Source organism: Lytechinus variegatus, chromosome 10 (assembly GCF_018143015.1).
Source record: "Lytechinus variegatus isolate NC3 chromosome 10, Lvar_3.0, whole genome shotgun sequence".
NCBI classification, from domain to species: Eukaryota; Metazoa; Echinodermata; class Echinoidea; order Temnopleuroida; family Toxopneustidae; genus Lytechinus; species Lytechinus variegatus.
In genome coordinates, this window is record NC_054749.1 from 15391589 (window position 1) to 15627045 (window position 235457).

Sequence of the window (235457 nt, forward strand, 5' to 3'; positions counted from 1 at the left end):
CCTTGAAAATTTCATCAAAATCGGATGTAAAATAAGAAAGTTATGACATTTTGAAGTTTCGCTATTTTTCACAAAACAGTGATATACACAATTCAGGGACATGCAAAATGAGACAGACAATGGTGTCTTCCACTCACTCTTTCTTTTATTTTTATTGTTTGAATTATACAATATTTCATTTTTTACATCTTTGACAAGAAGGAACAACTTCTAAACTCATTAAACAATGCTAATTCCACATGTTGAGGAGGAATTAATTGTTGTTTCACTTAACAATGAGGAGAAAATTAGAATATTTCATATAATAAAATACAAAAGAAATAGTGAGTGGATGACGCCACCAGTCTCCTCATTTGCATACCAACCAGGACGTGAATATAACTGTTTTGTGAAATTAAGCAAAACTTTAAAATAACATAACTTTCTTATTTTACTTCCGATTTTAATGAAATTTTCAGCGTTATGCTTGTTAGATATCCTATTTTTATTAAAATCAACTTTTTGTCGGGGTGTACTCGTCCTTTAATATTTCTTTTCTCTTTTTATCATTTTTTTCTCTCCAATCCATATTCCTTATGGCATTTTTCATCTGTTTTCTTCGAATCCATCTCTCTCTCTTTCTTAAAGTGAAAGTCTTCTTGTTTACTTGCATTTTCAATCTCCTCTCTTGTTTCAGTTTGAACAATAATTTGCATTATTTACAGTGCGCTTATGAGTCATACATTATCATTCGCAACAATCATATGCTGATATAGTCTCTTTAACAGCTCGAATTTCTATCATCGTGTATATTCTTTGTATGTGTCGTTCTTTATATGTATTCTTTACTCGATATATAGTGTACAATCTATTGTACAATATACTGGATTATATGTACGACAAATATAAAATTATCCCGAGTGCAGGTTTATTTCTCCGAGGCCGAAGGCCGAGGTGAAATAGGCATGCACGAGGGATAATTTTATATTTGGAGTTCATATAGTCCAGTAATATTGTTTGATAGAACGTTCACTATTTATTATAGTAAATAGATCCCTCAATCTAAGCCCCCCATCATGGATTTTGCCATCCAAAAATCGAAAGTTATATTGTACATATGTACAATATAACTTTTTGAAGGGAGGTCACGTGGTACAAATCCAGCCAATCACAGCTCGTATTTTACTACCACTATTTACTATATATATATATATATCCATATCGCACAGAGAGTTATTACATTTGCCGGCAATCTTTTGTGTTCTTTTGTATTTTTGTGTGACAAAAAATACTAAATTTTAGTCTGGTGCCCCCCCCCCCCCCCGCCGCCTCTCGTTTCATTGCCGATTGCACTGTATAGCTTCTCCCTGGTGCAGGCATGTTTCTCATTTTAACAGTAATGTTATGAAACATTTCATGAGATATAGCCTTAATATTGAAAAAAAATAAACAGTGATTTGCACATATCCCGGAGGTTTGCACATTTCCCGTGAAAATCGTTCATTTGCACATATCCCGTCGTGACGTTTACACACATGCCATTGATAAATTTTGACAGATTTGCACATTTGCCGGCGTGGCGTTTGCATAAATACCGTTGTTTGCACAAATCCTGGCGAAATTTTGCACATGTACCTCTTTTGCACATATCCCGGCGTTTGCACATACACGGCTCCACACCCCTACCGCGACCTGGCAAAATTTGCCAAAATTGAGCAAAATATGTATTTTCCCAAATTGCCCTCGAAACCGCCCCAAACCAACCGTCTTGGCTCCGAGGGGTCTTCTAGCATCCCAACGGGTCACTGTTATACAGAAAATTAAGAAGATCCATTGAGAACGGATTTTCGGCTCTCTCCCCCCACCCGCAGCCTGGCAAAATTGGCCAAAATTGAGCAAATTAAGTATTTTCCCAAATTCCCCCCCCCCCCCAATCCATCCAAACCAGCCGTTCGCTCCGAGGGGTCTTCTAGCATCCAAATGGGTCAATATACAAAAAATATCGATTTCGAACTGATTTTCGGGTAACGGGATTTTTTTTTTCCTGATTGCATAAACTTTTTTAGCATGCTTTCTTGCTGTTCCTTTTATTTTCAAACTTCGGCATCCCGGCCCTATTATTCTCTTTGTCCCTTTTCTTCATGATATTCTGATTTTTCAGTTCAGCTTTTGGCTCAGTATATACCTTCATCTCCCCTTCCTTTTTGCCTCGGATCTTTCTCCCATTCTCCCGCCATTATTTCCCGTGTCATTGAGTCATATCTGTTTATTTTATATCCCTCTCTTGCTTTAGTCATGCTAATGTATTTCATGATATTTGGTACTTTCTCACATGATTATTCATTCCTTTTCCCCGCTTTTCTTCCATTTTCCCTGATTGTGTTCTTTTTTTCTGTCCATTTCCTCTTTTTTTCTCCTTTCTTTCCCCAATTCTCTCTCGCTCTCTCCCTTTTCTCTATTTCCGTTCTTTCATTATATTTTCACGGTGAAATCTAAGGGGATCAGTTTGCCCCCCCCCCCCGCCTGTTACGCTACTGATCTGCCGAAGATAAATTGGTGCTGAATCCGATCCGCCCGAATTGGAACACGATCCGCCGGTGTCATAGCCAATTGGCCCGGGTACCGGCGGTCCAAAACAGCTAGCTGATTATACCGCCAGTACAAAACGGCGAGTCGAGTGGGCCCGCCAGATCCAAATGACTGGTTAATAATTATGGCCGAAACGATAGGAGAGCCGCCGTTTGGTTCCACATTTATCAAATCTTTCTAAGGTAGATATTATAATTAGTTACAGTGATAAATCTTTCAAGATATATCTTTAATTGTGTATTTTTTATGTAATTTTAATCTTATAGAAATAATGATATCTGTAATTATTTTTAAAGGTAATAAATATATTCTATAAATATTTGTTTTTATCAAATGCTTCAATATATATATTGGTGTAAAATAAATGTAATTTTAATATTGTAACAGAGCCGATTATTTCTATAATTCTGTCTAAAATAAAAAAAAATTGACTCACGCGACCTGCAGATATTGCAGCGCTGGACAGTTGACATACGGTAGCAGCAATCCCTGCCAACTCACAGCAGCCATATTTTTTATTTCAAAATGTCAATATTTTGCTCGCTCGCAGCTCAAAAAAAATCCCTCGTACACCAATTATGCCCTCTCAAAACTTTTGCCTCCTTATGGCACTGGGGCAGATAGTAGACTACCCTATTTTCTTTTCAAAATAGTTCTTTGTTTTAAGTTCACTTTTCAAAAGAGCAAATGCCCCCCTTTTCCCCGTGCCCCTTCCACTTTCAAATTTGCTACGCCACCCCTGATTATATTATTCTCCTTAATTTTTCTTCATGATTTTATGTCTAAATTTGGTGAAATATACAGTGCGTATCAAAAAATGTTTACAATAAGAAAAATCCTGTAAAATTATACATTAGTCATATCCTGAAGATTTTTCACATTTTAACATTGGTACAGATCCATTTAAGCAAATGACGATATAACTGTCGAAAAATATTTCCGCTTGAGAGCACCATTTAATTTTGAAAAGTTAGTGAAAAAGGATTTCGCAGAACTTTGAAATAGTTATGCAAATAAAAATATACCCTAATCTTGAAGAACATGTGAAAATTAGCTAGTAAAATTGATTAAAAGATACCTTTTAGGTTTTTTAACTTATTTCCTTGCCCAAAACACTCCAAAGAGTGCATTGCGCCCCACCCACTCCCCCACACACCGAGGCCATCGTGACGGTATTTACTTTACACTGAGCTGTAATTTACATGAAATGGCTTAGGCTTGATTTTCATTTTTGTTAATCATTGTAAAGCTTGGGAAAAGTGTGGAGAAACAAGTATTAAATGAAAAACGATATGTAAACCCACTTTAAATGATTAAAACTTTGTGAAAAAATGTCTGGAGATGTCTGAAATAAATTTTTGTTCAGATTCAGTTATGTCTTCAGATCCAGCACAAAAAAGGAAAAGGTTGTGCTTACTAATTGTTGAAATTTCAATTTTTGTTGCAAAATTGTTACAAAATGCTCGAATGTATCCGTTTTATTTCAATTGACTAAAAGTGCAAGGGAAATGTATAAGAAATGTTTCGCAGGGTACGTTTGATTTCTCCCTTTCCCCTTGACACATCGTGCCAACAAGCATTTCTGCGCAAATAGATTTCTGCGAGCTTTACAAAAATAGACAGTACTCACTCAAGTGAAACATTCTGTCAAAACTTTTACTTCCATTGGATAGATGAGACCCAAACCCAAGTTTTTTATGTGAAAAAAATCCCACATGTTGTATATTTTTTTTATTCCCAGGGCTTTTTCAAAGTGTAAACTTTTTTTGGATACGCACTGTTTAGCGTGAGAAATGACCCGCGGACAGGGCCTGCGGAGAGAACGTCGGTGCCATACTTCAATGATCAGTGGAAAAATATGACAATACAAAACTTGTAGCTGCTTTATTGCGCCAAACTTTTAATGATCTTAAAAAGCCACGACCAGTTTTGAGTAGTCATAAATAAAATATATACACACCTGTGTGTGTTTGCTTATGTCAGCACCAAAGCCCCCCCCCCCCGGTTTGGAGGTCTCATTTATACAGGTCAATTGGATGTCCCCTAAGTAATTTAACGTCAATTTGCCCCCCCCCCCCTCCATGTGAAACATGAATGCGCCCCAGGCCAAACATCAAATGTCGAACACAATCAATTCGGCACCTTCGTACAGGTCTAACTTCAAATGGCCGCCCCGACGCTATTTTATAACCTTTTTTAAACCCACTTGCCCCCCCCCCTTTCTCTCCCCTCCTTAATTCCCTTTTCCTCCCCCCCCCATTTTTTTAATCTTTTATACTTTCCCCCAATTTTGCGTTCTCTTCTTCGAATCTCACTTTTTTCTCTCCCTTTTATTTTCATTTATTTCCTTCTCCTTTTTGACACCTCCTTTTTAGACTACTCATGGGCCCCTAGCCCCGAAGCCCCCCCCCCCCAAAAAAAAAACGATTAAAAAGATTAAAAATATGTGCATGTGTGTGTGTTTGTCTCAATGAGGTGTCACTGAGAGTTGCTTGTATTTTGGGCAGCCTTTTTTTTTCTTCTTTTGGGGTTTTGGTGAGCACGCAGCCGTGTTATAACCCCCACCCACCGTCAGCAAACCAGTCGCCATCCCATCCTATTCATTGCCCCGGTTCCTTACTTGAGTAATGAAGACCTATAGATCAGGCGTGTAGCCAGGGGGAAGGGCGGTCGCCCCCCCCCCCCAAAAAAAAAAAAGAAAAAAAAGCCCCCAAAAAGAAAAAAAAAGAAAAGGCGAAAGAAGAGAAAGGTAGAGCTTGTTTTTTTTTCCTTCTTTCTTGTCAAAAGAATAAAAACCTAAACGAGATGTTCTCTCTTTATACAAAATTTTGCTTCCGCAAAAAACCTTAAAATATTGCCATTCCCTTAATTTTGTTTCCCAAACCTTTTTCTTCTCCGTTTTTACCCTTCCCGGCTGTAGGAATCGTATATTCTTATCAAAAGTTATAAAGTATACAGGGGCGGATCCAGGATTTTGAAATAGGGGGGGGCGCCAGCGGCGAGGGAGCGAAGCGACCGAGCGGGGGGAGGGTGTGGGAGGGGGGATACCCCCCTCCCACGGCAAGGACTTTTTCAAAATATCATGTCCAAAAGTCGTATTTTGAGAGCACCTTTAGAAGAAAAGTGCACACTTAAATCACTGTAACTTCATGAATAAAAGACACATACTGACTCATTTAGGAGCTGGTTTCCAGTCACACACCGTATAAGCGGTCATTCAAAACATACATTTGGCAAAGGCTCTTCACTTGCTTGCATCGTGTGATTGAAACGTCAAATTTAAATGATACGAAACTGAGACTTGTAATCGATAAGTTCCGAATAATCCATTCTGTTTATTGTCATTTGTGTATTTACATTGTGTGTTTCAAACGAGAATTGTTTAGTCGTATGGCAACATGCATAAAATTTGGTTCTTTTTTCCCCAAAATGCACAGTAAATTGTTACAAACTACAGAAAAAACGACATCATCTTCTGGTAATCAACCTTTTCCCTCGTATTATTTTCAAATCATCTTCAATAATCCAGTCATTCTGCACAACCTCAAAGTAATATAATGCTTCTTAAGGGGATCGATTCTCATCATTTTTATTGTTTACGTTCAAAGTCTCTCATCGCGTTGCCATCTTAACTTATGACCAGCCAGGATGAAATTGTATTTATATTTATTTTAACATAAGATAATCAATTTTTACGAAGCACTTGTTAAAACTATACCACAAATAATTAAATAAGGTCAATGATAAAATGCTAGAAAATACATGTAAGGAGCTTTGATATCCAGTCCATAATTGTATAAGTTATAACTATCAGTGGCAGAAAATGTAAAGTAAACCGAGGCTCGTCTTCGGTATACAGAGTTCAGAAGGCATTTTGTAAGCTTTTCATTTATGAAATTACAACTTGTTTAGACCATGAATTCATATAGGCTTCCAATTTGATGTTTTTTCTACATGTTGAATCAATGTATACTAGCTTTCCAACCAACAAAGTAAATGTTGTAAACTGTATTGATTGCCTTCTGTTGGCATTAACCTATAGATTATCAAACATTAAAAATGGGGTAAGGGGGGAGGTTAATGTCACAATTTCTACTTTTTAACAATACACAATGTGTCCTCGGGACGTTTTTCCCCAGCACGAAAGTATTTTTATTCTCCACCTTGACCTATACATTTCAGTGAATAGTGGATAGACATTATCATTCGCATCGTTGACACTTTCTCTCGCGATCTGTTACTTACAATTTACATGTATTTGCCATAAAGACGGACAAACGCATGTTACAAAAAACACAAAATTTCGGGAAAAAATGATATCCAATCCAACATCTTCACACTGGTCACTGCACTGCAACTCCCGATTACAAGTGGTGCAACTTTCCGACCAATCGACTTGCGCGCCCTGGAATTCCGGAATTTACATATTGCAATACAGTATGACAGAGGTGCATTTGTGCGAACACAAAGGCCATGAGCGTAAGTTAAAATATAGTTTTGACTAGATCTAGCCCTTGAAATTGACTGCATTGTACCAATCCAGTAAATATAACCTTAAAAAAAAAAAAAAAATCCGGCGAAAATAGGATCCGCTGGATCCGCCACTGGTATACATGGTTGTAAAGAGTATGAAAAGTGCTTTTATAATATATATATATATATATTGCATTGACACAAAATTTTGGCTCTTCAGTTCGGAGCAGGTCAACTGTTGAGACATTACTATCACTCTCCGAATCCCCAAATGCTATTTTCTTCCGCTTTTCGGCAAGTGATTTTTGGCAAAGTATCTACGCAAAGGGGAGGCATTAAATTTATGTTGCGCTTTTTTTAACAAATGCACACCTAGTTATCAATAATGCATCAATTTTCTTTTCTTCCAAAATAAATCACAAAGGTTTCCGTACTTCGATCGGGAGCATGGGAAAGGAAAATTCCCTATTTTAGCTTGCACCATTCATTTCACATTTGAGCTAATTTTTCTTCTTAACAGAGTTATATGCAATCTGATCTATATCAAAATTAGAACAGGTTAAAGTTTGAGAGAAATTTCTGAAATTCAGAGCTTCAATGCCATTCGCAAGAAAGACGGGCCTATTTCCTTTATATATATATATATATATATATATATATATATACCCGTCTTCTACTCTGTTTTGCGACTTGAGTTAACGAAAGTGGATAAACTTTAGTAGAATCAAATCCGATGTGACAAGGTAGGCACAATTTGTAGGCCTATCATTTCTGTTCTCTATTTTTATAAAACGTGTTAAGCTTCCGTGCTTCGCGCGGTAAGAGGAATTATTTCAAATTCTTCAATCTTTTCCCATTTTGGGGGCGCTCATGATTTCTTTAGAAAACTATTTTTCAAATCAGAGCTAGCAAGTCAATACTCGAGTTGATAAGGGTATTAAAAACGCAGAAGATGCCATCTTTTGATTTGAAATTAATGGGATATCAAAAACTTCGCGCTCTGCACGGCAGGGGATCCCCCCATGCACCCCCTCCCTAGCTGCACCCCCGCCCCCCCCCCCTATGGAGCGTGCTTTGCGCGCTCTACTGTTGGCAGGCTTCGCGTGCACTTATACCGGCCGCCCCCTCCAAACTTATAAATCCTGGCTATACGCGGTTGCTATAGGCCTATATATAGATCTATAGAAAAAAAATCAAAGTTTACACCCCGAATAGCTAGCACAGGCGTATAATGGCTTTGTGGCCCCACATCAATTGGAAGTGTGCTAAAATAATGCATAATTTCCAAAACATATATACATCTCTATATATCTTCCAAAATAAGATTAGATCAAATTGGTAACTGTACTGTTCGTGGGTGTGGTTGATTTGCATGGATCGAGCCAATTAAAGGACTACTGGAATTTCACATGTTTGCTGTAGGGTTTGCAAAGGCGCCCTGCAGTTTAAAATACATGAGTCAAGATAACTATAAAATATATCATCAAAAAACAATCAACGTCAAAAGTAAAAAATACAAAAGTTTAACATCAGAAACAATTAACATAAAAAAATTTAGAGTGGGAAGTGAGAATTTAAACATTACATAGCATTATAAATCAATTGAATATCATTTCGCTCTTCATCAATTCGTATGAAAGGCTTTGCATAATTTTTCAAAAACTAAGGAGGTACAGGCTTGTAAATTTGAAGGAAGTGCATTAAATAATTTGGGTCCGAAATATGCGAAAGATTTTCTTTTATATTCAGTTCTAGCTTTGGGAAGCTGAAGGGGGCATCATATCGCAAAGAAAATTAACCGTTTACATACTAAAGGTTTTAAATAACTTGGAACTAAATTGTTCATTATTTCATATACAAAAACACAATACTGATATTTTATACGCTGATCTACTGATTGCCACTTCAGTGGAACTAATCGGCGGATAAAAGATCGAGCCGCCGATTAGTTCCTCGATCCGGTCCCGATCGGCTGCCCGGTCCAATTCGCCTATGACACCGGCAGACTGTGTGCCTAGTACCGTATCTGCGAGGTATCAAATCTGCCGCTACACACCGGTCATCATCAACTCTGATGTAAATTTTTATTTTTGCGCAGGTTTGCGTTACCGGCACCGGCATATCATGTGTGCACCGCGTACCAAGCGATGAATTCCAATTACCGGAGTTATAAATGAATATTCATTATGAATGACGTATTCTGTTGAATTCCGGGGTGTTGAATTTCGGGAATTGAAGAGTCATAGCCACTGGCGTAAATCCCGGGGGAAGGGGGTTGGGGGGATATATCCCCCACACTTTTCGAGGAGGGGGGTGGCCTGTACAATCATCCCCCCACTTTTTACGAAAGAAATGAAAAAAAAAATCAAAGAGATAATTGTTTTATTGGTGAAAATTCTACCTGAAATACCGCTTAACAAATAAAACAATATTATTGAATCATACAATGCAAATAAAGAGCCAGTTCACCATTTCCAAACGAAATACTTATGTCCTTATTATAACATTGAAGAGAAACCCCCGTTTCTTCCCATTCATCAATGTTGGGGTCTTTGGGAAGGGGTTAAGATGGAATGTCAATTTTTTTATGTAATCTCTAATAAAACCATTAAACCATCATGGGGTAAAAAAGACAATAATATTGGAGGGGTATTTGCCATATGGACATACAGTGGCGTAACTACGGGGGGATGGGAGCACGTTCCCCCCCCCCCCACTCCCCCCCCAAAAAAAAAAAAAAAAACGGGGAAACGGCGGGAAAGGAGAAAAGAGGGAGAAAGGAAGAGAAACGCAGTGGGAAAAAAGAAAATATTATTCATTATAATGTTATATTATAATATAATTATGTTATGTTGCATTACATAAGAAACATTTTTATCATAACTTCATGAAACATAATTTGCCCAGGGCCTACGTCTTCATTGTTCCTGGTGCTCGCATTTTCTGTTTACGAGATATATAATCCCGTTGTACTAAAACATCCCGTTTTCAAGTCAATATAAACCAAATATATTTCCTAGCACTTGAGTTATTAATGTTTTATGTAGTGACATATGCTTCTTTTTAATGACTCAAAAAGTGAATGACCCATGTTAAGGTCTTCGTACATATGAAACATTTCCTGTCCATGATTACGTTCGCATTAATTGGTGAGATATGTCTGCTCTTCATGAATTCCTTAAAATCAGTCCTCAAAATGTCCCTTCTGATCAGAATATAAAAAATTTTCAGCTCGCGTTTCGCGCTCGCATCATTTTGTTAATGAAATACGTATGGTCCTAGTTAATTCCTACAAAGAAACCTTAGAATGCCCCACTTCAGGTCTGAATTATCTAAATTTTCAGCTCGCGCTTCGCGCTCGCAATATTTGATTAGTGAGATGGTATGATAATCATGATTGCAATGACGACAAAAAGTATTTCATGTGTTGAGATGCAATTCTAATAAAATCAGCAAGCACTTGGCACTAGCATTAGATGACAATGGTGAGATATGCATACTCTTAATGGATTCCTAAAATATATTCCTTAAAATCTCACTGTTTGGGGTCAAAATATACGAAAACTTCATCTCGCATTGTTTCTGTTTCTGTTTAGTGAGACAGGTACCTATCATGATTAAATTTGATTATAATGTCCCTTTTCAGTTGTAAATATATTAAAAATAAATCAGCTCGCGATTTGCGCTCGCATTATATGATCAGTGAGATGCATATCCCTTTAATGACATTGTCAGTATACCTGGCAACTGAGCGCGCGCTCACTCATGCAGTGATTTAAAAAATATATTGGTGCCGCCCCCCCCCCCATGCCGTGACCCACGTTACGCCACTGTGGACATATATCAATGACAATTCCTTGCATTTCTAAAAGCATGATTGCAAAAAATGCCAAAATATTTCAGTCATCCCCCCCGGCCATCAACACGGATTTACGCCATTGAGACGTACAAACTATTATGTGGTGCCAAAGACAACTCGTTTGGAGAACGGTGTAGAGAACTTATGTTGGTAATTACCAGACTTATTTTAATTTGTCTTCTCGATCTCGGTAGGTAGGTAAAATATTTTAATCTGGATATACCCTTGAGCTGAGGGTCAAGTTTGAGAGATAGCTAGGCCTAATAAATAGCAGCTATAGACTTAGCTGGCTAGCTAGACCTAATTAGTAGGCTACAGTGAGCCAGAACTAGTCTTCATGTCTTAGCCTTAGCAGAGCCTGAGCTGAGGTAGCTCACTAGAATACCGTCTAGGTATAGCTACCTCAGGGGCCCGTTGCAGAAAGAGTTGCAATCGATTGCAACTCTAAAAATCATGCGCAACTTCATTTTCAACCAATCAACAGCGCGCATTTGGGACTTGCGATTGATTCTGGGGCTTGCGTTTAAACGCAACTCTTTCTGCAACGGGCCCCTGCTCAGGCTCTGATACCTAAGGCTAAGACTCAGTAGCCTACTAAGGCCTATCTCTTAAACTTGACCCTCAGCTCAAGGGTATACCCAGATTAAAATATTTTACCTACCTACCGAGATCGAGAAGACAAATTAAAATAAGTCTGGTAATTACCAACATAAGTTCTCTACACCGTTCTCCAAACGAGTTCTCTTTGGCACCACCTAATAGTTTGTACGTCTCTAAATTACGCGCGCTATGACACTGCTATGACGGCTATGACTCTTCAATTCAATTCCCGAAATTCAACACCCCCGGATTCAACAGAATACGTCATTCATAATGAATATTCATTTCTAACTCCGGTAATTGGAATTCATCGCTTACCTAGTAACTGCAGACGACCGCGAAATACGAGTTTCGATGATCAGCAACGACGACGTACAAGACCCGATTTCGTATGAAATTATTGTTGGCGTGTTTTTGTTTTTGGTACCACAATTATGAGCACAGATGATCGTAATATGTCGTCACATTCTCGTACTGGAGTAGTTGTAAGTTATGACTCTTTTGACGCATTACTTGCGGGTTGAATTCGTAAATTGCTGAAATCGGGGATTTTTTGTATGTGCTTATTGAATACATGTTTCAAGGATAGGTGTTATCGCGTATTCATTTAATGTGACAAGAAAATTGCACACGACAGTAATGCGGACGGGCTCCTAAGTTAAGTGAGCGAAAAAAATTATTCAGCAACAATGCGAACTAAATCGGCAAACATTACATATAGGCCTACATAGGCGGATCCAGGTGGGGGCCCGGGCCTCTCTATTGTCGAAGCAAAAAAAGAAAAGAAAAAAGGGGAAAGTAAGGAAAAGAAAAGAGAAAAAAAGAGGAAGACGAGTGTAGCCCAGTGTAGCCTGTAGGCATAATGCATAACATGCCTACATTCAGAAACTTCCCTACATTAGGTATGGTACAGAGATGCCAAGTTCAAAGACCAGGTATGCGTGAGATTTTCTTTGAAAAAAGATCACAGACATTGTGTACAATGTATATGGGGATAGGCTGTGGTAGTTCGTGAGACAGAGATTTGAGGGGATGAACAAGAGTCCAAAATGCTTGAGTCTCACGCATAATGCGTGAGACTTGGTAGCTCTGTATGATGGGGTGTCCAAACTTCGCGCACTTTTCAAAAATATTCATCAGGCTTAATTTTGTTCACAAAATATTCATAATTTATACAAAACCAATTCAAGAAATAGTTACCACATTGACGGCAAGATCGTAAACTATAAAATCATGGACGAAAATGTAAAGTAGGTCAAGGGGTTTCGCCGTTATCGCGATCTCAAAATTCTATTCCGATCGGCGAATGCAGGCTGTGCTGGAAAACCGTTCAGAAAAAGTGAAATATTTATATCAGATTGATGGCAAAATGCTATGGAATCGGTTAGTACCACATTTAACTCACATTTTTGATGATTTCTGCTTGCAAAATGGTGATATCGTGATGCTTGTTGATTTCTTCAAAACGGGCGCTAGCGGTGACAAATTTGCCGATCTTTTGCCAATATTTTCATGAATACTGAACTCATCCTAAAGAAACTTTCATCAAAGGGTAATTTTAGGTCGCTTTTCACGTTGATGATGTCAGATTTTCAGGATATTGGCTTGTTTTTGAGATAATGACCGTACGCGAAGTATGGACACGCGCGAAGTTTGGACTCACTGCCATAGGTATCCCTAGAATAAGATAAGAGGAAGACTTGTCTTGGGGAAAAAAAAATTCATGTCACTATTATTATTTTCGCTCACGCTTGCATTTCCTGTTAAGTGATTCTCTTTACCCTTCCTCCATTAAAGGGGTGGTGCAGGCTGAAAATATTCATAGCTTAATACACAGAGTAGAACTCACTGAGCAAAATGCTGAAAATTTCATCAAAATCGGATAACAAATAATAAAGTTATTGAAGTTTAAAGTTTAGCAATATTTTGTGAAAACGGTCGTCATGAATATTCATATTAGGCGAGCTGATGATGTCACATCTCCACTTTCCGTTTTCGTATGTTATTACATGAAATTATGTTTTTTTCATTATTTCCCTTGGCCTTGTAATGAAATAAGTTGCAGCAATAAATATCTAATGCACTAAATCAGTTGTCAATCCAATTTTTCTAGTTCTTAGAGGAAAAAATTTGAATAAACCTAATTTCATATGGGCAATTCCATGGAAAATGTTCACTTTAGAGAAAAAATGAAGTTTCAGATTTCACTTAAGCAGTCAAATTTTCTTAAAAAGTAATCTATAAAGTCTCAATTTCCAATAGAAAAATCGCAATATTGATAAAATTTCGTAGTTTTTTCCACCATCAAAAAAATAGAATAGTAAATTGCAAATGTAAGAAATGTGGACCATATTTAAACAATTCATCTTTCCTGTCTCTACTAAAAGCAAACAAGGTCCCAGAGGTCTCTTTTAACTTTTGAATAGTTGATTAATGTTTAAATCAGCAGAAAATCATTAAATTTTATGCCATTCATCAATTTTAGAGAAATCTGTCTCTAGATTTGTGTGATTTCTTTACCATTATCAGTGTCATGTCCGTTACGTTTTTCACTTTAAGTTTTCACAGCTTACAGGAAATTTGTCTAAAAGTACTGCAGATATAGATTCTATGTTAGAATTTAAACCCCTACCATGTGTAGCAATCATTTTCCCTTACCACTTCTCATTTTCATGAAAATGGCATAACGGACATGACAATTCGCGTAACGGACATGACGCCTTTTTTATGACAAAAGGCAGCATTCACAAAAACAAAATATTAGGCTCAGTGTTACAGACTGAGGTCAGTCTCAATTGATTGAGGATAGCTGGATGTAATACATGTAACTCCTAGAATCTACATGTCATTCAAGCTATTTTTAGAAGTTGGAGAATGATTAAAGTTCAGCTCTTTTTCTGGTAGATTTTTCTGAGAATTAACGGTATGCCACATAATATTAGAATAAGATGCAGCTAGATCTGGCAACATACTCAGATCACAATCTGCATCATTTGTGTTTGAACAATACAAAATTTTATTATCTTAGGTGTTTGCACTGACAGTTTGGAGCATGATAAAACTCCAACTTGTAAATTCATGAGATCATTGATGATATCGCTTCAAAATATCTGACTTTCACCAACCTGTACTTCACTGATGGCACGGGCTCACATTTAAAAACAAGTTTGTATTCAGATATCTGTGTTACATGATGTAGCTCTATGAATCCATGAATCTACAGTGGCACTTCTTTGCAATATCACAATGTGGCGCGATCAATAAATTATGTCATAGTATTTTGGTCAGCCGTAATCACGATTTGAATGATGTACATGTATCTTCATTGCACACAAGCAGCGCAGACAACACAACGAAATTAGATACGGCCACATTTGTCAGCAAGCAAGATCATAAGATTTAGAATTCAAGATTTGGTGAAAGGATGATTATACTCAGCCAACTCAGGATAATATTTATTTTGAATGAAGAAAATCTCAGAAGCAATTTACAAACATTCCGATTACCTTTCAACTGATACATAATCGATATTAAATGAAAGACTGGTTTCCAGGTACTGCTATTAAATTTTAAAATATGTATTAATGTAATTTTTTGAAATCTTAAAACTGACATTAAATGATTAATACTGGGACATATTCTTTATCATGAATACATTTCATAATATGTTCATCTTGGATTTACAATGTATACAGGTCTGTTACAGTTTGTTTTCTTCTCACAAAAAAAAGAGCTTTGGTCTTCTAAGTGTGTCGTAGTGGTACGATACACATTGTATTCTATATAACATCATATAGGCTCTAGCTATTAAATTAATGATACCTGCCAATCATATCTATATATTTTTCTTAAGAATGTTAGTAAAGGTACTTTGCTGTTACATAATTACATTCATTATTCACATTTCTTTAATTTTGAAACTAAGAAATGCTGATGAAGTTCACTTCATAAGGGTGTCATGTCATTACGCTAATGTATATTATCAAATAGAAAGCCATGAATAAAAAATAATCTTTACTAGCAACTTTTTCTCCATTAATTAGGTGTGGCGGATGGTAGTAACTGGAAAATACTCATTAACTGTTGTTAAGCTCGTGTAAAAGAAATTTTTCTAAATATTTTTCTGTTTTATAAATATTGTACGAAAAGCTCCCCTCTCAAATTGCAAAATAATAGGAGATATTACAGATTACCAGTTATGATGTGTGTCTCTAACCTCTAGCCTTAACATGTAAACAATTAGACTTGTACCATATCTTGTAATAAAATAATTATATTCACTTACAAAAAGTGGACGAAACTGTCATGTCCATTACACTTCGTGTGTCATGTCCGTTACGCTACATTTTGAGCTATGAATACAGATTGCACTGCAAAACTGTTGTTAAACACCATTTTATGGATAGAGCATGATCTTAAGGTTAAATTAATACCAATGTCAGGCGCATGCAATCTAGGAATTCACAGGAATTTTGATAAACAATAGGAGGTAAAAATGCTTCGTCCATTTTGTGTCATGTCCGTTACGCTCACAAAGAGTGCAATTTCTCAACTGTTCAAAGAAACGATTTGAAATTTTATGTGTATGTAACTGATACTTAAATGTGTCTGATAAGCTTAATAACAATTATCAAAAGACTGCTAATTGTACTGTATAAACCTTTGAATTACAAAAATTTGTCTGAACGTCATGTCCGTTACGCTGGAATTGCCCATATAATAAAATATAAAAGAACAAGTGGAGACGTGACATCATCAGCCCACCTAATGAATATTCATGACGACTGTTTTTACAAAATATTATTAAACTTTAAAATTCAATAACTTTGCTATTTGTTGTCCGATTTTGACGAAATTTTCGGCATTTTGCTCAGTGAATTCTACTCTATTTATTAAGCTATAAATACTTTCAGCCTGGACCACCCCTTTAAGGTCAGAGATCGCTGGTAACAGTAGAAAAATGTAGACACTTCCTAAGAGTTAATAGAGCTGCGAAAGTTGCTGAGGAGGTTTTGGCAGGTTGTGTGAAGGTTGCGAAGGAAGTATAAAATAAGTGTGTGGAACTGGGTTTTGCTGGCATTAACATATTCACATTCACATATCTTGTTCAACAAGGAGCTTAAATATCAAGTTTGGAAGTCAATATACAAAACATATTTCTCATTGGAAATGGAACTTTCATTAATTTGTGTTATTTACAAATTGATTTAAAAAAGTGCTCTGTAAAAATGTCAGTTTTATGGTCTGAATATTAAAATTTTCCGCTCGCGAGCACGCAAATTTTTTATTTATCAGGTACATATTATTTTCATGTATTTCATAAAGTTTCCAAAATATCCCTTCTCAGGTCTGATTGTCTAAACGTATCAGCTAACGCTGCCATGCTTGCATTTAGATTAGAAGTTTATGCATATCTCAATATTGATTATATAACAAACTGCTAAAATCTCCTTTTCATGACTGTTTATCAAAAATTTCAATCCGCGATTTGAGCTCGCATTGATGGTTAAAAATATATCAACTGATTACTTATGCATCATATTCATAATAAAAAAGTGCTTGAAATGTACAGTGTTCAGGCCATAATATCATCAGATTCCGCACCCTCATTATGCATTACTGAATAAGATATCAATTTAATAATTAGATTGTCCCTTTTGTTTAATCTTGTGCTTAGCAAGATGAATAGGAAGATATATAGTCATCATATTTATATGATAACATGTCCTAGGGATGTCACGGTCCTATGTCTCAAATAATGAAAAATATCAGCTCTTTATCAAGTGCGATTTATATCTACCTTACAATTTCCTACAAAGTGTTTGAAATATAAAGCTGAAATTGACCCCCTTTTTTCAGATCGGAATATCAAATATCTTAAGCTCTTACTCCATGCTCGCTTTTATTTTCATGATTAAAGATGGATTAAGAATGCCGACATGTACATTCTAGGTCTAAATCTGAAACACATGCGCGCATGTTCATTCAGTTATCCGATTTCAGATCACATTAAAAAAAATTCTGCTCGCCCTTTGTGTTCGAATTATTAATGTAGGAAGATCCCCCTTTCTCATCCCTTTCATGATTTACAAAACATGAAGAGTGTCCCGTTTTAGGTCTAAATCTCGAATTTTTCCGCTCGCACTCGCATGATTAATTGTTGAAATATGTAACGTCTTCACAGTTTGAAACGTATACAACCATTTTCTGCTCGTGCTTTGTGCTCGCATTTTTAATGTAGGAAAATCCCCTCTTATACTTTTCATGATTTACAAAACATGAATAGAGTGTCCCGTTCTAGGTCTAAACCTAGAATTTTGCGCTCGCATCAATTGCTTAGTTATATAGCTATCCTGTTGATGATTACAAAAATTGATTCAAGTTTACCATTCGTTATATAGAAATGTCAAAACTTTTCAGCTCGCGCTTCACGCTCGCATTATTTGATGTTGAAATATGTTACGTCTTCATGGCTAACTGCAAGCAGTCTTTAACAGGTAGGCCTACCTTTCCGATCAGTTCAAAACGTGTATAAAAAATTCTGCTCACGCTTCGCGTTCGTAGTAATTATTGCAGGCACATCCTTTTTTCAGAATGTTCACATTTTAGGAAAAAATAAAATTTGCTTGCGCTTCGCGCTCGCATTATAAAATAAGGATTATGATATTATATATTTATGTTGATTTAAAGAATAAAGCTAAGAAGTGACTTATAGGACTACCCCCTTCAAAGAAACAAACAAAAAATCATCTTCAAGCGGACAATGGGGGAAAATGTGGCTAAAAGAAATTCTGGGCCCCCCATATTGGCGAAGGCTGGATCCGCCCCTGCATTACCGGTACCGTCATTGACATGTGTGTCCTATTGCTGGACACCTTTATTTCAGTGCTTTAAAAATGACAACTCGAGGAAATATACCCAGTTGTGTGTCTGGACGATCAATTTTAGAAAGTAATTGGGACAAATTTACATCGTCCATTTACCTTTTTTTCTACATTTTCTTTTTATTTTTTTTTTATTTTTTACTTTTTCCTTGATTTCTTTTTTGCTTTTGTATTCTTTTTCATTTGTTTATTTTTATTTTCTTGAAAGAATATTTTTCTTCTTTGACATTCTTTTTGTGTATTTTTCTTTTTTTCAATTTGTTTTCTTTTCTCCTTTTCATGAAATAATTATTTTTTGGCATCCATTTTCTTTTATATTTTTTCTTCCTTTCTTTTCTCTTTTTTTGTGGATTCATTTCTTTTCACATCGGTAACAATACATATGCTTAACAGTCTTAGTTTAAACTACAGGGAACCTTTAACCTAAGTATGGTACATTAAATCTAATACTGGGTACCTTTCATTGAGAAGTTATCGTGCATACTAGAGATTAGCCATAATATTTCACTACAACTACATACATGTAGGTACAACTACGAGTGTACATGATTTGACATTATAATACAATAATTTCTTAACCTAAATCTGAATGGACAATCCAAAACACATAATTATCTGTTGTTTTCTGTCTATAAACAGGTAGCCTATATTGTTCCTAAACCTACAAAGGTTCTCTCATGTGTCGAAATTATGAATATTAGAATTTCAGAATTTGGTTAGATCATGGAAAGCATCCATACAGTTCGAGCACTTTGAGCAATCTTAGAAAACAAGGTTGAATGAGTGATCATATACGTGGAGCCATGAATCACGACAATGGCATGATCATCAAAAGAATGGGCGAATAGGCAAGGATTCCCCTATATGGAAGTAGGCCATCACTGGCTACGGTATACTTATTAAACCTGGGGAGTGTTTCATGAAAATTGTCCGCACTGACTAAATTGTCAGTGTTGACAATTTCAGTGAAATCCTTGGTTTTGATTGGCTGTGAGGCACTTTCCTCTGAATGTTACTATGGTAACTGTCAGAGAAAGCCAATTTGTCAGTGCTGACGACTTTCATGAAATGCTCCCCTGGAATCCAAAGTTTGAGACATGAGGACCCATATTGTAAATGCTATGTTGGTAGTCATGAATCATGGCTTATTGTCACTTTTTCACTGGGATAACAATGAGTTCCAATATTACGGTATCTCATAATAAGCTTTAAATTGATGGTTGGCGAATGTCTTAAAATACACTGATTGCATCCAAGATTCTGAGATAAACTTTAATCATGTATGTAGACCTGGAAAATATTTAAACTATGGGGAATGAATCTGAACATGGTAAACAGTTTCTAATTAAAAGGAAAAGAGTTTGCATTTTTTGCAATCAAGCATGCCTGAATGGCAGTACTAAGGGTAATTAAATTTTAGGGTTGACCAATGGTATATGACAGGAATTACCTGAAAATGGTACAGGCTATGTAAGATGGCAGCTTTCCATTTGACAATTGAAATCGATTTCATTTTCACAGAGTTTAATCCCCCTTTTTTAAAAAAGGAGTGTTCCGTGGTAGTGAACCTTCTCCTCTACTTGTGTGGGCTAGGATCGATCACTGTGCACAAGTTATATTAACTTAGAAACTCTTCCAGAAGGGTTATTTAACTAAAATTCATTTCTGGCAACTTTTTGTGGGTTTTGTGCTGCCTGTTCACATATTTGCATCCAGTCTCCAATTACCCTTGGAATAGCAATAACTACTAAACCATACTTTTCTTTCTATCCTGTATGTCTTGACTTGTTTTTCTGTTAATGCCCCCAACCAAAGTGTTGATTTATAATGGCAAAGTTGTAGAAAAGTTAAGTTGACCTTGTCTGCGATGTCCACTGTCCTGCTGTACTGTTGAAACATTTTTTTTTCTTTTTTTCATGCAGTCCATTATTATGCCTGTTCATAATGGTGAGCCTTGGTTAACAGAATGCTTAGAGTCTGTCGTATCACAGACTTTCAACGGATCTATGGAGCTGTCTGTCTACAATGATGCAAGCACTGTAGGTCTCCATACTTACTTTTTCATGTAATTCAGTTACTTTAATAATATTCTTGAGATTTAGGTTTGATACTGAATGTTAGCCATCCATTTTGAATTTTTCATTAAAAAATCAAACTAATATCTGATATCATTTTTAGTGTATGTTTGTATCATAACAAAATTAGTTACGATATTAAACATAAGTCAAACTAATCTAAGAAACCGCCAACTTTATATGTATAAATTAGCACTATACTGGAAGCTTCTAGTATTGTCTGTAAAAAGAAATTTCCGCTTCTTTCTAGAACAGTCCAATTCTACATGTTCTAGAAGACTCTTGAATGACCTATTGTCTGCCAAGATCATTGTACATTACAAAAATACCCTGAATTCTGTCTGATGCCTCCATACCAAAGTTTAACTGAGACATTCTGGAATATTCTTTAATCACAAGCAATGAATATCCTTAGAGAAAAAAAATAACTAAATTGATGAATTTAATTTCTCTTACAATTCTTCTGATATGTAACATCATAAGAAATATCTTGACTATCGTTTGTTCTTTTTTTACTCTTAAATTATACTGGCTGTGGGTAACATCTGAAATCTGAGTGTGTACTGTGTACTAAGTTAGAAGAAATAGTTGTTCAACTTCTTAAGCTTGAATAAACTTCCATATTGCATTGTATTTCATGGTTAAATGTTATTTTGCTTTATCAAGAAAATCTAAAATTTCAGAGAAAACAGCACAAAGTAATTTTTCATTGCAGTTTGCTACTCCTTGTCAAGGCACATATATTGTTGAATTCAAATTTGATTGATAGTATTGTAAAATGTTTTTTTAGTGTTGGATTTCATTCATGTGATTTCTGAAAAATCATTCTGATCCTGTTTTCAGGACATGACAGCATCCATTCTTGAAGGCTTCAAATCTAAAATGGAGAAAGCTGGCATCTCCATGTTGATAAATGGTCACAATGGCACACCTGTCGGAGGTAAGGCTAGATTTTTTATAAAGACAGCTATTAATTATGACTCTTATGAAATTTATTTAAAATTGCCAATGTCAAGCTCAATTACTTGTAAACTTAAGTTTTGTAGTAGGTGTTACATAAAGCAGGTGGTATGTTATCATGAGCGACTTTACGATCGACTGGTGATCCTTTCTTAGGAGTTAAAACCCACACCAATGAAAATTTTATGTATATCGTATACCAAAAGAAAGGATCACCAGTAATTTGTTTAGTCACTCATAAATTACCAAAAGCTTTTTGAAACACCAAGTAATGTAACACTAAGCTTTGCAAATATTGATTAGTTCCTGGTTGATTTTAATAGAGTGTGTATAACAATAAATTTGATTTGGTATTGCCATATTCAGCAATTGATTGCCAGTCTATTATTTGTAGAGCCCATTACTCCATACTTTCACTTATCTGTTTAAGATGAACAGACACTTTTTGTCTCGCCTGCATGGCAGTGCGAGACTATAGGCGCCGCTTTTCTGACGGCGGCGGCGTCAACATTGAAATCTTAACCAAGGTTAAGTTTTTGAAATTTCATCATAACTTAGAAAGTATGTGGACCTAGTTCATGAAACTTGGACATAAGGGTAATCAAGTATTACTGAACATCCTGCCTGAGTGTCAGATCACATGACCAAGGTCAAAGGTCATTCATGTGATATCCCCATATTAAAATGTGTCTCATGATATTTTATGCTATTTGGGATTAAAAGTAGAAACAGTAAGCATAATTGTAAAAAAAAATGGGATGAAATGAAAATCAACATTAATCCAATATTGGATACAATTTCATGTGTCCCTCTTTAATATGGAGAGCATCTGTCTGCCTTAGCCCAAGAAAATTACAGTGAGCACACTGAGCAACTTGTGGTTTTGTAGCCCTTTTCTCTCCCCTTTTATAGCCGTTTTATAGTCCTTTTGAAAAATGGCTAGGAAATGGTGAATTTTGCCCATTTAGTTTTCTCCATCGACTTGTTTACATGTACATGAAACAGCCACAATACAGTGAATTTCGTCCACTCAGGAAAGCTTTGCCCACTTTGTAGGTGATCTGTTTTTAATATCCAGGAAAACTTTAACTACATGTAAGAAAATGTATGTTATATCAAGTTGGCTTTACAGAGATTTCGCATAATTTTATGCATACCTGTACATGTTTATAGATCTTATTCAGTCTTCATCATGAAAGGGAGCTTTTGGAATGCCTCAATATTTCTCTATTTGTTTGTTTTAGTGGGTGCAGCCAGAAATCGGGCCATTGGAGCAAGTGGTGGACAATTCTTATGCTTTCTTGATGCAGTGAGTAAATTGGTTTGTAAGATAAAATTAACTGACACATATCTACATGTATGTTATTCATGATAACTGCAGAAGTAATATTTTATAATCGTATATTGTTGTGGGAAACTTAAAAAATAGAAAGGCGTTTAATTTGATAGACAATATTGAATTCTGATTAGTGTAAGCTGATTGTGTGTCAGTGTGTCAAACAAAGTGGCCCGTATTCTGAAGTCGGATTTAACTTAAAATCGGGTTTAAAGTTGTGGTTTAAGTATGGATAGCCAATTGTTACATAAATCACTAACAGTAGAGATATCATATTTCAGCTCATTTGGCTCTAAAATCATTCATAATTGTCTAGGAAGTATAAATAGATTATTGCCTTCACCATTGATGAATCAGGAAAGAGCACAGTAAACATAAGAAACATACAACTTAATAATAAAAATTTCAACACTTTTGGCTTTCCATAATTTTAGCACAGAGTTAGACCATGAGTTCAGAATACGGGTCAATGTGCGTTCAACAATGTTCTTGATTGGCAGTTTTCATTCAGTGATGATTACAAACCTCTGTATTTTTGAGTGGTGGTTTGATTCTCTTTTTTTGTGATAATTCTTCTCTTGTAGGATGATGTAATGGACAGCAGAAGAATTGAGATGCAGTTAGCAGCAGCTGTCTCAAGACCAAATGCTGTAAGTGGCTCATGGTTTATTTATACATTATGAATATTTTAAAAAAAAATCAAATACTATGAAGCCAAACTTCATTCGTTTCATACCTGCCAACATTAGAAATGTAACGTACATACTTGCAAAAACATTTCACAGATTTTTTTTGGTTCAATTCTCTTCTTATCTTCCATTGTAAAATGAATGAATCTCATTTCTTTGCTTGCTGGTAACTCCTTTCTTCAGATTGTTGGTTGTCAGTTCAGACGTCTCCCTGTGGACTCTACCCCACGATTCACAGATTGGTGCAATAGACTTGAACAAGAACAGTTGTACACTCAGGTATGCAGTGCTTTAAATGTAAAATGCCATTTGGTCTTTGCCCACTTGGTCTACTTTCCCTTTGGTCTAGTCCTATATGTGCTTTGTCTAAGACCAATAATTCATCCTCTTATATGATATACTTGCCATTTAGCCTATTAAACATTCTGTATAATTTCCAGTTAGGCTATATATATACTATCTTGTCTAATATCAACTTTGTTTAATGGATAGATGAACTGTTTATGAAAAAAGAAAATTTGTTTGACAAAGTGAAAATAGTAAGTAGACAGTACTTAAGTACTACTACTACTACTACTATTACTACTACTACTACTACTACTACTACTACTACTAGTTCTACTGCTACTACTACTACTTCTTCTGCTACTACTACTACTACTACTACTACTACTTCTACTGCTCCTACTACTCTACTACTACTACTACTATTACTACTAGTACTACTATACTACTACTACTACTATTATTATTACTACTATTACTACTACTAGTACTACTAATACTATACTACTACTACTATTACTACTTCTACTACTACTACTACTACTACTACTACTACTACTACTTCTACTATTACTACTACTAATTCTACTTCTACATGTACTTCTACTACTACTGCTATGACGACTGCTACTAATGCTGCTTCTACTTCTGTCAAATTCTGTTACTATTTCTGTTTCTATTGCTACTATTTCTACTACTTTTACTAGTGCCCCAAAACTTTCTTAGTTGTTGCTGTTTTTTTAATTATAATAATTTTTTTCTATAATTTGTTTTTTTCAGGCATACACATCACATGGTCCAACAGTTGCCATGCCAACATGGTTCTGCTCAAGAGAAGTCTTTGACAAAATTGGAAAGTTTGATGAGAGTGGAAAGGTTAGTTCTGAAACTTTAACAGGGGAAGTGAACTGAACTATGACTGTATATCATAAATAGCTAGTCTTGAAATGTACATTTTGAGATTATAACTCTAAATAATTAATACAGACAATTAATTAGCCAATAATTATACTTATATCTATAGAAAAAAACTAAATGTTTTGAGTAGAAAAGTACTTGTTTTCCTACTTGTTAACATAATTATTGTGGGACCAATTCATTCAGTAGTGAATTAGTGTGTTATCATTCAAGTGGGATAGTATAAGACTACTCTGCTTAAGATATTGCTTTATGAGTAATAAACCTGGCCAGACTTAGAATCAAGGACAAATAATGAGAAAGTTATGAGCATTTGAATATTGCAATCACTAATGCTATGGAGATCCTCACATTGGCAATGCGACAAGGATGTGTGATGTCACATGTGAACAACTTTCCCTTTGATGGATTATAAAATACCCCCTCAAAATGTCTCTTTCTGCTTTTTCTTGTGGTGATACAAACTCTTTATCCATGATTTATTCTTTAAAAATCTGTATTACATGCCCTCCTATAGAAAGAACACATGATCTACTGATAGATGTGATAAAAGAGGCAATTTCAGTGAAAATATATACTAAAGTAATGGGGAGAGTTGTTCACAAGTGACATCATACATCTCTTTCGCATTTCCAATTTGTGGATCTCCATAGCATTAGTGATATTCAAATGCTCATAACCTTCTCATTATTTGTCCGACTTTTCTCAAACTTTTGTTGATCTGTTTCTTTGATTTTTCTGTTTTCACACAAGCTATCTTGTTCCAAAGGTTTCATTCTCCTTTAAGATTGTGGAAGTATCGTGTTGTAGCGAGCCAGACTCTAGACTTGTAATCAAAGGATAATGTGTTTGAATACCACCACAGCGTAGCATATTTTGGCAAGGCGTCAATCCACTGAAACTTTGCTGGTAAGATAGTCTATGTAGCATGCCTAGCAATTGAGACTTGGAACTCTTGTTGGAGTGCTCTTGTGGAGTGGAGAAAGTGCTGGAAATACATTATAAGATTTAGCAGATTTCAATTTTTTGTGAAGTTAATTATTATTACCCTTTTATGTACTCAGGGTACACCGGAAGATCTGATCTTCTTCATGGCACATTTAAAAAGTGGAGGGGAGCTCTACAGAGTGAATGAAGTCCTGATGATGTATAGGTATCATCCTGGAGCTACCACTCACTCCGTTCACAGGTTAGACATTGAATGGATGGATGAATAAATGAATGAATGAACGATCGCATGAAAGAACGAACGAACAATTGCATGAATGAATGAACAATTGAACTATCGCATGAAAGAACGGACTAACGATCGCATGAATGAATGAAAGAACAAGCAAAGGATCGCATGAATAAATGAACAAACGATCGCACAAAGGAATGAATGAACAAACAAACAATCGCATGAAAGAATGAGTGAATGATGGCATAAATGAATGTCAATTAACAAACGAACAAAAGATCGCATGAAAGAACGAACTTACGATTTTATGAATGAGTGAATGAATGAACGATCGCATGAATGAATGGATACATTGTCTTGTCTTACAGCATCTAGAATCACATCAAAACTCCCATAATAAATGAATAAATGAATGGATGAGATAATGAAATGAGTGAAGGGTTTGTTAGGTCTAGACATAGATTACCCATAAAGCACTCTGGCTGCGCCGTACATGTAGATGCATGCCATCAAGAACTTCCTGTATAGCAAACATAATCTTTTTTCTTTCACAGGGAGACGATCTGGGAGATCCAAGTATCTTCCTTGGAAGAGCAAGTTCTTTGTGGCTGGAATCAATTCACCATCTGGAATGCTGGTAAACAGGGTCGAAGGTTCTACAGAACGCTCAAAAATGAGAACAAACAAAAGGTATACTAAAGAATTGACAATTTTTATCATAATAAGTAAAACGTTTTCTTTTAATGTCAACCTGAGCAGGTGGAGTTGTATATTCCAACCTTTCAGTTTACACCTTGTTCTTTAATCATGAGCAAGCTTATGGTTTCCACTGATAGTTGGTAGTTATTCCAGTGTACAGTTAACACATCTGTTTGAATCATGCCTTTGTGCGCTGTGCATAATTATTTTAATTCAATTTATTTCCACTTTAAAAAGCAACAATATATACAAATCGATACAATGTTCAATACATATAAGTATCGTGGGGGATCATAAAAAGCACAAATGATGGCTTATTAAAAATGACCCCTTACAGTATTATATAGAATTGTGACACAGCATTTGCTCCCGCGACATTTGCTTTGGTCTAAATGTCTCATAGAGCATAGGGTTGGAGTTTGGATTGTTTATAGTTTTTGGTTAAAAAAATGTAAAGATAAGGATTAGAGTTTATTTAGTTTTGGAAGTTAAGATTCATGTTTGGCATAATGTGCAGAATTTCCATCAGCGCAATTGTAATGGAATCATAATATTATGGAAGACATGATACTTCAGCAGGCATGCACCTAGGACCTCTTATCTTGAACAACCATGTTCACTCTGCTTGTATTAGCGTCATTGTTTGGCACCTGTATGAATGAATAATTTGTTTCCTTTAATAATGTCAATAAACATAGGCTGTGGATGCAGTTGCGAATTTCTCTTGAATGAATTTTTTTTTTTTTTCTTGAATTTTCAAAACCACAAACAACATAGAATAGCCAATTTCTATTTTTAGTCCCAGTGAATGTTTTATGAAGCTAATCGTACGTTACGAGCAACTTTATGAACGACCGATGACCCTCTCTTGTGGTAAACAATGTCCAGCAGACTTTCATTGTTGAATCAGTTGGTAGGAAAGGGTCATTAGCCATTCGTAAGGTCACTTGTAAATTACAAACAGCTTTATGAAACACTCACCTTGGCCTGTAACACAAAGCTTAGCGCTTGATCGTATTACTAACTTTCTAAGCTTTATTTACATTGCTTATTATATGCAATCAAGTGATCAAATTCGCAGCAATTGCCCTTACCCCCTTCCTACCTCATAGTTTCGTAATTTTTTAAAATATTTTTCTATTTCAGGTGAATGCATTTTGTGATGTTGATGAAAAGAAGATTGAGAAAGGAGTCTATATCTATGAAGAGAGCAAGGTGAGAGATTGTTGCTACTGCCTTGTAGGTGAAAAAAAAATACATACGGGGGCTCGGAACGATTTTTCAAAAGAGCCTGAAAAAACCCAAGTGCCCTGGAAATTCCCCATTCATTGCAATGTTAAAGCTTAACCAAGATTGCAGATTTATTCAGTATTTGAAAAGGAGCCCCCCCCAAAAAATAAGAAAATTACTTTCGCCTCCTTGTGATTGAATGATCCATCAGACTAGGGCTGTCTGAAGTGACAATAAATAACTGACATTGTAAATTCATGAACAATTCAGTACAAAAAATAACTTGAATTAAGACAAATACATTTGTTATTTGTATGTGTATAGAATGCTTTGATATTGATTGTGAATATTCTTTAGGATGCGTATTTAGGGACAGTGATTTTCCGTTTCTAAAAATTGCCTTTTCCGTTTCAGAAAATCTCAAATTCCGTTTCAGCATGTCTGGAAACGGAAATTCCGTTTCCCCATAGACTTTGTGTACAAGAAAAATTGACAATTCCGTTTACATAGAAAACCAATACGCAACGAGAAGCGATGTCAAAATGCTAGCGCTGCTCAAAATTTGCATCTACCAATGTACTAACATCGCTTTAAAATCCATTTTAATCAAAGAGATTCGAGCTAAAATAAAAATTAGGGAAACATAATCAACATTAATATATTCTCACCTTTCATATTATTAGCATTATTTTATCGTTAAATGGGATTTTATCGCTGATTTGGGGACTTTTCGGACATTGTTTTGAGCAGTCGACGACTTCCGAATATCCGCCATTTTGGATTTGATGAATCACCGTGATCATTATATTATGACCAAACGCAGAGGGCAGCAACACACGGCCGGATTCTGCCTTCTATGCGGACGTAAGTGTAAACTAATTTGGATACGATCGAGTGATGGAGAGGCTCGAGTGTAGTTACGATGTGTTGATTGTCACGATTGTTGTTGCAAAGTGAGATCGTGTTTTTTCAGTTGATATTAGTATTTTGTTGAGGATTTGGGATTAATTTCTGTTGCTTTTTTGTGCATTTTGAGAAAAAACATGTTTTCTGTGATTTTCCGTTTGAAAAGCCACTTTCCGTTTCAAACAGCCGATTCCGTGAATTCCGTCCGTTTTCCGCGATCGCGGAAAATCACTGTCCCTACGTATTGTAACAAATAAATAAACACATAAATGTACAAATGTAAATTCGAGAACTCTATGTACTATCTTTGATCACAGTAATCTTTTCTATATAATTGCATTGTGTATTAGCTCTTTAATGACAACATTTTCTCATATCTTTTAACTCGGCTCTCATTTTCTTGGTAAACTTTCATCATTCATATTCTTGTTTTTTGGCAGAAGTCACCGAAACCAAGGGTTCCAATTGTTCACTTCTCTGATGCGATGCCACCTTTCATCATATGCATGAAGCAGGTATATATGTCATGTCCAAAGTGATTGATCCTAATTTATTTCAAAATTGGAATTCCTAGCCTTGGTCGCCAAGTCACTTAGTCCAGGATTCAAAATCAAAATCAGATTCAATCATTTGCAATCCTAAAGGTCAGACAGGAATCGCCAGGGGAGAGCGTACATGAAAGGACTTGTTGGGGTTTTTTCCTCCGAGTCCCATTTTTATTCAACAGTTACGATAAAACACTGCTTCTTGGCCAGTCAAAGTCAAGGAAAGTTGTCAGATCCGACAACTTGTGGGACAAAAGTTTTAATGAAACACTATCATAAGGATTGCATTTGTTCATCAAGATGCTGCGATAAGGGCAGGCCTCGAAATAGGATTTTGGGGGGCAAGGCCACTTTTTGGGGGGGCACTTTTTCACTGAGGCCAGGCAGCAGAGGGCACCAAGGCCACTTTTTAAGGGGCATGTAATAAATTATAAACATGTACGGATATATCGGAGGGAGGGGGGGTGTTTCATAAAGCTGTTCGTAAACAACTTTACGAACGACTGGTGATACCTTCTTGAGCTACATGTAATTAAATGTGAATCTGATTAGCACCCAAGAAAGTATCACCGGTCGTTCGTAAGTTGTTCGTAACTGACGAACAGCTTTATGAAACACTCCCATTCAAAGTACTGTACTTACGCATCGCGCGCGCTCGCCAGGACAGTACAGCGCGTGCGACATTTGTGTAGTACACATACGGAGCTCGCGCTCGTCCATTCTTATGCTGCAGCTTACATAGCATATGTAAAGCGCGCTAGCGGCCGGCCGGCCAGCTGTGTATAGCTAGCTCATCGTTCGGCGCGGCTTCGGACTAGACTGCATACATGCACTGGACGTCGCTGGTAAAGCTAAGGTATTGAATACTTTTTGAGCGAGGAAAACTTTTCTCCGATCTCAAAAAGTATTCCTCGCTCAGAAAAAAAGGTGCAGACTTTCAAAAGGGGCACATTATATATCAGAAAAAGGGCACATTTATGAGAAAAAGGGCACCACGGCCATATAAAAAAGGGCACATTTTTAGTGGCCGTAACTTTTAGCAAAAAGAAGAAGGGCATGACGGCCAGTAATGGGGGCATCGACAGCCATGGCCGTCGATTATTTCGAGGCCTGTAAGGGTACCACTGTACCATGAAAACAGTCTTAATGAGCATAGCTGCCATGTGTTGCATGCTGCTGTGCTGACTGCTCTGCCCACTTGCTCTCAAGAATGCTCTTAATCATTGTGTTCAGCGAACCTCGATTTTTGTCAAATTTAAAACATACTTGAACCTTATGGCCCATATTTTCAGATGTTTTAATTGAATGATGGTTAATGCAGTTTTCTCATATTATCACACATCCCTTTAAGCTCCCTCTGCCAAAACCGTGCATTTAATTAGATTTTTTTAATGTACTAGATGAAAAGCATGATTATGTACAAAAATTTGCATAGTCAATGGCTTTTTTTAGCATACAATTAGAGCCTTTTTGAGAACACCGGCCAATATCTTGGAGGAATATTGAGGCAGGGGCAATTGCTGGAGGATCAAATGTTGGGTCACTTCTGCAGTGATTGCTTTCTGAAGTATTTATGCCCCAAATAATGCAGTGTGTATTTATCTTTTCAGCTAAATTTGCATTTACTTCATGCAGTATTAGCAATTATGTAAGAAAGCTTCCATGTTTTACTTTTAATCCTGCTGTAGGATCTAACAGGAGGTGACTTTGAGAAAAACCTAGGATCACTGAATCTTCAAGAGGGCAAAGACTACTACTTCTGCAGTTGACAAGGTCTACTACTTCTGCAGTTGACAAGGTCTAATTCTTTTGCAATTGTCAAGGTCTACTACTCGTACAATTGAAAAGGTCTGCTACTTCTACAGTTGACGAATTCTACTCCTGTAGTCAACAAGGTCTACTTCTGCAGTTTACTTGGTCTACTACTCCTGCAGTTGACAAGGTTCACTTCTGCTGTTGACAGTCTACTACTCCTGAAGTTGCTAAGGCTGACCCGCTGTGAGGTACATGTGTTGTTAGGTATCTCTGTAGCCTAATCTTTTATTGTAAAAACTTCATTACCTTGTTTTTCTCTTTCAGTATAGGATAATTTGGCAGGATTTCTATAAACAGCATTCCTTGATGAATGGCTGTCAATGAGCATACATTCTCTCCAGCTTGTCTTTTATTGTGGTAGAGCCAGGAATGCAACATGGTGCAAGCTTTTTAATTCATTAATATGATGTCGAATTCTGGTCCCATCCTCTTCACTTCATATGCTACCTGTAGAATCAATCAGAGTATTATTTTAAAAACGTTTCAAAAATTATTAATATATTTCCCATACCATATGCCCCTAACGTGCTCTCAGAGAATGTTAAATTGATGTCATGCGCTATATTTTTTACAAGAAAACAAGGGCCTAACACATTTATAAAAAAAAATCAATTTTTCTAAGATTGCAAGAAATGCATCAATCAAACTGAAATACACTGTGGGTTCCAACAGATCATATCCGTAGACAGCGACCACATTTTAATGTCATTTATTTGGGTAACACTAACATCAACTCCAAGTTACATACTTTTGTTTTTCTTGTCTTCCGGTAGTGTGTCATTGAATATACAAAATCTAAAGGAAAATATCTCCAGATATTACACAAACTATAAAGAAAAATAAATTAATGCAATCAACTATACACAACCTCCTTTGATACCTGATGAACGTTTCTCACAGGAGAAGGTTGCTTGGTGTTGCTCTTTTTCTGCCGAAAATCCCCTTTGATGATTTTACTCCTCTTCCTTGGCTAAAGCGGCCCTCTCTTTCTTAAACTTGTTGCGGAGAGATTCACCCCAACTTTCCTGTAAACACACTACATAAAAGTGTGTATATAACACATGTTTATTTTACCATGGTAGCAGGTATGATGAATATTGTACAGGGGGAAAAATAAAAGAAAACTCATGGTCATCATTTGATAATGTATGATGTTTTTAGAGGGTGATAAATACACACTTCTACATTGGTTAATAAGATTATCCCACTATATACCCATATCCACTTTAATTAACAGTTGCTTCCTTTTTTCAATTGTGTGTTTTATTGAATCCACAATTATCATGATACATGTATGTACATGAAATTGGATACAATTCAACATTTTAGGTATCTAAATAGGCTAATCTTTTATTGTATAAACTTCATTACCTGGTTTTCCTCTTTCAGAATAGGATATTCTGTCAGGTTCTCTACCAAACGACATTCCTGGATTAATTGGTGCCAGCTTTTTAATTCACTAATATGATGTTGAATTCTGGTCCCATCCTCCCCTCCAACTCCATCTGCTACCTGTAAAAGCAATCAGAATAGTATATAAAAACATTTTGAAAATTGTACATATGGCCCCTAAAGTGCTCACAGGTAACATTATATTGAAATACATATGCACTATATTTTGACAAGAAAATGGGGGCCTTAACACTTTTTAAAAATCTACATTTAGAAAAATAACATTTTATTATTCAATCAAATATACACATTATATTACCTCCTTTGATATTAAATGAATTTTTTAACAGGAGAAGGTGGCTTTGGTGTTGCTCTTTTTCTGCCAAAAATCCCCTTGGATTTTAGTCATCTTCCTTGACTAGAGGAACTCTCTCTTTCTTGAACTTGTTGCAAAGAGATTCACGCCAAGTGTCCTGAAACCCGTATAAATAAAATTATTATATTGCACATAGGCTACTTTATTTTACCATGGTAGCAGGTCAAGAAAACCCATGGTCATCACTGAATCATATGATAATGTATGATATCTTGACCGTGCCAACTACACACTTTAATATGTATTGGTTCGAAGGATTATCCCACTACCTTATATCAGTTTTTCACCGATGGCTTCTATTTATCTTCACCATGCAGGAGTTTTTAACACTACAGGGCAGGTAGCAGGGTGATTATTTCTGGAAGCTTTGCCGCTGCGAGAATTCTTACCCACTTTTAAACTGATCATCTATGCAATATAGTCCTTTGATAGATTGCTATTAAACGGAATTTAGTTGTCACTGTAAAAATGATTATGTGCAATACAATTTTAGTAACTTCAACATCAAAGATATTGAAGGTATTCCAAACTTTCATGAAGCACTATATCTTTGGACATATGTAGATACACGTTCTGTCAAATTGATGTGTTTTTCTATCTGACTTTGTGAATGTATGTACACCTGGAAATAGTGAACGTACTCTAGCATTGCTATTATCTTTCTTTCCTTTTTATTTGTTATTTTGAGAAAACATATCATGAAATGCAAAAGAACCATACTGTTCTTATGCATGTACATAAACTGTCCCAGCTGAATTTGGTATTCCTGCATCGGTAGGTCTCCAAACTTCTGAGCACTTGTGATGCATCCATCAATTACAAAAGTCACATCCAATTCATTTGTCACCCTCTATGTATTCTCTCTGGCACATACAACAGATGTTGGGATCGATAGCTATTTGTAGACAAAGTAGCTTGCGGGCTCGATTCCTGTTATTTGCCTCGCGTTTACTTTTTTCTCTGCCATTCTCCTTTTTTTTCTTCTCCAGCTTCTTTTCTCACTTCTCTCTCCTTAATGGTACAAGTTCTTCTTTTACCTCATTCACTCTCATTCTCTTCCTTCTCCTGAAGAAACACTAGGGAAGTGTCCCCTGAGATGGCTTCTGGAAATTGATCACGCCTCTTCCCGATACAATATTCCATTCTTGGGAACCTGATGTACTCGTACGTGTTAGGACAAAGTCGCCCTGAGAGAATGCCTCTTTCTCAAGACCATTGACCCAAGCCATTGAGCCCAGCCTGGGAGTCGAATGTTGGGGAACATCCCTCAGCTGTCTCGATGTGGATGGTTGACAGTTGTTATCTCGGACTTGCCCTTGTGCAGACGTGCTGACAGTATGTTGTTTGCCTCCAACCTAAGCCTGTAATAATTACCTGAAGAATTCTTGAGTCGTGGGTAGTTCCTGGCCATCTTGCAACAACATTGATGATTTGGAATTTCGCATCGCATGTTAGTTGCACGTTGATTGAAGACCTGCCCTTCCTATTTGTATTTACATATTCCTCAGGGCCTAAAGGGCAGCCATGAAGGCACACATGGGTGCCATCAACTGCCCCTACTACTCGTGGAAAAACTGCGATTCTGTAAAATTCCTGTATGTTGTTGGCTATTTCTTCATCGGTCCTCGGGAACTCCTGAACATCCAAGCCCACTCTGATTCATTTTTTAATTTCTTATTGAAGATAAATCTGTCTGTCGTTGTGTATTTCATTTTCAGTATAAGTTTATCTACACTCTTCTGCTGCTCCTGTTCACATATTTGCCAGAACTTGTAACTAGTTGTCTCGTTGCACTGATAAACTCTGACAGTGACACACCTGATGCACATTGAATGTCACATTTTCTTTACCATATAGAGATTCAGCTTGTATCACAACCTTTTTCAAAGCAAGGTCAGTGACAATTAAGTTGGCATTATCTTGTAAAGATATTGGATTTTCCTTTCCATAATGATTTTTTTTTAACAAGGATTTGTAGTGCATTGTGTGAGATCTGTGATCATATGCAAAGTGGCAGTTGAAGTCCACAGCAATTTATCTAGTATATGACATTAAGTAAAATAATGCAATTCAAAAATACAATTGCACAAAATGATGCTGATTATTTTTTCCCCAAAAAAGTAATTATTACCGAGGTGATAACTGATAAAGGTCTGCAAGCGTAGACTACTATATTATTTCATGTGACCACTTCTATTAAGGAGCTGGCTTCTACCAAGATGGTTGCAGTGATGTTATTGCAGCTAACCTGATAAATGTCTTTTGTATATATGTTATAAAGAACAGACTACTAGTATGTTGTTTGCATCTTACCTAAGCCTGTAATAATTTCGTGAAGAATTCTTGAGTCGTGGGTAGTTCCTGGCCATCTTGCAACAACATTGATGATGTGGAATTTCGCATCGCATGTTAGTTGCGCGTTCATTGAAGACCTGCCCTTCCTATTTGTATAAACATATTCATCAGGGCCTAAAGGGCAGCCATGAAGGTACACATGGGTGCCATCAACTGCCCCTACTACTCGTGGAAAAACTGCGATTCTGTAAAATTCCTGTATGTTGTTGGCTATTTCTTCATCGGTCTTTGGGAACTCCGGAACATTCAAGCCCACTCTGATTCATTTTTTAATTTCTTATTGAAGATAAATCTGTCTGTCGTTGTGTATTTCATTTTCAGTATAAGTTTATCTACACTCTTCTGCTGCTCCTGTTCACATATTTGCCAGAACTTGTAACTAGTTGTCTCGTTGTACTGATAAACTCTGACAGTGACACACCTGATGCACATTGAATGTCACATTTTCTTTACCATATAGAGATTCAGCTTGTATCACAACCTTTTTCAAAGCAAGGTCAGTGACAATTAAGTTGGCATTATCTTGTAAAGATATTGGATTTTCCTTTCCATAATGATTTTTTTAACAAGGATTTGTAATGCATTGTGTGAGATCTGTGATCATATGCAAAGTGGCAGTTGAAGTCAACAGCAATTTATCTAGTATATGACATTAAGTAAAATAATGCAATTCAAAAATACAATTGCACAAAATGATGCTGATTATTTTTTCCCCCAAAGAGTAATTATTACTGAGGTGATAACTGATAAAGGTCTGCAAGCGTAGACTGTACTATATTATTTCATGTGACCACTTCTATCAAGGAGCTGGCTTCTACCAAGATGGTTGCAGTGATGTTATTGCAGCTAACCTGATAAATGTCTTTTGTATATATGTTATAAAGAACAGACTACTAGTATGTTGTTTGCCTCTTACCTAAGCCTGTAATAATTACCTGAAGAATTCTTGAGTCGTGGGTAGTTCCTGGCCATCTTGCAACAACATTGATGATTTGGAATTTCGCATCGCATGTTAGTTTCACGTTGATTGAAGACCTGCCCTTCCTATTTGTATTTACATATTCGTCAGGGCCTAAAGGGCAGCCATGAAGGCACACATGGGTGCCATCAAGTGCCCCTACTACTTGTGGAAATCCTGCGATTCTGTAAAATTCCTGTATGTTGTTGGCTATTTCTTCATCGGTCCTCGGGAACTCCTGAACATCCAAGCCCACTCTGATTCATTTTTTAATTTCTTATTGAAGATAAATCTGTCTGTCGTTGTGTATTTCATTTTCAGTATAAGTTTATCTACACTCTTCTGCTGCTCCTGTTCACATATTTGCCAGAACTTGTAACTAGTTGTCTCGTTGCACTGATAAACTCTGACAGTGACACACCTGATGCACATTGAATGTCACATTTTCTTTACCATATAGAGATTCAGCTTGTATCACAACCTTTTTCAAAGCAAGGTCAGTGACAATTAAGTTGGCATTATCTTGTAAAGATATTGGATTTTCCTTTCCATAATGATTTTTTTTTAAAAAGGATTTGTAATGCATTGTGTGAGATCTGTGATCATATGCAAAGTGGCAGTTGAAGTCCACAGCAATTTATCTAGTATATGACATTAAGTAAAATAATGCAATTCAAAAATACAATTGCACAAAATGATGCTGATTATTTTTTCCCCCAAAGAGTAATTATTACTGAGGTGATAACTGATAAAGGTCTGCAAGCGTAGACTGTACTATATTATTTCATGTGACCACTTCTATCAAGGAGCTGGCTTCTACCAAGATGGTTGCAGTGATGTTATTGCAGCTAACCTGATAAATGTCTTTTGTATATATGTTATAAAGAACAGACTACTAGTATGTTGTTTGCCTCTTACCTAAGCCTGTAATAATTACCTGAAGAATTCTTGAGTCGTGGGTAGTTCCTGGCCATCTTGCAACAACATTGATGATTTGGAATTTCGCATCGCATGTTAGTTGCACGTTGATTGAAGACCTGCCCTTCCTATTTGTATTTACATATTCCTCAGGGCCTAAAGGGCAGCCATGAAGGCACACATGGGTGCCATCAACTGCCCTACTACTCGTGGAAAAACTGTGATTCTGTAAAATTCCTGTATGTTGTTGGCTATTTCTTCATCGGTCCTCGGGAACTCCTGAACATCCAAGCCCACTCTGATTCATTTTTTTTATTTCTTATTGAAGATAAATCTGTCTGTCCTTGTGTATTTCATTTTCAGTATAAGTTTATCTACACTCTTCTGCTGCTCCTGTTCACATATTTGCCAGAACTTGTAACTAGTTGTCTCGTTGCACTGATAAACTCTGACAGTGACACACCTGATGCACATTGAATGTCACATTTGCTTTACCATATAGAGATTCAGCTTGTATCGCAACATGAGTGCCATCAAGTGCCCCTACTCCTTGTGGATATCCTGCGATTCTGTAAAATTCCTGTATGTTGTTGGCTATTTCTTCATCGGTCTTCGGAAACTTGATGAACTGTTAAACGAGACTCGAGAGACCATGTGGATTACTCAAGACACAGTACTTCGATGAATACAATGAATACGATGTTCGCATCACTTTCTAGTACCGATGTGGTCGTGAAGAAATTGGAGTGTCAGGTGGATTGCCTGATTGCGTTTGATGGGTGGTGTGATTTGATGGGTAAGAAGATTGATGATGAAGAAAATTGCATCTCGACCAAATCGGTACCTCTTCAGCAACTGTCTCGGTGATAGAGTCAAGGGGTTGTCCCCTTTCTCTTATGACACGGCCAGGTTGTGGCTGAACTTCCTCAGCTTCTGCTGCAGCTGCTACTACTATGGCTGCCATGTTGTTGCTATGGATTTACTGCAACTTGCGTATGACCACTAATCAAACGGAAGCGTCGCCTGAGATGGCTTCTGGAAATTGATCGTGCCTCTTCCCGGTAGAATATTCCATTCTTGGGAATCTGATGTACTTGTGCGTGTTATGACAAAGTCGCCCTGAGAGAATGCCTGTTTCTCAAGACCATTGACCTGAGCCATTGAACCCAGCCTGGGAGTTCAACGTTGGGGAACATCACCTGTCTCAATGTGGATGGTTGACAGTTGTTATTTCGGATTTGCCCTTGTGCAGACGTGCTGACAGACGCTGCCAAAAAATGGAAGATGGCTGTAGGTGATCTTTCTTGTACTCTTTGTTTATGGAAACAATCCCAGCTGCCTTGAAACCGTTGATTGCAATGGCTGATCTTGCTGTAACTTTCTCCCAATCTGTCTTTAAGACTCTGGCGAATGTCGTCTTTGTGACGAAGAATCCAGGCTTGATAATGCGAAATACATGTACCTTCCTGCAAGATTCCACTCAGCTTTCAGTGATCTGAATAGCCAGACATCACAGGGCTGTAGAAGATGGGTTGTATTCGGGGGAAGCCTGTACAGGATGATTCTCCTCTCCAGGTATCCCGGAAAATTAAATGATCTTTCTTGTGCTTCTTTGTAAATGGGTAGATCCCTGCTGCCTTTAAACCATTGAACGCAGTGGTTGGTCCTGCTGTAATTTTCTCCCTATCCGTCTTCAAGACTCTGGCAAATGTCGTTTTTGTGACAAAGTATCCAGGGTTGATAATGTGAAATGCCCTTTCTGTAAGATTCCACTTAGCTTTGAGTGACCTGAATAGCGAGACATCACAGGGCTGTAGAAGATGGGTTGCATTCGGAGGTAGCCTATAGAGGATGATTCTCCTCCTTCATCTTTATCTTCTTTTTCTCTCTTCTCTCTCCTTAATCAGAAGGGTTCTTTGTTTACCTCCTTCACTTTTTGATGCTCTACAAGTCGTTTTTTTTTCTTATTCTCTTTCTCCTGAAGGAACACTAGGGAAGCATCCCCTGAGATGGCTTCTGGAAATTGATCACGCCTCTTCCCGGTAGACTCGTGAAGACAAAGTTACCCTGAGGTGGTATGTGAAAGTGCATGTGTTTCACTCATGATGCGCCATATTCCATCCTTTAGTAGTTAAACAAATTGCCCTGATTCAAAATGGTTACCATTTCACTGGAATTACAGGCGCGGTCTCTTAGAATTGGGTAAACATTGACAACAGTTCTGGCCACTTCTTTGAAAAGTTGACTCCATGTTGGGTATTTGCAGGAGATATTTGATAAGGGTACACCTATAAATATAGGAATACCTCTGATTCATTTGATTTTAGTGATGGGAATGTTCTCTAGATATTTTTACCCTCATACACTTTATTTCAAATGTATACTTCATAACATGATAAAGTACATGTACATTGTTTCTCTTGTATCTTGATATTTGAATATATTTGAATTAGTGCAATAATCATAGTGACTGACAAATTCAGTATATATGATATACCACTCAAGCGCATCCAATATCATATAGATATTTGGTTGATAATATGAACTCACAAATGGCATAAAATCGTAAGGTTGTCAGAACCTGCAAAAAACAGGTAGAGATTTGTTACGTTCTGTATTCCTCCTCAGATCACCCTCAAGCATGTTGATGAGATGGAGTGCATTCTCTTTTGAGAAGCGATACCGCATTCGAAAGGCTTCAACCATGTACAACTCAAAAGGATTCATTCTGTCTACTAATCCCCTTCTAGGTCTGGGCCCATTGGCTATCTGTGTGTACATGGAAAAAAGAATTAGAGTAGATAAACGTGAAAAAAAATGGTAATTCAAGATTCCCTAAACAATAAAGGTTTGCAGACATTCAGCCCCCCCCCCCTAGTCTTCTTAGGTACCGTATGGAAATAGCCCAGTCTATTTAGGATTAACCTTGTTTTTTCTTTTCCTAATTTTTTTTACATTAATATATACATTGCATACATCAAGAGTTCTGGCCACTTCTTTGTAAAGTTGACTCCATGTTGGGTATTTGCAGGAGACATGTGATAAGGGTACACCAGTAAATATAGGAATACCTCTGATACATTTGACTTTAGTGATGGGAATGTTCTCTAGATATTTTTAACATCATACACTTTATTTCAAATGTATACTTTATAACATGATAAAGTACATATATTCTTTCTCTTGTATCTTTATATTTAAATGACATATAGATACACTCACAATATTCATCAAAATAGATAAAAGGAGTCATAAAATTACTAATCACAGATAATGGAGATCTGATTAAGTGGAAAACACATTTTATTTACTTTCGCTAAATGTTTTCACTACTTTGCAAGCATGTTGCTAGAATCCACAATCCGTACGTTCCATCTCTTTCTTTAGACAATTTTGCGGTCAGTATTGTTGTTGCTGCCTGTCTATGAGAGCTGCACTCAGCATAGAGATGACATTCTCTTGTCTAACAGAGAAATTCCACTCCACATTCCTTACATTCTTTGGCCTTTGACTTATCTGTCAAAAGACAAATAAAGAATGGTTCATTGTACGTTGTGATGTAACTCCGTTAAAGGCCTGGATGGAAAAGTGTCAATATCACTTTCCACCAAGATGGAAGGTGTTACAATCGTCTTTCCTTGCCTCTAGTCACCTCAAATAGTAATATCCAACTTTCTCAGCAGAATGACTTATTGGCCATCTCTTAATCCCTTTCACTTAAATCTGCTTCTCATCCAGCAATTGCTGCCGTCTCAAAGTACAAAGCTTTTTTTAATCAAGTGACGGATATCGCCTTTGCTCAATTTGTTACAAGGCCTCTCATATTTAACCCTTCATATTCTTTCACACAGAAATGATCAATATTAAAGGTTGCAACAATATGATAACAAACTGTAAAGGATATGAGTTCAAAGATTTGTGGTATGATATAATAAAAGTTCTACCAAAAGATGCTATCTTGACAATCTTTTCCAAGAAACAGACTGTAGAGGTGTGGCCATCAGAGTTTCTAGTACCATCATTTTTGCAAAGTAAAAAAAAAAAGAACACAGAAAGGTATTGGTGGGACCACAATGAGTCTTGTCGCACCAATTTCGTACCTCTAACTGTTGCTCCAATACCATTCCGTATCAAGGCAATCTAAATATACAGGCCAATATGCACAAGCAATATCATTATTTTCATTTCATCGGCTCAAATATTTTCCAAAACTGTACTTACCGTCGCTTCTTTGGTATTCGTCTCCATATTCTGACTTTGCTTACCGCTCAGACAGCAGCAGCAGAAGACGTGATCGTGAGAATTTTCAAGGTTTTTATTTGCCGCTAGTTTGGGGCGGAGCCTAATTGGTCAGTAGGCCCGTCCACTACGATGTATTAAAACCATCTGACATCTTGTCAGACGGCCGCTGCGAGCTTCATGAAACGTTTTTTTGGTCAGTTCTGACAAGATGTCAGACGATGATGATGTAGTTGTCGGATCTGACAAGATGTCAGACGGGAAATGTTCATGAAACACCCCCCTGATGTATTTGACTTTAGTAATAGGAATGTTCTCTAGATGTTTTGAGCATCATACACTTTATTTTAAATGTATATCATGATAAAGTACATGTTTATTGTTTCTCTTGTATCTTGATATTTGAATGACAAATATATTCACCAAAATCAAAAGAAATCATAAAATTACTAATCACAGATACTAGAGATCTGAAGAATACAAAAGTTCACGAAATAAATACACAGTGGTACATTAGAAAAAAAATCAGTCTTCCCTTTGACAGCTAGGACAACGATAAGTGGTTGCTTGAATTTCTGCATGGGTAGGTCTCCAAACATCTGAGCACTTGTGATGCATCCATTGATTACAGAAGTCACATCCAATCCATTATGTATTCTCTCTAGCACATACAAAAGATGTTGGGATCAAAAGCTATTTGCGACAAAGCAGATTGCGGGCTTGATTACAGTTATTTGCCTCGCATTTCCTTTTTTCTCTGCCATTCTCCCTTTTTCTTCTCTCTTTGGCTTCTTTTTCTCTCTTCTCCCTCCTTAATGGGAGGAGTCCTTCCTTTACCCCCTTCACTCACTTTTTGATGCTCTGCAAGTTGTTCTTTCTTTCTTTTTTCTCATTCTCTTCCTCCTGAAGAAACGCTAGGGAAGCGTCCCCAAGACGGCTTCTGGCAATTGATCATGTCTCTTTCCGGTAGAATATTCCAATCTTGGGAGCCTGATGTACTCTTGAAGACAAAGTCACCCTGAGAGAATGCCTCTTTCTCAAGATATTGACCTGAGCCATTGAACCCAGCCTGGGAGTTCAACGTTGGGGAACATCAGCTGTCTCAATGTGGATGGTTGACAGTTGTTATCTCGGATTTACCCTTGTGCAGACGTGCTGACAGACGCTGCCAAAAAATGGAAGATGGCTGTAGGTGATCTTTCTTGTACTCTTTGTTTTTGGAAACAATCCCAGCTGCCTTGACACCGTTGATTGCAATGGCCGGTCTTGTTACTTTCTCCCAAGCCATCTTGAACACTCTGGCGAATGTTTTTTTTGTGACATAGTATCCAAGGTTTATAATGCGAAATGCCCTTCCCACGAGATTCCACTCAGCTTTGAGTGACCTGAATAGCAAGATATCACAGGGCTGTATAAGATGGGTTGTATTCGGAGGAGCCTATACAGGATGATTCTCCTCTTCTTCAGGTATCCCGGAAAATTAAATGATCTTTCTTATGCTTCTTTGTAAATGGGAAGGTCCCAGCTGCCTTAAAACCATTGATTGCAATGGCCAGTCTTGCTGTAACTTTCTCCCAATCAGTCTTTAAGACCCTGGTGAATACCAGATTGCTTACATGTCAATTTTACCACTTTGTTTACCTGGTTTTTTTTATAGTTATTTTACCAAGTTCTTGATTTCCTCAGCACTTTTTTTTCCTGAAGTAGAAAAGATTACTTTACTTCATGTATCCCTTGTGCAATATTGTCAAACCTCTTCTTTATTCGGTCTTCAAAGTCTTTGAAGCTGTTTTGAAACATAACCATTCATCATGTGTTTCCGAGTGACCGCCATCGCCACTACTTTGCTACCTGGCGTGTCTGGCGGCAACAATGTTGGATTCCCATTGAGGACCATGTACACTGCAGCTGTTATTGCCACTCTTTTCTTCGTTTCATTTCTCCTTTTGTGCTTTTGTCAGACTTATAACCTTTGTTTTGGAGTTACCTTGTGATTTATTGGTTGACCCTTGTCATATGTGGTTCAAAACATCCATCATTTTGAATTTTGCAAGGTGGTATGTGAAAGTGCATGTGTTTCTCTCATGAAGCGCCATTTTCCAGCCTTTAATAGTTCTTCTTTTTGCAAGCCCTTAATAAAATTGCCCTGATCCAACATGGTTACCATTTTGAAATGCTTTCATAAAGCACTACTCACACATCAACTGGAAGTACAGGCCCGGGCTTTCATAATTGCGTAAACATTTACAAGAGTTCTGGCCACCTCTTTTTTAAGTTGTTTCCATGTTGGATATTTGTAGATGTGTGATAAGGGTATACCGGTAAATATAGGAATACCTCTGATATATTTGACTTTAGGGAATGTTCTCTAGATATTTTTAACATATACATGACAAAGTACATGTATATTGTGTGTCTTGTATCTTGATATTTGAATGACAAATAAATACACTCACAATATTCATCAAAATTAAAAGAAATCATAAAAATACTAATCACAGGTAATGAAAATCTGATTAAGTGGAAAACACATTTTATTCCCTTTTGTTGAATGTATTCTTGACTTTGCAAGCATGTTGCTAGAATCCGCAATCCGTATCTTCCATCTCTTTCTTTAGACAGTTTATGGTCAGTATTATTGTTGTTACTGCCTGTCCATGAGAGCTGCACTCAGCATATAGATGACATTCTCTTGTCTAACAGAGAAATTCCATCCACATTCCTTACATTCTTTGGCCTTTGACTTATCTGTCTAAAGACAAATAAAGAATGGTTCATTGTTGTGATGTAACTCTGTTAAAGGCCTAGATGGAAAAGTGTCAACAGCAGTCAGCACTTTCTGTCAAGATAGAAGGTGTTGCATTACAAGTGTGTTTCCTTGCCTCTAGTTACCTCAACTGGCAATATCCAACATTTCCAGCAGAATGATTGATTGGCCATCTATAAATCCCTTTGGCTTTAAATCTGCTTCTCTTCCAGCGATTGCTGCTGCCTCGAAGTCCAAAGCTTTTTTTATCAAGTGACGGTATTGCCTTCACTCATTTTTTTATCAAAGACTTTGCAAAACTGATATATGTTGGATTCTATGGGTCTCTGTTGGTCGACTAATAACAAACACATACCAGACTCTATAATAAAAAGCACTGAAAATAGCAACAGTCTCTGCTGTTAAGGTTCTGTCTAAGAAAGCACTTCACAGCAGCCTTGTGTACTGAATTAAGTTGCTTGAACTTGGGCTTCCCTAGGAACTGAACTTTGTCAAAGAATTTGCTTTGCTTGTGTCTGTAGGCTTCAGTGTATTGGAGATGAGCAAACAAGTCTACACATTCTTCTGATGCTTTTGACATGCACTTATTGTCGAACTGTTTTGCAGTCCTGTGCAGGAGAAAATGTTTTGAGATTTGCTGAGGATGTCTCATGTGCGATGCATCAATTTTAGCAGAAATTGATTTGTATTTCAATACTGAAAGAAGATGCTAGTCCCCATGTACACAGGTTACCCAGTGGCATATCTGATGCACACATTCTCTCTACCATACAGAGAGGCTGTTGGAAACACAACCTTCAAGGGCTTCAGAGACATCCGCAGTGTAGGTTTCAATAGTGCACAAGTACTAAAAGTTTAATATCAAATGCTTACCATAATAAAGGTAATTTACAATAGTCATATTGACTTTCACAGGCTCATTTTATGATACCCAATGTCCCATTACTTTAAGCATTGCTTTTCGTTTTCACTACTCAAGAAGCTTTGTGAATTTCTTAAATCTGTCTGTCATTGTATATTTCATTTTCAGCAGAAGTCCATTTACACTCTTCTGCTGCTCCTGTTCACATATTTGCCAGAACTTGTAACTAGTTGTCTCGTTGCACTGATTAACTCCAACAGTGACACACCTGATGCACATTGAATGTCACATATTCTTTACCATATAGAGATTCAGCTTGTATCACAACCTTTTTCAAAGCAAGGTCAGTGACAATTAAGTTTGCATTATCTTGTGAGTATATTGGATTTTCCTTTCTATGATTTTTTTAACAAGGATTTGTAATGCATTTCGTGAGATCTGTGATCATATGCAAAGTGGCAGTTTAAGTCCACAGCAATTTATCTAGTATTAAGTACAATAATGCAATTCAAGAATACAATTGTACATATCTAATATATGTAAAAGATGCTGATTATTTTACCCCAAAGAGTAATTATTACTGTGGTGATAACTGATAAAGGTCTGCAAGCTTAGACTGTACAATATCATTTCACGTGACCACTTCTACCAAGGAGCTGGCTCCTATCAAGATTGTCACAGTGATGTTGTTGCAGCTAACCTGATAATGTCTTTTGTATATGTGTTATAAAGAACAGACTACTAATATATTGTTTGCCTCTAACCTAAGCCTGTAATAGTTACCTGAAGAATTCTTGAGTCCTGGGTACTCCCCAGCCATCTTGCAACAACATTGATGATTTGGAATTTCGCATCGCATGCCAGTTGCACATTGATTGAAGACCTGCCCTTCCTATTTGTATAAACATATTCGTCAGGGCCTAAAGGGCAGCCATGAAGGCACACATGCGTGCCATCAATTGCCCCTACTACTTTTGGAAATCCTGCGATTCTGTAAAATTCCTGTATGTCCTCGGGAACTTGATGAACTGTCAAATGAGGCTCGAGTGACCCTGTGGATTACTCGAGACACAGTACTTCTTTGAATGCGATGGATGTTGGCATTACTTTCTAGTACCGATGCGGTCATGAAGAAATTAAGGCTGATTTGAACTTGGAGTGTCGGGTGGATTCCCTAGTTGCGTTTGTTGGTTGGTGCGATTCGATGGGTAAGAAGATTGATGATGAAGAAAATTGCTTCTCGACCAAATCGGTACCTCTTCAGCAACTGTGTCTCGGTGAGAGAGTCAAAGGGTTGCCCCCTGTCTCTTATGACATGGCCAGGATGTGGCTGAACTTTCTCAGCTTCTTTTGCTGCAGCTGCTACTACTATGGCTGCCCCTACTACTCCTGGAAATTCCACGATTCTGCAAAATTCCTGTATGTTGGCTATTTCTTCATCGGTCCTCGTGAACATCCAAGCCCACTCTGATTCATACAGGTCTTTGAAGTAATTAGCCTCTCTCTTCTTTCTTTGGTCTCCAAGCCTGATTGCAATTCCTCGTTTCAGATTACAACACTTATAGAGACTATATCCAATGTGCAGCCCAAGTGACGGGCTTTTTGTCATTGTCATTCCACTCATGGTTGTTTCTTCAGCTGCAACACAGAGTTGACGTGTGGCCTCTACTACTACATCAAACATCTTCCCATCTATGCTTTAGGGTGACAGGTTGGTCAATCTCATCTATTGTATTAAAGAACAAGGCGGACAAGTTGTCTCATCCGTACCCGATGTCGTTCTTTTGTAATTCCCCTTTCCTTTCTAGCAAAGTTCCCCCAAAATGGAGAATTAAAGAGTCTATACGTTTTTTTTCTTTTCATTCTCCTTTTCCCTTATGATTATGAGTACATCCTTCACTCTTGCAACACTAGGAGACAGGTCTGAATTTCCCCCATCCAAAAGCATGTGGCATTGACCTGAAATTTGCTCCAAATTGCTGGGGCATACACTGTACTTGGCTTTCCCTTTACACATGCCAAAAATGCTGGAGCAGCCCCGGCTTCTTGGACGAACCATATGCCCTTGTCTTGGGGCAAAAAGAGACAGGTCACACCCACCTTGTTTGGCCTGTAATTGGGTGTTTACACATGAAAAAATAAGGCGGGCCAGGGTCAGACTTGGCTCTCAGGTTCAACTCGTGAGCCAGGGTTCAGTGAATTTTAATGCGGTAAATAAAGGCAGCCCTTTTTAAGGTCACAGTACACTTAGCAATAAAAATAAGCCATTCCAAGTGTCGATTCTACTCAATTCACCAGTTTGATGGTTTTACGTCTTGACATCTAGTCATGATTTCACTGTGAGACCATTAAAGGGGTGGTCCAGGCTGAAAGTATTTATAGCTTAATAAATAGAGTAGAATTCACTGAGCAAAATGCCGAAAATTTCGTCAAAATCGAACAACAAATAGCAAAGTTATTGAATTTTAAAGTTTAGTAATATTTTGTAAAAACAGTCGTCATGAATATTCATTTGGTGGGCTGATGATGTCACATCTCCACTTGTTCTTTTGTATTTTATTATATGAAATTAGGTTTATTCCAAGTTTTTCCTCCAAGAACTAGAAAAATTGGATTGACAACTGATTTAGTGCATTAGATATTTATTGCTGCAACTTATTTCATTATAAGGGAGACATATTATTCACACAAGTATGAAATAATGAAAAAATATGATTTTAGGTAATAACATAAGAAAACAGAAAGTGGAGATGTGACATCATCAGCTCGCCTAATGAATATTCATGATGACTGTTTTCACAAAACATTGCTAAACTTTAAACTTCAATAATTTTATTATTTGTTATCCAATTTTGATAAAATTTTCAGCGTTTTGCTCAGTGAATTCTACTCTGTGTATTAAGATATAAATATTTTCAGCCTGGACCACCCCTTTAAATCAATAAGGCCGTTGCAACAGATTTTCGCAATGAATATTTTGTGAAAACCAATCTGTCATTAGTTGGATTGATGTCATATCCCCACTTTCCCTTTTCTTATGTTATAAACATGAAATCATGAATATTTCATACATGTATTTTCATACATGTGTGTATGATATGTCTCCCTTGTTATTACAAACACTGATTATCTTGTACATATTAAATCAGTTGTCAATCCATTTTTGAAATTCTTGGTGAACAGAAATTGAGAAAAAAAATCAAAGTTTTCATACATTAATATACAAAATATCATCAACTCATCCATGGCATAATCATGAAAACATGAGAACTGTTTTACTATGATAGTGCCAAATTTAAAAAGGTTGTAATTATTCATTGTCTGATTTTGATTAAATATTCATTCGTCAGCATTAAGTCCTATGAGAGTGCTAGACCACTCTCGTGAACGTATGTTTTGTACCATATTTGATGTGTTATACACCACAAATAAAAAGTTGGATCACACATCACCCTGTCATTGATTTGTCTCAAATTTGGTTTCCCATTTTTAAACCATAGAAATCAAAGCATAATATTCACTCAGATGGAGGGGTTTATTGGACAGACGACTTTTAAAGAAATACTCAACTATGATGAATTTCTGTTTCAAGAGTCACTTTTATTTGGAATATAAAGGGCTTAAGACAGATTTACTATTAACATTTGTAGTTTTGTGCTCCATCTTCTGGAATGTTGTTGACTCATACAAGGTGTATACACCCCCAAAAAGTAAATAAATGAATTAATTGATTAGTGAACTGAATGAATAAAGAGAATAAAAGAGAAAACAGGGAAACCTCTCCCAACTTACATTTCTTTGGGGAAATATGGAATCAGTGGCAATCAAAATTATACTTAACTTAGCATTTGATTAATTCTTTCGTTATGTTTCTACCATTTATCACTTAATACATGTTCTCCTATGTAGATAATAACACTTTTGTATATGTGACATGTACGTTATTTATACAAAAAGTTATCTTTTCTACAAATTTTGTCATTCCCTATGTATTTTAGAGGTACATTTATTGAAGTGTTTAAATCCAGAATCATTCTTGAGGTTGTAATTCAGTTGCCTTGTAAAGAATAATCGAGGTATTCACAACTGTTAAATTTGCAAATGTTGTCCTGTTAATTTGTTTGACGGCACAAACAATTCAGGTGTATGTACACGAAGGGATTAAAATGTAACCTTTAAATTCATGCTAAGACACCTTAACGTTCCCTCAAGCATGATCTGATTAATGTTTGATAAATACTACATGCAACTTGGATTAACAGTGGTGCTCAAAAGTTGGTGAACAACACCAAAAATGAACAAATTTAAAGTGTTAAAGTTCTGCCATGTTTTAGATATTTAATTGTGAAGTCAGGTAATGAAATACTACATTTTCTTTCACTGGGTTTGCCGAATATTGTAGTGTTGTTGGCTACATTCAACACTCCGCATGAAAGAGTGCAATTTGTGGTGGAGTTCACTAACTAATGAGCACAACTGTGAGCATGATTTTAGGTCACATTTTAGCTTTTTATGATAGTGCCTACTCATATTTTGTATAAAATTGTGAGAGCAGCTCAGAAAAAAAGATTTATTTTAGAAATATGGCACTTGTGGCGATCTCATGAAACAGTCTCGTAATTTCTGCTCCTAGGCAAAACAAGCTTGCCACTTATGTCATAGCTCTAAAATCAAAGTTTTCTGAACCCTCCACAAAAATCCAACATTTTGAGATAAAAGGTTGAACAGCCCATCAACAATAGATTTGATGAATTACTAATAAATGCAGCAACTTCAGCCAGTATTCTGAAGTTGGGTTTGACTAAGACCATGGTATAACTTTGATAAAATTATGGGAAGTCAAAAATGTCAAAATTTTGTGTACATTGCAAGTTGCTTATGTTTTCTGTACTCTTTTCCAATTGTTTTAAAGTGAAGCCAACTGTCTTTAATATTTGTCATTCCCAGACAGTTAAGAATAATTTGAGAGTCAATTGAACTGATACATTGAACCTCTACTGTTTAATAAACATTTATGTATCAAAATTACATGTACCTCTCCATGGTTAAACAACAACTTTAGACCAGAGTTTAAAGTAAACACAACTTCAGAATATGGGTCTTTGAGGCTAAAACAGGCATTTTAATGAACATATGTTTGACACTTTAACTTTCTTTTCATTCATGTGAATGTTATTATGCAAGATCATATGTCAAATAAATATTCAGTGAAAAAATAATTTAAGAATAATACTTTGTGCTTTATTATTTCTTTTCAGTATAGCACTTTATCAGTCACTCATTTGAAAGTCACCCTCATAAAGGAACTATGCTATATATACACATAATTAACTTCACAAATTTGTACAATTCATTGCTTTTATTTCCTTTTTGTAGGATCTTAATTTTACCTCCCCCTCCTCCATCTATTTTTTACTCTCTGTTTCCTAAATCTCACTCTCCATTTTGTTTTTATCTTGTCACCAAGAACTAGTCATATTTGGGGGTGATTTTTTTTGTTAAGCAATCTGATATCATTGTATTCCAATCCGCCTTTTCCTTCTGCACCTTTATTCTTTCATTTTGTTCTCATATTCTTTCTCTGAGTTTTGTATCTTCTTGTATTAATCTCACACTTCCCCAATCTCTCCCTTCCCATTCTTCTCTTTCTGTCACACACTTTGCTCTCCTTCCCTTTCTCAGACTCACACACACTCATAGCCAATCCAGGCGGGTGTTTCATAAAGCTGTTTGTAAGTCATGAATTACTTTTGAACAACTGGTGACCCTTTCTTGTACTAAATGTTATATCTCAGTGTAGCTGAATAAGCACTTAAAGAACATGCTCCAGTCTTGCATAAGATGGTGCATAACATTACAAACAGGTTTATGAAACACTGAATTTTAGGGATGGTTGCAACTCTGCCTATAAATTGACCTTCCATTTGTCGAATATTTGTCGATAAAGTCGAAGCAAGTTTTTAGACCAGATTAGTCAAAACGTGTTGTATACCTCTTCTAGGTCAAGTTTCTTTGAAAGTCAAATAGATTTCTGTGGCCCCAAAAGATTGGCTTTAAGCAGAGTTACTTGTAATCAATATTTTATGATTTATCTTTGTAATGCTTTCTGTTAAGCTTTTGACTACCCCACTCTGTAATTCCCATAGGCTTTGTACAAGGATCATCCAGTTCCAGTATTTCCAGATCATCCTTCCAGTAGGCAAGGGGTTAAATTGTCAATCACATCAAAAGGAATGTCTTGTTGAAGTTGAACTGTGACACAAGCACACCCCTCCCACACATAAACACACAATGCACATTTATTTTGATTATATACATGTCCATATTGCACCATGAAGAAAGCTTGAAAAGAAAGATCATGTGACAGATATTTTATTTCCGGCGGCGGGGGCGGCAGTCATGTTCATGAGGGCTGCGGCATGACAGGAAGCCCCCTGGTTGGACGGACCGATGATGAATTTAAGAAAGTAGGCAGTGATAGCACCAAGGGTGAGGCCAACATTATAGGACACCGTCATGACATTTCCTGAGAGAGGGAGGGAAAGAGACAGAATTAAATTTAAAAATGTATGATATGATTTTGATCATGAATAAATTAAAACTGGAAATAAAAACAATTGGAGAATGCAGAGTTGCCAACAAGTACTGTTTTCAGTATTTCTGAAAAATGAGAAGAATATACAGATGGTTTCATGCAAAATACTTTTTTCATAAAGTTTCATTTTATGTGTTGACCTATGGTATTTCTTTGAAAACACTGATTTCCTCACCAAAATACTTATTTCCAGCTCTTAAAACACTGAAATGTTCTTGTTCTGGTTGGCAGCTCTGAGAATGGGCTAATTAGAACAAATGGTAAGTAGACAAACGTGAAGAATTTAGGCAAAGTAGGAAGGAGCCATGGCGTGATTTCCTTTATTAAAGGGGAATCCAACCCAAATAAAAACTTGTTCTTAGGGGAATAAGAAAAATCAGACAAGTTGATAGGTGAAAGTTTGAACACTATCTGACAAATAATAAGAAAGTTATGATTTTTTTTTAAGTTGTGAATATTGGTAATCCCTAGATCCATGGAGACTGCAAATTGGCCACATATGTGATGTCACAGTGATGTAAGGCAAGGACTACTCTTCCATGTACTCCAATACATAAAATGGCTAATATGTCATTTTTTCAAATGTTTTACTTCAAATTTTATTTTTCTTTCATGAGGACATAAAACAATATACTACCAGGGTTATATTCAGATTACTGCCCCAGGGGAATGGGCAGTTAGGAGAAAACCACAAATCCCTGATAATTAAGTACATGGCCTATGGGAAAGTTGTCCTTGCCTCTTGTCATAATTTACTTACCCAGTTGCCAATTTGAAATCTACATAATCATAGGGATTTCAATTTTAAAGCAGCCATAACTTTCTTATTGCTGGTCCGATTTCTTTCAAACTTTCACCATTCTGTTTTATCTATTTTTCTCCTTTCCAACACTACATTTTATGACCAAGGCTGGATTCCCCTTTAAGAATTTTATCCACATTGTGCTGCACTCAACCCAAGTGAGGTGAATGGGTACCCGGCAGGATAAATCCCTTGAATGCAATGAGTGCTGAAAGGCAGCTCGAGCTAAAGCCGGGGTAATAGTAATAAACAGTGCGACTCGGAATAGATTATTTCTAGATAGATGGCGCTATATAAATGCCTATTATCATGAAGGAGACCATGTGGGATGGGCACAGAGAGTAGACGATGCAGGAGTATATAGGCCAATTGGTCATTTACCATTGAACTGAAGGGCTAAAATGTTGAAAAACAGTGAATCCATCACAGTCAGAATATATTGGTGTCAATTCGGCAGACTCAGTACCCAATGGGGTAATTTAGTCAGCCTACCCCTCCTGACTATTCACGGGAACAGATGATGCGCTATTGGGATTTTACTGCAGTCAAGATCATTCATGCAACGCAGGTTTGAGTCTCACCTGGAATGATTTCCAAAGTTCTTTTGTTTTTCTTTTGAACTGAGGCAAGCCTCTGAAAAAATACTAGTCCAAGATTTGCAGTCGTATTCAAAGCCTCCAAAACAGAGATTGCGCTTATGGTATGGTTATGAGTCTGCCAAATCAACGCCGATATAACATTGTCATCAGGACAAGTCTTTGTGGAACTAGTAGATCCTCACCTGCTAATTCCTTCTTCTCCTCCGGGACCATGCCTGGAGCCAGGATCATCGGGATGCTGCCAAAGTATCCATTGGAGATGCCCAGCATAGCCGAGAGAAGGATTGGCCAGAATGGATGGGAGAGTAGTGGATGACTCCTGGGTGCCACACAGATTAGAAGGAGTGGGACCAGGAGTACTCTGCAGCTAGAGGCCAACATCAGACGACTGGTATTCCACTCATAAGGGTATGCTGCTAAGAGCTAGGGTAGGAATAGAACATTTGTGTGATTAGAGACCAGGATAATACACGCCTAGTTTCAGCAACTCGGTGTTCTGACCCTAGGGGGGGTACTCGACCCAAAAAGTAGTAGGTATGTGCCACGTGTGAGACAAAAAATGGGGGCCTTGGAGCAGGCTTATTGTAAAAAGGGGGTCCTCGGAACGGGCTCTGGAACTACTAATGTTTGTGAAAACGGGGGTCCTTGGATCGGGTGGCCTGTCTGTGAGTACATATGCATCCCTATAGAACGTGCATGCAGCTAGCCTGGCGGCACAGGCACCGGGTGCGATGGTCGGACAGCAGCTCATTGTAGCAGATCAATGCGGCCGGAACGGCGTACAAAAAAATATGCGAAGCTTTGGAGCGAATTTCTTTGTTTTTCTCAATAAGACAAAAATGCTATGCCTTGGAACGGAAATGTAAAAGTGGGGGTTCCCTCTGCAGCACATACTCACTATGCATTATATACGGAGTGCCCCACCCCCTCTGGTTCTGACCCACTCTTACTAAATTTCGGTCACTGAATCTCACCCATTGGGTGAAAACTCAGTCTCCCTCCCTCCTGTTCCTCTCTTTCCCTTGGAAACTGCAGGCATGAACACAATAACTGTATCTATTGCTGGGCATACTTGAAGCAACACCCCCCTTCCCCGTTTAAAAAATTCACAAAACACAGCAACCAATTTGAATTGGGCTATAACCTGAAATGTCTACCCAACTCGGCTAATGTACCTACAATTTTTTTCTCTTTATTATATCTACCCTAAACTATTACAACTTTATAGCTGAAATTCCGACAGGACTGGTTTGGAGGACCAAGCACCAACCTTTCCACACAAATCAGTGAAATTGAAAATGGCCATGAGTATGATGGGCATCCAATCGTGAAGCTTACAGTTGACAACCTCCGATTCAATACCCGGGAACAGACACAGGGTGATGTAATAGGTCACTGCGATGGATACCATGTACGGCCAGATGTGACGGGAGAGGTTCACACGAGAATGGAATCCACCTGAGTGAAAAAGAACATGTTTGTTTCATCAAATATGAAAATATACTCATTCAAATCATCTATTAATACAAGTATGTCAGTGTCATTCCATTGCTGATTCTTAAAAAGAAAAAAAAATGTCAAAATTGGAATAATATGTCGTAGAAGAAGATATACTTAGCTTGCACATGCAATCGTTAAATAAATCAGCAATTGCGAATCAAGATTTTTTATTCTTGAGACCATGCGGGAAGTGAGCAGAGTGGGTGAGGTAACAAAGTCGGGGCTTGTAGATCTTGATCATGATAAATAAAATATTGTTTGTATAGAACTTGAGAGGGAGAGAGAGAAAAGGAGACAGGTGGGAGGGAGAGAGGGAGAAAGAAGAAAAGATAAACAGACAAAATTATGGGAGGGAAGAGAATAGGGTCTTAGGAGAGAGACAGGCAGCTAGCTAGAAAGGAGAGAGAGAGAGAGACATACAGTAGGCCTACAAATGGGGGTGAGAGGGGGAGAAAGAGAAAGACACAGATAGAGAGGGAGGGAGATAAAAGGGAGGTGAAGATAGAGATGAAGAAAGACTAAGGGGTGGGAGCAAGTGAGAGATGGACAGAGAAAAACAGACAGGTGAGGGAGACTTGGAGAGAGGGAGAGAGGGAGTTGAGTGAGAGAAAGAGATAAGACATGAAGATTGAGAGGCAATTAAACAGAGAAAGAGAAAGAGACACATACTGAACAGGGGAAAAGGAGTATTGTTCAATCAGAAATTATGATGAAATATGAATGAAAGATTGAAATGATTTTTTGTTAAATTCCTTAACTCACCAACTATTGAATGCCAGCAGGATGTGAGAGTAATTGGTCGACGTGCTTTCCTCTGTCCTTCCAAGGAGTCTGTATTTGGTCTCACTTCCTCTGCAGTGTGAGGTGTTTCATCACCTTGGAGATTAACGTCATCAACATTCACTGCTGTTCTACTTCCAGATACCTGCAGAACGTTCAGGTTGAAATTTCTTGTGAAGAATAAGTCAACTTATCTCACTTTTTTATGATCTCCATTTAAGCAAATATATTTTAAATCCAGGATGTTGGAGGATATTGAAATATTAAAAAATAAGTTAACATCAGTAGCGTACGCAGGATTTTTTAAATGGAGGGGGGGTTTAGTTGAATGAAAATTTGACAAGCAAAAAAATTGACGAAATTGAAGAATATCCAATTGTTGTGTATAGGCAAGCAGACAAGGTGAATTACCTCTGTACTGAGTTGTAGACTTCTCTCGTCCTCTCCTAGCCCAGCATTCTGACAGGCTGTTGTGTAATGTCTTACGAGCTGAGTCCGTCGGGCTACCTGATGTGTTGCCAGACATAGCACCAAGACGATCCCAGAGAGGATGAAAAACATGAGCGTGTTCACCTTCTCATTGGAGACCAGGAGTTTGGTGATGATGCGGTTCAGTGATGTCAGAACACCAGCAGTGCCTGTGCAAAGATACATGTTAATCGGTTTATAGTGGTGCTCAAAATTTATTGAAGCCCACCAGAAAATGAACATGTTCAATTTCTGCCATGTTTTAGATATTTAAAGGTCTAGTCCACCCCAGAAAAATGTTGATTTAAATAAATAGAGAAAAAAAACTAGCATAACATTGAAAATTCCATCAAAATCCGATGTAAAATAAGAAAGTTATGACATTTTTAAAGTTTCATTTATTTTTCACAAAACATTGATGAGACAGTCGATGATGTCCCTCACTCACTTTTTCATTTGTTTTTTATTGTTTGTATAATATAATATTTCATTTTTGACAGATTCGACAATAAGGACCAACTTGACTGAACCATATAGTATTGAACAATGCTTTTTCCACATGTTCAGGGGGGAATAAATAGTTTATTTGACATCAGGAGAAAATTATAATATTTGATATTTCATACAATAAAATACAAAAGAAACAGTGAGTGGATGATGTCATCAGTCTCCTCATTTGCATACCCATCAGATTGTGCATATAACTTTCTTATTTTACATCTGATTTTGATGAAATTTTCAGTGTTATGTTTGTTGGATTTTTCTCTCTTTATTGAAACCATTTATTTTGTTGGGGTGGACTTATCCTTGTGAAGTCAGGTGGTAAAATGTCACATTCTACAAAGTTTGTTCCTCTGGGCTTGCCGAACATTGAAGTCAACACTCTGCATTTTGTGCTGGGGTTCAATAACTTTTGTGAACTGCTGTATACTCCCTTGGTCTACTTGACAGATAGTCTAATACTACATGGACTGTGGTCTATAAACTATCAATTTGGTCCAATTGACATTTGAGCTGTGTTTTGGCTTGACACCCTCTTGGTATAATTCTCATTTTGTCTAATTCCCATCATTATCATCATCATCATCATAATAATAGGCATTTATATAGCGCCATCTATCTAGAAATATTCTATTCTGAGGCGCGTTGTTATCATTATTATTACCCTGGCTTTAGCTCGAGCTGCCTTTCAGCGCTCATGCATTCAATGAATTAATCATGCTGGGTACCCATTCACCTCACCTGGGTCGAGTGCAGCACAATGTGGATAAATTTCTTGCTGAAGGAAATTACGCCATGGCTGGGATTCGAACCCACGACCCTGTGTTTCAAAGTCAGAAGACTTATCCACTGGGCCACAACGCTCCACATCATATTGGTCATGGGGGATGAGATGAAGATTATGGTGCTGGTGATCATGATGCTGCTGCTGATGATGATGATGATGAGATTATGATAGTGATGATGAGAACATTTAACTCAAATGAGCAATGAAGCAATACATCTACATCTGAAAAGTAACTGAATTGAATACAAACTTACTTTCTCCTACCATGACAGCCTGTGTGAACCTCTTCGGTAGCATTCCGGCATAACCATAGAAACTGGATTGCTGAACTGAACAAAATACAGTAAATCAATAATAAATCAATAAATAATAATTGTATATAAATATATTTCATGGAAAAAATATATTCTATAGCAACATAAAACATATATGCAGTCTTGTGGTTATTGGGATTTTGAAGAGAACATTAAAATTCCTATAAATCATACATGTACATACCTGTAAAATGAAGAGCTGTGGAACGCTATTTGAAATTTTATACAAGACTGTTTACTATTTGAATATTACAGTATAGTTGTTCAACAGTTTGAATAACAATGCTTAATTTATTGAGAATGAAGTATTAAATTCAACTTGTTAATAAGGTTCATTATAGTAAACAGAACTGGCACCCCCTTCCCCAGTCACCTTGTTTTGTCACAATTTCGGCTGTGAAAGGTTCCTATTTATATCATTTCAAACACCTGTTTAAACTGTTAAAGGACAAGTCCACCCCAACAAAACGATGATTTGAATACAAAGAGAAAAATCAAACAAGAATAACACTGAAGAATTCATCAAAATCGGATCTAAAATAAGACAGTAATGACATTTTAAAGTTTTGCTAAATTTCACCTAACAGTATGCACATCCTGGTCGGTATGCAAATGAGAAGACCAATTACATCATTCTTTTGAATTTTATTATATGAAATATTTGAATTTTCTCCTCATTGTCGTCTGAGTAAAGTTTCTTTCCTTGCTTAACATGTGGAATTTGATTGTTTTAACATTTGTGGTTCAAACAAGATGGTCATAATTTTCATATCTGTAAAAAATGAAATATTTCATAATTCAAACAATAAAAAAACAAACGAAATAGTGAGTGACATCATCAACTCTCTCATTTGCACATTACTGAGTTGAGCATAGAACTGTTTTGGGGAAAATAAGCGACACTTTAAAATGTCATAACTTTCTTATTTTCCATCCGATTTTGATGAAGTTTTCAGCATTAACTTTTTTTTCTGGGATGGACTTGATCTTTAAACAACTAATACTGTAAATTTAATGTAAACAGTTCTGTATAAAATCTAACATCGTTCTCACTTTGCATGGCAACCCCTTAAACTGAGACATGATCCTTAAATTTAATCCAGACCAAGTCATGATTCCCGTGTTATTCAAACTATATATTTTTTTATTATTCTGTGTGGCTACAAGTAGGCCTCCCGTTTTACGTTTTCATATTTTAAAACTTTACAATACTTTGATAAATTCATGGCCATTACATGCTCAGCTGTTTTGGTGTTGCTTTTCTTATTGATGATAAATAAATCAATCAATCTTGAGTCAGAGTTAAGAACCAAATGTACATGTTGTATTCTTAACACTCGTGTTTAAATGCGGGGGAGGGTAATTGTAATAACTAATTTAATTGAAGCATTTCAGTAACATTCATTATTTGTCACTTATACATATAACTCGGGAGGAAGTTTTGTTTGAAAACAGTAACATATTGCCGACATAGCAATTGACCAGAAGCAGGCTCATAAAGATGCAGCAACAGACGGGGTTATCGAAAATTGCGACTCGAATAATTATATTGGATTATTTCATTCGGTGTACGAAATTACTGTAATAAAACATTTTCTTGTAGATGCCAATAAGCGTATATTATGCTCAATACCCGGGGACAGATGTTAACAAGCTGAGCCTCGGAACATAAATATGCAATTAATTGAAGAATGAAGCGTAGCCGTAACTGTATGTCTGTTGAAAACCAAGTAAAAAAAGTGTAACAAATAATCAATAATTGTAAATATTGATGAGCATATCTCTTTATGATGCCCCCCCCCCCCTCCCGATGTTCTGTTCCTTTATTTTGTCTTCCAAAATTAGGATGGCTGAAAGAAGCGCCCAATTCGATTATAAGACCTATATTTCTGAATAAAGTTCAGCCATTGATTGGAAATTTAGACGAGTCAAACGGTGTAGATATTGAAAATCTAATGTTATAATATACCTTCATTAATTGGAAACGCACTTCACGCTATATTGTATCAAGATAACAATTCAGTACTGAATATTTGATTCGAAATATTCAGTATTTTTATATAATTCAATGGAGGAAACTCCAAGGAAGAAAGACATTTATCTAGAATTGGGTCCATATTATGGACCCGTTTTCGAAAAACGGTGTCTAATTCAATAAGGTTTTCCAAATTTTCTTCATTTGATCCAAGGTGCCCACTGTCGTGCGATCCGCTACGAACGTCACGATTGGCCTTTCGTAGCTGATAGCCAAGAAATCTTGAACAGTCCATTCTGTTTCTACGATCAATACGATGGCCGCGACTGAAATCTGATACGATTTCATCGATCTGATATTCTACGATTAAGACCACGGATTCAATATTGACGTAAGTCAAGAAAATGGGAACAAGGTAGGTTAGATGCAGGCCTCGAATTGCATACGAAGGTGAAGGAAACTAGGCCAATTAAAAATCTCTTCTCATTTTAATAAGCTCCATTAACCAGAATCAGATTCATTATAATATTATACAATGGACATGAATAAGTCTAACGAGGAAAAGACGGGTTATAGAATATTTCGACTCGAATAATTATATTAGATTATCTCATACGGTGTACGAAATTGGTAGAGCAAGCTTTTTTTTTGCAGATGTCAGTAAGCATATTATATTCGATTCAGTATTTATTTTCAAATATTATGCTAAATATTATACACCAGCTGGCCTGTAACATAAATATACATTAAGTTGAACTACAGCGTCTGTGATTCTCTGAAAAAAAATAATTAGAAAAAGTTACCACCAATAATTGTAAATATTGATGAGCGTATTTCTATAGATGACCCCCCCCCCCCCCGATGTTCTGTTTTTGTTTTTTGTCAGAACATGAATAAAGATAACCATGCAGCAAATGACGTAGTTATATTGCGTTGATAATTGGATTATTTCATATGGTGTACGGAATTACTGTATAGTAGATGCCAATAAGTATATATTATGCTTAAGCTATACACCAGCTTGAACTATTAAGCGTCACTGTAATTCCATGGAAAATCAATTAGAAAAAGTTACAACCAAGAATTGTAAATCCCAATATTGATACCAATAAGTTAATATCAATGAGATAAATTGTATGAGCGTATCTCCCTATATCAACCCCCCCCCCCCCTTGCCACGCAGTATTTTACGATTTTGACTGAAAGACGCGCCAAATTCGATTATTAGACTTCATTTATTTCTTAATAAAGTTAAGTCGTTGATTGGAAGAAGAGTCATACGCTGTAGATGTTGAAAATCTACCAATATCATTCCTGCATTAAAAACATACTTCATATTTTATTGTATTAAGATAATGTATACTAAAATGTTTTATTGTAATCTTTATATGATGCAATGGAGGAAACTGCATGGAAGAGTGATCTGCAAAAATGGGCTAATTATTTTTTTTCTATTTTTTTTACATTTTGATTAACCAAGATTACTTATACAAATATCAAGCCTCGACTTCCATACAACAGTGACGGAATCAAGGCCGATTAAAAGTCCCTTCTCAGTTTAATTGACCTTATTAAAAGCGTCGTTACGTTTACTTAAACTTTCACGTAATTTTTATATTGCTAATCCATCACACTATATTACAACGACAATTAAATAGTACACTAATCATACAGAGACTTTAAAGATCCTATTAATCCCTTTAATTGTTTCAAAAATATCGATCTAATATTTGTTTTTCCTTTTTGCAGATTTTGCTCAAATTTCTTATATTTTTAATCAAAATTGATATATTTTATTCATACAATTGAAGATATAATTTGCGTCCAGTTGATGTGGAAAGTTATTGAATTAATCCGTTTGTTTGTAGCAAAATCTTCTATTTATAAAAAAAAAATAAGAAGAAATAAATAATTTTACTTTTATAAACTTGAAACAATATTTCCTTTTCCTGTCTTTCAGATACAGATTTAAATATCATTTTATTTGATGTTGGATTTTTTTCACTTTTTCTTCAAGTCAACTTTTGCTTGGGGTAGATAATTATGTCCTTTTAAATTGGTCGGATTAGAATAATAGTCTGAGAATGCCATAGGTAAACAAGATTATAATGTAATTATTAATAGTAACTTCTCAAACCCTGCACGGTTGCCCTTGACTTACTTGTACATCCGAATGACGTCACAGCCACAGCAAGAAGTGTGACGACATATCCGAACTGCTTGGGTAGACTCGAATCCAGTCCTACGACGAGAAACGCGGCAAGAAGAAGCGCCGACAACGCCATGACCTGACCTAGCAGGATCCTTCTCTGCACCGATATTTTGACGACGAGTGCGTTGTTGAGCATGACAGCGGCGAAGCCGACGAGTAGGTAGACGAGACTCATGTCGAAGACGATGGTGGTGCCGGGAAAATGACTGTGAAAGAAATCGACTGCCGTAACGAAACTGTTGTAGGGGAGAAGGAATCCCGTCCCCGCCAGGAGCAACGAGATGTACACACAGTTGTAGGGATCCTGTGGTCGTCGAACCCGTATGCGATGGTGATCGATGATGTCAGGAGAGTCTGACATCGTGCCGATGTCGCCAGCGTTGCAATTGACGTCACTCCAACTCTCTGATGGCGCGGCCATAGTACCAGTATTCCGTTTGTCCACCATGGTCTTAAATGTTATTATGTCTCAAAATATTTGAGATTATACCTCATTACAGCAAAGTTCACACTCAGCACTGAAGCCATTCCAGCAACGACCTAAATGAAAATAGATTATTTTATTTTTTATTTTATTTGTTTCATTTCCAGGCAAGAAAACATGACAGCAATAGAAACGTTACAACAGAAATGTAAAATTGAGCACCAGCCAATGCCTGGGGATCACCTAAAAGAATTGAAAATTCTGTCGAGAGGTTCTCCACATTGGCTGGTGTCTACATGGAATAACACAAAATAGCAATAAATTCAACATGTAATTACAATACTTCTATATAAATTAACCTTCATTGTAATATGAATGAAAAAAAAACAAGATTATCAAATTAATACTTAAGAAAAAATAGATAAAATGCAGATTAGGTCAAATCAGAAATTAGTCATTTATCAAATTAAAAACAGAGATGGTAGGTCAATTTATTGAGTTTTGAGAGTCTGAAATGAATTGTGTATGACAATTGTCACGGTTATGTGCGGGTTTAACAAAAAAACAAGCATAGTAAGTATATAACAAATAATGATTAAAAAACAATCAAGATGTTGGAAATGAAGTTGGACCCGATGCAATATTGTGGTATACATTTACAAAACACTTTACAGATCAATGAATGAATTATAAAGAAGGTGTCAATTCAAACTCAAATTTTCAAGATAGTATCGATTTTCAATCGTTGATACCCAAGACACACAGGAAATGCTTGGTATACTTAAGTTCCAATTTTTTGCATATTCGTAGGTGTAAACAATTGCATTTATTTTCCTATCAACCCTTAAACTGGATATTCTTATTTTGATACAGTTCTCGCGGTATCATATTTTATCAGTATCATTAAATGCAATGGAAATCTAGATTCAAATTAAATATTTAAAAATGACATTATCATCACCCAGAATGAATTCAGCGTGCAAAGAGTTAGAACGCAAGCTGAATCCAAATATAAGCTCTCAAACCATTTAATGTAATTCATAAACAATTATGTGTTCGTTTAATTTGTATATATATTATGAACAAGTAAAGATCGAATTGTTTTCCTCACTCATTTCACGAAATGTCTCGGCTCACCATTAAGGCTTTCTCCAATGTTGGTACAGGTATTTATATTTTCCTTCCTAAGAATAAAATAGGATATATTCCGATTTTATCGCAAAAGGAACTCCACACGCAGTAAACTTCAGTGACCACTGGATGAAAATTGTCGTCTTCAAACGAGTGTTTAATTTATTGGTGACCCATGTTATGTCGCAATTAAGGCAAGTATCATGGGGTAAATAATGCAAATTGCGAGCAAGCTGACGCACTTGGTAAACAAAATCAAGAGTCGGAGGACTCTTAATGAGCCATGTTCCCCATTCCATGGTTCTTATTTCATTATAGCCTTGTAGTAACAGGAAATGAGGATCGCCTTATTAACATTTTATTGGTTTCAGTATTAGATGCATGGGAGTAGGCCTACCTCTGTCCCGGATTTTTGTTTGAGCGATGAGGCCTTTCAATGGTTACTACATGAATGTTTTTTTTTGCGTATTGTATAAGGTCACTCGCTTTCTATTGAATTGAATGGTATAGTATATAAACAAAACTACCTTTCTAAAAAGTGAATTTCAATATCATCTCATTCTACTTTCTACTCCATCTGTAAGACGGGGGGGGGGGGTTCGACCAGAATGTGTTGACAAAAGGAGTCAAGAGGGGTCACACATGCTGATAATATACTTGGGTAAATATGAAAGTTCTAGATTGTGATGAGAATGTTTTCCCCTAAAAAATAACACCAGCCCCCCCCCCCCCCCCCCCGATCCACCATTGCTTCCACCATGGACCTACCACAGTGGTAGGTCCATGCTTCCACAAAGCTTTGACTTTAATTAAGTTTCGCAAGAGTACTACGCAAAAATAAGAAGCAAGAGAAAAGGTAGCAAAATATTAGTGTTCTGCTCCATATGAACATCACCCCCCGAAAAGACCCCTTTAAATTGATTTGGCCTAACATGACAAGCGTCGCGCGACTAGTGTAAACTATAATCAAACATTATTACCATTATACACAGCTTGTGACATCAGAGGCATTTGTCATCGATTTTAGTATTATTGTGTCAAACAGAGAATCTGTCAAGGTATTCTAAAGAAGTTTCCATTTCCAATCATGGAATCTTTTAAGATGTCCGAGAAAGGTTTACGGAATCCAGCAAAAGGAGCATATTGAGCTTGAATCTATATACTTACGATAAAACTTATTTTAATGATAGTGAAACTAATTATAATGATAAATCTAATGATAATAATAACAGTGGTTATTGATTCATACTAGGATAAAGATTTTTAACCGAAGAGCTCAAACTTCCAAAAAAGAAAGAAAGAAAGAAGGAAGGAAGGAAGGAAGAAAGAAAGAAAGAGATCATTCTAAGGAGGTGGATAGCATTGTGATGAAAATGGGGACTGAATCTTATCTCAATTACAGGGGAAATCGATTTCCCAAAATTATCATAAACCACATTCGGCAAGAAATCTGAATTAGATCAAAATCTGTGGTTTTATTATTTTTATTCGCCTGAATCTTTAAAGGCCTAAACAACATAATACAAACAATAGGATAAAGAGTTACATGGATGGCGGGAAAGGAAAAAGATTAACTAAATAACTATAACCCGAAGATCTTGCCAATCCAATCTATTCAACGTAATGTGATTTTTTTATTTTCTCTAGTTTCCGTTTAATAATTCTAAATGCAAAATCTATCAAAGTTGTTATAACACCAATATAAATTATTTTAGTTGGGTTAATCGTTTCAAAATCTCACAAAAAGAGAGCTGCAACAGTAGTTGGGATGGTAACCATTAACCCTATAATGCTCCAAAATGAAACACCAAATATCAAGGATATCAATTTTGTCTCAATGATGCTTCGATTGGGGATGTTTCACAAATGAATTTTCGCATTACGTTAGTAAACGAATGACTGGTACATTGCTACGTGATATATCAACAATTATGGCAATTCCAATCAGCTAAAATTCTATCTTATTTTTTTAGATAGAAAATCATGTTGCTAACTACCATTTTTATTCAAAGTTTAACATTTGTTAAAGATTGACCATTGTCGTTGGAAACTCAGTCCCAATTTCTGAGAACAATCTTGGAAAGTAAGGCAAATGGATGTTAATAAGGAACCTCAAAGTGATTTATTCCCCTATTCGTATGAACCCTTATGGGGTGTTGCAAGAAACTTGCGATGTGATCAATTGCAAGTCTATTTCCGGTCCCTAAATCAATCATATGTCTTGCAGTTAATTGCAAATTAGTGATTGATTGCTATTCTACTCCTTGAAACAAGAAGTCTAATCCGATTTGCAACAGCTAACGTGGAACTATCAGTTGTAAAATTGCAACAGAATATTTTCAATTGATCGCAAATATTTTTCTTCCAACCCCGCTTGCGACACCCCCTTTTTGTATAGGGAAACACTTTCGTACAATAATTGGACTTAATAATATTATCCATACATTAATAATAATCGGTTTTCTCATTAGTGCTGCACTTTTTTGGTAGGATTATTTTTACAAAGCAACGACAGCCCTTGTATCGGTCTAGGGATTATTCACCAGTCATTCCCACCAAGCAGACTCTTTCATAATCTCAAAGATTAATAAAGAAAATCTATGATTTTTTTATTACAATATTTATAAATGTAACTTGTAACACTAGAACATGATCCAGTTGTTCTTATTATGGACCCTACAAGGCGGGTTTATAATACCCCCTCCATTCCAGGGGCCGCGGAACGGTTTTTCAAAGTGGGGGGCTGAGCCAAAAGTGGGGGGCTGACGTCATGCAAAAAATCACAATCCTATGGTCATTTTTTACGTTTTTGTACACGGTTTTGGAAAAAAAGTGGGGGCTGAAGCCCCCCCCCCCTTCCGCGGCCCCTGCCTTCCTCTCCTTTCCCCTCCTCTTCTCTCTTCCCGGTTAATTAAGTTCGACTATTAATGTTTGTCAAGGCTTGTGTATCGCGGGCACAATGATGATCGAGACTCGGATGCTTGCTGCGGGAGATACACCGATGGTTAATATAACTCTACGCGGAGTCACTAATTAAATCTACCAAGAACAATCGTATCAAAGATTTCCTTTTGTTTAAGGGCTGCATGCAAATTGACTCCCATATTACACGCAACTCACGCCCGAATGGTTCTTTATCAAGGGAAAATAGAATATACTTGCCCTTTATGCTTATGATTAATATCAAAGTGCGTTGACCATACTGCGCTAATACTTATAGCTTTATGATATTTGTAATTGCTTTATGAAAGGAAATCTGAATAATGCTTATAAATTGCAAGTTATCTGAAATCTTGAATGTGACTGCATATCAAAGGAGATAAAAAATAAAATTTCGCACAGAACACGACGTGGAAGATTGATTTATGGTGATCTCGTGATTCAGATTAACCAAATGACATTTACTGGCAAAAGATTCAGATTCAGTCATCTCCAAAATTTATATCTCATATTTCAAAATCTTCCTCCAAATCACCAAAAGAAGAACAAAGGTGAGAATTAAAGCATTCTTTTTGGATGGAAAAGAAAAAGTGCCCACAAAGAAATTTCTCTTTTGAAATTTTGCCGATATGAGGAACATAAAATTTTCATAGTGGAGTAATTTCTTACGCCAAGAATTAATCACTCAAAAGAGGTTCATGAAGATATACTTTTAAAAATTACTCGAAAATTCATTTACATTTCATTTATTCTTTCTGCATCTTTTCAAATACAAAATAACAAAGAAAATACATAGTACATAACAAAAATATTCAACAACAAAATATGAACAAGGTAACATAACGATTTAAGATTACTCGACCCAAAGCGATGGAAAGTGCAGAGTTGAACTGAACTGAGTTTAGGGCACCAAACTTGGTAAAAGGGGAATAAAAAAATTACATGCAATTATTACAGCTGACAATCAAGATATTTTCATCGCATCGTCGCATCAGATTTACTGCGGTTATCTTGACATATGAGATGAGGGTCGGAACTTTTGCCTTTTATCGGTATTGTCTGCATTCGCATGATTCACGGCTTTTCTCAAAGATTTCCCCCAAATGTGCCACATTTGATTGCACAAAATGTTGTTTTATGCCGAATAAAATGACAGATTAGAAGATAACGCTTTTGAAACGAAAAACCAATGTAAAACGATAAGGGGTTGATAATGCACGTTTTCTATGCAAAATCATTACAGCTGCATGGGGATAATATGGGGCTTTATGGGTAGGGGAGCGGGGTGAACCCATGCAGTTGGCCAATTTGTATATAAACTGGCAGCCTATAGAACTTGCCAGATTTTTCCCCCACTTTTTATTCTCAGAGGTCATGCTGCAGCCTCAGATGTTCATTTTTGTGATTATTGTGCCTGGTATGTTACATTTTTCTTAGAGAAATTCAGGGGGAAATTCTTACCTCTGAATACTAATTTATGTGTCGCAAAATATAGCGTTCCCTTCTCCCTCATCATATTATCATAATATACACCCTATCTTGTTTCTCAAAGCAGTCTGCGTCTCTCATCTCTTTTAAGTTTCATTGAAACAGTTTCTTATTTCTAAGTATGTATCCCTGCACTCACACACTTGCACTTCTTTTAGCCATTATAAATTGTTCACACAAGTTTCTAGTTTTAGATACTTTCTATTTCGTGACATCGTTATGTATTATGTTAAGTCAATTCTTCCATATCCCTCCTTCCTGACTGCTATTGTTTCAAGCAGTGTGTCCTCAGTGTATTCTTGTGTGTTCACAGAAGGAAATTATTTTCACACTTAACTCGACAAGTTTAACAATGCAAATTACGTTTTCACATATTCAACTAAATGTGAACACGCCGTGAATAATATTCAGACTCTGGAGGTGTTATGTGAATACACTATATGACATTGTGTTCTTTCCAACGGGGGCACATCCCTCCCACGCACATAGCACAGCAGAATAAACAATGATAAAAATTGTATACAACACTTTAATTACTCTATGAATTTACAGTAGTTGTATAAACAGTTTTAAAAAGTGTTCATTCTAAACAACCAATTTATTGAAGGTTAACTATTAAAAATTGAATCCGTTAAGTTCAAATAAATTTTTACTGAGTATAATTAGGATTTCGATTTATTTCGGAAAATATTTTCATTTTCTGACACTGCTATAGGGCAATGCTTGAGCGATATTCAAACAGCAACAAGTTGGTATTAAGTTTCATTTTCCAGACGGCACAGTAATGCTGAATATCATGTTGACATCAAATTAGTTATCAATATGCTTTCCACTGGCTAGTAATTAATCTGGTAGATGTATACCATCGAACTATTCATTAGAAAATCAACGAATACAATGATATAACTGGATATGCATATTTAAATGTCATAACTGACAAGTTTAAATAATTTCAAAATTGGTCATAAGTATCTCGGGAAATAAAATATCCATAACATTTTAATGGTAAAATTTATAAATATTGCATATTATTGTCTTAATATTTTTGATAGTAATTTAACTGATTCCAATTCGATTTAGAAAGGGACGATTAACTTTTGAATACGAACGGGTCTTAATTACGAATCACACTTGCACTTTATAAAGCAGCTGCATACCCCCGGGGTAAAGTCAATTTCATGGCTTCCGACATCTTTTCATTTTACTGTTACAATGGACCCATATACCGATGGGGAATAATTTCATTTCGATGAGTGATTTGCCCAGATACAGAAGTCAGTCATATTCGAAGTGACACTCAGAATGTATCTGTTCTGAGATATGGAATGTCACGGGATGCACTCCACTTCGAGGTAGTGTAGTGTTACTGATTTCCAACTTAACTTGAAGACTGCTGAAACTGTTAAATTTAAAAACAAATAGTTTTTCACTAGTCATTAAAAAAATGTACCCCTACTTACAAAGAATACATACAGCATTACCATTTATTAATTACAAGTCATATCGAAATTTGCCGATATTGCAACGTTCAATAATGTCAATCTGAAAAGGAGAGGAGATGCCTCGATTTTTTTTAATATTATTGAACAGAACTTTCACCTTTACCACTGAGAGTCACAGTGTTCGATTGCTATGAAAGATTTGAAATAATCTCAATAGAAATTATGTATTAATGTATTTAATTAAGAAACCAAAATGCAATACATTCCTCACAAATGTCATGTTTAAACAAAAGTAATCTTGATTGAACTGAAAGAAAAATCAAACGTTTGCGAGAGGGGTATAAATTCCAGACTTTTAAAATAAATTCAGATCGCCCGTGAATAGTGACAGCCGAACCGAGAAGTTAAGATTTAAACCTTACAGTTTTGAATTCAATCACTTTTGAAGATTTGATTTCTTAAATCTTTGAGATGTTTAAGTTAATCCTTAGGATTAGAAACAAATCCATTTTTCTGTTGGTCACTATTCACAGCCGACCTTGATTTATTTCATATCCTCAGAGAGCATAGCGTCATGGTAGGCCTACTTGGCCGGATGCGAATTAAAGCATTGGGAAGAGGAAGGCTGTGACGTGAAACTAATACCAATTTTATTGATAAAAATAGTCTTAAGAACCCCCCCCCCCCTCCTCATTTATATTAAGCTATGCCAGCTCTGTCCTTCATGATCGTCAGCGCAGAGAGTTAGCTTTTGTTTGGGGAACCCTGGGGGACATGACAGAGGTCCCCCCCAAAAAATAAATAAATAAATAAATAAAAAAATAAATAAATGAATATATAATAATAAAGAAATAATAATAATAACAATAAAATGAAATAATAATAATAGGCCTAATAATCCTTTGCGCTGACGCCCATGCTGTCCTTCTAGTTAAAATTTTCATCAGCATAATATTTCTATGGTTAACAATGACTTGTCCAGGTAACTATGCCTCAATTGACCAATGACCATTACAGCGTGCGCGGCTCATGGCGCCCTTGCCAAGGCGCCGCGATCGGAGTGACCAGTGCAGTGGTTAATGCATGCATATGGCGTAACCATCGCCAGCTCGTTACACACAGACATGAATCATTTTCCTCCCAAATCCAAGCACGATTTCAGGGAACGGAAACGGCATAAAGTCAAAGAGCTCATTCGCAATGAGTTATTTGTAGGATACTTTATTGATATCTCACAACAATCATAGAAACTTCGACTTGTGATTATGAGAGTGATGTTATTTTGGCTTATTTGTGACATCACATTACAAGAGCAAGAATAACGTGAATATAGTACAATAATTGAGCGGAGATGAGGAAGAAAGCACGGTATTTATAAATGGGCATAGATATATCCCCCAAGCAGCGGGAATAGCAGCCATATATATATGAGTCTCAAGTCTCGGTTATATACAAAACGCTATCATAAAGAGTTACTTACCGCCTTGGTTATGCTCTCCAGTCGTATTTTAAGGAGGCCCTACAAGCTACATGGCACCAGCTGATTCACAGCTCGAAGATTTTTACGTAGAAAACGGGCCTACCGCTCATTCATCGAAATAATGATCATTCTTCTAGCATCCTGATTTGAAACATCGAATTTGGGATATTAATCAAACAACAATAATCATGGCAATATTAAGGTTCCAATGGCATATTCAACAAGTTAATGCACGGCAGTGATACATCTAATCGTATACAGTCATGTAGCATATGATAGGCTAACCATATATCAGGATCGGACGTGTTCCAATATATCGAGGAGGCTCAGAGAATCTCGAATACTGTCAACCATCGTATGCTTTATACGACGATTGTGCGAATAAATCGCTGCATAATGAGTATTCCCGCATTAAGCTCTCCTGTATTACCCTGAGGGCGACGTTAGTTCTCTCAAGGCTGATTGATTGCCCCGCGGCCTCTGCTGGCAGTACAGATGGGTAAAGCATGACTGAGGGATTCTGTCCACTCCCCCCCCCCCCCAAGAAAAAAAAGGTTTCACGACCAAGAAGAATAAATGAAAGAGGAGAAAATGGGAAAAGGTGATTATTTTTTTAATTTTATTTATTGAACGATCATGTCAAAATCTATCACAATTAAAGTTATATTTTCATTTTAGGTCAATTATTTCTTCACTTGCTTTGCTTTCTCGCTACTTTCTAGAGTTTTCCCCTAAATATATCAAGCTGTACCCTCTGATGAAGACTAATTACGCCACTCGATTGTCGACCCATTGAAAAGCCGAGCGCTTGCGATATCGTCCAATGAGGCATGGTGAGAGGGCTGAGATTTGGACACGATGATTAAAAAAATAAGAAAATACATTATTTTCTTATAAAGAGTGGAATGATTCATGCATTGGAGGATAATTGAGTAATATAATCGTGACATTTGATATAACGAAAGTATTTTCTTTAAAATAATTGTGAATCTTTGGGGCAGAGGCGGTGAAACATCAGACGCGGACAAAGAAAGTGAAGGGGCACCTTTTGTCTGCCAAACAATAGGTACCCCCCCCCGGGGGGGGGGCACTCGACCTAAAAAGTGGTGGGGATGTGCCGCTGGCGAGAGAAAAAACGGGGGCCTTGGAGTCCATTTTCATTGCATGAGCCTGACGTTCTATCGCCTCTGCTTTGGGGGGTCGTTAACCTTCTTACGAGTCGCCAGCACACCTAACAGTGGCCGCGGAACGGTTTTCAAGGGGGGGGGGGCTGAGCCAAAAGTGGGGGGCTGACCATACAAAAAATCACAATCATAGGGTCATTTGTACGTTTTTGTACACGGTTTTGGAAAAAAATTGGGGGGCTGCGGCCCCTGCCTGACAACATAAAAACAATAGCTACTTTTTTTTTTTTTTTTTTTTTAAGTGCACACCTAGTTACCAATAATGCATATAGCATTTCCATTTATTTGAGAGCAAGATAAAAGAGCATTATAGATTAAATGCTTTGCTCATAGCATAGGTGCCGCGACCGGGGATCGAAACCCGTACTTTCCATGTATAGCCAGGCGCCTTAGACCACTCGGCCACGGCACCTCTACATGTCTGATACTTTCTTTTTTCATACTGTTTTATTCTGATTCCATGAACAAAAATATAACATTTCAATTTAACATTTCAAAACACATAAAATAATATTTTACATTTCATATTTTGACTTTTTTCACTAACTTAATACAAGCATAAATCATATATAACTTAAAGGAGAAACAATGAAATCAGTTATAAAAAGGTTGAAACACCATTCCCCCCCCCCCCCCCGCCCCAAACAAAAAGTCTTCCCTTGCTCAATTGTGGAGGGCGATTTATACATGGAATACAAAGAAAGAACAAAGGAGACCCAAATCCAAAACAAAGCAATAAACAAATAGATATACTGACACTAGGATCCCCTTAAAAAAATACATATAATATGCCTAACACTTTTCCTTTCATGTATCAAATATTCAACAATGATTTAAAACTATATGAAATTACTTAGCTTGCACTCATCAAAAACAAAGCAAATCAAAAAAAAAATAGACGATTAAAAAAAAAAAAACATCCCAAAGAGTCACCCATCCCAAAGGAAAACTTCATTTTCCCTCCCCCCAAATCACACATAAACCCACCCTCACACACTCACATACACCCTCACAAACACCTACACAGTCACCTTCTCCCAAATCACACCTGGATATCGCCCTCAGTCCTGCCATTTCGGTACATTCTCTCCCATTTTAATAAATGCTTGTCTAACTTGTTCCTTTTAATAGCTATTGCTTTTTCTTCATTTCGATATTCTAGGACTCTCTGAATACTCTCGTCTTGAGTAGGAACTCTACCTTCTGACCTTGATCTAAAAATGATATATTTCATTAAAAAGATTACCGTGTTACAAAATTTCACTTCAAGATCGGATCCATTAATTCCCACATGTATATCTTTCCACTCTGCACTTTGAAGCTTTATCAAACTAAGTTTTTCAATGACCCTCTGCCATAAAGCTTTAACATCATTACAAAGCCAGAATAAATGTTCATAAGATTCCGGGTTATGTTTACAGAATGAACAGATATTAGTATCTATAAAACCAAATTTGAACAAATGTTCGTTGGTGTATATTGCACCATGAAGTAATTTATACTTCAATTTATACGCCAATGCTTATTTCATGTAGCGCACACTCGTAAATCCCGAGAGGGGGTTCCCCCCCACACACACACACACACATACACACACCCTCCCTCCCTCATGCATTAAAAAGTAATACATCACATTCAAGTGTCAAGCTATTATAAATTTCCAGCATAACGTATATAGGGGGTTTATAAAAAATGAAAATTGAAATTAGAAAAGAGAAAAAAAAATCAACTGAAAAGCTCTTTCTTCTTCTTCGAGCTTGGGTGGGTTGGTTGGCAATCAGTCAAGAATTGTCTATTTTGCCACTGCTTTTTGTAGCTTTTTGGTTTATTTTCCATTTTCGCCCTGAAAGGGAGAATAGCTTCTTTCTTATTTTCTATTTCTGTTCTATTTTGTTTTTATTTTCTCTTTTCTTTTTCCCCATTTTTCTTCTTTTTCCCATTTTTCTTCTTTTTTTATCTTCTTTTCTTTTTTTCATTTCCTCTTTCTTACTTTTTTCTTTATTTCTTTTACTTTCTTTCTATTCTTTTCTCTTTTTTTCGTTTTTGTCCTTTCTTTTCTTTTCTCGTCTTTTCTTTTTTTACTTTTCATATTCATGGCATATTCTAGTCTGATCTAGACTTGGTTTTAGCTTGGGTGGCTACTATTAATAATAACATCAAAGAATCACCAAGCCTCGATTCTTTCAAGTATAAATTCCACTTTCCATCTCTTTCGTTTTCCTGTTGATCATCGAAGTCCGTTTGTGAGTGCTGGGGCTGGATTCTGGAGACATTTAAATTCTCTCTCTTTCTTGTTTCCTCATTTAATTTCCCCTAATTCTTTTTAATTCAACTGGTTCATGCTCAAGTTGTTATTTTGATTTTTATATGCTATGTAACTACATGAATAGGAGGCTGCACTCTACAAGATCTAACTAACCTGTAACTGTATAGGGCATATAGCCCTATATATATACCTGCTTGCCAAAAATCGGAAGATGGTCTAAAAATGAGCTGAAAAGCCGAAGAAGTGGCCTATTATAGTATAGCGGCAGATATTATATCCATTTGCACTCTGTTCAGGGATGGGAAAATTTGTGAAGGCCTAATCAATTTGCATGACTCATTAGAAACATCAAAGAAAAATTAAATTTTCAGACTTTTCTTATTTTTTATATACTTACTGGCATGAAATACTCTAAATCACCGGGGAGAGAAAAACGGGAATTTGAGAAGGACCGAGAAATAATGGGGAAGGCAAGTTTTCCTGCGCGAAGTGCACTAAGCAAGAGAAGACGTCTCGTTTAGGAAAAATATCTTTCTTCTATTTTCTCTTTTTAATTCACCTTTCTTACTCTCTTTCCATCATCTTTTGTTCTCCCCACCTAATCTGCAGGCACAGACCCTGATTGATTTGATCAACAATCAGGGGCGGATCCAGCCTTCGCCAATAGGGGGGCCCGGAATTTTTTTTCAGCCATATTTTCCCCGATCGGCCACTCGAATATGATATTTGCCGGGATTTTTGGTATCTTTAAAGGGGTAGTCCTATTAGTCACTTCATAGCTTTATTCTTATGAATCAACATAAATATATAATACCATAATCATTATTTATATAATGCGAGCGCGAAGCGCGAGCTATTTTTTCTTGGGGGGAATCTTATGTACTTTTTTCTAAAAGTTTTGAACATTCTAGGCAATCCTGAAAAAAGATGTGTATGCAAGTGAATAATTATTACGAACGTGAAGCGCGAGCAGAAATGAACTGATGGAAAAGGTACTGTTAAGGACTTGCTTGCAGTTAGCCATGAAGACGTTACATATTTTAAAAAATCAAATAATGCGAGCGCGAAGCGCGAGCTGAAATTTTTTGACATTTTTACCTAAGGAATGGAAATTCTAGGCACTTTTTGTAACTTAACAGAATAGGTATATAACTAAACGATTGGTGTGAGCAAAAAATTTCGTGATTTAGACCTACTGAACGAGACACTCTATTCAAGTCTTGTAAATCATGAAAAGGATGAGGAAGTGGGGATCTTCCTTACATTAATAATGCGAGCGCAGAGCGCGAGCGGAAAATTTTTATATACGTTTTGAGCTGATCGAAAACGTATTTGTTATGGACTGCTTGAACTTGAACCATGAAGACGTTACATATTTCAACATTCAAATATTGCGAGCGCGAAGCGCGAGCTGAAAATTTTTGACATTTCTACCTGAATAATGGAAATTTTAAGCACTTTTTGTAATCGTGGAAAGGATAAGACAAAAACTGAACATTATTGATGCGAGCGCGAAGCGCGAGCGGAAAAATTCTGGACACTCTATTCATGTTTTGTAAATCATGAAAAGGTTAAGCTATTGGAAATTTTCATACATTAATAATGCGAGCACAAAGCGCGAGCAGACAATTTTTTAATATTGTTATCTGAAACTGGATAATTATTTAAATGGAGAACAAGCTGCGTATCTGAATAAACGTGTGTTTGAGATATCGACCTAGAATTTGGGTATTCTAAATACCTTTTTTTACCAGGAAAATCAATAAAGCGAGCGCAAAGCGCGAGCTAAAAATATATGATATTCAGATCTGAAAAGGGGTCACTTTAAGCTCTGTATTGCAAGCACTTTGTGGAAAAATTGTGAGGTGAAGAAGGATCACAGTTAAAACAGAGCTGATATTTTCAATTATTGTTACTTTGAGTTTTGACATAGGACCGGGATATTCTATAAGGACATTATGTCATCGTAAGAAAATGATGACTATCTTCCTATTTCTCTTCCTAAGCATGAGAGCGCAAAATCTATTAATATTATGGCCTGAAAATTGGACATTTAAGCACTTTTGTAATTATGCATAAGATGCATGAGTTTAAATCTATCAAAGCGAGCGCAAATCGCGAGCAGAAATTTATGATTAATTGTCATCAAATGGTGATTTTAAGTAGTTTGTTTTAGAATTAATATTGAGATATACATAACTCACTAATCAAAATGCAAGCGTGCAGCGCTAGCTGATACGTTTTGACAATTTGACCTAAATAGGGATATTTTGAGAACTTCATGGAATACAGGAAAATAATAGGTACCTGACAAATCAAATTTTGCGAGCGCGCAGCGCAAGCAGAAATTGTTAATATTCAGACCATAAAACAGAAATTTTTACACTTTTAAAAAATCAATTTGTAAATAAAACAAAATAATGAAAGTTCAATTTCCCAGCTGAAATATATTTTGTATATTGACTTCAGAATTTGATATTTTAAGGTCCATATTGAGCAAGATATCACCTAAAAGGCAATGCGAGCGCAAAGCGCGAGCGAAAATTTTATATCCCGACCTGAAAGATTAAAAAAAAAAATAATTTCCCAAGTCTTCCCCTTATCTTATTTTATTCACTCATCTTCCTACTCTTATGCTTGCCTTCCTTCTTTTCTCCTCTCTTTTCCCTTTTTCTTTTTTCCTTCCTTTTTCCTTTTTTTTCTTTTTTTTGCTCCGCCAATAGGGGGGGGGGCCCGGGCCCCTCGGGCCCCCCCTGGATCCGCCTATGACAATGATATATCCACGCACATAGCACAATTCAGAGGGCACAAGGAATTATAGGCTGCAGTTCAGACCACTGGCGTAAATCCCGGGGGATGGGGGGATATATCCCCCCACTTTTCGAGGAGGGGGGATGGCCTGTACAATCACCCCCCCCCCCACTTTTTACGAAAGAAATGAAAAAAAAAAAGATCAAAGAGATAATTGTTTTATTGGTGAAAATTCTTCCTGAAATACCGCTTAACAAATAAAACAATATTACTGAATCAAACAATGCAAATAAAGAGCCAGTTCACCATTTCCAAACGAAATACTTATGTCCTTATTATTACATTGAAGAGAAACCCTCGTTTCTTCTCATTCATCAATGTTGGGGTCTTTGAGAAGGGGTTAAGATGGAATGTCATTTTTTATGTTATCTCTAATAAAACCATTAAACCATCATGGGGTAAAAAAGACAATAATATTGGAGAGGTATATTTGCCATAGACATACAGTGGCGTAACTACGGGGGGATGGGAGCACGTTCCCCCCTCCCCCATCGTCTGACCAAAAAAAACGGGGAAAAGGCGGGAAAGGAGAAAAGAGGGAGAAAGGAAGAGAAACGCAGTGGGAAAAAAGAAAATATTATTCATTAATATCATGGGTGTCGATCACGGGGGGTAGGGGATGGGGGGGATATATCCCCCCAATATTTCAAGTGGGGGGATGGCCTGTATTATCATCCCCCCCCCCAATAATTTAGGGTAGAAAAATTATAATAATGATGATGAAAAATGAAAAGTTTGATCATGATGATTATAGTATGCCATCAATCAGTTTGTTTCCCTCGCAATTTGTGTATATTGTTATTAAATAAAAACATTCTTTTTCAGGACTATTAAACAGATGGGTGGAGGTTCAAGATGAAAAAGAATGAAATGTTTATATATCTGATATTTTTTAACACATGACATAAAAGGACCCCAACGAAAATCAACTTTTGTTGATAGGGTGTTCCATCCCAACAGTGGTGAATAAATTAATTTAAATAAATCATTAACTCAAAAGGGTGGAAAAATAAACGGGAGTAAAAGGGTTGCAAGATAAATAAAGGAATGACGGTAAGCCCGATGGCGCACGAGAAGCCACACAGGTTGTAATTTGTGCTAGTTTTAATTGGTCCGAATCTGCATTTTATCATCATGCATTAAGAAGAATAAAGATATTGCCAGTCAGGTTAGATTTAAGAGAGAAGTTGTATACACATAGGCGTCGATCCTGGGTGGGGGGGGGGGGCAGGGGGTGATCGCCCCACCAATGAAAATATTGGGGGGCAAACATATCGTTTTGCCCCCCCCCCCCCCCAATAATTCCGCATGTGCAACTAAAAAATTAAATAGGATTGTAATGCTACACTGAAATCAGCAAGCGAGATTGAGATACCAACTCGATTTTGATTTAAAATCGTGCTCAAAATGTCTGCTTTTCAGATTGGAATATAAAAATTTTCAGCTCGCGCTTCGCGCTCGCATCATGTACCAAAAACCCATACTTTTCATGATTATATAGGTGAATATAATGTCCCGTTTTCAATTCTAAACCTCAAAAGAACTTTGATTTTGCAATAATCTTTTGTTGGATATATATCTTCCATTAAAGTGTCCTTTTTTCCAGATCAAAATATCAAAATTTTCAGCTCGCGCTCGCATCTATTGTTCTTCTAGATACCTATCTTAATCACTGGTACCAAAAATGCTTAGAATATCAAGCTTTCAGGTCAGAATATAAAGAAATTTCAGCTCGCTCTCTAGTGAGATACATGCATCGACCCTCCTCATGAGTTACTACAAACAAACCTAAACAGGTACATTTTTCCTGTTTTCATGACATACTAAAAAAATTTAGCTCGCGCTTCGCGCTCGCATTGTTGGTGAAGGTGAGGTATGTGTCTCTTTCTCATATATATATATATTGTGATCGAGCGCCTTTGGAACGTTGATTCATAATTTTGGCCCCCCCCCCCCATCTGAAAAATGGATCGACGCCCCTGTGTATACATCATGCTCAATAAACAGATCACTATGTACATGATCCAGTCAATTTTTGTCATTTTTTTCTTGGTATGAGTTTAGAATAGGCTTACTTGTAACACAAATTGAATTTTCAAAAAAATTATACAAGTATAGTACACTACAACAATGAAGGAATTTCCAAGAACACCATGCATATCAACCACTCCCAAATGTCCTAACTTGTGATTCTAGTGGGGGTAATGTTGAAATATCCCCATCCACAAGAACATTTGTGCATAGGCGGCGGAAGCGGGGGGGGGGGACGTGTCCCCCCTAAATTTGAGGAGGGGGGGACGGTCCCCCCTAAATTTGTAGTTGCTGACCTTTTTTTTTTTTTTTTTTTGCTTGTCAATTTATTTTCCTACACGTCCCCCCTATAATTTTTAGGTTGAGAACTTTTTTTTTTTTTTTTTTTTGCTTGTCAATTTTTTTTCTTGGGTTGTCCCCTCCTAAAATTTTTGGCTTCCGCCGCCAATGCATTTGTGTCAATCATCCCCCCCAACCAAGAATACCGATCGACACCCATGTTCATTATAATGTTATATTATGATATAATTACGTTATGTTGCATTACATAAGAAACATTTTTATCATAACTTCATGAAACATAATTTGCCCAGGGCCTACGTCTTCATTGTTCCTGGTGCTCGCATTTTCTGTTTACGAGATATATAATCCCGTTGTACTAAAACATCCCGTTTTCAAGTCAATATAAACCAAATATATTTCCTAGCACTTGAGTTATTATTGTTTTATGTAGTGACATATGCTTCTTTTTAATGACTCAAAAAGTGAATGACCCATGTTAAGGTCTTCGTACATATGAAACATTTCCTGTCCATGATTACGTTCGCATTAATTGGTGAGATATGTCTGCTCTTCATGAATTCCTTAAAATCAGTCCTCAAAATGTCCCTTCTTCTGATCAGAATATAAACAATTTTCAGCTCGCGTTTCGCGCTCGCATCATTTTGTTAATGAAATACGTATGGTCCTAGTTAATTCCTACAAAGAAACCTTAGAATGCGCCACTTCAGGTCTGAATTATCTAAATTTTCAGCTCGCGCTTCGCGCTCGCAATATTTGATTAGTGAGATGGTATGATAATCATGATTGCAATGACTACAAAAAGTGTTTCATGTGTTCAGATGTAATCAGCAAGCGCTTAATTGGCACTCGCATTAGATGACTATGGTGAGATATGCATACTCTTAACGGATTCTTAAAATATATTCCTTTAAATCTCGCTGTTTGGGGTCAAAATATACAAAAACTTCAGCTCGCGCTTCGCGCTCGCATTGTTTCTGTTTCTGTTTAGTGAGACAGGTACCTATCATGATTAAATTTGATTATAAAGTCCCTTTTCAGTTGTAAATATAAAAAAAAATCAGCTCGCGCTTTGCGCTCGCATTATATGATCAGTGAGATGCATATCCCTATAATGACATTGTCAGTATACCTGGCAACTGAGCGCGCTCACTCATGCAGTGATTTAAAAAATTTAGTTGGTGCCCCCCATGCCGTGACCCACGTTACCCCACTGTGGACATATATCAATGACAATTCCTTGCATTTCTAAAAGCATGATTGCAAAAAAAAAATGCCAAAGTATTTCAGTCATCCCCCACCCATCAACACGGATTTACGCCAGTGGTTCAGACCCTTAAATCGAATGAAGGGTTTGCACTAACTATAGAGCTCCCCACCGTCGCCCCTGGCTGCTCTTGCCAGTTATATGCCGAAGCAGACCATTTATATAGCCTGTACGTATGCAAAACTTGATGCAATTCATTCCCTCATTTTCTCCTATGCTTATGTTCACATGAAATCGTAATCAAATTTCAAAACTCGGGCCGATACATAATATTATGGCTTTGAAATAGGCCCAAATAAGTTGCAGCAATGATGATTAGCTTACAAGTATGCTTGTCAATCTACTTTTCCTATTCTTGGAGGAAAACAAATAGAAAAAATAATGTCATTTGATTTACATTGCCAGTGGCGTCTAATTGCCAAAAATTTAGATGGCTGCCAGAAGTCTGGTGGAGCAAAATGTATGTTAAAATAATGCGAGCGAGCGAAGTGAAGCCAATTGAGCTTTTCCATTCAGGATTCTAACAGATTTTGAAAATATATTCAGAAATCACTATACCCTCATTCATTTTTTCTTTCTTTTTCTTGGTCGTGAAACTGGGCCGGGGTGGGGGGCATACCGTCGCCCGATCTGTAGGCCTATTCCTCGATCGTCTGAGCGATAATGACAAAAATGATGAGATCATTTTTTTTTTGCTTTACGTATGAGATCAGTTCAAATCATACAGGGGCGGAACGGTTTCCAAAGGGGGGGGGGCTGACCATGCCAAAAACCACAATTGTATGGTTTTTACGTTTTTGTAAAAAAAAAGGTGGGGTCTGAAGCCCCCCCCCCCCCACTTCCGCGGCCCCTGTATATGATGACAGGAGAGTTTTACTTAGCCTCAGCCCAATCTATAATTGGAAAACATCTGTATAACCTCACTAATGTCCATAAAGTTACAAAATTGCGAGCTAATTCATTAACCAGCTCTTTGGAGGCAGGGCCTGTATATATGGTGCGAACAGATATTTTTTTGTGAGTGATTAGATGTGATATTCATCCGCGTGCTGATTACGTTGAAAGCCAGACCCTACATATAATTGTATGTAAACTAATCACGTCGCAAGTTGATTAAATGACATTCAAGTACCTAACAGTTATTAAAAACAATTAAGTTACGACAGTAATCCTTAAAATTGACATTTTCTCTTTTTTTAAATTCATTTCAAGTCGTAATTTCACTTCGGTCATTATGAAAGCGACTGGACAAAAAAACTACGTATATAATCGATCCCTATTTGTCATGTATCGATCTATCTCTTCCTTTTCTCAACATAATTCCTCCAGTGAGGTTGGTCCCGCAAAATCTTATTAGTTTTACCACGATTTTCTCGTAATAAAAAATGTTTTATGGTAGTAATGATTGATGTAATGGTGTTTTAAATATCATAGAATCACACGAAGTGTAGATTTGTAATGGTAATGAACCATTTTTAGGGGAGGAAACGTAATCGTATATTGTCGAAAAGAATGGCATGCCGTGCCATGTGGCGCGCCCTGAGTGAAGCTGAACTCGTCATGCACGTGGTCAGATGCTGTGTGGTGAAGTGCTGCAGCGCATGCTGTTTGCCATGTACTAAAAAGGAGAGAGAGAGGGTTGGGATAATTACATTTCTACTTAACGTGAGAAATTTATTAACTTTATTATTTCATGGCGGCAGCTCCAAGATAGACCATTATTTACTAATTTAGTGGAATTTAAATGAAACGACAGGGCAGGATGACCAGACGTCCCGTATTTCCCGGGATTGTCCCGTATTTTGCTTCTTTGTCCCGGCGTCCCGACAAACCCTCCCCGGGACGCCTAATTGTCCCGTATTTCAGAATATTGAACAAAATGTATTTAAAAGTGACGAATTTTCAAAATAACCAACAGATGACGAAGCAGAGACAACAATAAAATCGAAATAAACTTTTGCAAGTTCTGCGGTGATTTTCTTGCTAACCCAATACATCGCAAACGAACTGGCCTCCTGCCAATGTGTGGCAAGCTAGTACTAGCTAGGCATGTAGGATCGGAGCAGATTCTCTCCACCAAACATGCCAAAATAATCACAAAATCGGCGGGAAATTTGTATAATTATATTATGGGTTCTCAGATTCCTCTTTCTTTATTTTCTATCATTCTTCATCCTTCTATCCTTCCTGCTTGCCTGTTTTTGTTCCATCTTTATTTCCTATCTGACCCTTTCTCTCTGTGTTCATTTTTCTTTCTTTCCTCCTTTTATTACCCGTCTTCTTTATCAAATTTCCCTTTTTATTTCCTTCATTCTTTCTTTAAACTTTTTTCTTCTCCCCCTCCCTTCCTCTCCTTTTTCTTTTATATAATACAACATGATATATTTTTCATAAATGTAACATTTCTTTCCTCATTTCAACAGTAAGGAAACCACAACGTATTATTACTAGGCAAATCTAATTACCGATACGGAACCTGCATGAGGATATTGACGACAATTCAGTGAATGGAATCAAAACAGAATATATACTTGTATATTTATAACAAAATCGAAAGAAAATAATCATAAAGGGATCATGTGAAGATACGGTATCGGGTGTAGGATTTTAATAATATAGTGTTATAAATATTATGTCAGTCAAATTGATTTAAAAAAAGTCAATCTATTGGTCATCTAACAGTACCGGCATGTATATTGCAATGCAGATTTGATCTCTGCAGCTTTGATTGTAGGCGAGATTAAAAAAACCCTGATTTTACAGAAAAAAGAAAGAAGATTTTGCAAAAAGCGATATCAGAATCTTTCTGTAAATTCATAAAACATGAATTTTCTGCAATTTTACAGTTACTGTTTAAAAAGGGGAAAGGGTGTTTTATTGAAGGAAATTTGTAAGTGAGGTTCCATATACACCAAATACCAATTTGCTATAAGATTACGCTATATCTGGTAAGATTACAGGTGTTCTCGAGACTCTGCTGCAGGAACTTCATTTATTTGAGTGTAGGTCATATTTGCTTAGAATAACATTTCATTTGATTAGTGATTCATGCCAAAAAAAATATTTATCAAAATGCTATTTGTTGTGTAATGAAAAAACATATGCGAATGCTACACTGTTAGAAAAAATAGAAGAAGTTCCTGCAGCAGAGTCTCGAGAACACCTGTAATCTTACCGAATTGCGTAATCTTACAGGAAATTGGTATTTGATGTATGGAATCTTACAAATTTCCTTGAATAAAACACGCTTTTCCCCTTTTTTAAACAGACCTGTTCTGTTAAATTGCAGAAAAATTCTTGTTTTATGAATTTACAGAATGATTATTACGCAATTCGGTAAGATTACAGGTGTTCTCGAGACTCTGCTGCAGGAACTTCTTTTATTTTTTCTGACAGTGTATGAATGCAGAAGAAAAGAATACATTAAATCAAATATATTGATTATTCTGACCTGATGTTGCCATTAGTCTGCCTCTACACTGCCAAAACTCTGGTGTTGATTTAACACCAGCCGGGAATCTATATATGTCCATACCAGGGAAGTGTTAAACAACACCAGTTTAGTTTTGGTCGAACACCAGATATGTGTTTATAATTACAGTCAACACCAATTAGCATTAAAACAGCATCGCTTTTATTCCAAACTGGTGTTGTTTCAATACTTTGGTGTGATTCCGGGCTGGTGTTAAATCAACACCGGAGTTTTTGCAGTGTAACTCCACTATTGGTCTATTTCATTCTGATGATGGATTGATATGGTTCGGATAATCTTTAGTGAAGAACAAATGTGTTCTTCATATTCACGTGTAAACATATTATGGTTAGGAGGCGCGATTGCGATATCTCAGTCGGTATATAGAGCGGGGGTTCGGATTCCGGTGACCCTTTTTATTTCCTTCATTGTTTCTTTCTTTAAACTTTTCTTCTCCCCCTCCCTTCCTCTCCTTTTTCTTTTAATTCTTTCTGTTCTTCCATTATGTTTTCACTCCCTCCTCACTTCACTCTTCCTCCCTTTCTTTCTTTCATTCTTTATTTTATTTTTCCTTCTCATTCTTTCCCTTACTCTTTCTCCCCCCTCCCTTAATTCCTTCCTTCCCTCCTCCCTTACTGTTTTCCTTCTTTCTTTGTTTGCTTCTTTCTTTCAAAGAATGAAGGAAACAATTTTCTTTCCATCATTCTTTCCTCCTCCTTTTTCTTATTTTTTTTCTTTCCTTTATTTTGTCTTTAACACATGTATTTTTCTTCCATTCCTTTCTTTATTTAATTCAAAGAATGACGGAAACTTTTTTCTCTTTATTCTTTCATCATTTTATTCTAATTTTCTTTATATTTTTTTATTTTTTCCTTCATTTTCCCCTTAATTTTTTCTTTCTTCTCAATATATCTCTTTTCTTTCGTCTTTTCTTTCTCTCCTTCATTCTTTCGTTCACGGCCTCGATCCTTTCCAATTCTTTATAATTGTTCACAGGTGTAACACTGTGTAGCCTTCTTGTTGATCTTTTTTGTCGATTGTCCCGTATTTCATTTTGTGAAATCTGGTCACCCTGCGACAGGGCCAGGCCAAGGGCATTGCCCGGGGGGGGGGGGGGGGGGGCAGTCAAATATATTGCTGTAGTGTACACTCGTGAGACCCGAAAAACGTGCTTATAAAATGAAAGGGGTGTTTTTTCAGTTTTGGACGTGGTCCGCATCGATGTGTGGACTCGTTACGGGTAGGCCTATCATAAGTATCATAACACTGATTTTCAAGAAAAAGAGTGGTTTTGAAAAACTGGTCAATGGTCAATTGCAGTGTCAAATGTATTTAGGGTATTTTTTCCCCCAATTTTTTTTTTTTAAGACTAGCTAAACGTGTTTAGGGTAGACTATGATTTTTCCCCGAGGTCATATTTTGGCGACAACATGTTAAGGGACCAAAATGTGTAAATAAAGCCCGCAAAAAACTTGTTTAGCCTTTAGGGGGTTATTTTGCACATAGAGAAAAATTTGTTTAGGGGGTATTTGGAAATAACTTGGTCATGCGTGTGTACAGAAATATATTTGACAAATCTGAAGTTGTTTCCAATTTCATTTTGCCAACACTTTCTCGTCACTTAAGTCTTTCATAAGGCATATTTTCCATGAGTGTGACCCTTTTTTTTACTCAATCTTAGAAAATATTAACAAAAAAACTTCATTGTGCCCCTGTCACGAAGAAATGCCCATTTTCATTGTATCCTTGTATAAAACTGACAATATTCAGGCCTAATTGAGAATTTGAGATACTATTTTCATGCCAGAAAATAATAATTTTAAGTTAATAATAAAATGCAAAATTGTGTCAAATTATTCACAATTATGATTAACGTTAGAATTTAGAGGTCGTATAAAGGCAAAAATTATGCTTCATAAATGCTAAATCTCTTGTATTCTTACTACTAATCCTAAATCAAGTTCAGTTGCAAGTGATTTTGTAACAACTCTTCACTCATAATCAAAATACCTTGTAGTGATGCACATGTTATGCTGTGGTTGTGTGATAAATGGCCAAGGGGGGGGGGAATAAACCACACAAGCTCCCTTGGCTATGCAGTTCCTAATTAAGATACAAAATTATAAACTAATTAAACTTAATATTGATTGATGCCTATTCAGCTTGTAGGTGGGGTGTTCTGAAAAGTGTAATTTCTTGAAGTATGCCAGGACATTGTGGTGCTTGGTGACTCCACAAGCAAAATACGTCGTGTCAAACTTGATTCCAATTTTGCACAATTTTTCTAGAAACAAAAGAAATTTGGATTACCTTTTCAGAGTAAAAATGGTCTTTGATCTTATGAACTTGTAGTCTTGCTACCTTGAAGAAAGTTGCAAACTGCCTACATGTACACATGGTAAAGTATTAGAAGTGGTTTGTGATTCACAAATTTTTGTTAGAAAATCATCAGTTTTCAGAAGCTTTGTGTTTAATTACCATTTTAGAGCTCAAGAAAAGTCCATTTGATAATCTTGTAGGCTGTAGCTATGCTTTGATGAATTGAAGATCGATTTCAGCTCAAATTCAAACTATATAGAGCAATACACTCTGAATTGATGGGTTTGATTAGAAATATCCCATCTGACTGATGCAGAAATGGATATGAATTTTCTGTCAGACTTGTATAGTTTGAAACTACTAGTGAGGCTTGTTTTATTCACATCCATTTTCTTTCATTATCAAAATTCTATGTCTAAGGTTAATCCACTAACATGCCGAAGGTGGTGTGTAGTAAAAACTTTGTGACGCCCCGTCGTCCATTCGAGAAGGAACGCCTTGACCAGGAATTGAAGCTCATTGGAGAGTATGGTCTGCGTAACAAGCGTGAGGTATGGCGTGTGAAGTACACCCTGGCCAAAATCAGGAAGGCCGCTAGAGAGCTGCTTACCAGGGAGGAAAAGGACCAGAAGAGGCTCTTTGAAGGTAAGATGTGATCTAGTACACTGCCCATGTATGATCATTCATCAGCTCCTCTCAATTACATATGTGTGATGTTTATGCTACCATTTTTTTGCAGAAAAGCAGAAGTTTACAATAATATAAATTGAATTTTCTGTCATTGTCAGTTGATATTTCTCTATTTATTCGAATGAAATATTTTGTTAAGGTGGTTTTGACCACTGAATTAATGGCTCTCTCCAAAACATGGGGTTTCATTGAATGGTCTTGATAGCATGAAGTAAGTTGTAATAATGTCAATTCAAAATAGTCAAGGTAAATTCTAACCAATCTCCAGCTCCTTTTTTCCAGAGAAGTGTTCTGGAAAATATATACTCATACAAGGAATCCCAGCCATTTCTTACTTGCTCGCATTTTGCTCATCCAGGTAACGCCCTGTTGCGTCGTCTTGTGCGAATCGGTGTGCTGGATGAGAGCAAGATGAAGCTCGATTACGTCCTCGGTCTGAGAATCGAAGATTTCTTGGAGCGCCGTCTCCAGACCCAAGTCTTCAAGCTTGGACTGGCCAAGAGTATCCATCATGCTCGTGTCCTCATCCGTCAGCGTCACATCCGGTAAGTTTCAACTTGAAATTGAGAGAAAAACTAGAGAAGAAAGAGTACCTTGCCTTAATTTTTCAGCAAATATCTTAGTCCTCAGCCTTCCGGTCACATGATGGGTATTGCATGTGGATACTTAAAAAAAAGTGTTTTTGAAAATCATTGATAGTGTACACTTGTGCTCAAAAGTTAATGAACCCTACCACAAAATGCACTCCTTCAAAGGTGAGTGATGAATGAAGAATACATCACCACAATGTTCTGCGAGCGCAGAGAAACAAATTTTATGGAATGAAATGTGTGACCTTCAGTCCTGACTTCACAGTTAAATAAAGAACTTAAAGAATACAGAACTTGAACATGTTAAATATGTTCATTTTCTGATGGGGCTCACTAACTTATGAGCAACACTGTACCTAGGATTTATTAGGGATGCGATTTTATATTTATGGTAAGATTTTTTCTTTCTTTTTTCTTCTATATACCTGTATGAAATTAATAAATTGGGTTGTGAGATCATAAGTGGAGGGTATTCTGATCATAGTTCAAAGAAAAGAAAGTTAAGATCAAAGAAAACCCTGCAAGCTGGATGGAGATCAAGGGGAAATGATATATATATATATATATATATATGTTTTAATCTGACCAGCCCACTTTGTTATATTGTATTAATTTATTGGGTTCTTTTTTTATCCAGTGCTCTTGGGGGCCATTTGGGGTCAAATTCACCCAGAGCCCCTGTGTTTTCCCTAATGAAGAATTCTGTTTGAATGCTGTAAAAACCTTGCAAGCTGGATGGAGATCAAGGGGAAATGATATATATATATATTTTCTTTAATCTCACCAGCCCACTTTGTTATATCGTATTAATTTATTGGGCTCTTTTTTTATCCAGTGCTCTTGGGGGCCATTTGGGGTCAAATTCACCCAGAGCCCCTGTGTTTTCCCTAATGAAGAATTCTGTTTGAATGCTGTAAAAATCCTGTGTATGGAGTCAACCTCCTGTAAAAAAAAAGAAAAAGAATCAAGACTTAGTAGTGATTGTTTACCAAATGAATGAATTTGAATGTTGAAAATTATTATTCCAGATGAGTATGCAAGTGTTCATTCAGTTTGGCCACTGAGACTTCTGTATGTTGTCTCACGCCAAAGCGCATTCAGAACTGCGTGGCATAATGATCATGATGACCCAGGCATTCATAGCAGACCACTGGAGGTTGCTTGCATACCTCTATGTCTATGACCTACAGAGTGATCTGTGCTTCCGTTCTTTTAAAGACCACTTAATCATGCTTGCCATGGTTAACGTCTTTTTATATTGATGTTGTGTATAGAGGAATTCATTGCAAGGTACATTGTTGTTTGAAAGTTAGCATTAAAATTCATTATAACTAGCCAAGTATCTTCGTTCATCCAATTGATATCTGACCACCTCTCCCATATTGATTTAAATGTAATCCATTCTCAAGGATTTTATGTTGGTCCGTTATGATTTATTGGTAATATCAGATTGTAAACTAACTTAATTGTGAGCATGGTAAGGTCCTTTCAACTGCAAAACTTATGAGGTGCTTTGTCTTACTCTAATGGAGTGTTGCAAGAAACTTGCAATCAATTGTAAGTCAGTTTTAAGTCCCAAAATCAATTTTAAGTCTTTAATTGATTGCAAACTTACTATTGATTACTTGTCTGCTACTTGCATCAAGAAGAATAAATTGATTTGCTCTATTTAAATTTTATTTGTCATTGCAAATATTTTCTTGCAACACACCCTTAATGTGCCAGATAGATTATTCCAATGTCATGAGATTGTCTCGTCAGATTGTGATGTCTAGCAGCATGTTGTGACTTCAAGAGATCCATTTGTCAAATTGTTTCATGACGATTTGACTTATTTGTGAACTAAAACTTTTTTGTTTTATCCCACATTGTTGCTCACCTGCAGTGTCCGCAAACAAGTAGTGAACATCCCCTCGTACATTGTTCGTCTGGACTCACAGAAGCACATCGACTTCTCCCTGCGATCACCGTATGGTGGTGGACGCCCTGGACGTGTCAAGCGCCAGAACATGAAGAAGGGCTCCGGCGGTGGTGGAGGAGATGATGAAGATGAAGATTAAGATGGAGACTGGTAGAGCTTCTCGTCTGTCATGCCTAGATGCACTACAGCATTAAGATCCTGCTGATACATGAACATTTACCATTCAAGGGGCTTCAAAGCCTTACAGTGGACAGTGTGATAGATAGATGCTTTACCAACATCGTCTTCGGAATTCAGAGCAAATAAACATCTTGCTTATCCTGCATATAACCAATTTCGAGTGTCATATTTTACATGAAGTTTATTCCCTTTTGTAAGTGCTTATCCAGTCTGCTTCATGCTATTTCATGGTGAAATCCATTAGGATTTAACAACAGATTTTTTTTAAGTTGAAGGGGAATCCAACCTGAAAGGAAAATTCTTGGGAAAAAAAATCAGAAAAAGCAGGATTGTGAAAGTTTTAATAACATTACAAACAATTTGGAGGTTGGAAAGACTGAAGATAAGGGATTTCGACTTCGTTAAGAAATATCAGATATAATATAGGATATTTATATTGCGCACGTTTCCACCTTGTTAGGTGCTCAAGGCGCTCCTATATTACCCGGCTAAGCTAGGCGTTCAGAGCGCACACAGCTTCTTAAGGAATTACTTCCTACCGGTACCCATTTACCTCACCTGGGTTGAGTGCAGCACATTGTGGATCAGTTTCTTGCTGATATAAACCATTGATAGTCTATTTACGTAGTCTATTGACATTGATAACGTTCTGAATTCTTCAATAGAGCGATGTCATTATATAGGGCCCTGTTGCATAAAAGTTACTATTATGGTAACTTTGCCATCCAATGTTAACTACCATGGTAACAATGCTAATCAGCCAATCAGAATCAAGGATTTCAGGAGTTACAATTGGATGGCAAAGTTACCATAACAGTAACTTGATATGCAACAGTGCCCAGGTGGTCAGAATTGAGTATTTTTCAAATGCCAATGATCCTATCCTAATGGTTTCCATGAAAAACCCCTCTTTACCAATCCAAATTTCCCCTTATGGATAAAGGTGGAGTTGGGAAATGTTTCTAAATTCCTCTCCATGCAAAAAATGAAGCAGACTGGGGTTTTCAAGATACCATGCTAGTTGAGGTAGTGAGATGGATAAAAAGCTTGTGAGTGAAAGAACAAATGGATGATGTTTAGAGTTGGTTGATGAAAATGGCAGAAGGGGTTATCAGAAATCTGTGCAACTTGAGGTAAGGAGAGTGAGATACTGCACATGAGAAAATGAGTGAAAAAAGCTGGTGTGTTTTAAGTATGCAGTGTTCAGACTTCAAGGCAGCATTTCATCACCATTTTTGTCCCGACAAGTCAAATCTGACAACTTTCCATGATTTTGATAAGCTGAGAAGCACTGTTACTGTGGTAACTGGACTTGTCGGATAAAATGTCCAAACGAGTTTTTTTATGGAATTATTCCCAGAAGCTGATTAAGGTCTGGTTGATCAGAGATACATGCAAGTTGAGGTATATGAAGTTCAAGAGGAATGAAGAGGACTATATGGGCGTGGCAGTGTTGTACGCTGTTCAGAAGTTGTGAACGAAAGTGGCTTATGTTTGTACTACACCAAGTATTCAAATGATGCATGGCCGTCTTGTTAAACTATTAATTTTTAATTTTGATTTGAATTTATGTACTATGAAATAAAAAAATAGGCAATAGGTATAATCAGTAATAAGTTATGAGAAGTGGGTATGGGGGGGTGGTGGGGGTGTCACAAAAGGTCTCTTCCAAAATGGTCTATTCTCATTTTGTCTATTAAGAGCTGAAGAAGCGTCCCGGATCGGACGTGAAACTGTTCTCTGGTTCAATCAAAGTCAGTCCAGATGAAAAGATTAATTTTTCCATTGTAATAACCTTTAGGTCTAATTACCACTACTGACTGGTAGTCTATTAATGTTTTCCATAGCCTTGATTCCCATTTATTATTCATCTTATAGCCACTGACACCATTTAGTCTGTATTAATGAACTACATGTATTTGTGAATGAAATTTTCATTTTACAAAGTAAAACAAGTGGAAATTAGACTGGGCATTAGATTAAATGAGAATTGGATTAGGTGGCATTAGATCAAGTAGACCAAACAACAATTACAACAAATTTGACCATCACACCAAAAGGATTATCTAAATTTAGAGTACAATTATTCAAGGATATATTATACATTTGAATTTTCCTGTACATTGAAAGAGCAGCACCTAATTATAAATACATGGATCCCTGATGCCAAAGTGATTTAGGTCTTAACCATTACATGTATTCCTTCAATAAAACATTCAATAGAGAACTTTACACAGGATTTTAAAAAATGGGTAAATAGGAAATATACAGAGATACATATTCACATTAATTTGAATATAGAAATTAGGGCACATCCCTTTATAAATTTTGATCAAACTTGAATCATGGTCCCTGGGCCATCCTGACACGCCTCTTTGTTATCAAATAGGGAAATTATCCCCGCCTCCCCCGGGCACTAGCGTACCTAAGGGGGACATACCCCTGACCAGTCACAACCGATCCAGGGGCAGTGCCCCCCCCCTTTTGTGTTGTAAAACTGCAAAACAGACGTGTGAAACCTCTGGAACTTGAAGATAATTTTTTTTGCTTGTCAAATATTTTTCACGGAAAAATTCATATCCTCCAAAAATAATTGCCCCTGTTTTGAAAAATCCTGGGTACGCCGCTTCCCCCGGGGCCCCATCCTCGCAATAAAGGGGTTCATTGCATTGCCTTAGCCAATTAGACTAGTAATTGGATATAATTATTAAGCCATAGGTCAACCCCATTGGGTCATTAAGGCTGAAAAGCGCAGTGTGTTTTACTTAATAAAACATATCTTTGTCAAATTAAAGGGGAAGTTCACCCTGACAGAAAGTTTATTTTTTAAAAAGCAGAAAAACAAAGAAAACTGACAAATATCCATATAAGATGAGAAAGTTATTAGAATTTTAATCACCGGGTATTTGATTTGTGACGTCATATGCGAGCAGCTGTCCTACATATTGTATGGTAAAAAAATGCAATGTCATTTTCTCAGAATATTGTTTGTTTGTTTGTTTGTATTTATTTCCATATAAAAAGATAAAATATATACATGATCTATTTAACATAACATACAGATGGAGGATGGCCCATTTCAGCGGTATCAATAAGATACCACTGTTCTTCCATGGGGTCCTTAAAACATAAATACATGCAAAAAAAAAAAATATTGACAATGTTCTTTTTACTGCACCTTCAAGTATTATATTAGACAAATCATTTCCCACCTGGAATGGATACAGGCAAAAAATTTGACAAGCCAAAAAAATAAAAGGTTATCAACCAAAATATAAAAAAAATTGACAAAAAAAAATTGGCGGGGCTAACCTACAAAAATCACAATTTGATGAACGTTTCTACGTTTTGAACATGCTTAAAAATTGCTAATTGCTCTCTGAAATTGTTAATTGCTCTCTGAAAAACAAGCTGTTTATGATAGTAGGTGAATGAGCATAGTTACCCCCATTGGCGGCGGAAGCAAAAAATTTTAGGAGGGGACAACCAAAATTTTTTTGACAAGCCCAAAAAAATTTAAAAAAAAAAGGTTCTCAACCCAAAAATTTTAGGGAGGGCGTAGGAAAATGAATTGACAGCAAAAAAAAAAAAAAAAAAAAAAAGGTCATCAACTACAAATTTAGGAGGGACCGTCCCCCCTTCCCCAAATTTAGGGGGGACACGTCCCCCCTGTCCCCCCCCCCCCCCCCCCCCCGCTTCCGCCGCCTATGGTTACCCCCCCCCCCCTCCTTTTTTTCTGTACCATTCCCATATTGATCGATCGACCGGGCGTAAACGTGACGTCATTAGTAAATACACGCTGGATGAATGAAAGAAAATGGCGACACATGTTTCTCCACAATAGTTGTCGGTAGATCACAAAACTCCCTGCTAAAACCACTTTATGAAAGTTTTGCCACGTGTTCTGCCTGATCATAAGAAAGTATTTACAACGTTCCATCACATTTTGCCGCTCATATCTTCTCTGAGGCTTCTACTTTCGCAAGAACAACTAAAACATCGAAAATGTACGAGGACATCACTGAATCTGAGGAGAGCGATCTGTGTGACTGGCAGTTACCGCTTGCATACATGAAGAAACGGCACACTGACCCGATTGAAGGAAGCAAAACAGAAACACAAACATGGCGAATGAAAGAACGGGTACGTATTTCCATTTTCTTTTTCTGTACTAACTTAGGCCCCTGCTAAATTAAATTTCCGTGTTGATGCAGATATCTGCTTTCATTCAATGACACGGTATAGCAGAAATAATGAGCAGTGATTACGGTATGTGGTGTTTATCTAACTTACTAATACTAGGCCTAGATTAAATAAGGCAGCTAAATTTAAAAGAAAAATTATAATTCAAATCATGATTTTCATACTCGTGAATTTCTCTGTTTCTTGGATCATTATCAAGATGAGAGAATACTGACGTTTTGTATAATTCCCAATTTGTATTGAATAAAGACAAGTGATAATTTTCAGTTAAAAGGTATTGTCTATTGATGAAATAATTCCCCTGAACAGAATTGCAGATGCAGTTTCAAAATTAATCTGTAAATGTTAAAGACAGAGTAAAAGTGGTTATTAATCATGTTAATTTAGTCAGTATGAACTTAAAACGTTAGGAGAATTAATTAGCATAATCAGATCATAATAATGACTTTAACGTACCCATGAAATAAAGTTATTGAAAAATAAAAGAAACAAGTATCTCATTCCACAGTTTTAGACCATTTCCCAGGCCTGAGCCTAGATAGATATACATGTGGCCCTAATATAAGTAAAAGAAATCTAGTATCTAACGTTCAGGAAAATTTTCTAAAACTATTAAAAAAAGTGAATTTTGAGTAAAAGAATCAAACACAGGTAGATCTATGGCTTGAAAAAATGCATAAAAAGCATTGCTTTCCTGGTTCAGATTGATACTGTTGAGTGTTTCATAAATTATGAAAAAGATATGTTCTGAGTTCTGACTGACAAAATGGTGGGAAAAGGGTAGACCCTCTATTTTCTGGAGTTAATTCACTTGCCAGCATAGAGAGTTAGAGTATGTTTTTCTACAACCTGGATTTCCAGCTATTGGTATGTTTTTTATCAGCTTGGCTGAAATTCTCTGCACTTTGCAAATCATTGGGTAATTAATAAGAGGTAATCAAGAGGTTAAAGCTTGCTGACCTTTTATGCATTTTGATATTTTGGGGACTTTTCCATCTGGGTATCATACATTTTTATGTTACAAAACGCAAATCATCCAAGGCCAATATCGGGGGGGGGGGGGGGGGGGGGGGGGGGGGGTCCAAGGCATTGAAGGCCTTGGATAATAAAGCAGGGACCTGTTTCATGAAGGACTTACAACTTTAGTAACTTTGCCATAATGGCAACTACCATGGCAACAGGCCTCGGCAGCCAATTATAATCAAGGTTTCCATGGTAGTTGCCATAATGACAAAGTCACAACAGTTGCAAGGCTTTATGAAATGGGTCCCAGGCCTCAACCCTGCCTCAACTTTAGCAGTGGCCCAGTGTTTTTCTATTGTCTTAGGGCCACCAAATATACATGAAATTAATGAGTTTGGTGGACTGACCTGGCCACCAGGAAAAGTTAGTGTGGAGCCTTGTGTAAGAGTGTAAAATTCACTCCTGTAGTGATGCATATACAATGTATGTGACTGAGAAGGTACCATTTATGATGCATTTAAATAGAGATGGTAGCCTAACCTTTGGTATGTGTACAGCTGTCTATGCTGTACTGTCCATGATGGAGTTAACCCCCCCCCCCCTTTATAATGTAATTTTATACTCGTATGTAAAATTGTCAAGGTGTGTTCAGAATTGTACTTTCCACAAAATTGAACTCCTTCCAAAGTATTAAATTAATACTTTGGAAGGAGTTCATACTCTGCATTTAATTGTGTGAAAAAATTATAGTTCACAGTATGAACAATGCATGCAAAGATAATCTGGGAAATAATACTTAAAATAATTTTTGTCTCACCTGCATAGCAGAGTGAGACTATAGGCGCCGCTTTTCCGTTGGCGGCGTCGGCGTCAACATCAAATCTTAACCTGAGGTTAAGTTTTTGAAATGACATCATAACTTAGAAAGTATATGGACCTAGTTCATGAAACTTGGCCATAAGGTTAATCAAGTATTACTGAGCATCCTATTAGAGTTTCATGTCACATGACCAAGGTCAAAGGTCATTTATGGTCATTGAACTTAACCATGTTGGGGGAATCAACATCAAATCTTAACCTGAGGTTAAGTTTTTGAAATGACATAACTTAGTAGAAAGTATATGGACCTAGTTCATGAAACTTGGCCATAAGGTTAATCAAGTATTACTGAACATCCTATTTGAGTTTCATGTCACATGACCAAGGTCAAAGGTCATTTAGGGTCAATGAACTTAGACCATGTTGGGGGAATCAACATTGAAATCTTAACCTGTGGTTAAGGTTTTGAAATGTCATCATAACTTAGAAAATATATGGACCTAGTTCATTAAACTTGGACATAAGCTTAATCAAGTATCACCAAACATCCTGCTTGAGTTTCACGTCACATGACCAAGGTCAAAGGTCATTTAGGGTCAATGAACTTTGGCCGATTTGGGTGTATCTGTTGAATTACAATCAAAACTTTAAAAGTTTTTGGATCTGATTCATGAAACTTGGACATAATAGTAATCAAGTATCACTGAACATCCTGTGCAAGTTTCAGGTCACATGATCAAGGTCAAAGGTCATTTAGGGTCAATGAACTTTGCCCCAATTGGGGATATTTGGGTCAATCCACGTCAAATCAACCAATTTTCAGACAATTTGTCACCCGACCCCCTTCGATTTTCTTTAAACTCGCACCAAATGTTCCCCCAAATGTCTGACGGAAAAATCTGAAATATTTTGCCCCAAGGTCAAACGGTTGCTAAGATACGGCCTCCCTTAGCAACCAATGCGTGGCCTCACAACCAAGTTTTAAAAAAATTTGCTATTTTTGATCGACTGCTGCAACCAAGTTTGATGAGGTAGAGTGCTTATTTTCTGGAAATTGGAAGAACTTTTTAGTCTTAACATGCACAGTATATTACGGCACGGATCTGACCAGCCGTTATTGCGCACGAGGTCGCCGAAAATGGTGTTAAGCATCCAAGTCAGTGATTTCGGGTGCATGTTTGGAAGCTCATAACTTCCAAATTCAATTAGCTTCTAGCCCAATATCATGCATATTTGAAGACTATCACTTGCTCAACAGACCTACAAAAAATTGGCCCAAACGTGCTCGTCGATTTCTTGTAGGGCGCCCTCAAAGTTGGATTTTTTCTAAAAGTTGCCAAGTTCAAGGTCACGGATCACCCCTCGTCCCATCGAGGAACAACACCAATTTCTGTATACTGATAGACAATTACCTATATTTTCATGGGATACTTAAAATTTTTTGTGACCGAAATGTTTAATAGCTCGTTTACGCATTCGAAAATGGTCGTAAACACCCCAAAACCAATGCAAAACGATACATACAGGTTTATCAGCACACTTCACATTGCAATAAATCAGAAATGAAAAGCCAACAAACACTGGTATTGTCTGTAATGGTAGTCTGTAATTAGTACTAAAAGGATATGCATCACAAATAGTTTGACTTATTGGCAATGACCTTGAAAAATACAACTGAAAATCATTATAAACAATAAATCAGGTCAATTTTCTGTGATTATAGGGCACTAAACTGTATTTACACGTACTTTCACTTGTGTGTCATTTCAAAACAAATGATGATTTTAAGCTGATAATTGCAAATCCTGTTCCTTTCAGGTTGTATTTTAATATCCAAATAATACATAAAGTCACATCTTTTGACCTTGACATTGATCTAAAAATATAGCTGAAAATGCCTTAAAATTAGCATATTCACAAACCCGTGAGTTTTACAACACATTTCAGAATTGATTTTCTCACAGACTAAAAGCCTGATCATGTTGATATTTGCAGTACTGGTAGTCCATAATGAGTACTTGGATGATCTTTTATCAATTCATTCTTTTTCACACCACAATGACCTTGAAAAAATGGCTGAAATTCACCCAAAATCTTTAATCCGCCAATATCCCACCATAAAAGGTTGTTTACACCGACTTTCACTTATGTGTCATTTCAACACAAATGATGATTTTAGGCTGATAATTGCAAATCTTGTTCCTTTTAGGTTGTATTTTAATATCCAAATGATACATAAAGTCACATCTTTATCTTTTGACCTTGACATTGATCTAAAAATAGCTGTATATGCCTTAAAATTAGCATATTTACAACACCCGTGAGTTTTACAACACATTTCAGAATTGATTTTCTCGCAGACTAAAAGCCTGATCATGCTGATATTTGCAGTATTGGTAGTCCATAATGAGTACTTGGATGATCTAATATTAATTAATTTTTTTTTACAACACAATGACCTTGAAAACATGGCTGAAATTCACCCAAAATCTTTAATCCACCAATATCCCATCGTTAAAGGTTGTTTACACCAACTTTCACTTATGTGTCATTTCAACACAAAATAATGATGATTTTAAGCTGATAATTGCAAATCTTATTCCTTTGAGGTTGTATTTTAATATCCAAATAATACGTCAGTCACAGGCTTTTAGTCTGTGAGAAAATCAATTCTGAAATGTGTTGTAAAACTCACGGGTTTGTGAATATGCTAATTTTAAGGCATTTTCAGCTATATTTTTAGATCAATGTCAAGGTCAAAAGATGTGACTTTATGTATTATTTGGATATTAAAATACAACCTGAAAGGAATAAGATTTGCAATTATCAGCTTGAAATCATCATTTGTGTTGAAATGACACATAAAGTCGGTGTAAACAACCTTTAATGGTGGGATATTGGCAGATTAAAGATTTTGGGTGAATTTCAGCCATCTTTTCAAGGTCATTGTGTTGTAAAAAAAAATTAATTAATATTAGATCATCCAAGTACTCATTATGGACTACCAATACTGCAAATATCAGCATGATCAGGCTTTTAGTCTGCGAGAAAATCAATTCTGAAATGTGTTGTAAAACTCACGGGTGTTGTAAATATGCTAATTTTAAGGCATATACAGCTATTTTTAGATCAATGTCAAGGTCAAAAGACAAAGATGTGACTTTATGTATTATTTGGATATTAAAATACAACCTAAAAGGAACAAGATTTGCAATTATCAGCCTAAAATCATCATTTGTGTTGAAATGACACTTAAGTGAAAGTCGGTGTAAACAACCTTTAATGGTGGGATATTGGCGGATTAAAGATTTTGGGTAAATTTCAGCCATTTTTTCAAGGTCATTGCGGTGTGAAAAAGAATGAATTAATAAAAGATCATCCAAGTACTCATTATGGACTACCAGTACTGCAAATATCAACATGATCAGGCTTTTAGTCTGTAAGAAAATCAATTCTGAAATGTGTTGTAAAACTCACGGGTGTTGTGAATATGCTAATTTTAAGGCATTTTCAGCTATTTTTAGATCAATGTCAAGGTCAATAGATAAAGATGTGACTTTATGTATTATTTGGATATTAAAATACAACCTGAAAGGAACAGGATTTGCAATTATCAGCTTAAAATCATCATTTGTTTTGAAATGACACACAAGTGAAAGTACGTGTAAATACAGTTTAGTGCCCTATAATCACAGAAAATTGACCTGATTTATTGTTTATAATGATTTTCAGTTGTATTTTTCAAGGTCATTGCCAATAAGTCAAACTATTTGTGATGCATATCCTTTTAGTACTAATTACAGACTACCATTACAGACAATACCAGTGTTTGTTGGCTTTTCATTTCTGATTTATTGCAATGTGAAGTGTGCTGATAAACCTGTATGTATCGTTTTGCATTGGTTTTGGGGTGTTTACGACCATTTTCGAATGCGTAAACGAGCTATTAAACATTTCGGTCACAAAAAATTTTAAGTATCCCATGAAAATACAGGTAATTGTCTATCAGTATACAGAAATTGGTGTTTTTCCTCGATGGGACGAGGGGTGATCCGTGACCTTGAACTTGGCAACTTTTAGAAAAAATCCAACTTTGAGGGCGCCCTACAAGAAATCGACGAGCACGTTTGGGCCAATTTTTTGTAGGTCTGTTGAGCAAGTGATAGTCTTCAAATATGCATGATATTGGGCTAGAAGCTAATTGAATTTGGAAGTTATGAGCTTCCAAACATGCACCCGAAATCACTGACTTGGATGCTTAACACCATTTTCGGCGACCTCGTGCGCAATAACGGCTGGTCAGATCCGTGCCGTAATATACTGTGCATATTAAGACTAAAAAGTTCTTCCAATTTCCAGAAAATAAGCACTCTACCTCATCAAACTTGGTTGCAGCAGTCGATCAAAAATAGCAAATTTTTTTAAAACTTGGTTGTTTGGCCACGCATTGGTTGCTAAGGGAGGCCGTATCTTAGCAACCGTTTGACCTTGGGGAAAAATATTTCAGATTTTTCCGTCAGACACTTGGGGGAACATTTGGTGCGAGTTTAAAGAAAATCGAAGGGGGTCGGGTGACAAGCATTTGTTGATTTGACATGGATTGACCCATTTGTTGAATTACCACCATAACTTTGTAAAGTACATGTATGTTGGTCTAGTTCATAAAACCTGGACATAAGAGTAATCTAGTATCACTGAACATTCTGTGTGCATTTTAGGTCACATGACCAAGGTCAAAGGTCAATGAACTTTGGCCATAATGGGGGTATCTGTTGAATTACCATCATAACTTTGCAAATTTATTGATCTGACTTTTGAAACTTGGACATAAGAGTAATCAAGTATCACTGAATATCCTGTGCATGATTCGGGTCACATGATCAAGGTCGAAGGTCATGTGAGGTCAATGAACTTTGGCCACATTGGGGGTATTTGTTGAATTACCATCCTATCTCTTTAAGTGTATTGGTCTAGTTCATAAAACGTGGAAATAAGAGTAACCAAGTATCACTGAACATCTTGTGTGAGTTATAGTAGTCTTCAAAGTCAGCACTGCTGCTATGTTGAACTGCGTGATGCAGGTGAGACGGCCAGAGGCATTCCACTTGTTGACCTTATGACCTGGTTTTACCCACCAAACGAGCCCTTTTGATGATTTCCTTTAAAAAAAAACACACACACACAAAAGCACTTGCAGTATAGAGAAGATGTTTGAGTCGGGGTCCACAAAAGTGTTAAATACTATGGGAGATAATTATTGGGCTCAGAAATCATCATCTGTACTTTAATCATTTGAAGATACTTTAGAATCTTAGTTGATAAGAAATTCAAATTGATAATTGGAGCAAGCAAATATAAGTTCAAAGTTCTCAAAACAAGTCATCGATGTTGCAATTGTAGTCATTGAGAAAATGAAAATGTTGATAACAAAATTTGTTTCACATGCATGCACATGTGCCATAATGTAATTTCAAAATGTTTTCAGAGCAAAGTTGCAATTTTTCTTAGATCTTGTAAGTCGCAAAAGAAATGAGCCCCCATAAAACCCATTATGTTCAGTACAATGCACAGAGTATGCAATACATCTGTTATGTAAAAAAAACGATGCCCTCTCACTCATATTTCCACCCAAGTGTCTCCCCTCCCCTTCCTTTAGTTGAAATCTAGCCTATGTTCTAAATAGAGGGAGCCAAATTGTGGTTATGTTCAAAATGAAGATTGAATATTTCTTGATTAATTTCATTCCAATAAAAGGCTGTACAGTACTGTTTGTTTTTCATGTATCCAGAGGAGGATTGCAATAATGCTTTACTGTAGTGTAGATTGATCTCAAGGTTTGTGTGTGTGTGGGGGGGGTTTGACATTTGATTTAATATACCAAACCCTATCACTAATTAATCTTTGTTGTACATATGTGTCATTATATTGCACCCCCTCCCTTTTACCCATTATAAGACCCGATACATGTTTGTAAATCTTAAGAATGAATTATTTACTGATTATGCAAAAGTGTGAAGGGAAGGAATTATATCTTTAAAAAAAAGAGCTTCAGTATTGTGAATTTAATCATGAAAGATGATCTCTGTGCATGTCAACCTCATGTATTACTCGTGGGAAAAAAGACTATTAACTCTTTACTGAAGGAGCTTCCTGACAAAATTTATTCCTACACTTTTATCACAGTCTGACAGGCATTTCATATGTTCACACATAATATGACTATGTAGGCCTACAGTTTATATTCAAGATTAACTGCCCAGTTGAAAAGATTATCTGCCCAGTTGAAAAGATCATCAGAAGATATTGAGACAATCATATCTAGAAAGATGATCTACATGTACATGTAGGTGTATATAGGACCATTGTTTTCTGTTTACATATGACCAGTCTTCCTTCCTATACACCTTGATGGTTTCCTGATTATGTATCATCATCAATTGTTCGCTCTTTCTCTTTTCAAAGCAAACTGGACCCATTCACTTAAAGTTTGATTGATAAATGTAGGGCTATTTTTACGGTTGATTCATTTGATCATTACATACATGTATGTTTTCCTTGATGACTTTTTGACCATACATACCTTCATTATCATTTGTTTTCTGTTTTCAAAGGAAACTGGACCCGTTAACATAAAGCTTAGTGATAGATTATTTATATAGGTCTGTCTGATTTTATGATTGATTTAATTGATTATTATATTCAATCATAATATAAAACAAATGTATGGTCAATGATTAAGCTCTGTGGGGCCCTGATTTGAAGTCCCCTCAGCCATAAAGATTTACTGTACACCAGTCAAAAGTATTATAGTCAGATCAACGATATCAATGTGGCAATTTGATTGTTTTGGTTAAATGTTTTCCGAGGAACGTCTTCTGTGAGATGCATGTATGCTCTTGAATTGTTTGGGGGGAAATTGTCCTGTTCCGTGCATTTACATTAGTGTACAATAATCAGTGTACAATATACAGTCCTATCTGCTTTCTCTTTGTTGTTATTATTGTCAGGAAGTAATCGTTTACAATTTCATGAAAGCCATTGGATATTTGATTCAGTTAAATATTTAATTTGTTGTAAAGAAACATTCATTAGTCCAAGCACGTTTTTTTTACACGTATTATATTAATACTAAATAAAATATAGATCATGATTCAATTCAAGTAGTATGTATATGTAACTTTAATTTAGGTTAAGAAACCTTCTTGGTCTCTTATTCATCAGTGTCACTCACTGGTTTCAAACGGTTTCAATACAAGAGGTACATGTATACAGTCAGCAGTAAGTGTCATATACATGTAGTAGCAACTACCATCATCAGAATTCTTGTGACTTCTGAAATGAAACTGAAATAGAAATGAGAAAATATTTCTTTTGGGTAATTCTTCCATTTCTGGGCCCCATATTAAACACAGGAGTGTGAGAGTTCAGGTTTTCAGCTTATTTTTGGCTTTCCTCTGTACAAAAAGTAAGAGAGCTCTTTCTATTTCAGACCTTTTCAACACTCTTCAGCTTTTTTCAGATCTTTTTATTTTTGACCACTCACACCCGTGTAAACAGGTTTGTGTCTTTATGATGAATTGCAAAAGACAAATATGATTGGTTCCTGGTCATTGTTTTTAACAAAATGTACATGCAATGGTGGTTGTGATTGGTCATTGGTTGCAAACCTTTATTCTAGTCTCTAAACATGTGCAAGATGTAAGGAGCACAGTAACATGCATTCTGCTGCCTTGGTTTTTTTTCATAAATAATTGTTATGATGAACATGAAATTGCTTAATTGCATATTTCATTCTTTGAAATAGAAGTCAGAAATAGATATCATCCAAAAATTGATTTTGCCCATTTTATCATGGGCCCGACAGCCACTGAGCAGTGCCAGATTGGCTTTGCTCTATCCCTTAAATTGATGAATGCCAAACGGTACCGGTAGCAGCAACTCACATTTTTTAACTTCTTTTAGTCTTAAGCGGCCGCTGGGGGCTTGAACTCCGTCCCGACCTCCCGGTTGTGAGACGGACATGCTACCGACTGAGCCAACACACAGGTTATTTGTTCCTGATATGAAATATTATTTTTTGTCTTTCTGTTTCCCAGATGAAGACAGTGAGTGTAGCTCTGGTGATTTGCCTCAATGTGGGAGTGGATCCACCTGATACAGTCAAAACATCACCATGTGCAAGGCTGGAATGCTGGATAGGTAAAACAGTATTTATACCCATCTTTTCTTTCATGTCTGTCTCTTGTCATCCTTTTGGGGTTCTTTCTGTTGCCGCCTTTCTCGCTTTATCTCTCTTTCAGATTGCTCAACCCCCCCCCCACTACCTCTCAAGTAATTTCCCAACTCTCTCTCTGACAGTTTTTCTGGATCCTGACACTGCCTCTCCCCATTCTCTCTCCCTCCCTCCTTCCCCCCCCCCCTTCAAGTAATTTCCCCCAACTCTGTCTGCCTGCCAGTTTCTTATGGATCTTGACTCAGTTTCACTCCCCTCCTTCCCCTTTCTCCCCCCTCTCCTCCCCTCTTACCCCCCCCCCCCCATCTCTCAAGTAACATCCCCTTTTCTCTGTCTGTCTGCCAGTTTCTACTTGGTCATCACTCTGTCTCCCTTCTCCCCCACCCCTCCCCTCCCTATCCTCCCCTACCCATCTGTGGTAATTTCCCCCTTTTCTTTGTCCATCTGCCAGCTTCTCCTGACCTTGACTTTGTCTCTCACTTCCAATTTCCTCTGTCATGAGAACAGTGCACCTTTTCCATAGGATACAAAGCACATTTGGTTGGTGATCACCAGCCTTATTCTTATTAAAAATCAAAATGTATTTTTGGATTTTAGTATACAAAGATCTTGGTGGAACCATATTTACATGTATTATCAGGAAGTATACATGTGTGGGTATTAGCTTTCAGTTTCTGTTTAATAATAGGTTTAATGTTGAGAGGATATCATATGAGAATCATTAATGAAGATGATAGCACTTGATGATGAGTTTTGATGGACAGAGTTTAGATTATTGTTTAAATAAACACTGTCAAGGGTCTAACTAAAATGGTCTCAACTCTCAAGTTCCCTTTTCAAATTGTTAACTTTGATACTATACATGTCGATGGTAAAAATCAATAAGGCCCCTCTCTTACAAAGAGGTGAGAATGATTGAGTCAATCTTAACTCTGGAAACCCATACATCCATTTAGAAATGAGGAGTACGCTAATTTGCCAAGACAGTGATGCATGTATGGGTAGACATGATATTGAGAAAACACTTTCAAATGTGCGTATCAGGAGAAAAATGACGCAATAGCTGAGGGCGATATCACCCCCCCCCCCCCCCCATGCTCAGAAACCTTTGAAAATCAAGAAAGAACTATGGGCCCTGTCTTACAAAGAGTTACGATTGATCCGTTCAATCGCAACTATGGACGGCCAACAACATCAACCTGTTTTCTTCATGTTTGTTCAAAATATTATCTAACTGATGTATATTCATGCATTTATTTTTTTTCTTGAAAAATGTGCTTCTCTTTGGTCACAAATTATAAAGGACATTGTGCAAATTTCCTATAGAAAAAATTATGGCACTGATGGATTTCCATAGAGATACAATTAATTGGATCAATCATAACTCTTTGTAAAACGGGGCCCTAGAAAATCCCCAGTCACTGCAATGTTAAAGTTTTGTGATCTTTTTTTTAAATGCTGAATGTACACAAATATTTTGTACATAATACACAATGTACAAAATTTGTTTGTTACCCCTCCAGCTCGTGCTGCTTGTCATTATTTCTATGTGCATGTTTGTTTACCAATAAAAAGTAATAGGAAAGAAATAAAGTATCATTTGTGCTTTCCCATTGTTAATTTTCATAGACCCACTTGCCCTTAGCCCGTCCAAGGCTCTTGAGGCCATAGGAACCAGTTTACAGAAGCAATATGAAAGATGGCAGCCTCGGGTAAGATCTTTTAAACCATCATCCCATTCCTTATGCAGTGGTTTTTGTCTCACCTGCATAGCAGAGTGAGACTATAGGCGCCGCTTTTCCGACAGCGGCGGCGGCGTCAACATCAAATCTTAACCTGGGGTTAAGTTTTTGAAATGACATCATAACTTAGAAAGTATATTGACCTAGTTCATGAAACTTGGCCATAAGGTTAATCAAGTATTACTGAACATCCTATTAGAGTTTCATGTCACATGACCAAGGTCAAAGGTCATTTAGGGTCAATGAACTTAGACCATGTTGGGGGAATCAACATCAAAATCTTAACCTGAGGTTAAGTTTTTGAAATGTCATCATAACTTAGAAAATATATGGACCTAGTTCATTAAACTTGGACATAAGGTTAATCAAGTATCACTGAACATCTTGCACGAGTTTCACGTCACATGACCAAGGTCAAAGGTCATTTAGGGTCAATGAACTTTGGCCGAATTGGGGGTATCTGTTGAATTCCCATCATAACTTTGAAAGTTTATGGATCTGATTCATGAAACTTGGACATAATAGTAATCAAGCATCACTGAACATTTTGTGCAAGTTTCAGGTCTCATGATTAAGGTCAAAGGTCATTTAGGGTCAATGAACTTTGGCTGATCGGGAGTACATGTATCTGTTGAATTACCATCATAACTTCGAAAGTTTATTGGTCTAGTTCATTAAACTTGGACATTAGAGTATCAAATATCACTGAACACCCTGTGCACATTTCAGGTCACATGACCAAGGTCAAAGGTCAATGAACTTTGGGCGAATTGGGTTTATCTGTTGAATTACCATCATAACTTTGAAAGTTTATGGATCTGATTCATGAAACTTGTACATAAGAGTAATCAAGTATCACTGAACATCCTGTGCGAGTTTCAGGTCACATGATCAAGGTCAAAGGTCATGTAAGGTCAATGAACTTTGGCCATGTTGGGGTTTTATGTTGAATAACCATCATATCTCTGTAAGTTTATTGGTCTAGTTCATAAAAAGTGGACATAAGAGTAACCATGTATCACTGAACATCTTGTGCGAGTTAGAGTAGTTTTCAAAGCCAGCACTGCTGCTATGTTGAATCGCATGATGCAGGTGAGACGGCCAGAGGCATTCCACTTGTTCTTTACTGAGGGCCACAAAGTGTTTTTAAGTATTGACAGGTTGCAGTGCATTCAAAATCGTGCCACTAGGATCGTCATGAAAGTGCGGAAGCATATTAGGGCTACTCCTTTGTTGAAGCAGTTGCACTGTTTACCTGTTGACAAAAGAATTTCTTCCAAGATTGCATTGTTTTTAAGTATGGTACCTCTATAGTTAACTTAAATCACCACACTGGCCATGTAATGTTTACAGACTTTGTTTTAGTGAAGACACTTCAATCTTCCACATTCCAAGAGTTGTTTTCCAAAAAGGAGGATTTGTTTTTTGTGGTCCCAAATTGTGGAACAGTTTGCCAGTTCATCTCCAGTCTAGTACATCCGGAAAATGGTTTAAAAAACATATACATGCATATCTATTTGCTTTGTTTAAATTTGGAGAGCTGTATATCTAAAGCGCATAGAGCAGTTTTAATTGATGATGCACGATATGAGCACCAGTTTATCATTATTATTTATCTATTTATTTATTGTGTCTATTAAGATGAATGATTAGGGTTACAGTAGGGTTTATGTTAGGTTTAGGGTAGGGTATAGTGTTAAATCCAGGGTTGAGATTTGTCATTGGATTTCCCCGGTTGTTGAAATTAATCATTTGATAAGTTTTTGCAAGAGCAAATGTCATGAAATTGTTCTGTTTTACAGGCTCGTTACAAACAGACCCTTGACCCGACTGTGGATGAAGTGAAGAAGCTATGTACCTCCCTCAGACGTAACGCCAAGGAGGAGAGGGTTCTCTTTCACTACAACGGCCATGGGGTACCAAGACCAACTACTAATGGGGAGGTCTGGGTTTTCAATAAGGTAGGAATGTCTCTCCTCTTATGTTCAAGGCAGGGTTCCCCCAGTCATGGAAAATCCTGGAAGACTTTGTGATCATGGAAAGTTAGGGAAAAGTCAGGGAATTTGTAAATGAAAAAGTCATGGAATTCATTTACCTCTTGACTATGGCAGCTTTCCAGTTTGTTGTGTCTTGCAACTCTCATACACTGAGATCATAAACAGACGATTATGGGTTCGAATCCCAGCCATGACGTAATTTCCTTCGGCAAGAAGTTTTTCCACACTAGGCTGCACTCGACCCAGGTGAAGTGAATGGGTACCCAGTAGGAAAAAATTCCTTGAATGCTCGAGTGCCCGATCAAGGTAGCCATGCTAAAGCCAGGGTAATAATGATAGCAGGGCCCGCTGTGAGAACAGTTTTCGGAACTGAAATGGCTACCCTGGGTAAATATTCTGTTATATTTATTATAATTGGTGTTCATGATTTCCATTTTTTTTTTACTTCCCAACTTCCAGGATGTCACGGGAAGTCATGGAAAGCAGCAATTTAGTCATGGAAAAGTCATGGAATTCTGTTTTCAAATTTCTGTGGGAACCCTGCAAGGGGTATATTCACAAAGACTTAAAATCACACTGGAATTTCCAGTTTGTGTGATATCACACATCGCAGCATTTGTTAGATCATGCTCAGGGCCTTGTCTTAACAATGATTGCGATTGATCCGATCAACTGCAACTATGGAAAGCCAACAACATCAATATCTACTATGCATGTTTGCTCAAAATATTATCTAGATTATAATGTATATTGATACGTTCCTTTAAAATTCTTTGTGCTTCTCTCTGTTCGCAAAGGACATTGTGTAAATTTCCTGTAGAAAAAAAATTATGAAAATGTTGGATTTCCAGGTAGTTGAGGTTGATCAGAAAAATTGTAACTCTTTGTAAGATAGGGCCCTGATGTAGCAAAACTAGCACATGCTTATCAGTGAGAATATGCTTTAAGATTATGTGTTTGTTGCCATTTAAGTACTGTATGCCTCTCAATCACACTTAATTCAGTGTGAAACACCTCCATTAATTCACAAAGGTTATTTTGAATGTGAGATTTTGTAATTCAATGCATGGCAGAATTCATCTAATAATTACCCTTAATTCAGCACCTTTTATTGACAAAGTGTTACAATAGTGAATGCACACTTTTGTCACGGTACCATTAAAATTCAGGGTTCTTGCTATTGTAAGAGTTCACTGCCTTCAATAAAAAAAGAAAGAAAAAATAAGTGCACTATTCCATCATTGACGTCATGGCATTGTAAATTTCTCCCTGAGTGTTATGATTTTATTGTCATTCATTCATTCATTCATTACTATAATACTGTAAGTCCTTTCCACATGATGCCTTTTGAACCAATCAATATGCATAATTCAATTTATGAAGAAAACGATGTAACTTTTTTTATATTCTCTTGACATTCTTGGAATGTTTATTGCATATTTTCTTAATGAAAAGATAATATTCAATCAATTTATTCTGAATTTCACCTCCACACCCTCATTCTTTCTCTCTTTTTTTTAAAATCAGAATTACACCCAGTACATCCCACTATCTGTGTATGACCTCCAGACATGGATGGGAAGTCCTTCTATCTTTGTGTATGACTGTTCCAATGCAGGACTCATACTGGAATCCTTTGAGCAGTTCTCCATACAGAAGGAACAGGACAGAGAGGTATGCACAAGGGGGTAGCTGGTTGTTCTGAACAGTCCTAACTTCTGTTGCAACTTTGATATTTGACCATGAATTATCAAGCTATCACATGTTTCTATGGGAAGTTTATGAACATTTATTTATGATAGTCAAGTGAAACTTGCTCCAGACTCCTAAAAGGGTGGTTGGTTTCTCTAAACGGTCATAAATTTCTATGACAACTCATTGAATCATGTACTGGAGAGTTACCAATTTTTTCAATGGGTTGTTCATGGACTTGTATTTATGATAGTCAAGTGAAACTTGCTCCAGAGTTCTAAAAGGGTATGTGGTTTCTTTTAACAATCATAAATATCTATGACAACTCATTGAACCATGTATTGGAGAGTTACCACTTATTTCAGTGGGTTGTTCATGGACTTGTATTTATGATAGTCAAGTGAAACTTGCTCCATAGTTATAAAGGTGTAGCTGGTTTCTCTTAACAGTCCCAACTTTTTATGAAAACTAATTGAACCTGTATTTTAAAACTACAATGTATATCGTAATACAATGGGGTGTTTATGAACATGTATTTATGATAGTCAAGTGAAACTTGCCCCGACTCCAAAAAGGGTGGTTGGTTTCTCTAAATGGTCATAAATTTCTATGACAAATCTTTGAACCATCTATTGGAGAGTTACCACTTATTTCAATGGGTTGTTCATAGACTGGTATATGTGTTAGTCAAGTGAAACTTGCTCCAGAGTTCTAAAACGGTAGTTGGTTTCTCTAAACAGTCCTAAATTTCTATGACAACTTATTGAACAATGTATTATAGAATGTCTTCAATGGGATGTCCATGGACTTGTACTCTTGATAGTAAAGTGACAATTGATCCAGATTTCTAAAAGGGTAGTTGGTTTTTCTAAATGGTCTGAACTTCTACAACAAATTCTTGAGCCATGTATTGTAGAATTATAATATGATTCATTTGGAAGTTCATGGATTTATACTTCTAATAGTCAAGTGCAACATGCTCTGGACAGAGTCTTTTTTGTAATGCCAAAAGTTCAAAATTAAGTCCATATGGATCGTAATAGTTCTTAGTAATGTTGGTTGAACAACAACAATGATAATAATATACTCAACTGTGCATCACAATAATATTATTACCCTGGCAATAGCTGTGCTGCCTACTGGCGCTCTGGCATTGGAGGAATTTGTTCCTGCCAGTTACCCATTCACCTCACCTGGGTTGAGTGCAGCACAATGTGGGTGAATTTCTTGCTGAAGAAAAACATGCCATGGTTGGGAATCAAATCCATTCCCTCAGATTGAAAGACGAGAGTCATAACCACTAGACCATGACGCCCCCTACCATGTTTGCTTCTTTGACCAAAAATTTGCAGTGTGCAGTCCACTTCTGTTATCTTAGACATGTCTTATGTTTATCTGTCTTTATCAGTTGGTACAGATGAACCCCACCCCTATAAACAGATCACAGGTGCCCTTACCTCCTCCAGCAAAGAATTGTATCCAGTTGGCAGCATGTGGCTCCAATGAACTGCTTCCTATGAATCCAGAGCTTCCAGCTGATCTCTTTACAGCATGTCTCACCACGCCCATCAAGATAGCATTAAGATGGTAAGGATGTGCCTGTCCCTAGTGGCCACCTGTCTAAAGTGGAAATCTGTCTTTAAACATAAATGCCAGTTTTGGTAACAATTTTGAAAGGAGTTTGAATAGAATCCAATGATATGACCACCCAAATGTCTGTTTGCATGAATGAAAAATAAGTGCCTAAAAGAGTCTAAAAAATATTGTGTAATTGCTTAGGAATTAGAAAAAAGGCATGGGATTTGAGCAACATGTTGGGTCTTTTTCCAATTAGTAGTAATTCACTGTCCCACATGTGCTGTTCTGTGTTGGCGATCTACAGTGTTGCCATTTCAGCTTAGATTTCATGATTTCATAAAGTTCAGTTTATGTAACTGTACGAGAGATTGATCCACGATGATATAGGGACAATTAATCTTGGTTTTACAGACTTTCATGTGAAAATGATGTTTTTTGCAGCAAACTTTATTCATCTTTAATGGCCACAACATTGTCTCTCATTTGAAAGGAGTATGTGGTAAAGAACCTGTCTATAAACGACAGAGATGCCAACCCTCCCGATTTCATCGGGAGGCTCCCGAAAATTCATCCCAACTCCCGCCCTTACGATTACCATCCTTATCCTCCCGAAATTACGATTTTTTTGCATTGATCAAATTGGATTGGAAGGACATGTATCGTCTGCTAACTTTAGCATGTAGTAACTCCATTACGTTCGCTGCTACTAAATTCTGTGTGAAAAGTAGACAAATAAGGAGCAGCGAAAAGCTGGTGCATGTGATATGCCCAACGGGAATCCACTGTGCACCAGGCCGGTAGGCCCGGCTAGCTTCGCGAGGCGTGTGCGCTCGGCCACTGGATTTGTCGAGTCGTGCGGTAGAATGCCGGTGTGTGATTTCGGCGTATTGATGGGTTGATATTGACACGAAATGGCGGAAAATCAACAAAAGAAGACCAAGAAATGGTCTCAGAAGTATAAGACTGAATACAGTCTCCAGTACCTGTGTGTTCGGAAGTCGGAAAGAGGAATTTACCATGCATTTTGCGCAATTTGCAGCGTGGACATTTCAGTTCAGCAGGGAGGTCGTGATGATAATTCGGAAGCACTTTCGTTCGGGAGACATTGCGATGACAAGATCTTCGAGCTCCACTAGTACCCTGTTGTCTTTATTGGCCAAGCAAGGGACCAGCGCTGAGCTTTTCTTTACTGGATTTATAGTGGAACATAACCTGCCTATAGCCGATAGTGATAATTCATCCTTATTGTTGTTGAACAGGTACTTCTTTTGTCCCCTCATTTTTTATTTACAATGTGAAAATGCATATTTGATATTTTTAATGTTAAAAAAGTGGGAACAATGTTTATTTCAAAACATGTGAAATGCCCCAAAATAAGGGTCAGATTGCACCAGAGAGCATCTAGAAACCCAGAGCTTCCAGGGCCCTAAGGCGGGCCCTGGACCCCGGCCGCAAGGGTCGAGCGCTCCGCGCTCGAGATGTGCGCTACGCGCACATAATTTGGTGGCGGTTGCAAATCCTCCCTAATTCTGATTTCCAAAAGTTGGCATCTCTGAAACGACCATGTGTTATAGTGATCCCTCTTTCTGCCTCCCTTGGGTGGCCCCAAAATGCAGGTTTTGATCTAATTGTAACCTGTAATTTAAGACCAAACAAGGGATGGGTCTTAACCCTATCTAGACTATGGGGGGGGGCTCAGAGGCCCCCCCCTCAACGATTCACACCATAATTTTTTTGATCGCGCCGCTCGCTTACTTTTTACTTCCAAGTTGTGCACATCTTTTCAGACCAAATTTACAACACCCAGGTACACGGTTCCAAAAATACACAACATATACCCCACTGTACATAAAAGTTCAAGTCCATCCAGTAACAAGCTGATTTGAATATAAAAACATAGGAAATTTTCATCAGAATCAGATGTAAAATAAGTAAGTTGACTCAACTAGCTTTTTTTTTAATGTATCCGCAACACAGTTCACTACCTTTAACTTCACTTTCACTTACAGGTTTTGCTTTCAGAGGAGTAGCTACTTAGTGCCAGGGGTCACACAAGAACTTGTAGATAAGTGAGTACTTCAAATATGATGTCATTCAGGGTTTATGCAGAATTTCAAAGGTTTGTGACTTAGAAAAAAAGTTTGATTTGTTTGATAAGATGAGAGACTTTTCATTTCAAAATTTCAATTTATTGTATAAAAAATCTGTAACCTAAATACTGTCTGTTGCATGCACACACACAAAAAACTTCATGGACTGTTTATAAAGGACTTGAACTTATCTTAACTTTTCCATAATTATAACTACCATTGTAACAGGGCTCAGCAGCCTATGAAAATTGAGGATTTTGGGTATGCTTTCTTAATAGAATAATCATAATCATGATGATAATGTTAATGACATATTTACCCAGGGTAGCCACTTCAGTTCTGCTATTATTATTACCCTGACTTTAGCTGGGCTACGTAGGTGTTCAATATAACCTTCACTGCATGCATTGTATATACATTCAACAGTGCTTATATGTGATTTTAAAAGTTATAAAAAAATGTATGTTTTTGTTGTAGGATTCCAGGGAGATTAAATGACAGGAGAACACCACTAGGGGAACTTAACTGGATCTTTACTGCTATCACAGATACCATAGCATGGAATGTTTTACCAAGAGGTAGGATTGTCACTGTGATTGGTGATATAGAAAGAGAGCTTGGGGGAGTAAACAATGTATTTTAAAATTAAATTGTTCATTTCCCCTTCCCGAAAAGTGGTTGATAATAATGATAAAACAGAATGATAGTTGTAACATTTCTGTAGCTTAAAAAAACGATTAAGCACATAAACTAAGTATTTACCAGATTAAAGAATTGAGTGAATAAATGTTGAAAAGTTAGGCATACACATTCTTCATTTTCAGAAGGGCCACTTGAAGCTACTAACGTTTTACTCTGTATCAAATGCGTTGATTCCCTCAGAAAAGATTTTAAATTTGAGTTGGGAATGGATTATAATGATAATTTTTATCTACCCAGGGTAGCCACTTCAGCTCTTATGAACTGTTCTCCCAGCAGGACCTTCCTAACATAATATTATATTTTCCCTTTTCCATCCTATAACCTCGAACACCTGACAAGAATGCAGAAGTATACGTTTTTAAAGTCTTTTGTATGACTTGGCCAGGGATTGAACCAACGACCACCTCATAAGGTGGGACTCTCTACCACTGAGCCACCTTGTCAGCATATTGTGTCATGTGGAGAATAAGAAAAAATAAGGTTTATTTCCAATTGGCCTCATGCAGTTTGTCTTCTTCTCAGATAGTCTTGGACTAAACCCATTTAGTCTTATAGTTCGTTTGGTCTTATTGCTACTTGGTCTAACCGTCACTTGGTGTAACGCTCACATTTGCAACTAGTCTAATTTCCACTTCTACTTTTGCACTTGGTCAACTTTGGTTAAAGAAACAGTCAATCTAATTATGCAGACAGATCAAATGAGTTATAGATGAAATGGTATAGCTCAAATTTGAGTAGAACAAAAGGTAAATTTGCGAAGTAGCAATCAGTCCCAATGGTTAGTAGATGAACTTGTTTTAGACAAGGTTAACCTTGTGGGATAAGATCAAAGGGAACAAGATAGGAAAAACTTTGTTTACACCATGTCGCACACAATGTTGCAATTTACCCCAAATTATGCTTTCTTCTAAAACATTGTCCATAACCTTTTTTCTGCAATTACACTTTCTGATGTTTCGTTGTTGTAAACAGATTTGTTCCAGAAACTGTTCAGGCAAGACCTGCTTGTAGCCAGTCTGTTCAGGAATTTCCTCTTGGCGGAAAGAATTCTTCGTACCTACAACTGCACTCCAGTGTCTAGTCCAAGGCTGCCACCCACGTACCAGCATCCCATGTGGTAAGCATAGGGGATGATGATGATGGTGACCATGACTAAGATGATAATGATGATGATGACAACGATGATGATGATGATGGTGACCATCACTATGATGATGATGATGACGACAATGATGGTGATGGTGATGATGCTGATGATGATGCATAAGAGAAGGAGCAAGATGATGATAATTGTGATTTTTGATGATAGTGAAGATGATAATACTAGTGATATCAGTGATGATAATGGTGTTAATGATGGCAATAGTTTTGATGATGGTGATAATGATAATGACAGTAATGATGATGATAACGGTGATGATGATAATGATGATGATAATGCTTTATGATGGTGCTGCTGCTGATGATAATATTGATGTTATTGTTGAAGATGATCATGAAGGATCATCTTTAATTTCAGATAGGACTAAATTTGGTCTTGACCTCTAAAATTGGCAAGTAATATTTAGGAAATGGAGGAGAGGTAAGATGAGGATGAAGATGAAGATGAAGATATAGAGGGGAGTATTGCTGATGTTGCTGGTGAATGACAGAGATGTTGAACCTATTTAACCCCGAGCAATCAACAAATCAATCCTATTTCTTTACAGGCAAGCATGGGATCTAGCAGTGGATGCCTGTCTCTCCCAGCTACCAGCCCTAGCCAAAGGTGCCGAGTACAAGCACAGTCCGTTCTTTGCTGAACAACTCACAGCTTTCCAGGTATGGCTTGGTATGGGGTCGGAGAGAAGAGAACCACCAGAACAACTCCCAATAGTGCTACAGGTAAAGTAAGAATATGTCTTTTAGATACCCTGTACATGCATAATAAAATGTCTAAAAATATCATTTGTTTGTACATTTTTTTTATATGTTTAATTTTTATTTACATCACCTTCACCATGTAAACATAAAAGATATTAGCATTCAAGTATAACTGAAATATTACATTTCCTTTCCTGTTATAGGTTCTGTTGAGTCAAGTACATAGATCCAGGGCTTTAGACCTCCTTGGTCGGTTTCTAGATCTAGGGCCATGGGCTGTCAGTCTGGTAAGTATACCTTAAATTTCTTAGGAAGTCTTAAAGGACTTAAGAGTTATGACTTGTCAGTCAATCCATGTCAAACACCTGTACTTGCTCAGTCAGTAGGCAGGTCTCAAAAAAGTCACGGTGGCTTCTTTCATCCAAGTGATATTCATGAATAGAGAGGTTTTGCATATTTAAAGGACAAGTCCATCCCAACAAACAGTTGATTTGAATAAAAAGAGAAAAATCAAACAAGCACAACACTGACAATTTTATCAAAATCGGATGTAAAATGAGAAAGTAATGACATTTCTAAATTTGGCTTAATTTCACAAAATAGTAATATGTATATCCCGGTTGGTATGCAAATGAGGGAACTGATGACATCACTCACTCACTATTTCCTTTGTATTTTATTAAATGAAATTTGAAATATTCTAATTTTCTCCACAAAGTATTATTTCTCCCTGAACATGAGTAATTAACATTGTTTGATATTTTATGGATCAGTCAAGTTGGTCTTTATTGACAAGTCTGTAAAAATTGAAATATTGCATAATTAAAACGATAAAAAACAAAAGAAATAGTGAGTTAGGGACGTTATCGATTTTCTCATTTGCATGTGACTAAATTGTGCAAGTAACTATTTTGTGAAAAATAAGCAAAACTTAAAATATCATAACTTTCTTATTTTACATCCAATATTGATGAAATTTTCAACATTATACTTGTCTGATTTTTCTCTATTGATTCAAACCAACATTTTTCTGAGGTGGACTTGACCTTTAATGAGCTTGATGCAGACCAAAACACCTCTTTTCACTCGGTTATTGCTGCTCTAATTATACATCGAATTTCATGATTTTGGTATAATTGTAAAGAAGAAGAATAATTCTTTCATGTCATGTGTTTGAATTTGTAGGTGAAACTTTTGATCTAAAGTATGCTACAAAATAATTATTTTCACCTGACAAAAGCTGCTATGTTTACACTTTATATATTTGTTTGAGCCCAAATGATTTTTATAAAGCTGAATATGTATGCTTTACAATGGTATAGGTTTCAAAATATGAATTGGTTTAATTTGGCCAAGATCACACTTTCCATTGGCCAAGTACATAGAGCATTTTGAAAACAAGAATACTGCGCTCTGATTGGTCAAAGAGACAACACACTGGCAAATTCCAACGGGTCCAGTGCCTGTCCTCATGGGAAGGTCACACTCCCCATCTGGTAATCTCTTTAGATTACCCGCGCTTGTTTTGAAGCCTTATCCAGCCAATCAGAACCCTGGATTTCATGCTACTCAAAATTTTTTAGAAATGTTGTCTTGTACCTTGGTAGGAAAAGTGTGATCCTGACCCGATGAAAAGGTGTCGCATATCAAGAGTGACTTGAGAAAGTACAGGAGTTCAGCTTTGTGGTGATATAGATACAGAGATGCCAACCCTCCTGATTTCATCGGGAGGCTCCCGAAAATTCATCCCAACTCCCGCCCTTACGATTACCATCCTTATCCTCCCGAAATTACGATTTTTTTTGCATTGATCAAATTGGATTGGAAGGACATGTAGCGTCTGCTAACTTTAGCATGTAGTAACTCCATTACGTTCGCTGCTACTAAATTCTGTGTGAAAAGTAGACAAATAAGGAGCAGCGAAAAGCTGGTGCATGTGATATGCCCAACAGGAATCCACTGTGCACCAGGCCGGTAGGCCCGGCTAGCTTCGCGAGGCGTGTGCGCTCGCGGCCACTGGATTTGTCGAGTTGTGCGGTGGAATATCGGTGTGTGATTTCGGCGTATTGATGGGTTGATATTGACCTGAAATGGCGGAAAATCAACAAAAGAAGACCAAGAAATGGTCTCAGAAGTATAAGACTGAATACAGTGTCCAGTACCTGTGTGTTTGGAAGTCGGAAAGAGGAATTTACCATGCATTTCGCGCAATTTGCAGCATGGACATTTCAGTTTAGAAGGGAGGTCATGATGATAATTCGGAAGCACATAACGTTCGGGAGCAAACGGCATAGGCCTACGGACATTGCGATGACAAGATCTTCGAGCTCCTCTAGTACCCTGTTGTCTTTATTTCACCAAGCAAGGGACCAGCGCTGAGCTTTTCTTTACTGGATTTATAGTGGAACATAACCTGCCTATAGCCGATAGTGATAATTCCTCATTATTGTTGTTGAACAGGTATCAGGTACTTCTATTGTCCCCTCATTTTTTATTTACATGTGAAAATGCATATTTGATATTTTTAATGATTTAAAAAAGTGGGAACAATGTTTATTTCAAAACGTGAAATGCCCCAAAATAAGGGTCAGATTGCACCAGAGAGCATCTAGAAACCCAGAAACGCAAGGGTCGAGCGCTCCACGCTCGAGATGTGTGCTACGCGCACATAATTTGGTGGCGGTTGCAAATCCTCCCTAATTCTGATTTCCAAAAGTTGGCATCTCTGTAGATATCTTTGAGGCTCAAAATACACATTTTGCACAATAGATTTGACACCTGAGGGAATATTTGGTGCAATTTTTGGTAAAATCAAAAGGGGTTGGGTTAACTTGATTTTGAAAGGACTCTGTTAAATCCACTGTGCAAATGTTTGTACATATAAATGTGCCATATAACTCTGGCAGAAAATGAAGAATTGCTGAGAAATTGGCAAAATGAGAATGACATTACTTCCGGGTAAATGCTTTTTGTCCAAACAATTATAATAATAATAATATACAGTTCCATGACATCTACTTTGGCGACTATTGCTTGTATGGAAAATCTGCCATTTAGCCTAAGCTAAAACCTAACATCCAAAACAAAAGAGACCCTACTCCGTATCTTTACAGTACTCTGAACCAAAAATTATATTACAATTGTACCTCTAGCTCTTTGCCCTCTAATATATTAAGACAGGAGCAAATGTCGCAGGAGCATATATCGTGTCACCTAATATAACTCCCATCTGTGTAGGCGATTTCCAGTGTGCATGCTTTTCAGCTTAGATGTAATGATTCTGCTTCTAACAAGATCTTAATCCATGATGATATGGTGACAGTTGACGCTATTATTAATTTATAAAATGTTTGTTGCAACTACTTTATTTTACTATTAACAATAAAAATGCTCTTATTTGTTATCCAGGCATTGTCAGTGGGTATCTTCCCTTACGTTCTAAAGCTTCTTCAGAGTTCAGCCAGGGAGCTGAGACCACTCCTAGTCTTCATCTGGGCAAAGATACTAGCAGTGGACAGGGTAAGAGAACCTGTTATGAAGTAAAACTATGAAAATAAAATGGATGAATTATGTACTTATTTAGCCTGTTTATCTACATAATTGTAAACATCTATCAACAGTTTTTCAATATCATAATATTGGAATATCACTCTCTATTTCCAGCTTCTTCAATATTCCTCCATATTTCTTGATGTTGTAGGTTGTAGTCATAAGTGGCAAATCTGTATCAATGGTTTTGGATTGCGATACTGATCTTTATTGGGCAATGCAAATGTTGATTATTTTAATATTTGAAATAAATCCTGCTTTTCTGCTATGGAGCCATGTTCTGTTTATTCTATTTTTTTTATTTAAGAAGAGTTATTGCCTATAAAAAGGTTCTGATTGATAAGTCATTTGTTTCTCCTATCCAGTTGTGTAAATCTGAATTTACATCCAATCTGTCAAGTGTTTCATGAAAAGAATAGTGACTCTCATTGACAATTTTGCTCTGAACCAATCAGATTCAAGGATTTCAGTAGCTTATAACAATAATCAGTGAAAATCACTGTTTCATCAAATGCTCTCTTGTTCGGTATGTTCTTCTTTTCATCTTATTGATGCATGTATTTTCTTCTTGTTTTTCTCTCTCTCTCTCTTTAGTCTTGTAAAGCTGATCTAGTGAAGGACATGGGTCATAAATACTTCCTCTCAGTTTTAGCAGATCCTTACATGGTGGTGAGTAGCCTTTTGACAAGGCCTCATGACTTTGCTATATTCCTCGTCAAGTAGGGGCTGGGACAAGACCAGCGGTCCAAGGAGAGATTTGGCGATACCCGGGTGAACGCGCGATTAACGCAGTCGCGGAGCTTTTTGGATTGTGGCAGAGCTGTAAATGCATGAATTATTCATGAGCACGTTGATGCTGATAATGTCTAAGGACCGGTACACGTTCGCTTCTATGGTACGGAGGTCATTGATGCGAACAATATACTCGCTGATTGGCCAGTTCCTCTCGGGTAGCAACCGCGAGTCGGAAACTATGGTCAGCATAAGAACTGCAAGTAAGGTTCGCTGAGCTTGCATTCACCCGGCCTTTTGCAATTAGTCTTTAGTCTGCAAGCGTTTGATATATACATCTAAACAGACACAGGGCCTTGTCTGAAGGCTATGTGGTGAGTGGAAATATAGTGATTGTGGGTGTTTATCTGACATTAAGTGACCATTATTTCTCTAGGACCCTGGGTTACTAGTGTTTTCATGAACTTGGCCAAAGAGGGTTTTAGCAGACAGAAACAAACTTTGAGAAATACACATTACAAGTTTAGCTGTTGGGAGGTGGGGAATGGAATATACATGATTTAGTACCATGCCATTATAATATGTGGAGCGTTATGGCCCAGTGGATTAGTCTTCTGACTTCTAAACAGGGTCGTGGGTTCGAATCCCAGCCATGGCGTAATTTCCTTCAGCACGAAATTTTTCCACATTGTGATGCACTCAATGCAGGTGAGGTGAATGGGTACCCAGTAGGAAGAAATTCCTTGAATGCTGGAGCGCCTAGGTAGCCTAGCTAAAGCCGGGGTAGTAATATCCAAGTCCTTTGGAAGTGCATAGAGACGTTATTCATAATGTATTATGCGCTATACAAGAACTGACTATTATTTAAGAAATAAATTGAGACTGTTAAAGACAGAAATTTTGTGAGAATAAACATCCAATAGTGCATTTCAAAGAACTATTGTTTGATATCATTAAATCTATTTCTCAATTTCTGTATTTCATAGTAATATTGTCATTGACTTTGATCTCTTGTGGAACTTTATGAAAATGGTGATAATATGTGATCAACAGATCATATTCATCAGCTATTTGTTTCACAAAGGATGAAATTCAGTATCATAAATACTTTTACTTTGGTAACTGTTTGTGAATGAAAACTTGACAGTATAAAATATCAGAAAATTATATCTGTTGATGACTTCAAAAATTATATGCAGTTTTCTCTCGCTTAGATATATATGAGTATTTGTTTATGAATTTGTTTTGTTTCAATTTTAGGCTGAGCACAGAACGATGGCTGCCTTTGTGTTGGCGATGATTGTTGAAGATTATCAAAATGGACAGGTTAGTTATTAACCCTTAAAGGACAATTACTATTAAAGTTTCATTTGAAGTTGGTCTCTATGATTCAAGATTGAGTCTTGGAAAGTATACTCTTGTAGTAAAGGTCCGAAAGTTCAGTGAATGAATAGATAACAAATTTTCACACTGCAAATTTCATGTTAGTCAGATGTAAAGAAGAGAGAGTTATGATATTAGGTTTTGATTTTTGGGTCAAATCGTGATATGCATAATGACAATGGTGATGATGATGATGATGGTGATAGTGATCATGATGATGGTGATGAGGATGAGGGTGATGATGATGATGGTGGTGGTGATGATGGTGATGATGATGATTGTGATAATGGGATGCTGATGACGATGATGATCATTATAATTATATTAACACTTTACATGTGTAACATGCTTGTATCTTAGCCCCTTCTTTAAAATTTTTTATTGAGCAGGAAGCAGCTTTCCAAGGTAATGTTATAGCCATCTGCCTGGAGCAGCTGAATGATCCCCACCCTCTTCTCCGTCAATGGCTAGCCCTATGTATAGCCAGGGTATGGACCAATTATAATGCAGCCAGGTGGTGCGGTGTCCGAGACAGCGCTCATGAGAAACTATACAAGCTACTCAGTGACCCTATACCAGAGGTATGTTGATTTGAGAGGGGGGACGATCGCTCTAATAGTGCCTTATAGATTGTAGATTTAAGATAATTAGAACAAGAAGGAAAAGCATTTTAAATGCATGATTTCTTAGAAATCATCACTCATGATGCTAGATATGAAATAACCAAAAACTTTGGACATTGTGATCATTATCATCAACATGACATAAATATGCATATGAGATTAGGTAATGGGTAATGTTTGATAAATGAGTGAAATGTTGTAAGACTGTCTTAAACCTAAGATTTTTCTATTTATGATGCAGAGAAGGCATTCTTTGATGTTACTATATACCTGAGTGTAAAGCAATCCGTAAACAATTTCACTGCACTAAGAAAAATTGAAAAAAGTCATACATCTAAAGTCACTTATCTTCATGCTTTTTTTCTCTGCAGGTTCGGGCTGCTGCCACGGTAGCATTAGGTACATTCATAGGCAATGGAACGGATAGGACGGACCATGCCATGACTATCAATCATAATGTAGGAGTAACGTTACTATCAGTGGTCAATGATGGAAGTGCAATAGTTAGACAGGTTAGTGGAATGATGTGTCTCTGGCTTAAGACCTCTGCATGCCTTCTGATTGGCCTGTGACCCTATGTAGGAATAAAACGTTATCACTTTTGATGTGCAAATTAAATCATGGGTGCAGTACTCTCCAAACTCCGGAGTGTATTTTTATGGCTATTTCATTCCTCCTGATATAATTAAAAGCTAATTCTATTAATAATCATAATGACATCGTAGTAATCTTACAAGCAGCTATGATTTTTAGCAAATTTGACCATTACTCTGAACCAAAAACACACAGAATATCAATATTTTGATGTTAGTATTTTCATAGTTAGTTATTCTTAACCTCAAGTAAGATCATTCTATTTGTTTATATTTGAGAAAGTATTCAAAATACCGTTTCTGCTAAATTCGCATCATAGATTTATGACACTTGTGTGGGGTGGAACAACTTTTTTACTGAAGGAAATTATGCTGTTGCTGGGATCCGAGGCCATGACCCTCTGTACAAAGTCTGGAGACTAATACACTGGGCCACAACACTCTGCTACTTAATATTCCAATTCACATATTCCAGTTTATCTGTATGACAAGCTGCCATCTGGATTAACCCTACTAGCTACAAGGTATATGGAATAGTTGAGTTAATCAAGTCTGTGCCTATGAATATTTTTAACAGAAACATGGAGCAATACAAATGCTGCAGATCATCATCATCAAACATAGATACAGGAACTGTCTGCTGTTAAGACATTACAGCAGTATTCACAATGAGAAAGCATAATATGAAGCCATGATTGCCACACATTTTTGTTATCCCAACAGGAACTCGTGGTGGCGCTCTACCAGCTAATCAAGCAGTCGGAGACCCAGTTTGCCACCATAGCCCGGCAGCTGCTGGATGAGGAGCAGAGCTCGGACGAGAACCTGGCACCTCGCAGCGCCGCTGTCACGTCTGGTGGGTGGCTTGTGGTCCATGACTCTCTCAATTCAAATGGTACAGATTTAGATAAACCCTCGATATATTACACTGTTCAGACACCTCAACCGCCATAGCCGACACACACATCACATCACAGATTTTGGTTTGCTTTTATCTTATGATTTCTTTCAAGTAGACAGCTCGTTAGATTTAGGCCTATTTGTTAGTTTAGTTGATACGGTAGACCTAGTTCCATTGTAGTTTATTAATTATGAAGAGGTGGCACACATATGTACATACATGTAGATGGTGGTGCTCAAAAGTTACTGAATTTCACCAGAAAATGAACAAATTTTTGTTCAAGTTCTGCCATATTTTAGATATTTTATTGTGAAGTCAGGTGATAAAATGTCACATTCAGTGAAGTTTGTTTCTATGTGCTCGCTGAACATTGCAGTGTTGTTGTCTACATTCAACACTCAGCATGAAGGAGTGCATTTGGTAGTAGAGTTCAATAACCTTTGAGTACAACTGTATAAAATTCCATCAATTTCAGCCAACCATCTTCACAAAGTTGGTCCTGTTTTCTATTATGATTTCTTAGACGTAGAAAGTAGATAGGTTCATTGTTGCGTTCCTTTGATATCTAGGGGAGTGTTTCATGAAGCTAACAGTCATTGACTTTCAATGGCTAGTTTGTTTTTAGCCAGTGAGATGCAAGGATTTCAGTAGCTTATAACCCACTGTTTCATGATATTCTCCCGAGTCAACATGTGAAGTAGTCCATGTTGTTACATAACAAGCTTTGGTGTTCTTTTAATGATATCCTCTCTAGGGGAAATTTAATCAAAGTCCATGAGGTAAATCCCATTTAGGTTACTGAATTCAGTGAGAATATAGCAAGATAATTCAGCTTCAGCTGGATGTTTCATAAAGCTGTTCGTAAGTTAAGAATGACTGGTGATCATTTCCTGTGGTAACTGGTACATTCATTGGCGATTGTTTAGCGTGTAAGAAAGGATCACCAGTCATTCTTAAAGTTGTTCTCTAATTACAAACAGCTTTGTGAAATGGCCCCCTGATCAAGCTATATTGGAACATATACAAAATTTGTTTGTTGGCTTTACCTATAAAGTACATTATTATATTAGAAGATATTACAAGCAATACATAATATATTGGGTTCCGAAAGAAACTGATCAAACTTTTACAAGGGCACTGCACAAATTCTACTCTGTCAAAATGAACTATATATTTACACCAGCTATCTTCAATAATCTTACCTAAGCACACACCAATAATTAAAAGATTGATTCAATCACAGAGAGTATAAAGCCCCTCACATAAGTTGGTTTCTGAATCCAAAGTCACAAAATGGCAAAAGAAAGACCAATGAAAGTGAGATGAGATTACATAAACTTCCCAGTTTATTACACATTCTTTCACTGGCATGTTTAACTGATTGGCTCAATCTCAGAGGAGCTGTAGGAAGTTAATATAAAAATTTTGAATGAATGGAACAATCACACAGCCACACAGATCTCCGGGGATGTCCTTGTTTGTTGTAAAAACATCTCACTTCAGTTACTAAAGTTTAGAATAAAAGACAGTATTTGCCTGCTTGCTTTCTCTAGTTCATAGCTGCATGTAGGTAAACCAACGTTGCATTCTTAGTAATGCTAATAAAAGACATTCCCATTGAAGTGGATAGTTCCATTTTCAATGTCATGTTCTTTTATGATTTAAATGGATTGATGATTGGTCAAGGTGACTATCCGTACTGTCAACAATGGATGTGTTGTAATCGCTTAATTACCACTTGTGATTTAATTTGAGTATTAATAGAATAGAATGTTGGTAGACATACAAGTGGTTGAGGCTGTAAACAACCATTCTATTTGAAGAATAATACCCCCCCCTCCCCCGCCATATTGAATCCACTATTAGTTTAGACTAGTTAGACTAGTCTGATGAAATCTGTAGTCTAGTTCCAACTATCCAGTGGTTCAGGTAGGTGTTTCATAAAGCTGTATGTATGTTTCGAGCGACTTTACAAATGACCGGTAATCCTTAATAGGTAAGTTATGCGCACCAAATTCAAATTGGTTTGAAGGAAGCTTCTAAGAAAGGATCACCAGTCGTTCGTAAAAGCTCTCGTAACTTAAAAATAGCTATAAGAAACACCTACCAAGATATCACTAGATTGTGATAGCATTCTACTGGATGATTCTTGCCACACCAAACTGTACTTTAGCAAGACGCATATGTACTTACCACATTGGGTAGTATCAGTGAAGAGCTTGTAGGATTTTGAGTATCGAACTTTAAAGCATCTTCAGGCTTGCTGGAGCTTGCTTTAGTCATTGTGTCAATTTTAAATAACCATCTGGAAAAAAATTATCAAGCAAAGTCTAATCACTTTTTAGTACAAAAGGTTAGGCAATATTATAGAGAACACAACTGAAGATTGCAGCTATAGTGTGTACTCCAAAGACAAAAAGAGAATGCTACAATATTTTGAAGTGTTCAGACACCCCACCCCCATCCTACAATCAATTTCATCTTGTTTAATGTATGTGCAAATGATAAAACTTGTATCTCAAAATATTAAAAAATAGGACATCACAGAAAAAGTTTGATTTGGGGCTATTGACTGGAATATTGAGACTGTTTTCATGCAATGGAAGGCTGCTACCTTTACCATATTTCTTGAATACAGTTTTATCAGAGCTGCCTCAAATCTTTTTAATTTTGAGATACAAGGTGTTAACATGTGATGTTATGTTTGATAGTATTTTGATGGGTTTGATGTGTGCTTGCAGTGTTAACATGTATGCTCCTATAGTCAAATGACAGAGCATGTGTTTGGAGTTATCTCTTGCATGATCAAGCAGAGTTTAAAATAAAAAAATAGTAGCTGTCAGTTTTAGCATACCTGCACACGAATGAAATCTGTGGGCTGTTTTCACTTATATATTATACTTTACTTTAAAAGAAATGAAATCTCAGCTACTGCAAATATATTTATACTACCAATTTGTAGAAGTTGGTAGTTTAGAGTAGATTAAGAACAACATATTCATGTTATGCTGTCTATTCTAAATCCTTTGATTTCCATATAATTTATCTCTTTTCACCACATTTGTTATAATTTCAAAAGTATTAATTCCATTTTGATGTCAATTCTGTTTTCTTATTAATGATGATCTTCTTTCTTTCTGTTAGCTCATGAAATCATGTATTTTTCTTATTGCTCTGGTGACTAATCTTTCCATATTTCAGTTGATTTTTTTCACCTTAGATCTGTCTATATGGTCTATTGTCAATTACAAGTGGTCAATACTACATGTAATTGTAATCAAATATTGCTAATTTTCCTATATTATTTATTGCTAAGATTTGTCTTGTCATACATCATGTTCATATTCTTTGGTTCAGTATTGTGCCATTTGTTGTAACAGTGAACAAAGTCAGTAATTTTACCAGATTCATGTAAATTTCATAGTATGGGTAATTTTCAGTTTCTAATTACTTTGTATTCCATAATCAAAAGCAATTAATAATTGCATTCAGTATTTAAAGAGATAGCAAAAAATTATATGAAATTGTACATATGAATACATACATGTAGATGGGAAGGGTTGTCTGAATTTCATTTCAATTATATGATTGAAAATTTCTATATAGACAAATTTCAGCTGGGTTTCAATTTAGCAAGACTTGAGGGTAGAAAACAGGCATCTTTTCATTCTTCTGCATAATTTATTCTTGAATAATCCTTTAAAATATGAGTTTTACAATGTGGGTGTGGCCTCCCCCATTCCAGACCAAATCCGTCGTGCCTCAGTGGCAGTCATGAGCAGTAGCAGCAGCCGGAAGTCCATCACTCTCCTCCCCCGAACATCCAGTGGGAACAACCTCCAGCACCTCAATGGTATCACCCCTGGTCCTTGCTCGTTTGTGACCAACCACCCTAAAACTAACAATAAGTCACCAAGGAAGGTTTTCTCTGTAAATAGCCAAAATAGTATTATGGTGCATGAAAAAAATAGGAAATTAGCTTATCTGAAAGACTTGTCTAGTTCTTCTTCCTTCACACTGCTGTCAAGAACAAAAGACACGATGCAGGGGGATCTTTGACACATTCTTTTTCTGGACTGCCTGGAAGTTTCACCGAGATTACACAATGCACATCTTGTGCTTGAGTTAACCCCAAACTTCAAACCATGTTTTCTCCATATATGTTTCAGGCTCTCTGAAAATTCTTTTGCATTCAGTCAAGCATTTGTGAGGTTTAATGTTGATAAATTTTGACAAGTTTTACATCATTTTAAAGCTTAGGATGTGCTCTTCAAGCTCAATGAAAATAATCAGAATTCATTTTAGGTGACCTTTGTTGGTTTTATGGTGGCTGCTCACATTTCATTTCTTGTTTAATAGTCTTTTAAAATGATCTCCAGCACCTTATTTGTATCACCGCTCCTTCATTATCGTTTCTTTTACTTCTTGTTCTTTCTCCTAATTTTACCCCTACTGACATTCCCTCTGGAAATGTTTGCTTCTACCACATTTGGTTTTAATCATATTTTGTCAAAATGTAGGGTTAATGTGTGGTTCTGATTGGTTGGTGAATTCTATGAGGATGTGATATAAAAAAAAAACATGTATGAAGAGTGGATGAATTTCCTTTTCAGACACCTTGGTGGTATCTTGCTACACAAATTTTTTTTGTCCTGACAAATGAATAGATGTCAAATGCATTTTTAAAAAATGAATGAAAAAAATGAGTTGCTAAATTCAAGGTCGATCATAAATAGGGGGGTTTCAAGAGCCCTCATTTTAGGAACTCCCACCCCCCCCAAAAAAAAAAAGGGAAAAGATTAAAGGTTAAAGTGAGATTAAAATATTTAATGATAGTAAGAAATAAATCTGTTGGACGTGTAGTCCTATTTGTTTAAGATCACTATACTCAATTTGTAATGAAAATCATAAGCCAGGAAAAATTTGAACCAGTGGAATTCGAACCTGCCCTCTAATGCTTTCCAGGCTGGATAATGGAGCATTTGTTTTCAGAGCTTGTGTCATGTTCTGTATCCCTTCTCCTCTTATTACATTTTGGTTTCTAACTACTTTATAATTCATCATTTATAAGTCATTATCATGGTCTATAGATAGTCTATATTAAAAGCATGTTTAAATATTGGCTTCATGCTAACTAATCCGTAGTTATCTTTGTAATCATCAGCTAACTAATGTCTTTATTTTTATATGTTAATTTTTTTTTAAGTCAACCTGCTCCTTGGAACCAAATTAGTATCATCCTTTGCCTTTTTTCTTGATATAAAGTTCTGCTTCAATAAATGTTTCCTAGATAACATCTTTTAAATGAAATTTTAGCTTTGGCCGACAAAAAAATTGGATCTCAAAATGTATAAATAGATAGATGAAATGTTGATTTTTTTCTCCTTTGATTTTCTCATTTTACATTTTAATATTTTTCATTCTTTTCTTTTGCAAATTATCTTCTGTGTGTTTGTAATCTCTTTGCAAAGTTTATGCCATGTATACCACCTGTTTCCCCATCAGAACACACAAACCGCTTCTTCCAACCATGTTGTATTTTTTTCTTCCAAATTCTGTTGAAATACTTTTGATCACCTGATGCTCAATTTTCTGATACTGTATACTTTTCTTTCATGTTTAATGCATGACAAACATTCACTTTTTAGAAGCTTTACATTATTTTAATCCCAGCAGAAGGATGCCAAGGCCATTTTTGTGATTTTAAGAAAAGAAAATATTAAAATCTCCTTTTTGATCTCCTCATCGCTGCCTCCTTCCACCACTCTGTTATCCTTTTATAATTTCTTTTCTTAAAGATTTTTTTCCAGAGGATTTCTTTCCGTCATTGATTCGATACTTCATATGACAATGCAGTTTTTCCTTTTCTTCCCTGTCCTAAGCTTCATATACCTTTATTTTCTTCTTACTTTTCATTATCAATTATATATAATTTTAATTTTCATTTATTGCCCTATTTATCATGTTTGCAATGCACATAATATACCAAACAGGCTTTATTAACAAAATAAAACTTTAATCCCTTGAAGTCAGAAGTAAAAATCTTGTTTTATTATTCTATTTTATTTTTGCTGCCATTACACAAGTTATATACAGAAATCAGCCTTTTTATTCACTATCTGAAAATAAAGTTGTATATATGTAGTCTAATCTTACCTTACATTTACATGCTTTGAATACTTCGGAATATAGATTATTTGTTTGCTGTTGCTTCTTTGCTTTGATACCTTTTGTATTGCTGTGTTTTGTAGATGTTATATAACACATTGATTAATATATAATTATTATTTTAGACCTAATTGACTTGATATTATAAAGCAGTATAAATAGTTCTACATATATAGCGTTTACTTCAGTTTTTCCTTCCAGCCCTTAGAATCTGGAGCTGAATAATAAGCCAGTTCGTAGTTCCTTTCTGCGCATGATCAAAAGATTCTACGCATGATCAGAAGAAGGTCATTTGTACTAAAGTGACATGGTGGTTTAAAATCTAATGAGATAGGCACCAACTTTGGTGTCTTGATTATTCATATATCCTTTTGAATTGTCGTTTTCATTTACATCCACAAAAACAACAATGCTTCCACGAATGACTGGTATTTCACAGTTTGTCAAGTACATCATGCAACATGCTAAGATATGCATTCAAAGTAGGAATGCAACAAATACCTTTATTAGGTGTTCTTTGGTGTGCTATTCTAGTCACCTGGTCTATTCAATCTCTTCATCCTGCTATGTAAGGCAAGCTACGTAAAATCGTGCCTTGAAATCTGCCTATCATGATGAAAGAAAGAAAGGTCATTTGACCAAAATTGCCCATGAAGTAACTACGAACTGGTCTATTCTGAATGACTGATATATTTTCCAAATGTCAAATCTTTGCAGAATATATTTCACAGTAAGTTTGAATCTCAAGTCATAATTTTTCAGCTATATCGAGTTCAGTCAAAATGAATAGTAGTCTTCATAAAATGGTCAAGAATCTAAATGTTCCAAACTTTCAAATGACTCTGAAGTGACTGTTCTTTGGATTTCTCATCGGTGTTTCATTTATTTGTTACATGGACAGAACACAGACGGTTGATTTCATACACTTTCAGTCACACATACAGGATAGATATAAAATGAATTCAAACATGAATACAAACAAATGCAATAGGCATAAATTATAAATACACAAAATGCATCTAGAAATCTATTTACAAACTTGGTATGACTGAAAATATTCTTGGTGTTCATTTCTTTTCACATGCTTTAATAGAAATAGAAATGCATGGGCTTGTCTTTTGGCATTGTATGCACGCTTTTAAAAATGCTCTTTAGAACCTTTCACCCGTTGTTACATGTGTTTTCAGTTGTTTTCTCAATCTGTCTCTTGAATAGTAGTATATCTCAGGCCTTTTTGTTTAAATTAAAGGAAAATGAAACCTTTGGAACAAGTAGGCTTGTGTCGAAACAGAAAAATCAAAGAATAAGAACAAAGAAAGTTTGAGAAAAATTAGACAAACAATGAGAAAGTTATGAGCATCTGAATTTTGCAATCACTGATGCTATGGAGATCCTCCCATTGGCAATGCGACAAGGATGTGTGATGTCACATGTGAACAACTTTCCCTTTGAAAGACTATAAAATACTCTCAAAATTTCTCTTTTTGCTTTTTCTTATGGTGATACAAACTCCTTATCCATGATGTATTCTTTAAAAATCTGTATTACATGCCCTCCTATAGAAAGAACACATGATCTACTGATAGATGTGATAAAAGAGGCAATTTAAGTGAAATATATACTAAAGCAATGGGGAGAGTTGTTCACAAATGATATCACACATCTTTGTCGCATTGCCAATAGGAGGATCTCCATAACATTAGTGATCGCAATATTCAAATGCTCATAACTTTCTCATTATTTGTCCGATTTTTTTCAAACTTTTGTTGATCTGTTTCTTTGATATTTCTGTTTTCACACAAGCTATCTTGTTCCAAAGGTTTGCTTGTTAGAAAATGTTGTTGTACATTTATAGCTTTGTTAGTTGTTATTCTGTGTTTTTCTTTGCTTTCTGCTGTAATATTTACCATCACTATCATTTATTTTGTGGAAATTTTATCAAAGTTCTATATAAAGTAATGATATTTTCACTCTAGATGAAGTGTACTTGCGAATTAATTGGACAAACCGGTCCAACTTGACAAATCGTGCTTGGTGTTAAATCTATTTTTTTTTATGTAATATGAAATCTTTTGAAACTCATTCTATATTTGAAAGCTTTGGAAGAAAAATTGTAATTGTAACACCATGCAATACCAAACCTCAAAACAGCCACTGTAAAAATAATGCTGGTCATTAGAACAATAATGAGATTGCAATCATGAGTGGTACTGCATTTAACCAACACAAAACTCTTGGTAGCGCTGAGGTGCCAAGTTCTCTTATAAGTATGGTATACTGACACTGTTTGTTTTTTATTTTTAATTGTCATATTTCCAGATGTTACATATATGATATGCTATGCACAGACATGTACATGTGCACAGTCTTGAATGCCTATTGAGCTCTGCATGTACAGTGTATAAGTTTTGTTGATTTGTATTTGTTCACGTGGAATGGTTATCTGCAAATATAGTTGTGCTATAGTTTTGCTATTTTTTGTTTGTTGTTTTTTTTGGGGGGGGCATTTTACATATACACTGTCAAGCTATATTGATGTTTTAATCCATAGTAATCAAATTTTAGACGTTTGCTTTTAACTCTTTTTTTTTAAAAACATCCCGCTATGTATGTTAATGAATTTGATCTAAATGGTAAATAAAGAAAAAAAAATTATTTATGCTTGTATCCAGCTGCATGTGAAGGCCAACGCACACCGTACAATTGATCTACTATTCGATATTGGAATAAACCTTATATATGCATATTGAGACATCACTTTCTGTGTAAAGATCTAAATAATCATACTAATAATTTCGTTCAAATCTGTGACTATGATTTCAACAATATAAGAATAAGAGTGAATTTGATATCTTCTGTAGTCGTAATGACATCATAACACAATTGTACGATTGCCTACGATTTGAAAGCAATTTAACCCTTACTCCAAAATAAAGGTTTGCAATCATCCAAATTATTATATCAGTATTCTTACAGTTAATTTGAACTTCAAATAAAACAATACTTTACATTCACATTTTCAGAAAATAAGCAAAATGTAATTAGTTCCAAACTCAGATCATAAACAAGTTGTAAGGTGTGTGGCGGCCTTATAATTCATATCACAATATTGTACTAATGATATCACTAAAAACACTACTAAAATGCAGAGAATGGGTACTTCTATAAATCTAGTAATTATTCTATCAATTATCTATCTTTTATAAACTCCCATTTGCAATCCACCAATTTGTTATAAAAAAATCAACATGTTTCTTCAAGGATCTAGTTGAGGCCTGGGGCCCGTTGCAGAAAGAGTTGCATTTAAACGCAAGCCAAAAAATCAATCGCAAGTCTAAAATGCGTGCTGTTTATTGGTTGGAAATCAAGTTGCTCATGATTTTTAGAATTGCGATTGATTGCAACTCTTTCTGCAATGGGCCCCCTGTACATGCAAGTCAGGAGGCCACTGGAGGAAACCTCCCATAGATTACTTTGTACACCTGACTCGGGCCGGGGCCAAGGCTGTCAAAATTTGGCCTCGAGGCCATCCTCGACTAATCCCTTGAAACTCATGCATTCATCAAAAAAAGCAAAAACATTTTGCTGTTGGATAAATGTTGGCAGCATCTATAGTATTGGTTTGGCTGTACATGTACCATATCATAATCAAGACATTGAAATCTGGGTCATGCAAAAACCTTCAGAGGCTGCTCCATACCAGTTTATTTTTGCATTGCTAGAATATAAACAGAGTTTGCATAAATAATATAATTGCATTAGGTCATATCATGCACTCTTAATAAAACCTGGAGTGGCATGAAGGGATAAAAAAATTAACCCTTGACCTTTGACCTTTCACAGCAGGTTCTACCATGGCAAGATCACCATCAAGTAGCGGTTCTTCACCGGGCAGTGGGGACTTTCTCAGTATTCCAGGTGCTACTCCAAAAGTGAATATGAAACTGATATTTTTAGCCTTTTTTTATTATTATCGTGTTTTTAAGGGAATAAATGTGTAGTTAATTAATTTTAGAGTGTAGTTTTATATGGCCAACCTTGGCTTGTGAAAAAATTAGGGAAGATAATCATTCATGATGCAAGGTCTCTACTGACTCAAAAGTCCAATTTTTGAGAGACCGACTCTCCCTCATCTTTGGGATGTATGGGCTTGATCTTGGTGAGAAGATAGTCTGCAGGCACAGACTTTTTTTGATTTTGTGATTTGCATAGTGCATAATGCAGGGTCTGAAGTAGTGAGACTATGTTCATGATGTACATGTACTGTGGCTGTTACAGACAGAGGCCCGAATTCACAAAGGTGGTTTTGAAAACCCACGGTTGAGTCCATGGTTTATGCAGATTTACTGTATAAATTACGCTTAATTTAGCGCGTATCTGGCTCGTGTATAAAAAAATTCCAATGCTATTGCGCGCCTTTGTCACAGTGCGCCAAATTGACGCCTGTTACCATGGGTAGATTTGCTATTTTATTCATGAGTCCACTGTTTTTATTCATGAGCGCATTCTTCAAACAGTGGACTCATGAATAATATAGCGTATCTAACCGAGGTAACAGGTGTCAACTTGGCGTACTGACAAAAGCGCACATCAGCTTCGGACACTTTTTATACACGCGCCAGATACGCGCTAAATTAAGCATAATTTATACAGTAAATCTGCATAAACCATGGACTCAAACGTTGGTTTTCAAAACCACCTTTGTGAATTCGGGACAGAGAGTTTGGAGTGTAGTCTTTACTCCAGGCATGGTATAGTTGATAAAAGTGTCAAATTTCAGTCTGTGCTTGCAGACCATTAAGAAGTATCAAGTTTGAGGATTTGCTTAAAATCATTTTCTCTTGAATTTTATCATTTTCCTCTTGGGTCAGCAAAAATGGTTTGAGGAATGCATGGTCGGGGATGTCAATCGTTCCTTTTTTTGTTGTATTTTATTCCGTTTTTATACTATGTTAAAAAATTGAATTACTGCAGGTTTCATTTTAAAAATCTTCAAAATATTGTACACAATGTCTTTTTCAGACAATTGAAAATGCTTTTTTACCAATTTCTTTTGTTTTAGGGACATCAGTTGTTCCTTTATTTTTTGTAGTATTTTATTCTTGTTTTTATACTATTTTAAAAAATTGAGATACTGCAGGTTTCATGAAAAAAAATCTTCAAAATATTGCACACAATGTCTACTTCAGACAATTGAAAAATGCTTTCTTTCTACCAATTTATTTTGTTCATCCCTAAAGAAAACTGCATTCTGTGTTACTAGGATGGTATCCCTGTTTGTAGGTTGGTAAATATGTATTATAATATATTCTCTATTCACAAGCATTGTTATGATACACCGTAATACTTGTATTATGTTCTTCTTTTTTTTCAGCTACCAAGAGTGCCATCAACCTCCTCCTTGACGTCCAATGTCTTTGTTCAGATCTGGAGGGTCATTTTACTCTTGACCCATGACCCCCATCCAAAGGTCAAGGATTTAGCCCAGACCCTGGTCAATGCTATCAACCTCAAGGTGGGTCATACTCTCACAGATAGATGGATTCAAACATTTAATTTTGTACTTGTTGGGATTGCCGTGGCTTGGCTGTAACAACCTCGCATCTCAAATTAAAAAATTTTGAGGGCAGCTTTGAAAAAGTTATTTTAGATATATGGCAATGGTGACAATCTTATATTTATGAAAACATTCTCCTGATACATATAAAGAACCCTTTCTAGGCAAAAGGAGCTTGCTACCCATGATATCACTCTAAAATCAAGCTTATTCTGAGCTGTCATTTCATATTTTAATTTTGAGATGAGAGTCGTTATGCATGTTGTCAAAAAGATGACCATTCTATTTCTTCATTGTTACTCAAATCTAAAACCGTATTAATGTTTTTATATACCTGTTCTAATCTTTCTTAAACTAGTTTAGTGGAAACATGTTTATCATGTATTAGGAATGCTCAAAGCAGTATTGGAGACAACCAGTTTGGAAAACCACCTAGCAATGTGTTTCAAAACTGCTTTGCCTTGTATACAAAGGGATGGGCCAGGCTGGAGATTTTTATATCTCAATTTTCTACCAAGAACTAAAACAATTGGATTGACAACTGATTGAGTGCATTAGTTTTGTATTGTCGCAACTTATTTCATCGTCACAGAGACACATCATTTAGACATGTATAAAAATATGAAAAAAATATGATTTTGTGTAATAACATATGAAAAAGGAAATTGGGGATGTGATATCATCAACCCATCTAATGAATATTCATGACGATGTGTGTATAACTCTTTTTACATAATATTGATAAACTTTACATTTCAATAACTTCGTTATTTGGTATCCGATTTTGACGAAATTTTTATCATTTTGGTCAGTGAATTTTACTCTGTTTATCTAGATATAAATATTTTCAACCCAAACCATCCCTTTAAGTGTAGGGGAGGACACAAACGTTCTTGAAGCAATCTTCGCACTGAAGTACAAGAGTGTGTACATGCTGGGCAAGCCACACGGTATACACTGTGTGTAGAATGCTTATCCTGTGGTTTCAAATTTCGCATGAGTCATGGGACACCACTGAGAGCATCACCATAACAACACGACCACTTTACGTGAAGTGGTTCTGGAAACCAGTTCAGGAGATGGCGATGAGAATACTACCGAGTGGTCTTCTGAATTATTTTCCTAAATTTGAAACTGTTTTCCTTTCTTTAAACCAATTCAAGAAAGTACATGTAGATGAGTCTTATGTTGTACATTATCAACTGCATGTATTATTGCTCTTTCACTTGTAATTCCAGGTACATTTTTCATGCAGTTGCTTCATGTTTTATGTGTTTCATGTTGATGCTTGTAATCCATTCTTGTATCAAATGCAATAATCAGTACATTTTGCATTCACATTTCAAGTGATATATATTTCAATCTGTTACATGTAAATCTGGTATGGTTTGTGATCTAGGCAACCATCTCGGCCAAACCTCAGCTGGTGAGAGATAGCAGAAAGACAAGCTCTGCACCGTCTAGTCCTACCAGGAACTCCCAGTCATCTCCACCACAAGATATGAGGTAAGTTAGCAAGTAGTATGTCTGGCATTTTAGCTTGGAAGATTTTGCTGGAATGCTCCCCTGGGAGTGGAGAATGTGCATGACCAGAATGGTAATGTAGCTTAAAAGTGCTTTTATTATAATGATAACCAACATTTAGTAGACTCTCTGATAGCATATAAATTTCCCGGGCTTTGAGAAAGTAATTATTTGTCTTGGACTGGCACTCACTGTATTGTTATTCATGCAGTGTTGTTACAATATTGGACATTTTAAGGAAAAAGAGGGGAAAATGAATCAAGCTTGACTGCGCTCAAGTAACCATAGTCAATCATTTCATTAAGATTTCTTAGAAAAATCATATGAAATAATTCATCTTAACTTCAATCTGTCTGTGTGTTTATCTCTCTCTATCTGTTTCTCTCTATATCCCTACTTTCTGTCTATCTGTCTGTCTTTCTCCCTCTCTTTCTCTTTGTTGCCTTCTCTGCCTATCTGCCCCTCTCTTTCCCATGCTGCTTTCTTTTTCTCTCTCCTCACTGATCATCAGTGATTCACCACCCCTGAACATCCCCAATGAGATAATGAGACCCGTCCCCATCAAACCCTGGGAGCAACCTCCGCCGGAGAGGCCTCAGAACCCTGGGCCTATCGATGCCCAGTACCCTGGCCCTTCACCTACCCTCCACTCACAGCGATTCACAAGGACTAGGAAACTACACGACAGGGGACCAAGTGTAGTAAGTATCTGTTACAAGAATGTAACATTTTTTTGTTATTGTTCTACACTGACTAGCTGACATATTTTGATCATGTGGTAATAACAAAAATAGGCATTTATATAGGGCCATCTATCTAGAAATTTTCTATTTCGAGGTGCATTGTTTATTATTATTACCCCGGCTAGCGCTCAGTGCATTCAAGAAATGAATCCTGCCGGGTACCCATTCACATCACCTGGGTTGAGTGCAGCACAATGTGGATAAATTTCTTGCTGAAGGAAATTACACCATGGCAGGGATTTGAACCCATGACCCTCTGTTTTAAAGTCAGAAGACTAATCCACTAGGCCACAACTTTCCACAAGTGGTTAGCGCATTGAATGCATGATGTGAGATTGGATGTGAGATTGAATCCTTGCTCTCCCTTTGTCTCCAATGTGATAGAAATGCCCTACAACAATATCGTAAGAATTTGACTCCTCCCTTACTGTCGTGTCGTGGCGTAGTGGTTCAGCCACTTGACTCTTAACCAAGGGTCAAGGGTTTGAATATAGCCCGAATCTAATGTCCTTTGGCAAGGTACTTATCCACGTTTGTCACTCTCAACCCAGGTGTTAAATTGGTACCTGGTAGGATGTAAACATCAGTGTGATTAGATTGGCACATGTGCACCAATATAAACTGTTGCCTGGCCAGGATACTCCCTAGGGAGTGGAGATGGTGCACACAATGTGTAGAACGGTGATGGATCCTATGACCGGGGTAATGATAATTACAATGTAAAGCGCTTAGATAACAATGTATGAAGCGCTATATAAATGTAACTAAAATTGTCTTGCCTGCATAGCAGAGCGAGACCATAGGCGCCGCTTTTCCGATGGCGGTGGCAGGATATAGTTCATGAAATGTACACTTGAGGTTAATCAAGTATCATTGATTGTCTTGCACAAGTCTTCAATTACACTATCAATGTCAAATGTCATTTAGGGTCAGTGAACATTGTATTTTTATCATCATATGAATGGGGTTTTTTTTGTAAATGATTATTCTATATTTGTTTTCAAAGTCAGCACTGCCGCTATATTGAATCATGTAATGCGGCGGAGGCTGCAAGAGGCGCCCCACTTATTATTATTTTTCTTATGACCATTATGCATTGTGGGTTCTAATCCAAGCCATGACATTATTTCCTTCAGAAGAAACTTTTCCATTATATCTTTTATGTTATCAAGATTTTTTGTTTTTAAACTGATAAATATATCTGAAATGAAAAAAAAGAGGGGCTCAACTCTATTATTCACATTTGGTAGCAAGCAATGTTTTCATAATTATTAGCAACATCGATTTAATTTCATGAAAGTAGATTACTGTCATTTAATTCCCCAAAATATTTAAAATACACGGGAAGAAATATTAAAATATCTAGATAAGTCAGTTGTCACAGTAAGAGCTGTCTCCTGACTATTTTCCTCAAGATTTTGTGTCATGGTGTTCATTCATTATTCATTATTTCCTATGCCTTCCAGACACGGTAAAGGATTAGTCCTGTAAAATTAGCTCTGTTGAAATTTTAGAAATTACCAGTTTTCTTTTACTTTTTGTTTAGTTGGTCATTATTTATATGTCAATGTTTTTCCCATATTTTCAGACATATGAGGAGGTTGAGGATGTGCTGACAACCAAGAATCTTAGCATTACTACAGAATTCACTGATTGGTGTTGCAAGTATTTTGCTCAGTCAGTCATGAAGGTAGGTTTCATGTTATCCAGGTGGGTGTTTCATAAAAGCTGTTCGTAAGTTGCGCTTGACTGTTGATCCTTTCTTAGGAACTAGGTCAACATTGTTGTGGAAGAGGTTCATCGTGGTGAAGGATTGAGTACAATAAATAACCAGTTGTCTCAAATGTAGTAGGAAAGCGATGTTTTTTCTGCAAGCTGCTAGACTTCGTCAGGCAATGAGCAAAGACGCTGCTGTGCACGGGTTATATAGCGCGGCGAGGGGCCGGCTGCACGCTATTGTCTGGCTCCACTCGGGTGTGAGCCGCGCTGTGATTGGCCGAAGATCAACATTAATGAAAATATGTCGTGTATCATTAGCTACAAGATAGGTTCACCAGTCATTGTAAAGACGCTCAGAAATTACGAACAGCTTTATGAAGCACCCATCATCGCAATGTTTCATTTAGTTATGCACGACTTTACATACAGCTGGAACAAAAAGTCAGCTACATAGGGATATATCATTTAGCACGAGAAAGAATTACCAGTCTTGCAAACTATGGATTTTCAAAACCACCTTTGTGAATTCAAGCAATTATGACCGGGGGGCCGTTTCATAAAGCTGCTCTTAAGTTAAGAGCGACTTTAAGAACGACTGGTGAACTCTTCTTATACGTGGTGCTAAACAATCGTCAATTCAATACCATTTACCACAAGAAAGGATCACCAGTCGTTCTTAAAGTTGCTCTTAACTTACGAACAGCTTTATGAAACACCCACCAGAGCAACTGTTGTATCACCATCAAATTATCCTGAGACAAGATTATTTGATTGCCACAATTGTGACACAAGCAAGTTGTCAAATTAAAGTTGATAGTTACTCAATTATGTAGAATAAATATCATTAGAATAAATCTTGTATTCTTGATATTTAAATGGGAATCCAGCCTTGGCCATAATATGTTGTGTTGGGAAGGAGAAAAATAAATTAAACAGAGTCGTGAAAGTTTGAAAGAAATAGGACAAGTAAAAAGAAAGTTATAGCTGCTTTAAAATTGAGATCACTATTATACTATGTAGATTTCAAATTGGCAACTGGGTAAGTAAATTATGACAAGGGGCAAGGACAACTTTCCCATAGGCCATGTACTTTATTATCAGTGATTTGTGGTTTTCTCATCAGTTCCCATTCACCTGGGGCAGTTATCTAAATATAACCCAGGTAGTATATTGTTTTATGTCCTCATGAAAGAAAAATATAATTTGAAATAAAACTTTTTGGGGAAATGACAATTTTAGCCATAATATGTATTGGAGTACATGGAAGAGTAGTCTTTGCCTTACATCACTATGACATTCAATATGTGGCCAATTTGAATTCTCCATGGGTATAGTGATTACAAATATTTACAACATTTAAAATTCATAACTTTCTTGTTGTTTGTCCAATATTTTTCAAACTTCCACCTATCAACTTGTCTGATTTTTCTTTTCCCTATAAAAACAAATTTTTATTTGGGTTGGATTCCCCTTTAAACAAAAATGATTGGAATACCTGAAATGCAATGTAGTTTAAAGAAGGAATTTCAATTTTCTTGTTGCGTTGTCCATAGGCGCCGGAAGAGATGGATCCGTTCAGTGGCTTACATCACATGAGAGAATGGAGGTTTGTACGCAACGCTAGGATACGAAATGAAACGAGGGAACAACTCAAGAAAGCCAGTAAGTATTAGAGGGGTGGGGGGGTAAAGCAGGGAGGGAGTGGGAGAGAGAGGAGGTGAGAGACATACAGAGGGAGAGGGGATGAGAAAGACGGTGGGGAGAACAAACCAGTGTGATGGAGGAAAGGTTGAGATATTCTCCCGACCAAAAACGGAATTCCGATTCTTTAATAATTTTTTTTATTTATTTTTTCAATTTTTTTTATGTGAAATCTTTTGCCAAGAACATTCTCATGCTGGTGAGAGAGGGGGAGATAGATGAAAAAGACTGAGATATAGGAGAGAATGAGAATGAAATTATTTAGAAACAGAGAGTGAGAAAGGAAACTTTAACAAAGTGAGCAGAAAATAACGAGCAGGCAATCGAGCTGAATTTAAATCTTCACTTACCGTTGGCATATGCAAATTTTGATAATCTGGATAGTACAATTTTAACAATTATTACTATGCCTTTTTATCTCAAAATGAACCCCAGTGTAGCAAATATCAAATAGTCCAAAGCAGAATAGTATTGATAATTTCTGATTTTTGTCTTGCATTAATTTCCTGTACAGATTCTTGCCATTTAGATGACCAAATCTTTATCAATAAGAACTCTGCTGTCCCTTACGTAGTTAAATTCCATCCATTCAATCCCCATGCTATCGTTGCTGATAGAGAAGGTGTATGGTAAGTATTGTTATGATATTGTAATAATAGATTTATTTATCCGACAAATTTTATTTTTTACTGTGATATGCTATTTATCAATTAAATAAATTTCAGGTTTGATTTGAAGATTTTTATGGCTAGTGGTTTCCTGCCTTTCAGGGGTAAGCTATTCCAGAGCTTGGGGGCTACACAAACAAACAAATTCTCAAATCACCTCGTGGCACTGTTTTTTTAAGAGATTCATTTTATTTTTGTTTTCATTTTATTCATTTATTTATTGTAAATTCTTATTAAAGGTCAAGTCCACCTCAGAAAAATGTTGGTTTGAACCAAAAGAGAAAAATCAGACAAGCACAATGCTGAAAATTTCATCAAAATCGGATGTAAAATAAGAAAGTTATGACATTTTAAAGTTTCGCTTCATTTCACAAAAAAAGTTATATGAACGAGCCAGTAACATAAAAATGAGAGAGTCGATGATGTCACTCACTCACTATTTCTTTTGTTTTTTATTGTTTGAAATATGAAATATTTTGATTTTCTTGTCATTGTCACGTGAAATGAAGTTTCATTCCTCTCTGAACACGTGGAATTCCATTATTTTAACATTTCGTGCTTCAGGCAAGGAGGTCCTAATCATCAAATTCGTAAAAATTGAAATATTGTATAATTCAAACAATAAAAAACAAAAGAAATAGTGAGTGAGTGACATCATCGACTCTCTCATTTTTATGTTACTGGCTCGTTCATATAACTTTTTTTGTGAAATGAAGCGAAACTTTAAAATGTCATAACTTTCTTATTTTACATCCGATTTTGATGAAATTTTCAGTGTCATGCTTGTTGATTTTTTCTCTTTTTATTGAAATCAAGTTTTTGTTGGGGTGGACTTGTCCTTTAAAAAACATACAACATACAACTCAAATCGAAAGAATACACTGTATACAGATAGAGATACAAAAATGGAAATGCATTTACAATAGAGAATAAATGAAAATATGGGGGAGCCAGCATAGGCCAATGGCCTGTCTAAAGGCTGGGCTCCCGAAACCATAATATAAGATGGGATCTGTAAAAGCAAGGAATCTGTTTAGCTGTGCAAGTTTCAATTGATTTGGTTGGATTGTTGTCGAACAGTTCTGTAGTGTAGCCAGGAGCTTGTCCAAGAAAAGCTCTGTATACAATCAGTATGAATTTTAATGTCTTCCTCTTGGTTGGTAAAAACCAATGCAGGTTCCTTAATATTTATTATATTTATTTTTTATATCAAAATGAATGATCTGAAGACACGTTCAAACTTATCCAGCACCAAAATTAATGTTTGGTGCTGTCTTTTGCAAATGTATAATTATTGTGGAATCTTGAAATGATACAATGTTGTTGTTCTCATTTGGTATTCTTTCAGTTAGCATGTCCTCATTCCTGAGGCCAACTTTAACTCCTTTCTTTTCCATCCCTCGTGATAGGTCATGCAAAATTCATAGTTACACTATGGAAACAGATGGAAATTAAATGAATTTTTTTTACATTGTATGAGTATTGTGTCAAGAGCGATGCAAGCATCACATCAAAGGCCCGTTTCACTGAATACCAAATTTGCACTAAAGTTAAAAGCTACTGAAATCATTCAATTTGATTGGCTGATAGTTAACTTGTTATAGAAATTCAGTGTTATCATAAAACAACTCCTTATGAAATTGGTCCCTGAGTTTGAACAGGAGTTGATGAGCATGAATTTCAAAACAATTTGAGAGTGGATTTTTTTTCTTCACTTTTCATGTATGCGTGCATAGCCCTACAAAATACATGTAACAGTCCATGTATTGAGATGTGGACTCATGCCCAAATAATGGAATGAAACAATATACCCCGGTATTCATGGTTTATTCATTTAAATATATACACACTAAATGGCTGAAATGTATGTGTTTACAAAAGGTTTATATAAAAAAATATACAGATTTACAATAATACATGTATAATGGAGCTTGCAAGATTGTAAAAAAAAATTGAAGCAAAGAAGAAAACAATAAAAAAACAATTCAAATCCCTTTTTGCTTTTAGTGTATGGAACTGGGAGAGCGGTGAAAGGTTAAACTACTTCCTCAACAAGAACCCGAAGCATACAAAGATTACCTCAATGGATATACTCAACTCACATGATCTAGCATTAATAATGACTGGAGTAGGTACGTAATGATTTCATCATGATTCACTTGATCACATGACTGGTCACATGACATTAGCAGAGCTGCTTATCCTATTGTTTGCTGATTATATGTTTGATTATGCCAAATATAATTATAATAATTAAATGTAACTGTTAGTCTTCTGTAAACTACATTCAAATGTGTTATGTCAATCATTAAAGGGATGGTCCAGGCTGAAGATATTTGTATCTAAATAAATAGAGTAAAATTCACAGAGAAAAATGCTGAAAAATTGCTCAAAATTTGATTTAAAAAATCGATATTGAATTTTAAAGATTTGCATTATTCCAGTAAAACAGTTCTAGGCTTGTCTTCATGAATATCCATTAGGTTGGCTGATGATGTCATATCCCCACTTGTTCTTTTGTATTTTATTGTATGGAATTAGGTTTATTCAACATATTTTTCGACCAAGAACTAAAACAATTGGATTGACAACTGATTAAGAGCATTAGTTGTTTATTGCCACAACTTATTTCAATGGAGACACATCATTTACACTTGTATGAAAAAATGAAACAATTATGATTTCATGTGATTAAAGAAAAAGGAAAGGGGGGAGATGACATCATCAGCCTACCTAATGAATATTCATGACAATGTGCATGTGACTGTTATCACAAAATATTCATAAACTTTAAAATTCAATAACTTTGTTATTTGTTATCCGATTTTTGTCTCACCTGCGAAGCAAAGTGAGACTATAGGCGCCGCTTTTCCGACGGCGACGGCGGCGGCGTCAACATCAAATCTTAACCTGAGGTTAAGTTTTTGAAATGACGTCATAACTTAGAAAGTATATGGACCTAGTTGATAAAACTTGGCCATAAGGTTAATCAAGTATTACTGAACATCCTATTAGAGTTTCATGTCACATGACCAAGGTCAAAGGTCATTTAGGGTCAATGAACTTAGACCATGTTGGAAGATTCAACATCGAAATCTTAACCTGAGGTTAAGTTTTTGAAATGTCATCATAACTTAGAAAATATATGGACCTAGTTCATGAAACTTGGACATAAGGTTAATCAAGTATCACTGAACATCCTGCCTGAGTTTCACGTCACATGACCAAGGTCAAAGGTCATTTAGGGTCAATGAACTTTGGCCGAATTGGGGATATCTGTTGAATTCCCATCATAACTTTGAAAGTTTATGGATCTGATTCATGAAACTTAGACATAATAGTAATCAAGCATCACTGAAAATTTTTTTGCAAGTTTCAGGTCTCATGATTAAGGTCAAAGGTCATTTAGGGTCAATGAACTTTGGCCGAATCGGGGGTATCTGTTGAATTACCATCATAACTTTGAAAGTTTATTGGTCTAGTTCGTTAAACTTGGACATTAGAGTAATCAAGTATCACTGAACATCCTGTGCGCGTTTCAGGTCACATGACCAAGGTCAAAGGTCAATGAACTTTGGCCGAATTGGGTGTATCTGTTGAATTACCATCATAACTTTGAAAGTTTATGGATCTGATTCATGAAACTTGTACATAAGAGTAATCAAGTATCACTGAACATCCTGTTTGAGTTTCAGCTCACATGATCAAGGTCAAAGGTCATTTAGGGTCAATGAACTTTGGCCGAATCAGGGGTATCTGTTGAATTACCATCATAACTTTGAAATTTTATTGGTCTAGTTCGTTAAACTTGGACATTAGAGTAATCAAGTATCACTGAACATCCTGTGCGCGTTTCAGGTCACATGACCAAGGTCAAAGGTCAATGAACTTTGGCCGAATTGGGTGTATCTGTTGAATAACCATCATATCTCTGTAAGTTCATTGGTCTAGTTCATAAAAAGTGGACATAAGAGTAACCATGTATCACTGAACATCTTGTGCGAGTTAGAGTAGTATTCAAAGTCAGCACTGCTGCTATATTGAACTGCGTGATGCAGGTGAGACGGCCAGAGGCATTCCACTTGTTTTTAATTTTCAGCATTTTGCTCTGTGAATTTTACTCTATTAATTTAGATATAAATATTTTCAGCCCGGACCATCCCTTTAATATTTCAATTATCTATTTGTATTTAGCCCTCTTTATTTATTTTTTTTTTTTATTTCAGACGATGGATCGGTTCGTATATGGAGGAATTACTGGACCCCTGAGGGCAAACCTGTTGAGCTGGTCACAGCGTGGCAAGCCTTGTCTGATATGCTAGTATCAAATAGAGGTACCTTTATATGCAAGAAGTAGATAGTAGTCTCTGACACAGGAAACGCCTGGTTTCAGTAGAGATGAAGAGCATTCGCACCATCCAAAGACACTCCAGGCTGTAGCTCTGTAACAGTTTCAGTGGCATAATGAGCTAAAAATTTTGAGGGGTCAGGTATGGTGTATCTGGCAAAATTTGACATTTCTTATTACAAAACTCCAAATTTGTGATAGATTTTGGCACAATATTCAGAATATAATATTTCCCCCTTCTCTCTTTCCTCTCATCTTTTTTGTCTTTTCTTTTTTTTTTCTTGGTCATGAAAAATTTAGGGGTTTCATGACACCCTAAGCCACCCTCCATCTATACGCCAGTGACTTCTTGTATTTTATCAAGCTTCACATATAAATGATACTACTAATTAACCTACATGTAAAATCATAAGAATGACACTTTTAAAGCTGATACCTGGCCACTTTTATGACCCAAAATACTAGTGTAGTCTAGTAAAATAGACCCACTTGAATGATAACATGCTAATTAACTACTCAATACATTTATACAGCAATAATTATGTTACCAAGTAGCAACACAATTACTTTTACTCTTAAAACATTTTAGTTTCTCTATACAAATACAATTATAGGTTAATTTATTATCTGTAGTATTAGTAGATATCTGATAACATATATTTTAAGACTATGTAATTTTAAGACACATTCAATGGAAGACCACACAGTTTACTCCCCCTTTAAATAGTTACAGGAATTTGCTTGTATATAGAATTTTAATATCTCATTGGAATTCATGGGTACATCCTCATGTTATCGATATATTATTATTGATATTGTTGTTGTTATTATTTGTTTCAGGATCTGGATTAGTTCTAGATTGGGAGCAGGGATCCGGGATGCTTCTAGCCTCAGGTGACGTCAGAACGATACGGGTCTGGGATACTCAGAGAGAACTCAAACTACAGGTTTCTAACTTTATTATATCACCCTATGAATAACCCCTGGGTAATCCGGGGTGGGGGGTAAACATTGGTAATAGAACCAATTCAGTATTGTTTAAGGTATGTTAGGCGTGATTTTCTCCTAATTAAAATTGGAATTCCTTTTTTTTTCAATAATTCTTTTTTCAGATTTTTTATTCTTAATTTTTTTTTACTTGAAATTCTTTGCCCAAACCAATATCATGCTTTTTTAAGTCAAATGATAAAACTATCATGCAGACTCACCTTGAAAAATCATCATTTTTTTTACTATGCAAGAGTTTGTAACCCCTACCGGGGTGCCTCGGACTTCAGCGGTGACTTATAGCAACCCTTGGCTATTTTTCAGATTTTTTTTTCAGAGTTGAATATCATGCTTGGTATGTAGGGGTAGGGTCATCAGTTCAAATCAGTCTTAGAATTAATTTGAATTGTTGTAGGGGGTCATTTGTCTGAATGTATGATATCAATATTGGTTTAGGTTGGTGGAGGGGAGGGGGGGGGGGGTCATCGGTCTTGAAATTCCATACAATATCAGTTTGTATAGTGAAATAGCCTGTGGTATTGTAAAATTCAACGTCAACATAAGTCAACATATATAATCCATAGTTGTTCAAAAAAATTCCATTAATTCATTGATTTATTGAAAATTTGGTGTGGTCTCCTTTGTTTACCAAAGACATTTTGCAAATTTCCTGTAGAAAATGTGACACTGATGGATTTCCATAGAGTTACCATTGATTGGATCAATTGTAACTCTTTGCAAGACGGGGCCCAGGGGAGCATTTCATGAAAGGACATGTCAGATGTTTCATCCGACAAGTCCCATTTACCATTATTACAGTCCATGTTAGCCAATCAGTATTAAGGAAAGATGTCAGATCTGACAACTTTTCAGACAAATATGTTGATGAAACGCCCCCCAGATGCGTAACAGAAGCCTGATTTTGACCTGACATTGGGTAGCTTAAACACACCCATTATGACTTCACCTCTTCTGTTTTTCAGGATATACCCACTGGAGCTGATAGCTGTGTAACAAGCCTTGCGTGTGACTCTGTTGGACGGTCTTTACTTATAGCAGGGTGCGGAGATGGATCGGTCAGGCTCTACGATAGAAGGCTAGCACCGCAAGAATGGTAGGTGTATTATTATTATTAGGATATGATGGGTGTTTCATAAAGCTGTTTGTAAAGTTACGAATGACTTTAGGAAAGACTGGTACCTGTTCTTAGGTCATAACTCAATTACATAGGGATATCACATAGCATAAGAAAGGATCACCAGTCGTGCATAAAGTCATTTGTATCTTACAAACAGCTTTATGAAACACCCACCATAAGATCAGGATTAGATAACAGACAGGATTGACTTTCCATCTATTTTGATATCAGATTTCACATGAAACCAAGTGCTTTTGGATCATGAAGGGTTTTTTTTATTTTTTGTTAATTTGCTGCGTTCCTTTCAGGTCATGAAATAGGTGAACAGGATTTGAGCCAGAATAAATACAGTCAAACCTGTATATGAAAAACAGGTGACCATTATGAACCAGATCTATGTTTGAATAGGAAATGATGTTTGCTCTATAGTTAAGTCCTGTATTATAAAGAGTTGAAGTCCTGTATTATAAAGAGTTGAAGTCCTGTATTATAAAGAGTTGAAGTCCTGTATTATGAAGAGTTGAAGTCCTGTATTATGAAGAGTTGAAGTCCTGTATTATAAAGAGTTGAAGTCCTGTATTATAAAGAGTTGAAGTCCTGTATTATGAAGAGTTGAAGTCCTGTATTATGAAGAGTTGAAGTCCTGTATTATAAAGAGTTGAAGTCCTGTATTATAAAGAGTTGAAGTCCTGTATTATAAAGAGTTGAAGTCCTGTATTATAAAGAGTTGAAGTCCTGTATTATAAAGAGTTGAAGTCCTGTATTATAAAGAGTTGAAGTCCTGTATTATGAAGAGTTGAAGTCCTGTATTATAAAGAGTTGAAGTCCTGTATTATAAAGAGTTGAAGTCCTGTATTATAAAGAGTTGAAGTCCTGTATTATAAAGAGTTGAAGTCCTGTATTATGAAGAGTTGAAGTCCTGTATTATAAAGAGTTGAAGTCCTGTATTATAAAGAGTTGAAGTCCTGTATTATGAAGAGTTGAAGTCCTGTATTATGAAGAGTTGAAGTCCTGTATTATAAAGAGTTGAAGTCCTGTATTATGAAGAGTTGAAGTCCTGTATTATGAAGAGTTGAAGTCCTGTATTATAAAGAGTTGAAGTCCTGTATTATAAAGAGTTGAAGTCCTGTATTATAAAGAGTTGAAGTCCTGTATTATAAAGAGTTGAAGTCCTGTATTATAAAGAGTTGAAGTCCTGTATTATGAAGAGTTGAAGTCCTGTATTATAAAGAGTTGAAGTCCTGTATTATAAAGAGTTGAAGTCCTGTATTATAAAGAGTTGAAGTCCTGTATTATAAAGAGTTGAAGTCCTGTATTATAAAGAGTTGAAGTCCTGTATTATGAAGAGTTGAAGTCCTGTATTATAAAGAGTTGAAGTCCTGTATTATAAAGAGTTGAAGTCCTGTATTATAAAGAGTTGAAGTCCTGTATTATAAAGAGTTGAAGTCCTGTATTATAAAGAGTTGAAGTCCTGTATTATAAAGAGTTGCAATAGATTCAATTGAAACTCAAACTGCCACTGATCTAAGATTGTGTAAAAGTAAAAGGGTAGGAAATTAAGATCAAATGCACTTTGAGTTTTGTTTGAATCTATCGCTATGCTTCATAAGATGTGGCCCTGGTGGGTGGTTCATAAAGCTGTTCGTAAGTTATGAACGACTGGTGATCCTTTTTAGGAACTAAATTAACACCTATGAAAATCTGATGTTTATCTTTTACCACAAGAAAAGGGTTATATGTCCTTCAAAAACTTGCTTGTAAATTATGAACAGCTCTTTGAAACGCCCTCCAGGTTTGATGATTATGTGTGCCTGTCTTACATTATTGGATTCTATTATTAGATAACGTGTCTTGATTTCCATCGTATTTTCCTATTTTACAGTCGAGTGATGACGTTACGAGAACACCAAAGCTGGGTGTCCAACGTTCACCTGCAGAAAGGGGCAGGAGATGGCAAGATCATCAGTGCTGGGTATGGTATTTTCATTGGATGCAATGCGTTGATTGTAGTTGCATTGATGAGAAGGATGAGGGGATAATAGTGATCAAGATGGTAGTGATGATGGTGATCATGGTGAATATTATGTTGATATTGAAAATTATGTTGGTATTGAAAGTGATGTTGGTGGTTGTATTGGTGTTGATGGTGATGGTGGTGGTGATGATGATTTTGATGAAGATGATGTTGATGATGATGATGATGAAGATGATGGTGGCTAGGCCTGATATTCTCCCGATATTTATCGGGTTCCCGATATTTTTTCACCAACATAGGTGGTCTCTGATATCAATGTAAATCTGGTATAAGATTAAGGGGGTAAGGGTGTTTATTTTCAATGCCTTATTCGCAATATTGCTCGAAAATGAAGGGCACATTGTGCCCAAATTCACACAAAGTTATAAGTTGTGGCAAATTGCTGTTGTTACTTTTTATGAAAATTGCCGTCATGCATTCGAAAACTTGATTCTTCGACGGCTGTTTGAAGTTTATCGCACACGGTCGGTATTGATCATGGGCGCTGCCATTTTGTATTACCCACCAGACCGTTCGCGCGTTGCAGTGGAGGAAACAGCATGCACTCAATGGCTGCAATCAATTTATACATGCAGGCGCTAGGATAACCCAGGCGTAATTACGGTGATTTCGTGCGAGCGAAAAGTTTGTGAAAAATTATGGCTTTTCAACAGAAATTTCTTGATAGAGGTGAAGAGGCAAGGGTAAAAGGGATCGACGCTTCAGTTCGTGAGAAATGGACTTGGAAGTGGGTTGAAAAATCAGTGGATGGAAGGGTGGCAAGTGAGTGCATACGGAAAATTGAGAAACCCGGTAAAGCTTACTGTACGTGGTGTAATAAGGAAGTCAAGTACGCGAATGGCGGCTGGAGCTGGATTATAGAATTATTTAATGTACGTATTGTCCATTTGATTCAGAAATATTGAACTCAAAATCTATAAACCTCTAACATGTATAATTGAGAGGTATTGTTGCATGTACTACCAATGAAAGTATATTTCCTGGTGAATTTAAGCACTTTGTGCCTCAGAAACACAATTCTGAAAACCCCCAAATCCATGAGCTTTGGGGGCTTTGCCCCCTCGACCTCCTCCGGGGCGTTGCCCCTGGACCCTAGGCCGTTAGGTGCAAGACTCTGATCACTTCGCTCCCTACATTCACAAAAAAACAGATATTTTTTAAAAGGGCCACTCTCAGGCCTGGATGGTGGTGATGGTGGTGGTGATGATGATTTTGATGATGATAATGTTGATGATGGTGGTGGTAATGGTGATGGTGATGATGGCGCTTATGATGATGATGATGGTGATGTTGGTATTGACAATAGTGATGGTGGTGATGATGCTATTGAAAATGAATTTGGGAGTAAAAGGTAAGATCCTGTATGGCGAATATAAAACAGCAGTTGGTAACATTTTTCAATCATACCAGCTACATTTACCAGTACAATGCATAGGTTTGTTTACCAATAATGATGAGAGAGAAAAAAGATACTTAATGACACATCAAAATGACGACGATGGATAACTAGATCAAATGACTCTTGTAATGTGTATGAAATATTACCAGTTCTCTTCAAGTAATTTGTGTATTACTATTTTTCTAATCCATGAAACAGTCTTGGAGGTGATGTGCGGTTTTGGGATCCTCGATTCACCGAGTCTGTGAAGGTAGTCAACACAGCTCCAGATCTTAATACCATGGCTGTTCATCCACATGCTGGAATCTTTGCATGGTAAGAACAACTTCATATCATTACTTTTAAAGGTCAAGTCCACCTCGAAGAATGTTGATTTGAATCAATAGAGAAAAATCAAACAAGCATGACACTGAAAATTTCATCAAAATCGGATGTAAAATAAAAAAAATATGACATTTTTATTTTTCGCTTATTTTTCACAAAATAGTTATGTGCACAGGTCAGTGTTATTCAATTTAGAGAGTTCATGATGTCCGTCACTATTTCTTTTGTTGTACAGATCTGACAATAATGACCAACTTGACTAAACCACAAAATGTTAAAACAATGGTACATTGTAATTCCATTTAATTAGCAGGGAATAAATCTTTGTTTCTCAAAATACAAAAGAAATAGTGAGTAGGTGATGTCATAATTCCCCTCATGCATCCTGACCAGGATGTGCATATAATTGTATGTGAAATTAAATGAAACTAAAAAATATGGTAACACGCTTATTTTAAATCAGATTTTGATGAAATCTTCATTGTTACGCTTATTGGATTTTTCTCTATTTCAACTTTTTGTTGGGGTGGACATGGCCTTTAAAGGATAATTGAAATGACTTCCATTAAATACTGATTTTATTTTATGAGAAAGTAAGTAAAAGATGAATATTCACTACATCATAGTATGTCTAATGTGTCTGCAATTGATCCGATCAATCGCAACTATGAATGGCCAGCAACGTCAACATCTAAAATGCATGAATATTCAAAATGTTTTCTGGATATGACATAAATTCATTGATTTCTCGACAGTTCGGTGTGTTCTCCTTCGTTTACAAAGGGCATTTTGAAAATTTCTTGTAGAAAAAAATATGACACTGATGGATTGCCATCGAGTTACGAATGATAGTAACTGGTCAATCTACATAGTGGTTTGATTGATTGGAAAATGGTGTATGAGAAAGCCAAGGTATGGCTTGTATAAAATACACCAAAAACATGAATAACCAAATTGAAAACAACTCGTAATAACATTAAATGACAAAAGAATAGACACAAATATACAAACACGAAGGATAAAGAGGAGTATTAATACAAATTAAAAAGGTGAGTCTTATATTGTTTTTATAAAGAATTACATGTATTATGTTGGAGTTTGAATGAGGTGAAGTCGAAAGAATTCCATAAAAAAGGGCCAGTGTGACAAAGAGTTTGTTTACTTCTATTATTGTATTTCCATTTATGAAATTTATGACGAGATCTGGTATTATAATAATGAATTTCAGCATTAAAAGAAACCCTAATCATGATATATGGAAACAGTGATAAGATAAGATTTGTAATTTATCAATATCAAATATTGTGAGGGTATAGATAGATAGATAGATAGATGGAGAGGGTTTTGTAGCAGTAAATGACTGCCTCTTTAGTGAAAGGATTTACGGTAGCTTTTATTTATTTTACATATTATCATGTCCAAGAACCGTGGTTGCATTTGCTGCCCCAGTCACAATTTTAGCAACCATCCCACAGTCTCTTACACATTAAGTCATGATACCCAATTGATTTGGGTGCAGTCTTACTGAAATTCACTCAAGTAAACAATGGACTTGTAATTTGTGAGGTACTGTGATGATGTTATTGTATATCAGATTAGCCAATGGATTATCTATTAATCCTCTCAACTTCCAACCCATTCAATACATTCAGTTAACCTACAAAAGACTTGTTTTCTTTTATACATGTAGGAACTTTGACTAATTCATTAACACCCCTTGTGTGAATGAATTACTTGAATGCATGCTTCTGCCTTTAAAAATTTTGATCAGGACACACCCTGTTTTGAAATACCTCTTTGGAAAAATATCTGAAACAAACTCATTCTTCTATCAAGCATTAACCTGCTGGGTAAATTTTCACCTTTTCACTATGTGTTCCAGAGTTGAAACTAAGTCTCATGGCTTGCCTCTCATACAAGTAAAGTGTTTGACTTTGCAAGCTCTCTGTTCTGTGTTATGTTTTTATGTACCTGTTTTTGACAAAGTCAGTTGTATCCAGCTAAGTTTGAATTCTTCATCCTTTCTTCTGCTTTGTTATGAATCATGATTGACATGCTTTTTGCTATATATTTTTTCAATGTGGACGAAAAAATCAATAATATACAAAACCTAGTAAAGATACATGTCAGATACAACACTTAATGATTAGAACATGTTTGTCTTAATACATTCAACTTCAATGAGGCAATAAGGTATTTTAAGATGTGATCATATGTCAGGCCCTGTTTATATAATTCCTACCAAATTCAGGATATGGATGTTTTTCTACAAGCTCCACTGAGATATAGAATAAAAACAAAATACAACAAAATGCAAAATAAAAATCTGTTATCTCCTGCTGATTTCGAGCGGCAGTTTCAATAATATGACTCCATGATCATGTCTAAAAAACATAAACAAGAAGAAGAGATTACAACATCAAACTTCCAATGATATGACTATTGAGGCCTTGTTGAAGCATCATTATTTGTTTTCTTCTTTTATTATTAGTGGTTACAAGAACCAACAGATCAATGTGTACAACACAATGGGCGATACACTCAGCACAATCAAGTACTATGAAGGATTTATAGGACAGAGGATTGGACCAGTTAGTACTCTTGCCTTCCACCCTTACAAGGTAAGATTCAGAGAGAGAGACCTTGAGAGGTAGAAAGAAGTGAAGGGAATGGGAATATAAAGGAAAGGAACTAAAGAAGGGTTAGTGAGAGAAGAAGAGAGAGGGGACAGGGAAGGTTATTGAGGAGATGGGGGAAGAGAGACAGAGGATGGGTCTTGGGGGGGGGAGAGGAAGGAGAGGGGGACTAAGAGAGTGGAAGAAGGGGGAAGGGAGATAGAGAATGGGTCTGGGGAGGGGAAGGAGAGGGGGACTATTGGGAGAAGGGGGGAAGAGAGATAGACAGAGGATGGGTCGGGGGAGGGGGACTATTGGGAGAAAGGGGAAGAGAGGTAGACAGGGGATGGGTCTTGGGGGAGGGGAAGGAGAGGGGGACTAAACTAGAGAGTGGAAGAAGGGGGAAGGGATATAGAGAATGGGTCTGGGGAGGGGAAGGAGAGGGGGACTGTTGGGAGAAGAGAGATAGAAAGGGGATGGGTCTTGGTGGAGTTGGAAGGAGAGGAGAAGAGAGAGGGAGCAGGGAGATTGAGGGTATTGGGAAGAGAGGGTATGAGACAGGTATCCTTTGGGAAGCAGCCCCTCAAATCATGGAGGGGGATTCATTAATATTAATCTTAATTAAGATAAAAATCTTGTTTTTTTTTATTTTTCTTTTAAAGCCAGTGACCTCTAATGTTACTATCTAATCTAACTTTGTCTTTTCAGCTTCATCTAGCAGCTGGTTGCCGCGATTCCTTCCTCTCGATCTACTCCACTGACAAGAAGAGATAACCCAAACATCCATCGTTCACACCCAGCCACATTTCATGTTGGAATCGTGTCTTTGAGATCTAGCATTGTCTGTCTTGTACTGATGTCTGGATTCTTCATGCCCAAATGATAATGTTACCCAGGAAAAGTGCACAAAACTGATTGTTTCCTCTAACTCTTTTTGTGTTTGTTCTTGTTTCCCGTTTAAAAATATACAAGCAGTAATTTTTTACCTCTACGAGTAATTTCAATGTCATTTTGTTAATACCTTATGTGACATTTGGAAGTAGCTTGATGATATCAACTATAACATGTCAAATTGACACATGGCACAGAGAAAAAAAAACAAATACAGTTCATCTATACATGTAGAAAAAATATTCAGATTTTTTTTCAATTGGCCGTTACATTACTTATAAGAATGAAAAGTTTCTGCTTCTATATGCCATTTAATACATCTAAATGATGTTTCTAAGTGCTTTACATATAGAATATTACTCTGGGTAATGATTTCTGGCAAGCTAACACAATGTATGCACCTCTTCCACTCCCTGAGTAGTAATTCAGCACGACAGCCCAGACTCCATTGCTTCGCATACTCCATTCGCATTCGCATCCTACAGGGTGGCGAAGTGTAGATTGGTGCATAGTCAGAGGATGCTAGGCCAAGGTGGGAGTCAAACATGTGACCCTCTTATTACTAATTTCTTATAGGTAGGAATGGATGGGTATTACACAAGTAAGATTACCGTTCAATGGGATGAGAGATTGAGATACAGTCGATTATACCTTGGTGCATCACAGTAGGCATGACGTATACAAAACTTAGAGAGGAGAGTTTTGTGAAAGTGTTCAAGTATGACCGTGGATTGACTGTCCAGACAAATTTTTTTAGTGTCCAACTTACATAGGTTTGTTGGTGTAAATGAAAGGTAGACTGACTGTATTTTAGCTGTCGTATCCCGGGAAGGGTTAAGGTTGATTGATTTATCAGTATTCACACTAAAGGATAAAGAAAAATGTTTCTGAAGAGTGAACAATAATAGTTGGTAGTCGGGTCTCTACAACACATGTCATCACTTTCGTAGTATGAGAAAAAGATGTCAATACAAATAAATAGTGTGAACAGACCCTTTGACTTTTCAGTTTGTGTCGGTACAAGAATGCCCTTAACACCACACATTCATGCATCGCATCCGCGCAAAAACGCCATGAGCAGCATGCATAAGTGCACTGTGTAAGGGTGTTTCTGCACCTATGTGGTGCACAAAAATGTTCTGCGAAGTGCGTTCTAGCACCGACATGACGATTCAGTCAGAGTTTCCAACAGTAGGATCGAACAAAGATATTAGTCTGATCAGAGTTTAGGGCCATAATGGGTTTCTAATGTACACTGAGATATACCATAGACACAATATATGTTCTGCACTGGAGGTATCATGCTACAGTAGGCTTGTCTAAGGTCTCTCATTTAGAGGGTCATGGGTTTGAATCCTACCCCAGGCATTGATTTCCTTTAGAAACAAAAAAGGAATCACATTGTGCTACACTTGGTCAACCCAGATGAGAAATGGTTGCCTGGCAGAATTTATTCCCTGTAAAGCAGAAGAGTGTAATACATGTAGCTGCTCTGCTGAAGCCATGTTAATTTTGTTGAATGATGATCGAGTGCTTAGAAGCTTCAGATTAAGCAAGTGTTAAGAACTATAAACATGACTTTGTCAAAGTAGAATTTATATAACACATGATTTACCTAATCAAATCTTGTACCTTTTAGTGGTTTACCCCCAAAGTCATGCATCAGAAAGTTCTAATCTGGGGCCTGTAACACAAAACTTAGCAATGATCGTAGAACATTTTTCTATGATTGATTCCATAGACTACAATGTACAATAAATCGTAAAGATCAAGCGTACGATCAATTGCTAACCTTTGTGTTACGGGACCCAGGTCTAAAAAATTGTTTTGACCTAGGAGAATATATTCCTCTATACAGAAGGTTGACTTAGGCAAGTTAGCAAGTATGATTCAAAATGGGAGAAATCTTCATAAGTCACAGTCTACCCAGTATTTGTTTACCTGTGAAAGAATTCAGTTATATCTGTGTCCATGTGAAATCGGCATCTCCCACATGACCCCTGAACCCTCTTCTGATTGGTCGATTAGGTAACCATGCTGCATATTCATTTAGATTGGATGCTATTAAAAGCATGGTGCTATATTTTTAAATTGTAAATTATGTTATCTGTAATTTATCAATCATCTTACCTCGTTTTAATTTATTGTTATTTAGTCAAGCTGATGAGTTTTTCTTGTACCAATTATACAAGTGCACACTATTTTGCATGGAAAAGATCAGAAATTGAGAAAAACGGTGTTAATTTATAATGAATGCATACACGTATCAATCATGAATCAGTTCCATGAAATAATCAACTTCTTTGTACATCTGACTCCCTTTTTTCGTTAATCTGGTGTTATTTCATGATCTGCTTAAGCCAAGAGCATTACAATTTTAGAAAAGTCATGACAAATCAGTTCAGAAAGGTCTCACACATGGTGGCTCAGTGGTAGAGCACCCGCCTCATGAAGGTCATGGGTTCAATCCCTGGCTGAGCAATACCAATGACTTATAATAATGGGACGTTCTGCCTTTTTGCTCAGCATTTAGATTGGATATTGATATAAAGGGTAATAATCATTACATGTGGTTTGTTGTGGGTTTTTTGTAGGGGGGGGTGGTAATTAGAAAAAAAATGAAATTACCAATATGATTTATTGAGAACTTGGTAGGTCATTGTGACACTGTTGTGATACACTGAATGGCCTAATACCTAACCTTTTTTTTCTTTCCAATATCACTGTTTTCTTTCCACCGAAAGTATTGGAATATATAAATCAGCATGAAATGCAACAATATGATTCAATATTTAGTACATTTAATTTCATTGAGCTCATTAGTCACTAAGTGTAATTCATAACTAATAATTCATATATTACCATTAATATTCAACTTGAGTGGTGAAAGCACAGATAACCAGATGGACACGAGCTATGCGTTGTTTTGTACTGATTCCTGTTTCTTTCTTTCTTGTATAACAGTCTATTGACGAAAGATTCAATCAGGACAAGTTTCCACCAGAATAATGCCTTTTCAGCCCTTATAATACTGTAAAGCCTGTAGTAGGCTAGCATCCAGTATAAATACACCTATCTTTGCCCATTGGGTGATTTCAATTTTGGTGTTGGGTGTTTGAAGCGTAATTCAGATTGCCTTCCCTAGCACCAGCACCTAATGTGATCAGTGTTGGTGTTGGAAGACCAACACCTAATGTGTTCAGCATTGGTGTAAGTATTGGAAGCACAAATTACATAGCCTTAGCACCGGCACTTACTATGTTCAGCATTGGTGTTGGTATTGGAAGCACAAATTACATAGCCTTAGCACCAGTACCTGATATGTTCAGTGTTGGTGTTGGAAGAATAATCCAGATTGCCTTCCCAAGCACTAACACGTAAATTGAGTTCACAATCATGACCCAAATCATATTATTGATAGCTGAAAACCTATTGAGATTCAGTTGAGGACCAGCTTTATTTTAGTAAAGGTGCTGTGCTGATTTTAATCCTAAGGCATACACCATCACCAAAAAAGGTCGACACCAAAATTTGAAATCACCCATTGTCTAAGATATGGGTTTCCAGATTTTAGATGGAGTCATTGTCAAACCAATGCTACGGACAAGAGTCACAAGAATAATTGAGATGAACATTATAAGTGTCTTTGTAACGGCTATTATTTTCATCCTTCTCCACACTGATGTATTACGCTGAAGGCTCAAACCCCATACTTTTAATAAAAAAATATATATTTTGATGTTTTCTGTGACAGAAATCAAAGTGTGAATTGAAGCATAGATCTACATAAAAAGGGAAATATTACTGATTTGAAAAAGTATACCTCTTGATGTTCAAGGGGGAAAAAGTCATAGAGATTGTAATTCATTTGTCTGAATGTGTCTTGTGCAAGTCCTAATTTCTTTTGTAAAATTGTATATAAGATAAACTATGATGGCATGTTATAAACTGTATTTGTATAAAGAAGCATGACTGCTCAATATGGTCTTTGTTCAAAATAAAGATTCATGTCTGACGTAACATAAAACCTTGGATTTGTTGCATTTATTGAGGTGTTTGCAAATTAACTGATTTGATCACCAAACTTGTTCAGGTCTCAGAATAACCAGAAAATTACATTCATTACAACCCGAACTTGGAGTTGTGAGCTTGCGCAGTAAGGTCTCGATAGCTGATGAGGTGCACAAGTCAAGCAACCAAGCCCCTCATGACGTCTGCACTGCCAGTGTACTCACTGGCCTGGGAAATTATCTAGCAGGATTTTTAAGAATAGTAACAAGTTATTTGATTTCCACCAGCAAAAATACCTGGAATTTCAGCTCGCGCTTTTTGCTCGCATTAATTTGTTGGTGAGATATGTGTCTCTAACAAAAAAAAAAAAAAAAAATACCTGGAATCTCATGATTGGGATCAATTTTCCGACCACAGAATACCTGGTATACTTGGTTTCCAACTCAGTTTGGAAGAACCTTTTCGGAACTCAACCAATTTTATTGTATATATCAAATTCAATCTCATCATTCACCTGCTTGATTTAAGGGTGAAAGAGAGACGATGACTTAAAGATGCGGAGAAGAATACACAAATAACATGAAATCCCAGATCATCAAAATATTTTCAATTCAAATTCATAGAGAACACAAATTACACAATGGGTAAACACCAAATAGATGTCAAGTCCACACTACATCTTCTTAAAGGTAAATGCTAGTTTTGGTAACGATATCAAAATGAGTTTGTACAGAATCCAATAAAATGACCACTAAAGTGTCTCTTTGTATAGATAAAACGCATGTGCCAAAGGATTCTGGAAGAAATTGTGTAATTGCTGAGAAATCAGCAAATAAGCACGGGATTTGGGTAGGGCGTCGGGCCCGACGCCCTAAGCAATAATTATACATTGTCCCACGTGCGCTTATCTGTGTTGGGGATTTTCGGTGTGAACATTTTTCAGCGTAGATTTCAAGATTTCACAAAGTCCAGTTAATGTAACTGTACCAGATCTAGATCCTCGATGATATACTGGCAATTAAGCCTTGTTTTACAGACTTTCTCATGAAATCAGTGTTAACTGCAACTACTGGAATTTCTCTTTAACAGTTGATAAAGAAAAAACAAATTCTGGACAGGATGTATGTTTTTGGAGAGTTCCTCTTCTGGGTTTCCCCTCCAGATAGATACAATCAGGTGGGAGAGGTGCTTTAAATACAATGTACATCAGCTTTTAGGATGAACCAGATATCTCTTAAAACCTCGCGCTAATAGGTAAATCTCAGAAGATTCCTTTCGACTCGCTTCGGGCCTCAATGTCTTCACTGAGCGGAAACAATCTGCAAGGTCCCTTTTCAAGAGCCCCGTCTCATGTCCATCCCACAACTTTGTCAGGAAGTGACCGTTCTCGCACAAAACCTTTGTCGCGAAGCCCATCGCTGTCCGTGCGAGGGCGACGATTTGCTCGTGGTCCATGGCGTGGATTCCGGTAGCGTTCGGAGCCATGTCACTCAAGACAGCATCAGGAAGTCTGTTGTCTAAATGACCCAGTATCTCCTCCTGGATGAGAGGGTCGGTAAAGTCACGCTGATCTAGGATGATAGCGCCCTCTACAGGTTGCATATGAAGTAGATCCACAGCTATGACGGTTCCCCTGGGTTTGGCATTGTCTGTGATAAAATGATTTTAAAAAAGGATGAGAGATTGGATGAAATTATTATACAGCTAGATTCTGACTTTCATATTAAGCCAGAATCACCAAAAGTATCTATAAGAAATGAAATATATAATATTGACTGGCCTTGAGGGGAACATCAAATATATTGCCAGCAAAAGAATCATATTGGCCCGAGTCTTTAGATGAGGGCAATATGGGTCATTTAAGGGCAATATATTTGATGTTCCCCGAAAGAAGAGCCAGTCAATATTTTTATTATCATCCAAATCAGATATCTAGAGCAAAAATCATGAGGATATTTATTTTAAAAATAGAGTTCTATTGTGTCATGTTAATATCGGTCTAGGCTCTGCACTTTACCATTATGACGTACTTGCAAGCGCTCGTATCCAGCGTTGTCTTTATTATGACGTATATTGTTGGTGCGCGAATCCTTATGAAGCGTATCTCTCTATACGCATCCACAAATGCCCGGATGTGAGACCAGGGAAAATACAAAGGTATATTTTGCGTCGTCTGCATGCAAAGTAAATACGCACATTGAGACCGAGGAAAATACAAACAATATACCGATATTCAGAAAATGTAGGGCAATACGGTTTTGTAAATGACCAGCTCAGATGTCTGATAAGGGTGATAATAATAAATATGGCTGCAAGATATTGCATTGGGTATTACTAGTGGTAAAAAAAAACACTGGCAAATAATGTATCATGAATAACTGTCAATATCAAGGAGTGCTTAATTCAAAAGAAAAATCAAAGCAACAGCAATCACGCAAGACTCCCATAAGAATCTTTCCATCACTAATATTCACGTTTGTCATTAACAAAACAATGGGGAATGCAGGAAAGCTGAAAATGCTGTGGCCTTTACAGCGGGATTCTTGCTTGAAAATAATGCTGCACAGACTTGGTAAAGTATAGATATTAGTGTTTCATTTCATGTTAAATTTTACCCATTGTTATTTTTGTTTTTGTCATTTTGTATAGCACTTCGTAACTTTTGAAAAAGTGCTTTATTATAAGAATTATAACTATAATAATAATAATAATAATAATGTTGTTGTTAATATCAATATAATTATTACAATTTTTATTATTGTTTTCATTATGTTTAATATTATTAACATTATCTAAATGAAAGGTGTAGGTCTACCTACAATACCCTTGTTTATACTGTACTCTTATTCAGGAATATGCAAATTATCTCAAGATTAGGGAGACTTCCAAAAACTATCTTTCACTAAAGTGATATCCAATGAAAAACTATCATTTTTTTTAATACAGGATTCACTGAACTCTTAATAATCAATATTCTCAAAAGAAAATTTAAAAAACAAATGTCCGTGTTATATTCAAATACAACTTACTTTGCATAGCAGAATTAGTCTTTTCAACAGCCACTTGTGTCCATGAGCCGGGTGCTGCTCCACATTCAATAATAGTCTGACCATACTTCATAAGTCTGTACCGGGAGTCTATTTCCAAAAGCTTGTATGCACTCCTAGCCCTGTAGTTGTCAGCCTGTCAAATAAAAAAACACCCCAACATCACACCATTTGATTAGATTTATGTAATTTTCTGAAATATTTTACAAAAAAATTCCAAATATTTTCTTTTATTCAATTAATGATCATGCACAGACTTAAGTAACTGATTGTGTACACCACAGGGTTCTAGTATTTGGGGTTTTTCCTAAATTATTACAGGTAGTCAAAATTTTTATGTCTTGTCTTCCCGTTGTTGCCCACAATCATAAGAGTTGATTATTATGGCAAGTTGAAGAAGTTCAGTAAAGAAGGCACCTTTCCTGCAATGTCTCAAGCCAGAGATCTAGTACAAAGAATAAGACTATGCACATCACTGCAACCAGACACATACAGAAGAAAATTGAATAATACAAGATGTTTAAATTAATCAAATGCACAAAGCACTTATTCATGAAGATGTAATGAATTTCGGGATTTATATTGTGGCAGTTCAAGAAAACACAATTTACACTTCATATTATCCCAAACTGAAAGCTTCAGTCTGTTTCATTGGTTGTTTTTCGGGAATAAGTCTTGCTTCACTACACATGCTCGTAATAAACCAAAGCCATGCATTCTTACATGTATAGGGAACCTATCTCCACAAAATTCATTCTTGATTTTGTACCAAGTTTGAATTTGAATTTAGTACATTTTCATAAAAACATAAGTCTATGAATACTTCAAGTTTTGTAAATAATCAGAATCTAGTAATTAATACCAATTTGGTGCAATTTATACAAGAATCATTACACATCAAAACCCCCATTTCAATTCCTCACCTCCCAAAATTATTATCTGATCATTATATGGGCAATTCCACAGGTTGGGACAAATCATGTAACATGAGTAACCGACACATTCCAAAGATATGCCAGGAGCATAATAGAATTTCCCAAGTTTTGTTTTTATACAAAGGATAGTCAGACTGTGTACTTTGTTGTGATACGGAGATGTTTAGTTCCTATCAATAATAATGGAGTTACAGCTCCAAGTATGAGTCAAGGTGTCTCCAAATGTAACGTGAGTAACCGTGGAATAGCCCATATGCAAATTGTTTATTATAGTAGGCCTATTTAATCATCATACCCTTGCTTGCTTGACAAATGGATCAGTGAGGTGCCTGTTGATCCACTGCTGAGAGCTGTGTGATTTATTTTTCAGACCAGGTTTCTTCTTTCTCAGGACACTGCTCGCATGAATGCATCTTGCACCAACATCTTTTGATCTCATTCTCATCAGCAGCTGTACTGACAACGACCGCGCATGGGAACACATGTCAGTGGCATGAGCCATGAATCAAGGCAAAGATTACTGGTAAAATCTTCTTAGGAAAACGTCATGATATAAACAATAATTTGGCAATTACAGACATCTAATTTAGTCCACCTCGACCTCTGACTTGAAGTGAATGAATACTATTTAAAATTCAATTGTCATGTCGTCTCGCTATGACGCGAATTCAAACGTCTGGGACAATCCAATGTCAATGGCATGCTTTCAAATTCAATCCAGGCAGAGTTAGTCAACATGAGAGTAGATTTTAGTATAGTGCATCACTTCTAAGAGATCAGTAGATTTGAGCCTTCCTGGTTCCTCGTGAATGTGTTCCTTTGTTTCATCGAGCTGCCTTAAACGAACAACATGGCCTGCGATGCGTTGCTCCAGATAGCAGCGAATCCCGAATATGCATCCAACCCGGACCGGCTTGGCTAACAACGGCAGCAAGTAGTGGCGGTATGAACGCCCTTGCGGCAATCTTGTATCTATGCATTTGTAAGGGTCATGTGTGAGAAGTGGGCGTGGTGTGGGCGTGTCCACAATGATGACAATGAGATGAAGATGGCAGTGATTTTGATGGGTGGTGATGATGATGACTGATGTAATATGATGAGGAGGAGGAAGGAGAGGGTGATAATGATGAATATGTCTATTTAACGAAGGTGATGATGATGATGATCGAGGCGAGGCCGGAGGGTTGCAATATATATATATATATATATGTGATATTGGGGAAGGTTTGATGAAAATCCATCAAAGTATAAAGTTGTGAATTATTGAAGTTTCTTTTTTTATGATAAGAGACAAGCATGCAAATCCTCCATATATTGTGTGTGTGTGTGTATGTATATATATATATATATATATATATATATATATATATATAATATATAAATATATATATAGATATATATATATATATATATATTTATATATTATATATATATATATATATATATATATATATATATATATATATATATATATATATATATATATATATATATGAAACAATTTTCTATCTTTAGAAAAGTAAAGTGTTTTTATATTTTATGTGGTAGATAATAAACAGTTGTGCATGCTCAAACATTTGTGAACCCCACAACAAAGTGCACTCCTGTGTTGATTGTAGACAACAACACTACAATGTCCGGCGAACCCCCCCCCCCCAAAAAAAAAAAAAAAAAAAAATTATTAAAAAAATGAAATAAAAAATTCTCCATATTTTGCGTATATAAAAAACAAAACAGTGGTCTATCTTTTAAAAAAATGAATCTGTTTTATTTGTGCGGTAGATAAACAGTTGCAATATGTGCTCAAGCATAGCGAACCCCACAACAAAATAAATGCACTTCTGTGTTGAATGTAGACAACAACACTACAATGTCCGGCGAGCCCCCCCCCCCCCCAAAAAAAAAGCTTTATTGAATGTAATATTTTATTACTTGACTTCACAATTAACAATCGAAAGCGTGGAAGAACTTGAACTCCAAAACTACTCCACGACAAATATAATTTCTCATCTTCTGAATATCAGGAAATGATTGAAAATATAATACACTGTACATTTCAAGGATTGAAATTAATTCATATCGGCTGTAAATAGTGACCAAAGGAAATAACTTTTAAATCTCAAAACTAACTATTAAAAGTGACGAGGATTAACTCCTAAATCTAAAAACTGTTCAAATATTTTAGCTTTATTCAATGATATGACGGTTAAATCCGAAAAATATTCGGTTGGATCTATTTTTGTTTTATTTAGACTACAGGCCATACAAATTCGTACGTAGTATTTCTTTTCAATAGCTTTTTATAAGGTAATTTGGATAATAACATTTAACATAATTTTTTTTTTTGGGGGGGGGATTAAATGTGATAAAAGATGACGGAGTCACTGTGGATTTGAAGTTTATTAATTTACTTATTTACCTATATTCTTTCATTTTATTTATGTAGAATAGCCTTTTTAGCATCCCCTTCTGTCACTTTATCTTTCCCTCACAGTCTCTAGATCTTCAAAACCTCTCAATTTTGGCTGAAAACAAACTTATTGACATTAATTGCCTTCATTTCTGTCCATCACTATATCACCCCCGCCCCCATTTGTTAGTTAGAAGCGCCATGTGTAAGCCCTATATGAATCAGTAATCAATCTATTTTGATTTGATATAAACAGGAGCGGCGCCGTCTTTTGAACAGGGGCTAAGACATACAGTATGATGGGGCTGTTAGTGTTCTTTTTTTTTCTTCTTCTCATCCTCCTTCCAACCCTCTGTCTTCTTCTTCTCCTCTTCCTACTCCTCCCTCTTTCTTCCTCCTTCCTTTCTTCATAAAATTCTTCCTCCTCCCCCAGTCCTCCATCACTCCTCCCCAGCTGGCTCCCCCTCATTCTTTTTCTCCCCCCCCCCCCCCTGCACGCTCCTCTTCTATTTCTTCCGTTTTCATTGTTTTTTTACATTATTCTTTCACTCATCTTTTTTTTTCTTCACTTTTAATTTTTGCACGTTTTACCTCTGAAAATGTACGGTAATTAAATGCCTTGTTCAATTTCAAATCTGGATACAGATCAATGTGTTGAACCATGAGATGCTTGTGGCAATTTTGCCCGGAGTCTGCTTGGAACCCGGTCTGGAAACCACAATAGCCCCCTCTCACGTTAGTTTATTGCAAAGTACGAATATTTCTTTATTTCCTAAGAGTACCACGTGCACGGAATTAAATTATTTCCATTGATGCCCTATAGAATTAAAGATTGAGAATTGTGCGTGATATTCACTTTATTACAGGGAACGTAAAATTAAGCATGGCTGCCTAATTATTGCCATGCAGTATGTTTACATTGCATTTTCATCCTTAAACAGTCGGCGGGAGATCGTTGTAACATATCATTTGGGTACTGCGGGGGCCCCTTGTACATGCACTCTTTTAATACATTAATTATTGTGCTTGTTATTATTCACATTTTAACAGTTCATGCCCAGTCTTTCTATCGAGAAATCTTCAATGTCCTTAGTAACTATGATCAGATCCGCATGCCCCTTTTTCAATCTGCGACGATCACGAGTCTATTATATGCGCGTGCGGCGAACGTAGTTCGCAGGGCTCGGTGTAAAAATGGCAGAGGTAAAAATGGCAGAGGTAATAATGGCAGAGGTAAAAATGGCAGAGGTAAAAGTGGCAGAGGTAATAATGGCAGAGGTAAAAATGGCAGAGGTAATAATGGCAGAGGTAAAAATGGCAGAGGTAAAAATGGCAAAGGTAAAAATGGCAGAGGTAAAAATGGCAGAGGTAATAATGGCAGAGGTAAAAATGGCAGAGGTAAAAATGGCAGAGGTCATAATGGTATAGGTAAAAGAGTCTTCAACCCCCATGAAAAAAAAAATCAAAAAGCCCCCGCATGTAAGCCCTACATAGATTAACTAAGAAAGGTTTTAAGAAAATGAAAATAATGGAAAGGGTGACATTCTTAAAATCATAGATAGATCGTCTGCACCAAATTGATAATCTTTTAGAATATCCTATTTTTTCTGGACTCTCATGGCCTTCTCATGTCAAATCGCTGTATTAGTATTCAATTTGAAGCACACTCTTGATCGCAATTGAACTTAATTCATTGCAGGGGAAGTTTAAAAGTCATTGTAGAATAGCAGAAAAAAATAAAAAGATAATGGTGAGGGTTTTAGGAAATCAATCAAAGATTTAAAAAGCTATACTTTTATATTTCAATGGTGACGTCATTTGCGAGCAGCTTTCCCATATTTGGTGTATAGAAAATATTAATGAAATGTAATTTTCTAGAAAAATCCAAAAAAAAAATTTATCTTCAGTTTATATCAAGCGACAAATCATTTCACTGACGCTCCTGAAATATTTTTAAAGCAATTATGAACCATTTTTTAGTGCATAAAATGTCATGGGGCAGCTTCCCATATATGACGTCAAACCCTTTGGGAACCTGGCATCCACTTGGACTAGCTGCATTGAGGTATTGCTCTATAAAGACTGAACAATAATTGTATCATTTACATTTAACGTATCACATTAATCAGGGGCAGATCCAGGATTTTCCAAGGGGGGCACATTTTCCTGAAAAATGACATGCAAAAAAGTTTTCCACCTACTAACTCGTAAACAAAATAAATAGCAAGCAGAAAAGGGTCTCGCTTTAAAAAGGGGGCACACTTGAGTTAGCATATTTGCTAAGATTTTAATAATTACTTCTCAAGGGGGGGGGGGCCACGGGCCAGCTGTGCCCCATGGATCAGCTAGTGACATCACTCACTGGCGGATCTATTCATCATGATCCATCATGATATGGAAATTAAAAAAATACTTTTATTACAGAACGTTCAGTTATTTTTTTAAATCCAGTTTAAATTATGAAAGTAGTTCGACGTAGACCCGAACTTGTTCGTTTCAGAGGGTTAGTGGCTGCACACATTGGTGTTTACATTTAAAAATCGTTGGGTTTGTATGTAAAGCGTTGTTCTGCTTACGAGCTTAAGATCCTTTCATCATGCAGTCACTAATGAAATCATTTTGGCAAGAAAATGATCGAGTTTAGATCTTAAATGATGAATAAACAACATATTTAATCAGTTTTTATAGCCCATTTCGTCGACAAGAATCCGGTCATGGATGATAATCATAATGTAGCCTATCTTTATAATTTTTACCTCTGCCATTTTTACCTTTGCCATTTTTACCTCTGCCATTTTTACCTCTGCCATTTTTACCTCTGCCATTTTTACCTCTGCCATTTTTACCTCTGCCATTTTTACCTCTGCCATTTTTACCTCTGCCATTTTTACCTCTGCCATTTTTACCTTTTGCCATTTTTACCTTTGCCATTATTACCTCCGCCATTATTACCTCTGCCATTATTACCTCTGCCATTTTTACCTCTGCCATTTTTACCTGGCACCGTTCGCAGAACGCCCCTTATACCCACCACTGAGAGATCAGTGATACCCACCCATATATTGTTATCAATTCCCCATCAAAATGATTATAATGCAATAAAGGAGTATCTCCGAAATAGCTCAGACTTGTTTTAATCAATTTGGTAATATAATATCGGTTCAGAAAATAATTCAAATAAACTACATTAGACTTCATTCCAATTAACGTTCCTACGATTCTTAGCTTAATTTAGGTTCGAAATTTGAAATACACAATTACATTGTTACTTTTTCCCAGACTTCTCGATAACTTGTCGGTCACCGATTCCGAAATGTTCCGATTTTTATTGAGTGACAAAATACGGAACTAAGCCAAAAAAAGGCTGCAGCCAATGCAAAAAGTTCTAAGGGTCTCGCTTTGTCATGACTATGATAAATAATTAATTTAAACAGTTTCTGGAAAAACAATATTAAATCAACTTAAGTTAAGTGAGAGCTTTAAATCATAATAATTCTTCCTTCTTCCCCGATATTATATCGCTTCAGAAAATAAAGACTTCAACCCAATTATTAAAGGAGAATGAAACCATTGAAACAAGATAGCTTGTGTGAAAACAGAAAAATCAAAGAAACAGATCAACAAAAGTTTGAGAAAAATCGGACAATAAATGAGAAAGTTATGAGCATTTAAATATTGCAATCACTAATGCTATGGAGATCCTCCCATTGGCAATGCGACAAGGATGTGTGATGTCACTGATGAACAACTCTCCCCATTACTTTAGTATATATTTCACTTGAATTGCCTCTTTTATCACATCTATCCATAGATCATGTGTTCTTTCTACATGAGGGCATGTAATACATATTTTTTTAAAATACATCATGGATAAAGAGTTTGTATCATCATAAGAAAAAGCAAAAAGATACATTTTGAGGGTATTTTATAGTCCACCAAAAGGAAAGTTGTTCATCAGTGACATCACACATCCTTGTCACATTGCCAATGGGAGGATCTCCATAGCATTAGTGATTGCAATATTTAAATGCTCATAACTTTCTCATTTATTGTCCGATTTTTCTCAAACTTTCTTTATTCTTATTCTTTGATTTTTCTGTTTCTACACAAGCCTATTTGTTCTAAAGGTTCCATTCCCCTTTAACGTTCCCACGATTAGGTTCGAAATTTGAAATACACAATTTCCCAGACTTCTCAACCATTGTTCCGAATTTTACTGAGTGACAAAATACGGAACCGAGTAAAAAAGAGTTGTCAAATGAACTATGAAGCTTTATTGCAAATGGTCTCGCTTTGTCATGAGATTTATTTCAACTATTTCTAAGTTTCTGTAAGCGAGATTTAAAAAAATGTTAAGCTAGAGATTAATCAAAATGATTCTTTCTTGAAGATTTGGTGGCTCTGAGAAGAGCCGTTTGGTAAATGAGGCGCAAACCAAATTTACTTGGAGGTGGTGTACTTGGTGACGGCCTTTGTGCCCTCAGAGACGGCGTGTTTGGCCAATTCACCGGGGAGGAGGAGACGGACAGCGGTCTGGACCTCACGGCTGCTGATGGTGGACCTCTTGTTGTAGTGGGCAAGACGGGATGCCTCACCGGCGATGCGCTCGAAGACATCGTTGACGAAGCTGTTCATGATGGACATGGCACGGCTTGAGATACCAGTGTCGGGGTGAACCTGCTTCAGAACCTTGTAGATGTAGATTCCGTAGCTTTCCTTTCGGCGCCTTCTCCTCTTCTTGTCTCCGCTAGGCCTGGGGGCCTTAGCCTTCTTCGATCCCTTCTTTCCAGCGGTCTGTGCTTTCGCAGGCATGATGAATAAGATTCTGACGAATACTACCGATCAACTGAATGCGACGAGTATTTATATCAAACGCTGGGTCCGAAAGCACCGGGTGCGTATGTAAATTAGGACCGTAAGCGCTCTGGCGTTCACCAATCAAGACCAGCGTGTCCATGAGCTGTGTAGTGCGCAAGCGCTGTTCAATTACGTATGCAAATAGGTGGCGGGGATACCCAACGGTTTTACCCTTTGTTCGGTTGTAGAGTGGTGTATAAAAAACATACATCTCCATGATAAAAAAACTAGGGAGTGGTATATAACATGTGTGAAATATTAAACATTATTCAGATTCGTTTTAAATGCATTGAAGTTATTTCATTTATGAAATGTCAAACGAAATGATTTTATCAAGTCATATCAGAATATTATCGAAGCACTTAGCACACATGCATGCAGGATTCTGCAGTTATTGTGAATTTGTGATATCTTTTATTCCTGAAAACGTTTGTCGACATGTTTTTAAACTTCATTTTTTATTTATGTATATTATTATATATATGTTGTTTTTGTCTTTTTACTTCCCTTTTAATTCAATTAAAATTTACTTCCTTTTAATTCAATAGATTCATAATGTGTGCTAATGGCCATATTATTACATTGGTCGATCAGCTATTTACCAACAATAATCATTTGACGACCAATTAGCTTCATTTATTTTGACCAATAAACCTCAACAAAACTAATAAAATAGTCGCTTGTATCACCTTGTCAATATGAAATCGTCATTAGTTTCATCATCATCAATATTTTTGGTAGTTTATTAGTGAGAATTATGTTGGTGAGATGTCAGATAAAAGTCCCGATCGAGAGATCATTTCAGATTTTATGCACGTGCTCACTCGGGAGATTTTTTTCATATAGCCCTAACAGTGTCAAAATGAATAGGCTATGAAGATTCACGACCGCGTGCGTACAAAACTTCGCCAAATCTTGGAAGTAGGTCGCTCCCAATGTGTGTAATTTGCACCCCTGTAGAGTTAAAATGGCGCCGAAGTGAAAATTTAGGTTCGCACAAAATTATCATGCTGTTTTCGATTTTATTAAAAGGCAATTTGCGCTTTTAATGGCTAATGAATAAACTGGTCTTTTTATGTTTTCAACACTCCAGTTAGTATTTGGTCGCATTTCATACAAGTTGGGTATATTTGCAAAGAGTGTGGCGGATGAACAATTTCCCCACGGTGCCTTGGATAAATTGTTGCTACATCACAGCATCTTGACAAAATTTATTGAGTAAGATCTTATTTTATAGCTAGAACTATAGGCTAAATATATGACTATAGATTAGATCAGTACAATATCAGGAACAAAAACTATATATAGCACATAAAGTTTGAAGTAACAGGGTGGCGGAGCCGATGAATGATAGAATAATGTAAATTAAATAGCAGCTTGATATAATATGAAATATAATTATGTCTAGACAGTGAACTACTAAATGTTATAAAACTAAATGACAATTTTGAAAATATGCAGGAATTAAATACATGTGTAGATCAGCTCTGATCTGCAACCTCATTATTAGTAAACTGGAGAAATTTGCTATTTATCTAATTTTTAAACTTAATTTTCAGTACAAACGTTGGGTATCATTCCAACAAATACTTATACAAATGATGTAGTCATTTTTCCAAGAATATACATGTAAACAGTGACAGGCATTATTGGGGCAAAAATGTGAAATTATATTGTTAATTAATTAGTGTAATTGATATACATATAATAACAGATAATATTTGATTTTTTTACAGATTTAATTATTGATGTTTCAAGATTAAAAGTGCAAAATAGTATAGTTCAATTAACTTTTGACACCATTTTATGTGCAGCAGGTCCAATTTGAGAAAATCCATTTCAAAATTCATATTTACATTGGCGTCTATGTAATAATTAGCTGGCAATTAGTAATTTTAAGGAAAAATTAAGGTATTCGAGACTTAAAACTTTGTCATTATTTACAGAATGGTAATACCTATAACATAAAAAAAAGATTTTTTGACCAATTTTACTCTAATCGCGAAATTGGACCACCTTGTATGACATGCGACAATTTGCATGAAAAGTGTATTTTTTTTGTTATCAAACTCTAAGGTTCATCACCATTTTTTCCAGATTAACATTTTTCTTTGAAATTCAACTGGGAATTGTCGCGTGTGCCTGTAATCCAAAGTTATCAAACAAATTGAGACAAATTTTCGAGCTCTGGTCACGTCTGCGTCTTTTGGCCGCCAAGAGTACACGTCTGGTCTCTGACCATGGACCCATAGTGGCCTAATGCGACCGTGTCTATAGCTCTTGTTTCATTGCGCTTCACTGCTAAAATATTGGAACGATAGCTATCTTTGTTCTAGGGAATTAAGAAATTTTACATCCAATCTCATTGGAATTCTATTGAGGGACTACAGTACAGGAAATTTTAGGATAAAAATAAACCCTACGGATTTGATCTGAATTAAGACAATATTGGACCTCCAAATGGAAACCTTTGCTATTGTGTGATCATAAATTTAATTTTTCCCCAACCCATGCATATTTATAATAGAAGAGACATTCAAATGGTTTCTTTCTTGAGTATTTGGTGGCTCTGAAAAGAGCCGGTTTTGTTGATGGGTTAGAAGAGATGTACTTCTTAACCTCCGAATCCGTAGAGTGTACGTCCCTGCCTCTTCAGAGCGTAGACGACGTCCATGGCGGTGACGGTCTTCCTCTTGGCGTGCTCGCAGTAGGTGACGGCATCACGGATAACATTCTCAAGGAAGACCTTGAGGACACCACGGGTCTCTTCGTAGATGAGACCGCTGATACGCTTGACACCACCACGGCGGGCAAGACGACGGATTGCTGGCTTGGTGATTCCTTGGATGTTATCACGCAAGACCTTGCGATGACGCTTGGCGCCTCCCTTTCCGAGTCCTTTACCTCCTTTGCCACGTCCAGACATGATTTTGTTATTTGTGTTATCGACGAGTCGAATTGACTTTATGAACGTTTCGTCCGGTATATATACCCCTATTCCGGACGTCGAAGGAAGAATGCTCACTGGATCAATGAGCTCTCTTTCTGTTCATCAAACGTAGAGGGCGACATTTCAGAACATGTTATTTGCATCCGTGTATCAGCGGTAACTTGAAGTAGCAATGTAGTACTAAAATACATGAGTTATAATGCTCAAAGTGTTAGAATTAGCAAAAATGATGTAAATACACAGTACAAATGATGGTTACGCATTGTTTTATACTAACATTCTTATCATTTGAATTCCGATTATTACATATTTAGTAAAATATGTCAGTGTATCACTCAAAAAGAAGACCGGGATATCCTCGCGAGCAACTGGGATATTTGCATAAATTTTCGTAATGATAGATACATTCTTTTCTTAGTTTTCGCAACTTTTCCTTATTTTTTTTATATTTAACTTCGATTCGCTGGATTCATGCGTCAATATACACATTCTCTATCGTTTAAAATATCAAAATACGAAACCAAGCAAAAATAATAGCAATATTATTATTTATTATGTACGAACATGTTTCGAACCTTTCGAATGCCGTATTCATGTCCCGGCTTTACATTGGTTGACATATGATTTCAGAGGCGGGGCCTAAAACATTTGCATACGTAATCGCTTCGTGCGGCAGGTGTATAGCGTTGAAGACTATTATTAATTTACATTTACAAATAAAGTCCTCAACAAAAAATGTTAGTATTAGTCATCATAGCATACTAAATAGAATTTTACATCGTATTAAGTTAATATCATAGTAAATTAGTGAGTAATGACTCTGAAAATGGTAAATTAAATCCTAGATTCGTGTCAGACGACACGCAGACGATGGTTGCCACGATCGTGAGTGGAACCTCGTGATTGGTCACCTCGAGTGAACCAATGGGACTGGAGAGTTTCACTATCCAATCAACGCGCGCAATACCATAGGTATAAATATCAGCCGGGAATTTCGAAAAGTCAGTTTTCGTCTCATCAACGATCAATCAACAAAATGGCCCGTACCAAGCAGACCGCACGTAAATCTACTGGAGGAAAGGCTCCCCGCAAGCAGCTCGCCACCAAGGCTGCCCGCAAATCCGCCCCAGCCACCGGCGGAGTCAAGAAGCCCCATCGTTACAGGCCCGGAACCGTCGCTCTCCGTGAGATCCGTCGCTACCAGAAGAGCACCGAGCTTCTCATCCGCAAGCTCCCCTTCCAGCGTCTGGTCCGTGAAATCGCTCAGGACTTCAAGACCGAGCTCCGCTTCCAGAGCTCCGCCGTCATGGCTCTCCAGGAGGCTAGCGAAGCTTACTTGGTCGGTCTTTTCGAGGACACCAACCTTTGCGCCATCCACGCCAAGCGTGTCACCATCATGCCAAAGGACATCCAGCTTGCCCGCCGTATCCGTGGCGAGCGTGCCTAAGTCGTTTTAACCTTGTTTGAACGCAAAACCGGCTCTTTTCAGAGCCACTAATTTTACAAGAAAGACACAATCTGATTTTTATTTTCATAAGTATTGAAGTAGGGGAGCAGCGTTGACTAATTGTCTCATTGCCATTATCAAAGAGATATCTGGTATTCGGTTTTTATTTAATGTCGATCAGTAAGAAAAGAAGGGGGCGAAATTATGAAGATCACGTTCTGTGATTTTCACGATGGAATTTTGTAATATAATAAGAAATGTTGATTTTGCTCGCTCGCAATTGGTAAATTTCACGCGACACGTAATAAATCAATCTAGCCCCCTAAAAAATTCGGCTCATCGCCAATAACTAAGACAATGGCACGGTGAGTGATAATATCCCGGGCTGATATCTGCATTAGTTTTTTTTTGGGGGGGGCAGAGAAAAGGAAAAATATGCACATCTATAAAGTAAACAATGCGAGCGTGAGCAGAAAATTAGACCTGGGCTGAAATCGAGAATATTCATGTAAGGGAAAAGTAATCCCACGAAGGCACATAAATAAGCACAAGGGGTATGAGCTGACATTTTTGATGTACTTGATACCTGAAACGGGAAATGACAGGACTATTTTGTGTGACTTCATGGAAAGTAAACGTATCTCATCGGCGTAATGGGAGCGCGAAGCTATAAGGGTCATTTTAATGATTTTGTAAATATGAATGAAGAGCTAGGGTACGTATCTCCCTTATCAAATCAGCGCTTGATGAATTAACCCAGAAAATTTTCAGAACTGTTTTTAAAAATTGATGAACATGCAAAAGACCCGCAGCAAGAAATGATATTTGCATGGACTGTTTGGCTGGGATTCTTGAAGAGAATAAGTTTAGCACTTATGACTTATCAAAAGTTGGCACGAATATTTATCCATGGGTAAAGACATGCAAGATTGATTTTCAAAATGAGTTGGAAACTGCATTACACATTACCGTGGTAATAGCATAGGACATTACTCCTTGAGTGGTATTTCTTTTCATTTCCTTTATTCCTTAACCCTATCTAGGCCGGGGGGGGGGCTCGGAGGCCCCCCCCTCAACGAATCGCGCAATATTTTCGCCGCGCGATATTTTTTGACCGCGCCGCTCGCTGACTTTTTACTTTCAAGTCTTGCAGAACTTTTGAGACCAACTTTGCGTCACCCGGGTACGTGGTTCCGAAATTACGCAACATTATGTAAGTGCATGTCAGACCGAAAATTGCTCAAAAACGTGATTTCGTGTACAAAGTCAATGCAAATTGTGTTTTCAACCAAAATTCATAAATGTATGATTATTTTTAGTTTTGCTGGTCTAAATGTATTTATTTTATGCTTTTTATGATCACAGAAGAGTCCCCAACAAATTTCATTGAAAAAAACAATGAAAAACAAAAGGTCAAAAAACAAAGAAATACATAAGAAATTGCAAAAAACAATAAAATACATAAGAAAATGATTTGATATCCCAATTTTTTTCATGTACACTTGCTAAGAACACCACGAAGAGTTTGTATACTGAAAATTAGTACATTTGGAGCTTTATTTAGGGAGTTAGAGGAAAAAGTATTTCGCATACTAATTACGCATAAATTAGCATAATCACTTAATAGCGATTCGCATGAAATAAATTACTATACAATCTTGTAGATTATGTCCCAGGCATCCCGCGTGCCAATTTTCGGCGCAATCGTGCGGTCGACGGCCGAGATCTTGGGGGGGGGCCTGGGAGCCCCCCCCCCCGTCCATGAACTCCCAAACTAACCTGGCCTAGATAGGGTTAAGGAGCAATTTTTATACGCCACTGCTTATGGTGAAAAGGGTACTATAATCATAACAGGTTCGCAAGGGGCACTTTTCTTGGGTAAAAAGGGGTACTGATTCGAAAAAGGGCACTTACAAGAATTAAGACAAGGGGGGCACATAATGCTCACAAATAAAACGGGTCCTTCTCAGGTAGGACACGGGACATATTTAAAAAGGGTCATTTTTGTTGGTAAAAATTGCATTGGCACTTTTACGAGGAAAGGCACTTATATTAACGGGTGAAAGGGGAACAGTTCACGTTCGCGAGGGGGCATTTTTTTCTTTTGTAAAAAAGGGCACCTATTCGGTACTTCAAAAAGTGGGGGGCACGTACTGTGCCCCCCCCCCGATCGCCGCCCCTGATTTGGCGCATTCCATTCTACCTTTATTTCCCGCTTTTGTTTATTCCCCTTAATTATCATGCTAATGTACTATTTCGGAATCGATTTTTTTTTGTTTATCAATAATTTTTCCCATTATGTTCTTATTCGTTCCTTAATTTTCCCGCTAATTCCTTCCGTTTTCCATTTTATTTACGTCAATTTCCTAGCTTTCCCTTTTCCTAGCTCCTCTTACCTCTTACTTGGACTTCTGTCCCCTTTTCCTTTCTTTCTCCCTCCCTTTTCTCTTTTCCCGTTTTTTTTTGTCGGTGAAATTTACTATCGGCCAGGGGGATAGGCTGCCCCCCCCCCCCCGTAGTCCTGATTAAGCCACTGGTTGATGTAAAGGCCATATGTTGAGGATTAATTTATTGATTGAAAGATTTGTTTGAAGAGTTTGAATTTGTTTCTTATTAATGAAAATGGCAAAATCTGTAACATTTTAACATCAAAATTTAATTCTTTAACCTGTTTACATAATGGACGAGTCGTACAGGGGTCGTACATTATTTTGTAAACAAAAATTACCAGGCACGTACCTGTACCACGTGGAATTTACCCGAGCTAGCTCGATCTCGGTGAGCTCGTGCGCTATGCATGCACGAGCGGTACCGGCAGCGCAAGGTACCGGTACGGTATACGGTGCATGTTGAAGACTGAAGTTGGAGACATGACTAGACTCTGTGTAGAATAAGTTCTAGATTGCCGGGATCTAATCGAGGAATTCAATCAATGTTAATATTGGTAAGAACATGATCAGTGAGAAGAATTGATGTGTCCCAATTAGGTGTTATATGTGTCATGCGGGTTTCACTGTTGATTTTTGGTCAAACTTAAGCGTCTCGCTTGTTGTGGTCTCTAAAATAGTGTAGCTGGTTTGGTGTCTCGTATATTTGCAATTGCAGCACGTGCAATGGATTGAGGCTGTAGTAGCTAGCGCATGTGATAATTTTTTTTTTAAATATGACATATCCAATGAGATTTTCACGATTCCATGGGCCATATGTCATGATACATTAATTGGATTTCACTTGCAGAAGCTAAATCTCTCCATTATTCGAGGTCATTAAATAAATAATATGCCAATGGCAGTCTGTACTTAACTAGTATTTACAGGAAGAAGAATAAACGAAAATTTGAAAAGAGTGATTCAGTGAGTTTCAGAAGATTTTATTGAATTTTTGTGTATGGTGCATGTTGTTGAGACCGTGTCAGTACCAGTCCATTAACCACAGAGGATGCGTTTTCTCAAGTTAGCTAATTCCTTTTAATATCCTTCAATACTTGGAAGTAGCATATTTGTAACAACTGTGTGTGTAGCATATAACAAAAATGAAACGACAAAGATTTAGACTCTTGATCAAATACTAACTTCCTTTCACATAGTGTTACAATGGGTTATAAACTTGAAAATGATATTCATAATTTCACTCTTCATAATATTCATTACACTTTTATGTACCTATCATTAAAACAAACGCTTTTTTTTCATTGAAATGTTTTTGAAATGTCATTTGTTTTGTTTCCGAAAATATTAAACATCTATTATTTACAATCAAACTGCACTATTCAGTTTCTTTATTTGTAAGGCGTAGCAAAGTATCATAATATTTGTCAAAAAGCGACTTAATCGAAACTAGCTTAAACTGAATCACCAAAGAATCATCAGAAAATATTCCTCTTCTTTGAAAATGTGCGCAGGTAATTGTCTGTACAAGTGTGTTTCAGTGTATAGTGTAAGAAAAATAGGTCTCATATTTAACCTCAAATTTATGAGTTTTGAACTAAATTAAACAAAATACGTATTTTCAAATAACTGACAAACTATCATCAGACTTTTTGTTTCTCTCATTTGCCTTTAATAACATTAACAACAGATTTTCATATTAAATTAAACTCACTTTCACTCTGTACGCAAAAATCTTAAACACGTTTGTATAACTTAATTTTCCATTATCCATCTTTCAAGACGGGCTTAAAATTGACCCTAATCACCTTAAATACATTGAAGAAATACATGTAGGAATCAAGCATAAACTACACTGTAATCGAACAGAATTAACGTACTTTCAGTTTTGTATTAAATAACGAAGAAAACTCCGGATTGAGCAAGGTCGGTGTACCTTCGAACGGTCTTGTTTTAGCTGTGACCTTGCCTTGAACTTGAAGGGGTTATTAGTATAAACTCAAGTACATGCAATAAAAAACAATTTCGAAAAGCAACAATATCTGAATTTCACACTGTGTCATTCTATGACAATGCAGATAGTCTAGATCGATCTAAGCCTAGTAGATGTAGATCTAGCCTACTACTAGAAATAGAAACTAGTAATAGTAGTATGTGTTGGAAGAGTCTGCAGACTGTATTACATTGAAAATACACCTATAAGGCTTTCCGTAATATTAATATTAAAAAAGAAGATTGGATAAATAAAAAGGTTTGCTTACCATATCTTGACCTTTAAGGTGATTCCTTACTCCCTCACTCCTCCCATTCTTGCCCTTGGTCTTATAATATTATATTCAATACAATTTTGATTTTTTTTAATTGCATTTTTCTTATCCAAATTTCACAATAAGGCCAAATTATTTTGTGAGATCACCCTGACAAATTTTTTTTACTAGTTTATATAAATTAGCAACAGAAATTTAATAGAGAAGTAGATATATGATATTGAAAGGCCTTGAGGGGAACATCAAATATATTGCCAGTAAAAGAATCATATTGGCCAGAGTGTTTAGACGAGGGCAGTATGGGTCTTTAAGGGCCAATACTGAAAGCGATCATATTCACCTCGTACAGTTAGCAGAAGTATGGCCAATATTGCCCTCTGTTTTTGTACAGGATTCCTATGGGCAAAACACGGGGAGGGCTACATGGCAAATGTTTACCCTGTTGGTCCGGATTGAGAAGAGCGAGTGAAATGTGACATTTATCTGTGTGCTAAAATGCCTTGTATAGTTAATAATCCGATTTATTTCATAACTTCACACAAATTTTCAAAGTAAACAAACTTTCCTTTTGTCATTCTCTTCTGCAGCCAATGTTCTACGTCAATGTATGAGACCGTAACACTGAAGACAATATGAGACTCCCAAGCAAGCAGGTACTTATGTTTTATTTTTTTATTCAAAATAATTATACATCTGTGTGAGAAATTAGAAGTTAAATAGAGTTTAAAGGGAGGGGAGATTTTTGCCTATGGAGGGGGGGGACCTGATACTGGTACAACATCCAAAATTGTATGAATATAATTGTAATGCCAACATGCTTATAAAGCGCATATCACTGCCAAATGCGTCCCTTTGCACTTAATTGGATATTATTACCCTGGCTTTAGCCCCGCAGCCTTTTACAGCCACACAGCATGGTGGTATTTCAAGGAATAAATTCCTGCCAACCGCTAGGTACCTATTTACCTCACCTGGGTCGAGTGCAGCACAATGTGAATAAATTTCTTGCCGAAGGAAATTACGCCATGGCTGGGACTCGAACCCAAGACCCTCTGTTTCAGAATCCGAAGACTAATCCACTGGGCCACAAGGCTCCACAATTGCTGTGCCAAGAATTGTGTTTTACTAGACTTATCAAGGTCTGAATGGAACACAAAGGAAAGTAACCAATGTAATAATATTTCAAATGCCTATTGTGATTGAATCCTAAAGGAGCTCCTGCGGACCTACAGTACATGGGATGCACCCAAACAGAAGCGTATGTCAGCTCGTATCTCTGTCAAGCATGGTCTTGCTTTTCTCCGTCTTCTTAGGGTAAGATTATAATAATAAGCCAGTTCACGGTTAGCTCATGATCAACTTTTCTCAAATGACCTTTGTGATTTTTCATTAGGAATAGGATAAGCACATTTTCAAATGTAGATGTTGCGTAAGCTTTACCGGTAGAGTATTCAAATTCTAAGAACGAAAGGCATTGTATTATTGTTTAGGCAACTGTCAAATACCAGTGATTATGAAGGCTCTATTTATTACTCTTCAGCTTGGATGTGAGGAATATTTTGAAAGGAATACATGAATAATCACCAAATCACAAATGCCTATGTCAGTGAATTTGAAAGCCAACTTCATTGGAAATCGCTCAAATTACCTTTTTCTGCTGGTGCGCAGTTTACAACTGTGAACTGGCTTATTGTTTGCTCATTTCAGACCATTTTCCCATTTATCAGTTCAGCTAAATATCTAGTGACATGTTAGCTCTCTAAATTCATTGCAGGGTTTAAATTATTTCGTACTAATGCCCTAACCAAATAAACTTTGAAGGGTACTGTATGTAGGAATCAGTATTTGATGATAAGTCAAGCTGACATTCAATACTTTTTAAATCATGCACATATAAATATTTTAGTAATAAAAGTTCCTAATCTTAATGCAATAATCCTCAAATTCACCCCCCCCCAAAAAAAAAAAAAAAATCTTGAAAAAACCCTCTTGAGTGTTCTAGATACAATGCCAAGATAACAGTTGAAGTGTGTTATTGCATTAAAAGCTTGTACTTTGATAACTTTTATATATATTTTTTTTGTTTAGCTTTGCTCATGATTTAGTTTGTATTTGTTGTTCTCAGTATCAGAATGCCTGACCTCAGTGTTTTGTTTTGCTGATTAGACCTTTAACTCTAATCAGACGGGGGGGGGGGGGCTGATTCAACTCCCCTTTTTACATTTTATGCTTTATGTCAAACATACTATTGACAAAAATGTATGGGGTGAAGACAAATAATGGAACAAGAAACAAGAAGGTCCTGTAGATGGATTAACTTGATTCTATGCATGGCTAGATCATTATATTTTCCATGAAATTCATGAAGAGAGATCACTGTCAAGAACAATATTCTAATACTTATGTGACCCTATTGTCTATTTCTATCTCAGAGTGGGTCATCCCAAAGAAAATCACAGCAGAAAGGATCTCCAAGCAGGGTATTCAGAGGAAAGCATAAGCTGTCTCCTGGTGATGATAGAGGAGAGAATAAGAGGTTCAAGAGAGCTCAAGAAGATCAGGGAGAGGTGTCATCAAATATTCTGATGAAAGATGAAGATAAGATGATAAAAGAGCAGGAATTGCAACCAGAAAATACAACCAAACTCATGAGAACTGAAACAGTATCTTCCCAGAGCACTTCGTCTCTTCTGAGTGGCACAAAGAGTGGACCCAGTGACTTTCCACTAGATCAGAAGATGCAGTATGTACCCCTGCAAGGTCCAGCCAGTAACAAGCATGGACTGATTGATGATAGTACTGTGTCATCCACCTTAGGACCTCAGAATGAATCGTTCCAGGGAAATCCAAAGGCACAAGGGGAACAAGCATCGTTGTCCAGCAGTGAGTCGAGTACTACTTTTGACAGAGAGTCAGAGTTGAACTATGAGCTCCAGAAGCATGGGCCACTTTGGAGAAACAAGCGCAAATCACTGCAACCAAGAAAGGTTCTACGTAAGGTGGCGCCAGAGGAAGGAAGTGTGTCAGGGAATTACTTGCAGGAAGAATTGCAAACCCAGGCAGAAGACAGTGAAATGAGCATACCTACAGATGAAGGGGAGGTTCTTGAGTCCGGTCAGAAACACGGTGAGGTTCTCAAACCGGAAAAGGTGATGCTGTTGAGGTGTACAGGGATAACTTCCGTAAGATCACATAGTCCACCGGTTATGGAGTCTGATGGAGAGTCTGGCCAGTTGAATCTGTTCATAGATCAAGACCCCATGCTTGCAGAAGGAAACTATTCTTGCGCTTCAGACCTAACTGTTGTTCCATCTTCTTCGCAAGGAAACACAGGAACTGCCCCTTTCCCAGGTCTTAGGTTTGAGAGCATTCAAGGCTTTACTGAAAAGAACAACACTGGGAAATCAGGCCAGGGAAACCCTCCTTTGCTTGGAGACGGACTTGCAGATGTGGTGAATAGTTCTTTGTTGGATGAAAGTGTACCTGATGATTGCCTTGACAACTTGTTGCCAGGCTTAAACTTGCTGCATGTTGAAAGAGCAGCTGCAGAGGGCAGTTCTAATGATGAGAAGGCTTGCAGCTCTCGGGAGAAGGTAGACAAGTCAAGCAAGGTCAAGAGGCACAAAGGCAAGTCACCTAAAAAGAGTAAGAAATCCTGTCGTGCGAGACGATTAGATATGGCTGTTTTTGGTGATAAAAAACCAGAAGAAGATGATTCTCAGGCCAACAATGATTTCAACTCACTAGGAAATGCAGACAAATCCCACAAGGTCAAGAAGCACAAGTACAAATCACCTAAAAAAAGTAAGAGATCATCAAGTTCAACGCAGATAGATATTGGCAGTTGCAGTTCAGTGGAAACTGTAGATCAGTTTCACAAGAAACACAAGACCAAAGGACATAAGGAGAAATCACGTCCTAAACGTAAGAAATCTACCTCACCAGGTAAAGATGTATCCTCTAACAAATGTTCACCACTGCCCAAGAGTCCTGTCTTTGGAAGAATTCTGCCCACTGGTGATTGGTCCAGCCTTGAGAATCCAGTCACATCGCCTTGCCGTGTCCAGCTAGTGGACTATCTAACCGACACTCAACTGAAGCAGCCTGCAAGACAAGGTAATGAGGAAAACACAGATGTACCTGAAGTAGGCTCAGAAGAGGTAGAAGTCCATCGAGTAGAGGATGTAATAGAAGTAGAAACAGCGATTGGATCAGATGATCAGTGCTCTGGTGTCCAAGTACATGAACAGAGTGAACATTGTGTCAAGGAGTTGGATGAGGCACTTGGCACCTCAATGGATCTTGGCAGCCTTGAAGAGAGAGAAGAATCTTCACAGGCTAATGGGGAAGACAATCAACCTAGCAGCAGCATAGGAGAAGGACAAAGCCTACCCTCTGGTCAAGAAGGTTATCAAAGCCCAGCTGTACGACATGACTCAAGCACAGAATGTTCTTCTCAGGCCTCTATCAGAGGACAAGAGGTCAGTAATCAAGTTGTCAGTATCAAGAAGTCGGAGGAAATGACTGAAATTCTACCAGTTGAAAAGGATGAAGTGATTGATAACATGTCAGTTGAGAAGGATGTGAAGAAACATAAACCAGAAAAAATAAAGAAAGCTGTTCGATCCAGAAAGCCTCATGGAGACGTTGCACGAGGAGCTGGTGGATGGGAGCATTCGCTGAGACAGCGCCCTCAGATGGTCAAACTGTTCCAGGTTGGCGGGGACTCTAAGACACCAAAGAAAGGAGCACAGAAGGTATCACCAAAGAAGGATAGGTCCCAGAGTCTCCTGCAGCACGGTCATTCTATGGTGAGGAGTATCATTAAGTTTTTATTTCTGTTGATACAAATATGGCTTCAAGAATTTTATTTAATTCCTGTATGAAGAAATAGCACTGAATAAGTCGGGGAAGGCGGGGTAAGTTGTGACACTTTTTTGCATTTTGCATGTTAGAATTGATATGACTAGTAATATTGTAGAAATAAGTACCTTGCCTTTAAATTTGATTCTTGGGAAATATTTTTCACCTATATATAACTTTCTACCCCCACACTAGAAGTTGTTGTGACCTTTGACAAAAACGATGTCGAATGGCTCAACTTGCCCCATCTGTGGGGTAAGTTGTGCCACCGTCTGGGGTAAGTTGAGCCACAAAAACTATGTACAAAATGTATGTGGAAAGAACCAGGATGTCAATTTTTCATTTAAAGTCTTTTCACTTGCTAATTCTCTATAAATACTAACATCTTCTAAAAGGAAAAGAACCGTCATGTGAATTTGCTCCTTTCTGCCTGCATATCAATGGCTTTTTATGTTTTTAATTTTTTTTATTATATATTACCATAAGAATTACCATGGCTCAACTTGCCCCATGTTGGTTGGCTTAAATTAGCCCCGTCCGAACCTTTTGCGGTATTTTCACATCCACACATTTCTTATGCACCCGTCATGTAAAAGACTATGACAAGAGTGAGAATCCATACCTGGACTAACAATATTGTTCTTATTTCTAGAATATATTTAAAGATGTCTGTGGGTAAAAAGCACTTTTTTGACTGAAATTTGTATTTTTCCCTCTAAAAAAGTCATTTCTGTTTTAAAGTTGAAAACAGTGTGGTGGGGTTAGGGGTTATGCAATGGGTCATCAATACATGACACCACCACATTGTCTGACTCATTCATTATTAGCGTACTCAAACTCAACTTGACCCTATGCTCAACTTACCCCGCCTTCCCCTTTATGCCTTTCCCAGGATGCCACAGAGGGGGATTGAACCCCAGACTTTTCATACTGTATGTTTACCAGGCGCCTTGACTAATTGGCCACAGTACTTTTGATGCTCCATGACATTTTGATGTAAAATATTGTGAATTATATTCCGCATATAAGAGCGAGCCTTGCTAGTAGGATTGGTTAGAAGTTCGTCATGTGACATAGGGTAGTTTCCTCATCAATCTTCACTTGCCGTGATGGACCTTTTTTGTTTTGCTGATCTTTTTCCGCCCATCGGGTTATAACACGTTATGAATAAGTTTGAGTACGCTCAAAATGAAGAGGTCATTGCTGCTCAATTTTGGGTCCATCTGCAGTTACGATCAAGCAAGATCTAGCTAGGTGGGCGCGTGCAGTGTACATACGCGCTAGCAGTAAAACTTTGCACAAAATGAAAATGCATTGCCCCTCGATTGTTGTGACAGTAAAATTCTTTTGTGAGGTCAAAATAAATCTTGCTGAAGCAAGATCTCGGATGATCCATTATTTCATGAATGTTTTGTTATGTATATTTTGATGAAAAGGATCAATAAAACATGAATTACAAAAAAAAAGATTTTGGATGCCTGCGCACAGTTGCATGCGCACGATAGCAATAAAACAATCATAATCGTCTTGATTGATTTTTTTTTTAAGGAAACCTCGATTTAAAAAAAATTCTTCTGGAGACATTGATATCGGTTTATTCATTTATATTGGTTCCCGATTAAGAATATAAAGCATATAATCACCTCTTGATTTCAGGTGATGGGGCAAACTATCACTTCCTAGGCAAGCTGGATATACACCCTATCTTTCCTCAGCTTCGCTTTGAAAAATAGCTACATTCAACTTGCCTCGTAAGTGATAGTTTGCCTATCACCTTCACCAACGGTGATTATTTGCTTACTATCATTAAATAGTGTTATATTTCTAGCTATATTTTGACGAGATAATGCTATTATTTCTGTGATAACGTATTTTAGAAATGATGCAACAATGGGGGAAAGGGTAAAGAAATAGTTTAAATCAGGATGTTAGTTCTTCTACTCAATCCTTCACCACGATGAACCGCTTCCACATCATCTCGATGTTATTTTTTTCATATTGCTGATATTCTACTGATATCATATCTTTGAGATACTTGATGCAACAATGGGGGAAGGGGTAAAGAAATACTCAAAATCAAGGATGTTTTTTTTTTTACAAATTTTTATTTTTTCAATATCTATCTTGTGATATGGCACCATTTTAGATGCATCCATCATCAAAAGAGGCTTCGGATGATGTTGGCTCCTCCCTTGCTGCTCTCTCTCCTAATAGGATCAGGAGATGGAGAAAAAAAGAACCAAGAGCTGTTGCTATGGTAATCATCTATACTCCTTTTTTTCTTCTCTTCTTTAATTCTGCTGTTTTAAATGTTATCTTGTTATGCATTCATTGTCTTTTATGCATTTTTCATTTTTGTCTCACCTGCATAGCAGAGTGAGACTATAGGCGCCGCTTTTCCGACGGCGGCGGCGGCGTCAACATCAAATCTTAACCTGAGGTTAAGTTTTTGAAATGTCATCATAACTTAGAAAATATATGGACCTAGTTCATGAAACTTGGACATAAGGTTAATCAATTATCACTGAACATCCTGTGTGAGTTTTATGTCACATGACCAAGGTCAAAGGTCATTTAGGGTCAATGAACTTTGGCTGAATTGGGGGTATCTGTTGAATTCCCATTATAACTTTGACAGTTTATGGATCTGATTCATGAAACATGGACATAATAGTAATCAAGCATCACTGAACATTTTGTGCAAGTTTCAGCTCTCATGATTAAGGTCAAAGGTCATTTAGGGTCAATGAACTTTGGCCGAATTGGGGGTATCTGTTGAATTACCATCATAACTTTGAAAGTTTATTGGTCTAGTTCGTTAAACTTGGACATTAGAGTAATCAAGTATCACTGAACATCCTGTGCACATTTCAGGTCACATGACCAAGGTCAAAGGTCAATGAACTTTGGCCGTATTGGGTGTATCTGTTGAATTACCATCATAACTTTGAAAGTTTATGGATCTGATTCATGAATCTTGGACATAAGAGTAATCAAGTATCACTGAACATCCTGTGCGAGTTTCAAGTCACATGATCAAGGTCAAAGGTCATGTAAGGTCAATGAACTTTGGCCATGTTGGGTTTTTTTGTTGAATAACCATCATATCTCTGTAAGTTTATTGTTCTAGTTCATAAAAAGTGGACATAAAAGTAACCATGTATCACTGAACATCTTGTGCGAGTTAGAGTAGTTTTGAAAGTCAGCACTGATGCTATATTGAACCGCGTGATGCAGGTGAGACGGCCAGAGGCATTCCACTTGTTCACTTTTATGCAATGCATTTCTCCGAAGTCCTAGAGATTTCTAATACTGTTCCAAAATATTTTACTTTGGCAAAGTTACTTATATGTTCATTCAAGCTATATTTATGGGGTTTAATTTGGGGGGGGGTTGCAGGAGTTTCTGCATTTTATTGATAAATCATGAATAAATTAAAGGGGAATCCAACCCAAATAAAAATTTGTTTTTATAAGAAAAAGAAAAATCAGACAAGTTGATAGGTGAAAGTTTGAACAATATTGGACAAATAACAAGAAAGTTATGAATTTTTAAAATTTGTAAATATTGGTAATCACTATATCTATGGAGACTTCAAATTGGCCGCTTATGTGATGTCATAGTGATGTAAGGCAAGGACTACTCTTCCGTGTACTTCAATACATATTATGGCTAAAATGTCATTTTCCCCAAAAGTTTGATTTCAAATTGTATTTTTCTTTCATGAGGACATTAAACAATATACTACCTGGGTTATATTTAGATTACGGCCCCAGGGGAATGGGTAATTAGGAGAAAACCACAAATCCCTGATAATAAAGAACATGGCCTATGGGAAAGTTGTCCTTGCCCCTTGTCATAATTTACTTACCCAGTTGCCAATTTGATATCTACATGGTATTAGTGATCTCAATTTTAAAGCAGCTATAACTTTCTTATTGCTTGTCCGATTTCTTTCAAACTTTCACCATTCTGTTTAATTCATTTTTCCCCTTCCCAACACAACATTCTATGGCCAAGGCTGGATTCCCCTTTAAAACTTCATATGATATAAATGATATACTACAGTTAAATGTAACATAGAAATAAATAATATTGGCTTAGACTGGGAATTGTATTATACATAAAGCATGTAAACTAGTAAGTCGGATAAAATGCTTGAGACAGCTATTTTAAAGGTCAAGTCCACCTCAGAAAAATGTTGATTTGAATCAATAGAGAAAATTCAGACAAGCACAATGCTGAAGATTTCATCAAAATCGGATGTAAAATAAGAAAGTTATGACATTTCAAAGTTTCGCTTATTTTTAACAAAATAGTTATATGAACGAGCCAGTTACATCCAAATGAGAGAGTTGATGATGTCACTCACTATTTCTTTTGTTTTTTATTGTTTGAATTATACAATATTTCAATTTTTACGAATTTGACGATTAGGACCTCCTTGCCTGAAGCACAAAATGTTAAAATAATGGAATTCCACGTGTTCAGGGAGGAATGAAACTTCATTTCACATGACAATGACGAGAAAATCAAAATATTTCATATTTCAAACAATAAAAAACAAAAGAAATAGTGAGTGAATGACATCATCGACTCTCTCATTTGGATGCAGCTGGCTCGTTCATATAACTGTTTTTGTGAAATGAAGCGAAATTTTGAAATGTTATAACTTTCTTATTTTACATCCGATTTTGATGAAATTTTCAGTGTTATGCTTGTTGAATTTTTCTCTTTTTATTCAAATCAAGTTTTTGTTGGGGTGGACTTGTCCTTTAAGTAGAGAACTGCTTGAAACAATATCATCCATTTGATGTGACAATGATAAATTCCCGGGGGGGGGGGCACTCAGTATATAATGCATAGTGGGTATGTGCCGCAGAGGGGACCCCCATTTTTACACTCAAATTTCCGTTCCAAGGCATAGCATTTTTGTCTTATTGAGAAAAAGAACAGAGAAAGCCGCTCCAAGGCATAGCATTTTCTTCTTATCGTGAAAAGCGAAGAAAGAAATCCGCTCCGAAGCTTCGCATATTTTCTGTTCCGGTCGCATTGATCTGCTACAATGAGCCGCAATTTTGGTGAAAAGCGGCTGCTGAGCGATGTCCGACCATTGCCTATGTGCTAGCGCACCCGGCGCCCGTGCCGCCGGGTTAGCTGTATGCACGTACATGTATATGCCCGTTCCATGGGGATGCATATGCGCACTCACATGCAGGCGACTCGTTCCAAGGACCCCCGTTTTCACAAACATTTGTAGTTCCGAAGCCCGTTCCGAGGACCCTCCTTTTTACAATTAGCCCGCTCCGAGGCCCCCGTTTTTTGTCTCGACCGCGGCACACCCCCACCACTTTTTTGGTCGAGTGCCCCCCCCCCCCCGGGATAAATTGCAGCTTTTTGTTTTTCTTCAAAGTGATTTTATTTTCAATTCTCAATTTGATAGCCACCTCCTCTGGATGAAAAAGAAAGTGAGGGAAAGGAAGCAAGCAGAAAAACAAAGGTCAAAGTTCAGGATGGTGAAGGAAATGATGTAAGTTTCTAGAAGGCTTGGCATTGAGATATATTTTATGGGAAAATAGAAGAAGGTTTCGGGCCAAGGAGGGATTTCTGAAGAAGGTGAAGAAGATGGATAGAAGTTAGAAAATGAGAAGAAGAAGGGAGGGAGGAGGAGGGGGAGAGAGAGGGGAGGAAAGAGAGGAATGGCATTGAGCAGAAGGAAAGTTGTGAGAATGAAAAGAGGAAGGGTGGCGAAAAAGGAAAAGAGTTATTTTATTTTGACATTTTCATGCAGCTCTGTCATGTTCTTCAGTTTTGTGGAATTATCAAGATTTTTCTGCCATTAGTCACACCAGGGATTTACGTTACCATTGCAAAGTATTGAGAAAAAGTATGTCTGCCCTCTCAAATTCTAAATCTCCTGGGGTGCATTTTATCCTTGCATCTGAATGGCTTAGGAAAATTCGCCAGTGGAAATCACTGATCATGAAATGAGTACCCTCCAGAAGAGTTTTTTTTTCATGCATTGATCAGAAGGAATAATTCAATAGATTATCCAGTGATGCCACTTTACACTAAAGTTTGAATTTAGACGTTTTCAACACATTTGCCAGGCCATAGAAAACATCTTTTTGTGTTAGGAAAAGGGTCATTCTAGATGATTTTCAGAATGAAAGTATTTGGGCACTCTTTGGGTTCAATTCCATCTTTTTAATCATAGCTATATTGTATTTTCTTTCCAGTCTACAGATTCATTCTGCAGAGGACAGTTGGTGTTTGGTAAATTGAAAGGTTTCTGCTGGTGGCCCGGTCAGATTGTCCATCACTATGAGAGGAACATCCGGGAACCCCCTCCTCCTCTGACCAGATGGATCCAGTGGTTTGGCGATGGGAAGTTTACACTGGTAACATCCTCAAAAATACTGATATGACCATAAAAATGTATCCATAAAAAAGTTAAAAGATATCGAGCAAGATAAGACAGAATGGCATATGAGTAAGGGTTCATGTAGGTATGTGAAACCTCACGTCCACTTTGGATGATAATATTTCACATTGCATAATTCAATTCTTTTTCCACTTTCAATTTTAATTTCGTATTTACATTTATGATACAATTGACATAGTAGTCTTCCCTTAAGACATACCCTTTTTCTCAATAATTAATATTTCCCTTTATATCTTGAATATTGTAGTAATTATTGCAAATGTTAAATTGTTATTCCTACTTTGTACGCGCTATGGTACTTTTTGTTTTTAGCACCTCTAAATACCCATTATTATTATTAATCACATTTGAAGTATATACAAAAATTGACATTATGAAATTACAATACACAATTATTGAATTGAAATATAAATAATTGAAAGGGAATGAATGCAGTGTGAATAATGTGGATCATCATCCTCCTTAAAGGGATCGTTTAACTTTGTGAGCAGCTGATTTAAAAAATTCTCAAACTGAGACGAAACATGTGTATGAGTGCCTGTATCTGTCCTCAAAAACCCTGAAACAGACCACAATATAGGATGAAAAACTCTAATTTAGATACAAGTAGCAATTTATTAGCTTGATTTTGAGAACTGTCTAGTAGACGGGTTCAGCTTATGACCAGTGTTCTCCAATTCAAAAAGTCTGTTGGCTATGTTGACTGCCTTCTGCTGTGTGTATCTCCTATACACTATAAAGCTGCACTGTACATTCAGTGTATACCTTGTACACACTGTATGTAGGTCATGCTGTGTTCATCTAGAGTTAATGTGTTGTGTTGCACAGATTCGCTCTATACACATAGTCATTGAAACCAACTCCCAATTATTTCAAAACTTTGGTTTACATCTCCAATGTTTTGAAATTGATCCTGTAGATATAATACTTTGAAACTTTTGGGATGGTATTTTTACACTATAAGCTTAATGTTCAGCTCATTTTCAAGAACCAAAATGAGAATTTTTTAAATCATAACAAAGTGAAATGATCACTTAAACCTAACCCTAAAGGTTATACAAGAGTATAAATGACAAATAAATTTCTAAATATGAATAGCAATGCAACTTTAAAACAGGTATGAGCTGTGCAACCAATAATTTTGAATCCCACCAGAATTCTGTAACACAAAGGTTAGCAATTACTCGTACTCTAGATTTTCACGATTGATTGTGCATTGTAGTCAATGGAATCAATCGCAGAAAAATGTTCCACGATGATTGCTATGCTTTGTGTTACGGGCCCAGATAAACAGTCAAGTTAAAATACCTATCTTGATTCAATTTTTCATTGTTGAAAAAGCATCTGAAAGGAATTTTTGTCAGATTAAGATTAGGGTCATAGGACATCTGTTAGCAGTGTTAATTTTGTGACATAGTCAATGTTCATTCATCTTTCAGCTGAGCCTCAGCCAGATTGCAGGCTTTGAAGATTTCTCAACCTTGTTCAGTTCATCTACCTTCCAGAAGCTATCCCTGTACCAGAAAGCTTGCTATGAAGCTCTTAATGTAAGTCAAAATCTTTGCATCTGCAAATTATTCTGTTTAAAGTTACTCTGTTTGACCTTCCAAAGATTCCATAAAGTAACGATTTGATGAAACTCTGCGAAGCAATGGAAATCGCTGTAGCAAACCTATACTGATGTTTAGGACTTGGCTAATGAATAATGATGATCATTATTTTAGTAATAATGACTAATGGTAATTATATAATAATGATTATATGATAAGAATTATATAATAATAATAGTAATTAAACAATTATGTTAATGATGTAATAATGATAATTGTAACTATATTCATTATTGAATTAGATCACAAACTTTCTATTGCTGGATGCAGCAAAGAGTTTGCCAAAAATTAGGAGATAATGGGCCTATTCTGAAGTCCAGTTTAACCATGGTCTGACCCTGTAGTATGGAAGCCAAACATGTCAAATTTTCTTTGTATGATTCTCATGTTATCTGTGCTCTTTCGTAATTCTATATAATGATGGCAATTAACTTATTCACCATTCCAAGACAGTTGAGAATGATGTGAGTGTCAAGGAGCTGATGAATAACCTGTACTTTTAGATATTCATGTCATTATTGGCTTTCAGTAGTTAAACCACAACTTCAAACCAGAGTTTGAATTAAACCTGACTTCAGAATACGAGCCAATGAAAGAAAAGAGAAGAATGCACAGAACAACTACATAGTTTCTATAAAACTCATTATAAATGATTTAAAATTGGCAGTTAAAATCTGTCATATGCAATTTCAGAAAAACTCTTTATACACCCTTGACCGTTTCATTACATTGGCTCATTCGGATATGAATTAATGATAATGATAATATGGTCCATTTATGTAGTATAGCTATTATACATGTATGCATATACTCTACTACGCTTGATACTTGGCATCATATTATTACCCTGGCGGTAGCTGATCCCCATATAGGCGCTAAAGCATTCAAGTCCTACCGGGTACCTACTCACCTTAAATGATGTGCGTGTATATTATTCAAGTTTACATTATCTTGATCGTTCAATTCTGATAATGTTTAGCTTGCAGCAAAGCGAGCAGGCAAGGAATTCGACATTGCCGAGCCGATTCCACCAACCCCTCCGACAGCCCCAAGTTCCATCAAGGAGAGACAGGAGTATAAGGCCAAGATGCTGGAGAGATGTAAGGTGATGCAAGACTGGGCTTTCAACCAGTTCAACCCTGAAGGACCAGAAAGCATCCAACCATCGGAAGGTAATGATTTAAAATCAGTTATTAGCAAATGATCACTGACAAGTGCAGGTGTTGGTCTAGAATAAGGGCAGACATGCCAACTGTTTCCTTTTTAGAGTATTTGATCCTCTTTTTTGCTGTGAATACGCCAATACTTTTTTTGTCGGATTTGTTACTTTTTTTTAGAAATCGGATCATGGAGTATGTATTATACACATCGCGTGACACTAGCACCAGTCCGACGGTCCCAGATTGGTAAGAATTACTGTCAGGCCAGTAACTTGTTGCATGAAAAGAACAAGTGAATTCTTGCCTACGAGCACATGTCATTTGACATGTTTTTGTCACCGATCTCATTACAACAGGCTGGCGATTGTTACGTTGAGACAAAATTTTAAAAGTACTCTTTTTTGTCCAAAAATATTTTTTTTTCCTACTAAGAATACTTTTTTTTTGTAGAAGGTTAGCAGGTCTGTAAGGGGGGGGGGGATCTGGCTGCTCCCTTTCCCTTGATCTGCAGCTTGGTGACAGTACAAACTCTTTCTGTAGGCAATTTTGATGTACCGTACCTGAGCTCTTTTTCTGAAGCAAAGATAAGGAAAAATAAGAGAGGCTTCTTTGTATGACTATGAAAATAGATTTACCGTGTATAAAGGCAGTCCCCTATGAGAAAGAAATTATCATCATATTTATACTATTAATGATCGAATTGCTGGGCCTGAAACTGAAGCCTGGATTAACATTGCTGATAGAAGCAGGAATCTAGACATAGTCAGCATTGGTGCAGTACATACTCCATTATTTATTACTTTTTTGTTCTGTTTGATTATTCTTTTTATTCCATTACCATGATTAAGAACCAAATAAGAAAATTGTTAGAATGAAATATGTAATAGAACAACCGTATCCTTGTATTAAATTGTAAAAATAAGACAAGACACAAAACACATGCAAACTCTAAAAATGTGGAGTGTTGTGGCCCAGTGGACTAGTCTCCGGACTTTGAAACAGATGGTCGTGGGTTCAAATCCCACCCATGGCGTGGTTTCCTTCAGCAAGAAATATATCCACATTGTGCTGTACTCCACCCAGGTGAAGTGAATGGGTACCTGGCAGGAATTTATCCCTTGAAATGCCGAGCGCTGGAAGCTAGCTGCTTGAGCTACAGCTGGGGTAATAATATCCAAGTCCTTTGGAAGCGCATAGAGACATTATTCATGTTTTATGCGCTATACAAGAACTGACTATTATTATAAAAAATATTTGTAGTTGCCCTGTGAGTTTCCCAATTAGTATATTGTTTTTTGTTTTTTTTTCCTTTTTCAGAGGAGAAGAAAACACCCCCTATCCCCAAGTCACCCACCCCCAGTCCAGAGAAAAAGAAACCTGATCAAAAGGAATCATTTGAAGATAAACGAGGTATGTTATGAATATAATATATGATATGAATATGATATGATATTAATAGTATGCAGTGCTTAGAAACGTTTTTATTAAGTACTACATGTATATCAATGTTGCATATTATCATTATTATTATTATTGTTGTTATAATTATTATAATTATCATTATATTATTATTATTTTCTATTTAAACAGAAACAAACCAGCAGCCTTGATACTATCACCTCAAATCCCCAACTACTTACATCTGGGCCCCGTCTGACAAAGAGTTACGATTGATCCAGTTGATCTCAATCGTATGGAAATCCATCCATGCCATAATTTTTTCTACAGGAAATTAGCTGTATCTCCTTATTAAGCAAAGAGAATCACACTGAATCTTCAAGAGAATGATGAACGTATGATTATACATCATATCTTGAAAATATTCTCAACAAATTTGCATTTTAGATGTTGACTTTGCTGGCTGTCCATAGTTGTGGTTGATCGGATCAATTGCAACTCTTTGTAAGACTGGGGCCCTGGCCAGTATAATGCAGCATTCTGAGCTGTGTAGTCTTGTGATATAAGCCTACTTGAATGATAAAACACTAATTCACCACCAAATACATTCATACCACACTAATTATGAGTCCAAATAAGCAAACCAATTACTTTCCTTAAAAAAAAACATTTTAGTTCCCCTGTATGAATAACATTATAGGCTAATTCATTCTCCCTATTGATAGTTTAAAAAATGTTTATTTTTAAGACTAGTTATTTATAATAAATAGACAATGAGAAACCACACACAGTATGGGTCATGTTGCTCCCAATTTTTGCCCCCCCCCCCCTGTAAGGGGGCCATGAGAGGGGTTTGAGAAGGAGTATGGGGGGTGTAGGGGATCCTGCAAGTGACATCGTAAAACAATTTCATGAGGTACTGAACGTACATGAGGTGATAAGAGTTTTGCTGTTATTTCTCTTAGAATACTGCAGCTAACCGGTTGTGCAGGCATTGGTGTTGCTTTGCTTCTCATGTAGAAAATAAGTAATAAGAAATAAGTACATAATAAAATAGTAAGGTATGAAATATTTTGAGTTGTAGTACAGTGCATTGAAGCTCATTTTGAAATTTTTCTCATTTCAGGAGAGAGTATGAAGAATGTAAGGGCTGGGAACCTGACAATTGAAGGTAAGATCTATTTACCATGCATCATTTCTTAAGTTGCATTTGAAATACTGTTTGAATATATCTCATAAATATTTGTATCATCAATATTATCATCTTCATCATCATCTCCATGATCATTTTTGTTTCAGTTGTGATACATTGCCATTTTACAATAATATTGTATTATCTCATATACAATATGCATATTTGAAATTGGGAATATTCTGGCATTATGTGTCACTAAGCTGGTAAAGTTGAAATTGTGTATATTATCTTTATCCCTATTTTTAGTATTAATGATGTAAGAAAATATAGTCACAGTATAGTAGTGCGACAAGAAAAGGATACTATTCATATGACTGTTTGTATCGGCTTAGCATCCTTTCAGTAACTCATGGTTTTTTGGTCTGCACCAGGCCCCCACTAAAATAGTCTACATAACAAGCGTAGCAGAGCCGCACTAAAAAAAAAATTAAATATTACTGGATAACTGTCATGGTAACTGAACATTCCATATACAGATAAGAAGTGCTCTGTGTTGTTACCTTTGTCCGTATGAGGAATTTTTGCCGGGGCTTGGTGCTGCTGTCATTTATAAACTCTGGTCAGCACCTGTTGCGGACCTGTCGCTGGTCTAGTGCTGATAAAAGCAGCACCAAAATAGCCCGGGTCTGGTGCGGGCTATTTTAGCCTGTGCCTAGCCATTCATAAACTCAAAATTTTACGACTAAGCCCTAGCCTGGTATTAGAGATGTTGTTCCAATGTATTTGAGTGTTATTCAAAAGCGGAATGTTCTTATTATCTGTATCTTCCCGTAGATATCTGCATTGGATGCGGAAGCACCAACCTGACTGCTAAACATCCACTGTTTGTAGGAGGCCTTTGTGAAGTCTGTAGGGTAAGACAAAGTCACAAGGATGATGATGGCAGTGATGATGATGATCGATGGTGATGATGATGATGGCGATGATGATGATGATCAATTGTGTTATTGTTTTTGTTGTTGATGATGATGATGATGGTCATCATGGTGGTGTTGATAATGTCAATGATGATCATTATCATAGTAGTGATAATAATGAAGTTCATGATGGTGATGGTAAATGGTTTTGATGATCATCATCAACGCAGTGGTGTTGATGATTCAGAAATTGATGTTATCATAATGATGAAGATGGTGATAATTTTTCAATAAACTTTACTGTTGATTACTTAATTTATATAATTCTTTTAACAGTCTTTTTTATTTGATTTCTGATTATAAAGATGATATTTTTTTGCAGATTGAGTACTTGGAAGTAGCCTACCTGTATGACTGTGAAGGATACCAGGTATTTCGTTTTACTATTTAGTTTTATCATGAGTAGTAAAAGTATTTTTCATTTTAAATACCTCAGAAATATAGTTTATGAGGAAAAATGTATATTTAGCTTCTATATTATGCATAAACATAGTATTATGTGTGAGGCAGAAAATAATGTATTTACTTTGTTAAAGCCCTGTTCTCACGGCCACAAGTTATTAGTAGAGAGAGAAGGCATCAGCATAGTTATTGATGTAGGGGTTAACCCTCTCCCTTCCAAAAAAACAAAAATGAAAATAAATAAAAATGTTATCTTACAAAATGTATATTTTTGGAGTGAATGTTATTGTATTGCATTATCAAGTGTAACTGACTTATTTTACTCCTTTGTCTACAAAACAATTACAGGAAAAGATGAATAACCATTACTTTCATATATCCAAGATTTTACCACTTGTTTGCTTTGCTCTTCCAAATTTTCAGGAATATAAAAAACTTGCCCCCTACTGCACACCTTACTATTGGTCTGTGACCCGCTTTGGGAATAAATCGCACTAAAATTTGATGCAAATATTGACAAATGGAACATCTTACTATGAAAAATGTCTAAATCTTTGTATACTTACAAATCTGTGACTGTGCTCTCATCCTTATGAGGATAAAAGCAATTTGCCTCCAACATGAAACTAATTTTTATTTTTCTCCAAAATAAAGGCAGCTATCATTCAAAATTCTTATATTAGTATTCTTACAATTGATTTAAACCTCAAATAAAAAGATCCTTTTCATTCACATTTTCAGAAAATAAAACAAAATGCGATTTGTTCCAAAATCGCATCGTGGACCAGTCGTAAGGTGTGCGGAAGCTTTTAGAATTCTTGCTTCATTTGATGTCACTGGAGAGAGATGTAGTGTTATCCCAAGACAGCAGAATATCCATCAAAATTGAATCTATTATACTTAAGTGATGCATTGATTTATTTTCCTTCAGGCTCATTGTTGTATCTGTGCTGAGGGTGACGAGATCACGCTTTGTGATAATCAAGGTTGCTATCACTCTTACTGCACAGCTTGCATGAATTATCTTGTTGCACCACAAGAATCAAAAAGGGTAAGTAAGAAACTTTTTTCTGATCAATAATTCAATGTTAGAACTCTGAGAAGTATGAATACTATGTGTTGTAATTTGGTTGAGTACCTCAAAACAATTCCAACAATGCATTTTCCTGTTTTGTACTCAACAAACTGCATAAAATAAATCATGAAAGAAGGAAAGAGAGTGGTTAAGATTACTTGCCAAGAGAAAGAGGTTGTTTCAAGTACAGTAAATGTTGTTTATGATTTTGATTGAGTTTTTTGTAAGGTTAACAGAGAAAGGGTTGTTGCAATCGCAGTTAATGTAATTGTAATTGAATTGTTCACATAACTTTACAATTCAATTCAATTTAAGGCTTTATTCCAGACACAGCTGCATAAGCAAAGGTCCATATAAACAAACATCACAGTATACATCAAGACAGACAAACAGAGATAAAACTAGATTAAACAAAGAACAGATAAATATGTATAAAGAGTAGAACGAGGTATAAAATAATCACACTAAAATGATACGAGAAATTAACAATGAATACACAAAACAAAATGACAGCAATGTATAAAAAGTACAATGAAAATATTTACAAATGACTTAAGTAGCTTGTTTACAGTCTAAAGATTGTTCTACAATACAGCCGAACCTCTATAAAAATGGTTGATTTGGCGAGTTCAGCAAATGGCAATGAAGGGTGAAATTTACTTCTATTTCGTATACTATAAGAATGTGTTCAATGCTATAATGTAAAGTACTTTTAAACTTGATTGTTAATTTCTACCCACTTATAAACCTCAAGGTATCCAACCAAGATCCATGGTCCTGCTATCTCTGTTCCGGAGATCGTTGCCATGGTTACTTGACGCGCCGAGACGACTGGCAGGAGCAGCTGGTTGAGTTTTTCAACCGTGATCAGATCGCCGATTTTGAACCCCTGCGAATGTACAAGCCCCTCCTCCTAGCTGACCGTAGACCAATCAGAGTCTTGTCTCTTTTTGATGGACTAGGCACAGGTAATTTGTAACATCTTGTAAAATGTAAGGGACCGCATCCATATTGTATTGGCAGCGTGCACCCCGCGAGCACACCCCCGCTGCGGTAATTAGTGAACAGGATGTATCTCCCCGCTAGACGCAGCTAGCGGCGGCGCGCTGCTCAGATTAAAGCAGATTAACAGGAATCATTAATCCTAGATTTTATCATTGCAGCTTCTCGCCGCTTCTCGCAGCTTGCACGCGGCCAACTTGCAGGCGAATACTCGTACTCAAAATGATGTGCTTTCTAAATCCGTTGGTGAAATGTGCGCGACCGATGCGGCGATTTTCTTGTCTGCCCGACACGAAATGAAGTTATTAAAGTATGAAATATTGAGCTAAAAAGTGTCTTAGATTTTTAGCAAAATAATTCTTATACATTTCGAGGTGGAAAAATTCATATTGATATTAGTTTTTATATTATTTCCGTTGCGTAATAATGATCTTTTTCTTCCAACAAAGTACGATCATCACTTATTCTTAATCCGACCCCAACATGAAATAGGACGAAATAGGATGAAATATTGAGCTAAAAAGTGTCTTAAGAGGTTTTAAAAATATTTCTGGTACGTTTCAATGTGGAAAGATTTGTATTCATGTAACTAAACTTTACGAAATAATTATGTATTTCTTAGAACAATGTACGATAATCGCTCGTTCTTGAATTCGACCAGACAATCAATAATACAAGATATGGAATATTAATAGATAAATGGGTCGTAAATACTTTTAAATAGTTTGAAGGCGGAATGAATCTAATTACTCTTCGTATAGTAATCTACGGTATTTTCCCAAATGTATGATTATCGCTTGCCTGTTTGTTTCCGCTCCGGCACGAAATGAACGGGGAAATTAAGGAAATATTGAGCTAAAAAGTGTTTTTAATGGTTATAAAGATATTTCTGGTACGTTTCAAGGTGGAAAGATTCGTATTCATATAATCAAACTTGCGAAATGATTATGCATTTCTTTGAACAATGTCCGATGATCGCTTGTTCTTGAATTCGACCAGACATTTAATAAAACAAAATATATGGAATATTAATAGATTACACGGATCCTAGATTATTCGAAATATACTTTTAAAATGGTTTTAAGGCGGAAAGAATCTAATTACCTTTCGTAATAATCTACGATATTTTCCAACAATGTACGATTATCGCTTGTGTGTTCGTTTCCACTCTGGCACGAAATGAAGGTATAAAAGAATGAATTATTGAGCTAAAAAGTGTTTTTCATGGTGTTAAAAATATTTCTGGTACGTTTCAAGGTGGAAAGATTCGTGTTCATATAATTAAACTTGGGAAATAATTATGCATTTCTTTGAACGATGTCCGACGATCGCTTGTTCTTGAATTCGACCAGACATTTAATAAAACAAAATATATGGAATATTAATAGATATGGGTCGTAGATTATTCGAAAAATACTTTTAAATAGTTTTAAGGCGGAAAGAATCCAATTACCTTTCGTTGTAATCTACGGCATTTTCGTGTTTGTTTCCGCTCTGGCACGAAATGAACCGAGAAATGAAGGTATAAAAAATGACATATTAGGCTAAAAAGTGTCTTAACCCTTACCCATTGGCTGTAAAACAGGTACAAATACTAACAAAACAACACCAGAACTTCTAGATGTGATTTTATCAACCATTTATTGAGTAATATAGTCAAATCATATATCAAATGAAAGGTCAAGGTTCAAACTTCAAAATGATATGAGTGAAAATGTAATTACATGTTAAGGTATGCGAATATATCCTCATTAATATTCATAAATTCATCTAAAAATTTATAATTACACACTAAAATTCAACTTTATACCAATATTTCACACCCTTCTACATTTTCATTATCTATGAAACATCTGAAATTGTTGAATTTGACATCAGAGATCATAAATCAAAAAGTAATATTAAATTTCTATGGCTAATTATTATTCAAAATAATTATATTGATAATAATACGAATATTCATGAATTTCTGAAAAATCAGAATACAAAGAAAATTAATGTAATTAAAATCCTCTTCATACTTACAATTGCAATAAAATTGCAATGGTAAGAGTCAAGTTATAGGATAAACTTAATATTTGGTTTTTAATCATCAGAGGATTGTGTAGTATGCAAATTAGGTAAAACAATTTCATGAATATTAATTTTCGGAACAATAGAAAACATAAGATTTCATGATATTTCAATAACTACAGGTCAGAAAAGATTTTTTTTTTCAAAAGTTTCTTTTAGATAAGGTAAGTAACCAGAAAGACTATTACAATAGAATATAGACATATTATAAATAATATTTAAATGACATAAATATGAATATGACCAATACCTGCAATAGAAAATAAAAGCGCAGTTACATGATCATTATGTACTGCCTCATATCATCATATCCTTCTTTACTATTTTTTCCTCACTCTATTTACTGTCAGGATGATTACAAAGAAATTAATCAATGACAGATAACTAATGTAAATAAAAATAAAATCTTGGACAAGATCAAATAAAATATCATACATTTATTAGAAAAATAAGACAGACTGACAACAAAATAATACTTACCAGACAAATCTAAACTTACCTACTGCAACAGCCCTTGGTGTTTGGAAAAGTTATTGGAGAGAAGAGGAATATTTTGGGTTGGTGTGGAAATCATAGAAGCAATTTCTATTGGTGCAGAGGTGTACTTTACAGACAGAGCATATCATTTTGGATTTATTGGCATTATTACCCTTGGACGCATAGCATACCTTACATGTTCTCCTACGACCCTCGGAATCTTCAACGGGAAGGTGCATAGCTGATGTTGCATCATGAGCCCCACTTCTTTTAGAAGCAACAGGAGTTACAGGTCTGTACAATGGAACTGGATCATCCTTCTTTATACCACCCAGTTGCATTGCCAGCTCTTCCCTGAACTGCCGCTGAAGAAAGCGGGACTTCCGCTCAAAGCCTGAAACACCGGGATGAAGTTTCTTCATCTCACAGAATAAAATATAGGAGTTAACTACAGCTATATCTACCATATGATAGAAAAGGGTCTTCCAATACTTATTTGTCTTTCGTAGAACATTATAATTTCCTATCAACTGATCGGATTTGTCAACACCCCCCATATATTTGTTATAAGCTGCAAAAGCGATTGGTTGTTTCACTTTAATTTCTTTGTGTTCCCCATTTGCCCTTGTATTCCTCGTACAGTGGGTGTTCTTATTACCAGGATGGTAGCTGGACATAACACTTATTACTTTCTTATCCTTCCATTGAATTACAACAACATCTTCATCCCTAATCCATCTCATTTCACCCCTTTCTGTGTCTTTCTCCCACTGTTTCATTGTGTCCTTGAATTCTTTTGGAAAACCCTTCCGGTTACATCTAATGGTTCCGCACGCAAAGATACCCTTACGTTTTAGGTCCTTCAATAATTGAGTTGATGTGTAGAAATTATCAATATACAACTTGTACCCTTGGTGATGAAGATCCTTACATAGTTCCATTACTACATCATAACCTAATCCATGTTTACTAGATACCGTACGTCGTCCAACGTAAACATCAAAATCATATGTATACGCATTTGAGGAGTCGGCCAGCACCCACAACTTGAACCCCCACTTAGTAGGTTTGTCCCTAATATACTGAATAAAACCGAACCTTCCCTTTGATTTTACCATCCTTTCATCTATACTAATATGTTCCCCAGGTTGATAAAGTTGTTTACAAGTTTCTTTCATATGCTTCAGGAGATAATTTACCTTACGTAGGGGGTCCTTATCACCTTCAGTATTTGGGTCCGTAATTTTGAGAAAACACAAGATCCCTTTTAGCCTATCCTTAGTTAAATATGCCCGCGCCCAGGTACCATGATATGGAAAAGATGTACTAAAATACAATTCTAAATCAGGTAAAGGTACAAGTCCCATGTAAATAAGCAGTCCGCAAAGTTGTTCCATCTCTTCTACTCCCACTGGTTTCCAGTCACCAGAAGATGTTGCATACGAAGGTTTTTCATGAATGTGTTGACGTGCATATTCATTGGTGAACATGCACAATTGTCCTAAGACCTCGATGGAGAAAAACAGCCGGAAAAAATCGATTGCCCTAGTCATCGTGGAGACACCTTGACGAGTCCTGATATTGGTGAGTACAATCCCTGGATCGCGTTTCGCCTTGAAATTGGTCAGCCGGGCTGGTGGTACCCCATCATCTACGTCATCGTAGCTCTTCCAGTTGCAGGTAGGCGTAGCAGTAGATTTCCTATAAAAATAAAAAATAAAATACAGTGAAAAATTAATATATAATCCTGTAGATGAAAATTGAGAGAAAAAATATATGATGAACTCAGTCATTACTTGTAATAAAATACTACAGTAAAAATAAAATCAAAATGAATGACAAAAAAAATAAAAAATCAACAGATAGATTTACATGATTTTATGTGAATTTGATGGGTTTATGAGATATTTTTTTTTATTAAAATGGCTTCAGAATAAAATATATAAAGTACAGATAACCAACCCCAGCCCCCACCCCCTAACAAAACATACAAAGATTTTTCATAAATATTTGAAACTCATACACCACTGCATGTAAAAAATGCTTGCCTGCACTCTCATGACTCTGCAAGGTCACAATGTATTTCAAGACGTAAAAAATGATAAAATGGGTTTATTTCCCAACTTAACTATTTTATAAAATCCATATTATTCCAAAAATTAATATTCCATACCAAATCAATCATAAAAAGTGTCAGAAAGCGATTAGAAAAGGCATAAAAGGCGTAACTAGGGCGAAAAACAGTCCCTAGCAACGGAAAATTGGCGATTGCTCGTGGTGCATTATTTAAATGTCCGACCACTTCCGGTTTTGTTTTTTGCCGATTTTAGCACTAAAACAATGAAAACGCAAAATTATATAGTGAAATTATGATTCTCCATAAAATTCTGTTCGGAAAAATGATTATGGATTCTCGGAAATAAGGAATTTGTTGCTCGAAAAATGAAAAATACGTACCGTTTTGCTGGTTTTCTCTGTGCAATTGACGTTGCGTGCTTTCGCTTACGAGACCGCCCCTGACTTGGCTGAGTCGAGGTTGATGGCTCCTCTTCATCGGATGAAAAATCATCCAAATCGTTCAAATCAGCCACATATTTTCCTGTCAGCAGGTCATCCAGATATGATTCTTCGTCAGAATCCATGCCTGACATTGTATCACTCTCGAAATCCGACATTTTGATCGCAAATTCACCGGAGGTTCAAAGTCGTCGCAGATAGTTTAGCATACAGTATGCACTGTGATTGCGTTGTACGTGCGAGTGATCGAGCTGAGCTGAGCGATCAGACACTCTTCGGAAAAATCTCCGATGTTAGCCGAAACTTATCGAGAATGCCCTTATTTGGGCATCAAAAGAAAGCTGAATGAATAAGCTTTCGAATGATGTGTATTTCATGGGGTTACGATGTCATACGAAGAGATACGAAGTGGGGAAACTTTGTTTACATCGTTCAGCGGTCATATTGACCGCTAAACGGCATGTCCAACGGGGAAGAGTTAAGAACATATGGTTTTGAAAATATTTCTGGTACGTTTCTAGGTGGAAAGATTCGTGTTCATATAATAAAACTTGCGAAATAATTACGTATTTCTTTGAACAATGTACGATAATCGCTTGTTCTTGAATTCGACCAGAAAACAAAATATATGGAACATTGACAGATAACATGTGTCCTAGATTATTCGAAATATACTTTTAAAATGGTTTTAAGGCGGAAAGAATCTAATTACCTTTCGTAATAATCTACGATATTTTCCAACAATGTACGATTATCGCTTGTGTGTTTGTTTCCACTCTGGCACGAAATGAAGGTATAAAAGAATGAAATATTGAGCTAAAAAGTGTCTTAAGAGGTTTTAAAAATATTTCTGGTACGTTTCAATGTGGAAAGATTTGTATTCATGTATCTAAACTTTACGAAATAATTATGTATTTCTTTGAACAATGTACGATAATCGTCGCAATTCGAACAGATATGTAATAAAACAAAATGTATGAAATATTAATAGATTACACGGATCCTAGATTATTCGAAATATACTTTTAAAATGGTTTTAAGGCGGAAAGAATCTAATTACCTTTCGTAATAATCTACGATATTTTCCAACAATGTACGATTATCGCTTGTGTGTTCGTTTCCACTCTGGCACGAAATGAAGGTATAAAAGAATGAATTATTGAGCTAAAAAGTGTTTTTCATGGTGTTAAAAATATTTCTGGTACGTTTCAAGGTGGAAAGATTCGTGTTCATATAATTAAACTTGCGAAATAATTATGCATTTCTTTGAACGATGTCCGACGATCGCTTGTTCTTGAATTCGACCAGACATTTAATAAAACAAAATATATGGAATATTAATAGATATGGGTCGTAGATTATTCGAAATATACTTTTAAATAGTTTTAAGGCAGAAAGAATCCAATTACCTTTCGTTGTAATCTACGGCATTTTCGTGCTTGTTTCCGCTCTGGCACGAAATGAACCGAGAAATGAAGGTATAAAAAATGACATATTAGGCTAAAAAGTGTCTTAAATGGTTTTGAAAATATTTCTGGTACGTTTCTAGGTGGAAAGATTCGTGTTCATATAATAAAACTTGCGAAATAATTACGTATTTCTTTGAACAATGTACGATAATCGCTTGTTCTTGAATTCGACCAGAAAACAAAATATATGGAACATTGACAGATAACATGTGTCCTAGATTATTCGAAAATAGTTTTAAGGCGGAAATAAAATAACTTTTCTTTTCTTCGAACAATGTACGATGATAGCTTGTTCTTGAATCCGACCCGACATGAAATGACGCAAAATATTTGGCATGTTAATAGATAAAATAGGCCGTAGATTTCTAAATAGTTATGAGGCGGAAAGCATCTGACTGCCTTTCGCAATAATCTACGGTATTTTCAAACAATGTACGATTATCGCTTGTGTGTTTATTTCTGCTCCGACACGAAATAAAGGCATAAATGTACGAAATATTGAGCCAAAAACTGTCTAATAAATGATTTTATAAATACTTCTAGTACGTTTCAAGGTGGAAGAATTCATATATATCTAAATAACCCTGCTTAAAAATTAGCTATTTCTTCCACCAATGCACGATAATCGCTTGTTCCTGTTTTAGAATGATATAATTCACCTTGCCATTAATTTGATGGTTCAAATTACAAAATTTGTGATTTTATGCCATAATATTTGATGCAAAAGTATTCAAGTAATTTCATTTCATTTTACATAATCATTGGATTATTTTGTCGCAGCAGGTAAGTGTAATGGTGCTTCTTCGCAATTCATTATGTTTCCATACTCGTGCAATGTATACACAATTAATCAATTTAGAAGCCCATTGTAACGAGTAGTCTGAAAAACGCTCAAGCGCAATGAAAAGAGCAGGATCTTTCGCAGAATAGTTATGTCCGCTACGCCCATGACCCTTCAATGATAATTAATCAATATAATCTACGTCGGATACTTTCTTTGAAAAGAACTTGCCTCGCATTATATTGTGAAAGCAAATGGCCGCTTTGATCTTTAATGACTTAAACAGCACCATTGTTAGGCATTTAATCAGTTATAATCTTAAAAGAGGATAAGAAAGAACATCCCGTGTAGTCTACTTTTTTCCCCTCTTATAATATTTTAATGCTTTTAAAAGTCATCCAACACTAGAATCTTTTTAAAAATTGTTCGGCGATTTCATGTAAACGGGGGGGGGCTGGGTGTCGAAAATTATTAGACCTATAAAATCCTGGGCACGTTGAAATCAACAAAGTATGTATAGCCCTTTGGTATAATTATGTACATATATATTTTTAGGGCGGTAATGTCAATAGGCATCTAAAAAGAATAGCTTTTTAGAAGGCGGGATTATTAGAACTTTGATTATAACTTACCTTTTGTATCGGCGTGGGGATACAAAATCTTTGCAAATTGTTAACATAATTAAAAGAAAGATAAACTTAAAAATCGGGGGGGGGGTATACAACCAAGTCCATACTAGTGAGGGCACTAATAGATTTACCCGGGCCACAATGCCTAGCTGCCCTTTCAGCTACTTTAAAAGATATGCCTCATTATATTGCTATATAACTAAGATCAGATTTCATTTGGCCTTTGTAAATGGTGCAAGCACGAAAACACGACACGAAGCGCGCTTGAATTTTCTATAAGGCATATCTTCAACAATTTTGATAGTTTTGACATTTAGAGAACGTTCGTAAATAATCAAATGAATTAAAGCTTCCATTTGTTGGGGGAGCCAGGGAGAGGGTGGGGTGTATGACATTTTGTGTCCCCTACGCTTAACTGACTTTTGGAAGGACGTGTTCTTCCCCCCCCCCCCCCCGACATGTTTGATGTCCAACTACCCAAAACATATAATGGTCGGCTTGGTCGCTATTTTTAAAATCCCGTTCTTTAAATTTTCATGATCTACTTTTCATACTTGTTTTTTTTCACATCTTTCAATTCATTGTATTTGCGTTCTTTTCTCTGTTTTTAAACTTTCTTTTGCTCTCGCGATTTTTCAAATTACATTTACAAAATTATAATAACCCGAACCACTTTTGAAATATAATGTTCGTCTGTTTATTGCGTGCTCATTGTAGTTTCATGTTGGGGTTATTTTTGCACCATTTGGAATAACGTCAACCTGGTCAGGCTTCCTGCTTTCACTCCTGTTCAAAGAATTCTTGTAATTGTTATTTTTGCCAAGAAAAGCACAAAGGTCGTCCTGACAAAAAAAACGAGATGCTAACGTAAATGTCAGTTGCCCGAACTTGTCACAATAGCTCTAATTCTATAAGGAATTAAATCTATTGTTCCTTCGCATTTTATCGTTGAGAGGATAAAAGCACATTTGCAACATATTTTGCAGCTCTAACCTTGTTGACAAATTAGACACAGAAGAAAAGCGACGCCTATTGGACAAAATTGTTAGAAAAAGACGAGATGTAAAATAATCATCAACAATTGCGTATGCATCAATTAACTAGAAATGGCACGAAAGTGGCAATGATTCTGCATGGAGTGGAAATAGAACATGTCGTCCCTTTTTCAGTCCACGTTCATTTACCGCCATGTGCTGTGTATATAGAGCAACATAAAATTCTGAACGCAAAATATATTTTGTCATATTATCATTATATATGTATTACTGTTTTTTTAAATCCCCTTGCCCGCCATCCGGGGTAGGAGGATGGGCGGCGGCAGGGTAATTTTGATTACGGGGAGGAGTAACTTTTTTTGTATACTTAATTTCATATCGGGTCGGATCAAGAACAAGCAATAATTGCATGTTGTTAGAAGATGTAGATATTATAGCGTAGTGCGAATTATATTCTTTCCGTTCCAAAACTCTTCAGAAGTATATTTTTAATAATTCAAGATCTTTATGAACTCGATATTTGTCAATTTTATATCGCCATTTTATGTCGGTTCGGATCTCTTTCCGATTCGAAACCTTTTAGAAGTATCAGCTAGATCGAAACTCTGTATATAGGTATATCTATGATTTTCTTAAAGTCGACCATCATTTTATAACGGGTCGGACCAAGAACAACAATCGTATGTTGTTGGAAGATATAGGTATTCATAGCCCAACAAAAATCAATTATTTCCACATCGAAAGTCTTAAAATATATTTTTATTGACAGAGGATATCTTTTAACTCGATATTCCATACTGAAATACTTTCATCTCATGTCGGATTGGATCAAGAATAAGAAATTTTGCGACTTTTAATCCATTAAAATATTGCCTTTTTGACTTTGTCGGGAAAATTAGTCATTTCATTTTTTTCTGACAGAACATGGGTTCGTCCATATACAGAAATATCAGTTATTTAAATGGTTTGCACTCGCATTAAATTTAAAATCATGCGTGATCGATCCTGCATTAATTTGAGATGTTTGTAACTCCATTTCATTTGCCTTTCCGATATTGCCGGGAAAGTGTCATTTATGTTCTCAGAGAACATGAATTCAGTCCTAAAGATATATGAAATTTATCTTAAATTGTTTGCACCTCAAAACAATCGCTCTTACATCAACACATGATCAATCGGAAATGATGGCGAAAATCAAAGAACGACAGAGATATTCCATGCATCCAACAATGGAATCGGTTCGCGAAATACGCAGTAGCACCCATTCATCATGTTCATAATAAAATATAGAGGGTGAAGAGTTTCCTCATTTGAATAACAACATGCGGCACTAAAAAAAAGGATTGTCACATGTATCAGTTCCCATTATGTGTGTAATGGCCCTAGCCTATTTATTCACAAAATGTTGCTAAACTAAAAAAAAATAGGCCTCAAATGATTGGATTTATCAAATACTGCAGTATGGAAATTACAATGAGTATCATACAGTTTCACTTTTTTTTCAAAAGTTAGATGTTTTGTATGGGGATGTCATCTGGATCCCAAGCGTTTTCTTTTTCTTCATTCGATGTTTTTTTAATAAGAAAAAAACTATGGACTACTAAACCGCACATCCGGGTTTTTTTTATTATTGTTCCTGCTCGAAATGATATAGAGCGATCAAAAGACGGCGTTTGTAATTTGCATTCGACCCTTAACGCCCCCGCAATCCCCCCTCTGCGTGTGGTCTTTAGCGTCACTAGGGAATTGTTAACGCACTATAGAAAACTGGTGGATGAAAGGCTGATCGGATTTAATCCCGTGCCTAGAAAGACAGTATTGAAGATCCTTGATACTGAAAAGCACTGATTTTTATACCGAGACTTAAACCTCGGTCACATTTGATCTACGGCAGCCGTAAGGCGAATTAAAACAGCCGTTTATTCATTTGTTTTATATACAAACCACCTATATGCAGCTGGTTCAAAAATGTTAAAACGGCTGTTTCCGACTCGCCGTACAGCCGCCATAGAGCAAATGTGACCGAGGTATAAATGGTAAAAAAAAATTGACAAGCAAAAAAAAAGTCTTCACATAGGAGAGGGGTCACTTATGGCTCGTCAGGGATCACTTTGGACTCGTCAGGGGGGGGGGCAGGGATACGTCACTTGCATGTGTTGTGACTCGTCAGGGGGGGGGGGACAGTAGCCCCCGCCCCCCCCCCCCCTTATTAGGTTCGCTAATGGTGCTGATCGTTGACTTTGGCCGGTTTATTAGGTCCGGTAAGAGGTAAAAGGTTGGAATAAAAATTTTAAACGTCTCAGATTAATTGAAAATCGTTCGAGACAGAAATTATTTCAAAATTGTTTTGATTTGGAAATTATATTGAAATAATTTAATTTCCTTTGAGAATAAACTCTCTCCTAAAAAGAAGTACAATTCACGTATCTTTTCAATTAAGTCAGAAATATAAGTCCTAAATACATTAGATAAATGATCTCAACTGTCAGATCACAGCTCATAATCGATCGGAACGTATTTCAAAATTGTTTTGAGGTGGAAATTATATAGAATTTTTTTCAGATACCATAAGCTCTTTTTCCTGAAATAAATATTATTCGCTTATCTTTCCAATAAAAGGGAAATACGTTGGAATAAAAGTACTCAACATCTTAGTCTTAGATTAATGCACGATCGTTCGAGACATATTTTTGAAACTGTTTTGAAGTGGAAATTATATATCATGAAATCAGTTAAAACCTTCCAATGTAAACTTTTATTCTCCTGGAAGAAATACAATTCGCGTATTTTTCCAAAAAAGTCCAACAGAAGCAGATTGCGTTCCCAATAATTTTCTAGAATCAAGAGTGCCTACAATATCAAAAATTCGGCATAAGTTAAACAAAAAACCCAACATAAATATACCCAAACAATTTATACGATGTCAGAAACAAAATCGAAATGTCAAAAAATCAAAACAAAAATATCATAAAAGGAAGTATTTCAAACCAACATAAAAAGTAAGGCAGTATGTCTAACAAAAGAAAAAGAAGTAGACATTTTGTTGATTTGCGATTTAGCGTGTTTAATGATATGGCGTCATTATCATTCTCCAAAATTTAGTTTGCCGTTGATATCAATGTTCGCACTAATTTAGTTACATTCAGGCATCATATTCATATTGTGTCATTTTATCTGGCCTCTGTCAGAAAAAATAAATGTTCTAAAAATATTAATCTTCCGTGGCAAAGATGAATAGGCCTACCCCTCTAGTTATACACTCTTGGCGGACATTATCCGGCGAGTTGGATGATATAGGCCTATTCATACCAAGATGTCTCAAACTATGGCCTTAATAGAGGTAAAAAAAAACTATGCATGGGTACCATTCGTGCAACTGCTCGATCATTAAAGGAAACCATAACCCAAGAAAAGAAGTAATTTTATTGGAAAGAGTAAAATGAGAGGAACAATTTAAAAAAAGTTTCATCAAAATCGGTTATGAAATAAGCAAGTTATAGGAGTTTGAAAACTCTTGTTGTACTTTCTATGGGCATCCTCAAATTGGCAAACGTGCTTCAAAATGGCTGATTTTGTGGACAACTCTCCATTTGTTTTGTACACAAATTTTCAGATTTTCCTCATTATCTTTCAAATTGCATCTTGCCTCCTTCTGAGCGTAACATATGTCATGGGAAAATATAATCCACACCATATATGTCAAGGTCAAGAGGAGATAATGTGAAATATGTAAAATAAAGGGGAAAATCTGAAAATATGTGTACAAAACAAATGGAGAGTTGTCCACAAAATCAGCCATTTTGAAGCACGTTTGCCAATTTGAGGATCTACATAGTAAGTACAACAAGACTTTTTAATCTTCCATAACTTGCTTATTTTATAACCGATTTTTATGAAACTTTTTTTAAATTGTTCCTCTCATTTTACTCTTTCCAATAAGATTGCTTCTCTTCTTGGGTTTTGGTTTCCTTTAATATTCTTTTTAAACGAACGGTTTGTCTTGCGCTTCTTGATTTTCATGCTCGGGAATTAATATTTTTGTCAGTGCCAAGAAGCAACGTTGACGTTCGGATAAAACGGGATAAAATAGGCGTGTAATCCATCTGTATCCGGTCCCAAAATCATACGTTAAAAAAAGTCATTAATTCAACTTATTTTTCATGTGTGAATCTTCCGTGTCAATCTCAATTCGAAAGCTGCAACATTTTCGAAATCGGCAGTATTTCTATTGATGGCGTTAATTTTCAGTTCAGTTCGTTGACAACGGAAACTGTTGAGAACCATCGACTTATCGATATCGAGAATTTTTGTCACATTCATAATTATGCGCACGTGTTGATCTGTAGTACTCGGTCGCCATGCGACACGATGCGGCCGAGCATATTCTATCGCTAGCTAGCTGTAGTCATTTCCAATAGAGCGTGCTTGCATGAAATGCTTCGATACGGACATAAAAGAGGAACGCCTTTCATTACCATGCTTTTAAATATAATAATTTGAAGTCGAGTAGCACGACAAGTGGAACTAGTACAGGCACCACGACGTACATGTTTACTCTTCATTCCGGGTCTTCATTCCAGAGCGAGTCGCGGAATTGAAGGCTAGCCGTGGCCGGCGCGGGGTGAGATTGCCTTTGCGAATTTTGATAGAAATGGGGGGCAGCGACAGCGCAGCTAGCAGCCGCTAGCTGCCGCTAGATGCAGCGAGCTGAGGATTAGATCTATAATCAAATGTAACATAAAGTATGACAGCGAGCGGCAGCAGGCACAGGGGGAGCTGCAAGAGCGGATGTGAGTTCTATTGTGCTTTAATTATCGCAGCTAGCTGCCGCTGGCCGACGCTATTATCCCGTCTTAGAGTGTGCAAGCGTACGCTCGCGGGGTGCACGCTGCCAATGCAATATGGATGGGCTCCCTAAGGGTGGGCTATAAATGGGTGATTTTTTGGTTTTACTGTGGCAACAGATTTTTTTGTGTTCCTTTTACCTTATCTCAATATGAAATGGCAATTTTTTTTTCTTCGGTCCAAGAAGAAAGTGTGCTGGGCCAAAATTCAAAGTGGCTGCCAAAGCCCCCGCTCCCCCCCCAAAAAAAATCACATATTTGTCCGCAACTTCTTTATTTGGTGGGGTGGTCTTTTTCTCTGGTTTTTGTGTCCATTCATGTTTTGGGGCAGGCAATTTGTTTTTCCTAAAATTAGTGCTTTTAAACCATTATTTGTATAGTTAAAATGTGATTTTACTTAAATTTACAAATTTTTAGAGCCCCTTTTCAGCCAAAAAGTAGGTTTTATTCTCTTGTGGTTCTTGGATATTAGATGATACCAGTTGAACAGTAGCAAGCAGCTTCATATAGCTATATTTCTTTTATTCCTCTAAATTGGGTTTTACGGACATTTGCGAAATATACTATAATTCATTTTGTTGATACCTATTTTCACTGTTTCTATTATAACTATGTTATTGTTTTGTTATATATTACCTTTGTATATCGTATATTTTGAAATTCTGATATTGATGTGAATGCAGAAAATGAAATAAAATCAATCAAACTGAAATTGTCAGAGCAGTAATCAATTGGACATTTTACCCACATGTATTATGATATTGTAATTGTAAATGTCGTATGTAACCATTGTAATCTGTAAGGATATATTTTTCAGTGATAATGAATTTGTAAGGCTATATGTCACTGCAAATAGATAATCACATGTTATTGTTGCCTAAATATTCAGTGATTTTATCAGTGGAATTATATTTCACTTGACCTTTTGACCTTTGACCTTGCAAGGTATGTTGTTATCATTGTTATTGTTGATTTGTTTGACGTCCCCTGTGCCTAGCAGGAAAAGGCGAGCTGAAACACTGATCGGCAGGTCTCTCCCAATATAAATGATATCACTAGATATATTTGGGGTGTGTTTGTGTCTACTGTACCTCTTAAAGGACAAATCAAGCAAAAAATCCATTTGACCTTTCCTTTTCAACCTTTGACCTTAACATTGATCTGTATGTTATTGTTTAAGGAGTTTGGTTTGTATGTGGAATGTTCCTATGCATCTAAAGTGAGTGAGGAGGCCATCACTGTGTCTGCTGTACATTTCGAGGGACAGATCAACCATATGTTCATGATTTTCCCCCTTTGACTTTGCCAGGTATGCTCGTGTTGAAGGAGCTTGGTTTTGATGTGGAGTGTTACTATGCATCTGAAGTGAGTGAGGAGGCCATCACTGTGTCTACTGTACGTCTGAAGGGACAGATCAAACAGATTGGTGATGTTCAGAAGATCACCCCTAAGGAGGTAGGATAAACAATAACAACAAAATATTTTAGAGAGAGAGAGAAAAAAAGGTAGCAGCAGTCTTATATTAACTCAAACATTAGAAACAAGTGTTTTATGGAACTATGAAAATTTCAAATGGAATGATTAATTTGTTGGGTGATAAAGACAAGAAAAAAAGATATTCATTATGACAAGTCTCAAATGATACCACAAGAGTTACACACGCTACTGCTGTGTGAAGTAAAAAAAAAAGTTCTTAAACTCTGAACCAAGAGGTACAGGGCTCAAATCCCACCTTGGCTTTGATGTCCTGTAGCAAAGCATTTGTCTACATTTGCCACTCTCCACCCAGGTGTAAATGGGTACCTGATATTCTCAAGCTCAAGTTACTAGCTCTGGGGTCCGTTGCAGAAAGAGTTGTGTTTAAACGTCAGAAAATCAATTACAAGTCCCAAATGCATGCTATTGATTGTTTGAAAATCAAGTTATGCGGGATTTTTAGAGTCGCGATTGATTGCAACTCTTTCTGCAATGGGCCCCTGAAGCATCATGAGCATCACGGCATTCAGTGTATGAGTGAGATCCAAGTGGTAATTTACTACAATATCTAAAGGCTTTATGCAAAGTATTAAGGATTTTTGTAAGAGTCTCAGAGACTTGTCCTGCATGACACTTTTGAATTTCCATCCATTGGAATTCATATTTGTAAAAGAAATGTGAATGTATGGCTCTTGATTTTGTTTAATACATGTAAGTACATATTTGTAGCAAGATGAATTTAGTTTTTTATGATAGTCAAGCAGTCTATAGACCAAGAGACATACAAATCATTTGGTTAAGATGAAAATGAATATGAAAAATCCATATTTTATTATTAGAAATAGAAATCTGAGAATAGAGATTCTTTATTCAGAAAATTCATGTTTCCTAAATGATTGTGGGCTCCGCTGCCACTATGCAGCCCCAGATCGACGAGGCTCTAATCCTTAAAATGTTCAACGCCAAACAGGGTAGCAGCAACTCCCGTCTTTTTATGTCTTTTGATCTGACGTGGCTGGAGTTTGAACCCCCGACCTTCGGGTTGTGAGACGGATGCTCTACCAACTGAGCCAACACACCAGCTAGTGTGTTGTGCTATTGATGGTGATTTTTAAATTTGTTTCCAGCTCAAATTGTGGGGACCCTTCGACCTTCTCATTGGCGGTAGCCCATGCAACGACCTCTCCATTGTCAATCCTGCCAGAAAGGGCCTCGGTGGAGGGACGGGCCTCCTCTTCTTTGATTTCTACCGGATCTTGCGTGACCTTCAGCCCCTTCCTGATGACCCTCGACCTTTCTTCTGGCTGTTTGAGAACGTGGTGTTCATGGGACGTAAGGATAAGTTTAACATCTGCAGGTTCCTTCAGGTGAGTGTTGTTGTCTGTTCATGTGTAACTCATATTTGCTCTGTCTTTGTGTTTATATATTATTTTCCTTGTTTTATACTCATTTCATTTTTTTTTTTTTCTATGAAAACCATTGTCTTTATTTATTTTCATTCACTGTTTTTTTATTTCTGTATATGTCATGTTTATGATAATGTACATTTGACAGGGATGACTTGTAAAGCAGGCCATTTGGCTTGAATGGGACAACCCTGTCTTTTAAAGAAAACATGAATAAATAAATATTTGTTTGATCTATTTCTTTACCTGTGTTTTGTTTAGGGATTTTCTGCTTTACCAATCAAAGTTGTCATTCTACATTTTCAGCATATTTTTCAATTATTGAAAGTTAGAAACACAAATTTGTTGTCCAAATTGGCCTGTTATAGATAAGTATCCCACTTTTTTTTCATTGCCTATTGAGTATCGCTATAAGAAAAATAATCAAATTGGGTTTATACTTGTTAAGTATATGGACTGGCAACTTAACAAAATAACATTAAAAAAATAAAGGGTGTTTGTATAGCACATATGTCCACCTTGTTAGCAAAGTGCTCAAGGCACTCCTCTATCACCCCAGCTGAAAGCTAGTCTACCATTTCCGATGCTCACATCCTTTTACCCAATGTGCTTAATAGGCCCTGTGGTTAGGCAGTGATCTCCATTGCCGAGTCTCTTGGCAAGGAATTAAAGCCATAAGTCCTCTGCTTCATAACTTAACGTGTTTGCTCTGCGTGAGTTGCAATAACCATCACTGTTTGTTCATGTTTGTCAGTGTAATCCTGTGATGATAGATTCACGTCACATGTCGCCCACCCACAGAGCCAGGTACTACTGGGGAAACCTACCAGGAATGCATCGGTAAGAAACTTCAATTGGTGTTGAGCTGTTGGTGCTGACCATTTATTTAAAACATAAACCAAAATATTTTGAAAGCTGATATAAAAATGGTGGCAAACTCACATTGTGTGAAAACAGTCATCTAATTTCTGTAGAGAACTGTTTCTAGGCAACAGAAGCCTATAAGCTAGGCGGAGGCTGCAGTTATTGTCTTTGCTGTTATGCTGAACGTAAACGATACATTTGATCTGGCGAAGACTACGCATTCCACCACCTATACACTCCCGTCTTGCCTTGGATGTTGTTATCGACTTTGAACTGACGCCATTTTTTTGTACGAAAAATTTTCATGCATGTTTGAGAAGAAATAAATCGAACCAATTAGAAATACGTTGGAAAGAAGAAGGTAATGCATAAGTCATGTGACATGATGTCACTATCTTCATCCACAATGGCGAGTATGAGAACACGCGAGAGTTGGGATCATGCTGCCGATAAACTCCGCATTCCTAGTGGAAAATTTTGAGACCTTGCAAGAATCTGCTATTCGTAGCATTATTGACGACAGGAGGGATGTGGAAAAAGCAAAATCTACCAGGCAATCCCTTTGTGTACCGACAATATCTTCAATTTGTATGATTTGAAATCGTTGGCACACTACAACAATACAGGTACCGGTACGGATCCCGGCACCACGACACGTCGAACTATGAGATGAAAACATGAATATTGATTGGGCAGACGGGAGTGTATAGGCGGTGGATGCTAACGCAGCCACAATGTGTAGTCTTTGCCAGATCAGACATATCGCTTGCGTTCAGCTAAACAGCAAAGACAATAACTGCAGCCTCAGCCTAGATTATTGGCTAAGGCAACAGACGATTGCTACCTGTGTCAAACATTTGAATTTTTTTTTTCTAAGTCGTCTTCAAAATTTAGGTATTTAAGGTTCGAGGTTTAAGCTTTACTTACCTCGACAAATTTCATCACTCTGTCAATCAACAGGGGAATGGGTTTGAATCCCAGGCACGGCATTATTTTTCTTGGCAAGAAATTTTATCCAAATTGTGCTGCACTCAACCCAGGTGAGGTGAGAGGGTACCTGACAGGAATTACCGTAAGTAACGGTCTATTAACCGCACCTTTTTCTCGGCGGGTTAGAAGCAAAAGTGGGGGTGCGGTTTATACACGGTGACGGGTCTGAGCCAGCCCGTTGTAACCCTTCCCGCACATTACGATGTCTGCCAGTTCACAACACATCGAGTGGCCGGGCGTAGCCGCCCAGGCAATGTTGTTTAGAGGGGTATGAGCCGCGGGTAATGGGAAGCGATTATTACGATCTTAATCAAATATTGTCCATAACAAACGCACCCACCTTCATGACACTAATTTTGACTTTATTCTCAATTCAAAGTAGCGAAGTTCCCTGGCTAAGTTCAAAGAGAAGCCAAGCACACTCGGTAATATTTTGTCACCGCTGAGCGAGAGTTGACTGATGAGTGAGGAGCTGATCGAGCTTGCGTTGTATTGTGGTTATAGTGCGACTTAAGCTGGCGCTATTCATCTTAACCCCTCCCCTCCAAAGTCCTGTTTCGTGCCAGCTTAATTTTTTCTTTTCCGTTTGCTTTTCATAAGATACCATGTAAACCACGCACAAGAGACAGCACGAAGCCGTTAAAAACTACTGGAAAAAATGCGAATTTTTTTTCGTTTCTTGAACCTTTCTGTAATCCCATATCCAAAATTCATGCTAAGAGCAAATTTCTGAAAGCGATTGTGAGATTGTGATGCAAGAAATGTGAATGTTTCTTCCTCCTACGCCGGGAAAGACACAGATCATAATTTGATAAGAAGCTGGTACTGTATGTAGTTTGCAATGTACAAGAACGGCAGTGCTGTGTGTAAACTGTGAGGTGAGTGAGTGTGTAAGTTGCCAATATTGTCTTGACCAATCTTTCTTGCAAACTTTTGTAGATGAATTGGTCAAGAACAGCAGATTTCCGCATACCGTTAATTTCTTTGGATGCTTTGAAATCTTTAACTTAGTTTTTGTTTCTTCGTTCCAAAAATATGCATGTAAATGCAAGAAGGATTTTTTTTTTGTCCAAAGTTGGGGGTGCGATTTATAGTCAGTTACTTACAGTAATTCCCTAATTAATTAGTTTACAACTCGTCATATGGAGATTGAATTTACAACGTGGAAAATGTAATTTGTCCATTAATAAAAATCTTTGGAAGGACTTATTTCGTATTTTAAGATTATTGAAAATGCAAACAGAAAATGCAATATTTGCTCATAGAATATGTAAGTTTTTTGTCTCACCTGCGAAGCAGAGTGAGACTATAGGCGCCGCTTTTCCGACGGCGGCGGCGGCATCAACATCAAATCTTAACCTGAGGTTAAGTTTTTGAAATGACGTCATAACTTAGAAAGTATATGGACCTAGTTAATAAAACTTGGCCATAAGGTTAATCAAGTATTACTGAACATCCTATTAGAGTTTCATGTCACATGACCAAGGTCAAAGGTCATTTAGGGTCAATGAACTTAGACCATGTTGGAGGGATCAACATCGAAATCTTAACCTGAGGTTAAGTTTTTGAAATGTCATCATAACTTAAAAAATATATGGACCTAGTTCATGAAACTTGGACATAAGGTTAATCAAGTATCACTGAACATCCTGCACGAGTTTCACGTCACATGACCAAGGTCAATGAACTTTGGCCGAATTGCGGATATCTGTTGAATTCTCATCATAACTTTGAAAGTTTATGGATCTGATTCATGAAACTTGGACATAATAGTAATCAAGCATCACTGAACATTTTGTGCAAGTTTCAGGTCTCATGATTAAGGTCAAAGGTCATTTAGGGTCAATGAACTTTGGCCGAATTGGGGGTATCTGTTGAATTACCATCATAACTTTGAAAGTTTATTGGTCTAGTTCATTAAACTTGGATATTATAGTAATCAAGTATCTCTGAACATCCTGTGCGCATTTCAGGTCACATGACCAAGGTCAAAGGTCAATGAACTTTGGCCGAACTGGGTGTATCTGTTGAATTCCCATCATAACTTTGAAAGTTTATGGATCTGATTCATGAAACTTGGACATAATAGTAATCAAGCATCACTGAACATTTTATGCAAGTTTCAGGTCTCATGATTAAGGTCAAAGGTCATTTAGGGTCAATGAACTTTGGCCGAATTGGGGATATCTGTTGAATTCCCATCATAACTTTGAAAGTTTATGGATCTGATTCATGAAACTTGGACATAATAGTAACCAAGCATCACTGAACATTTTATGCAAGTTTCAGGTCTCATGATTAAGGTCAAAGGTCATTTAGGGTCAATGAACTTTGGCCGAATTGTGGGTATCTGTTGAATTACCATCATAACTTTGAAAGTTTATTGATCTAGTTCATTAAACTTGGACATTATAGTAATCAAGTATCACTGAACATCCTGTGCGCGTTTCAGGTCACATGACCAAGGTCAAAGGTCAATGAACTTTGGCCGAATTGGGTTATCTGTTGAATTACCATCATAACTTTGAAAGTTTATGGATCTGATTCATGAAACTTGTACATAAGAGTAATCAAGTATCACTGAACATCCTGTTCGAGTTTCAGGTCACATGATCAAGGTCACAGGTCATGTAAGGTCAATGAACTTTGGCCATGTTGGGGTTTTTTGTTGAATAACCATCATATCTCTGTAAGTTTATTGGTCTAGTTCATAAAAAGTGGACATGAGAGTAACCATGTATCACTGAACATCTTGTGCGAGTTAGAGTAGTATTCAAAGTCAGCACTGCTGCTATATTGAACCGCGTGATGCAGGTGAGACGGCCAGAGGCATTCCACTTGTCTAAATTTGGGGCCAGAAAGCTTGCATTTCTAAGCATGAGATCTAACCGCGATACTTGTACGTTGTGCTGTTTCTTCCAGGCCATATGTTGCTGGAGCTGACAATCCCCTGTACCTTCAAGAATGTCTGGAACCACACTGTGATAGACAAGCTCAGGTATGTAGCAAGAATTAATGATCCTATTGACAAACCCCTATGCCCTCAAGAATGCTTTGAGTTACACTGTGATAGACAAGGTCAGGTATGTAGCAAGAAGCGCCATGGTGTAGCGGTTCTGACTCTTGCCTTGTAATCAGAGGGTCGTGTGTACGAATCCCACCATGGCCTAGCGTCCTTTGGCAAGGCGTCATTCCACAATTTGCCACTCTCCACCCAGGTGTTAAACGGTACTCAGTAGGATGCGAAAGCCTATGTAGTATGACTAGCAAATGAGTCTTGGAACTCTTGTTGGAATGCTCCCCAAGGAGTGGAGAATGTTCATACATTGTATGAATGTCTAGAGCCACACTGGTAAGCAAGCTCAGGTATGTAGCAAGACTTTGTGATCCTCTAACCAAAAAATACTTGACAATCCCTATGCCTTCAAGAATGCTTTGAGCCACATTGTGATAGACAAGCTCAGGTATGTAGCAAGACCTTGTGATCCTCTAACCAAAAAATACTTGACAATCCCTATGCATTCAAGAATGCTTTGAGCCACATTGTGATAGACAAGCTCAGGTATGTAGCAAGACCTTGTGATCCTCTAACCAAAAAATACTTGACAATCCCTATGCATTCAAGAATGCTTTGAGCCACACTGTGATAGACAAGCTCAGGTATGTAGCAAGACCTTGTGATCCTCTAAAATAATATGGTTACTTGACAATCCCCTTTGCTTTCAAGAATGTCTAGAGCCACACTGTGATAAGCAAGCTCAGGTACGTAGCAAGACTTTGTGATCCTCTTAACCAAAAATTACTTGACAATCCCTATGCCTTCAAGTATGCTTTGAGCCACACTGTGATAGACAAGCTCAGGTATGTAGCAAGACTTTGTGATCCTCTAACCAAAAAATACTTGACAATCCCTATGCATTCAAGAATGCTTTGAGCCACACTGTGATAGACAAGCTCAGGTATGTAGCAAGACCTTGTGATCCTCTAAACCCAAATGATTACTTGACAATCCCTATGCGTTCAAGAATGCTTTGAGCCACACTGTGATAGACAAGCTCAGGTATGTAGCAAGACTTTGTGATCCTCTAACCAAAAAATACTTGACAATCCCTATGCATTCAAGAATGCTTTGAGCCACACTGTGATAGACAAGCTCAGGTATGTAGCAAGACCTTGTGATCCTCTAAAATAATATGGTTACTTGACAATCCCCTTTGCCTTCAAGAATGCTTTGAGTCACACTGTGATCAGCAAGCTCAGGTACGTGTAGCAAGACTGTGTGATCCTCTAACCAAAAATTACTTGACAATCCCCTATGCCTTAAAAAGTGCCTTGAACCACACTGCAATAGACAAGCTTAGGTATGTATAAAAAAGAGTTTGTGATCCCTCCAAACCCTTTGCAGGCAGTCACACCGATAAGACCGACTCCAGATGGATCAAAGCTAGGACGTTATGTTGAATGGCAAACCACTGGCAAAATTTGGAGTTAGATTTGTTGGTGTGACGGTACCATAACAGTTACTTGACATGTGTCCATTGCAGAGGGAGTTGTGTTTGATTGCAGTGCAAGATATCAGATGCAATTTCTAAATATGCTCTTCTGATTGGTTAAAATAATTAAGTTGCACTTGATATTTGAAGATTGATGGCAACTTTTTCTGCAACAAGCACAAGATGATTATATTGGATGGTTTAGAATGGGATACCAGAAATATTGACCAAGGTAACTGCAAATGTATTTGTGTTTGAATGCAATTCAGGATGTCAAATGCAGTTCTAAATTGGTTATAAATCAAGTTGTATTTGAGTTTTGTCTCGCCTACCAGATGTGAAGGCGAGATTAAGGGATCCAAATGTCGTCTGTTGTCCGTTCATCACAAACCTTATGACACATTACTCTGCAACCTCAAGTCACTTTTCACTAAAACTTGGATTGTCGATGTAGTTATGAGACCTGCATGTCATGCTGCAGTCGGAGGTCACATGATAAGGTCAAAGGTCATTTTCAGGTCAACGTTATAGTTTCCGTGCAAGACTCTCTTGTGACATATAACTCTGCAACAGTAAATCACTTTTCAACCAAACTTGGATGGTAGATGTACTTACGGGTCCTCCATGCTATTGTGTTGGGAAGTCACATGGTATGGTAAAAGTTCATTTTGAGGTCAACATTAAAGTTTACATGCAAGACTCTTATGAAAAGTGTTATTCCATCCCAGTCATTTCACAATGAAGTTTCAATACAATTTCATTTCATGCCCTCGAAAATCACAATATTCCTGGTATTTTCATAAGTGGGCGAAACACAAAATCGCTTTTGCCTTGTTGAATATGCAATTTTACTGTGCCTCTTTGTTTTGACTGGCCCAAGATCAATGTTTTATTTGCCTGTTTAAGTTGTAATATGTATTGTATTTGTAGTCGATGATCATAATATTGCAGATGTTGTCTTTTGTGATAGAAGTGGGTTCTTACCCACACAATCTTCCTCTATGGGAATCTGTTTTAATGGTCATTATATGCAGGTGGCTGTCATAGACAGGTTCTTATAAACACAATATGCCTCCATGGGAATCGTTTCTGTAGGTATGTGGCTGCTATAGAGATGTGTCCACTAACACAGGTTTGACTGTATATGTGTTTTCATTTGGCAGTTTTCCAAGGTTGGGACTATTACAACCAATGCCAACTCCATCCCACAGACCAAAGATGCAATCTTGCCTGTTATTATGAATGGCAGAGAAGACGGACTCTGGTCAACAGAGTTAGAAAGGTAATTTAAAGATAAATTCCAGTATTGGTAACGATCTCAAAATTACTTTTTACAGAATCTAATATAATGACCACCCAAGTGTCTGTTTGTATGAATAAAAAATATGTGCCAAAGGATTTTGGAAGAAATTGTGTAATTGCTGAGAAATAAGCAAAATAAGCGCGGATTCGGTCACTTCCGTCGGGTCTTTATTCCAGCAATAATAATGCACTGTCCCACGTGTGCCTTTCTATGTTGGTTATCTTCAGTGTGAACATTTTTCAGCGTAGATTTCAAGATTTCACAAAGTTCAGTTTATGTAACTGTACCAGATCTAGATCCTCGATGATATACTGACAATTAAGCCTGGTTTACAGACTTTCTCATGAAATCAGTGTTTACTGCAACTACTGGCATTTCTCTTTAAGCATTATTTCATTTTTGACCAGCCACCCCAAACCAAGCAATAAGTCACCCAAAATGAATTTTGAGATTTTCATTGATCTTGAAATACATGTAGCACGTCCTAAGCCTTAAAGTGATATATACCGTAAGTAACGGTGTATTAACCGCACCTTTTTCTCGGCGGGATAGAAGCAAAAGTCGGGGGTGCGGTTTATACACGGTGACGGGTCTGAGCCAGGCCACCGTAACCCCTCCCATACATGTACGATGTCTGCCAGTTCACAACACATCGAATGGCCGGCGTAGCCGCCCAGACAATGTCGTTTAGAGGGGTATGAGCCGCGGGTAATGGGAAGTGAATTACGATCTTAATTAAATGTTGTCCATAACAAACGCACCCACCTTCATGACACTAATTTTGACTTTATTCTTGATTCAAAGTAGTGAAGTTCCCTGGCTAATTTGAAAGAAACGCCAAGCACACTCGGTAATATTTTGTGAGCGAGAGTTGAATGAGCTTAGAGATTGCGTTGTAATGTGGTTATAGTGCGACTTAAGCTGGCGCTATTCAAAGTCCCATTTCGCGCCAGCTTTTTTTTTTTCCTTCCTGTTTGCTTTTCAGAAGATACCATGTAAACCACGCACGAGAGAGACAGCACGAAGCCGTAAAAAACAACTGGGAAAAATGTCAATTTCTTTGTTTCTTGAACCTTCCTATAATCCCGTATCCAAAATTCATGCTAAGACATCAAATTTCTGAAAGTGATTGTGAGGTTACGATGCAAGAAATGTGAATGTTTGTTCCTCCTACGCTGGGAAAGACAGATCATAATTTGATAAGATGTACTGGCATGACTGGTACTGTATCGTAGTTTGCAATGTAATGGCAGTGCTGTGTGTGTGTACACTGTGACTGTGAGGTGAGTGAGTGTGTAAATTGCCAATATTGTCGGGACCGTTCTTTCTTTCTAACATTTGTAGATGAATTGATCAAGAACAGCAGATTCCGCGTACCGGTAATCTCTTTGGATACTTTGAATTTTAAAAACTTAGATTTTGTTTCTTTGTACTTCAAATATGCATGTAAATGTGAGAAGAATTTTTTTTTTTTTTTTTTTTAGTCCAAAGTTGGGGGTGCGGTTAATACACCATTACTTACGGTAACTTATCAGAATTGATCAATAGTATCCCACCCAAGTAATGGATTGAATGCAGAAGAAAGTTTAGATTGATTCACTCAAGCATGAGATGAACAGAATGTGCAATCTCAATGAAACTTCCAAGCAGTCTGCAGAAAAGGGTGTCAAAGAAACTCTTGTATCTTGTCTTTTATTCAACTTTACAACTTCATATTTTGGCAGTTTAAGGAAGAAGAAGGGATAGAGGGATTGGGTTTCATTGATCTGGCACTGCACAGTGGCTGCTGGGCCCATGATCATTTAGGGAAAATGAATTTTGGAAGTATTTCTATTATTTCAGATTTCTTTTTTGAACAATAAGATATAGATTTTTAAAAACGAAATCTTTCTTGTCTTCATTTCAGATTGTTTGGATTCCCGGAGCATTACACCGATATCGGCAACCTTGGTCGCGCGGCTCGTCAGAAACTCCTCGGTAAGGCATGGAGTGTTCCCGTCATCAAACACCTGATGGCGCCACTCAAAGACTACTTCGCATGCAGCGGACAGAAAGAATAAGGTCAAAGGCTGTTCATCCTGTGTGATTGGATTTGAATATGGAGACCAAGTATCTATATATTTGCTTTCACTGAACTTTGGAAAAGAGAATCCGGTAAGTTACTTTATTAAATAGAATGTGGATTTGATTACTGTACTACTCAAAGACCGGTTTATATGCAGCAGACAGGAAGAACAAGGTTTAAGGTTGTTCATCCTGTATTAGATTTGAGCATTTGAATTGAGGAAGGGATAACTATTTGTACTTTGCATAAACCTCAGGGCCTGTATTCTGAAGTCGGATTTAATTGAAACTCTGGTTTTAAGTTGTGGTTTAACTATGGAAAGCCAGTTGTTATATAAATCTCTAACAGTCGAGTTTCAATGTGTCAGCTCATTTGACTCCTAAAACATTATTAATTGCCGAGGAAGGATAAGTACAACAATTGTCTTCACCATTGAATAATTAGTGAAGAGCACTGTTAACATGAGAAGCATTCACTGTAAACAAAAGTTTCAAACGTTTGGCTTCCCATAATTTTAGCACAGAGTTATACCACGGTCTAAGTTAAACCCGACTTCAGAATACGGGCCCAGGAGCTTAAATGATTCAGTTGTCTAGAAGCCTGGTTTTGTTTTTTGTCCCACTTTTGATGCCTGTAAAGTATTCAAAGCTCTGAAGTCTTCCAGTCTCAAGGACTTTTCAAGTCCAAAGTCTTTAGCATGTGTACTTTTAATTCCACTAAACTTCAGGTAAATGAAGTCTTGTTCTCACAAAGTCTGTGTTTGATTTGTGTCCCACTTAATGCATGCAGTGGCCAGCAATTGATGTTTCAAGTAAAAAGAGTTTTATAGCAAGTGTACATTCAATTCTTCAAACTTCAGGATAATGGAATCTGCAGTTGCCTGTTTACCAAATGTGTTGATGGGATTTTTTTTGCAGGAGTTTCTGCATTTTATTCATAAATCAACAAATGAAAATATAATGATACAATAACAATCACATAAATGAGTACATTTTTGTGTGACAATCGAAAATATAAATAATGAATAAGGCTGAAAAATACATAAATAAAGCATGTAAAATAGTAAAGTGGATAAAAATTTCTGTGCAAGAGCTACATGTAACTGTTATGTAGTGTGACTATCTTGCCAACATATAGTAAATATTGATTAGCATATTGATTACAGAAAAAAATAATTCTTTACAGGACCTCAAGAAAAATGGAAATCAATGAGTTACTTCTTCACAAGAGGGTTTGTGATGTCAGGTACATGCATGGAACTAACAGACAGTATTTAAATGTTTCAAATTTAGTGTCAGTGATCATTAATTAGGACTTAAAGGGCGTGAAATGTGTGTTAAATTTCATGCATCTTCAGGAATTAAAAAAATACTTTTAATCACTTGTTAGTGTGATTTCTACTCAAGAACTTAGTGCTGTCTGGAGATTTGCCAGATTACCATGGATCAGTCATAAGAAAAAAAAGAATAAGTCTTTTTAATAGACCAGAATATTGATTGAGGAAAAAAAACATGTATCTATCATTCCAACTAAATAACTGTGCAATAAATTTGAATATACTGCCCATGTTAGTATTGAAATATGTAGATTAGATATGAGGTGCACACACACACGCAGAAAAAGTTTTATTTCTGATTGAGGACACAGGTTATGTGATCACATCTCTGTTTAAGAACTAAATGCTTTTACATGTAACAATTAAAATCTTATAAAGATCAGACATATCATGTAAAGCAATGATAATGTATGTGTCTGTAAGAAAGTACTTTGTTCTGATGATATGTATGATTATTTAAAGATTGATTTACTTGGTCATTGTATTTGTTGTATTTTGACAACTGAAAGCTTGAATAAGTTTGAATATCATTAACGTATCAATAATACTCTCATTTTGGAAGAATGCACAGATCATTTCTGAATGATACGGATTCCATACCTCTCCTGAATTTCAAAGCAGTCCAAATCTGTAGTAACTGAAGCATCATAAAAGCCAGAAGAAACAGATGCTATTTTTCCCTGAAACTGAAGTCAATCTGTTTTCTGATTTGTCTTTGTGTTCTAAACAGTGGGTCTTTGTTTTCTTTCACATATATATACATAATAGTTTTGGTTCATTTTCTAAGAAATTGAAAGTTTTATTATTTTCTTTTAAACTTGATTGTGTTCTTTTTAAGAATATTTTTGCGTTGAATATATGACAATTTCTTTCTCCTTTCAACCCTCCTGCAACATACACACTTGCATGCTAAAATTAGTTGGAGTGAAGGAGGTTTTAGTTTAGTTTTTTTTTATTAAGCTTTCTGTTTTCATTATAATGCAGGCCAAATTAGTCCATTATATAACAAGATGTTTTTGTCAAAATGTTTCATTTATTTAGACCTCATGGGACTCCTCATAAACCTAATGACAGTATTTTTAATATGGAGGTACTGAAAATTCTTCTATGATAGAAATAGCTTGAACTATTTATATACCAATTACTATCATCTAAGCCATGCCAAAGTGTGGACTGAGAATAGGAAATCAAAAGTTCCTGCTAATCATTGTGATTGATTGACTCTTTCATTGTAAATTTCTTTTTTAAAAATTAATTTGTGCAATCAATGGCAACTGAAATCATTTTTTTGTGTGTGTGCTGATTTCGTAAGAAAATCAAAATCAATATTTTTGTGATGTTTGTTGATGCCTCAATCAGTACTATGAGAAAGAAACTTGCTATATTTTACCTTGAAAGTTCAAACAATGCCTTGATTTGCATGTCATGAGATTTGGTATTGCCTCTTTGTAAGACACCAAAGTCTCCATTTACCTTCGCACAGTAATTACTTACTCAATAATGGTAGACAATTGATTGATACATGTCATACATGCATAGTTCCATGGGACCATATTCCAAAGTCAGGTTTGATTTAAACTCTGGTTTAAAGAGAAATGCCAGTAGTTGCAGTAAACACTGATTTCATGAGAAAGTCTGTAAAACCAGGCTTAATCGTCAGTATATCATCGAGGATCTAGATCTGGTACAATTACATAAACTGAACTTTGTGAAATCTTGAAACCTACGCTTAAAAATGATCACACTGAATATCACCAACACAGATAGGCACACGTGGGACAGTGTATTAATATTGCTGGAATAAAGACCCGACGGAAGTGACCGAATCCGCACTTATTTTGCTTATTTCTCAGCAATTACACAATTTCTCCCAGAATCCTTTGGCACATATTTTTTTATTCATACAAACAGACACTTGGGTGGTCATTATATTAGATTCTGTAAAAAGTCATTTTGAGATCGTTACCAAAACTGGAATTTATCTTTAAAGTTTTGGATTGTCTATGGATAGCCACCGGTGACATAAATCTTAACAGTAAGGGTTCAGTGTATCAGCTCATTTGACTGGCAAATCATTCTTTACTGTCTGAAATTGAGAAATAAGAGAGTTGTTTTCACCATGAAAGAATAAGAAAAAGGTGCATGAAAAAATGAAAAGTATACAATTTAAACAAAATTGTGACATATTTGGCTTCCCACAATTAAAGGTCATTGTTAGACCTTGATGTTTATCTGTCTATGTGAGGATCAGGAAAACCCTTTGTTGATTGAATGATTTCTGAGAAGATTACCTTATTTTCAATATCTCCCTGATTTCTGTAAATTCTTGTGAAATGCAAAGTTGGCAGCTCTGTAAAGTTTAGAGTTGATGCGAGTTTTACCTATCATTAGGTCTTAGAGTATTGAATATGCTGTCTTGGTGACTAACCATTGTTAAACTAATGGTGAGCTACAATAAACCTGTAATCAATAGCAAGTCATTTTTCAGTCTGTGAATCAATCCTATGTCTTGTAATGGATCACAAATTAGTGATTGATTGCTAATCTGCTTGAAAAAAAAAATTATCTGTCCCTTATAAAATTGCAACAGCTAGTGTATTAGAAATTGATTGCAAATATTTTCTTGTGTCACCCCAAAGTTTTCTACAAAAGGTTGCATTTTAACTTTGTCAGCTAATCTTGATCAGTCTTGATTGAGAAACAATAAACAGTATCTTCAAAGATTGATTGTCAACAATTCTTCTCTGGTTTAAACATAATATTTTGTCATCTTGCCTTAAAGAATCACTTTCTTACCATGTGTGCTCTATATTCCTTATGTTTTTATCAATCCATCTTTAAAAAAAAAACCTTTGTTAAATAATAAGAGATGTCTTTTACTTTCTGTTGAAATTTATAACTTGAAAAGGTTATTTTCTGTGTTTTCCTGTTTTGTTAACTTGTTTATCCATAGCTTTATTTTTAAGAAGATTTTATGTTTATAGTTTTCTAATAAAGAAATAATATATGCTTAGAACTATTTGCTGTATGGTTGTTGCATTCTTGAATTGTGTATGAATGGGCTATTGAAATATTGCATTATGTAAATTGAAAATGAACTAAATAAGTTTTGAGAGGAGCAAGGCTAAATGGGATGATTATTTGCTTTTGAAAAGCTAAGGTCAACCCACAAAAATCTGTTGTGAATTATTTTACAATAAATTTGGTGGCATGACATTTGCGCTGCGACAATTGCTCCGGTCTTAATATCTCAGAGGGCATAGGAATAGAGTTAGGATTGTAATAGATTTTTTGGTTCAGAATAATGTTAACACAATGATTAGGGTTTATTTAGTGCGGGACATTATATTTTATGTCTGGCTTAACATGCATATTTTCCATCGGAGCGATTGTCGCCGGAGCAAATATCATGGAACCAAAACTTTAGCCCAACCAGGCTAATCAAGAATTTGGCCCTTGGTTTTACATTCTAACCATCACAAGCTCTTCAACGGATAGGCATGTATAGCAGGTGATTGTGATTCTTAGCCTTCCATGGGGTTATTGGCTTTTTCTGTTGACTCCCTTTTGTTATGTCATGGTAGAGTGAATCTCTGCTAGCTTGGGCAATCAAGACAAGCTCTGGGAATGCATGCACAGAGCTAATGTGGAAGCACCACCTTACCATTTGCTCTGATACCAGGTCGTTACCAATTAAAATAAGAAATAGTTAACTAGTGGGACATGCCGTTGATGACAGGACAGGCATGGTAGACAGCCTGCAGTTCCAGTGAGCGGATCATTTCCAGACAGACTGTAAGTTATTTTGTGGAATTTAATTCTTACGATCATTTGTACAAATAAACCAAAAGTCTGGCCAAAACAGGAACGATTTTCTATTATCATGACCTACTCAGATAGCGTCAGAGGATAACAACAGGGGGCCGTTTCATAAAGCTGTTCGTAAGGTAAGAGCGACTTTAAAGGAGAATGAAACCACTGGAACAAGATAGCTTGTGTGAAAACAGAAAAGTCAAAGAAACAGATCAACGAAAGTTTGAGAAAAATTGGACAAATAATGAGAAAGTCATGAGCATTTGAATATTGTGATCACTACTGCTATAGAGATCCTCAAATTGGCAATGCGACAAAGATGTGTGATGTCACTTGTGAACAACTCTCCCCATTACTTTAGTATATATTTCACTTGAATTGCCTCTTTTATCACATCTATCCATAAATCATACTGTTCTTTCTACATGAGGGCATGTAATACATATTTTTTAAGAATACATCATGGATAAAGAGTTTGTATCATCATAACAAAAAGCAAAAAGAGACATTTTGAGGGTATTTTATAGTCCACCAAAGGGAAAGTTGTTCATCAGTCACATTACATATCATTGTCGCATTGCCAATGTGAGGATCTCCATAGCATTAGTGATTGCAATATTCAAATGCTCATAACTTTCTCACTATTTGTCCGATTTTTCTCAAACTTTCTTTATTCTCATTCTTTGATTTTTCTGTTTCTACACAAGCCTATTTGTCCAAAGGTTACATTCCCCTTTAAGAATGACAGGTGAACCTTTCTTACGCACTTAACCAAATCGCCAATGAATGTACCATTTACCACAAGAAAGGATCACCAGTCGCTCTTAACTTACGAACAGATTTATGAAACACCCTCCTGATCTTGGTAAAGAAACCTTTAGTTTGTAAAAGAGTTTTGTGTTAGTGATTTTTTTTTTCACTTTCTTCAATTTATCACACAGTAAAATGATTGAACGGATCAACCTCAACTATATGGAAATCCATCATAATTTTTACTCCAGGAAATTTGGACATCGTCCTTTGTAAACGCAGAGAAGCAACACGCTGAATTTTCAAGAAAACGATGGATGTATGAATATACATCTGGAAAATATTTCGGGCAAACATGCATTTTACACACTGGCATTGCTGGCTTTCCATAGTTGTGGTTGATCGGATCAATTGCAACTCTCTGCAAAGTATGTAACCATGGAAATCGGCTATTGTATTTTATGGGTGTGTAAACCAATGAATTGCACCACTCCCCTATTTAGCCGTATCACCCCTCTTATTCAAGTTTTACACCACACCCCTATTGTCACCCCCCCCCCTCTTATTCAAGTCTTACACCACACCCCTATTTGATGAGCCCTCTGTCAATCCCCCCCCCTCTCATTCAAGTCTTACATGTATCCCCCACCCACAATTTTTTCCTCTCCATTTGTAATACATGCACTATGGCATCTCACTAAGACTAATCGTTCTTTTGAGGTTTCTCATCACTAAAGAAGGGTGCCATCACAAGGGGGCTAAGATTCTAACTAGCCTAAGATTCTAGATTCCCCGATTCTAACCGGGGCACCCGGCAGCTAGTGCGCATGTACTATAACATGCACGCATTGTCCTGTGTCAATCCGCCTCTCCTATTACCACCCCCCCCCCCCATGGTCCCACCTCTTTGTACTGCATCACATTGCATTTCTTCTCCCCGATCATCTCAATTGCTCATATATGCGGTGGGGTTAGAAACTTGCAATCAATTGCATGTCAAGTTTAGGTCCCAAAATCAATTATAAGTCTTGAAATTAATTGAAAATGTTGCTTTTACCCCTTTCATAAACCCATCCTCCAATTAGCCGCCTAACAGTAATGCGGATAATTCAATCAAAATTGCGTTCACAAACTCCGAAAATAATCCGCACTATTTTTACGAGCGCCCGTCCTGAAAAAGGCGGATAATCGTCATGGCAACCGCACACACCCCCTCCAATGCAGTTGCGTTGGAAAAGGGTGATCTTGTGACCGCACCATGGCAATTATCCGCATTACTTTCGAAATGCGTTCATAAAGTCAAAATCTGGTCCCGATGCTGCTATTATGCGGATAATTGCAGCATCAAAATAATGCGGATAACTCTGGTCCTCCTCCGATTTTACGACCAAATTATGCTGCTATTAGCCGCATAATTGGGTTTATGAAAGGGGTATACCGGTATTTTTCACTGGTCTACATCTTGCATCAGTAAGAATAAATTGACTTGTTTTATTGAAAATTAATCTATCACTCGTCAATTTAAATACTGGTAAGTGTTGGGCAACGCAAAATCATAAAAAACCTAACAATGGACATACTGAAGCTTTTCGACATGCACTCATCGCGTAGATTGCATGATTTTACTTCGCTCCAGCATTCTGGTCACTCATGCTATTTTAATACCATGAGAGCATGTAAAAAAGCTTCAGTTTATCCATTTTTAAGGCTGTTATAGGACTCGTTAATTTGCATAAGAAATTTGCAATTGATTGCAAATATTTTCTTGCAAAACACTCCACACCAAAATAATTGACAAAATTCAAATACAAGGTACAATATCCCAGACAATACCTGGGTCTGTCATTTTAATCATCCTCCTTGCTAGAATGATTGACTCATGTCTATATACAATATACACAATAACACATAACATGCATTTCAGTAATTAGTTAGAATCTAATTGCGATACTCTACACATATCGCATATTTTTGTTGAATGTTATTGTTAGAGGGGTAGGGGGTAGACAGCACATGTTGGAAGAAAACAAAAATCCATCCTTGGTCATTATTTGATATGACCATACTCATTTCCCCATTTAAAAGGTCACAGCACATTGAAGATACTTACGCCCAGCGCACACTACACGATCCGTTGCACTCTGATTTTCAAAGAAATTATAATAGCATTTGCTAAAAAATAAATCTATAAAATCTGAATGATCAAATTTCAGAACAATGGGATGAATATCAAAATCAAAATTCCACTATATTTTTTGCCTCCCTGTAGCAGAGCTGCCAACCTGAACAAGAATATTTCAGTATGTTTAAAGCTGAAAATCAGTAGTTTGGTGAGGAAATCAGTATTTTCAAAGAAATACCATACGACAACACATAAAAATGAAACTTGAGAAATCAGTATTTTGCATGAAACCATCAGTATTCTCATTTTTCAGTACTAAATACGGAAAATCCGTACTACTTGGCAGCTCTGCTGTAGTAATAAAATCAAATTCAATTCAAAATCATGATGACGTCATCATCGGCTGCGACTTGAAGCCGATTTGGACTCTGACCACAAGGCTTGCACCAAAGCAGAATTCTGATTTTAGTATTCCTGGCATTTTGCTGAACTTGAAATAAAATCACTTTACTTCTTGGAACTTTCAAATTTTTAAACCAAAAGTGTGATTTTTGAGACAATCTTTTCTGGTTCCAGCTTGTACTGAGTTTCCTCTTCTATCTGACATGAATTTAAACTACATACAGATGGATTTCTTGACTGCATGCAGTTGAAATGTATGCCTCTGCCATTGCCAGATAATGAGTATTACACAGCTAACTTCTGGAAAAGTTAAATTTATGACCTCATGTCTATTAAGACCTTTGTTATTCCCATACACATACGTGATCCAATCAAGAATCAGGGGCCCCGTTTCATAAAGAGTTACAACTATTGTAACTTTGCCATTATGGCAACTACCATGGCAACAGGGCTCAGCAGCCAATCACAATTAAGGTTACCATGGTAGTTACCATATGACAAAGTTACAACAGTTATAACTCGTTATGAGACAGGCCCTAGATCCCTCAAACCTGTATTTGGTAATCGCGAGAACATATTTCAATGTATATAATGACATCTGACCTTTCATCCTGCCACCAGCAACCACCTGAGGAAGAGGCAACTACAAAAACAAATTTTGGCAAACAGAAATACACTGTACTGACATGTGTACAACTTCAAAAACTATAAACCCATGTACAGCATGCATGTTACTGCATTACACTACACAGAATACAACAACTTAAATTCAATACAGGTTTAACCCCTTATGTTTGTCATTAGCAAATGAAAGAAATAAAATCAGGAGGATTGAAGACATCATAAACTACCAGAAACTATTCACTAGTCTCTGGAATAGTAAAACCAATTCCTGTCTAGCATTGGAGGGTCATATCAAAAGAAGCACTTTGTTGGGGACACGTTAGATGTTATCAAGAAAATGTCCACATATGCTTTTAAAACAAACCATCACAGAATATTGAATCTAAGCTGCATTCAACAATTTAACAAAAAATTATGACAAACATAATACATGTATAACACAAAGCAGAAAGAGGGTGTTATGTTTTGAGATGTTTTGTTTTTAAATAAAAAAGCTGGCTTTTTTTGCAAGTGACAGGGCAGCACCACATGATTTTTGTATGGTCAAAATTTGAAGAAAAAAGGAAAGAGAATGAGAGAAAACGGCAGCATATTCTGTCACTACGAAACAAACATTTGGCTTTCAGCTGTCAAAATCAATGAATAATTTACATTTCTATCCAAAATATCAGAAAGTTAATAACAAATAGGGACAATGCACTCTTCAAAACAAAATGAAGAGTAACATCAAATAAAAAAAAAACTATAATGAAAATATGGCACAAATGAAAAAAAATCCAAATGCTTTCCTCTACTACTCATGCATAGCAAGA

At 36.6% G+C, this 235457-nt stretch overlaps 10 protein-coding genes and 1 long non-coding RNA gene across 21 annotated transcripts; 5 read left to right on the plus strand and 6 right to left on the minus strand.

Moving 5' to 3' along the window:
- The first annotated feature begins 11883 nt into the window (after positions 1 to 11883).
- Positions 11884 to 31524, plus strand: LOC121422291 (UDP-GlcNAc:betaGal beta-1,3-N-acetylglucosaminyltransferase-like protein 1). 2 transcript variants are annotated; one of them, XM_041617228.1, is made up of 13 exons: positions 11884 to 11985; positions 16520 to 16522; positions 20307 to 20423; positions 21303 to 21399; positions 22664 to 22728; positions 23340 to 23405; positions 23628 to 23723; positions 24510 to 24605; positions 25712 to 25836; positions 26382 to 26517; positions 27673 to 27741; positions 29103 to 29177; positions 30896 to 31524. In XM_041617228.1, exons 1-13 carry the CDS (start codon positions 11935 to 11937, stop codon positions 30974 to 30976), a joined length of 1077 nt encoding a protein of 358 aa, XP_041473162.1. In that variant the 5' UTR covers positions 11884 to 11934; the 3' UTR covers positions 30977 to 31524. The 2 variants fall into 2 exon arrangements, with proteins under 2 accessions (XP_041473162.1, XP_041473163.1); XM_041617229.1 differs by lacking the exon at positions 16520 to 16522.
- Positions 31525 to 50966: 19442 nt separating this feature from the next.
- On the minus strand, positions 50967 to 70619 carry LOC121422799 (equilibrative nucleoside transporter 4-like). 3 transcript variants are annotated; one of them, XM_041618001.1, is made up of 8 exons: positions 70328 to 70619; positions 61372 to 61962; positions 57176 to 57250; positions 55577 to 55803; positions 55148 to 55310; positions 54156 to 54343; positions 53068 to 53308; positions 50967 to 51415 (listed from the first exon to the last, which is right to left on the minus strand). In XM_041618001.1, exons 2-8 carry the CDS (start codon positions 61868 to 61870, stop codon positions 51246 to 51248), a joined length of 1563 nt encoding a protein of 520 aa, XP_041473935.1. In that variant the 5' UTR covers positions 61871 to 61962; positions 70328 to 70619; the 3' UTR covers positions 50967 to 51245. The 3 variants fall into 3 exon arrangements, with proteins under 3 accessions (XP_041473935.1, XP_041473937.1, XP_041473936.1); XM_041618003.1 differs by lacking the exon at positions 70328 to 70619 and adding an exon at positions 62984 to 63152; XM_041618002.1 differs by lacking the exon at positions 70328 to 70619 and adding an exon at positions 62958 to 63152.
- Positions 70620 to 81466: 10847 nt separating this feature from the next.
- LOC121422800 (40S ribosomal protein S9) lies at positions 81467 to 89492 on the plus strand. The gene is made up of 4 exons (XM_041618004.1): positions 81467 to 81519; positions 86398 to 86622; positions 87026 to 87212; positions 89143 to 89492. The coding sequence occupies exons 2-4, from the start codon at positions 86412 to 86414 to the stop codon at positions 89315 to 89317; spliced, it is 573 nt and encodes a 190-aa protein (XP_041473938.1). The 5' UTR covers positions 81467 to 81519; positions 86398 to 86411; the 3' UTR covers positions 89318 to 89492.
- Positions 89493 to 93143: 3651 nt separating this feature from the next.
- On the plus strand, positions 93144 to 156713 carry LOC121423165 (regulatory-associated protein of mTOR-like). 7 transcript variants are annotated; one of them, XM_041618471.1, is made up of 33 exons: positions 93144 to 93501; positions 103440 to 103542; positions 105206 to 105288; positions 107121 to 107279; positions 108843 to 108989; positions 110416 to 110594; positions 112595 to 112654; positions 113153 to 113253; positions 114350 to 114494; positions 115087 to 115261; positions 115444 to 115527; positions 118649 to 118759; positions 119384 to 119458; positions 120782 to 120847; positions 121294 to 121485; positions 121899 to 122039; positions 122844 to 123015; positions 126767 to 126874; positions 133033 to 133121; positions 134564 to 134704; positions 136146 to 136252; positions 136782 to 136971; positions 138602 to 138703; positions 140286 to 140394; positions 140948 to 141062; positions 143109 to 143233; positions 145328 to 145435; positions 146290 to 146396; positions 147420 to 147550; positions 149457 to 149546; positions 151207 to 151323; positions 153824 to 153953; positions 154656 to 156713. In XM_041618471.1, exons 1-33 carry the CDS (start codon positions 93364 to 93366, stop codon positions 154719 to 154721), a joined length of 3966 nt encoding a protein of 1321 aa, XP_041474405.1. In that variant the 5' UTR covers positions 93144 to 93363; the 3' UTR covers positions 154722 to 156713. The 7 variants fall into 7 exon arrangements, with proteins under 7 accessions (XP_041474405.1, XP_041474406.1, XP_041474407.1 ...); XM_041618472.1 differs by having other exon boundaries at positions 133036 to 133121; XM_041618473.1 differs by having other exon boundaries at positions 122844 to 122976.
- Positions 156714 to 158334: 1621 nt separating this feature from the next.
- Positions 158335 to 159512, minus strand: LOC121423172. Its single transcript, XR_005971245.1, has 2 exons — positions 159229 to 159512; positions 158335 to 159145 (listed from the first exon to the last, which is right to left on the minus strand). It is a non-coding gene; the product is annotated as an uncharacterized LOC121423172 (long non-coding RNA).
- A 425-nt stretch (positions 159513 to 159937) lies between these two features.
- Positions 159938 to 163749, minus strand: LOC121423167 (rRNA methyltransferase 2, mitochondrial-like). The gene is made up of 3 exons (XM_041618480.1): positions 163127 to 163749; positions 161879 to 162032; positions 159938 to 160498 (listed from the first exon to the last, which is right to left on the minus strand). The coding sequence occupies exons 1-3, from the start codon at positions 163331 to 163333 to the stop codon at positions 160056 to 160058; spliced, it is 804 nt and encodes a 267-aa protein (XP_041474414.1). The 5' UTR covers positions 163334 to 163749; the 3' UTR covers positions 159938 to 160055.
- On the plus strand, positions 163695 to 226741 carry LOC121423164 (DNA (cytosine-5)-methyltransferase 3A-like). Of its 2 annotated transcripts, none has more exons than XM_041618470.1 (21): positions 163695 to 163774; positions 179737 to 179802; positions 180362 to 180463; positions 181582 to 183960; positions 186159 to 186269; positions 189456 to 189542; positions 190252 to 190413; positions 191897 to 192004; positions 193047 to 193239; positions 194545 to 194637; positions 195752 to 195796; positions 196595 to 196674; positions 197060 to 197107; positions 198071 to 198190; positions 198969 to 199182; positions 214311 to 214456; positions 215605 to 215844; positions 216638 to 216723; positions 220660 to 220735; positions 223394 to 223512; positions 225440 to 226741. In XM_041618470.1, exons 2-21 carry the CDS (start codon positions 179782 to 179784, stop codon positions 225591 to 225593), a joined length of 4584 nt encoding a protein of 1527 aa, XP_041474404.1. In that variant the 5' UTR covers positions 163695 to 163774; positions 179737 to 179781; the 3' UTR covers positions 225594 to 226741. The 2 variants fall into 2 exon arrangements, with proteins under 2 accessions (XP_041474404.1, XP_041474403.1); XM_041618469.1 differs by lacking the exon at positions 163695 to 163774 and adding an exon at positions 177148 to 177439.
- Positions 169388 to 170997, minus strand: LOC121423168 (late histone H2B.L3-like). The gene has a single exon (XM_041618481.1). The coding sequence runs from the start codon at positions 170051 to 170053 to the stop codon at positions 169682 to 169684; it is 372 nt and encodes a 123-aa protein (XP_041474415.1). The 5' UTR covers positions 170054 to 170997; the 3' UTR covers positions 169388 to 169681.
- LOC121423169 (histone H4) lies at positions 172050 to 173052 on the minus strand. Its single transcript, XM_041618482.1, has one exon. It carries the CDS (start codon positions 173022 to 173024, stop codon positions 172713 to 172715), a length of 312 nt encoding a protein of 103 aa, XP_041474416.1. The 5' UTR covers positions 173025 to 173052; the 3' UTR covers positions 172050 to 172712.
- Positions 174025 to 174915, plus strand: LOC121423171 (histone H3, embryonic). The gene has a single exon (XM_041618483.1). It carries the CDS (start codon positions 174085 to 174087, stop codon positions 174493 to 174495), a length of 411 nt encoding a protein of 136 aa, XP_041474417.1. The 5' UTR covers positions 174025 to 174084; the 3' UTR covers positions 174496 to 174915.
- LOC121423166 (piggyBac transposable element-derived protein 4-like) lies at positions 200770 to 204760 on the minus strand. Its single transcript, XM_041618479.1, has 2 exons — positions 204224 to 204760; positions 200770 to 203467 (listed from the first exon to the last, which is right to left on the minus strand). Exons 1-2 carry the CDS (start codon positions 204439 to 204441, stop codon positions 201820 to 201822), a joined length of 1866 nt encoding a protein of 621 aa, XP_041474413.1. The 5' UTR covers positions 204442 to 204760; the 3' UTR covers positions 200770 to 201819.
- Positions 226742 to 235457: the final 8716 nt, after the last annotated feature.

Excerpts from the sequence above, each read along its gene's own strand:
- LOC121422291 (XM_041617228.1), top strand. The coding sequence starts at position 11,935 with ATGAGCACAGATGATCGTAATATGTCGTCACATTCTCGTACTGGAGTA. Across the intron at positions 21,400-22,663 it reads CAATGGCACACCTGTCGGAG|TGGGTGCAGCCAGAAATCGG; the intron begins GTAAGGCTAGAT and ends TGTTTGTTTTAG. Across the intron at positions 27,742-29,102 it reads ATATCTATGAAGAGAGCAAG|AAGTCACCGAAACCAAGGGT; the intron begins GTGAGAGATTGT and ends GTTTTTTGGCAG.
- LOC121422799 (XM_041618001.1), bottom strand. The coding sequence starts at position 61,870 with ATGGTGGACAAACGGAATACTGGTACTATGGCCGCGCCATCAGAGAGT. Across the intron at positions 55,804-57,175 it reads GGCTGTCATGGTAGGAGAAA|GCACTGCTGGTGTTCTGACA; the intron begins GTAAGTTTGTAT and ends ATCTTTGCACAG. Across the intron at positions 54,344-55,147 it reads CTGCTGGCATTCAATAGTTG|GTGGATTCCATTCTCGTGTG; the intron begins GTGAGTTAAGGA and ends TTTTTCACTCAG.
- LOC121422800 (XM_041618004.1), top strand. The coding sequence starts at position 86,412 with ATGCCGAAGGTGGTGTGTAGTAAAAACTTTGTGACGCCCCGTCGTCCA. Across the intron at positions 86,623-87,025 it reads CCAGAAGAGGCTCTTTGAAG|GTAACGCCCTGTTGCGTCGT; the intron begins GTAAGATGTGAT and ends TTGCTCATCCAG. Across the intron at positions 87,213-89,142 it reads ATCCGTCAGCGTCACATCCG|TGTCCGCAAACAAGTAGTGA; the intron begins GTAAGTTTCAAC and ends GCTCACCTGCAG.
- LOC121423165 (XM_041618471.1), top strand. The coding sequence starts at position 93,364 with ATGTACGAGGACATCACTGAATCTGAGGAGAGCGATCTGTGTGACTGG. Across the intron at positions 118,760-119,383 it reads AGATACTAGCAGTGGACAGG|TCTTGTAAAGCTGATCTAGT; the intron begins GTAAGAGAACCT and ends CTCTCTCTTTAG. Across the intron at positions 138,704-140,285 it reads TTGCTCAGTCAGTCATGAAG|GCGCCGGAAGAGATGGATCC; the intron begins GTAGGTTTCATG and ends CGTTGTCCATAG.
- LOC121423167 (XM_041618480.1), bottom strand. The coding sequence starts at position 163,333 with ATGGCTCATGCCACTGACATGTGTTCCCATGCGCGGTCGTTGTCAGTA. Across the intron at positions 162,033-163,126 it reads CATTTGTCAAGCAAGCAAGG|GCTGACAACTACAGGGCTAG; the intron begins GTATGATGATTA and ends TTTATTTGACAG. Across the intron at positions 160,499-161,878 it reads GACTAATTCTGCTATGCAAA|ACAATGCCAAACCCAGGGGA; the intron begins GTAAGTTGTATT and ends ATTTTATCACAG.
- LOC121423168 (XM_041618481.1), bottom strand. The coding sequence starts at position 170,053 with ATGCCTGCGAAAGCACAGACCGCTGGAAAGAAGGGATCGAAGAAGGCT.
- LOC121423169 (XM_041618482.1), bottom strand. The coding sequence starts at position 173,024 with ATGTCTGGACGTGGCAAAGGAGGTAAAGGACTCGGAAAGGGAGGCGCC.
- LOC121423171 (XM_041618483.1), top strand. The coding sequence starts at position 174,085 with ATGGCCCGTACCAAGCAGACCGCACGTAAATCTACTGGAGGAAAGGCT.
- LOC121423164 (XM_041618470.1), top strand. The coding sequence starts at position 179,782 with ATGAGACTCCCAAGCAAGCAG. Across the intron at positions 186,270-189,455 it reads AACCAAGAGCTGTTGCTATG|CCACCTCCTCTGGATGAAAA; the intron begins GTAATCATCTAT and ends TCAATTTGATAG. Across the intron at positions 215,845-216,637 it reads ACATCTGCAGGTTCCTTCAG|TGTAATCCTGTGATGATAGA; the intron begins GTGAGTGTTGTT and ends CATGTTTGTCAG.
- LOC121423166 (XM_041618479.1), bottom strand. The coding sequence starts at position 204,441 with ATGTCGGATTTCGAGAGTGATACAATGTCAGGCATGGATTCTGACGAA. Across the intron at positions 203,468-204,223 it reads CAGAGAAAACCAGCAAAACG|GAAATCTACTGCTACGCCTA; the intron begins GTACGTATTTTT and ends TTATTTTTATAG.